The sequence below is a fragment of the Uloborus diversus genome, chromosome 5, assembly GCF_026930045.1.
Source record: "Uloborus diversus isolate 005 chromosome 5, Udiv.v.3.1, whole genome shotgun sequence".
In the NCBI taxonomy this organism is placed as follows: Eukaryota; Metazoa; Arthropoda; class Arachnida; order Araneae; family Uloboridae; genus Uloborus; species Uloborus diversus.
Genome location: NC_072735.1, coordinates 161,152,542 through 161,440,899, shown reverse-complemented (window position 1 = coordinate 161,440,899; position 288,358 = coordinate 161,152,542). Strand labels below are relative to the sequence as shown.

At 32.7% G+C, this 288,358-nt stretch overlaps 3 protein-coding genes and 1 non-coding gene across 4 annotated transcripts; 3 read left to right on the top strand and 1 right to left on the bottom strand.

The window, feature by feature from the left end:
- Window positions 1-83,478: 83,478 nt before the first annotated feature.
- Window positions 83,479-216,064, bottom strand: LOC129222868 (probable nuclear hormone receptor HR3). The gene is made up of 10 exons (XM_054857427.1): window positions 215,544-216,064; window positions 113,623-113,708; window positions 107,681-107,822; window positions 106,303-106,510; window positions 102,867-103,063; window positions 99,975-100,096; window positions 97,272-97,404; window positions 94,028-94,135; window positions 90,933-91,049; window positions 83,479-83,802 (listed from the first exon to the last, which is right to left on the bottom strand). Exons 1-10 carry the CDS (start codon window positions 215,626-215,628, stop codon window positions 83,540-83,542), a joined length of 1,461 nt encoding a protein of 486 aa, XP_054713402.1. The 5' UTR covers window positions 215,629-216,064; the 3' UTR covers window positions 83,479-83,539.
- Trnar-ccu (transfer RNA arginine (anticodon CCU)) lies at window positions 114,186-114,258 on the top strand. Its single transcript has one exon. It is a non-coding gene; the product is annotated as a tRNA-Arg (tRNA).
- A 29,722-nt stretch (window positions 216,065-245,786) lies between the features above and the next one.
- Window positions 245,787-246,935, top strand: LOC129223231 (uncharacterized protein K02A2.6-like). The gene has a single exon (XM_054857796.1). It carries the CDS (start codon window positions 245,787-245,789, stop codon window positions 246,933-246,935), a length of 1,149 nt encoding a protein of 382 aa, XP_054713771.1.
- Window positions 246,936-248,263: 1,328 nt separating this feature from the next.
- On the top strand, window positions 248,264-249,033 carry LOC129223230 (uncharacterized protein K02A2.6-like). The gene is given in 2 exon segments (XM_054857795.1): window positions 248,264-248,318; window positions 248,321-249,033. Coding segments are annotated over 2 exon segments (768 nt in total).
- Window positions 249,034-288,358: the final 39,325 nt, after the last annotated feature.

Sequence of the window (288,358 nt, the reverse complement as noted above, 5' to 3'; positions counted from 1 at the left end):
TTCCTTTTACAAAAAAGGAAGTATTGTATTCGCGAAAACTTTTTCACTCAAAAATCGGCCTTAATTTCCATTTTTCTCACCCCCGAATGAATGTTGAATTTTTTTTTCGACTCGACCACACGTGGATATATGCCTAGGAACGTACAGACAACCAAAATATCCATTTTAACGACCCCCGAGTTAATTACAATGAATTTTCTCGTGACGTCCGTATGCACGTATGTATATGCGTATGTGTGTATGTATCTCAAATAACTCAAAAACGGTATGTCCTAGAAAGTTGAAATTAGGTGCATAGACTCCTAGTGGGGTCTAGTTGTGCACCTTCCCTTTTCGTTGCATTCGGATGTTCCTAAGGGGGTCTTTTGCCCCTTTTTAGGGAGAAATCATTCTTAATTTCGATGTAAACTCAAGTTGTGTTATAACTTGTCGGACACTTGGTGACATATCGCCAGTCTTTTGGTCGCCAAGTTTTGTCACCAACTCGGCGACAAATTTGGCGATTTTTTTATTATTATTATTATCTGGTTTCACTTTGGCCACTGTTGGTGACATTTAGAGAGTAAACAATTGAATCACATTAATTTACCAATAATGGGGAAATGACATTAAAGTGGGGTAAGAAGAAGTCATGCGATGCACACATCAGTTCGTTTTTCTTCTTTGGTAAGGAAACATATTGGGGGGGTTGGGGGGCTTCGATTTTTAATCAACGGACAAAAAAAAAAAGCAATACTATAGTTGGGTCAAACTTAACCTGGCAACGTCGTAATGCTGTGATAAGAATCAGCGTTGCATTCGCTTGCCCGGTGAGGTTTACCTCAACTATAGTTGACTTTTACTAAGACGAGCTGACGTGTGCATCACATGACTTCCGTTTACTCCAATTTAATGTCATTTCCTCATTGTTGGCAATTTTAATGTGAATCAGCTGTTTGCTCTCTAAATATCACCAACAGTGGCCAAACTGAAACCAAATTTTAAAAAAACGAACTGATGTGTGCATCACATGACTTCCTTTTACTCCAATTTAATGTCATTTCCTCATTATTAACAATTTTAATGTGATTCAATTGTTTACTCTCTAAATATCACCAACAGTGGTCAAATTGAAACCAAATTTAAAAAAAATTGCCAAATTTGTCGCCATGTTGACGACAAAATTTGGTGACCAAAAGATTGGCGACATATCGCCATGTGTCCGACAAATTATAACACCGCTTGAGTTTACATCGAAATTAACAATCATTTCCCCCCAAAAAGAGGCAAAAGCCCCCCCCCCACTAGGAACATCCGAATGCAACCAAAAGAGAAAGTGCACAACTAGACCCCACTAGGAGTCTACGTACCAAATTCCAACTTTCTAGGGTATACTGTTTTTGAGTTATGCGAGATACACACGCACATATGTACATACAGACGTCATGAGAAAAATCGTTGTAATTAACTTGGGGGTCGTCAAAATGGATATTTCGGGTGTCTGTAGGTTCCTAGGCATATATCCACGTGTGGTCGGGTCGAAAAAAAAACTCAACATTCATTCGGGGGTGAGAAAAATGGAAATTAAGGCCGATTTTTGAGTGAAATTTTTTTCGCGAATGCAATACTTCCTTTTTTGTAAAAGGAAGTAAAAAAAAACAAAAAAAAACAAAAAAAAATCTCCAAATTTGTCGCCAAGTTGGCGACAAAACTTAGCAACCAAAAGACTGGCGATATATCGACAAGTGTCCGACAAATTATAACACAACTGGAGTTTACATCGAAAATTAAAAATGATTCCAACCCAAAAAGGGGCAAAAGATCCCCTTAGGAACATCCGAATGCAACCAGAATTAAAGGTGCACAACTTGACCCCACTAGGAGTCCACGTATCAAATTCCAACTTTCTAGGGCATACTGTTTTTGAGTTATGCGAGATACACACACACATACGCACGTACATACGGACGTCACGAGAAAATTCGTTGTAATTAACTCGGGAGTCATCAAAATGGATATTTCTGGTGTCTGTACGTTCCTATGCATATATCCACGTGTGGTCGGGTCCAAAAAAAAACTCAACATTCATTCGGGGCTGAGAAAAATAAAAATTATGACCGATTTTTGAGTGAAAATTTTTTCGCGAATACAATACTTCCTTTTTTGTAAAAGGAAGTAAAAAACGGAATGACTTAACAGTATTTGTATTTCAACCAATAATATTTTTAAGCAGAAATCCGACGGATTCGGATTTTTTTTAAAAAATGTTTCAATGAAGTCGTTTCCGAAATTTTAAAAGTATTTCTTTCTGAAAGAGCATGCTTAAAAACATAGGATCTGACCATTTTTTAAAATAGTTTGACTAAGTTTAATATTTTTAAAAAAATATTTTAATCGATGCGCTTTCATTGTTTACGCTTCTGCCGATGAGATCACAAATGATGAAATGCCATTTACAGAGCACAATATTTAATTCGCTTCTTGACTCACATGTGCTGGTAACGATATGGTTGATAGCAAGCGTAGAGTGCAATATTTAATTCGCTTCTTGATTATCATAACGTGGAAATGCGGTAGACAGATGCGCCAAAGTACATCATTTGTGACGTCATTAAGACCACGCCTTATTTTCAAAATAGGACATTTTAAAAAATTAATTTAAAATTAAGCGTTGGGAAAAGGAGTTTTTTCTCGCTCCTTGTTATTTTTTATTTTTTGCTTATTCTACCAATTTCAGTGACTAAAAGTAGTAGGGGAGACTTGTACCTTGATCATGGTGTACCTTGCGCCATGCACTCTAATCAGCTATCGCTTTTACCTAGTGAGGAATCACGGTACTGTGTCAGCCATGACAGTCTCTCCACCTGCCAGAGTGAGTTGTAGGTTGAAACTCCAGCTTTTATGTCGACAGTGATTGTTTTGTGATTGGTGCAAACAAAAGTAAATAATTCCAGTATTACTTAAATGAAATTTCACCTTTAAAGACTTGTGTTACCCAACTGATTGACCATTATATCTATTGCGTATCTCTCGGTAAGTGTATTCAACATTTAGTCTTTACTTTTTACGTAGCTGTTAGGTTAGGGTAGCCACTTTTGTATAAACATGCACCCTCGTGTACCTTGAAACCAAGCTCCATCTTGTACCTTGAACCTCTGGATCAAGGTACAATAGGTTGTAGTGATTTTTTTTAGGTAGGATTTCATCATGATTCAAAGTTAAACTGGAATCAACAGGGATCCAGTAAATGTTGAGGCATTACAAAATGCTATTGAAGCAGTAAGAAGTAATGATCCTGACAAAAAAATGACTTTTAGAGAGGCCGAAAAAATATTCAAAATGAGCAGGTCAATCATTAATAGGCATTTAAGAAAGTTGAATGAAAGTGGGTCCAATAAACTTGAATACAACGTAGGTTATGCAGTTAAGCAAGCACAAGAGGTCTGTCTCAAGGTACACGAACATCATGTACCATAGACCAAATTACACAAAATTTGTGAAAAATATACAAAAATAGAAAAATATTTTTTTTATAATCCAAAATATTTTTTTACTTATGCAAAAAGACTTGAAGTTAAGTTTTAATATCTAAAAACCATAAAAATCACACATTCTTTTTTCGAAAACCAAAAAGTTTTAGAAGTGATCCAAGGTACAAAATTTACCATTGTTAAAAATGTAAGTTTGAAATAGTTTGGAGACGAATCCAATGAAGTTGGTATGAGAGAAAGATGTTGGTATGCAAAAAAGTGGGCTCGTTAAGTCACGGATGAACTTCTTGTTTATGTCTGTCTACACGAGATTAATTGTTTACTCATGAAGAGGAATTGTATTTAAGAAATTGCCCCTTCTTCAAGTTAATCTTTCTGTCAACGATTTTGTACACTTTCGAGTTTTCAATTTCATCTCGGAATTTTCAATTCGTCTTTCAAGCACCAATTAGTTTTTCATTTTTAATACTTATTCAGATGCTAATTGAATGATACAAAGTTCCACGAAAACAAATTTTTTAAAATTCTTCTACTTCGCTTAGGTTGCACATAAAATCAAGCCAAATGCCTCGGCATCTGTTAAATTGAAGGTTGCTTTTAGCTTTGCCGCGTTCATTAAATCTTTCAATTCCAGAAGTTCGCTAACCTCACCGGAATTCAATTTCGATAGAGTAAATGTTATTATTTATCATTGTTTGACGTGTAATGCTTGTTTTAAGTAGCCTGAGAGCAATAATTAAACGTCATTTTCGTTTCGAAAAATATTTTCTGGATGAAACCGGTGTGGTCTTTCTCCAGAAATAGAATTATTTTCCCCCTTTGCCTCTGATATTTTGCTATTTTTTGATCGTTACCAAGCGTTCAGACTTTGCTGATGTAAGCAAGAAATGAATACCAAACGAACATTTTTATACTTATTTATCATGCGAGGGAAATATTAATTTGATATTCTTTAAATGCGTCCTTCCATTATCCAACCGAAATTGAAATTAAAATTTTAACATTTTTAGTAAATTTTTGCTATTGGCGCAAAAGCTATTAACTCTACCGGAAATAAAACATTGTGTTGGAAATCTATTCGTTTCTGCCTGTTTAACTTTGAAACTGTAATTGCATAGTATATTTTACAATTTCAATGCCCCACGCATTCTTGAAATGAAATTGAATTTTTAGATTAGTTCTTGAAGTATTATATAAGTTAACATGATTATATTTTTTTCAAATTGCTGCTAACAGAAACAAGTTCAATCTTTTTAAAACTCAGTTTATGTTTTATTTTTTTTATTATTTTTTTTTTTTTGGGGGGGGGGGAGTTCTATACTTTTACTTGATTTCATTCAACTTCTTTAGCCTGAAGAACGTAAAGTCGTTTTTCAAGAATCCCGTTAATATTTATTTTGTGAAACTCAAACGAAGTGAAATTGAGCATAGAAAATGAAGTTTTATTAAGTAAATTTTTAGATTCACCCTTTCTACCTACTTATCAATGATGTTACTGTAACCGGTTTGCATTGGTAAAACGAGTCGGGTGCGCTGGGTCAATTCTTGATTATTGCATTTACGGGGTAAATAATGGTTACCTAATTATCATTTAAAAAATGAAACTTTAATGAGATATGAAATATTGCCTGAGATTCTAAAACACTTTACTTCAGTATGACTAAATTTATTCTAATGAAATACGCTGTTAAGCTTATAGAATAAACTTTTTATAGCTGCTTACTTAAGTTGTTATTTCAAAAATGGGTTCTCCATTGAAATTTTTAGCGGAGTTTTCAGGGGGGTTTTTTTTTTTCCGTTTTTTGACGAGGTTCTTGTTTTTGGGGGGTCTTCGCGGAATTGGGGTGGTGCTGGGATCTACACCATTGCTAGTAGAACATCTGTTGCTCCACAAAGTCTTTACAAAATTTTTAATCAAAACTAGAAACGTAGACAAAGGTGGATCCAGGAATTTTTCAAGGAAAGGACAGTTAACGGTTTTTTTTTTACTTATCTCTTACTACGTATATGATTCACATACGCTTACTGCAACATTATTTTTGTTCAAAACAACTAAAATGTAGAGATTATCCTGCGATTATATTCCACGCGTAAACTGAATTATGATCGCTGCAGAATTTAGACTATTGAAACTGACAATTTATTAATAGTTTAGACCTATCCAAAAATATCTATGTAGTTCCAACAGTATATTCAAGTTAGATTCGAGCCCTGACTTCTGTGAACAAAATACATTTTGTATAAATGCTGTAGCATCCTAAGCTCAGAATATTAAAATCTATATTGATAAAAAGAGAGTATTAAACGCATTTTCTTTAACTAACTTCCTATCAGTTTATTACAGTTTTTTTTAATAATAATGAGTATCTTCAGCTTTTTTCGAAACGTGACTATTGCCTCTGTTGCATGAGCTCAGAGGAGGAACGTTTGGGGGACCGGGGGTTAAAATTTCCAGAATCCTTGGTTGCAAGTTGCAGTATATTCAAGTTAGATTAGAGCCCTCACTTCAGTGAACAAAATACATTTTGCTGTACAACATATAATACATATAAATGCTGTACAAAATGCATATAAATGCTGTAGCATCCCAAGCTCAGAAAATTGAAATTTATATTGATAAAAAGAGAATATTTAACGCATTTTCTCCAACTAACTTCCTATCAGTTTATTACAGGGGGTTATAATAATGAGTATCTTTAGCTTCCTTCAAAACGTGACTATTGCCTCTGTTGCATGGGCTCAGAGGAGGAACGTTAGGGGGACGGGGTTTAAAACTTCCAGAATCCTTGGTTGCAAGTCTATTCTATTCTATTCAAGAGTCACAACTGACTACAACTGTATTTATGTCGAGGACTGCATACTAAGTGCCTTGCCTCCATTATTTTATATACCGATAGATGGCAGCACCATCACCGGATCGAACAGTTAATGAGAATTTAGAACTAGTCCAAGAGCTAATAGCTACCTGGTGCTAGCACCCCCAGAGGTATCGTTTCACTTGGAGGACATTGAGACCACGAGCATATTTAACGTCGCCCAGTCCCCTTTAATGACGACGGTGGGTCTTCGACCAGCGGGGATCGAACCCGAGGCCCTCCGGCCCCGAGTCCAATGCCTTACCGATCAGGCTACCACGGCCTGGTTGCAAGTCATTTTGCCGATCCTAGCATGGTACTACATACAATTCTGTTGCCACCCCAGTAATTCCGGATCGTAATCATGAAAGTTGGGTGAAAGTATGGTAAAATTGCCATGCATTGCCGCAATGAAGCCACTTGCAGTGCCGCCTGGTGGCGAAATTTGGAGTTAAAAAGCTTATCTCAGAAACGATACGAGAAAAAAATCAACTGAAAAGTTATTCAGCATCATCGAATTAAGAAGTTACATTTTCCACACAGTAATGTCAAAAATAGTGGATGTAAAGTGCATCCCAGCTACAAGTCATCGGGTATGGCGGTGGTATAGAATGGTCTCCACATTCTCTATACCTGAACATTTACTCCATTTTTAGAAGGAATACATCCTACAGGGAGAGGGTGCAACCTCTCCACCAGCATTGCGGGAACTTTTCAACCGTAATACGGATTCTTATGGCAGCGTGCTACCTGCCATGTTGTAAAATGTGCAACTTTCCCCCATATCTCGTATCGTTTCTGAGATAAGAACACAAACTTCGGATTTTTCCACCAGGTGGTGTTGAAAGTGGCTTCATTGTGTAGCGCATGGCAACTTTACTACTCTAGTAACCACGTTTATCCCTATAGCTCTTGCCATTCAGAAACTGTTGGATGGCAATGGACTTCAGCAAGCATTCTGCATTCATGTTACTTCCCCCTCTGTTCCCCCATGTACTGTTGTGACTTCCCCCTCCTCCAGAAAATTGTGACTTATTGCCAACAAATTCCACCAAGGAAAAAACTCTGGTGCACTAGTACACTCTCTTGCATTTCTTTTGTCTCAACATTAGTATTACCTTTGTGATAGGGATTTATTAGGGACTAACTGCATTGCCCGGCTTTGTCCGGTCTACCTTGAAAATAAAAATTGTGTCAAGTGACGTATATTCAACAATCAGGCTTAAACAAATAAATTAAAAAAAAAAATGCAAAATTTCCCTCCCAAACAATGACGACAGATATTAAAATACTTTTAAGAAATTAAATCGAGAAAGAGGGATTTAAAAAGCGAATCCATTTAAACACAAAATAAAATAAGTTTAAGAAATTAAAGTGCGAAAGAAAATGGTTAACAATTTGAATGGACATGAGATTTTTCGAACTTGATTTGAAAAGGTTTGTAACTTTTTTCCCTTAGGAGATATAAGCTTAGTTTTTCGACCATAAAACAAGGAAAATTCTACCATTTCCAAAGATATGTAATATTAATATGTGCAAGTAATATTTCACTCCCATCTTTGGGAATTTATGTGGAAATTGGGTCTAAGTTTGAATAAAAAAAGAACTACTCATTGAATATTTTTAGAACCGGCCTGCAAACCTTTCCGGTGCTAAAAGAAAGATACTTTAAAAATTTCAGCGAAATCGGCCGGGTAGTTCTCGAACTTTGTACTTTCAAACAAACAGTCGCTATTTGGAGACTTCATTTTATACTACGTAGAGACATTACCTTTTTGTGTTTCCAACTTGATAAAAATAATTCTTAAAGAACCACTTTCCTACCACCGCACAACAATCTTTTGTACGCATTGTAAAATTGAAGAAAATGTGGTCAATGAAAATTGGCCCTAAATCTTCACTTTTCAACTTATCAATGCAGTTTTAAAAAAGTTACAATCCACTTCACAGTTAAATTGTCCACGGTCATTTACAACGCAAGAAAACCTGATACATAGGTGAAAGTAAAGCCGTCATTGTTGACTTCTGTGATGGCAACAAATGGCCAGTAAATAAAATCTCTACCGTTCTCTGAATTCAAAAGCCATTCACAATTGCCGGAAGTGAAAATAAACGGTGAGTGAACGATGAGTTCGAGTTAACAATCGGCTATAAATCTCAGACTGAGTCTGTTTAGAAATAATTCAGTACGTGCTATCGGCGAGACGTTGTAAATATTTTTAGTTACAACTTGTTTGTTTGTTAAAAACTGTTGTTCAAACCTTTGTGTAACAAAAGCAGTGTGGTAGACGATTTAATTTCACACTGTTAAATCTATTTGTGAGGCCTAATGGAGTTCTTTTAATGTATGTAAAAAAGACTCACAAAATGAAAAAAAAAAAGGCTTGAACTTGTGTAAAATTGGTTATTTTTTGCAGAGGAAAGCCACTGCACGTTTGTAGATATCAGTCATACAAACTAGAGTTAAAAATCTAATTTTCAAGTCCTTATACTCGGAGTTCATTGTTTATTTTTCTTCTTTTTGTATTGATTTGATTTAATTCAGCGTTTCTTAATTTCGTTGACAAATAGAACCCTTTTTAAAATCCAATTTTTACACATAACCCTAATTTCATCTTCATTAGAACAGTTTGAATTCAGCATTCATAAATATCTAAGTAAGCAAACATTATAAATAAAAAATATTCCGAACAATTCTTATTGGTATAAAAAATTAGCTTATTTTTGTTATTGACTAAATGTCATTTTAATAAAATTTCGTATTCTTCTAACATGGTTGCAAGTCATACTTTGACAATAAGTGCGTTAATAATTCACAATTCATTTTTGGTGTTTTATTTGCTGTTCATGAAAATATATATTTAGTTCTTCACTCAGAACTTGTTTTTACCAATTTTTTGAATGACTATTTGAAGATGGAAAGGAAAAAAAAAGAAAAGAACGCGAACCCTGGGGTTCCACGGAAGGCAGTTTAAGAAACTCTGATTTAACCGATGATAAATGCTCTAAATTGCCTTACGTTGTTTTTGGAATGAATTACCTTTCTGTTTCTGTACGTAGTGAAACCTTTAAAAAATATGCGTTCGAAAATATGAAACACACTTGGGGAAAAAAAGCACCCATTGTATATACAAAATTCAAACAAGAATAAGTGAACGGTCTAAGATTCTTCTGCATAAACGTTCTGTGATGGTAACCCAACTCTGTGGACCCCACATGGGGGTAGTTAGGAGTACTACAGCAACAGCTCCCAAACATAAAAGGGGTCTTGGGATGAAAAAGAAGTGTTAAAAACGTAATTGTGTATACCTATTGATAAAAATAGGAGGGTTCTGTCGCATGATTTGACACGGAGTTCCTCAATTGGAGTAAATTCCGTGCCCAACTCTGCAAAAAAAAGCAACTCCTCTTGTTAATGCTTGCTGTCTGCGATAAGAAATGAGCTATTTGAAGGTGAGGTCAAATCAGAACCCCCCTGCAGTATATGAAGATATTTACAAAATCAGTGTGAGGAATCCGTAATATCTGTCAAGAATCGCGCAGTGTCTAGACTAGAGTAATTGGTTGAAACCTGTGGAAACCATTAAATCAGGTTCAGCTAATCATATCTGTACGGTCTGTAAAATTTCGTAAAATGTCTGAAAGAAATATATAATTTAATTTATCAAGATTAGCTAAGAGCAACAAACCAAGCGCCATATGGTTGATTCAGAGTTGTTATGAATGCTGAATTTGAGAATCTGCATTCAAACGATCTTTAAATTTCAATCTTCATCCCGCTTGTTTTGATTTTCAAACTGGAAAGTTCACCGAAATTCATGTTTATTCACATCATGAGGTGATACTTTTAAATCACTTTGCCTACCATCACTTGGTTCGTTTGGAATTCGCTTTAGGGCTACACGTACACATTCTAACTATATTTTCATCACGTTATGCAAACGCTTTCCGAATTCAACTACGCTGAAGAAAACCAAATGATTTAGCTCGTTTTCATTTTGATGTAGATGAAGGCCGACCCGTTTTTGAAGGCATACAATTACTTTAAGTATGTCTGCTAGAAATAGATTTCTAAATGATTTCAGCTTTTAGGTTGGCATCAAATAGCTCATTCGGGCGAAAACTTGACCAGATAATTTTCAAGCACATGAGGTCGAGAACCTGCGACACAGAGACGACAAAAAGAACACTTTCATTCTTCATTTCCCAAATTCGTCAGTGCAGATCACAGGGCAACTGTAAATGACTTCGGAGTGCTTATTTTAATCATGTGTACTTAAGAAAATGAAAGTTATTTCCTGCCACTGATGGTAACTAGAGGGGAGGAAAGAAAAAAGGACTTAGAAACCTATTTCTCTGTCAGCCCTCTTGACATAGTTCTACTTATAATAGTGATGGGCCTAATGTGACTAAATTTCGGGATCTCGTTACGTGATGAAAGTAATGGTTTGCGATGTTTTAAATGAAAGCGTTGGAGTAAAGAGATTTCCATTACAGTCATTCAGTGTAGCTTTGAGCCATGCCGGGTTAACTTTAGCCACTTCAAATTCTTTCGTGTATCTGACTTAAAAAAAAAAAAAAAAAAAAAAAAAAAAAAAAATCCAGCACGCAACATCCAGTATCCAGCCTCTAGCATTATTCTTGAACTAAAGTTATTTTTCTCACAATCTCGAATTGCGATAGAATCTTATTTGCTGTGTTTCTTATTTTTTCAAATGACTCCTATAACAATCATAATTGTGAAAAACATAATTTGAATTCAAGACGTAAAAATTCAAATTAATGCCAAATGAAATTAATTTCTTTAAGTTCACATTTTATTATTTTTATTTATTTTTAAAGTATATTTATTATTTTTTTAATTATTTTTTGGCAATGGGAGAAAAACAAACGATTTTTTTTTATATTTTTGATGTATTTAATGAGATTATTATTATTTTTTTTCTTTTTCAAAGTGATTAAAGATTTTTAAATGGAAGAAAATGTATTAGCTGCTTTGTTTAAAATGTGCTATTACTTTCGTTGTTCTTTTATTTTCTAGGTACCTATCTGTTTCGTTAGATGAGCGAGGCATATTTTGTTTCTAGAAATCAGCTCAAAATGTTAAAAAGGTATGTTTGATATTATTTGCAGTCTCACCTAATTTAGAGAATATTGATAAGATACTAGGCAATCGATGTTGGTATACGGGAAAGTAGGCTCGTTTAGTTCTGGACGTCTAACAAGGTGAGGACAAGTTGACGCATATCACTAACTTGACCAGGACGAAATAAAGAAATTTAAAAACAAACTGTTCAACTCGAATCAAAAGAATTTTAAGCAAACTGCTACCACAGATGGATTTATCATATGAAAATTATCATAGAACTCTTTAAGAAACGGGAGTTTTATACTTAACGTGTTTGTGTTATTTAAGAGTTTAAAACTCCTGATCTAATAAAATGATTGTGTTATTTTCGACGGCTAACTGTATTTATTGATGTAAATCGAATTGAAGAAGTTGGTTCTGTGTTCTTTTCAGATGAAGCCTGTTTATTTCATCTCACGGGTTGGTTAGTAGTAGGAATGCTTTGATTATTCGGCGGTAATCGGCCTCTTTGCCGATTATTCCTAATCGACCAAATTTTGCCTTTTAATCCGCGGGGGAAATATTTTTCAAATACTTTTTAAGCATTTTTAAATACTTAAATGTTATTGGAACAGGAAGTCTAGATAAATTACTGCAGTGGAATCCCGATACAAAGAACTTATAAAATAACCTCAAATTTCATTCGTTGTAACGAAAATTTCGTTATAATACGTACAAGTAATATAATGGAGATTAAATTGGGACGGAAAATTTATTTCGCTGAAACGGATATTTCGTTGTATATTTAATGCAAATGAATGTAATTTTCTGCAACGTAAGTACAACATGTAGCATGAAAGTGTACTGCCTAAAATAAAGACAATCAATACAAATACTTTGCATTAAACACTACTGAATTGAATACTCTCAGCTGACGTTCACCTAACACTATTATGAGGAATTAAATAGGGCTACTTTTTAAATGTAATGCAAAAGCACGTATATTTCAAGATTGTCAGGACATAAACTAGTTCCTGTAGGTTCTCCTACACTTAATACTCCTTCACTTTTATTTCATCATTTCACTGATCATTTGATTTAAAAAAAATTCATGCGCATATGCAGTAATTTTTTTTTACAAAAATTGATGGTTGAAGTAATGCTAATTTTGTTAATTTAATTTTTCGGTTTTGAATAAATATGCGTATTTTCAATGTTACAGCATGCTTCATATGTCAATACTTTTCTCTACGCTCTACATTTAGTTTGGTGATTTAAGATTAAATTATAATTTTCATAAAGAATAAAAATGGTTACAAATAACATAAAAGTAGTTACTAAGTAAAAGGTGTTTGCTGAATACAGACAATTTATTAAATATTTAAATTTTGGATGTCTAGTTTAAGCAGTGTAAATTTATTAACAACTAGTGGTACCCGCACGGCTTTGCCCGTAATAGAAAATTAAAAAGGTTTTTTGGTTCGCCTGTATATTTACATATAATGTATGGTGAATTTTCTCGCCAATTGGCTTGGTTACGGTTTCACGTAATGATAATTTCGTTTTTTTCTCGTCCATCTAATGAGAATTTTGTTCTTAAAATTGGAATAGAAAAAGAACCACATCGAATTTTCGGAAAATCGCTTCGAGATGCACACCCCCATGCTACAAACTAACTTTGCCAAATTTCATGAAAATCGGCCGAACGGTCTAGGCGCTATGCGCGTCACAGAGATCCTGACAGACAGAGATCCACACAGAGATCCTGACAGACTTTCAGCTTTATTATTAGTAAAGATTATACGAAAAATTGCTTACAGAATTAAATGAAATTTTGAAACATTATTTTTAAAAAAAAAATGGTTATAGAGATATTGTAGTATCAAAAATCATCATGATCATTAATCGGACGATTATCAAAAACCTGGTGATCGGTAATCGACTAATTTGCATACCGGCGCATACCTAATTAGTAGTGAAAATGCACGAATTTGATTCGCCGTAAATCCTCACATTAATCATGAAAATATTTTCTTTTCTGTAAAAAGTCTTAATCTTGAGAAAAATCTATTTCGGCAAATGGTCGACCTCTTTTTGACACTTTTATTTATTTTTTTTTTAAACTTAATGCATCAATTTATTTCACTTATACATAATAGTAACAGGTAAACGTGTGATAAATTTATTACAAGTTATATTTACTTTTATGCGGTTAAGCAGTTTTGAGAAAAATAGGCTAAAAAATTACTGGTGGAAGAGAACTAGAATTAACTTTTATGTGGTGATCAAAAGCTTTGGGTTCAAAATGAGCAAAAAAATATTTTCTTCAAAAAAAAAAAAAAACCTTTTTACCTACTCAAATAAGAAAGTTCTCTCTCTCTCTCTGACCAAAAAAATCGTAAATTTCGAAAGTGCGCGTTTAGAACTTTCATTCTCTCTTCAATCTTCAACGATTCTTTTGACCCGGAACAGTTCTAGGATGCGCATGATAGATTCAATATTATAAATGCTTATTACTATTGTTTGGAGCGAAAAACAATTACAGAAAAAGCTTGAAGTATTTAGACAAATTATGACTATCGTGTAAACGAAAGTTGTGGTTGTGAGTACGAGATTTTGTTTATCTGTCAGGTCCCTGTGGCAAGGATTTTCAACAACTTATTGATCTGGTTGAATCGGTACAGCTCCTGAGATTCAATGAAGTTTGAAGTTTAATGGGGTTCAACTTTTGAGAAGGTTTCAAAATAAATGCATTTCATAGAAACTAGCGTTGCGATGAGGGCTGCGGAGTCGGAGTCGGGCTGGTTTTGGCGTCAAGGAGTCGGAGTCTGAAGTCGCAGGTTTGAAATACCAAGAGCCGGAGTTAGTTATTTTCCCTCTAAGTCTGCAGCTCGGCCAGTACTGTCCGAGTCGCACTGATTTTGGGGAAAAGGAGTGGGAGCGCACTGATTTTGGGGAAAAAGAGTCAGAGCCGCACTGATTTTGGGGAAAAGGAGTGGGAACCGCACTGATTTTGGAGGAAAAGTAGTCGGAGTTGGGAATAGCAGATTTAAAATTTCAAGAATGGGAGTCGATAATTTTCTCTCTAAATCTGCAACTCTGCCAGTGCTGTCGGAGTCAGAGTCGCATTGATTTTGGAGAAAAAGAGTCGAGAGTCGGGAATCGCAGATTTAAAATTCCGAAAGTCCGAGTCGATCATTTTCACTTTTAGTTCGCAACTCTGTCAGTGCTCTCGGAGTTGGACTGACTTTGGTGTAAAGGAGTCGAAGCTTCTAAACTTCCCAGAGTCGGAATCGGAGCCGGAGTCATTTTCCCTTCGACTCCGCAGCTACGACAGCTGAAGCTTTTCATGACTGCTTACAACTAAACTAAAAATCAATTTGAGATATTACTTCTTTAGTGATACTAGGGCCATTCCATGTGGTAGAACGGGACAATTTTCAGCATATTTTGTTTTATGGATAAAAAAAAAAAAAAAAAGCTAAAAGTTTTATTTTTGTCGAAGAACAAGAAGATAGATTTTTTTTTTAAACTTAGTGTGGATATTCTGACTTCTCACCTCCATGCAGTTGAATTTCAGGGAAGTAAATTAACGTAAAAAAAGAAGTGAACATGTTTTCATATGCTTAACATGTGCAGATTGTAGCAACGAAGAAAAAAAAATATTTCCCTGAAAAATGTATCCATTAGGCTTATTAATGGAAAATTCCTCACCTCCGTGACAGACCTTATCAATGTCATTATTTCTGAGGGGAAAATGAATGTTGGAGAGGTAATACATCAATCTTTGGCACTCTACCAAAAGATAAATTACCAGTATATTCTCAAATTTACTAAATACTATTTTCAACACGCATTTGAACTAAAAGGATAACTACTAATTAAGCCGTTACTTCAATTAAGAAAGCTTAATGTATTAGATTCTTACTAAATCATTAAAATAGCTGATTGTTTGCACAATTAACAAAATTACTATGATATTAAACTGGCCTCGATTTTTAAACATTAAAAGTTTTTTTCTTTTTTTTTTTAATTTCCGTGAACAAGACATTTTTTATTATATGTATATATATATATATATATATATATATATATATATATATATATATATATATATATATATATACACACATTATATATATATATATATATATATATATATGAGTAAAATAATTGCAACTAAGCTGTGCCATTGTTTAAGGTTACTTCTAGTTGGTAACATTTTCATGTGAGAATGAAAAAAGAAGAAAACAAAGGGTTTCGAAATTGAAAAATATTTGCGTTCAAAAGTTAAATTTTCTGGAGAATGAACCGACCACGAAACCGTAAATGAATGTCATTGATTACTGAACATCTTGATCAAAGTAAACTGTTTGACTAATAGGGAAGGATAATAGCAGGCGTGGACACTATAAGTATTTATTAGTAATGTCACTACCAATCTCCAATAATGATGTCTTCTCATATCTGTCCTATGCAATGACTTTAAGATGGTTTTATTTGTGAAAATGTCCTTTAAATAATCTATGAAAAAACGATCGTTTCAATAAGATTCATCAAAATCCGCTAAAAACATCTTACTAATATCAACAAAAACAATTATAAAAAGTTTGCCTCAAATTCGTTTAAAAGTCTTATGACGTTTGTATCTAAGGTTCTATTTTGAAGCGAGGGTTGGTAGGCGAGAACACAATTTTGTAGTTACTGATAACAGATACACTGAACGTGAACTAAGTAAAGCAATTTGTTTTACATGTATTTCAGCCTTTCTTTATAACGCCCTCAAAATTGCGAAATCGTAAATCCGACGCTGATCACATCCTAAAATACTAACAATATACTTTCATTTGTGCCACGGGGAGATGGCGGATGAACTGGATGCGGACACAGAACATTTTATTTTGTAGCAGGTAAGATCAGAGAGAACGTGCGAGTAATAAAAACTTTAGCACTTGAACATTCATGATAATTCTACCTATTACTAACTGAAGTGTTCCGCCAGTGGCAGAACTATAGCATGCCTTTTCTAATCTAAAGATTCGTGTGATTACAGGTATTAAGTAAGTAAATTACTTACAAGTATTAAGTAAGTAATGATCAGAATTATAACTACAATAGTTTTTTTTTCTATTAATAAGCATAAATGTATATTTTACTTCTAATGTACAAGCAAAATTATAAATGTGCTATTTGAAGAAGTTGATTCATCTACTGTATGTAGACTGAGATTTGCTTTAAAACTCTACGTGATAGAACTTGTTCGTTATTTTTCCCGTTATAAGAATTAACAGAATATAAAACAACGTTGACTTCATGAGCAATGTTTTCGTCTTTCATTGACCGATGTTTAAAAAATTTTAGGTCATAAAAATGTAGGATCAAACTTTCGTCACCCCTAAATGAATAACTAGTCTTTAATTATCTATAGGATCAATAACTTACCGCCTCCCCCTCTTCCCCATCGAAAAATCAACCGAAATTTTTTCCTTCAAAAAGGGCTTCAAATGCAATTTTTCTGCTTTCAAATGCATTCACAACTTGCTAAAACAAGTTTATGACATTGGTTTATTTTATTGTTCTATGTATAATTGAACAACATGCATTAACTGTTTTGTTTAATGAATAGATGTTTTGTTATTTCTCTAATGACATAAGTTCAATATCCTACCATACAACCACCTTTACGTTTGAATTTTAACCTGTAACAAAAACTATTGTAAATAAACAATCATACCCTTGCGAGTTCTTTTCACTCGTAGGTACGCACGTTTTTTCTTGCATTGTTTAGTTCCATAGTTTGAATCCAGTACTGACACTTTTTAGTTAACGTAATAAATCTTCTGCTTAAGGCCCAATAAACTATTATGCATTGTTCCTGAAAGTTTCTTAAACTGTAACCGCAACCGATGCAAGTATATATTTTGCTATAAACGTTGCTTCTCTTTCCGGATTTCTCTGACAATTAGTTTGTTTTTCTCTCCTTTGTGTTTTCTTGTTATTTAAATTATAGTTAAGTCGGGAATGGTTAATGTTTCCGCTGAATTTTTTCTCCACTCTTTATATCGAACAGAGAGAGCAATTTCATGTTTAAAAAGGATGTCTGAAATTACTAAAAGTTGTTTCTGTATCTCCGTATGCATATAGGTACAAAATATGTAAGTGATTAGAATTTTAGGATGCAATTGATGCAAAATAATAATAATTATTATTATTAATAATTTTAAAACTTACAAGTTTTAAGAAAATTGTCAGCTGAATAATCAGAGGAAAAAAACATGTAACACTTACATCTTTTTTGAAGTGAAGCTTTTTATGCGAGGGCTTTGAAACTCTTATTCAAAAGTTCTTTTTTGTATGACGAAAGTGACGTAGATGTTTTTTAATTGATGCCAAAAAAATGATGAAATTAATTAAACATATAATTCAAGTTTAATCATCAGTTTAAATAGTGAGCCACCTTGCTTAAGTTCAGCCTTGAAATTAGTTTGTTAGCTTTTATTTACAAAAAACTTATATTTTTATAATAACTAATATTTGTCATTGTTTTATCACAACAATTAAAAAGTAGTTTTCGAGTATTATTTAGTTTTCTCGTTGCTTATAATCTATTTTCTTCAATAAAATTTATAAAAAAAAATTGTGAACATGCTGGAGTCAGACGCAGAAAGAACAAGAGCGTGAGCGAAAACGTGCGGATGAAGTAACAGTTTCAGAGTGTTAAGAAAAAATCACTTCTATCGTGTGTTTTTATGACCCGCAATTATTGTTCTTTTCTTTCTTTCTTTTTTTCTTTTTTTTTTTTGAGATAACGTAGCAAAGCGAGTAGAACTTTGGTGTCCAGGTTATTCATTTATTCTCTTTTTATATTTGGTGATTAAAATTTTTACTCTAAATTCCGAATGTAAATCCTTTAAGTATTTCATTTTTAAAAATTCTAATATTCTTATATTTTTGTTTTTAATTTTTCATTAGTTATCTATTTTTTCAATTTGAAATTAATTCAAACTGCACCTAAAAACCTCGAACTACTGATTTCAGAGCATGCGGTGAGTAATTAAATAGCCTCGACAACAACTACTACTCTTGTTTTGGTTCCTTGAAAAAAAAAACTATATATATATATATATATATATATATATATATATATATATATATATATATATATATATATATATATATATATATATTATGTGCGTGTGTGTAACATCGTTACAGAGCGCATGATGCATTTTATAAAGAAAAAAGTCTTTTAACGAAAACTGAAACACACACACAGAACACAAACACTTAACAAAGCAATACACAGTGCCAAAAGGCAGTCAAGTGCATTATTTGCTGACTAAAAAATGTTTCAAAACAAATATGGTAAAATTGAGTCAAAATAATTGTTTTATTTTTCGATTTGAAATACATCTTATTTATGACATCCATCTTTCGATCCAACTCGGAAAATTTAGAAACAATTTCACTTTTAAAAGAGTATCAATTCAAGAAGTACATTTTCTAATTTACCCTTCGAAAAACACCTTTTAAAATTTCTCCAAAAACGTTGCATTTTTACGGTTTTAAATTATTTCTGGCACATTTATGTTGTGTGTGTGGGGAGGGAGAGGGGGGAGAGGTAACCAGGGACGTCCCGATGAGAAATCACGGGAGATCCCCATGACCTTCCAAAAATTCCCTTATTCAGCAAATTTTGTCTGGCGATTTGGCAAAATTATCGACATTTGGCAAAATTTGGCGTTAATTATGGAAATATTAGCATCCTTCGACGAAATTTGGAGCTCTATTCGACGAAATTTGGAGTTATATACGACAAAATTATCATCATTCGGCGAAATTTGGAGTTCCATTCGGTAAAAAATTTTAATCATCATTCAGCGAAATTTGGAGTTCTTTTCGGCGTAATTCTGTACCTCAGAGCCAGAACGACGTAAGTCACATTATGATAATTTTACAGTAAGAGAGGGAAAACGTTTTTCTGACGCATGCAAGGGATGGGCCGCACGCTCTTTTAACCCTGGTAAAAAATTGAAAAGGATTTTTTTAAAAAAGAATTACGTTCACATGGCTCGATGCGGAATAGGCTTCTACATACAATGCACTAATAAACTGAAAATCGCAATTTTTGGACTAAAGTCACTCTGGCTCTGAGGTACGGAATTTGGAGTTGCATTCGTTAAATTTATCATCATTCGGCAAAATTTGGAGTTCCATTCGGCAAATTGAAAATTTCTGTCCTCCCAAAAATTTAAGTTCGGGACAGCCCTGGGGGTGTGACGCTACTCGTGTCAGTGACATCCTTCACTCGGCCTCATGGGTGGTGCTAAATGTGTAAAAGGTCTTTTCTGGAAAAATAAAAATTGAAAAAAGGAAGAACAATGAAAGTTACAATAAAAACACCAACAGCAATAAATATTATGATAATAATAATAATAATATGAACAGATTCCGTCTGTTTATTGGCCCGTGACTGGGCTATTAGTTACGATTTATAGAGAAGTGATTCGAATTGTTTTGTGATTTTACTCTTGTGTTTTTGCTTGTTTGGTGTGAGGTCTGGTTTCCATGGAATGTGTAAACTGCCGTATGTAACGACATAATTCAAAGTAACATATAGTTAACTTTAGACGGGAGGTTTGATCCGCTATTTACAAGAGAATTTTGCTTGTATCCCATTGAGGTATGGTGGTCTCGTTCGAGGCCACCACTTTGTTGAAATACTTCACTGAAAAGTAATTCCTGTTTTTATTCAAATCTTGAAACTTTTATTTGCGTATGTAAAAGAAAAAAATAGAGCATATTTTTTGAATTTTTAATGCATGTTTTAGGATATTTTAGTGCATAATTATGACAATATTATTGTGCTTATAAACAGGGATCTAATCATCAGTTAAAAACCAATTTAAATCGATATTTCTATTTAAAAATAATTAAATACTATACACTGTCAAAACTACGGGTGCCTTTGACTAACTATTTGGCTCCCTGGGGTGAAAACACCGGGCCTCAGGGTGCAGTAGAGGCTAGGAAGTGTGATCAAGGTGAATGACGCTAATAAATGTGAAAACGGACCTCCTAAATGCATGGGTGAAACGCTGGCGCATGCGCTCTCCGCTCTGACATCATTCAACCACAATCAATGGCGGACGCAAGAATAACTACGCACATGCACTTTCCCATTGAATGAAGTACGAAATTGGATTAAAACTTATAAGTTTCTACGATTTACTCTTCAAAGTTTCGCGTAAGTGCATGCATTTGATCATAGTGTAGCTTTTAAGGCTTTCGAACATATTTAAAATTGTTTCAAAGGTACGTTGATTCTTCAGTTAGCCGTTATATACATTTGCTATTCCTATCATGCATAAATTTTACCTAAAAATAGCTATCAGCACCGGATAAGTAACATTTAATAATCAAAACGCTTAAATTAGATGATATTTGAAGAGTTATTTCAACTATTAATTTTGACTATGTGGTTTTACTTGCTTGTATTATCAACAATCTTGTGGATTTTTAACTAAGAGATTCATTGTTAGCAATGTGATGCACTCAGCAAGTGAACGGAAACTCTAATTACGATGATGCAAATAGCAAAAACATAAAAGCACGAAAAAAAAAGGAAAGCGGATTGAGAAAAAGAAATTTCTTCTCCGTCTCGATTTTTTTTTTTTTTATTATCTCGTGTCTAAGTTAACTAGCTTTCCTCGGCGTTATTGCTTAAAGCGAATGACTGAACTTTTTTCGTCACTCTAGTAATAGTAAGAATGAATAACTCGTTAGAATTTGTTTTGGCTTTTAATTTATCGAAAGACTTTTGTTCTTTTATATTCTTTACGGATATTCAAATGTCGAATCATATATACGTACGTACTAATATGGTGCTCTTTGATTAAAATTTCGAACGTGATGAAAGGTTTTATTTTTCCATGATTGCAACATAATTGAATATTTATTGTTCGTGTAAATGATTTACAAATAGTACCTACGTTCTTCATTTTCGGTACGATCGTGCTGCAGTAAATGTCAATAACATATTAAAATTACTGAGCAATCCAAGTGGATGTACGAAAATTAGTGCACGGCAGACAAATTTAAGTCATGAACACTTCTAAACTATGTTCGAAAGTTGAAATGTGATCAAATGCCTTAAAGTACAAGTTTTAATCATTTTCAGAACTATTCAATGTGGAAAATGTACCAAGACTTAGCTTTTTATAACTCAAAACAATAAATAATAATGTATACAATTGTTTACGGAAATGCACACAAAACCGAGGGGGGGGGGGTGCTCAGCAACAGAAAACAGAGGGTGCCAATGTTCTGCCATAGGGTTCCGTTTTTCACCGCGGTGCACGCTGGGTGAAGGGTGCCGGTTTTTCGCCCGTGTTAAGGGTGCAATTTCAGCACCGTAAAGAGTGCCGCTGGTGAACAAGCTTTTCACCCTCGAAAAGTGCCAAATGCAACCTGTAGTTTTAACAGTGTACAGTTTTAAAAAAATGTACTATTATATTTAAATAAATGAAAAATATTGCCTCCGAGCAAACCTCCCAGGATCGATGATGGTCAAACTTCCCTTTTAAAAAACATTTAAAAGCTACTTTGAACAATTTTAAAAAACATTAATAAGTAAACAAAAAATGCATTAAAATATAAGAGTAAAACGTAATTATTATAGTCTTTTGGTGTTGTGATTTCTAAGCTGTCCACCGTTGCTCTCCTAGGAGTTCTGAAATCTACACGACGGCGCCACGAAATTTTGCAATAATTTCAAATAATTACAGACTTGTAACTGTCAAATGTTTGCAATATTTTATGAATCCTCAGTAATATTAATATGATATATGAAGAGCAGGTGCAAGCTTTTATTAATTTTTGTCTGTTAGTTTGTTTAGACATCCTATGACTTGAAGTGCGTCGTAGGAATATCTTACAAATAAAACGATGAGAAAATAAAATGTAAAGAAAATAAAATATAAAGAAAATAAAATATAAAGAAAATAAAATTGTCTTCTCCTCCTAAAATCGTTCAAAGAAGAAAAAAAAGCGTCCACACGGAAGATTTTTTTTTTTTTTTTGATCAGGGAGGGGTAATGAAAAAGCACAAAAAAAAAAAAAACTTTTTCTTTGAAAAAAAGTCGAAAGTAAAATTAACGAATGAAAAACTACCAAATTTAGGAACTTTCGGAATATCAGATGTCCGAATCTGAGACTTTCTAATGTACTATCGATGTTGAAAAAAAAATAAAAAGGAGCTACCAATATGGTAACGCTAAAGTCAGAGCTGAGTTGTCAGGGTCGTGGAGTTGGACTGATTTTGAGGTAATGGAGCAGTCGGGAGTTGAATGCTTTAGAATTCTAAGAGTCGGAGTCGAAATCTCATTTTTCCTCTGAGTCCGCAACTTAGTCAGGGCTGCGAAGTCTGAGTCAAACTGATTTTGAGGTAAAAGAGTCAATGAAAAGCTTTAAAATTCCTGGAGTTGGAGTGGAAGTCTCTTATTTTCCTTTTGATTCCGAAACTCTGTCAGGGCTGCGGGGTCCGAGTCGAAATTGCGGAGTCGGAATGATTTTGGGATAAAAGAGTCAGGAGTCTCAGGCTTTAAAATTCTAAGAGTCTGAGTCGAAGTCTGTCATTTTCCCTCTGAGTCCTCAGCTCAGTCAGAGCTGCAAAGTCGGTGTCGGGCTGATTCTGGGGGGAAAGGAGTCGCAGTCCGAGGCTCTAAAATTCCTCGCGTCGGAGCTGGTGTTTGTCATTCTCCCTCCGATTCCGCAGTCGTGGCTAGAGCCCCTAGTATGCTACAGGCAGGCCCGACGAGAGGCCATGTCAGCCTAGTCAGAAATTAGGGTCCCGGGCCTTGGGGTAAACAGAGACACTGACGCAAAAAAATAAAAAAAAGAAAGAAAGAAAGGAAGAAGATAGGAAGAAAGAAAGAAAAGAAAATACGGGGGGGGGGGACTCCGAATAAGCGTTAACGTAAAGAAATTGAAATTTACTCTTATGGTGTTTACTGTTGCGGCACTTTTATAGAGTTAATTATTTTCTTGTAAGCAGTTTTTTCCCCTTCTTTTCTTCTTATTTTCCTTTATTTTTCTTTTCTTCTTTTTTTTTTGGGGGGGGGGGGCGATGACAGGATTGAATAAGGAGCCTGCCTTGGCTCTCTGCGGCCCTGGCTATAGGTATAAATAAATTGCCACCCCCAATTAGCCCTTTCCTGTAGCTTCACCTATGTGCACCATTGCATTCACTGAAGCCAGGTGCAAATGCACACAGCCACCTCGCACTATCTCACTAGCAAAAAAATCCTCTTCCGTGCAGCTATATCTCAGCATCCAATCTAGCCCACATCCTACAAGCGAGAGAGAGAGAGAGGAACTGGATGAGTGAATAACTTGCTTCGCTTTGAGCGTTGCCGCCAGTGCTCGTTGGTCAAGTTCTGCCAAAAAACAAACACTTTCTCTTTCTGGGTATTGTTTGCTTTTGCAAGAATGTTGTCCCATTGCGTTTCGTTCTGATGTTTGTAATTGAAGGTCTTCTTTTCTCTTTGGGAAAGTGATCTTGGAGAGCTCAAACAACAAAGGGGTTAAGCATCATCAGAATTCTTCGGGGGAAGAGGTTATTCCAGCGAATGTATTCATGGATTGATTGATTGGAAATGGCCAAACTCGTTGTACAGATATATAAACGGAAAGATAAATGGAATGATGAATAGACTATGCGCGTAGGAACGGACAAGACGCCGGAAACAATACGCCCTCACACTAATTGCAGTGTCGTTCAACATCCCACTCGCTCTGTAATTTTTTATATGCTTTTTGCATTTGACTTCAAAATTATCAAAACCAGTATTTCCTACCACTGGTCCGTGGTCAGCAATAGTCTGAGGGTCTTTTCTGCCGATCTGCGAAAATAAAAATTTGAAATGTTACCGTCCTTTTTAATATTGAACTTGTCTGTCTGAAGCAAATAATTTTCATCTTTGGTCAACAAGGCAAAATTTCATTTTAGATACTTTTTATTAAATAACTATTAAGTTAATATAAACATGTATAAACATATGAGAGAATCACTATTTTTTTTTTTTTTTTTTTTTTTCGAAATATGTGGTTTTTCAAATTACATCGGGAGGCAGAAAATGTTATCCGAATTTAATAAAATTTTGTTTCATAAAACATCATTTGGGGCCTTTTTCATGCTGTGTGCGATAAAAATCAGTAACTTTTTTTTTCCACCATAGGACCGTGACTCACTCTAATATTTATTGTGCTTAAAAAATTGAGATTCATTTTAATAAAAGTATTGTTTAATAATGACTGTGATCAACAATGAATTTTCAATTGAAAGTTCTCCAAAAATTTTGGCATGAAATTTGTTAAAACAATTATAATTCACGTTCTAATTACCTTGGACCAGTGGGACAACTTTATCTGATGCAAAAAAAGCAGGAGCTTCAATGAATATTTAACTTTTTTTTTTTTTTTTTTTGCAAGCTTTTTTTCGTCCTGACATTAAAGGATTTATTCATAAGTTTTGATTAAAATTGAAATAAACTAATAATTAGTTGTTGTTGTTGCTGTCGTGTGCCAGCTAGGCTGGCAATTTGGGGTGCGCTGCTTCACTTTTCTAACTGTACCGTAATTTGGTGTGACGTCCAACTTCCACAGTACACACATGCCGTAAGGACCCGTTTATAGGGTAGGCAACCATTCACAGCACAACACAAAGAAAGGATAAGGGCAGGAGAGAGAAAGTATGTCCATGCCCGAACCGGGATTCGAACCGGCACTAATAATTAGTGGTTGATTTGGTTAAAGATTATTGCACTGTCATTGAGTCTGACATGCCAAATTTTAAGAGAATCCGATCACAGGTAGTGGATGAAAATTGAGTTGCAAGATTTGAACAAGATTTTGTAATGAATAAATATTTTTAGAGAGTGTGTGAACCAATAGCAGGAATCAAAAAAATATTCATGGTTCATTCTCATAAAAAGACATTTTGAGCTTTATTAACTTCAGAAAAATTAGAGTGGGTGGTATCAGATAGAACATTTTATAGAGATAGATATATAAAAAATATTGGTCCTGAAAAACTAAATTATTTTTTTAAATAGTTAGCACTTATAAGCGTCATTCCCTCACTAATGAGACTTGCTTTTCCAAATAAAATATTAATGCAATTTGTAAGCAATAGTGGTTTTTGCTAATACTCTGATGTGTCTCAATAGCATGGAAAAAGTATGATTTCTAAGGTGTAATTGAACTCTGTTAATTAGAAATGTCAAAGATCCACGAATTTGTTCGCAGTAGCCGTTATTCGTAATAACCGTGAATAAGTGGTACTGTGAATGAATTTTAAAAATGCTTACGTATATTTTAAAAATAATTTCTGCTATTTATTACTGCTAATACATATATTCCAATCTTTTTATTAGTACATTCAGAAAATGTAACTTATTTTTAAAATTGAATATTTGAAAAAATGAATTGAAAAAGGAAGGTGATAATCGACAATTGAGGGACAAATTGTAATCCAAAATGTAAGATAGCTAGCACTATCTCCGAGCAAATTCTAAAGTCTTCAAGTAAACCAGAGTTCTATGCGCAAAAGACATTCAACATTTCCTTCTCGTCGCTCAAAGAAAGAACCATACCGCATAATGAATAATTTGCAAAAAAAAAAAAAAAAATTGAAATTTTACTTTGAATTTTGTCATCTTGAATTCAAATTATGTTTTTCGCAATCAGGAATGTTTGTGTGTTTGTGTGTAGGGGTATGTGTATGTGTGTGTAGGCATGTGTGTCTGTGTAGGCATGTGTGTCTGTGTGCAGGCATGAGTGTGTGAGTAGTTGTGTGTATGTGAGTGTGTAGGTGTGTGTGCATGTGTTTGTGTGTAGGTGTATGTATGTGTGTGTATGTGTTTGTGTGTGTATGTAGGTGTGTATATGTATGCATGTAAGTGTAGGATATGGATGCAACTTGGAGACGGTTTTCGCTATTGGAGCAGCATCGTGCGGAGCCGGTCGACGGTGATGCTGCAGAGGGTGGCGCCGGTGGGAAAATAAAATCATAGGACATCAAAACAGTCAAATAAAAGCAATAAGCAATCGTGATTGCTCAAAAAAAAAAAATACAGTACAGTAGAATCTCGTTTATCCGGACTAACTGGGATCAAAGACACAATCCGGATAAACAAAAATCCGGATAAACTCGGTCATAAGCAAAACACATTCTTAAATAAACAGACGTACCTTTTATCACAGTAAAAAAACAATGATTTGTTACGAAACTAATACTTCATCATGTATAGTTCAGCTTCAGTGATGTCGAGCTGACGCTCCAAAGTATGCCTCATTGTTTGTTAGATTAGTACGACACTTTATTGTGCGTTCTTTGAAGAAGTTGTGTGTTAAATCAAAACAAAAACCGAATATTTTGCATATTTATAGTTTCAATTTCACAATCCAATTCAAAGTTATTATTTAAGTAAATGTATATATCTATTTTTAACTGTAAAAATTTTATGCGAATAAACCGGAGACCCGTATAAACGGGGGCTGGATAAACGATTTTTTACTGTATTATCTCCAATCAAATTGAAATGTCCTCAAGTAAACCGGTATGGAGGCTTTATTCTGTATGCAAATTATAAAAACCGTCTGCAACCTCAGAACATGATGAATAATTTGTAAAAAAAGAAAAATACTGTATTCAATTACGAATATTTTCAGTGAAAATGACAGAAAATTGTGGTTTGTCATAGCTAATACTTTCAATTTAATGCACGTGTTTTGTGTGAAATTTTTATGTAATTAAACAGCAGGCCAAACTTAAGAAACACAATACTCGTTTTAGCCGTCATTTCGCATTAAACGCTTTCGTATAAAATGAGTTCAACTGCATTTGTATTCGATAACTAGTGGTACCCGCACGGCTTTGCTCGTAATAGAAAAATTAAAAGGTCTTTTGGTTTTCCTGTACATTTACAAATAATGTATGGTGAATTTTCTCGCTAATTGGCTTGTACCCATGTTACGGTTCCACGTTATGATAATTTCGTAATTTACTCGTCCATCTTATGATATTTTTGTTCTTAAAATTGGAATGGAGAAAAAATCACATCGAATTTTCGAAAAATCGCTTCGAGGTGCACACTTTCATGCTACAAACTAACTTTGTGCCAAATTTCATAAAAATCGACCGAACGGTCTAGGCGCTAGGCGCGTCACAGACATCCAGCGGACATCCAGATATCCTCCGGACAGAGAGACTTTCAGCTTTATTATTAGTAAAGATTTGTAAAATGCATTTTGAAGTTGAGGTACACATGTCCCGTGGTCCTTACAAAGTTAAACAATAAATAAAAACCAAAGATCATTCTTAAAAAATGTTTTTAAAAACCAGGCACTCTTGGTTTAAATGTAAAACCTATGCACCTGCTTTTGATACAGCAAATCAGAAAACTTTTAGTTCGAAAGTTCAAAAAAAAAAAAAAAACACCCAAATTTACTGCATCAAGGCGGACTGCCTCCAAATATTTAAGCTGAATTTTAACTTCCTAAAAAATTGATGGCATCGTAATGCGTTCCATGCCATTTCTCCCCAAAGCAATGTGTAATGGTAATGATTCAGTAGCAATATCTAATGCTCTTTAAATTAGGATGTTGGCAGAATGAGATTTAATGGGGGAGGAAAAACATTTTCTGGCTCCAAGTGTGATGACTGTGGTCAAGTAGCATTACAGAAGACATGATTCATTTAAAGTGGAGGGTGGTCTTCGGTAATATATGTTCTGTTTTTTATAGGTATTTTGCAGAAAATAACACCCATCAAGTGTGATGTAAACCATTTTGGTATTTTTATTGGTTGCTGGAATCGGAAATAGAGTGAAGGGAAATTTTGGAAATGTTAGATTAGAATTCTAAAGCAAAATCTAAAAGCATTGGTGACATTTTTTGTGATTCTTAGAAGTAAGAATTCGAAAGGAAAAAAAGGCATTATGTTTGACTTAGGAATATTTTTTTCAAAAAAATAGTTGTAAATTGAATGTATTGAGTCAACTTTCATTCGATAACTGTAAATTACTGTGATTTGGGTGTCTTTGATGAGATGTAGAGAAGAAGCTCGTACAGAACGAACCGAGCTTAGTTCCCCCTGTACAAACATTCATCGATATCATTTCAAATATTGCAACAGTTAAAGCAATTTTTTGAAAGCAATACTGTTTTTATGCGTAAAAAATAATTTACTTGGTATAAAACGTTATCAAAATCATTCTCTTACATTATCGAAGCTTTTTTTTCAAATAAATTATTTGTTTTTTTTCCTTTCTTTCGCATTCATACAAAAGTAAGTTAAACAAATTATAGAACTGAGTTGCGAAAACGAAAGAAAGAATAAAAAAAATTTAAATGGAAAAAATAAACTTTCTCATATAAATTTTAGAATCTGGACTATTAAAAAAATATATATCGAACGAAGTCAAGGCAGGCAACCTAATGTAATACTCAGCAGAGATTTTAACTTGACAATGTTTAAATTTTATTCTGTTTCTTTTAAGACTTTTTTTAATCGTTGCTAATTTTTTTAAAAACTTAAAAAATTTATTCCACAAGAAAGGTATTTTTATATGTAAAAATTAAGATACATTTAATTTAAAATTTAGAATTAAAATAAATACTTTACAAATTAATAATCATTTACATGAAGAACACAGTATGAAAAGTAAAACGCTTTAATTTCATTTTATTTTGCTTCAATCAATCAATTTCTGAGATTTGACAATGTTCAGTCTGCGGAAAAATGCATTTCGGTTTTCGCTGAAAACATTTTTTTTCATTTTTAATTTCTCTAATTGAAAACACTTTTGAAATATTCAACATATCTGCAATTGTTTTTCTATTTTACTCCCTTTATCACAAAAAAATAAATATTTTAGATAATTATTTCGATGTCCATTTCAGTAAAGGACTTTGAAACAATATTTTTTAAGTTCATTTCTTCAGCGTAAATAGCAAAGTTTCTTTAATGAAGATAGCAATTTTCATTGAATATTTCGTGAATGTTATTACCAAATTTATAAAAGTCTTACTTACAGAGTAATATTGCATTACGAAATATTCAGCTAATCTGCAGCTTTTTTAATTTTTGTTGTTTATTATTCATTGCATATATAAGCAGCCCGATACTTGCTTTTTTTCCCCCTTATATTTACTTTATTTAAATCTGAAATAAATTACTTTTTGTTATTTTAATTTCAGTTATTTATTTTTTATTATGTGTGTGTGTGTTTTTTAATCTTCTGTTTTAAAAAGATTTTTTAGGTTTTTTTTTATGTTACTGTGAAAGTGCTTTTCTTGCGAGCCGAAATTTTTACGAAAATAAAGATGTTGGTGATTTTGAGAGCTAAAAATTTGGCGAATTTCATATGAACAAAACCGAAAGTTGCAAAATACGCCCCTGAAAAATATTTCGCATGACTTAAATTTTCGCGATTACGACGGGCTCGCGAAAATAAGTGCTTTTACAGTATTTATTTTTCGAAGCATTATTAGTACTACTATTATCTTTCGTTGTTTCAAAAAAAAAAAAAAAAAACCTGGTATTTAGTTCGCACTAAATTAACAAAATTCCAAGCAAAGTAAGGAACATACATGTGTTCGCTTTTACCATTTCATCATTTGAGTTTCACGAGGTTTGGATGAACAAATCCAAGAAAAGAAAAGAAATAGTCTGTCCCGGAAGTTGCGATTTCGCTTACTATTTTCTCTAATGAATCTGAAGACGTAAAAGTCTTTTATTGTAATAATTATATGCAAATTGTGTTGCCTATCATTTTGGTGCCGAAAGCCAGCAGTTCGAAAAAACAACTATAAAAGAATGCGCATCAAAGCGGCGCCACGGGTATCTTGAAGAACATCGCTTTTCAAGCGGTCATCTCAATGGAATTTGCTTTTAAATTAAAACTTCTAACTACTAGTGAAAACTACACTTTTAATAATTACACATTGCGCATTTGAAATGAAACTAATTTTTTTAAACGAACACCACGTGACCATGCGTAGTGATGATCAAAGCTACCGCATCCTTACTTCGCCGGCGTTTCGGGCGTCAAAGAACTTTAGAATGCTTCGATGATGCGGCTTCGGGTTTTAAATTCATCCTGTGGAAATTGTAGCTCCAAAAACGAACGAAATATGTGAGGTTTGTTCAGCTCTGCTCCCCATTTAAAAGTCTCTTATAGCTAAGAACTTGTGCAGTCGAATGTCTTTTTTTTTCCTTTAATTATATTTGTAGGAGAAATGAATAAATAATTAAAAACCTTAACCAAGAAAGTAATCAAAAAACATATTTGAGTATGTTTGTATTTAATATATATATATATATATATATATATATATATATATATATATATATATATATATATATATATATATATATATATATATATATATATATATATATATATATATATATATATTTTATATATATATAGTAAAGTATGTAGTTTCACATGCACGGGTAGCACAGAAATAAGTGTATGTAACAACGAAGATAAACAACAATAACAACAACAAAAATGAACATGGAACGTTAAAAAATAAACTAGGAACATTGAAAACAAGAATTAATGAAATCATGGGTATTAAATTGCTGCTACGTTTACGAAGAGCTGGAGCAGCTGGCATATTAAATATTCTGCAAGGTTTCTGTGCGGGTCAGTATCATACATGCAGCAAAATTAATTAGAAGTAAAAGTATATGTATTTGAATTAACGAACAAATACATATACTTTTACTTCTAATTAATTTTGCTGCATGTATGATACTGACCCGCACAGAAACCTTGCAGAATATTTAATATGCCAGCTGCTCCAGCTCTTCGTAAACGTAGCAGCAATTTAATACCCATGATTTCATTAATTCTTGTTTTCAATGTTCCTAGTTTATTTTTTAACGTTCCATGTTCATTTTTGTTGTTGTTATTGTTGTTTATCTTCGTTGTTACATACACTTATTTCTGTGCTACCCGTGCATGTGAAACTACATACTTTACTATATTTTCAATACATTTAACTACTTTAGCTGCAACATTGCGCTGTTTAAATGTAGAATATTTTACATCAATTTTGATCATTATATTATATATATATATATATATATATATATATATATAATTGAATAACCTGATAAACTCGATCGTAGTAGAGTACAACGTCTGTTTTTTAAATATTTTTTATCCTACATCTATTCGGTTTAAATTGATAAAAATCAGGACCTAAGAGAAAAATTCTGAACCTCTATGTACAGTGGCGTATCCAAAAGGGGGAAGAAGGAGTGGAGGATGTATCTCCTCCTTTACGACAGAAAATCTCTTTTTTTTTCTTTTGAGCAATCACGATTGCTTATTGTCCTCACTTGACCGTCCTTGATGTCCAGTTCCTTTTTCAGCTTCGACCAGGGGCCTCTGCAGCACCACCGCCCACCGTCCTCTGCAGGCGCGGCGCACCTCCGGTCCTGAGCTATCCGCTTTTCCTGGTCGGAGGGGTTCATGTCCTACACACACGCATGCTCACACACTCAAACACCAACACACACACGACTTCACACACATACACTCACACACGCCTACGCACACCCACAAGCCTACACACACACACACAACTATGCACACGTAACCGCCCAAGAGGAGGGGCAGGCTTGGAGGGACAGGAGCCGTTTCTAGAAACAATAACGCCAATGATTAGGGTTCTATCGCAGTTCGTGATTGTAAAAAACATAATTTGAATTCAAAATTTCAGAATTCAAATTAATATTATTATTATTTTATTTATTTATTTATTTATTTATTTTTTTTTTGGCCATAGAAAACAAATAAAACTATCCATTTCACTTCTCCCCACCCCCTTAATTGAAAGATACCCCTGCCAGATTTTTTTTTTCTGGCCACACCGCTGCCTATGTACCTGCCCTGCTGGGTCCTTATCCAAAATTTAATATTTTCAATTTCACAGAGAAAAATTTTGTATCCACGCAGATTTTCTTTTTTTCTTTTTTTTTTCGTATGCGTTTAAACGAAAGAAAAGCTATAAAGAATAATAATACATTATTTATAACCTAATATTTTGACAGTTTTATCAAATCTGTTTTCCTATTAAATTAGGTAAGAATTATTTTGGATCCTCCAGCCCCTGCGCAAATGCTGCCTTTGCCCCCCCCCCCACCCACACACTTATTGGGAGGCTCTGAGAAGTTGAGCTCCGACTCTCACAATGTTTACCTCTATTTCGGAAAATAGGGAGGGGTAATAGGCGCTAAGTTGAGTTAAAAAACTTCCTTAGTAGTTTTTAAAAAAATATTCCTATTGAAATCCGAGCCAATAACACATCTATTTTTCACTAAACTCCTCTAAAACAGGTAAACATAGTCAAGGTCACAGTTCAACTAACCAGAGCTGCACTACAGGCGCTTATGAGGACAAAAGCAGTTCTACAGATTGCTAGAGCTGTCTTCCGAAACTAAGAAACCGAAAAAATTGCATTCGAAGAAAAATCTTGACCCACGAGGTTTCGGTGTTTGTATTTGCCCAGTTGAGATTCCACTTGCTACTCACAGGTCATCAACCCATTTCGTTTCAGTTCAAGGTCTCGGTCTGTAATAGACAAGGACATTTGCGCAGCGCCATCTTCTTTGCTTCTCGTACGAGTTTATTGGCTCATTCTATAAGTCATTTTCTTCCTTTTTTGACTGCGCGATGTTCTGAGGGGGGGGGGGGTACTCCCCGCGGACCATGGGGGATCGCTTTCGCGATATATTAAGCCCGAAGCAGCTTATGAGGTTTGAGAACAAAAGTTTATCATTTTAAAAGTAAAAATATTTGAGGGGATGTTCTTTTTTTTAGTTGGAAAAATTTAGATGTGAAAATTTGAATAGTAACTGCACTACCGTCATTTCGAATTTTTTCCAGGGGGGACGAGGGCAAAGGGTACACTTAACGAAAATTTTATCAACAAAACAACAAAAACTTCTCCCAGTCCCACTTTATGACTCAAAACGTTAAATTTTCAAAGTTAGGGGGACAATTTGTACATGACGGGCCTGAGAAACGGATTTTAAACTTCTACGAACGTATAAAATAAAACATGTCATGCCAATTATTTTTAAAAATTTTACTAAATTTATTTCTGTGAGACTGTTTTTACACATTGTTCCAGATTTCCCTGCTTATTATTTTTGCATACGATTTCTGCCGTCTTCAACCGTACGGCAGAAAAATTCTTTAATATTAAAAAAAATTTTAGGTTTTTCTTCAATTTTAGATGAATCATAGAAAGTGTAACTGAGATGTTCAGGAATTAATTTAACGTTTGCAATGTAAAACTAACTACAACTTAAAAAAATTACATGATTATTTCAAACGTTTTCAGGACGAAAGTTAAAAAAAAAAAATTGCTATTTTCAAAAACTACAAAAATCATCAAAATATTAATTTTGGTTAGCCATTGATGTGAAAAACAAATATGGAGAAAAAAAATACGAAATCATGTTTTAAATGATTTTCGTATTTAGGAAAATCTTTTGTAAACGGACGAATTGCAAAGATATCTTTTGGAAGTCTTAAGTATGAAATTGTTGTAATAGCAATCGCAGTTCTCAAAAATTAATCGTTGAAACTGCAAAAATGTGTGGACAAATTGCTAAAATTACTTTCCAAATTAAGTAGTAATGTCTTATTAAACATTGCACGTCAGTTTAACCCTACAATCCGTGTTGACGAACTCTTTTCATATTCCTGGTCATTGACCATCAGGTCATTAAGCAACGAACTCTCTAACACAGGCCTAATTCTAAAGTGCAGAGCACACGTCTAAATGAGCAGCGTCCATGAATTGTCGAAATCACTCAAAATGCAGAAATGTAAGACAGTCAGATTAAAACGAAGCAAATTAGCACAAAGGCAGACATGTCCACGGTCCAGTCAATAACCAAAAAGTTGGAATAGGAAAAAAGAGCAAACCGAAAAATGTAAAAAGATGCATATTTCCGGAATCTGAAGTAGAGTAAGTGCTCCAGCAGTCGGCCAGTCTCCAGTAGTCGACCACAAGGACATAAAACTGCTTTCAAATAGAATATGTATGACTCAAAATCGGATATGATGCATTCCCACATTAATTTACCTGTCCCCAATTATCATTCAACAACAGTGAAGTTGAGTGTACGTTTTATAAAGTAGTAATGAGTCATTTTATTTTAAATGGTGTGCCCATGATCCTAGTTTGCGATTCTGCTCATTTTTACTTTCTTTTCAAGTCGATAACTGTGTGACAAATCTTGTTTGAATCCATCGCGGGAGGTGGAAGTTTTAATCGGGGCTGTCGGAGGAAAAATGACTTACTCAGACTCCGTAAATTTTAGAACCTTAGACTTAGACTCCTTTATCCCAAAATCAGTCCGACTCCGACACCGCAGCCCTGGTTCTAATGCGTTCAAACAGAAAAAAAAAATCATAAAGGCTTTTAAGATGCAGACCCAACCACACGCTCACATTTTCTTATTATTCTCTGCCCGTTGAACAAAATCTAACCTCATTCAGGTCAAACACAAGTGTTTGATGTTTAAGTTATTCCAAAGCGTTTAAACCTTTCACCTGAATAAAACATTGAACAATATTCTTTTGCTTTTCGGCGTCGACTTCAGTCAAAGTCCGCATCTGTCAAGCTCAAGTGAGAACTTTTCAGAACAAACCTCCATCCGAATGAATCCACCTCCTAATAGAACCGACACAAGAACTCAGCATCTTCGAATTCGAATTCAATGGTTACTATGCTTCAAACTAAGACCACTATACTATTGTAGTCGGCTCATTCGACATTTTGGTTCCGAAAGAGAACACGTGATACCTGAACGGGCACCAAAACGGCTTGGAAGAAAACTGGTTTCAGATATTTTGCTTGATTGATGTTTGATTATTAAGTCTATAAAAGAATATTTTATTAATTTCGATTTAAAAGAAATGAGGAATGAAAATTCAGTTCACATTTCACAGGAACCCTTAAGCATTTGTTAAATTTAAGGGGTCTCGGGACTCTTAAAATGTTAACACAACACGAGAAATACCCATTATTTAGGGGCTTGTAACTAAATTTCTACACAAGCTATGATTAAAATTTTAGTTTTAAATGAAAGCTCAAAATCTGAGAGAAAGTACAAGATATAACATATATTTGAACAGTACAATTTTATTACGGGGAAAAAATATAATGAAATTTACTTTTTCTCAAGTTCGAAAACAGCTGTTGTTGACGATAATTTCACTAGGAATAGTTCACGTTCTTTCATGATGACTCGAAAAATTTTTGCGTGTGGCAACAAAAAAGGTATCAAGTTGTTTAGAATTAAATTACGCATACATATATTTCTTCTACAAAATCTAAAGTTTTCGAGGTTAACGGTTTAAGAAACCTGCTAACTAGCTAGCTTTGTTTAAAATGACGTTATACGCAACTTCTTCATGAGTGCACCACTGCACCAAGCTTACATTTTAGGAATGCAGAAAGTTTCAATTTACCGAATGGAACTCTAAATTGTGCCGAATCGTCAATCAAAATTTGCTGAATAAGGAAATTTTCTGAGAGGTCACAGTGACCTCCCTGAACTGCTCATAAGTTATCTTTATCAAGTACCAACCAACGACTTCAATAATGCATTTACAATGCATTACGTAACTCTGAATTGTATTACATTACTTGAAACAAAGACTAGATCCAACGTTCTTTGGGACCAAAATGTCGGATCGGTTGGTACGTCCTCCAACCCAACCATCCCCTGGAGCTCGCAAAACGGAAACCCAGCAATCATTCGAAATAAAATTCCCTCTGCAGCGGATCAGTCACGAGCATCAGAGCTTACCCAAGAACCTTAAATTCCACCTTGTTAAGGGGGGCGTACCTGACGTGCTCATGTTCCCCTATCATTTTGTGGGTGGATCCATGGCTTGTATCTGAATTGCCCTGCTGTCTGCCGTGATTATGATGGGAAGGGGCTGGTCCGGAGCTCAGAATCACTGTTGTTTGGAAACCTCATATGAGCCAACAACCCCGGACGGGCACAAAATTTTCGTCTTCGATTTTGATGTTGAATGCGAGAGACGGAATCTTAGTCATCCACTTGGATTAGAGAAGAAACTTGATGGATTAGTTCGTTGCCTTTAACGTAGTAGACACTCGGGTGCAGTGATCCAACGTTTTTTATTTTAATTTCTTATCGCAAGAAATTATAATTTTAACTCTAAGAAATGAAGTTTTTTTTTTAATGTTGGAAAATAAATTATTCTTGTTCATTGTCCGTTAACGCTGGTTGCTTTTGGATTTCATTGTAGTGTGTTTTAACGTATGTAATTGAATTTCTTGGAATTAATTTTAAGGAGCGAATCTCAAAAATTGAATTTTTAACATGATCCATTTCATATTCAGCCAAAAATAAATCATTCATCCACTGTCCCGGCAGTTTGCAACATTGGATCAATGAATTAGATTGACGGTTTGAATAACGTATGCATCATTCTACCACGAGTCCAAAAATATGCAAAATATTTAATACTAAAACCTTTTTTTTTCAGTATTTGATCGTCTTTGAACTCTGTGTATGCATGTGTTAATGATGAGGTGAAAACAAAAAATGAATGTTTTGATGAACCGTAGTCTCTTGAATGTTCATTTTGGATTAAAATATTATTCCGTTCAGGGCTGTGATGTATGGGTAGGACTGATTTTGTGGTGAAAGAGACAAATTTGGTCATTTTCCCCTCAGAGTTTGCAACCCTGTCTGTGTTGCAGAGGAAGAGTCGGACTGATTTTGGGGTAAAGTAGTAAAATCGTTGATAAAACCACCTAAGTCTGAGTCTGTCATTTTCTCTTTACGCTAAACCCGCAGTTGTCAACCTTTTTTGGCCCACGGACAGGCAAGAGCTTTTGAAAAAAAAAAAAAAACTCGCGGACTGGTGAAGGTTTTTTCTCCCATCTTCTTTTCCTTTCTTTGTTTCTTTTCTCTCTCTCTCTCTCTCCTTTTTTTTTTTTTTTTTTTTTTTTTTTTGCAAAATGAAAACTTTCATTTAAGACCATCAAAAAAGTTTTTACAAACCGGTGAGGATTTTTTTCCCATCTTTTTTCTTTCTTTTCTTCTTTGCTTTTCTTCTTTTTTCAAAAAATAAATAAATGAATAAATAAATAAACAAGCTTTCGACTCGAGGATCGCCAAACTTTGTGAATGGTTGAGTTTTTTTTTTTTTTTTTTAATTATAACTTTCTTCTAAACTGAATTAATTCGTATAAAAATCAAACTTGACTTGGTACTAAAGAAGTTACCAAAGGTATTTAAATGATAAGAACAAGATAAGTAGCAATTATACATAAGTAATAAACACTGCTGAAAAAATCACAGAAAACTACGAAAGTTAATCACAAAATTCACATAATTGATGACGCATAGGATATTTTTAATGTTATTATTCTTATTATGTTTCATTTTTTATTTTTAAGTAAGAAATATTTTTCATCGTGACGAGCAAAGATTTCTTCGGATCGATCAACTTTTCCTGCGGATCGGTGCCGGTCCGCCGTACCACCTGTAGAGAATCGCTTTACTAAACGGCATTTTCAAGAAGGATAAAACAAAATGTGTCAATGCTGGTCAGCACAAGCTAATTTTATCTTGGTAGATGACAGTACTGAAAAAAAAAGAGTTATTTCATCGAGAAATTGTTATTCTTAGCTTGTTTACAGTCAAGTGAAATGAGATCAGAAAAAAAAAAGAAAATTAAATTCATGTGCATCGGAAAGTGTCTTTATTTTAAATTGATTAATTAGAAAATTATAAAACATGCTGCTGGATTCCTTAAATATTGTTTTGCTTTTTCTTTCTTTTTTTCTTATGTCAGATTATCAGTTTTTACTCAAACTTCCTTCTTCTGATTTAGAACACTATTATTTAAGTGTCGTTTCTCCAGGAGACACTAATTTTCTCAAAAACAAAAGTTAGATTAAATATTTTTTTTTTTTTTTTTTTGTACTTTCCTTTATACTTGGAACTAGTCAATACAAAACATTTTAAAATTTATCATTCAAAGTTGTTCTTGGACCTGAGGATATTATGCAACAAACTTTTTTCTATTACAGCAGAACTCCAATTATCCGAAGTACAATTATCCGGAACGCTGATTATCCGAATCGCGTTCAGAATTTGAGCAAAAAAAAAAAAAGGCAATTGCAGATTCGCAAAATAATGACTCTCTCGATGCACGCTATTATCTTTTTTCCGCGATGCTAGTCAAACTGCTTTGCTCTGACAGAGATGTTCAGCAAGCAATGACTTTCATTTACAGTTTGGAATAAGCATAGTACATACTGTACTAATGTACAGCACTTGTTAGTACGTTTAGCATGAAAAGCGCTACCTTTCTATTTCATTAATTAAAAGTTTATTTTCTTTAAAAGTAGGATTTTTTTCCTCTCGTTTTCAACATGCATACATTAATTGATTAAAATGAATTTCTTTTTCGGAAAAATCTAATTATAGTGTTTAGTCCCAATTGATTCGGATGATTGGAGCTGTATAGTACTCGCCTCAATATATATGCGTCATTCTCCAGAAAGCGTAACTTTTAAAAGCAAGTATTTTTCAATTTCGAAACCTTTTTTTTTCTTTTTTTTTTCTTTATTCTTGCATGAAAGTGCTACCTATTAGGAGTAACCATAAACAATGGTCCAGCTAAATTCCAATCATTTTACTCATAAATTTAAGAAAAAAATTAAAAAATGTCTTGTTCACGAGAAAAAAAAAACTTTTATTGTTTAAAGATCGAGGCCAATTTAATATCAAGGTAATAATCTTGTTAATTGTGCAAAAAACGAGTTATTTTAATGATTAGTGGGAATCTAATATTAAGCTCTCCTAATTAAAGTACGGCTTAATTTTTAGTTAGACTTTTAGTTCAAATGTGTGTTAAAAATAGTGTTTAGTAAATTTGCGAATATACTGGCACACACACACTCTCGTGATTGCGAAAAACATAATTTGAATTCCAGATGTCAAAATTCAATTTAATTTTTAATTTTTTTTAGGATTGTTTTCTGTAAAGTACATCAATGGATTTGCAGTTGCTCGATGTCTTTCAGGAAAATTTTGTCTATTCACAGAAAGTGCGCTATCGCAGGAAATGAGAATTCTTTGGATTTGAAGGTATGTTTACACTCAGTGTTGTTACACTGTAAAAAAAAATTTGGAAACGTTTCTGAGTATATCGTGCAGCTGCGGTTCATGAAATTTTCAAAAACGTTTCTGAGTATTTCGGAATTCTCTTTCTGTAATGTCCGGAAACGTGTCTGAGTATTTCGGAATCCTCTTTCCATAATTTTCAGAAACGTTTCTGAGTATTTCGGAATCCTCTTTCCGTAATTTCCAGAAATGTTTCTGAGTATTCTGTGCAGCTGTGGTTCATGAAAGTTTCGAAAACGTTTCCGAGTATTTCGGAATTCTCCAAACAATTTTCAAAAACGTTTCTGAGAATTTCGGAATCCTTTTTCCGTGATTTTTTCTAAAAAATAATTCTTTACTATAGTATTGCATGCTATATCAGTTTCAATTCTTTCATATCTAAGAGCAATGAAACAAGCAATTTTAGAATCATTCGTGGATTTTTTTTTCTGAATTTCTAGTGACAAATAGCATGGTTAACAGCATAACATATGCACAGTCATAAATTTTTGAAAATTTATGAAATAATATAGTAGTTTCATTCATAATCACAAAATCGTCGGGGGAGGGAAGGGGAGTACTTTCTCAAAAATGGGATTGTTTGTTAAACAATATTAAACTTCAGTTTTTCTCTCAATACTTTCAAGACAAAATTATCAACATATTGTATTTTTAATGCAGAACTTAAAAACATATCTTGTATCAAACTTGATAGCTTTTATTTTCGGATAAAATTTGACAGAACTTACCTATACACTTTGCGTTCCGAAATTCGTTCACGTCAAGTCAATTTCTTTGACGAACAAAGTGTACCGAAAAGTACCAACAGAGAAATTGATGAATTTAAATATGACACCAAAGTCCCCCTGCTGGAACCATTCGGGTTTATTCTTCTGTTCTTGCCCTTTTCCAGTTTATCACAAATATAGATACTTAATCAAAATAGGTTACTGATTTTATTTTTAGAGTGTGCGCAAAATGCATTATATATTTTATTTATTAAAACATTGAACTCTATTACATGATTATTCCATTTCATATATACGAGAGTCCCCTCCCCCCACACCACAAGAGTGATGGTGCACCCATAAAATGATATAAAGCGCCCCCCACCTTAAAAAAAGCAACCCCTTCAAAATGTCAATGGCACAGTCTCTCACCATATGTGCATTGCATATTAATAACATAGTATTTAAAAACTGATCACTTTTAAAACGATGACATGAAATAATATTACTTTTTATTTCAGCATGTAAATGCAGCTGTTCCATTTTTGCCACTGACTCATTCTTCCTGACTGTCCTACATTAAACTAGTAGGAAATGTTATTTTCGGAACTAATGTCAAGGAATTTTTTTATTGTTAACCACATTTAACAAAATGAATAAGCAGATGAATTAATTTCATAACTATGTTCTTACTAATAGATAACATGGTCATTTTCTAATGGTATAAATATTTTTAAATGAATGAATAAATTATAATAAAAAAAGATAAATTATACCGGCACATTTTTTGTGAAGCATATTACAATACTAGAAAATATTTGCATTACCATATTTCTAATGAATTAAACAATTGATTTTTTTTTTCTTTTTGAACCAAAATGTATGTACATTCAAGTATTTCGAAATAACTTTTCTGTGATTGCTTCTCAAATATAAATCTTACTTCTTTTGCGTAATTAATCAGTTTCAGTTGGTTACAACAAATAGTACACCGCGCACATAGGTATGTAGAATAACTTTAAATTAATTCGATAAACCCAAAAACAGTTACAATTGGAGACTCATCAAATGCAAATCAACAAAAATATAAATGTATATAACAACATGTTTTAAAATATTCATTAATACTTACAAGTGAACATGAGCGGAAGAAAATCTAAGTACCTCCATTACAACTGAATAAGTAATCCAAAGGGTTTCGTTTCATTAAGTATAAACACGGGTGTTGAAACTATTCACGCTTGAACACACAATATATATCTAATTATGGTCGCATTGGAAATTGTAAAGAAGCCAATGGTTATTAACTAACTTAATAGCTGCGTACATCGTCTAAAAAATCAAGGGCAGTCCAAAATGCAAAGGCGTAAAATTAGTTTCGACACATTTTACTACTCTCTAGACATGAAATAACAAGCAATCCAATGCTAAACAGTTGCTGACTGCAGCAACCATAGATAAGAAAAAAAGAAGTTCTCGTTATTTCCGACTCATTGGCGCCTGTGTAGGGAGGATGAAATAGGTTTCGAAGCGTTGCGTCATCACTTCCGCTTCTAGATATCTTGAAATAACAAAAAGCTTTCTGAATATTGAGGAGTTCGCTATTGGATGAAGGATTCCAACTATTTCGGAAACGTTTCCGATATATCTAGAAACGTTTCCGAAATTTGTTACAGTGTATTTTCTTTTGCTACTCGTTCTACACTTTCCTACTAGGAGAATGAACAGTAAACTTCACTTAAAAGCAAAATAGTGTAACCATCTGAAAGGACAGCTCTATTTGAACATATAACTGTGCATTTTCTGTGGCAATGAGTTCGGCAGTTCATTATTGCGAAATCATATTTTAAACATTACCTATTTTCTTTTAAGCTCAACTGAATGGTTGGCTGAAACAACGTTGGATGTCAGGAAATAAAATTGCACAGGAGAGCGTTTTTTCTGACAGCAAATTAAAATTTGAAAAAGCTTCCAAGAACCCACGCTGTCACATCCAACATTGCTCCACTGTAATAAAGTATTCCTTCAAAGGATAAAGATAAACTCAAATTTGTTTTTTAACGAACCTACCAACATTGTTTCACCGAAAAAGCAATATGAAAAAAATATAAATAGTTAAGTAAAAAAATAAAAAAAATTGATTTGAATTTTGACATCTTGAATTCAATTTATGTGTTTCGCAATCACGAGTGTGTGTATGTAGGCGCGTGTGTTGTGTGTAGGGGTATGTGTATGTGTGTGTAGGCATGTGTGTTTGTGTCTGTGTGCAAGCATAAGTGTGTGGATAGTTGTTTGTATGAGTGTGTGTATGTGTTTGTGTGTGCATGTGTAGGTGTCTGTATGTATTTTTGTGTCTGTATATGTGTGTAGGTGTATGTGTGTGTATGTGTTTGTGTGTATATGTGTGTGCGTGCATATGTGTGTGTGTGTAGTTGTGTATGTATGCGCGTGTGTGTAGCATATGGATGCAACCTGGAGACGGCTTTCGCTATAGGAGCAGCATCGTGAGGAGCTGGTCGACGGTGATGGTGCAGAGGGTGACGGTGGGAAAATAAAATCAAAGGACATCAAAACAGTCAAGTGAGAACAATAAGCAATCGTGATTGCTCAATAATCATATCCAACGTTGTTCCAGACGCCCATTCAAATGTCGAAAAAATTCAGAAAGAGGGGAAAATCTTACAGGGCCAAAGTGAACAACCACAGTTACTTCAAATGCTAAAGTTTGTAACATTTGCAATGTTTGCAGCAGGGGTGTCACAATGGGAGGTAAGGAGTGCTCATTGTGACCCCCTTAAAATTTCCTTATTCGGCAATTTTGTCTAACGATTCGGCAAAATTATCCTCATTCGGCAATATTTGGAGTCCGGTTTGGCAAAATTATCATCATTCGGCGAAGTTTCGAGTTCTGTTTGGAAAAATCATCATCATTCGGCAAAAATTGGAGTTCTATTCGGCAAATTGAGAATTTCCACCCTCCCAAAAATTCAAGTTCGGGGCGCCCTTGGTTAGCGGACGTTTTCTTGGTAACGAAACCAAGTATACTCTTTCATTTATGTTATTAGTCAGAAAGGCCATTGCTAGATTTGCTACGTACAAATAACAGTTAAGAGTCAAAAATATCAGTTTTCCTTATCAACGAGTAATACCATTGTAATTACTTTCCGAAAAGAAAAGGAAAATATGTGTATTCTACTATGAAATCAGCCTTATTTTCATCGAATTTCTAAATTTTAACAGTTGGTATAATGTAGAAAATCAAGGAGAATAATGGAGAAGAGTCCTATTTCGAAAGCAAATTATAATATATAGGTTGATTACTCAACTCGGCTATTTTTTTTTTTTTGAACCAGATTTTGAACGAATGAGGATTTTAGCATTAGTCCCCCGGAATTAAAATTTTAAGCTTAGGGGGATTAAAGTTCGAATTTCACCTCTGTGATAAAATATGAGGATGCACAGATTCCTAAATCTAGGGGGACCCCCCCCCCTTCTCCCCCTAAATCTCCTCCCGCAGACAGGGGGGGGGGAGCAATATTTCACAACTGTCTCCAAATTTGCTAAGTCGTCAGACACAATTGGAACCTTTTGGGAAGTCACAGTGACCATTTCTCATCCGGTGCCCCTGATATTAAAAGACAGTTACTCAGGGGCGCTCCGAGCTTAAATTATTGGGAGAGCGGAAATTTTCAATTTGTCGAATGGAACTCCAAATTCCACAGGATGACGATAATTTTCCGAATGGAACTTCAAACTTTGCCGAATGATGATAATTTTGCCGAATCGTCTGACAAATTGGCTGAACAAAAAAACTGACCTCTCGTGACCTCCCATCGGGGCACCCCTGCAGTCACTGTTTGCTGCAAAATCTGAAGAAAGATAAGTGTTAAAAGCTTTAGAAATAACACAGTTCCAGACTTTTTGGAATGGGATTGCAATAATCAGCAACAACAACATTCCCACAGCATACCTTTAAAAACACTCACCATGATTTAAAGAAAACGTCACACCCGAAGCTTTAACAGCTCAAAATTATTCCGTATTTTTGCCCCATAGCAGAAAGAGGTAACGTTAAAAGCGAAAAAGCACCTTCACTTCTTCCGTTAAAGCGGAAAGTGAAGTTGAGTGATTTTTCAAGCACGCAGACGATTTTGATATGACGATTAATTTGCCAGATTAGTCACGAGGTACTGATCAAGCCTTTTCCGTTCCAACGAACGCCGAGTTCATATTTCTGGGCAAGAAAAAGTTCGAGTTTAGGAAAAAGGAAGAAAGGAATTATCCCTGATCCGTGGTGTGTTTTTTGATGCATTTCCTTGGTGACTGGATGTTGTAATCAGACGTCCTTTTGACGTACGGCCATTAAAAAAGGATTTGAAGCAGCTGAATATTCTAAATGCGCTTATAATATGTCAATTATTTTTGCCTGTACGTACGCATTAGACTTTTTTTTTTTTTTTTTGTGAAGCGCGTATAAGTCGATCAAGGATTGAATCAATGTCAAATGTAGGAATTCCAGTTGTTTATGATAACTTTGAGAATGCATTGCTACTTTTTTTCCTCCTTAATCCCGTCATAGGCTTTTTTTTTTTTTTTTTTGCATTGCGTTAAATCTAATTACACTCAAAGCTCTACATTGCGGTTGGCTATCCATCTTTTATTTGAGAGATATAAATCATGGATCCCTAGCGTTATTCGTGTGCAGGCATTAATCTCTGTTCTTAAAATCTCATCTCCATCTTGTTGTTTGCTTATTATCCTAATAGATAGCGCTGCTGCAGTCATGCGTATGAACTTTGACCCAACTCGAAGGACGTTGGAAGAGGTGTTCTGTCAGGATAATACAAACTGGAAATTTGGCAGCGGATTTTCAGTAGGTGCATTTGAAGAGTTCCGATTCTCACATTTTATTAAGCGAGGAACATAGTGCGATTAAGAAAGGGAAAAAAAATGGAAAACATTAGTTTTTCAGGCTGACTTTCATCCTTAATTTCTCTATTTGCCTCAGTCAGATTTCCACATAGTGTTAGGACACCCATCGTTGTGCAGCTGAAGAAAAACTGCTTTGATTACATACTTATCGAAAATTTCGAAATACTAATTGAAAAACCATTTCGAATGAACAATTAATTTGGTTCCAAGTCAATTGGGATCATTTTTAACCATGCGATAAATTCGATGTAAAATAAGTCAGTTAAATAAATGTAGTGTAACTTTCAACCAGAAAGATTAAATTTCTAAATGTTTAAAAAATTCCCAACTTTATTTCATAGCATCGCAGGACATCTATAAATAGAGTACAGCTATGTAGGACGAAGCATTTCAACAATTTGAAATCAGCTTTCAAGAATAGCTTCCAATTAGTAACTTCGCTATGATTAGGGCAGTAGCCATGGTAACAGTGACTTATTAATTCATGTCAAAAATATTTGCTGCTATATGTATTAGTAAATTGTATAAGGTATAGGGGGAGGAGGGCAAGTACGAATCTAAATCTTCAAAGTTTTTATTCATAAGAATAGTGCTCTGTAGGAAGATCTTGTTCATTTACCAAGTTTTTAAGTTTCATCTTCAGGTCCTTTATTAGCTTTTTTTAAGCTATTACTATGTCAGATAAACCACAAGTAGAAGTTTTAGGAATTATTTTTTGCATCACTTCTCAATGTCAAACTTGCCCCACTTGACTTTCTTTTTCAGTGTGCTAAAACACTGACTTCAGAGGCAGCAATTTCACCGCAGACTAGAGTAATCTTTCGAGATCCAAGCTGCAAAAATGAAGTTTTAGGTTCTCTTTGGTCACTTTTAAGGGAGCTATGACCCTCTGATCCACCCCATGGACTCGCACTTCTATGTGCGCGTGATTTTATACCCCAGTAAACACGATAATAAGATATATTTTCCCACGAGGCTAGTTTGATTTAACGATTGTGTTTTTCGAACTGTAAAACAAAGCTGTTTATTTTACGCAACACAAATGGTGAAACTATTTACCACATTGTTTCTACGTGGTAAAAAAAGTGTTTATACTTATTTTTCATTCGCTAAATGTTTCCCATGAACCTACTAGAAGTACAAGGTTTTGCTCACGCATCACTAGTTTAAAATAAATTCAAGTTTCTATATATAAAAAAAATACTTCAATTCTTTTCTTCAAAGAGTTATTTAAATTTAACTGCTTGAAATAAAAGAACGCCCTTGCTTGATTCCAAAGAATGCTTCAATGAGTGGTTTGGTTAAACAGTATGAAATATTTCCCACCGTTTAGTTAATTAGTTTTTACCAAACAGCTGTACAACCTATGCAGGGGTGCCTCCCCCTCCCAAGTTCAATGGCGCAAATATCCCCCCCCCCCCGCCCCCATTTTTCTCTACCTTATTTATTTCCCTTTTTTTATTTTCAGGATCTCTTTTTTTATTTATTTTTTGAACATTTTTAATTATTTTTTTAAAGTTTTATTTATACATTTATTTATTAATTATTATTATTATTATTTCATTAGAAAAGTTTTTTGCTACACCAATGACATACACACACACTTACACTAACTAAATAAATAAATGAAATAAAATACTATAAACAGGATAAAATAAAATAAAAAAAATTTAAATTAAAAATAAATCAACAAATAAATTAAGATAAATAAATAAAAAGAATCTAAAAAATCCCCCCCCCCCCCCACAAGAAACAATTTTGGTGGCTCCAACTTGCGCCATAATCCCCCTCCCCCCCGTGTAGGCACCCCTGAACCTATGTCTTCTTTGCCTTCTCCCCCTCCCCCTCCCTTTTTTTACTGTTAATTGCTTTTATACTTTCACATCCAGAAAACGCATAGTGGAAACTAAGAAATGTAATCATAAGTAAAGAAACTACTGGAGTAAAATACACAAATTAGGAGAGACAGGGAACAGTTGATCCCTCTTTTTTGTGTTGGAGCTTATAACATTTATTTGAATCAATGGAACTAAACGACTTCACGTTACACACTTAGAACAACCTTTAGTAAATCAAAATGATAGGCTGTTTTTCGAATTTAAAAATTAGAATGAAATGTTTTAAAGAACAACCAACAATGGGCAAAATTATCATTCAAGGAGACTTGATCATGGGGGAACAAGTGTCCGTATAAGTGTTTTAAATGCAAATCGAACATATAGTTTTGCTACCTGTTAAAATTTTATTCGTGGAAAAATTAAAACGTATCATATCAAATTAAAAATAAAACAAAATAAAAATAATAGCTTATCATCATAAATGGCTCGATAGCCCATTGTGGGACTTATCCTTCTTTAGGAGATCCCGCGAGGCTGTCCTCATTTTTGCTGTTGACCTCCAGTTTTTGATTTTAATGATGGTCAAAATCAGTATCCACACAGTCGACCCATCTCTTTTTTGGTCTACTCCTAGGTCGCTGTCCAAAAGGGACTGCATTGGAGACCTTCAATGCAGCTTTATCATTTTCCATTCTCCAAAGATGATCAGCCCATTTCATTCGGTTCAGTCTGGTAAATTTGATCAAATCTGATATCAATGTCTCTAAAATTTTTATAAAGTTCAAAATTGTATCTCCGTCGCCAATTTTCAGTGTCATTGATTGCACCAAAAATAGTTCGTAGCACTTTCCTTTCGAAGATTGTCAATATTTTCTCTTCCTTTACTGTTAATGACCATGTTTCAGAAGCATATGTTAAAACTAAAAATAATAGCTATTAAACCAATATTTAACAAACAATATCAATTCAGTAATAGGAAAATACTAACATCGCTAAAAGAACTCATACTTTTTCATCAGTCTTGGTCAAGTACTCAGTGAAAACTTAGAAGTAAATATGTATATACAATGAGTGATCAGTAAAATTAGTATTTTGGCGTCATGAACTTTGAAAGTATTTAAAAATTTAAACCAACAATCATCTAAAATAAGTGATTTGCGGGAAAAGAAAAAAAATATTTATTTTCAACAATGATTGTGAAAAGGTAAAGTTTCCGACAGGTTGAATAAAAGAGTTAGAAGCTAGTGGATTTTTTTTTTTTTTTTTTTACAATCTGGTAACAGAACAAGTCTCTCAAAGCGGCTATTTTAAAGCTTTCGCTATGAATAGGGGTTTTACGTCAGCTGAAGGCTTTCTTTTGAAACTCGACGGGGCACTACTGAAAAAAAAAACAATAAGCGGAATTAATAGTATATATTTATATGTAAAAACACATTAAAGGAGACTTGGTCCCAGATCAAATCTCCTGCTTTCGGAAGGATCTAGTACACCCTTGTATACTTTTTAAGAATATTTCAAAATTGCTGCAAAAGAAGCCACACATTGACACTTCTCACACTTGGAACATTGTGTATCCTGAGTTTGTTTCAATTCAGATATCAAAACTTTATAAAAAAGTTATCCACAATTCCCTCTTAATATTTTCAAAATACTAAGAGGGATAAAACAACTCCAGACCCTCAGGACCAGGATTATAAGTACAGACAAGATCAAATTAGGCTGTTAAAACGAAAAATAAATGAATTGAAATGGTCAAATAAATCATCGTTCCGCTGGAACTCACGAAAAGTTTGTTCCAATTTGACAAAATTTTTCCACGTTGGATTACATTTCTGACGTCAATTCCCATGTTAAGTGTAATGGAAGGATGCTCTACCCACAAACCTATATTAACGAGTTAAATCAAGCAACAATACACCAGCGCATACCATGAACCCACGCTCCGAAAAATTTCCACCGCACCTATTTTTCTAGCGAGTATGAGAAATTCTGGCGAGAAGTATTTTAAGATTACAGAACAATTTGTGCATTTAATTCTCTAGTAATCTGAAGATTAGGGATGTCACGCAAACATTCATGTTAACCATTAGAATGAACCTATGAAAATATTTATCGAAATAATTAAGGAAGCAATCCTTCGAATCGAAAACGAAATTTTTGAAATTTTTAGCAGTTTTTGTGTGCAAGTTGAATGATTTTAGTGGTTATTAAAGGAATCAAACACAGAAAAAAAGATTATGAATGATTTTTGGAGCCTTTTTCTGTATCTCAGAGCCAGAGGAACGTAAGTCAAATTATGATTATTTTACGGTAGAGAGGAAGAACTTTTTTTCTGGCGCATGCTAAGGATGGAACGCGCGCTCTTTTAACCCTGGGGGAAAATTAAAAAGGACTTTTTAAAAAGAAACAGAAAATAGCAATTTTTGGACTTAGTTCTTCTCAATCTGAGGTATAAATTTTATACATTGAAATTGAAGGCCTGCTGGAAGATATTCAGTTATGGGGTGAACGGACTGAATTATCTAATATTTGACGTATACGTCCTGTTGAGCGCACTTTGTCTAATCTCTTGTCCATACCACTGGACTGTTCAGACATATTTGGCGAACATGAAGGCATACATCTCCCCTGAGCGACTCAGTCCTGAGCCACCAGGACCGACGAAAGGCCATGTCAGCCTAGTCGGAAACTAGGGACCCGGCACTAAAGGGCGAATACAAGGTTAAGGCGATGGGACGATTATCCCTCCCTTGAGGGACTCTCCATCGGTACTTTTTCGATATTGAAGTTCAAAAAATGCAATTTTAGACGATCTTTGGAACATTTGCCAACCAAAATGCATAGTAATGAGCATGTAAAAAAAAAAGCAATCGCCCCTCCCTTAATTTTTTTTTCCGGAACCGCCCTTCCCGGCCGTAAGGGGCGATTGGGTCGGAATCGGTGTAATACTAAACTGACAAATCGCCTTAGCTCTTGGCGGCCCTATGAACCTGAGCCACTACTATAGAAAGCATAGACTGTCGCTGCTCTTGTCATTGTTGTCAATTGTGTCATGTTGCATGAATATGAGTTACTTAAAATCTTCTACTTTTTAGCCTACTTTCCCAGTAAAAGTCAGAGAAAGAAGAAAAAGGCATGAAAGAAGGCTTAATGCATCTTAAAAATATCCCAAAAAACAAAAAAAAAAGTCAAAAAAAAAAAAAAATAAATTAGTTAGATAAATATCGAAAAATTAAAAATTGGAAAGTAGGGTATTGAAATGGGGGAAAATGTCTGTCTGTCTGTCTGTCCCCTCCCCCCCCCTAATAACTTTTGAATGAATAGTCTGATTCGAAAAAAACTTTTTTTTTTTTGTTCGAAAGATCTCGGCGAGGACACCTCATTCCCATATTTCACTTTTTGTTTTGAACTATTTTTTGTTCAATTTTAAACAGTTCAAAAAAACTTAACATTAGCGCCCACGGGGAAATTCAAGGCAATTCCGAACTGTGAAGCGAATTTGCTTCAAACAAACTTTGTAGGAAAAAACTTGTATATAAAATATCTTTTTGATTTGAACAATTTTCCGTTCAATTTTGAACAGTTCAAATCCCTTAACATTAGCGCCTACGGGGAAACTGAAAGTCAATGTAGATTCCGTACTTGAAGGCGGATTTACTTCAAACAAATTTTGTTGGAAATAGCTCTTGACGCCAGACTCCGACTCCGAGAATTTAGGGGCACCTGACTCCGACTCCTGTGCCCGACAATTAATCGGACTCCGACTCCCCGACTTCGACTCTGACTTCGTAGCTTTGGCAAAAAATTATACACGGAGGACAAATGACTGACTCCGATTCTTGAATTCGACTCAAAATAAGATTGATTCCGACTCCGCAGCTATGGTTTTTACAGTTGTTGATATGACTTGTTTTTATTTTCACGCTAAAGTTTTAATTTAGGCATTCAGTTTTCGGCGAATGAACTCGAAATCATTCATGTTTCTACATAAAGATATGCGCAGACGAATTTTTTTTTTTTTTTTTTGACAATGAAAATTATTTCTTTAAGTTGACATTTTATTGTTTTTAAATATTTTGATAAGTGCATTAATGCATTTAAAAAAATATTTTTGGCAACAGGGGAAAAATAAACGATTTTTTTTTTTTGATATGGTGTATCCACTATAATATTAAAATCTGTTCGCGTCTGTCTGTCTGTCTGTCTGAAGATCTATCTTCTCGAGAACCGCTGCGAATCGGGAGTCAAACGAGATACCGATCAATTCGAAATTTTCCAAAGAAAACAATAGGACCAATTTCGTAATTGTGCGACTTTAATTAACGGATATATTAATTAAAACGTTAATTAACATAACGTTATTCAGGAATTTTTATTTCTTTCCTGTTGCCATTTTGCATATGGCTGAGCAAGTAAAATTCTTTTAATTGTTTTAAAAGAGATTTTTTGGCTGCTGTCCAAATCTTAAAACAACGTTTCCATCTAGAATTTCATTTTAAATTAGTTTAAAATTGGTTGCTCTATTCGGAAATAGCCTTTATTTTATCGTCTGTTTTTTTTTTATTTCTTTATTTTTAACATTCCACGTTCTTAACTTTTTTCAGCATATGAAAGTTGTTTCTTTAGCTATGTTTATTGATTGTAGTGTACGTTTATCATTCACCGGCCTCATATTTTGGTACATTTAGGATGTACGACTAATTATGTTTATTTAGTAGATCTTTTTCCCGTCACATGGGTAAGTTTTCAAATTGTAAAAACTCTCTTTTTCCTTCTTGTTTATATATTTGAAATACAGTTTGTATCGTGAAAAGAACATGTTAAATTAAGAATATTTGGATTTCTTTAAGTGAAACAGAGTTGAACAAAAAAGATTGTGTTTAAGGATTTTAACTAAAGCTAGATTGGAATCAGATGACTTGGTATTAAATTAATGCTTATTGGTATTTATTTAGTCTCGGTGCTTTAGTTTCACGTAATCAACCAAAAAGTGTGTGTCATTTTATGTAAAAAGCTGATTGTAAATGTACATAAATATTTCAGGTATAGTCTATCAGATGTAATTCATTCTAACGTGAGCACAGATTATAGTTGATAATGCATATATTTTCATCTTTTGTGCTAATTGAAAATACTCATTATTTTTATCATTGATAACTATGATTAACGTTAAAGAGATTTTTGCCAAAAATATGCTCTACTGGTGTTTTGCAAACATTGCATTACGCGTATTTATTTACTCCTTAGTACTTTGGAAACTGATGTCAGAGTAATACAAAAACATGAATTGGATATCTCTTTTATTTTTTAAGTAGCCCGTGCAACGCCGGGCACGCAGCTAGTTTATTTTAAAAAGCTTATTAATTTTAATTATTATTTTTTCGTTTTGAAAGCTGTTAAAGAATTTTTTCAATGGAAAAAAGTGTATTAGCTGCTTTGTTTAAAAAGTGCTGCTATTTTTTTTTTTTTTAAAGTGAGTGGGGAATATTTTATTCTTAGAAATCCGCTTAAAATACTAAAAAAATTGTTTGAAACAATTTGCGATTTTAGCTGTTTTTGAGAATATTGATCAGGTACTAGAAAGTAGTATGGGAAAATGGGAAAGTAGGCTCGTTTAGTTCTAGACGGAACTTCTTGTTGTATCTGATTAATCTTCTTTAACAAACCCATTGAAACAACTGTATATGTTCACTTAGTTTTTGAAAGCTGACACTTATTATTTTTACGAAACGTATTTATTAAAAATTTCAACAATGTAAATATTTTTTCAGAAAGAAAACCCTGAAGTTATTATGATATAGAAATGAAACCTTTCTAATAAGAATACGTTCTCTAAATTGTATGCAGTGTTCATAAAAACATTAACATTCAGAACTGCAAGGATTCTTTCCAGGGGATTGTTTTAAGAGACCTTAACTTTTGGGAGAGAGGGAGTCACATTCTTGGGGAGTGAGACATAACTCTTGAAGAGGAAGGGGAGGGGGGGGGCAAATCTGTAAATTGTATAGAAAATTCTGGATCACATTGGACATTAGACGGTATTCATTCTACACTGTAGTGGGTAGGTACTGCAGAATTTTCCTTTTTGAGCAATCACATTGCTTATTGTTCTCATTTGACTGTTTTGATGTCCTATGATTTTATATTCCCCCCGCCTCCCTCTGCAGCACCACCGTCCGCCGCCGTCGGCCGCCTCCGATGCTGCTCTTATAGCGAAAACCGTCCCCAGGTTGCATCCATATCCTACACACACGCGCATACACACACAACTACACACACGCACGCACACACACCCATACACACATACACACAAACCTTTACACACACACATATACACACACGCATTCCTGCACACAGACACACACGCCTACATACATACCCACACACACACACTCACTCATGATTGCGAAAAACATAATTTGAATTCCAGATGTCAAAATTCAAATTATTTTTAATTTTTTTTAAACATTTTTGTCATTTGTTTTACGGAAGCTTTATTCTGCTAGCTTGGTTTTTTGGTTGTTTCTGTCGAAAAAAAAAAAACCCTTCTAATTCCAACATTTCCCATTGTTAGTATGGAATCCAAAACGTCCTTCTTTCACTTCATCGAAAACACATTTCTGCAGATACTGCCTTTTACCTGCCCACGGCAGTTAGAGCTAGAGTTGTTATTAAAAACAAATAAAAGTAGTCATTATAATTATTATAATGAATAGTAATATAAATGTTGTTGATTAAATTATGATTTGCTGCTAAAATGTTGAAAAACAAGTTTTCAGCACGAACAGTTTTTAAAGAATTAATAGAGTTAAAAAGTGAATCAAACCAAATGTTGAAAAATAGACTAACAAAAGAAATAAATAAAATGAAATAAAATAAAAACATGTGTAGGCTTGAAATTTGTGCAGAGAGAGGGGGGGAGGACAGGTAATCTTCGGGGAGTGGTACGCCCACGCCTTGAAAAAGTTTGGGAACTTGTGTAATGCTGAAATAGTTTACGTTCAGTCATTCGAAACGTAAAAGGAAATTATCTTTTTTCAAAGCACATTACGCTGTTTGGTCATTTTAAAATTGAGATTCGTTTTGATTATTTTTCTGCAAAAACACGCGGCTCGTCTTTTGTTCATTCCAATATGCCTTGCTTCGTGGGTGGCTATCTTCAGAACCAACCATACGTGCCATTAAAATGTCGATTCAACTATTCTTGTCCAAAAAGCGATTATTCGAAGTACAGTTGTTTACATTATCCAAACTTCAAATAATTGCTTTCTGGACAAAAAGTTCATGCAAGTTCTTTACCATCGAACTGACGGAGATGCACTGTTGGAATTCAGAGAAAGAATTTGGTGAGAACAGGGAAAACAAAATGAATATCAAAAGGAGGCACTGTCCCGAGATGAGTCACTGAAGATTTAAAGAAAGCGTGGGTGGCGCGTAAAAATTGTGCCCAAGTACGAAAATGAAAATTTTAATAATGGGTGTCATGAGGGGAAAAAAAAAAAAAGAAAACTCGACTATCTCACAAGACTGTGGAGTCGGAGTTGGAGTTTTGACTTATTTTGCGGTAAAGGAGTCCGAGTCGAAGGTTTAAAGTTCCAAGAGTCGGAGTCGGTTATTTTTCCTCGAAGTCCACACACAACTCTGCTAGTGCTTGCTGACTTTGAGGTACAGGAGTCGGAGTCGAACGCTTTATCATTTTCGGGGAGTCAGATTCGGTCATTTCCATCCCCATCCCTGACTCTGCAGCCCTGCCACATCAGATTTTCATGAAACCATGACATCTCAAATTTACATGAAAGCTTTTAAAAAAATATATCATTAATATCTGATGACTAACTAATTTTTGAAATTCATTATAAAACCTTTTTTTTTACTTGTTGCCAGTATTTTATAACTCAAGATCTGTGTAGCTATAGCGTTGAAAAAAAACTCATTTTAAAGAGAATGGGGTTGTGTCCTTCAGTCAAAAGTACTACTTTTAGTCACTCAAATTGATAGAATAAGCAAAGAAATGGAGCAAGAAAAAACTTTCATTTTCCCAACGCTAAATTTTTTATTAATTTTTTAAAATGTTCAATTTCAAAAATAAGGCGTGGTCTTAATGACGTCACAAATGATGTACTTTGGCGCTTCTGTCTACCGAGTTTCCAGGTTATGATAATCAAGAAGCGAATTAAATAGTGCGCTCTACGCTTGCTATAAACCATACCGTTTCCAGTACAGCGAATTAAATATTGTGCTCTGTGAATGGCCTCATTTGTCATGTCATCGGCAGAAGCTGAAACAATGAAAGCACGCCGTTTGAAGTATTTTTTTTAAATATTAAACTTAGTGAAATTATTTAAAGAATGGTCATATCCTATGTTTTTAAAGCATGCTCTTTCAGAAAAAAATAGTATCAAAATTTCGGAAACGACCCCATTGCATGTAGTTAAATTTGAAATGTAAATTCAATACTTTTTTTGATTTAAAAAAAAAATACATTTTTCTACAAAATTTAACATAGCGTCCTTCGAAAATTTTGAAAAAAAAAAACATACGTATATGATTTTAAATGCATCGTAATGAAAACATCCAACCATTTTTTAGAGTTGAATCATGAACGGATCAGCAGTTATTAAAACGTTTTAGCAAAAATTGCAAACACGTTTACTAAATTATTTGCTGCAACTGCTGGTTCCTTCATAGTTTTTCCCTTTGAATATTTTTACTTGCATTTTTTTTCTTTTCAAATTTTTAAGACACCATCTCAAAAAGTTTTGAATTTTTAAATTTAAAAGCTTTGTAGAAAATAAAACATTTTTCCGAAAAGTATTCAAGTTACAACTCGAAGTAAAGTGTCTCATTATCTTTATAATGGGCTGATTGAAATTTTATGGTTATACTTCAATTTATTTGTGGGTTTAAATGAAAAAAAAAAATAACTTGAGTTTGGACATCTTGAATTGAAATAATGTTTTTCGCAATCACGAGTTTTGATAGGACCCTACTTGTTGGGTTTATTGTTTCTACAAAAGGATCCTGTCCCATGGAATCGACTTTATTTATACCCGAAACTCTCAACTTTACATAATGCTCTTTAGACAAAAATAGCAACCAGTACGCAAGACATTTCCCTCCTTCTGGGCGGTATTGTCCATGTCCTCTAGCCCAGGAGCCTCGAGCATATCCCTCCTCCTGGGCGGTGGTCTGTGCGTGCAAATGGGCGCTACCACCCAGGAGGAGTGGTGGCAGTCCTGCTGGTGGACACCCAGGACCAGAGTAATAGCACTTGCAGGGACGGTGGCACTCGGTGAGGACCCGGGTCCAAATTTTATAGAAACTTCAAAAACGGTCAGATGAGGTAAGCAATTCGTCATTGCTCAAAAATAAGAAAAAAAAATTTTAAACATTAATTTGAATTCTTAAATTTTGAATTCAAATTATGTTTTTCGCAATCACGAGTTGCGACAGGACCCTACTCATTGGTTACTACTCTACTCACTTGTTTCTAGACACGGCTCTTGTCCCTCCAAGTCTGCCCTCCTGTTGAACGGAGACGTGTGTATTAGTTATGTATGTGTAGGCTTTTGTGTGTGTGTAGACCTGTGTGTATGCACGTTGGCGTGTGTGTATGTCTGTGAGTGCGTATGTGTATGAGCGTGCGTGTGTCTAGGACATGGACGCCACCGACCAGGAGCGGCTACCGGAGGACGGAGCCGCGCCTGCAGGTGGCGGTGGTGGTTGAAAAAGGCACGGAACATCAAAGACGGTCAAATGAGAACAATAAGCAATCGTGATTGCTCAAAAAAAAAAAGAGCCCAGCGTCTAGAAAGTGCGTCTAACCAGGGGGCAAAAACAATTTTGTTTTAGTCGTCTCCATTTTGAAATTGAAAGAAGGAAGTTATTATTGGCAATTCATGTCAGGAAATACTCTTGATCCTTTTTTATAAAAAATAAAATTGTGACTATTCAATCACCAGGATGTGTTTTTTTCTTTTTTAACTCTTTGGACTAAAAATGTGTTGTTCATAAACGAAAGAGCGCAAAGCACCGACTCCTTCAAATGGACTGTGCAATGCAAAACCCTAAAAAAATGAACGGCCGTTTTATTGAATGGTGAATTGGAATTTAGAAACTACGTATCGATGCTTCATACATTTTAACCTGAATGAAAAATATTTTAACTAAATTTTTATTGGCGTACTTTTTAAATTTAGGTAATTTTATTTGCTTTTCCACAAAGGAATATTTCTAATCCAAGGAAATATTTTCAATGAACGTGCGAAATTCTCGCAGATATACCACCTGCAGCTTTTTAGAATGATCAACTCATTCACATGAATGAGTTTGCATGGGTAAAAAAGAGAAAGATACTGATAGACTGCTCATTAAAAAGGACGACACTGTCAGGGCCGCAAAGAGTCACGGCGGGCCCCTAGTTAGTTATGTCGCCTGGCCCCTCAGGCCCCCCAAAAGAAGAAAAAAAGAATTTAAAAAAAAGGGGGGGGGGTGAACAGATAAGGAAGAAAAAGAAAAAAGGAGGAGGAAAAAAAATCAAAACTTCGTACAAGAAAACAATGTGGTTGTTTCCTTCAGTCAAAATAGTCTAGTCAATGAACGGTTTAAAAAAATATATGAAGTTTTGCAAATTAGCACACACGTACCAGGAAAGGCTCCTGATGAACATACTAAAAGTCCCCTGTCGTAGGGGGGGGGGGAGCTCGCAGCACAACCTAGGATTTTATAGGTGTGTTTTTTCAGTTTTCGTCTTATATCTCAAAAACTATTTACTTGCAAACAAAATTGTTGCGTGATGAGTTAAAGAACGTAAAATTATCTTTAAAAAGCTTTTTTTTACTTCTATTCTATCTATAATAGTTGCTGAGAAATTAAATTTCGAAGTTAGTGAGTTTTCTGAAAACTGACCTTTTTGTCGCTTTTTTCTATTTTTGGAGTCCTTTGAGAATTTATTTGACGTGATTCTTTCCTCTTTTCGGTCTGAAGTAGTGCAAGTTATTAGGAGGATTTTATTCCTTGAAATTAGAGGTCAGTGGGGGAGGAAGAGGAGACGAGTATTATAGAAAGATAAAAATATATGCAGGTGTTCTTTTCAATCTTTTTTTTTTCTTCCACCATAATCCAGCAAACGAAGACCCCAAATGAGGGTAAAAAAATAAACATTTGGTTATAAAAATTGGTACACATGTACAAAAAGGTCTCCTAACGAATATACTAAAAGTCCCCGGTGGTAGAGGGGTTTTGAGGGAAGCTCATGCCACTATCTTGGAATTCCGTTTTTTCGGCTTATCTTGGATTCCGTTTTCTCAGCTTTCGTCTTATATCTTACAATCTTTTATCTATAGAGCAAAATCATCAGTTGTTAAATTAAAGAGCATAAAATTACCTTTAAAATGTGTTTTTGTTATAAATGTAATAGGTGCAGAGACAATGTGTTTCCAAATCCGTGAGATTTTGAAAACTATCTACTTTTTTCCCCTTTTTACTTCCTTTTACAGAAAAGGAAGTATTGTATTAGCGAAAAAAATTTTCGCCCAAAAATCGACCTTAATTTCCATTTTGCTCAGTCCCAAATGAATGTTGAGTTTTTTTCCGACCCAATCACACGTGGATATGTGCTTAGGAACGTACAGTCACCCGAAATATCGATTTTGACGATCGACAACGAGTTTTCTAGTGACGTCTGTATGTGCGTATGTATGTGCGTATGTGTGTATGTATGTCGCATAACTCAAGAACGGAATGTAATAGAAAGTTGAATTTTGACACGTAGACTCCTAGTGAGGTCTAGTTGTGCACCTTCCTTTTTGGCTGCATTCGTATGCTCCAGAGGGGGTCTTTTGCCCCTTTTTAGGGTAAAATCATTGTTAATTTCGATGTAAACTCAAGTGGTGTTATAATTTGGCGGACACTTGGCGATATATCGCCAGTCTTTTGGTTGCCAAGTTTTGTCGCCAACTTGACGACAAATTTGGCGATTTTTTTAAATTTTTTTTTCAAAAATCTGGTTTCAATTTGGCCACTGTTGGTGATATTTAGAGAGTAAACTATTGAATCATACTAAAACTGCCAATAATAATAAAATAACATTAAATAGGAGTAAAAGGAAGTTATTTGATGCACACATCAGCTCGTTTCATTTGCGGGACTCTCATGCGGGCGAATGACATATTAATCTTTTGTTTTTAAATAAATGGACTCTGTTATAATATTTACGTCAAGTAAGACCCAAAAAGACCACATGCAAGAAATAAACGTGTACCCTTGTGCGGTAAGGATAAATGATAAAATGAATGATAAAAAATTCAAACATGCAAAAAGTGCATCTTTTTCCTCAGATTGTTAAGGCGGTGTTATTTGGTGATACACCATGAAGGTCAGTTTTTTTTTTATCCCGGCAGTTTATGCAAGTAATGCTACAGCTTGCACTTAATTTTCTACAGCCACATCTTATGATACAAGCCTGAAATTGGCCTGAAATTGATAGAATAAGCAAAAAATAAATAAATAAATAAATAACAATATGGACCCAGAAAATACTTTCATTTTCCCAACAGTTATTTTTTTTTTTTTAAATGTCTGATTTTTCACACAAGGCGTGGTCTTTATGACGTCACAAATGATGCACTTTGGCGCATACCGCATTTACACGTTATGATAATCAACAAGCGAATCAAATATTGCGCTCTACGCTTGTTATCAACCATATCGTTACCAGTACACGTGAGTAAAGATGCGAATTAAATATTATGCTCAGTGAATGGCAACACTGAATGGCATTTCATCATTTTGTGATGTCATCGGCAGAAGCGTAAACAATGAAAGCGCACCGATTGAAGTAATTTTTTAAAAATATTAAACTTAGTCAACTCTATTTTAAGTGCTACAACAGTAAACACCAAAAGAGTAAATTTTACTAAATCTTTACGTTTTCTCTTATTCGGAGTCCCCCCCCCCCTTTTTTTTCTTTCTTCCTTTCTTTTTTTTTTCTTCCTTTTTTTTCTTTCCCACTTTTCTTTCTTTCTTTTTGTTCTGCGTTAAAGTCGCCGGGCCCCTAGTTCCCGACTAGGCTGACATGGCCTCTCGTCGGGCCTGGACAAAGTCCATTCATATTTCAGATTTCACCTTCTTACTTCGCCTAATGCCAGACAAAAATGTCCAACAACTAACTTATTTTCTAGAAAGGAAGTTGACGTTTTGTTTTCTCTTGGACTCGCGTCAACGGTTGCTTAGTCTGACCGCAACCGTAATCACAACCTATTATCTATCAATCCGTGATTCCTCGCCACCGATGCTGTAATAAAAAAAAAAAACAGAACGTCAAGGTCCTCTGCCGTTCCAATCGTGCCGCAGATTCTTCAGAACGACATTCACGCGGGGGCAGAGAGAGCGGTTTAGAACAATGAAAAAGTTCTATTTCGTGTGCATAATGAGGGAGGCTTACGAGAAAGTAAAATACTACCTTGTTTTGGGTCAGTGGTCTGTGGGTAAAGAGTTTCCAAGAGCTCAGATATTTTTATTATGTTTCAGAATAAGCCACGGAGATTGTAGAAAATTCTTTTAAAACGGAGATGAGAGACGATCGTTCTTCAGGTTTGTTTCTTGACAAGGTCAAGCTCCTGCCTGAAAGTAATTGAGCAAAGAAAATACGATTTGCATTTATAGCACCATCACCAGGATATCACGTGATCGGAGCCGGATTTTTTGTATTGGTCAAACAACTTTATTGTAGTCAGAACATTGCAGACTTTCCTGCAATGGGAAGAGCCATCGTAATAAATAACTGATGAAGTAAAAGTTATTTTTATTTATATTTTTGAAAATAATTTTTTGATAATTTCATTCTTCTTTAGCTGCACATAATTATAATTAATGTTTAAGTAGTCTTTCGAAGTGACAATCTTTATCTTTACTAATAATAAAGCTGTAAGTCTATATGTTTAGATCTCTGGATGTCTATTAAGCGCATAGCGCCTAGACCGTTTGGCCGATTTTCATGAAATTTGGTACAAATTTAGTTCGTAGCATGGGGGGAACACTTCGAAGAGATTTTTCGACAAGTAGATTTTGTTCTTTTTCTATTCCAATTTTATGCCCATTTTATCGAGCAAATTAGCATAACATGAACGAGTAAATTATTATAACATGGACGATTCAATTATCATAACGTGGACGAGTAGTAAATTATCATGACGTGGACGAGTTGTAAATTATCATAACATGGACGAGTAAATTATCATAACATTGAAGAGTGAATGGAGCCGTTTCCAATATTTTAAAAGTATTTTATTCTGAAAGAACATGCTAAAAAGCTTAGGATCTGACCAATTTTTAAATAATTCGTTTAAGTTTAATATCTAAAAAAAATACTTAAATCCGTTCGCATTCATTGCTTACGCTTCTGCCGATGACATCACAAATGATGAAATACCATTCAGTGTTGCCATTCACAGAGCAAAATATTTAATTCGCATCTTTACTCACGCTTATTAGCAACGATATGGTTCATAGCAAGCGTAGAGCGCAATATTCAATTCGCTTCCTGATTATCATAACGTGGAAATCCGGAAGAAAGATGCGCCAAAGTGCATCATTTGTGACGTCATCAAGACCACGCCTTGTTTGAAAAACCGGACATTTAAAAAAATTGATTAAAAAAGACTGTTGGGAAAATGAAAGTATTTTTTCGGTCTATGTTTTTTTTTTTTTTTTTGCTTATTCTATCAATTTCAGTGACTAAAAGTAGTACTTTTGACCGAAGGAAACAACCTCATAATAATTGCAAATTTTTTTTTGTTTCATTATTTAGTCTTTGGTGCAGAAATTATCAACGTTTTCTTTCTCAAGCGTATTGCCCGACATTTGTTGAATTTTTAAGAGATGGAAGACAATTTTCCATCAGCTGCTAACTGCACAGTAATTGTATTGCTGAATTCACACCAATGGTAACAGCCAGGGCTGCGGAGTCGGAAGGAATATGGCCGACTCCGACCCCGACTCCGACTCCTGGATTTTGAAACGCCCGACTCCGACTCCGACTCCGGATTTTTTTTTAATTTTTTTAATTGTATTTTTTAAACTCCCTCTCTCCATTCAAGGGAAGGGGGAAAACCTCTTAACAGAGATTGAAATATTAATTCCTTTTTATGAAAATTTAGCATTTTGTTTTTTATTGTAAACCCAAGACGTCATACAACGTTAGAAATTCAATTTAAAAATCAAACTTTCCAATAGTTACGAGTTAAAAAGTGAGATGACTTAAAAATCCCTTTTAAAAATTTTGAAAATGATTATCTGTAATTTGCCCCCCTTTAATGTTTAACAAATATATATTGATCAAATCGTGTGCTTTCAATTTTTGAAAGCTGTAACTTGAGAGAAAAAAAAACTTTTTTTCTAAATCCAAGTTCTTGAGATGGAGTGGTTTGCCCCTGGTGACATCCATCTAGTAGATGACACCCAAAATTAATTTCAGAGTTATAAAAAATATAAATACTTTAATTCTGAAAATTTTCACGAATATATTTTAAATTATATTTCATCAATAAAATTTCAACGAAAATAGGGCACATATGCGTCAGGAGCTAATTTTACACAAAACGCGGCGGTATACAAATTTGTACGAATAGCTTTTACTATACCTATATTTCTTCTTCGCTAAATTTTTAGTTTAAATTTTATTGGCTGCTTTAGAATTAACCTAAATATGAAGATTTTAAGATTAACTGCAATTCTTGAGTGTTGTAATCAAGAAATTTTTTACACTTATTTTGTTCCATACTTTTTAGTGAGAACCAAGCTTACAGAAATAGTCTTAATAAAGAAAAAAAACATTAGATTATTTCATCGAATCTTTTGGATTCGTGTTTTCGAGCCAGAACTTCTTTGAATTTGCCGATCACACTTAAACGTTTCAACCTTAGCTACAGGCGTCGACTTACTAATTTGTTATGTTTCTTTTACTATTTTAAACTGAGATAGAACAAAACACTATATTTCTATTTTTATTTGAAAGTGATTACTTGAAAATGTTATTCAACAAAACCGTTTGCTGACAGTTGCTATTAGTTAAGTTAAAAAGCAAGCAAACTAGGGGACGGCTACAGAAAGTTCGGTAAGCATTCAAGCTAGCTGATTGCCATAATGGCAGTTTTTTTCTCATTAGTATCTTTTTATTCATGTAATCGAACCAATTGGTAATCAATTTTTAAAAAATGCAAGGAGAGTCAGTGAAAAGGAAAGAAAAAAAGAAGCCCGGAGTCGGAGTCGGCATGTTTTCCAACGACTCCGACTCCGACTCTTCGACTCCGACTCCGACTCCACAGCCCTGGTAACAGCAGCAAAATTTTTGCCACAACTTTTCGCCCTCACGTCATTTGCTCTAAATCAGCGTTTCACAACCTTTTTTGAGCCTTTGACTGGCAATACCTTTTGTAAAATAATTCCTGGAATAGCGAGTTCTCTTTTGTTTCCTTTTTTTTTTAAATTTTGTAAAAAAAAATTTTTTGATTCACAGAGCGTCAAAAATTAATGGGGAAAAAAAACATTCTGCCCGGAGAATTCCCTCCTACCCCCGCCTTTTTTTTGTTCAAAAGTATTCGAGAAAAATCATAGACAATTTTGAAAGTTAATCACAAGATTCACGCAAAAAACGTTGTATGAGCGATTATTATTATTATTATTCAATAATTTTTTTTAAAAACATAGATAAATAAAAAAAATTCCGAGGACTGACAAAATGTTAATGCGGACTGGTTCCGGTTTCCCGGTTGAGAACCGCTGCTCAAAATAACTTCATCAACACCACGCCCTCCAATTGACGCTCGCCTTACTCATTAGTCGTGTCCCGACTTACGCGAGGGATGCGTTCCAAGACCCCTCGCGTAAGTCGAAATTTCGCGTTGTGAAAAAAGGCATGTGTAAATTTTTTATAAACATAACCAATAATTTTAGACACTTGTTAACACATCCTTAAACAGTTAAAAACTTTTCCTTTACCATACATTACTGTTTCTTACAAAAAGAACTGAATTTTTATTTGTATTTAAAATTAAAAAAAAAAACGTTTTATTCAACACTAGTGATACCCGTACGGCTTTGCCCGTAATAAAAAAATCAAAAGGTCTTTTGGTTCGCCTGTATATTTACAAATAATGTATGGTGAATTTTCTCGCCAATTGGCTTGTACCCATCTTACGGTTCCACGTTATGACAATTTCGTATCTCGCCAATTGGCTTGTGCCCATGTTACGGTTCCACGTTATGATAATTTCGTAATTTACTCGTCCACCTTATGATATTTTTTTTCTTAAAATTGGAATAGAGAAAGGACAAAATCGAATTTTCGAAAAATCGCTTCGAGGTGCACACCTCCATGCTACAAACTAACTTTGTGCCAAATTTGATGAAAATCGGCCGAACATTCTAGGCGCTATGCGCGTCACAGACATCCTACAGACATCCAGACATCCTCCGGACAGAGAGACTTTCAGCTTTATTATTAGTAACTAGTGGCACCCGCACGGCTTCGCCCGCAATAGAAAAATCAAAAGGTCTTTTGGTTCGCCTGTATATTTACAAATAATGTATAGTGAATTTTCTCGCCAGTTGGCTTGTACCGACATTACGGTTCCACGTTATGATAATTTCGTATCTCGCCAATTGGCTTGTGCCCATGTTACGGTTCCACGTTACGATAATTTCGTAATTTATGATAGTTTTTTTCTTAAAATTGGAATAAAAAAAGAACCACATCGAATTTTCGAAAAATCGCTTCGAGGTGCACACCCCCATGCTACATACTAACTTTGTGCCAAATTTCATGAAAATCGGCCGAACGGTTTAGGCGCTATGCGCGTCACAGACATCCTACGGACATCCTACAGACATCCTACAGACATCCTACAGACATCCTCCGGACAGAGAGACTTACTGCTTTATTATTAGTAAAGAAGATAAAGATAAAACACTGCAATGATGCACAAAAACAATGATCAATGGGTAAGAAAGACATAAAATAAACCAGTACCGTACGTACAGCATGTAGTAAGGAAAACAAATGCCCTATAGTTGTACTGTACATTTGATTCAGTAATGATATTTGTAACTTAAATAAGTGAAAATGATGATGATTTATGCTGCGTGATCAAACCGCTATTTTTAATATATTTTTAAATACAGTTGCTTCATTGGTTGGTTTTTTTTATTAAGTTTCCATCAATGGCATTACCCCTCTTCCTGGTTTCTTTAATTTACAATAAAGAGCAGCTTCCATTTTCATAATTTTTCATTTTCCTTGGATACTATTACTTGGTGAACTTATATGGATTTCCTTTTCTTGACTTTTAATTGTACGTATGGAAGATTCACTCATACCGTCACACCTAATTGTTGTGCTACCCTTCGAAGCATTTTTTGGTTCAGCTTCAACTTTTCAAGAAACTTTCTTTACCTTTTCTTTAACTGTCAGAAACGTTCTCTTTTTCTTTCTATCTTCACCAACTTTAGATGAAACAGCGTTCTTAGGTGTCGTTATATTTCGTTAACTTTCGCATTTAGAATGAAAAAAAATAATGGAAAATGAGAAGTAGTTATTTGTATAAGCGATACAAGACTAGTACGGTGTTGGTATTTCTGCTCTCAGTGATGCTAAAGGGATGAAGGGCCATTCACGAAAAAAAAAACTTACACACCGCGGTTCCCTAACCGAAAATTTTCATGTTGCGGACGAGGAATTCGCGCCAGCTCAAAAGTTCTTTACTGTCGAAAAAAATCGCGTTATAGCCATTTCGCGTAAGTCGGATCGCGTTGTAGCGGGAGTCGACTGTATAGCAATTTTAATTCCATCATTAAGGGGTTACAGTACCTCAAAAATGATGAAACGACCAAAAAATTTTTTATTGCTTATTTCAAAACAAAAAATCATTCTGAACACAGGGGAAAAGTTTCAATACTTTAGTTCAAATATTTAAAAAGTTATGAGTGGTTTTAGGCCATGCTCCCTATGTGTTCTTATGCAGAAGAAAAACTTCAAATTGCTTTTTCTCGATGATGGTTTTTTTTTTTTTTTTTTTTTTTGTGTGTTTTCATGTCATTAGAATCCCTAAGGATTTTTTTCCATTAAAGATACAGCTTTAAAGTAATCCTTTTTGCAATTGGGATAACATGTTTGACAAAACTGTGCATTGGATAAGCATTTTATTAATTACTCTAATATTTAGAGCATGTTAAACCTTTAAAAACCAAATTTAAAAAAAAAAAACTTTGATTTTTTACATAATTAATCACAGAAAATTTTCTAATGAACTCATAAGCGAATGAATGCACAGATTTTTAGAGATGATTATAGTGATCGTTTTGCAAAAAAACGTTTTTTAAATTAGTGCAAAAATAAAAAAAGTCTTAGGGATTTTAAAAAGTTGAAATTTTCCTCAATTTTTGAATTTTCAAAAAAAAGTAGGCAATATTTTTAAATTTTGAAAATAAATTATTGATTACGAAATAAGTATGCATGTTATGGTTTCAAAGAAATATAAAATTTATATAAGTTGAAAGAAATTGTTTGAAAGGTACTGTGACCCCTTCAGAATAAATTTCACCCAAAGAACCTGGTTTTGTTACTGCTCTTTGACGTCACACATAATAGAGGAATATCGCCATGATTCTGTAGTCATATCTATAGTAATCTATTGTCGATAATTTGGGTATTAACCTCCGTAAACCCAAGACCAACTTGAATGATAAATTTTGATATTTTTTGTATTAATGTGTTCTGAATCTGAAACACTTAGAAGTGTACAGAAAAATGTGTGTTTTTTTAAAAATTATTTTACATTCTGATCGGTTACTTCATCCGCGCGTTTTCTATCACTCCACGCTCTTGTTCTTTCTGTGCCTGACTTATGTATATTCACAACAAAATTGTACATTTTAATAAAGAAAATAGATTATCTTTACTAATAATAAAGCAGAAAGTCTCTCTGTCCGGAGGATGTCTGGATGTCTGTAGGATGTTTGTAGGATGTCCGTAGGATGTCTGTGACGCGCATAGCGCTTAAACCGTTCGGCCGATTTTCATGAAATTTGGCACAAAGTTAGTATGTAGCATGGGGGTGTGCACCTCGAAGGGATTTTTCGAAAATTCGATGTGGTTCTTTTTCTATTCCAATTTTAAGAAAAAAAACTATCATAAATTACGAAATTATCATAACGTGGAACCGTAACATGGGCACAAGCCAATTGGCGAGATACGAAATTATCATAACGTGGAACTGTAACGTCGGTACAAGCCAATTGGCGAGAAAATTCACCATACATTATTTGTAAATATACAAGCGAACCTTTAATTTTTCTATTACGGGCGAAGCCGTGCGGGTGCCACTAGTAAACAATAAAAAACTAAGCAATACTCGAAATCCGCCTTTTGACTGTTGCCAAAAACAAAGAATAATAGTAATTATAAAGTTAATTTCGTTGATGAAAGTTAACCAACTAATTTCAAGACTGAACTTAAGCATTGTGGATTATGCATTACGCTTGACTCGACTGGTGACTCGACTTGAATTAAAGAAATCTTCGAAAACCTGTGTTATTCCATGAATATGTGGTTGATTAAATGCAGCTTTGAAACTAATTTGTTTTTTGTAAACATAACTAACTTTGAAATACACCGCCAATGTATTTGCTTTAGCCCTGGTTATATGGCGTAATTAACTGAATATAACTAACTTTGCAACCACTTTTTTCCATTTGTTTTTAGAAACAATTAAAAAGAGGAAGAATTTTAACTTTATAATTTACTATTATTTTTCATTTTTTTTCGGCAACAATTAAAACACAACTACGTCACTTCCGTCAAACAATTGATTCCGTACGGAAGAATTTCAAAGCCCTCGAATAAAAAGTTTCACTTCAAAACGCCTTTGTTTACTTCAATAAACTTTGGTGATGTCAAAAAGACCTGAAATTTTAATGACCTCAGCCAAAAAAAAAAAGGAAGAAAAAAATTCTTGGATTCGCCACTGTTTCGAATTGTTTAGCTACTTCTAATGTCAAATGCCTGTTTTCGCAAGCTCTCATCTCAGTTCATTGACCAATGACCAATAACTTCATGGCTGTTAAAAACAGGATGTTTAGTTTAATGCTTTGATGCATAAAATGAGATTTTGTTTATGTTTATTTGAGTTAATTTTGTGTATGTTATTAAATTCTCATCGATCGAAATTTCTTTTCTGTGGCCAATGTACTTTACTAGAGTTTACATCGCATTTTTATGACTCATGGACACGTTTTAAGAGACTGACTAATTTTTGAGTGATACGATCAAGAAATCATATACTGATTTTATTTCATACCGTGCGAACGAATTTTACAGAAAGTCTTTAGACTTATAAAACATTTTTTATATTTTATTTTAAAGTTTTTACGTTTTGAAATTTATTTAAAGTGTGACTTTAAGCTGAATGCTACTAACACATATAATGTTTCAAAATAAAATTTTCAGATAAAGCCAAAAAAAAAAAAAAAAATCTTTTCTGACATATTAGGAAGGTTGATACTTTTAATGAAACTAATTCTAATGCCATATAAAGAATCTAAATTGATAAAATTGGAGCATAAACCATTCATAAAACAAAATTTAGTTTTCTCACTCAGAATAAAATATATAAAAATTAAATAGCAGGGGAGACCGGGACTAGTTGGCACAGTTTTCACTTTTTGATTTTTCTATTTTTTCTGTAGTATTTACGGTAAAAGTGATTTATGCCTCTGATAGGGTAACATCTTGGTTACAAAAAAAAAAAAAAAGAAACACTCTGAGCATCATCTAAAATTCACTGGGAAACTCGTGAAAAATATTTTCCTAAGACGCCTCAACAGTGCCAACTAACACCTGAGTCGGGGTTAGTTGGCAGAGGTAGTGGGGTAAGTTGGCATATGATGTGAGGCAAGCATTTCTACTCGTCTTTATGTAAGGTGCAGTTGGAAATAAAGTTGATGTGCTTGAAATTGAACATTGTATGTGTCAAAAAAGAAAAAAAACACACACACACACACATGTTTAAGTACACAAAAAGTATATTAACAAAAATGTACAAATCATAAGAAGTCAAAATCAAATCATCCAGTTGAGTCACATGGCAACTGAATAAAGTGCGGGGTCACTGCTTATCATAATGGATGGTTCAGTGTTTTTGAAGATTTTATTAGATTTGTACCATATCATGCTATATTTTCAGGCCAACACAAGTTTCCCTCATATTTCTCCATGGTAGATTCTTTAAATTCGTCATTCCCAATTTTCGTAACAGAAAAGAAAAAAACAATGTTCAGCATTTTTAATAGATAGTTCTCTTAGTGTGTCTGATCAATCACTTTTTTCTCTCATACAATGATTCTTTTAAATATAAGTCGATTTCTCTTATTTCTGTTAGAACTGAGACTTCTCTTTTTTTGCTGGTTTGTAATTTGGTTAATCTTTCAGGGACAGTGGTTGCGCTGTGAAACCACTAATTTACGAATTTTTTTCTCTCTTTTTCCCGAATTTTTTGAATCAAAATCGCTTGAGTCCTCTTCTTTTAAGTTCAATGAACAACATTAGATGGCAGAATAACACAAAAAAAAAAATTCGTAGGCCCAATTTCTTGTTCAAATCATCAAATTTTCAATTTTTCGTTTTCCCCAAAAGTTGGAATTTTTTTCAGATTTTAAAATTTTTAATTAGCGCTGAAAGAATGAATCATTTTTCTTCTTTTTTCCTGAGGTAGTCAATCATATTGTTCGAAAAGATTCAAATTCATTTTTACATGCATAAACATGTTTTTGTCCTTCCCCAGGTGGGGGGTGTGAACAAATGGAGACACCACCCCCAGTGAAAAAAATTCTGAAAAAAATTTTTTTAACTGAAAAATCTATGTCTAGATGATCAAATAAACCCATTTGTGGTGTTTTTTCTTAAGATTTCTCAAAAATTAATGACGCGCCCCTGAAAGAGTTAATATATTCCTTAAAACAATTTTGTGCTTTAAAGAGTGGAACAATTATGCTAGAAATATTTTCCGACTCTTCTGCTAGATTCGTGCTGATATTCCCCCCTGTGTTACTAATTTTTATTTCATTGCTTTATCCACTTGAATTTTGTTGAAGAACAATTTGAATCTGGTTTCTAAAACAGTCTCAATGTGATGTAGTGTCTTAAATTGATAAAAATTGGGTTTTCAAATTTTGTTAAAGAATGCTTTCATGATACCTACACCAATCAAGTCTGAATTTATCGAAATAAAATTATATGTTTTCTATTGGAATAAATTCAGAAATTAATTTTTCGCATAGAGAATTTTGGTATGTTACTGCTAATTTTAGTAGATATATAGATGCGATAGAAAATTACACGGTGCAATTCCGCGCTGAGTCATTTCAGTTATTTATTTATTTTTTTTCTTAATTTATTTGAGAAACTTTATAAATTTATGACTGTAATAGAAGAAACGCTTTTTTATAGCTTAAATATATCACTCTCATCTTTACAAACTGTTGCTAAGGCTTCTTTTAAGTAATTTTCCGGCCGAATAGTTTTACAGTTTAAACTAATGTTCTTTTTTTAAAAAAATACCCCAAATCATTTTTAAAATCATTATTAATGTATATTGAACAATTAACCATACAAAATAATGCGTTAAATGCAACTTGTGCTTAATTTTTAGACAAAAACAAGTTAACTATTTGCGGCCTAATATTTGGCCTCAATTGTGGCCGAATATTCGGTATTCGGCCAAATCTCTATTCGTTGCATCCCTAGTTTGTATACAGAAATGAACATTAAAACACGAAAAAGAATTCATGCAGTATTGTATTTTTTAATATACAAACTTGCTGCAGTACCCTTAAAAATATTTGTATGTTCCACCAAGAAATTAGTTATATAGTGAAACCCTGATTATACTTTTCGCAAGGAACTTGGTTCTTTTTCCCGTAAAATCCGGAACTATATAGAAATCAAAAATTAAGTAGAAAAAAAAAATAAAAATAAAGTTAATTTAGATGACTCTTTCAAAAGACATAATGCTCATATTTAACGAATATTCGGACCATTTTAAAACTCAATTTAACACATGTAGGGCAGGTTGAAAATGTCCAGTTTTTGAGTCGTTGCGTTCAAAGTGATCACAGCATCTTCCAAAGATTGAAATACTTTGCAAGTGTTTTTCCTGGTCTTCTTGATTAAAAAAAAAAAAAAAGAAAGAAAAAGGCTGAGATGATTGTGTCCTCCAATCATGAGAAAAAAGAAAAAAAAAAAAGTTTCAAAGACAGGAGTCTGTTAAATGCATTTCTGTTTTCATAGATTTACTTGCAACTACGTGGATTATCTATTAAAAAAAAAAAAAAAACACACCCACAAAAGGAAAAATATTGTTCATTTTAGAACTTTTTTTTTTTTTCATTTTTTAGGGCAAACGTAAAATGTGGGAAACTCTACAAATAAACTTACAATGCGTTTTATAACATTATTATTACACGAGAACACTAGAAACTGGTGGGAAAATCGTTGATTTGGGGGACGTAATTGAGATTTCACTTTCACTGTATGGCAGGGTGTGGTTCAAAAAAAAAAAAAAAACTTTTTCCAGGTTGTGGCCGGGTCACTCCTATTTTTTTTTTTTAGAGTTACTAATAGTATTATGCTGTATAAGTTGTAGCTTCTTACTCAAATTTTAAGAGGGTGCTTAATGACCCCTTAAATTAACATTAGCCGTAACATAGAAAATGCCACAAATGAAGAAACATTTAATTTCCCCAGTTTTTTTTTTTTGTAAATTATTTTATTGCGAAATGTATATGCATATTACATTACTAGTGTATATTATAATATGTAGCATTGTTTTTACAGTTCAATATATTTTTTAACCCCTTCCCCATACTTACGATGTTTGGTGGAGGGGGTTGAGCACCCTCTTTCAGTTAAAATAAGAAGAAAAATTCATCCAGTATATTACTATCCAAAGTTCTAAAAATATTGAGGGATGTCATTTAGGAAAAACTTTTTTTTTACACGTAGTTTTGAACCACCTACTGTATAGCCAACTTTAGTTGAAGCCTTCTTATTGGTGATACATTTCAGCTATGTAATGGTGTTTTACGAACTGGTGACCACCAAAAGTTTGCGAGATTTAAGTTATTTCTAGGTGAAACACAGAAACTGATTTTTAAGAGAGTGCATTTAGTGGTGATTTTAAATGAGGAAGACATTTTTGGCAGGATTTAATACAATTGGTTTTTGTCATCAAGCCGATTTGTAACTATGCATTCTCACTAATGGAGGGGTGGGAGTCCCCACTTCAAAGATAATTTTAATTTAAGATATATCTCTTTAGTGGCGTATTTGAAATAACAACAAATAAGGATTTTTTTTTTTTTTTTGTTTCACTTTGGTACCTTAGCGCATTCTTATAGTTGCGTAAATGCGGAAGTAACTCATATTCTACTTTATGCTAAAATTATAGATTCCACTGCAACAATACACATCGGCAGTTCGGAAATCAATGTCTTCGACTGCTTGGATTATAACTTTTACTGCAGATTTTTCCGATTTTTTTTTTTTTTTCCACGTAATGACACGGCAGAAAAAAAATCCATTTGCCTCAAATTCATATCTAAAGTTATGACTCGGAAATTGGCGTGTTGATCTTTTAAGTCTAACGGTCACCACACCATTTGGGAGCCGAAAACTTTCTCCGAGATGGTTTCCGTGTTCTGGTTGAGCCTGTTGATAACGAGGGTTGATGAACGGTTTATGGCTAGGTTGATGCGACGATTAACTTCCAAAAGGAAACATCGTCAGCATCAAGGCGTGCGTCTGCAAACATTGGGCTAGCATAACTGAGACAAAGAGGTTCACACAGACTCTTCGCGTGGTGAAAGTCCAACAAAGGGGGCTCACTAAGAAGGAACGGGTATTTTCTCACTGCACTGAGAAAAAAGAATTACTTTGTCTTCAGAAGCAGAAGTTGTGAAGAAGTAAAAAAGGACTCTTCTAATGATGGTTAACGGGGTGTTCTTTTCAAATTCTCGAAGCATATAGGGAAGCAATGTATAAAACGTAACTAGCTCCCTCCCCCTCTGTTACATTTTTTTAACAGTTGTTGGTGGTGGGGGTGCTAAGAACATACAATTACGCATAATATAAGTGCCAGAAGGTGGGTAATTGACTCCCTCTGACCACACCTCCGGGACGTCACTGTGACCTCCCAAAAAACTTCCTTATTCGGCAAAGTCGGAGATAGTTGTGAAAAATAGCAATTTTTACTTTCTTCTATATCTAATATATAGAAGAAAGTATTGGATTCGTGCAAATTTTCGAATTTCGAATTTTGACGGATTCGAACGTTTTGAGGTGTGCTGAGTCCATTTCGACCATTTTTGGAAAATGTCTGTCTGTCTGTGTGTGTGTATGTATGTATGTGTGTGTGTGTGTGTGTGTGTATGTATGTGTGTCACGTCTGTGTGTGACCAGTTTTTTGTGGCCGCTCTACAACGAAAACTACCGCATGAAATCGAACGAAATTTAGTACACATATGTGCCCCTATGTGAACTTGTGCCCATTAGTTTTTGGCGCGAATTCCTCCAAGGGGGGTGGAGCAATGGGACGTTTTTCGAGTTACGCGTGCTTGCTATTCCTCAGGAAGTAACTGGCGGAATCAAACAAAATTTGGTCCATATGTTGGTACTAACAGGAACAGGTGCTGATTCAATTTTGGTGTCAATAACTCAAACGGGGGTTGAGCTATAGAACGTTTTTTGTCGTCAATTGTGACTGCTGTATCTCAAGAAATAATGAACGGAATGAAAGAAAAATTTATCGGCAAGTAGCCCTTAGTGGGTATAAGAACTGATTTTATTTTTGTGTCAACAGCTAAAAAGGGGGTAGCGCAATCACCCGTTCTTTTTTTCCATTTTGAGTGCCCTATCTCAAGAAGTAATGCTACGTTCTGGTTGAAATTTGGAATATATGTGAATCCATATGTAAACAGGCTTTGATTCAATTTTGACGCCGATCGCTCCAAGAGGTGTTGATTTTTTTTTTTTTTTTTTGCGAATAAAAATATTTTTATTAATGCAACAATAAGAAAGATAAATCGTAATAGATTGTCGTCTGCGTATTTCTCGTGATTTTAATTGTATGGAAATGATAGGAAATATTATCTCAATGATTTAAAATTTTTAACTGTTGCCATCTTATGTTTGTTAACAAATAAAATATTTGTAATTAATTAAAGCAAGGCTTTTAAAATAACTTTCAATTTTCGCTCTTTGCTTTGCTTTTGCAATAATTCAGACATTGGGATGGTGGTCAAGTTTTTGCATGTGTAATTTCGTTTTTGTTGGGAATATTGCTTCCTCGGCAAGCATGAGGAGGGATCAGAAAAAAAAAAGAAAAATATAGAAGAAAGTTTCGTAATGGCCACAACATACTAGTTTAATGATGCCTGGTGTCTCTTTTCATTAGATTCAGAAATGTTAGTATGCTCGTATTTTATCATTCGTAAACTTCAGAGTTTTAATCGGCAAATTGAGAATTCCCCTCCCAAAAATTTGGATTCGGGGTACTCCTGACCGCCCCCCCCCCCTTCCCCTCATATATGGAAAGAAAATAACGGCTTAGAAAGTTCGCAATGGGACAAATCGCATCATCTTCGGAAATTGTAGAGTTTGGGACAGATAGAAATTTACAGGAATAGTCAGTCCCTTGACCTATGAATAATAATGACCCCCCCCCTCCCATGAGCTAACAGAACCTTACTGAGCAATTAAGATTAATTATCACTTTATATGTATTATGTATCTATCTCTATATATTTACCTACCTATGCTTAAACGAGCTGATGTGTGCATCAAATGACTTCCTTTTACTCCAATTTAATGTCATTTCCACATTATTGGCAATTTTAATGTGATTCAATTGTTTACTCTCTAAATATCACCAACAGTGGTCAAATGGAAACCAAATTTAAATAAAAATCACGAAATTTGTCGCCAAGTTGGCGACCAAAAGACTTGCCATATATATAGCCTAGTGTCTGACAAATTATAACACCACTTGAGTTTACATCGAAATTAGAGAATTAAATTTACCTCTTTAATGAATCAAATTGTCAGAAACAGAACAAAATCCAGCTTTATTGAATTGGCCGCTTTATGGAATCAAAATTGTTTAGAACAAACCTGATTCATATACAGTAAAACCTGTCTACAACGATACTGTTGGGACCTAAAAAAAATACTGTTATAGACAGGTTATCGTTATAGACAGTTTGATTATTTATGCTGACATTTTGCTGGGACCGAGGAAAGTATCGTTATAGACAGGTTTATTGTTCTAAACAGTATTGTTATACACAGGTTTCACTGTAAGCGGCGGCCACTGTACTGGTATTCGGTTCATTGCAATCGCTACTCACCACATATGAAGTGGATCACATGAATTGCTATTTTCAAACCAAAAAGCCAATAAAAGTAATACCAAAGCACGGTAAGGTGAAATCATTAAGTAAACTTTATTGCTCAACATCTTTTGAAGAAATTAATTAGATTTATAGAACAAAATTTATTTCTTCGTTCAATGGTTTTGCTCAAGAAGTTAGGGTGTTGTCGACTTACACACGAGTACATAGGGTAGTAAATAAGTTTTAAATGCTTTGTTAGTGAACACGAAAATGTATGACAGTATTAATTATATTAATGACAGTATTAATCACCAGTGTAATATGTATCATGAAAGTTTGAAAAATAGAAAAAAACAAGATATGTGAGAAGAAAGATAGGAGTATCTTTTATTGTTTTATCAACAGTATTAAAAGATTGCAACGCTAACAATGGCTATTATTTCTATGAATACAAGATGGTCAACTGAGGCAGTCACTGAAAAAGCACCCTTAGTTAATGAAAAATAGACGGAGGTTGACAAAACTGCATTTTCCTTCAACTACTTCACTTAAATTTTCCCTTGGCTATAAAATAACATTGTCTATTAGCTTGCAATGATCGAATTTTATAAGTATTTTAATTTAAATTTAATTTAAATATTTGGAGCATTTTATACATTACACAAGTAATCGGTTTGATGTGTCAGATTTTACGGTCATATATTTAATTATATTTCACATCACGTTGAGATACTAGCTGATATTTAAAATGTAATGTATTATATACATATTGCTTTTATTACTTTCTTAAAAACATCTTGATGTCAAAATTAAAAAAAAAAAAAAAAAAAAAAAAAAAAATGAATCGACAACTTCGATTCAAAATGTAATAAAATCAGATTCAACATTTTTTTAAAACTATTTAGAACTACAATTGAATATTTTAAAATTAATTCTACTAATCTAAAAAATTTAAAATTAAACTTTCACTTTAAAAAACACGAAAAGGAAAAAGAGAGTCCTGTCAACCGCAGCCTAGTTAAAATGTACAAAAGCCTACCAACATAGGCCTAACAACCAATGGTCCATTACGTTTATGTAAATATATATAATATAGCTTTGCTTCTCTCTTTCCTTCTCTCGTCTTTTGTGTAATAACTCTAAAATAGCAGAACCCTCTTTTTTTTCTCTAGTCAAAAAATATTACAGAAATTCCTGGACACCACAAACTGGGAACTTTTTTGTACACACACCAATAATGAATGAAAAACAATGCATTATACAGTGAAACATGGTACAAAAGTTATTAAATATAAACAAAAAGTACACAAATTATCAAAGTGTTCAAATGAGGCAGTTTGACAAGCAAGCCATGAAAGAAAATGTGATGTCTTTTGGAAAAAAGACGGATAAATGAGCACCAAACTACAGAAGGTTCGAACATTAAGACTATTGCCAAGTTTTGTTTCAGCAGTGGTATAACATCTGAAAGCATAATGCTACCCTAAGCTCTAAGAAATAAATAACTGTATAATTGATTTTAGTCTACTTTTCTGCAAGAATTTGAAAAAAAAAAAAAAATCCTAATAGTAATATGAATAAATAAAACAGAAAAAGTAAGACTATATTCAAAAAATATTGTTAAAAATGAAAATAAGTAAATTCAATAAATATTACAGAAAAAAATGTCTTATGAGATGGGGTGCATGTTTGTAGGTCTTTCTGTCTCCAAATAAGGAATATTTCCAGAGAATTAGTTGTTTGAACAAAGCTTATTTATTTATTTATCACTATTATTAATTTATCTTTTTGAAAGATCTTCACCAGGATATGACAATACCCATGTTGCATATTTTATTTCAAAACATTTTTGTTTTATTAAAAATTTCAAAAATTTATTGTTGGACTTAATGTTAAAATTTGAATTACTTTTTTTTTTACTGGTAAACTTTTTACAAATTTTCCTCCATAGTTTGTCATAGCTTGAGATTCTTTTGAATTTTCTGGTTAAAAACTTCATTGAAATAAATAAATTTTTGTGTGAGCAATAAATTAGCATGCTATAATCTGCTGCTATAAATAATAATCCTAAAAATAGCAGCCAATTGCAAAATTCCAGCATCACCATTTGTAATTATACTTCGCAGTTTCAAGTAAATGCAGCAAGCATGGATGGAAATCTACGAATCAATCAACTGGGTACATTATTAAAGATGAAATACCACTACAGAAAAATAGTATAATACTATTAAATGCTCTTTTCTTTATTAAAATATGAAATCTTTTTATTTCTATTCTTTAATTCTAAATGCCATAGCAAAGATGCAGTGTCTCAAGATAAATCTTTACAAATACATGCTAAGTTATGTTTTCTTTTTGGACAGGAATAAACAAATGCTGTCACATCGCATTTCTTCTGCTTGATGATGTTGTTACTGTACAGTAAAGTTTATGGTTGACGTATGCAGAAAGAACATTGGAACTTTGACAGTCTGACGCTCTAGTGCAGCTGAAGTGAAATTAATTGCACTTTTCTGTGAAATCTGGCACTTCCTACTGAAATATCCAACGTAAGTCAATTATTTAGTACTCAAGAATCTTACTAGCATATCTTAGTTTTGGTAAAAAGACTGAAAGGCATGATTTTTTGATGATTAAAAAACCTTGAAATTTGTTCATATACTCTTGGTAAAATTGAAACGAAAATGTGCTATCATGGATCAAAAGAATCTATCTGCAGTAATTTCAGTTTTAAACCCTTATGCAAAAAAGAAACGTGATTTAACTTGTGTATCTGTCTGTTGCATCGTAGCTCCAAAACAGATTGATTCTTTTTTTTCTAAAAGGTAACTTGATCGAGATTATTCTTAGCTATGATTCATTGAATCTTTTTTTTTTTTAATTAAGTTTTAACTTGTTTTGGTAATAAGTTAAAGACTAATTAATACCAGTCGAAATTCTTCCTAAATTCAAATACTCATAATTTTTATTTATTTGATCTCCCCCCCCCCCCCCCCCCCCAAGTTTCCTTGTCTGCGTCACACATACTTAAGATTAAAAAAACTAGTCGTATCTCAAATCAAAAGCAACTAGTTTATTAACAAGCTGGTAGCTACAGCTGACTTTTCCTTTCTCTTACTTTTTTTGCTCTTAAATAATATTTAAAAAAAAAAGCTTTATTTAGCCTTAACAAATTTGCTTAGCTTTATAAAATGCCCCCCTCCCTCTCCCTTATTGATTATTAGAAATAATATAAATGACCATTACATCTAGGTGTACTATTGGGCTTTGTAGAAAATCTCAGCTTGCCATTTGGTGGTTTTTCTGTCTCTAGGAGCGTTAAGATTCAACTATTTCTGACTTAACCATCAAGTCGCTTGGCAGGTTTCTTAGTTATTAATGTCCCACTTTTTGGCGCTATCATGAATAATTGACATTATGCTACGACCTATAAGCTGCTTTTGCAACATGTTTAATAAATAATGATGATCATAGTAGCTTACAACATCGCCATCTTTGCCGCCAAACTTGATGAATGTGTTTCATGTTCTAGAACAGAGAAGTCCAAATAGGGACTAAAGCGTGGTTAAGGAAATGGTAAAATATGACAATATGATGCCAATAATGCATGAAATACTTCTAACGGGAAAATATTGATAGTCAATATCTGTACATATTGTTTAGTATTTTCTCATCTGAAACATGCCAAACATTGTTGGCATCATACTGGCTTACCCCTCAACCAGCCCTTTTCTTTCTATTAGACATGTTACTTACTTGCCAAGCTAGGCGACAAAGAAGTTATCACGTAAAGCAGAAGACATCAAAGTTCCATTGTATTATTCTACATACAAATCCTGAAACACTAAGTAAGGCCCTACAAGTTAACAATTAAAAAATGCTTCTCTCTCAAAATCTTGCTCACTATAAGAGCTGCAACAAATGCTAGCAATATTAACAAACTTTCTCCAAAATCTATTCTTATAAAAATCAACTATTTAAAAAGTTCAGAGGCATTTTCAACAATACATCTCTCATCACTGGCTGTACACATTAATGGCTTCACCAACTTAAGAATATTGAAATTATTTTTCTTTTAGATTTAAATACCGTAGCGTATAGGCAATTGTGCAATTTTAGGCACACTGGAGAATCGGCTTTAAAAGATAATACCCAATAACTATGTTTTAAAAGCTAAATACACAATTCCATTCTTTAACTATTGTTGATTTTCGTGACAATATATTAAACTTGGATTTAAAGTAACTTAGGGGAAACTGATACTTATGGGTGTTCATATTAAACAGACCACCGCTTAATACCCCACACACAAATAATTAAAGTTTCAATGCCCAAATAAAAAAAAAGGGAATCAATTTACATTTTCTCTCATTTCCTTTAAAATAAAAACTTCATTCGATTAAAAAATATTAAAAAAAATGATTTTTACAATTATTTTAATTTTGTCGATTGATACAAGAAATATTTTAAACTACAATAAACAAACTACCCTTCCAGCTGCCTTAAAATTCAGCAATTTATTTGACAATTTGCATGAATTATCTATGTTCAAGTCAAAGCGACATTTCTTTCTCCCTCTTTAAAAAGTGAATCCATGGGAATAAGATGCAAACTTCAAAACAATATTGTACAAACAGTTCTTTCTGTAATTTAGTGTTTCTTCCTTTTGTCCTTGTTTTTGTCTGGTCTTTGTTCTGTTATATATCTTTTAAAGTTGCTCAAAATTACTTTTCTGCTTTCCTTTTTGGCTTGCTATTCAAAATTTAAAACTTTGTTTATGTGTTTATTTCGGCTAATCTCTTAAAATTCTAGAAGTTTTGTGTCCTTTATTCTCAATGAAATTTCTCTTTTTTTTTTGGCATTTTTCAATTTATCCAAAACTGTTTGCGGCAGTATATCCTATTAAGGCTCTTGTGCCAATAAATTCAATACAACCAACCAAAAAGATATTGAAAATCTGTAAAACTATCTATGCGTCCGAAGACAATTTTTGAAAAATTATTTAACTTTGAACATAAAAGCAATTTGGCTCCAAATACTGTTAAACATCTAATTTAATTTTAATCCACTACCACATTACAGCTGTATCACAGAAAAATAGCAAGATGAACTGGAAGTTGAAACAGAACCCTTAATTTTGTAATAATTAAGGATCAGTGAGAACACACAAGCAGTGAAGTTTTTACTGCTTGCACGCATGCAAGCCGTAAAGTTTTTACTAATCACGTATTCTCGCTATCCTACCTGTTACAAAACTGAGTGCTCTGTTTGAACTTTTAGTTCATCTGCCATCACTCTATAGCACAACTATACATGCATCAAATTGTACATGATTTTTTTTTATTCCACCCCTCCCCCTTACCCTGGACAAAAATGTCTTCATTTCATGTATTTTCTTCAATAACTAGTTACACTAAATTAAAATGAAATCTATTTTTTCCAAATTACAGTTCAAAAAGCTGTGTTGTAAAAAGTATTTTAAAACTTCAATGAAATCTGTTCTGAATATGACCCTTAATTCATAAGAATGGAATTTGATTTAGCTTCCAACCTTGATAGTTTTGAGCATAACATAGGCATAAATTTCTTATTTTTCAAACAGTGCTAATATTTATATAATGCTATAATAATTTATATATCATACAAAAAAGGAGTAAAAGAAATACTATAAACAAGATAATTCATAATTTAAATAATATTCAGAAATAATATACATTTTAATATATAACTTTTTTTTCGCAAGAGAAAAAAAAATACAGAATAAGTCTTATAAAAATTAACACTGCTTATAAAAAAATATCCTCAGGAACAATACCAAAAGTAATAAATAAAATGTGCATCTTTAATTAAAAATCCATATGTCGATAAACATGCAAATTTATGTACATTAGAGTTAAATTCCTGATTTCTGCATAAATAAAATTTACACATACCATTTTCAATATCAATATTTTATAAATTTGAGCATTTGTCACAATAACAAAAAAATAAGAAGTCTTCAACTACAAATATATAATTTTCCCTGAACCTACTAATATTTAATAAGTCACAGATAAAGAGCTGCAGTACAGCAGCAAAACTTTTCTAACACAGAAACAAATGAACAAAAATATTTAACAACAAATAATTTATATTTCTGTCAAAGGCATAACCTGAAAATGAATTCATTCTTAAAGTTGGCAGTGACCAAGCAGTATCATTTATTTACCTTATGCATAATCTTTAAGGCTTATAAGTATGCAAAAATGATTTATGTGTGTGTAGGTCTACTTTTTAACCACTTAAGCTAGTTCTGTTTGGGCAAAAATATGGCCTTCAATTTAAATGATATTGTCATAAATTCATTTAACTTCTCAAAGGTGTAAGGATTTAAATTGCTGTTAATTCCAACTTCAAAACTAGTTCATCTTTTAACTTTCAATACCAAACATTATAAATTAAGAGATCCAATTTATGAAAAATACATAAAAATAAATATAAATTACCCTACACAGTATCAATTAATGGTAAATGAGAAAGCTGATCACATTTGTACTCCATGCATTGTAATTTTATGCGGATAGAAACCAATAGTTTTTGGAAAATCGCAATGACATAGATATCATTTAAAATATGCCATTTTGGATTTACTTGAGTTAAACTCATTTTCAATAAATATCTAATAATTGTTGACCATGCTAATTAATTTTTTAAAATCAATAAATAGTTGAGTAAAAACATTTTCATATTAATAGGCCATAAGTTCAATATTGCACTCTATTCACATAAGTGGTTGCCTGATGCCATACATTTTATGCATTAATGTAATTTATTTACAATATGAATTTAAGTACTACGAGGTGCGTGAAAATGGTTTTTCCTTTCAAAGAAACGAAATCGTCATTATACATCTATATTTTATAAAAATGTATATCTGATAGGTCTAGTAGATTAAAATAGGAAGCATTTTTAACCCAATATAAGATTTATACATGCAAAATGCTACTTATTGGTAATAAAAAATAATTTCTTACAAGGCCAGAAAGCTACAAACTTGTTAATTGTGTCATTTTCTTCCAACAAGAACAGGGAAAAAATAATCCTGATCCATTTCATTTCAAGAAAATGTACACATCTTTCATCAAAATGTTTCACATAAAACAAAAATAAACATTAAAAACACAAAATGTGCAATATAAATAAGTGAGCCGAAAAATATCTACTATAAAAACTACCGATCACCAACCAAAACAAGCACATAATTGGCAGTAAGAAATCTCTTCATTCATTGCAAAAGTTAATAAAAATGCTCTCATAATGATTAATCACTTCAAAAACAAAGATGTATTTTCTGTATTTTGTACAAAATATTTAGCTTTTTTTTTTTTACAACAGTAAACCTACACCATAAGCTAATTTTCACAAAATTCCAGCTTAAAACACTTCGCATCTTTCTGTTGATTCCTTATCACATTTTTCTTCTTAAAGATTCTCCTCTATCTTAAAATTTATTTTTTTTTTCGATGAGATAATGATTTTTCTGAACACAAGATGCAATACGCTACTTTAAAATTGAGGAATGAACAGCACCACTTTCACAGCGATACTTTTGGGTATTTAATACCACAGTTCACCGGTCAATATATCTCAACCACACCGAGTCTTTTTTCTCAAAAGTCACTGATGAATATAGATATATATATGTATATAAATATATAGAGCTAATAAGGAATTTTACAATTCTATAAGTTTGAATTTTTTCTTTTTACAAGCTTTTAAAACTTAATAACAAATATATTAAACTTTTCTATTCTGATGTATCGAATCTGGCAATGCTATTTAAACAGGCATAAATATCTTCAGCAACTTCAAACAAAAGGAAAGATCCACTCGCTTGGAGTGCCGCACCAGTCGAGAGTGGTGCCACTTTAAATAATTTAAATCCTGGCACTGCGATGAGTTCGATGAGATGAGTGATCACATGTTTTCAATGGAGAAGAGTTCTTTGTGAAGTGCTGGGAAATCGAGATGGGGCGAAGAGCACTTTAACTTGGCTAGCGCCTCCATGTGTAGGCAACTCAGGTCTCGCAAGTCCGAGAGTTTTGCCATGAGAATGTCGAACGCTCTCACGTCCCCTTTGTACGGTAGTTTGTGTGACTGATCGAGTTCATATTTTAAGGCTTTTAAGATGGCATGGTTCAGAGTTTGCACATCTGCAACATTTTTCAATCCAGGACGGTCTAAAGAACAAAAGACAAGGATTACTAAAATAATCAACTGTAAAGGAAGATTTTTACATAAATCATAAATGAACATAAGTTTAACCCTTAACTGATATGATGTAAATACAGGTTGAACTTAACAGCAAAATTCCCTTTACAAATATTTTGGGGTCTCCTTCAATACCAAACTCTTTAGGAAGGATCACATTAAGCCTGATAAAACTCAAATTCACAACAGCCTTTTTCAAGGACTTGTAGGGACAAAATGGGGCAAAATGTAAGAAATTTTAATTTAGCTTTTGAAACAACTGTGCTTGAAAGCGGGACTAAGCCCAAGTCCGAAAATGATTTTCCGTTAATTAGGGCATTGTATGTAGAAGTCTATTCTACATCGAGCCATGTGAATGCAATTCCTTAAAAAAAAACTGTTGAATTTTACCAGGGTTAAAAGAGTATGCGCCAGAAAAAAATTTTTCCTCTCCTGTAAAATTACCCTGTTATGATTTATGTCCTTCTGGCTATGAGATACTTATCTATGGATTATTGTAAAAGTATACAGATATCAACAAAGATTTAAGCATTAAAAAATATTGCAGGTAAGTATTTTTCCTTCATACGTTTTTGGTTCATAACAGTAACAGGCAGAGTTTTATGGAAAACTTGACCACACTTTTGAGATAACTTGACAACATACAAGAGAAAAGTTTTACTGAAATTTAAAATCAAAATATTGAAAATTTTATAAAATATGAACATTTAAAGGAAACAAATTCCAGTGTGTGCAAACACAAAAGATAGCAAGTTGTAGCCTGCAATTTACCTTTAAAAGATCAGTTGGATATCTGAAAATTTAATCCCTGTAAATGTTCTAATTGAATAAATTTTAATTTTTTCCCCTTCAAATTTCAATAAAATGTTTATTTTGCAAGCAGTCAACGTTTTAAAAACTTTGGTAAAGTTTGTTAGAAAACTGCACCTGTTATGAGCCAAAGACTTGTGAAACAAAGCTTACATCCTTGTGAATATATGTGGTATACATAACTTGATGGAAATATGTAAAATGAAACTAATATTTTAAATCTACAGCTTATGCTTAGTTGATATTCTGACTATTGCAACTTTTTTTGCTTTTTCAACTTGCTGTTGGTACGATAAATGCATGAGCGATTTTTCCAGAAGTTTCGAATCCAGAAACTTTTGGCTACTCAGTATAGTTCAAAACAACACTTTCCAATACATTGCAAGACAACCCCACATCAGTATTGCAACTATAGGTATTGAACCCCTATTATTTCAAAGAGATTAATGATTATAGCATTGTTTTGGAATCTTAAAACAATTGGATAAGCATGATGCCATAAGCAAGAGTGTTTCCTTTTTCATTGAGACTAATCATAAAAGTTTACCCAGTCAGAACTTAGCATTCTTGTGATACAATTATCTGTTTGCAACATTCAAATTTAACAAAATTTCATTGTACTGTTTTCATGTTATAGTAAAACAGTTTACTGTTGATGTGTACAAGCAAGGTTTGTTCTCTTATCATTCATTATTTTCTTTTTTAAATTTTAAACTTAATTTTTATATTAATGCTGTTCCTCAAGTCTCCAAAAAACTATGTCCTTACTTTCAATTTTTTACAATATACTAAATGAATGTTTTTACTAGTTAGAACTCATCTGTATTGCTTCTAAACTTTTCCTTATGATACTTTAAAATGTCTATTTTGATCTTCTGCAGCAATGATTTTCCAGCATTTTCACAAAAAAGTAAAGCCACAAATTTTACAGATCATAATTTAAAAATTTTTCTCCTAACCTTTTTGATTATTTATAAAATTGCAAGTGTCAGTCAAATGTATGACTCGAAACCAATTGCTGAATATTGAAAGAAAGAGAGATTACAGAAATGATCTTTGATGAAAAACAAGTATAAGCTGGCTGAAATTATGAACAGCCTTTTGAAAATTATTGGAATTGAAACTTATCAACCAGCTTGTTCTAGAATTCCTTGAGCTTTGCATCAAAAAGCCTTTCCATACTGTCTCTTACAAATGAAAATAATAAGCTGTTCCATTTGTGACTATCATTGTTTTATGAAAATTAGGTGAAAAGTTTGCTGCAGATTATCAAAATATATATTCCAATAGTTTGGAAGTAGTACAGAGTATTTAAAACATTCCCTTATGTAAAAAACTGCAAAAAAGTTGGTGCAATTCTTGTGCAGTTAGAGGAACATTATTAACATAAATAATAAGTTCCAAAGGAATGAGAATGGGTGAATAACCGAGTACAACCTTATTTAAGTCCAAAAACAGTACATAGTTTTACTTTTAAAGTATACACAATTCAATGAAGTTCTGTTGGGAAAAAGTAATAACACAGAGTGCCAAGCTTTGGCTGTTAGTAAATTTTTCTGGTTTGACTCAAAACCAAAGCTAAGTAATACAGTTGACCATTCCTATTCATGGCCAGCTTTTTGGCAAAATTGCCCTTGTGTGGAAAGAAATCATCTGCTCCTCTACAGTACTTTACCCCAGTTGTCCCAATCCTGCCAAGTTTAATCTACTGGACTCAATTGCTCCAATAGTGGATCAAAACTTTCCAAATTATACAGGGTGTTCCGTTTTAACCTGCAAGACCTCTATCTTCGCAGTCCTTAGTCTTAGATGCATACTTCCAATTGCAAAAATGTTCAAAATCAGATGAAGAGTTAAGATATTGAAAGTTTGAAGCAAAAATAAAAATGAGTTAAAAAATACAAAATTTAACTTTTTATATGGGCTCTAGGTCCCCTAACTTATATTTAGAGAAAAAAAAGCCACACTTCAAAACCTCAAACAGTTTGAGAAACCACACTCTATGCACACATATAAATTTAAACCCTTGTTAACTGCTATATTTTTTCCCAAAAGGCGTTATTGGCAGCGAGAGTAAAGTGATGTAAGTCACTAAACACTGCGAGTTTGTGTTGGAACTGTTTTTCAATGGATACTCTTTTCCTAAATATAAGTTAGGGGAACTAGAGTACATATAAAAAGTTAAATTGTGTATTTTTTGACTCATTTTTATTTTTGCTTCAGACTTTCAATATCTTAACTCTGCATCTGATTTTGAACCTTTTTGTAATTGGAAATATGCATCTAAGACTAACGGTTGCAAAAACAGAGGTCTTTGCAGGTTAAAACGGAACACCCTGTATAACCGCATTCCAGCAACAATCCACATGTGTACAATAGTGAGTTTTTCATTTTTAGGGTTCGCATTTCATAATACAGCTTCTTTTCTGAACATGTCTATCTCGATTTTTGTAATTGACTTGGGGCATTCCAACTCGAATCATCCAGCCACAACATGATTTGACACCTGAGGCTTGCAGCTCTTGATGAAACTTGGTGAGTTGGTTCTATACATGGATGTAAGAATAATTTCAAAAGTTTATCTTTATATATCAATTACTTTCTGAATGGAAAAACATGAAAGCTTTTTCAAAATCTTGTAATTGAGAAAAGATTGCATATCCGCCGTACATACTTTTAGTTTTCACCAAAAAAAGAATTATTTTTCCAGATGGAGAGTAAATTTTTATTTTTGTATTATCATTAGTATTGTATTGTAAATTCAAATTTATAATTAGGTTTAAAATTAAAACCTTTAAAATCTTTAAACAGAAAAATCGAGTTCAATTTCAAACATTGACTTGCGCTCAATAGCAATTTTAATCCTCCAAAACCAATAAAACCCAACATACTCCCAAAAACTAGATTAAATATGTTACAAAATTATGCAATAAAATTGGAGGGGTTTTGAGTTTTAATGAAATGATCAAAACTGTACAAAAATCAACCATAGGTGTCTTCTACTAGATTCAAGAGTATTATGACAAATTAAAAACTGGCTTTAAGCACGATTAGGGCATGTTTACTAGATAAATTATAGTAAAGAAAATATAAATTTAAATAAGGGTTTCATTTTAATAACATTTAGAGTGACTACTGAAATTGAGAACTCGCAACTTTTAAGGTTGCACTGTTCTATCACTGCTTAGATAGACAGGGAAATGCCAGTTTCTGGGTAGATGTGGATGTGTTTATTAGCTGCTTGCTTTATCTTTACGAGTCTTAATATTATTATAAATGGGGTAACTGACTGACATTTTCAGAGCAAAACAGTAAGCATTTTATAATGTTCAACGCAAAATATATGTTATGCAAATGATATTTTCTTCTGGATTATTGCGCTTTTTAAGCTGAATTGAATGGTTTTAGTTCTCAAAATACATTTTGGTTGATTTTTAAAAAATTGTTAAAGACACAGTCGCTGACTGACATTTAAAACAGTAGCTAGCATGTCAGTCAGTTACTATGCTTTTGATATTTTTTTTTTTTTAATCATCCAAAATGTATTTCAAGAACTCAACTATACCATTAAATTCAGCTTAAAAAATACAATAATCCAGGAGAAAATATTGTTTGCACAACGTATATTTTACGTATACGATAGCTTTACAGCGACATTATATGGTAGGCAAAAAAAGTTTTGTAAACTGACATTGATGGAACCAATTTCCCATTTAAAAGATTTTTGGATAATCAATATTCAAGTGCGTTACAAAAATAAAAACAAATTTGACCATTGGTTGCAATATGTAGGGTAATAACCAAAAACTTTTATCCAAAGAAAATAAAGTAGAATAATGCAAGGGTTGAACAGACAATAATGCAGGTACATATTTAGTCTGACCACCTTTCATGTAGACAATTGTCAAGCAACCACTGAAGACAAAACTAAGGGAATTAGTCTAGTAGGGGGAGAAAATGCTCTTAGTTTATAAGATATAATATTATTCTAATCTTTGTGAGCTGGTTTTATGAAAAATAAACTACTAAGAAGAACAAAGAAGCTGGGACTTCAAAAAACTATTGTGAAAAAATTGTAAGAATTTAATTTATAACATGAGTTAAACTTGTGAAGATGAATTTGGTATCTCCGGCAACTAATAAATGCATCCACTACCGCATAGAAACTGTCAGTGATAGAACAGCAAAACCTTAGAAGTTTCTCTCAACTTCAGCAATCATCTTAAATATTATCAGAATAAAGCCCATGGCGAAATTAACAATTTTTTTCAAGTTAGTTTATTTAATAAACATGCCCTAATAGTGCTTAAAGGTTGCTTTTATTTGGTAGAGTATTCTTTGATCTAGTAAGGACACTTTTGGTTGATTTTGTACATTTTAAAAATATAATTTTGAGTCGCTAACTTGATTAAAACTCAAATCTCTACCAATTTTATTGCATAAATTTGTACCATTTTAAATCTAGTTTCAGGAATAAATCAGGTTTTAGAGGTTTTGGAGGGCTATTAATGCTGTTGAGCATTTTCCGAGCACAAGTCATAGTTCGAAATTGAACTCAAATTTGCTGTTTTAAGGATCTTAAATCTAATTATAAATTTTAATATCCAATACAATTTTGATTATAATGCAAAAAAAGAAAAACTATTTTGAAAAATAAATCCTTTAGCTGAAAATTGTAGAATATGTTGCTGGATATGCAATTTTTGCTTAACAAGTCTTAGAAAAAACTTTCATGTGCTGCCATTCAGAAAGTTTTGATACATTAAGATAAAACTTTCCAATTACTGTTGTATGTATTAATGTATAGAACAACCTCACCAAGTTCCATCAAGATCTGCGAACCTTGAGTGACCACCACTGGATGATTTGACATGGAATATCTCACTTGAATACTTACACTAGTTCATGAAATACACCGCCAGCTCAGTCAATTCCAGCCGAGGACGGCAGTTTCGTGCTTATTAGCACTCATCAACCCGGCATAGGAGTGACTGAGCTGGAGGTTGAAAACCTCTTAAGGAAACCTAGAGTGCCAAACAAACTGGTAGCTAATACAGAATTAGCACTGACCAGACAAGTGACCGAAACAATGGTTCGGTTCAACTTGAAGATTGAAGGCAAGGCAGGTATATTCAGTAAGTTACAACCCATTAGTCGGGGCTAAGGCAGAAATACATAAAATACACCGCCAGCTCAGTCAATTCCAGCCGAGGACAACATCCTTGGCTGGAATTGACTGAGCTGGCGGTCCAGCAGAGGCTCCCAGCCGGTGAATTTCTGCCTTAGCCCTGGCTATAGGTCGGTAACTTACTGAATATACCTGTCTTGCCTTCAATCTTCCAGTTGAACCGAACCATTGTTTCGGTCACTCATCTGGTCAGTGCTAATTCTGTATTAGCTACCAGTTTGTTTCGCACTCTTGGCTTCCTTAAGAGGTTTTCCACCTCCAGTTCAGTCACTTTCCTATGCCGGGCTGATGAGTGCTAATAAGCACAAAACTGCAGTCCTTGGTTGGAATTGACTGAGCTGGCGGTGTATTTCAACCTTAGCCCTGGCTATAGGGTGGTAACTTACTGAAACTACTTATACTAGTTATCAATTCTTCTCTCTGTCTTTTAGCATGAACCCTTAAGATGAAAACAAGATGCATCACGACGCAGAAGTGGTTATTTTCCCGCCATACCTGAGATAAACTTGAGAAAAATCAGCGGACATGCTACTAGACCCACCTGGGACGTATTTACATAACTGATCATCGGGAATTCTTCATTGAAAATCATGCTTTTACAGTTGCTAGTCCAAAAGAAATGTGACTAACAAAGAGAAGTTCTTACAGCTCCAAGTGAGGTTTGGAGTAAAAATTTTGTAGGGCAAACACACAATGGAAATATGTTGAACAAATTCAGGAAAACTAGTTCCAATGTGGATAACTGACAATAGAGCCCCGGAAGATATTCACAGCTAGGAGCGAAAGAAAATATTGTATTTTCCCCACTGTCATCAACTGAGGTTGATTAGCAAAACACTGATAAAATTGCACTCTGAATAGAGCTAAATATGAAATTGGCATTGCTTAATTTGTCTATGCTTGAGCTTACTTGTACAATAAAGTTCTATTTCTGGTTTATATATTTTGAAAAATCACATCGATAACTATTTTTGTTTTGAAACTTTGCAGCATACCCTTCAGATAATGAAGAAATAACTAGCAGCAGATTAAAAGTTGTTTGAAGCAAATAAATAAATCAGTGCATAAATAATTGACAAACTTAATAATTGAAATGTTTACCTGGTGACAATAAAACTGAAGCAGAGTATAATGCCAGCTCCGAGTCTGTCAGTTTGAGGTCAGCTACACTTTTCGCCATTTCAAATGCATTGTTTACCAGCTTCATTTCAGATGTGTCTAAAAAAAAAAAAAAAAGACATCAAATTTTGATTGATACTAAGAAAGGAAAGTTGATGCTTAAGAATTTTCAAGTTTGGTCTCAAAAGAAATTCAAACAATTACTCAGAGAGATCTTTCATTCATTACTTTCACTAAAAATGTTGAATGAAAAAAAGGGAGGCACAAGTATATGGAGCCCTTGTGTGATTATTTCACTTCTTTTGCTCTCATAGTACACAAAAAATGTATGGTTATTATAACCTTTAAACTTATACTAAAAAAAAAAATATGCTTTAATGTCCTAAAACAATTCTTAAATGAAATGCAACTTTGTATGTGTTATAAAAATTATTACAAACTTACTTTTCCCTTCATAATATTTGCATGAAATTTTATAGTTCTAGGTATTTTATTAAGCATATCTGCTATATTTTATTTATGATTATTTCAACTTCACTTCATCAAAAATTTTCATTTGATTCAAAATCAGGGAGCACGAAGAATAAAACATCAGCATAAGTCAGTTTTTGTGTTTTTGTTGGTACAACAATCGCATAAGATGCAGTTTGAATTCAGAAGTTAGGGTTCTAAACTTCATAATAGGCACATGAACCCTTAGGATATGCATAATTGAGTCTTGAAAAATTGTCAGTAACAAAAGACTGACAGAAGCAGCCATTTCAATATATTGTTTAAGTTTTCTGAGGGCACATGCTGTATCATCCTACGCTGATAAGGTTAGACAAAGTTTTGAGAAGAACATTACGATTTTAACTTGCAGAAAATTATTTACTATTGTCTTCAAACTTAGTTTTTTTTTCTTTTCTTTTTTTGAAAAGCAACTATGAACAGAACCCACTTGAACTGAATTTCCAAAAGTGAAAACTACTGGGGATTAGGTGTTGTCTGCTTTCCATTTGATTGAAAAATTCGAGTTTATGTTGATATAAAATTTAACTTATAAAAATTCTTCTAAGTTTGATGGTTCTTCATACAAAGCTGCATTTTGTTTGTAACAACTTAAAGTTTAAGCTAGCAATTATTTAAAAGTACACAATAAACCAATGCCAATACAGAAGTTATGAAATGAATTCTAGTAATCATCATCAATGATTGATTGCTAATTCCTTAAGGAGAAAAAATGCTTTACAAAATTTTTTATTTGACTCGTATAAAAGTACATACAATGGCAAAGTTTGTTTTTATTTTTCTCTCGCCTCATTTTAGGCATGAAAATGGGATGCTCAACATTTTAATAATAAAATACTAATTCATTAACAATAAAAAATATTATTTTTTCTAGGCGAAATAATGAAATTAACACAATGAACTGTGGCGAAAAATTGATTACTTTTTTAACTGGGACAAAGTATTAATTACAATGCAAAAGTGATGCAACATGGATCAACACAAATTTAATAAGGAACTAAATAACTGCTAAAAAAATATCAACTTTTAAACTAATCACAGTTGCTACTGTTCAATTGAAAATTTTAATTCACGGTTATCTATAAAGCAGTCAAGCAGAAAATTATCCCGCTTTCTGCAAAATTAGAATAACGCTCACATTGCTATATTAAAAAGCATTGAAAATTTTGGAATTCATTAGCCTAGAAAAAGACAGAAGTGATAGTGAAACTAAAACCTAATTGTATGAATTTAAATAATTGTTTCACCAAAAAAAAGAACTAAAATCATTTTTGTATTTTCAATATTAATTTTTTTTTTCATGTTTTTCAAGTATTAAAAACATAAACTAAAATATTATTTTAACTAGTTAAAAGGCAGAGCATAAAAAGATTAAGGTATGAAATGAATTAAATTTTCTTAAAAACATTTCACTTTTATTATAAAGTATGAATATGAACAGCAGTTGTCATACTTGTTATCAAGTCAGGTTACAAAAAATCTCGACATTAAAACATAATAACTGATACAAAACTTTCAAATTGTAAATTACCACTCTCAACCACAGCTAAGGCAAAAGCTTGTATAAAATCTCTAGTATAAAATAATTTTCAAAGCAACTTAAAGAAAAAAAAATTCAATATTGCTTTTTTCTTTCTTTCTTTTTTTTTTTTTTCGAATTACAAAAAGCATTAACTTTAATTATTTCTAACAGATCCTTCAGGTTCCTGAGAGTTTTTTCATTTTCAATTGCTTGAGGTGAAATGTTACTACGCTTTATTATTCAAGCCACACATTAAAACTGCTACCACTAGAGATACAAATTGAAAACTTTGTTGTTGTATTTAAAAAAAAAATATTTTTACAGCAAAAGAGAACCAAAGACTTATACAATTTTTAGAGACAAACCATTTTAAAGCTCATATGTTATACTGTTTATTTAAGTCTATGATAAAATAAAACAAGGTTGCCAACCTTAAAAAAACAATTTGATGAGCATTTGTGGCAATTTTGAAGACCCTTTTACAATTTTGCAGAGCAATTTAATTTTGTGAATGTAAAAAATCATTAAAAAAATAGTTATTTCTTACTTAAAAAACCTAGGTCATATTTTAAGTAAAAATAACTTTTAACATCTCATGTCCACATATCTGTCAATTTTCCGTTAAAATAAGATAAATGAAAAATATAGAAAAGACTAATGAAAAATATAGAAAAGACTTGAATACTATTAAATTTGTTTAATAAGAATACAACTAGGAATAATTGACACATCAAAAAGAAAAAAAAAATCCAATGAAATCAGATATGCAGAGGAAGAACATGTGTTTTTTTTTTTTTTTTTTTTTTTGGGCTTTCTGCAAGACTTCTTTGGTGAAACATGTCGATAAGACATTGCCAACAACTTCAGTTGAGCAATTGCTTAGAAACGCTCATTTAATGTATTTCAATGAGAAATGGGGAAGAAAAAAACTTATTTGAAGAGTTTCAGTTATTGGGGAGAAAGTGCACAAAACAAGAAGCAATTGGTAAATGTGATAAAAGTATAAAATCTGGAGAAATGTATATGAAACAATACTTATACAAACCTCCTGTCGTGAAAGCATCCGATGGAATCATCATTTCCCCATACACTACATAACCAGTGAGAGGATCATAATACCTACTCATCCTCAATATACTCATTTCAAAACTACCTGCAAAAGTAGAAGTATGGGATTAATAACTAGCAATATGTAGTTTTTTACACACATATTATATATTAATATAATATTGTATTAAATATTACACACATTAATAAATTTTTAGCATATGATTTGAAGTTAGCCGCATTGTATTTGGTTGAACTCGGCTGCAAGCAAACTCAAATAGTCACATACTATTTTTTAAAATTAACTGCATGCATACTTGTAAGTACAAGAGCTTTTGTGAGAAATTGTACAAGGACTTTGGATAAATGACATACGATCTGGCTGTTTGGTGCATTATTCTTGATATAACTCTGAATGAATTTTTCTGATAAAAGAGAAAAGGAGTAAATGACTTGAGCTGAAAAGTCAACTGTTTAATACATATTTTGATTATATATATGTGTGTGTGCATTGCCGTTTTGAACTTTAATTTTTGAGATGGGAGCATTCTCAATTTACCAAATAAAACTCAGAATTTCACTGAATATAAAAATAGCTTACAAATCTACATCTCATAAGAAGGAACAACATTTAAAACTAAAACCATTCAAGTGTTTTATTTAAACAATACTCATTTTTCCCACAAACACACAATGCTTTTTTTTTAATACAAAGCATAAAAATACACTTGATGATATTTTTGAATCAAATTTAAAACTTTGTTATGGAAAAAAAATGACATACAATAAATTTATAAAAATTTTTCTCAACAATTTAAATTAAAGTTTTCTTTTAACAAGTTACTAAATGATCTGAGAGAGAAAAACATTAACCAGACACATTGGGGCTAATTAGAGATGGTGATAATAGGAGGAAACAATAGAAATTCAAAAACTGTTTAAAGAAAGGACCTAATGAATTAGATAAGATCAAAAAGAATCCCGTACCAAAGTTTTAAGTGCTTGAGTAAGTTTTCACTACCAAAATTGGAAAAAATGTTCATTTGCTTTGTAATTAATATCTCTAATAATAAATGTCATACAAATATAAGACCTAGCAAAGAACCCCATTCAAGGGGAAAAAATTAAAACCGGTTCAACAGTTTAGGAGCTAAGATGATGCAGACACAATTAAGTAATAAAATGAAAATTTTAGTTTTAATTTCACCAGGACCTGTTCAACAAGTTCTCAGAGCAACAGTATTAAATAGAGGCTCTGCCAGCAGATTTTTTTTTTTTTTTTTTTGAAAGTGAGAAGAACATTAAAGTTAAGGCTGACCTTGGCAAAATTAATCATAAATAAACCTGAAATGTTTTGGGATAATGCCTTATTTATAGATCAAAGCAAATGTAAACTTTTTGATTCTGTTGGATGTATAACTGTATAGAGAAAAAAAAAAAGAGGAATTTCATTCTAAAATCTTAGCTGGAACAGTTAAGCATAGTAGTGAAAGTGTTCTCATGTAGTGCATATCAGCATCGGGAAAATTTAGTAGTTATTGACGAAATAATGAATAATGCTATTTATTTAAATATTTTAAAACGCAATTCAAAACCATCAGCTCAGAGTTTGGATAACAAAAATAATTTTGCTTCTTTCAAGATAATGATCCTAGGCACATGGCTTTAAACGTTCACATTCGTTGCGTCTAAAATTGGCCATGAGTTCTAAAAACACCACCTCAGGTACCAGATTTAAGCTGAATAGTTTAGTATAGATTTGGAGAGAACTGGAGGTTATAGTACAAAACACGAAAATAAATCAATAATCAAACTAAAAATAGCATTGATCGAAGAGTGAATGAACGTAGACTCAGAAATTAAAAAGAAGAGAAAAAAACAAGCGTAAGCATCCAGCGAAGCATTAATTTGAAGTTTGACGTCTTGAACTCAAATCATATTTTCCGCAATCATGACTTTTGATAGGACCTCATTCATTGGGTTTCAATAAATGGCTCCTATTGCAATCATAATTGTGAACAACAAAATGTGAATTGAAGATATCAGTGTTCAAATGAATGCGACGGGGTGGATGTTGTGTGCTGGATGCTGTCGTTATCTAAACAGGAATCTCAAAAGTCAAGGGGGTCGGGTACAAATAAAGTTGATTCCGGGCGACATGGATGCCACAGTCCAAGAGAGGTCGGTAGACCTCAAAAGTGACCCAGAAGGCCAATTTCAATCAAGTGAAAACAACTAACAATCTCTGATTGCTCAAAATAAATAATACAAGGGAATTGATTCCCAAACATGTAAAAACTGTTTTAGATGCTAAAGAACATCCTAATAAATATTAATAAAAAATTAGAACATTTAAAAATATATGGATATTTTTCTAAACTGTACAAAAACTTAAGTAAGATCAGGTACTTCTTGATTGTATATTTATATACATATTAATGCAGAAGTGAAATATTAACCTATATTATGCATAGACTTGAAATAATTGAAGCGAAAGCAAAATTAAACCAACAATGCAGCAATCAACTTTTTCACATTTTACACTCATAAAAAGCGTGGGCTTGAAAATTTCCCAATTTATTGTTTAAATTAAAATATACTGTGTCTTTTGGTCACTTAACAAAGCATTAAAAAGCATCTCCTAAATCGGATTGAAAGAGAACATATATTTCAAAATGGAGGAATCAAAAATACTAAAGCAAGAAATAAAAGAAAAAATAAAAGTTGGAATGATTTTAAAATTGAATTTTAACAGGTCTACATGATGAATATTATTAACAACTACAGATACAATCGCCCAAAATTGGAGTAAGGGAGGAAAATTCGGAAATAGGGACATAAAAGGATAATGAACACAGAATTTCCTGTGTCTAACACACAAAAATATCCTAAGTTCAGTGTATAACCAAAACAATATTACCTGTTAGACTAATAAGTACTAACTCTTATCTCATATCATACTGTAAATACACGATTATGGTTTAATAGTTTGGACAAAACAGATGAAAACTTGTATACAGTGAAATCTTATGGCAACAAATACCATTATAACGAAATATCAGTTTCAACAAAATAAATTTTCAGCCCCAATTTAATTTCCATTATATTGTTTGAATTCTGTTGCATTGGATAAAATTTGAGGTCCCAAGTTCGTTATAATGGGACTTCACTGTACTTGCAAAAAATGGAAACTTATATTAGTTGATTAAGGGTCTGATGCAATTTAGCAAATAATTTCTTACCAGCTTTGAGTAATAAAATCTGGTCATCTTGAGAAAGTTTCATGAAACCAGGAACCATTTTGGCAAATTCGATGATTTGTTGGATAATAGTTGTGAGTTTTGTCGCACAATCTAGCCACAGTGCCTCATGATCCTAAAAAATATACATAAATTTTATATGAGTTTTAATTTTTAAGCAAACCAACTCAAACATACATCAGCAAATATGTAAGAATCATAGTTCTGCAATACTAGAGGTTGTACCTAAGAGACTGGCTGAATAAGAAAGATAGCATTTAAATAGACATCCATGATTTGACTTTGCAAAATAACATAAGAAGTTCAGAATAGTTACAAAAGAAAATGAGACCTCTACCTTCATCGCACAGTTTCACAGGTATTCACAAGCACCCAAGAATGTATAGAACAAAATTCCGTGCTAAGTTATAAAAAAAGTCTGTATTTCGTGGAACAAAGAGTTTATTAGTGTAAACCATCATCATATGTAATTTATGATATAAGTGAATTAAATGACTGATTTTTGTATGCTTTAGGATTTAAGCTTCAATAATGTTGAAATATACTACTCTTCTGTTTCTAACACATTTCCTTAGCATCAAAGTGGCCAATTAGTTGCCTCAGCAAGCCCTGTTTGTTAGGGCAGATTGATAATTTTTTAAAAACAAAATCGCTATTTTTTAATTGGTTACTTTTTCAGTTTTTTGCATCAATATTATAATCTAATCTATACATTACAACTATACAATATCTATGTATATAATCTAATATAATCTATAATACCTTTAATACAAAACTTTATACTTTAATACAAATTTGATTACAAAATTAGAAGTTTTTACAGTAAAAACGAAAATAATAAAATGAATTTCCCTGTATCAATCTGTTTGACCTCTACTGGCTTTGTAACAACTTTAGAAGAAAGAATATTTAATCATTAAACTTTATTTTAATTCAATATTTAGAACATATTAAAACATAAAGTTTTTCATTTTTGAGTGTTTTCAAAATCATGGGTCAAGTCTCAAGATCATATCATTTTGAATTAGAACATATTTCCAAAAAATTGAGATAAAACATGGAACGATGTTAAATCATTACCATATACAGCAAAAAAAATTTTTTCTGTCAAAGGCTTTACCACCTTTTTGTCATATAAAAATGTTGAGAAATTACAACTATACCAACAGTAACGAAAACAACATATCCAAAGTAATACATATATTAAAAAATTAAAAGCATTTGCTTTTACTACAAAAATATATGTACCACAAAATGAAAATAAGTTATTAAATGGCTCAAATTTAATCCTTCTGAAATTCAATTATTTATGAACAGAAAATAATATAATGTTAACTTTTTATCTGCCAAATCATGAGAGAAATGAAAGAATGTGTTTTATTTTTCTTTCTTAGCTAAAGGGTGGATTTTTAAGTGATGCTAGTTTTAAGTGTTAAGTTTCAGTACTAAGCTATTTAAATCAAAGAAATGACTTTAAAGCATGGTTGGTACACACTGCACAACACTTTGGAGGAGGGAGGGGGGATAAAAAACATGCATAAATGTATTTTTAGTTTTACTAATTCCACCATGGATATGGAATTGAGTATTTTCTACCAGTGTCACACTTATCAGATGGAAAATTTTCTAACAGATGCAATGTATTCCTTAAAAATAGTCATGGAATAAAATATTAAACATGAAAATTCTGTAACACACCCAAAAAATAATATTATTTTGAAAAAGAAAAAGCATAGTTAATAATTTTGTAAATGTAAAATATATTAAAAATATATAAGTAAATTTAACCACAATTGTAGATGGCTGTTAAAATTTTGCATTCTGCTCATGTATCTTAACCTTTTGAGTACTGCTTCAAAATATGGGTTAAAAAAAGAACTGGTGTTAAATCAATTTTAAGATCATATGAAACAGTTTAAAAAATAAATAAATAATCATAAAGCATAGTAATCTTAATGCTAAATTGTCACAATACAGAAGAATTAATTGGCAGCAATGTAGAACATGGAAACATTACTTCAACATGATGCGAGTAGATCTACAAATATCTCATCTCACAAAAGACTTAAAGCTTGTGCACTAACTTAGTAAGACTTATACATTATATAGCACTGAGCTTTTCAAATTCTATGTATATTATGCAGCTGTAATTAATTTTAGTAAACTTGAAATATAACAGTAACAAAATGTGGAGCAAAAAGAAATGGTTACGGTAATTTGCAATTTTTAAAATGAAAAAAAATTGTAAATTTATTTTTGAAAATTATACTATATAAGAGAGAACAATATATTTTATAACATAATTTGTATTGAAATATATATTTTTTATATTTGGATACTAAATCTGTACCTTCGAATATAAGTGGAATATTTTCACATAGGCAAACTGATAACAAAAGTTTTTTTCTGATGAAATATTTTTTATTTATTTGATTATTAAAAATATGTTTCTTTGGATGAATAAATAAATAATTAATCAAATAAAATGGTGGATGAATAAATGAATTAATATATAAATGAAGGAAGGAATAAATAAATGCAATAAAGTATTTCACTTTTACCACATACATCACACAAATTTTACTACTTAAAAATTGCTTCATATCCGCAGTTTTTGTCGAACTTCAACAAGTGAAGATAAAAATTTTAATCCTACTAAACTTGAACACAAAAACCAATGCTCACCAAATTTTTGAAAATGATGAGAGACGTGACATCATGAGGCTTCCTCATAATGTCGTTAAGCTGCTCCGCCGTGTAAACACATGTTCTGTTGTGTGCTTCTGTTAGAGTCTTTGTGAGAAGCTCTAGAAAAGGATGAAACAATAAATTAGAACCACAGCTTTAATGTTATCAAATTTTAAATCACAACAATGAAAATTTCAGAGTATGAACAATAACTGGGATTTGGAAACCTAAAAGTGTACAACGAGGTTTTGAGAACTTTTCTGGAAACTTTCTTGAAATGTTTCTTTTCAAACTTTCCCCAAAAACAGTAGAATTCCGGATGGGGTTGGGAGAACTGATAAGTCCTGGATGTCTGGTGTTTTAAAATTATGCTCTTAAACAAATAGAAACGTGCAGTTGAAATGTAACTAAAATTAATGTTCAAACTACATCGAAAAGGTGGTTACAAATGCGGAAAGTCAAAATGATCACAAAAATGAAATAGGGTTGTAATTAAGAAATGAGGCGGGAAATTCCCTATCAAAAGATTCAATTACTATGAAAAAATTTATTTTGACAGAGGTTTTTGAAAAAAATGTTGATGGAGATCAGTAATGGCCACTAATTGGGATATTATTAATTTTTAGCTAGTTTTCTTAGATTCTTCACCTTTTCTCTTGCTGTTCTAGGTGCATTTAGAACTCTTTTTTTAGGGTTTTTGTTTAGTCCACGTCAGTTTTATCTCAGTTAAATATTTACCATAAATAAATTATAGTAAATATTTGTTACAACAAATAAATTTATTTTGAATGTCATATAATTACAAGGATTAATGTGAGTTCATAATTTTTTTTTTGAAGAGAGTAAGTAGAAAAGTATTTTTTGCTTTAATATTAAAATTTGCAGTTACTGTACAAGAGACGCAGTGGTTTGCTAAAATAATTTACCTTTATAAAAGAGATGGAATTTTATACAAAATATAGTTGATTTTATTGGAATTATAAATAACATTTTCTAACTTAGCTTAAAAAATAAATAAAAGATATTAATTTTATGATGTGTTTTTTAGGACATTCAATTAACAAGACTGCAAAAAGCTGAGATCATTTCTTAAGTTTTCCTTATAGGCAGAATATTTAAATGAATCGAAACTAAATCAACTATACAACATTTACAATGACCAGGCATTTTGTATAGGATTCAAGTGAATCTCGAGGTATTAGTTTTTGCAATGTTCAGAGTGTGCCGTAATCACACAAATTTAAGCATAACAAAATATTTCAACTATGTATAAAAAACAAGTTTCTGTTCTGCACATATAAAATTCACAAAATTACTAATATCTTTGTTTTAGCGAAAAGTACCATTCACCAAAATAAGTACACGCTGCTTGCAGCAATTATGTATTTTATTTTATTTCAACTCATAAGTCAGGTAAGGCTCCCCTATTCTCATTACATTTAACAATTGTTTATGACTAAAAAATGGCAGCAAGTGTAATTTTAAGCATGTCAAAAAACACTAATGAATTGAAAATTTGAATATCCATAAATTAAAGCTTTTTCAGATTAGTTTTTCATCTAAAAATAACTGTTTTCGGCATTTATTTAATAATCATTAACATCAAAAGTTAAACTAATAATTTCATTCACCAGAAATATGATTTAACATTGGGTTATTTTATACTGTTGTGTACAAAATAATTCATGCTATAACCAGAATAGCAACAGTTACTAAACGCAAAAATATCAATCCACATTTCAACATTACAAGGTGGATTTTTTTTACACTATATTGAAGCAATGGCTAAACCAAATTACAGAAAAAATGGAATATAAATTTTGAGGTGATTACAATTCTGTGATAAATATTGCACATTGTCAATTCAAAGTTTAAAATTAAAGCTGATTTTAACATGAAGTCAAGCCCTTAATTAACAGTATATTACAAATAGCATTTCAAGCAATACACTCTTCCTGAAAAACTGACATATTTCAAGTGTATCTAGTTTAAATAGTGTTCAAACAAGAAGCAATTTTTTTTTTTCTTTTTCCCAGGATTGCACAAGAAACTGATGTTAGTTTCTTAAGTTAAGTGTTAGTTAAGAGCAGCACTCTTAATAAAAAAAATATTGTTTTATAAGTCAAATTTTCTCTTAAATGTTTATGCTTGCACATGAACAAAAAAGTTTTAAATAATATTTTATTATTATGCATTTTTTAATCCTACAATTACTTATTTTTATCAATTAAAAAAAATATTAGCTTTTAAACACACATTGAAATTAAACCTCAGGATCTCAAACATGTTAGTATTTGAATTATTACACATTTCTCAGTTCAGGGGATCTTACAAATAATGCAAGAAGATTGCATCAAAGACAAAATCCGGATTAATGCAAACAAAATCTCATTTTCTCCAAAGGAATATGCATAAATAAATAAATGAGATGATATTTAATTTAAAAAAATGAATTTTGAGATTTTTATGAAAAACTGGTCAAAAAAAAAAAAGTTTTTAATTCCACTTCAGTTTTGCCTGATATAATAAAAACAAGAACATTTGTCAAATGGCAGTTGTATTCTTAAATAACACTCTTTCATGAGTTTATAGTTATTTCATACTTCTAAGTTAAAAATAATTCAAGCACTTCATTTAACATTAAGGATGGATTAAAAAAAAAAAAACTGCAAATCAGTAAAATTCACATAAAACACTCCTTTTAAAGATATATACATAAACATGCAACTATGATTCAGGACAAGGACAAATCAGCAGTCGACTCCATTTGAGAAAAATTATTACATTAATAAATAACATGCAATCAAATGAACTAGCTCTTAACTGAAGTACAAGATCATGAATTCTGACCAACATAAAAATAGCAAAGTTAATAGAACTATTTATTACCTAAATGATTTGCATTCGTAGGTGGTGGTACAACTGTTATGAGAAGACTGGCATCGGGAATGGGTTCTAGCTGCTGTTGTTGATCAAAAGTTGTACTGTCCACAAAATCTGTGCTGTTTAAGTCAAATGGTATAGCTTGTGGGGCGTATGTGTAACCATTTGTGGTGAATGTACTTAAATCACCATTATAATTGTACCTGAAATAAAATAAAACTCATAAAACACAACAAATGTTCACATTTACGAAAAGGTAACGAATGAATAGTCTAATTTGCATCAGTTTGAAATAAATGCAAACACTATGAAAGAAAATATTCTGACTGGTGAAAAATGGCAAGAAAAAAGAATTAAAAAGACATTTTACATAACAGAAAACAGAAGTAGTTTGTTGAATGGCTTACTAAAGTATGCCTATTATATTAGTGTTTACACTTTTAATTTAATTTAAAAAAATTTTAGCATTTGAAAGTATTTTCTCTTTTATTCAGACATTCACTGATTTTTGGTTGAATTTAAGTCTGGGGAACTCCCACAGCCTTAGTCAATTATTTTCATTTTAATTCATATTACTCATAATTACAGCTTTTGACTTTTGACACAGGGCCAATTCATGCTGAAAAATACTAAATCAAAAATACACACAAAAAAATTTAGAATTTCAATGTATTTTAAAGGATTCTTGATACAAAAACAGATTGCTTCTCCCTACCCTTTTTTCCCCTTGAAAAAGTAACAATTTGCTATATTGCTCAAACTGTTTACTAATGCAATAGTGCTCAACAATTTCTCCTCTTTTGCTGTGTGCTCCAACACAAGTATTTAATATACTTTCAACACAAAAATAAATGAAAATTTAAACTTGTTCTTTTTGATGTTATTGGCTGACTTGCCAAATAAACCTGCCCTTTACAGGGAAATGTCAAACAACAATTGCAGTTTTTAAAGGTACAGCAGCATCAAAATAAGTTTATATCATGGTTTGAGAAATATTTTGACTAGGACACTCACAAAAACTCGGGAGGCCACAAATTGAGCAGTACTGAACAAATGCTAGACATAACTGGAAATTAGATTAAATTAAATAACAAGCATTAACTACATGCACTAGCTCAGCATAATAACTTTTTTGCTCCAATAGCAAATTTTAAAATCATCCATCAATTTGAAAGCTGAATGTGGAACAACTAGGAGATGGACAAAAACGCAAGTTTAACAATTAAAATCTAGCTTTACCATCAATAACAACTCACCTTTGCTCAAAAAATTTATGAAGTCAATAGTGTATTCCAAAAAGAAATGTAAGCTAAGACAATACATACTATAACACATGGGAAAATCACACCAAAAAAATTTGCAAAAATGTCAAAAAAAATTAAGAGCTGTGGGATTTTTTTTCCCCCTTTGACTACACTACCAAGCAAATAAATAAAAAGATAAAATAAACATTGTGCATGTGGAAGAAACAATAGTTATGAGAGTAACCAGAGATGTTTGTCAATTACATGAAATAGCTCAAAGGGAAAACTAGCATTTTAAGTAAAAAATTATAAAAAGAAAAATTAAGCAAGAACTTATTATTTTCAAGAAATATTGTGATTTCATCATTGCAAAATATATGAATAAAGATGTGTGCATTTGAAGTAATGTCATTTTAAAAAAAAACATGTATAATTAGTAAAAGAAATATTTTACATTTTAACACCAAATATATTTAAGAAGCTATTTTATCAACTAAAGAAATATTATGGAACACTATACATTAAAAACCACTCAGAAGACACAAAGTAGCTGTAATTTACCCTCTCACTCCCCTACACCTCAAAAAACGATTTCATTTCGAATAGCAATACTTCTATTTCAAAATATCTGGGGAAAAATATTTCTTTGGCACATAATTTAAAGAGGTGATTAATCGATAGATTTTATATCTACTAATTTGTAAGAATACTTTATTTCTTATTTTTTTGTCATTGGGTCACTAGAAGGTTAAAATGACTTCTTTGAAAGAAGAAACTAACTACAGGCATAATATTACAATTTTAGTTTTAACAAAAATGATAAAAATATAAATTTAAAATTTTTGCTTTAATTCTCAAGTATTAAATAACAAAAAGAATAAAATCAAGCTAATAAAAACTGTCAACACTACACAAAAATCAACTTAAAATGGAAAAAAAATGTTATGGTGCACAAGATTGCAAAATGTTTGCAATTGAGAGATATTTAGTGTTAGAGGAAACCATTCCCTTCAATACAAAATTTGTAAGCTTCAGCACAGAAACAACAGGGGAGAAACATGCAGAATTTGCACCTGCCATTCATTTTACAAGCAATTTTGTTCACCTCAAAAAACATTGTTCCTTCGCTTTTTCTATCCACACAACCAAAACCCAATTGACTCATTTTTTTTTCTAATGTTTGCTAGAGAATATAATTGAAATGTTCTCTGTCTAAAGTAAAGTTCAGCCCATTATTATCTGAACGGTTAAAAATGAAGAAAATATTTTTATTTAAAAAAAAAACATTTTTAGTCATATAATGAAAATTTTGATACATAATTTATTTTGTGGCTGATCAATGGTGTTCATAAAAAGTTTGAAAAGCTTCATTGTTAAAGGAGACTTTTTATATGCTTTCTTTTAATTAAAAAAAAAAAAAACCTGCTTGAACTGAATCACTTAAACTTCTGCTCAGAAGGATGGAAATATTATATTTTTTTCTGAATTTATTTCAAAAATTTGATTTTTTTCTAAATGAGAATAATACTTTCTACATTCCGCTTCTCTCTTAGTTTCCTTTGAAAAAAAATTTTGCACTTTTTCCCCCAACTACATAACAGTGCAGGACCTAAATTATTAAAACTGAGGCTTTCACAGTGAGCAACAATATAGAACTAGTTTTTGGGCTTGTGGATCCTAGTCCATCAAGGCTGATGTTTTGCATGACATCGCTCAGGCTTGTTCAGCACACAAATGACCAATACGGATCTGAACCTTAATTCTTAACTGAATAAAAATTCCTACGGTGCAGATTTTTCTTTCAAATTCACTTGTGTTAAGAAGAAACCAAAGACAGAAAGTTACTAGATGGACCATGGTATGGAATCCAAAAAATTGTAACTTTAATACAGAAATTACTTGACAGAGAGAATGGTACAAAACAAGGCATCTGCCCCTCTGAAATTTTGGAACATGTTTACCAAACAGCAAAGTTAAGAGAATGAACATATTTTTAAAATTGAAATATAAATTCAGAACTTTCTCAATTGAAGTAAAATTCAATACTGCTAAGCAAGTGTGGCAAATCATGAAAGACTAGTTTCATAAACAATATAGACTAGGAACCCATTAGAGTAGAACAATGAAAAATTTTATGTAAAAAGAAAAAGAATCAAACTTTTATAGCAGAGAGTTGAGAAGAGAATGATTAAAGTTACCCGCTATTGATGTAAGAAACATGTTGATTGGAAGAGGACGGTTGCTGCTGGTGATCGAAGACAGAACTGTCTGGTGAAGTCTCTGTGGGTTGAGGTGTTGAGTGTGATGGTGCCGTGCCTTGGGGACGGACTAGCTGCGCTCTGTGGAACCGGACTTCGTCTTCCACCTTTTCACGCTGCTTTTTCGACATGCGGCCAAACTTGACAGCTGCACAAGAAGGCATAAAAATTTTTATTAAGCATTTTAATTGATACAAATCAACAAAAGTTCAAATTATCATATTCCATACCACTGTAACTAATATATAAGTTATGCCTCAAATGTCTTCTGATTTGTTTAAAGAAAAATAAAATAATGAAATTGACAGTCATGAATAATGATTTATCAACATTTATTTTAATTTTCTGTTATGTTTAAAAATATTTCTTACAGGCAATTTGATATGTACAGAAACTTTAACTATTTCCTCCGTGCTTTTACTTAAAATAGTTACAAAAAATACAGTCAAATCCTGTTTTAGCAAAAACTGATATAGTAAAAATTATGAAGACTCCTGAAATTCCCTTTTTGCATTAAAAAAGGATTACATTAAAATTAATAAAATTGAAACCACACATAGAGCAGATAAGCTTTTATCTGAAAAAAAAAATGTTATTGAAATTTATTTAATAATACCACTTGTCATTACTTTGCCTACGGTGGAATTTTTTCAACAACAATTCAAAGGAAATATTTGCATCATTTACTTCTTCAAACTTTTTTTGGACGACTTTAGGGAGTTTCAAAATTCTAATTACAGATAGATTTCATCTGGGGTAGAAAAATTTGAGAATCCATATGGTTTTAAAATTAAATCTAAAGAACGAATATTTTCTATTTTATTAATGACTTTAAAAAAAAAAAAAGCTATTTAATAATTTGGTTTGTGGAGACCCTAAAAATAGAGCTAAAACCTTTACAATTCCTGTTTGAATACAATTTGAATGAATGCCATCATATGCAGACAAATAGGGGCAGATAAATAGGAGAAAAGTTCAAAAAAAAATTCTTTTATTTCACAAAATGTGGACCTAAAAAATAAAAACTTATATCAACCCATGTCAAGTACAAAAACTTGAAAATTTTAAAGAACTAATCTATGCCTTTTGGTGTATCAACTCCAAATTTCATCCCTGATCACAAGTACCCATTGCAACAAGGTTCAGAATGAATAAAGAAGAAATTTTCTTGAAAAACTATTGTAGTAAAATTCTATGCAACATCTTCAGAGCAAAATAAGTTCAGAAATTAATTTTAATGATCTTTTTCCTTTAAATAAAGGTTAAATAAATTTCCTATAATACTAGTAGTGAATACAAGAGGAATTTAATGTTTTACCATCTCTAGACATTCCAAGGGCAAGACATTTTTGTAGCCTGCAGTATTGACACCTATTCCTGTTCACTCTATCTACAACACAGTTTTTCTGTCTTGGACATTGGTAGTTCACCACACTGGACTGACTCCGCCGAAAGAAACCCTGCATGAAAAGAAATGAGTTAGGGATAAATTATTTCTCAAACATTATTAACATTTGTTGAACATTATTTGAAATTCCGAATTTTTTTTTTTTTTCACTTCATTGCATCTTTCATATTTAATGGACATGGACATGAAATTTAAAATACGTCTAGTGAAAATTTAAGCAAAACAACAAATAAAATATGTAAGTTCCAAAGGCAAAGTTAGTATCTTTCTCCTACAATAGATAAGCTTTTATTTATATTAAAAAAAAAAAGACAGCATGAGCTAAAATTCAATTAGGGAAGAGTTTCATCTAAAATTTGTGAGTAGAGATGATCTCAATTTTTTGAGGAGAGAAAGTAGTAAGTCTATTTTTGTACTTCAGCCTTTTGATAATTTCTACATTAGGGTTCGTTGGGGTAAATTGGGTACAAGTTATATTGTATGAATAAAATGAAAACTATTCCTTTGTGATAAAACTATTCCTTTGTGATACACCTACAAAAATCACAGTTATAAACATCATCCTTACCTATGAATATATGCTGAAAAAATGTTGCCAACACCCTTTTTGAAATTGATAAAAACTAAATTCAACTTTTTAGAGATGTCGATGCAATGCAAACAAACTACATCCAAATAGTGCTGCTAACGAACCTGCCCTTTGGTATGTAGACATTACATATGTTAACTTTAATTCAGCATTGAATTTAAACATTTAACATAATTAGTTTTCATGTAATTAATGATTTTAAAACATGGGGTTAGTTTGGGTATACATTACATTTTACCATTTAGGACAAATAATAATTTTATTGGACTACTAACATTAGCATGTATGTGCAACCTCACTACCCACGGTAATAAATGTTAAAAATTAATTGGAGAGTTGTTAAATTTGGCTAAATGCTCCATAACAAAAACTACTTCCCGTCTATTAAGGGCTTGTCATATTGTGCTATTTTCAGTCTAAAATCCATCTTAATACTTCAACTTAAGTTTGAAAACATTGCTTTTTAACCATTACTATATCCAAGTTCCCCCATCGACGGGGTAATTTGGGTATAGTGAAACTTATGTTTGCCATTTATATACAAATGGGGTGTATGAACATGTAATTTGTAGAAAACTATTCTAGAAAGTCATAATGCTAAGCTGTAACAAGAAAAAGAAAAAAATATGCATATATAAATTTATTACAGGAGTGGAATGTTCAAAGTAGGTCATTTTCATACCCAAATTACCCCAACAGACCCTATTAAAGTGGGGATTAAATTTTCCTTTTTAGCCCCCAGGGCATTGTTAAAAAATTTCAAAATCTGTGACATTTATTATCCATTAGATTAAATGTGTAATCTAAAATGTTCCAGCAAAATTTAAATTTTAACCAAGTATAAATGCCACTCTTCACTCTTACAACAACAGAATTTTTAAAAATATCTGTACACACTAAAGAGATAAGAGCTGAAAACTTAGAATCAGAGTCATCATTTCAGTCATGGTATGGATACAAAAGTTTCACATTTCACTTTATAGATAATGTAAATAAAAGAAAAGAAAAGATGAAGGAAAAAATGTTTTCATTTCAGAGATAACTATTGGAAATCGATTATCAATAACAGTGCCCACAATACGAGAATGTTTTAAGTTTCTTCAATCGTTTCTAGCTTTACACATTTAAGTTTTAAAAAAACTAGCTGATGATGTGTGCATCACATGACTTCCTTTTACACCAATTTAATGTTAGTTCCCCATTATTGGCAATTTTAATGTGAATTAATAGTTAACTCTCTAAATATCGCCAATAGTGGCCTAAATAAAAAAAAAAACTTGCCAAATTTGTCACCAAGTTGGCGACATAACTTGGTGACCAAAAGCTTGGCAATATATTGCCTAGTGTTTGCTTTGAACAGGGTTGGCAAGTTTTTGCCGAGGCGGTTAAAACCACTGGTAGAAACCGGTTAAAGCCGGCATGGCAGAAACTGGCAAAAACTCACAAAATAAAAAATTAATTCTTGGTATACAACTGAAAATGCATGGAAAAAAAAATTGTTAAAAAAAACTACTGTAATTTTATTACAAAATTATCAGAATTCAAAATCAAATGTTACACTGTTTGGACCCTGCAATTGCTTCTTAGAAAAGGTGGTTTCAAAAATCTAAACAGGTTCTCAATTTACTATGCACAAACGAGAAATTTTAGAATATTCTAAAAACAGAAGAGCTAGCAGACAATGTACCAAGGAGCAAGCAACGTTCGTGAAACTTGAATCTATTATATAACTGGTCCACCATGTAGTAACTGGGGTTGTGGTAAAAATTTGACTGGAAAAATAAGTTTTGAGAAATGGGGCCAATTTGTTTTGCAAAGCTGTGACATTAGGTACAAAATTTAGGCAAGTAAAATTCTGGCACTTTCTTCTTGAAGCACATGACATGATAATTTCAATCACAAACAATTTAGAGGAAGCATATAAGAGAGCAAATTACAATCAGTAATGCCTGTTTAATTCTGTATGTCACTCCTCTTTCCTAAGAACCCCTGTATGATTTTTTTATCCTTTGTTAAATTAATCTAAATACTACAAGCCTCTGCAATTGGAAAGTTCCCTTTCTGAACTATAACCAGTTTCTGCCACTGGCATGGCAAAAACTAGTTTCTGCCAGCAGAAAGCCAGCCCTGGCTTTGAAATTAGCAATGATTTCCCCCCAAAAAGGTGTAAAAGACTCCCTTTGGAACATCCGAATGCAACCAAAAAGGGAGGTGCACAACTAGACCCCACTAGGAGTCTACAAACCAAATTTCAACTGTCTAGGACATACCGTTCTTGAGTTATGCGACATACATACGCACAGCACGAGAAAACTCGTTATAATTAACTCGGGGATCGTCAAAATGGATATTTCAGGTGGCTATACGTTCTAAGGCGCTTATCCACGTGTGGTCAGGGTTGAAAAAAAAAACTCAACATTCTTTCGGGGGTGAGCAAAATGGAAGTTAAGGCTGATTTTTGAGTGAAATTTTTTTCGTGAATACAATTCTTTTTTTTTTTTTTTTTTGTAAAAGGAAGTAAAAAGTGGATTTCTAGGTTTTTCAACTAATCTTTCACAGGTAGGAGTCTCTCACCCAGACTATTTTAAAATTTTAAGATCAGAGAAATTTTGGCAGAAATTCTGCCATCTTGTACTGTCTCTGAAAAAATAGTAAATCCATGATGAATTTCACAATGCCTAGATATTATGGGATTTTTATTTTATTATTGTCTTTTATTATTATAGAACCCTGAACTAGTGGCCATACAATTAGGATAATCTAATTTCCAAACCAATGTTGAAATCAAGATAAACTCCAAAATTAAGAGTATTTAAAGCAGTCAGTACTTACAGATTTCAATAGTTTCAAAAGAACACTTGATCTTCACTGGATATTAATAAGGCAACAAGAAACAGCCAAATTGGAACCACAAACTGCTCATTATTTCTTTGTATTTAATACAGACAGCAACCAACACTTAACATAACATTCTAAGAATTTTGCACCGAAAATGTTGAATATTTTTTTTTTTCCAAATGAGTTTAAAATGATAATTTACAAAATGATTTATTCATATCTTTAGACCTTTATGTGAAGAAATACAACATACATGTCAACAAGATTGATAGCTAAGTTCCCAAAATATATCAAACATGGAAAAACATTTCTCTCTTTTTCCAAAAGAAAAATCTCAAATAAAAAAAAACAACAAATCATTTTTTTTTTTTGGAAAATACAGTAACGATTTCAAGTGCTGAACCGTTGTTCTTTCACTCAGCTTGACTAGATTGGAAAATATTATGTATACCACAACAAACAGTCATTTTGCAACCAATGTGTTTAAATTATTGGTACAGATGCTTATTTCAAAGATATGAGATTTTTCATGATATCAAAACTATTCCCATCTGGTTGCAGGACCAATTTTTGTCCTCCATCTGTTCTGACAACAAGAAAACCATACTCATCTATACCCAATATTACTCCCTCTTCATTCATTGAAGCTATTGTGACTCTTTGCTCCTGATGCATCCAGGAAGAATAATACAGGGACAAGAAAAAAGAAGGTCCAGACTTATTCAAATCGTTAATGAAATATTCCATGTTATTCATTGTGTACGCAATAACTTCTTCAATTCTCAGCTCCTTCAAAGTTTGGCCATCGGATGCGTTATAAGATTTTATAATATCATTCAAACACGTCGTTGGCTGAGAATTTGAGACATTAATTGCTATTCCCATATAGGCATGAGCTACATTGTTTTGAATTGTAGAATTCAACAGAATTCCACCAATTTTGCATTCCTTGCCATAATATATATCGTTCGGCCATTTGATATTTAAGTTTAATTTGTCATACCCATCTAAACTTTTTATTCCATGTACAACAGCCAACGCAGAAACGTGCTGCAAAATGGATAAATGTTGACCGAGATATGACGAAAGAGGCACAGAAACATGTAAAGTGAACATGGCACAGCCTTCTGAGCCAATCCACTTATTTCTCCCTCTGCCTCGAGCTGCTAGTTGTTCACTTGCGACAATTACAAGTCCATCACAGTGCGGGAAAAGATCGGCTATCATAGTGGTGTGGATCACTGGAAAATAAAAAAGCTGCCGTCCGACAGTCCCAGTTTTCAATTTAGAAAAATAGATATTTTTATCGAAAGATAACTTAGGGGAATGCACATTGTAGGGAACTAAAGGCTGAGGTTTTGCATCAGATTTTTCCTCTTCACTAACTAAATATTTTGAAAATTTGTCAACAGGAATTTCTGTTATTTTCAGATTGTTCATCAAAGTAATCAAACTTTTGTCATCTTCTGTCATAATGTATCCAGAGCTCGGGGAGGGGATTGATTGTGGTAAAGCAGTTTCTTGTAGTTGAAAATGTTTGAATAATATATTTTTCAACACATTTAAGCGTTTTTCACCAACTTCACCCGAAGAAATATAATCCTCTTTAAACGCAGCCGGCTCAATAGCTAAATGAACTTCTGATATAATGCAAACACCATCTTTCAATCTAGTTTTATAAATTACTGATTTGCCGTTGTTATCGTAAGCGAGTATTTCGCTTCCAGATTTGTGTGAATATTTTCCACGAAACACTGCGACGTCTATTTCATTTTCATAATTTATAGAAACTACACCTTCTTTGTTTTCAGAATCCTCTAGAGGAATATTCGGGAAAGACAGGTTGGAGCAAAATGCTAGAAGTTTGCCGCCACGTTCAACATATCGTACACAAATGTCATTAATTTTGCTATTTAATGCATCACTCAATATTATTAACAAAGACGTGTTATCTTCCCATAGGTTATTCGTCTCAACGGAATTCAAGTGGTAAATAATATACTTATCTGAAGGAAGGCATTTGAAAAGATTCCTTTCAAGGTTAGCATAATGTTTTCCTTCAGCATACACCATAACATTTGGCGGTTTGTTAGAAAGAAATGTTCTTGCATGTGCCATTTTTAAGAAGCCAATAACTTTTAGAAATTTAGAGCAATAACTGATCATCACGTTTCACATTATCGGCAAGGAAAATTCGGAAGAGTTTTGTTTACATTTTACATGAACGTTTTACGTTACGGTTACGTATACAAAAAAAGGCCCATGATAAGAAGGAAGCCGTTATAATGAGCTGCCATCTAGCGACAAAAATATTAAACAGAAAGAAATAAAACAGTAGAAAATGAAACATAAATTATCCCTACTCGTACAGCGAAGTAAGAAGTGAATTGCACGTGAAAATTGAAAGCAAATAAAATTTCTTTACCTTGCAGCCTTCACACGTGATAACCCCGTAATGTACTCCAGATGATTTGTCTCCACAGACCTTGCAAGGTATAATTTCAATTTGAGCTAAAAACAAAATAAAAATATTTAGTACATGAGTAGAATTTTTATTTTTTCAAATCAAGTAAATAAGGGTCAAATTCTAACAAAAAAAAAGTTCAGAAACCGTGCATACTTTGTCACCCCTGTCGGTCAGGAAGGTCATTTGCCCCCGCCCCCTCCCCCACATCTCCAGTTTTTGGTAATTAAAACATTTTCATGCGAGTTGGTGTGATTTTTAATGTTTGGAAAACGTACACTGAATATAGACCCTCCCACCAGGAAAAAATTTAAATAACTGGCTTGTACTTCGTATTACTACGTTAATCGCAGGAATTCTGTTTAAGATGCAAAAAATCATCGAAAAAAGAAAGAACAGAAACTGGGTTCCGAGAGCTCTGTTGAAAATCAAGCCTAGTAAAAGATCAATAAAAATTTTAACGAGGGTCTTAATCAAAGTGAAAATTTTTGTTTCAAGAAAATACTTTTGCCATAACTGTTGCAGCCCTCGTGGCCTAATGGATAAGGCATCGGTCTCCTAAACCGGGGATTGCGGGTTCGAGTCCCGCCGAGGGTAATATCTTTTTTTAGGCAAAAACATTTCCTTTAAAATTTAAAGTGCATTACTAAATTATTCCGCTCAGTGCATACTTTTATCATTTGTCCAGAGTTTTCTTCATTTTTGCACTTTTTTTTTTTCAAATTTCTTTTTTTTTTGGGGGGGGGGGGAGGGGGGTCTTTACTGGCGAACAGCATTTATTGACTCGACAGTGAGCACAATTTTAAATGATTTTTCATTCCAAAAGATAAACAAATATACATATGCAATTAAGGGTTTTGTTTTTCATTTATTTAAGTATTTGTTTTTATTGTTTTCTATGTAATTAGATAAAAACAAGGTATTCGAGGCACAATATCCCCTTTCATATTTTTTTCGGGGCTTTTGCTTTCACATTTTTTCGAATGAGTATTAATTAGGTCATAGGAAATTAGAGGCATTCCACTTTTAAGCATACAGTATTTGTATATTTACAAGTGCATCAACTTAAGGCACATTCTATTTTGCAGAAAATTATTTCACAATTAATTACTTTTATTATTTAACGATATTTACAGAAAAACACAAACTACTCCCGATTATTTTAAGCACAAAATCGTTCAAATTGATTTTAGTACATAAATACATACTAATATTCATAGCAAATCTGCGATTAATCAACAAAGAAAAATGACAAGTAAACAGCGCTATTTTTAACGCATTTACAATCGTATTTCACACCGCTTTGAAAATATGAAAACGAATCAAAAATGTATTCAGGCGTGTTTTCACGCTTTGTTTTGAAACAAAAGTTTAGCGTCAAGAAAAATAATAACAATACAAAATATAAAATATTCTAAATCTTGTAAATCAAAACAGTGTGCATCCCTTTTTTCTCTACCATCATTTACTTCATTCTTTGAAAGTTTTTTTTTTTTTTTTTTTTCTGAAATTGATCACTGTTGTGGTGTTTTATTTTTTCCTATATTTCACTCATCTAAAAATGTAAAAGAGTCTTTTCACGTCTTGGGAAGAAAAAAAAAAAAACTTAAGCTATTTTTCTGTAAGTAACAATATTTGTTTTAAATGGAAATAATAAGCGGAAATTTGAATGAAAAAGTGTACGAAATGGCAAAAGATAATAGTCACTTCTGTTTCATCAAATGATAACAAAATGAATAAAGAAACACATCTTTATATCAGATCATTACAAATTACATGAATTTTTAACTAAATAAAACGGAAGAAATGAACCAAAATAAAAGTTGGAAAAAAATGCCATTTTTTATACCACAAAAAAAATTAAGTTGTAATTTATTTTATATGAACAAAGAAGTTGATGTATAAATTAAACATTGATTGTCTGTCTGATCTTTGACACAGCGTTTCAATATTGTAAAATAAATCAGTTTAGAGGAAAAAAATTATACGATTTAGGCGGCTAAGAAACTGAAATAATACAATTCTGGTGTCGTAAAACGTGAATTTTCTAGACTTACAAGAAACAAATAATAATTAAAATGCCAACACACATTTTGCGTCAGAGTCGTTAGAATTTAGATCTAAGTGTTTAATCTCGATGCGCAAATCCGTGGAATTTTTCAAGGTGGCAAATGGTATGCGCTCAATGTAAATTGTACCAGAAAAATGCGAAAACCACGCCCATTTGCTTGTAAGTACATTAATTTCTCAAACCCACAGGGAGGTAATTGACCCTCTGCCCAGCCCAGGGGTGCCCATCCCCCCCAAGTTCAATGGCGCAAATCCCCCTCCCCCCCAAAAAAAATCTCAACACTCTTTCCCTTTTTTATCTTTTTATTTTTAGCTCTTTTTTTATTTTATTTACTTTTTTTTATATTAGTTATTTATTTTTTATTTTTTAGTTCTCTTTTTTTATTTCATTTACTTCTTTTTAAATTTATTTATTTATTTATTTATTATTATTATTATTGTTACTACTACTATTGTTATTATTATTTTATTAGAAAAGTTCAGTGCTACGCCAATGAGAGACACACAAACTAAATAAATAAATGAAATGAAATGTAAACAAAATACAATAAAATAAAATTAATAATGTAAATTAAAAATAAATCAATGAATAAATTAAAAAAATCACCCTCCAAAAATTTTGGTGGCGCAACTTGCGCCATATTCCCCCCTGCGGGCACCCCTGCCCCACCCCCTAAATGGTGGGTCTGATGATGAGGCTGTAAATTTAACATGTTTACAGCATGACATGGCACATATAGTTTGCAGGTAATTCTGCATTTTACTTAATTACTTATCATACTGCAGTTCGTTTAAATACGCTACCATAAGTAAATAAGAAGAAGAATCCATATGCGCTGTTGAAAACAAAGAAAACTTACTGTTTATTTCAAAGAATACTTTTTTTAAAAAGAAATGTTTCTCAAGTACATATTTCCACTCCAAAAAAATTGCTTTTCACATTTTTTTCATTTGACAGGTTAGTTCGTCCACCTCTTCATTCTGATTAGAAATTCAAATGAAATTCCATATCTAGCTAATTTATGAACAATCATCACATTGTTATTTGTAATTATTTCTAGAGTAAAAAACTTAAAATTGCCAGTGGCATGGTCTTGTAAAGGAGCTCAAAAAATAATAAATTAAAATAATAATAATAATAAGGGATTATGAATGAATATAAGCGCGTGGGGGAGGATCATAATTAATTTCGAATATAATCACAGGATGTACATCGTTGGTAATTTATGGGTTCTTACTCCAAATTCATTTGGATGTTTTCTCTGCTGTTCATCAGGAAAATACTGATAAAATGCAAAATTCAAACCTTATATTTTTTTAATCGATTTTTATGGATGCTAGTTTCGCTGAACCCCTGAACGACCTCTGTGGAACCCTGGGGTTCCGCGGAACACAATTCAGGAATCGCTGGGTTATAGTAAATACCCCACACCCCCACACACGAGAAAAGTTATCAAAAAATTACTCCTCATAATTTCATCCAAATAGCACCTTTCTTTCCGCAAGTTGATAGAGATTTAATGACGAGCTACTGAAAAAAAAAAGAATATTTAATGTGATCCTGGAATATATGTACTAGTGTTAATTAAGGGTGAACAAGATCGAAAATGACACCGAGAAATCCCCAACTTTGTGATAAAACGCCAACTCACATCCTCCTTGCTGGCGAAAGAAAGAAGAAAAAAAAACTTCCTCTATTAAAAAAAGAAAAGAGCTTCATGAATATTAACGCGACACCTCCCCCTCTCCCACCTCACGTCAGTCGGCGGGAATTATGTCGTTGGCGGGAACGATAACTTCGCTTCCTTTCTTTTCCAAACTGTGTGATGCTGCGGAAGCTTCCGGTTTTCTTATTCATTTTATTTACTTTTTATTCCAACAACAGGTCAGTCGGAAAAATGGCCACTGCTTCCTACTTTTCATGCAACATTAATTCGATCACGAGACGATGATTTTGCTCACACAAAGATCACGTTTCGGTGATCATTTTTTTTTAAACACACACAAATCAACAAACAAGGATGTTTTTCTTCCAACTACGATTTTACAACTTTTGCATCTTACGTAAATTTGTTATTATTATAGATGCATAACATGAAATAATGTAGCATTTTTCATAAACTTTATCTTTCGTTAAATTATTCTGTGAAGAACACCTAGCTTCCAGCAGGAGCGCGCTGAGTTTTGAGGAGGAAATTTTGAATTTTGAGTACGAACTTTTGAATTTTACCGAATGATAAAATATAACCATGCGCACAACATATGTTTCAGAAAAAGATACATTAAGCAGGGGGCGGGTTTACGGTCTATTCAAGGGGGTGGCGGTTGAACCGTAAAAGCCGTATTCCTCCCTCAAACCAGTCATGTAGGGGGGGGGGGAAGGCAGGGATCCTGTATTTTAAACACTAATCGCCTCGCCCCCTATCGCCCCTCAGGAACTTATATCTCCCCCTTGAAGTGTTAAATCTCCCCTTTGGGGGCTATCACCCCCAGTGTTGGAAACCACTGTTCTAAGTCATAGAAAAAAGTATTATCATACCAGTATAGTGAATTTCATGGAAGAAAAAGGTTGGAAGACACACATAGAAATATAAAAATTATTAATGTTTAAAAACGGGGGGAGGGGCGAGCTTAGGTTCAAATCAAAAAGAGGGTAACGCTGTTCATCCTCGACTACACTAACTGTCTAAACTTAATTTAAAGCAAATTTGTGGAATGTACTTGATTGAAATTAGTAGTGATAGCTATTAATTCCTTCACTTCTATATTATTGGTTTTAGAAAATGACGATCATGGACCATGGAGGGGGCGGTCGCCCCCACCATCCCCTAGTAAATCCGCCACTGACATCAAATATTGAAAACAATTGCATTGCTGTCTTTTGCCGAATCGTCGGGCCAAATTTGCCGCATAAGGAACTTTTTGGGAGGTCGCGGTAACCTCCTATCGGAGGGCTTCAAGACACATATGGATGTGAAATACTCGTTTGAAAGTAATACTTGGCATCACGTGAACACAGCGCCGGCTCTCGTAGTTTTGCCGCCATAGGCGGCATTGACAAATCCCCCCTCCCCCCATTATTGAATAGTAATAATAATAATATAAAAAATTAAGATATTAATAAAATAAAAATAATTGTAAAGTGCTTAAATTTAAAGCGAGTTTCTAGTTAAATTCCTAACTGAGTTTTACATATCCAAGCACTGGTACACACTTCAGACTACTTTTTTTAACATTAAAATAGTGCATCTTAAGGCATTGAAACACATATTAATTGTTTCAAAAGACTTTTAAATCACTCAATTTGCCGCCTCTAAAATTAAACTGAATTTCTAGCTTGGTACACACTAAGTTATTTTTTTTAGCATTGAAGCAGTGAATCTTATGGCACTGAAACAGATATTCTTATTTTTTTAAAAAAAGTTTCAATTTCGAAATTTGCCGCCGCTAAAATCTGCAGCCCTAGGCGGTCGCCTAAATCGCCTACCCCAGGAGCCGGGCCTGCGTGAACAGTGTACGACATTTATTTTGCAGTCCGAGGACAAGAAAATATCATTTTCGGTAATTGACCTTTTCCTTACAATTACGTCTTTACTGGTTTTCTAACTAACATAAATTGCTATATTAACCGATACAAAACGGGCTGAAAATGTAAAAATTTTGAAGTTTTACTTTCGTGAAATAAAATTGTCTAGTATATCAAGACCACACGACTGTTGTGGTAAGAAAAAAATAGTCGGGGACCTCACCTTCAGGTTTGGTGGTATTCGCCAAAAGAAAATACAGTCGACTCCCGCTACAACGCGATCCGACTTACGCGAAATGGCTATAACGCGAATTTTTTCACCAGTAAAGAATTTTAGACATAACGCGAATTTCTCGTCCGCAACACGAAAACTTTCGGAAGGGAATCGCGGTCTGTAAGTATCGGCTTTGTTATTGACTAATATTTTTTTTTTTCCTTTTTCTGTGAATGGACCTTTATCCCTTTATCATCACTGAGAGCGGAAGTTCCCACACTGTACTAGTCAGATACATCGCTTAATACAAATAACTACTCCTCATTTTTCATTTTTTTCATTCTAAATGTGAAAGTTGTTGAAATATAATGACACCTAAGAGCGATGTTTCATCTTGTGAAGATCGAAACGAAAAGAGAAAGTTTCTGACAATTAAAGAAAAGCTAAAGATTATGTGCTTGAACAGCTATTAAATGCGTCGAAGGTAGCACGACAATTAGGTATCAGTGAATCGTCCATATGTACAATTAAAAGTCAAGAAAAAAGGAAATCCGTAAAATTTCACCAAAAATTATAAAAATGGAAGCTGCTCTTGTATTGTGAATCTTATGAAACCAGGAAGAGGGGTGTTGCCATGTAGAAACGTAATAAAAGAACTAGTGAAGCAACTGTATTGTGTATTTAAAAATATATAAGTAACGGTTTGATCACGCAGCATAAATCATAATCATCTTCATCTTTTTAAGATGCAAATATCATTACTGGATCTTCTGTTCAGTAAAACCATCGAGCATTTGTTTTTCTTACTACAAACTGTACGTACCGTACTGGTTTATATTATGTCTTTCTTCCCCATTGATTTTTTTTTTTTTTTTTATGTGCATCGTAGCAGTGTTTCATGTTGAATAAAACGGTTTGTTTTTTAAATACAAGTAAAATTCATGTAAGAAGCAGTAATGTATAGTTAAGAAATGGTTTTTAACTGTTTAAGGTGGTGTTTACAAGTGTCTAAAATGATTGGTTATGTTTATAAAAGTTTTTACACATACCCTTTTCCACAACGCGAAACTTCGACTTACGCGAGGGGTCTTGGAACGCATCCCTCGCGTAAGTCGGGACTTGACAGTATGGTTTGAAACCAATTTGCAGTATTTCTCAATAAAAACCGTCAAAATATTTCTGGTGAAGGCATAACCCCACCCCTCACCACCCCCCTCACTACAGCACTGTGAGAAAAATATTTGTTGAAAGTATTACCATTAAGCATCACTTGAATAATTAATGATATTTATTTATGCTTGGACAAGAAAAGGCCACATTTTTAGTAATTATTGTTTTTCCTACAATTCCGTTTTTTAACTCATGGGAAGTGCAACGTTACCGATGCTGTACGTATATGAAACAATGTAACAATTTACATTAATTTTATTTTTTCGTCAAAATTAAATTGTAAAGAATACCCAGCTTCCACACACATACAGATGTGAAGAATTTGTTAAAACTACTATTAAGTGTCACGTGAACAACTAATGATATTTACTTTGCTTTGCGTGAACAAAAAAAAAAGAGCCGAATTTTTAGTAATTGATGTACAGACTACAATGTTCAGAAAGGTAAATTTTCAGTTTCAGAGAAGACTATTAAGTATCTTTGAAAATTTGTTTGCTTTGAAATATTCTTTGGCATTTTACAGCACAATTTTCTTAATTGTATATGCATCATTATGGCATTACAGCAATGATGATGTGCATACAATTATTGGTTTCGGCTTATAACATGTTATTTATGAAGAAATAAAAGGAAATATGTTAACACACAGTTGATATGTACATGCAAAATATAATCGTGAAATGTGAGCATTACCAACAGGGACGTACGTAGAAATTTATTTCGGGAGGAGCCAAAGCCAAATATTATGAGAAATTTCCAAATTTAAGTTTAGAAATATTAAATCCTCATTCACAATGAGTGATTTTAAATTTATTTTGAGAAGGATTTAAAATAAATAAAATAATCCCTTCGACTCCCTCCTTAGAAATATTAAACCCTTATTTACAATAAGTGTTTTTAAATTTAATTTGAGAGGGGGTTCCCTCCTTGATTAACAAATTAAATTGGCATTCAAATTAATTAAAAATAACTTTGGCCCAAATTTACGTCCATTAACAGGTAAAATGAAATCATATCACGTAAGGGAGATAAAAATTCAAAATATCGTTATTCGTTACAGTATACAGAAAAATAAACATTTATGTAGCTCAATTCACCTCAGAACAACCGCAAGACATCTGATACCAGAAACAATTGTGAGATATACCACACTGTTAAAAATTCAGGAAGATTTTCTGGTAATTGTTACTGTAAAATGGCGGACTAACGCATCGCTGATTTTTACGGTAATTTATACCGGAAAAATAAGCGATCCCAGCGCCAATTGGTTGCTGTGGCCTACCGAGGAAACCGTAAAATTTTACAGTAACATTTGATTTTTACGGTAATAATTACTGGCAACATGGATGCCAGTAACAATTACCGTAAATTTTCCAGAAAATTTTTAACAGTGCACTGTTGTGTTCTGAGACGACGATATACTGTATTATTGCAATTCGTCATGATACTCGAGTTTCAGTCACTAAAACGTCATAGATAATGCATGCAAACTAGTTACTCATTTATTTCAAGAAAGAAGTAACTGATAACGTTTTTTTTTCTTTTTCAAACATTCTTTAAAAAATAAACGTAAGTTTTCTTCCCATAATGTTTACTAAACTGGGTTTAGAACATATGAAAACATTACCATTGTTTCTAAAATTGCTGCATGTTGGTTTCTCACCATTTGCAAAACTAGTGCATTCCCCTAGGGATAGGCAATTATTCTTTCCCGTAGCGCCACTATCGAAGGATATTATTGCCACTTGAGGATTCTTCACGTCTGGAGGATTCTCTAGGAGGATGCACCTGGACTCTTCCGAAGCAAGTCACTACAGGAATTTAAATTAATCGAGAATATCCACGAAAAATCGACGCTCAAGGGATCTTCAACGAACGTGCTGCATCATGTGACATATGGACACAGGCAACTTTCTACTTTTAAAAAATCCAATAAACTAATGCAATCCGTGTACTCTAAATTCCGCATTTTACAGCTTTGCAGCAAATCTGAAAAATCATAAAATGAAGGGTTTTAATGAGTACAAGTCACCGTTTCTGATAAGTACATGTAAGTATTTCTTACAATTTGTACTCTTTCTGATGATAAGTGATTAAGACCCTCTGTATTTATTTAAGTGGTCAATATCAGAGGGTGCAAGAGATGCTTTTATTGATCTCTGTACCAGACGTCGTTGTTGTAGCGAGCAAGATAAACGCTTGAATAGAGGGATTCAGTCATTCATTTAGAGTGAATTATTCTACAGATCCGTAAGTATCTACTTTGAGTCTTTCTCTAAAATAAAAATTTGGTATGCAGCCTATGACTCTATCCATTATCTAGCTTTTCAAGGCCGCCAATACAGCTTGAACAGATGATATACTTTGTTTTAATACTCAGAGTAGAATACGACTATAAGTTAAGTTTAGTTGGAAAATAACGCTGGTCCGTGTGGGTAATATCCTTCATGTTACTTTAAAGCAATACACAAAAACTTGTAAACATTTGTTCACATCACACAAAAACGAATTGTAATTTATATTGCAGTACTACATGCAGACTTCATTATACGTCGTTTGAACTAATAGTATCATGCGAAATATGATGATCTTTGTTATGCCTGAGAGTCTCTTGCCTGTTGAAAAGTAAGTTCCGTTTACTTGAATTTTGACATCACAGAACTCGTATCCCCCGAAAATCTGCGACCTGACAGTCAATTTGAGGGAGACTTTCTTGGGCCTTGACAAATTAAAGTAGTCAAATATTCATTGATAGTTACTTGGGTTGCCAGACGAAATTGGTTTCTAGACCACCAGAATATCTGATAAAAATGTCTATCGCCAAAACGTTTTGTAAACTTCTGAATTCTGCCACAAAACTTTATATTATTGTAAGTCCTCACTCCTTCTCTTCCCGACTGCGTACTCGCCAAAGGCCAAAATAAAAAGTTGTGGAGATAATGGAAGGTTAAAAGTTATCTAAATCGGAGACAAAAGTTCTTCAGTGAACCCAATACTACAGGTGACTTGCATTTCGGGCAGCCCATCGGACTCGAAAGATGTGTTAGTTGGCCTTGCCAGATCCGGTCACGTTTGCCCAAACGAATTTACTACGCGGAAGGACCTGCTGGGAGTCGAATGGTAAGATTCGGTAAGAAAATATCCTTGGCCTTTCCCACCGGAACAAAATAACTCCATTGAGGAGATTGATGGCGAATTGTGGTGAAAAACGCTGGGGAAGTTTCCATCCATTTTCGCTCCTAGTTCTCACAGATTGGAATTTAAATCGAAAATACCGTAGCCTCGGTCAGCATTTGATTAATTGATGCGGAAGTTCTATTGTTCCACTCTGGCTTTCGAAGAACTGCTTGCATCTGCTACTCCGTAAGATTCTAAGTGTCAGATTTAAAATCCTTTAAGGGCTGTCATATGATTTTTTGTTTCAAACAATTAATTCTTCGACATGATAAATAAAGTACTGTGAAATTGGAATTAAAAAAACAACGCAGGCTCGAATGAAAATGGTTTCTATGCATAGTTAATTCTATTCCAAACAGTAATACAAAGGCATAGGTGTGTGAGGTACACACCAGTTGGGATAGCTCCTTCAAAATATTTTCTTCATCTATATAGAGTTACAGTGAAAGGCCGAAATCACAGAAATATTGACGGAGCCGGTGGATATCAACATTCACGTGTCAAAGACATCTGCGAAAGTCCGAATATTTTCGATGAATCACCGATGAAAGTCAACGTCCTCCCGATCTTTCATGGTAACATATATATGAACCGAACATGAATTGGGATATGATTTTAAAGATTCATTTTAAACAATTATCAAACATATTTCTTTATCAAACATATTTCTTTTTAGAATGAGTGGCAAAAATATTTATTTTTACTCAAAATCTATGGATGCAGATATACTACAAACTACAAGACAATATCTTCTATAGATGCTTCGTCAGAAATTTGAAAACTAAGCGCCTGTGGACATTACTGGCTTTCAACTAATTTAATGAAAACAAAGATAAAAAGCATAAAATAAGAAACAGCTGATTGAAGTAGACAAAAAAGACAGAATCAATTTCATAGAATGTGTTTAGTTGATGAGTTACAACTTTTTTTTTTTTTTTTACAATTTTCTCTGTAAAAACATAAGTTGTGAAATTTGCCCGTTATAACATTTTACAAATATAGACTACAAAATTCGATGCATGAATGAGTTTTCAAAACATGTAAATGACGGTTTTTTTTTCTTTTTTTCGTTTAAATATTTCGAGTAAGAGAATGTAAATTTCATTTGCAATCAGTCTATTTAATATGAAATGAATTTAGAAAAATGTTCACTTACTCTTTATTTGATGTAAATGCAACAATATCATGAAAATGTCAGCAACTAGGTCGGACTCAAAATTTTCGTTTTTGAAATTGAAAAATCAGGTTTGATGCTATTGGCTTTAAAGCCCATTGCAATCATAAAAATGAATAAACGAAAGCATTAAAACTTTTGTTTGTTAATTTTTAGAAACAACATGCGACTCTATTCTTTTAAATTTTTTGGGAGAAATTAGAAAATGAAGAGCTAGCAGGGGAAAAATAACTTAGAATTTCTCCGGGAAATCTCTCCCAAAATACCGAATTTTTTTTATTTTTAAAGTTCCATTTTATTTTGCTGAAGACCTCGTAAGAATCGGCGTCAGGTTAACTATTTTCATTTTAAGTACAATGTTTTTGAACAAATAGCTTTTATAGCCAATGCAGCAAACTTACAGTTCTGAATTAAAAAAAAAAAAAAAAAAAAGAATGCAAAATAACAATTGGTATAACACTACCAATAATTTTACAGAAAATTTAAAAACAATGAAACCTCATAAGAAAAGCTACAAAAAAAAAAAAAAAAAAAAGAAAAAAAAAGAAAAAGAAAAAAAAAAGAAAACTGCGATGTGTCTTGTTCACATATGTAAAAACTGCAAAGATCAGATTGCAATTCTAGAAAAACTCAAAGTAGTTTCGAGTTCTAACTTTGCTTCCCTATGCAACTAATCAACAGCATTCACCAAATAATTAGATAATTAAAAAGTAAAAAATTGGAAGCACACGCTACACTGCAGATCATGACATTTACAACATACGACGGCAACCTCTGGAGCATGGAATATCTGGTTTTCATTTACCGCTACGCGAACCGGTTTAGTTATTCATGTCTTAAATGTTTCTTTATTTCTTCTTTTTTTCGTTATCTCTCGCGTGAAAACCTCCCTTCCCTTCTCTTCACGAAGAGACGATGTCCGTAGAATAAATATCCCATGCGGCCTTGTGCGCGGGAAATTTCATTTTTAACCTTCGGAAGTATATCTTCAATATTTGATTGTTTTTTTTCTCCCGCAAAGTATACCGTTTGATTTCACGAAACGATTTTAATTTTGTTTATCCATGAATTAAAAGCAATTACGTAAAGACGTTCTATTCTGACAGACACGATTTTCATTGCATTGAAAACGATTTGCATAATATTTAAGATGTAAGTTGAGGATCTTCTTAGCTATTGATTCTGTATTTATCACTCATTTTATGAGATGTACTTAAATGAGTGGTTATTGGCGTGACTATTGCTTCTTATAATCTTACAGAAACTAGAATTTAAAAAGGCGAGGCTTGATGGAATGATTTTTTTTCCGAAAAAGCTTGAACTGAAATTATTTTCTGAAGTGAAATTTTGATTTATTTTTTGCAATTTCTGTAATCGTCAAATCACGAGCTATAGATGTTACCTTTACTATTTACTGATTTTATCCGAATATGTACGACAGAAAAAACAAGAAACATAAATATTCTTGCTAAACTAAATGATGCGGCTTAGTTCCAGCAGGGTTACGGAGTCGAAGGCTTTACATTACAATCAGGGTCTGATTAAGATAAGGCGCGCAAGGCCAAATAATTCCCCCCCCCCCCCCCGTATCAAACTTTATAACTTCAGCCGTTGGCTGAAACAATTTTAGCCATAGACTAAAGTCATTTCAGTCATATGGGGGCCCTTAAATATCGGGGGCCCTAGGCCAGGGCCTAGTTGGTCTATTCAGTAATCAGGCCCTGATTACAATTTCAGGAGTCAGGGTCATTGTTGGATTTACATGTTTGGGAATAGCAAAGCATTTGGGGGGGGGGGGGGGTTTGTCTGCAACAAAACTTGGTAAAACACATTTCACACGTGCATTTTTTGGTGTCCATCGGGGCTATAGTGGCGTAGCGAAAAAATTTTCATATGGAGGTGGGGATCATGAAATTTTTCGAAATTAAAAGCCGAAAAGCACAATTTTAGGTCCTTGCATGCGTGTTTCAGATACATAATTTTGTTGTCTCATGGGGGAGGGGGGAGAATGACCCCTTATCCCTCCTCTCTTGGCTACACCATTGGTTATCTGTGATCTGGGGGAGGTGGGGGCGTAATTGCGATATGGTAAATCCGTCACTGGTCGGGCCCGGTCATTTTTCTTCCGAGTCATCAGCTCTGCCACGGCTACGAAGTCGGAGTCGGACTAATTTTACAGTAAAGAAGTCGGGGTCGGATGCTTTAAAATTCTAGGAATCGGAGTCGGAGCCTGCCATTCTCTCTTCGACCCCGCAGCCTTGATTTCTAGTCAGCATAATTCGCTACTACCAACGTTAAATTAAACTGGCAACGTCGAGCGACAAGTATGATACTGCGAAGCGACATACGTATCTTTTGCATTTCCAGCAATTGAACATAAAGATGAAAAACTTTTCCAAACGGATAAAATCTCTCACGTACATAAAATAAAAATAAATAAGTATTGTGTTTATAATGACTTTAAAAACTGATCTAGTCAATTTGGCTTCAAAACTGGGATTTTTGAAACATCATATGATTTATAAATCAATCTTTCAGTTCAAAACGGGGGAGCTAATTACTTGCTTCTGACGAGTAATTAAATTCCCCTAATATAGGAGTAACACGTAATGAATTTAGAACTTTTGACTTTGGCTGTAATTTTGTCCGTTTTTATGCATGAAAATTTAGTTGATGACTAAGAAGGGAGAAAATAATACCCTTCAAATTTTCGTTTTTTTTACTCTGAATTTATGTCTTAAAGATCAAAATTAATGAGGCTCAGACTGCTCGTATATTCTGTTTCATCCAGTAATCTGTCTTAACAAAGTGCGGATTATCGGAAGACTTGATTTAATGAGATCCGGCTCATCCAATAATTTGCATTAACAAAGAGTGGATTACGTGAATAATGAAATGTAATGAAATCTAGATTAGCGAAGAACTACTCATGGAAATAAAAGATAAAGTTGCGGATACGTTTATATTGATTGTAGTCAGGTATTCTAAAAGTACAGAGAGTACTATACAAATAGCCGCTGTAGAAACTTAAAATGACCTATCCCAAGTATGATAAGAGGTTCAAATAAACTGTGTCCAAATTGAACTCCTTTTATTTCTCTCATAAAAACTTTTAAAAATGCTTCTACATGTTCATTTGGCTAGTAAAATACTGGTATCTTATAGCTATGCGTGAATGAATAGCTTGATAGCTACTCAGTCATAGCTTCGACAGGAGATCACAACCACTACTAAAACTAGTAACACATTTAAAATAATTTTCAAAATATATGCTCAACGTGTTTTTAAATTAAAAAGTGAATTAACAAAGAAAAAATGAAGGGGAAAGAATAAAAAGTAAAATTATACAAGCGCTTTCTTTATTTGTCTTCCAATATGTAATTAAGATTACACAAGACAAATGCAGTGATAATTTCAATTACTTGGACATTTATTCTATCACAATCACTTCTCTTTTGATGATTCTAAAAGTCATTAGTTGCAATGTATATGTAGACTGTGTGAAGTGAATTTTTTCTCCCATAAATAGAAAAATTATTTTGAAAAATAATAAAAAATATCAACCCGACTAGGTAAACTATTCTCTTCAAATTAATACAAGAATATTGTTCAGCGACCAAGCGCTGTGTTGGTTTAAAAAAATCATTAATCATTTATTGGTTTTTATAATTATCAAAGAAATTATTAATTTTTGTATGATTTGTCAAACATTTGTTTCGTAGTTTTTCGATTCAGGAACTAGTTGCAGGTTTTCAAACGGTGGCAAGGAAAGTTTTTTTTTCTTCTTCTTTTAATTGTTTATTTTGTGAATACTCATGAATATAACATGCAAATTGGAGTAAAACAACTGATAATTTCATCCCTACATAGTTAATATTAATGCAACTATACTTTCGATTTATCTTCTTGAAACTGATTGATTTTCTGCAAGCTTTACTCAAACTATCTAAAGGTAAAAATACATTCCTATCCAACTTTGAAAACAGAGATGGGATTTACAGAAGCAGTTTATGATCAAACAGTTGAATGAAAATTACTACTTTTATTTTTAACTGTAAATGATACGATATTTAAATTATTACAGACATTTTAGATTTTTTTTTTTCAAGTTAGACGTGAGGTGTTAGGGTTTGCAGCAAGAGAGGAGGAAATGAACACATAAAATCAGTTGGAGGAATCAAGAGGTCATCGTGACCTTCCAAAAAATTCCTTGTTCAGAAAATTTTGTCTGATGATTCAGCAAAGTTACCATCATTCGGCAAAATTTAGAGTTTCATTGGACAAATTGAGAATTTCCGCCCACTTAAAAATGAAAGTTGCCCCTAGGAGGAAGGTAGCAAAACATATGAAACACTGCTGTAAGAGACAGTAAAGGATTCAGTATCCTTTCTACCCCAACAAGTTGAAAGAATCAAAAAAGCCCCTTCACACACACAACTTCTTTCTTGGTTATAACCTAGTAGCACATTTTCAGACTGCAGAAGACAGACGCACACAAATGGATGAGGCAAGAATACGGGATCTATTTTTAGGCGCTTCTGGAGTGAAAATCTTCCACGGCAGTGATGGCTCTCGCAGGCTTTGCCGAAGTCTAATTTAGGAATCTGAAATTTAGTATTTTTGAAGATGATGCTGGAAAAAAAAATGTTGAGGGAATCGATGGATCAGTACACTCACGTACTTACTGATGGAGAATAGTTCGAAGATTCATTTTTTTTTTTTTTTTTTGATGCAGAATGCATAGAATCTGGCAAACTTTCAAGAGACAAGATGGTCTGGAGGAATAAGGAATTATGCTGGGGTAAATTGAAAATTAAAGCAACGGATTGTAGGATTTGTAAACGAGTTGCGATGACATTCATAAAGCAGTGTGTTAATGCATACATACATACATACATACATACATACATATATATATATATATATATATATATATATATATATATATATATATATATATATATATATATTTTGATATATACAGATATACAGATATATTTTTACGCCTCTACGCCCCTATAAGATTACTTCATCAGTTTAAACTCGGAAGTACGCCACAACAACTTAGTCAGGCATATTTTCATGCTTTGTAATTTAAATAAAAATTTAGCATCATGAAGAATGAAAAAAAAAAAAAAGGCATTGGAATTTGAAAAATATCAAACAATCTAAACGCTGAAAATTTAGAATAGTAGATACACATATATCTTCTTCCCTGCAATACCATTTTATTCTAAAAAAATAAGTTTTTGTGGAATTGAAATGGTCACTAAAATTATCTTCTCTGTTTTGGGGATATTTCACTCCTCCAAAATGAATTTTACTCCTCCAAATTCTGTCAAGAAGACTAAAATGTACAACTAAAATGAATTTTTTGCAACAGTTCTTGCCATAGGACAGAAATTCCATCCTGTTTTTAATAGTTTTGATTCTTGGTTATATGAAAGGGCGATGTGAATCGATTTATCTCTCTCACTCACTCACTCACACTCAAAGAAATGCGTGGAGCCTTCTGTTTTGGTTCTCATTTAGAGTCAAGAGTCGATTAGTTATATTTGGTTTGTTGCCGCATTTGGTATACTGAAGAGCCTAAAAAGGCCATATTGTGCCAAGCTACAGTTGAAGGCCGAAACAAAACGAAAACAAGGAACAAAATTGTAGAACAGATGGAAAACTTCTAATGTTTTTGGTAAACTTGCAAAACACACATGTATTAATATTACATTTCAAAAGTATCAAAATTCTTTTTGTAAGAATAAATCCGAAAATAATTCTTCTTGAGCACGAATAAATATAAAATAAAGCAAAGGCAAAACGAATGCAAGAACTGTAAGACAAACACTACATCAAGGGCAAAAAGTTAATTTCTAAGAGGGGGGAAAAAATGGGATGAAGATTTACTCCAAAGAATTCCTTAAAACATAGCTTGGAAAAAAAAATTTCGTGTTAATATCTAGAACACATTTTTTTCAAACTTAAGATACAATCTAGCTCAAAACATCAAACAAAATTAAATATTTAAAAGAATGAATTTGGAACAAATCCGAAAGAACGTTTTACAAGAATGAATTTGAAATACGAAACCATTCACTCAATAAATTATAGGCTTCAATGACAACAACTTTAAAAACAAACATCGCAAAGAATAGCAAAAAAAATCGTGATTTTGCTCTCCAGGTAACAACCTCAGCTGTCATGAAATTAATGGAGGACCTAAGCAGGTCGTAATATCTACACATCCCCTGCCAAGAGAACCAGGTGAGTTCGGGAACACTACGCTAGGTTGGTAGGTAGAGAGATCTAGGTGGTTTACTCGCACACGCGGAAGTGTTCCCCGCATTTGGCCTACTTAACAACCACCATCATAAACGCGCCACTATTCCCCTGAGGGTGCCACAACAATGGCTTTTTATGGTTTTAGTTCCGGCAGCAAGGATCAATGAATGCCTCGAGACAATTTACTACTCGTATTGTAATATTATGTAATAAACCAGCAATCGAAGGCATTGTCCAAGCCTGCCGTCATCAATCTGCCCATAGACAATAAGGCTTCTCTGCAGATCTTCTTTTTTGGAGGCAAGCCTGCTTTCAGGAACTTTTTTGGCTATTCCAAGAAGGTATGGCACGTTGGAACAGGTGTAATGCATTCCGCTCCCTGAAAATATATGTGACACATTGAATTTTGTCCCCTACTTGCATAGGTTCGTTGCACACTAAACCAAATAGCCAATAATGTCATTGACTCTCTTGGTGCATTTAGCAAAGTTTGATATTCTGAGAAATTTATTAATTGAAGGAAGGATTTATAGAGGACATTTTTTTGCGCAATAATTTCTTCAATTTGATAAAAGAACAAGCATCTTTAAAAAAAAAATAAAAAAAAAACACTAAGATATTGCCATACTTAAAATACAATTTTTACTGATTGAAAAATCATCAGTAGAATAACTATAAACCAGGACTGGAAGTCAGAGAAAAAATGACCGACTCCCACTCCTGGAATTTCAAAGCCTTCGACTCCTTTACCCTAAAATCAGTGACGAATTCACAGCCCTGTCAACCTGTCATAAACTTAGGTTGTTTTTCAATCATACTATTTGTGTCGGTAGCTCTTTTTTTTTTTTGAACCTACAGTTTACTTTCATAATACTAATCAACCATATCAGTACGTTGGTTAGCTTTTCATACAGCTACCTATTTATAAATTTGAACTATTTGGAGCAAATTACAGTTTTGGCAGATTTACGAGAAGAAAAATGTAACATTTCTCGCCAGGAGTAGAAATTGTAATTTCTATTTTTGCTTCATTCTAAAGACAACATCATTTGAAAATTTAGCTAAATTTAATGCATTTTACATTGCTTCATTAACCCTCTTTTTTATATAACTTTTCTCCCGCAGTTTTTACCTCACGGTGGTCATTACTATTTTTTTTAACTACTTTGTTGAAGGATTTCTCGCTTAAATTGATAATATACAACATACTATACAATTCTATGTGTCTCATTCGTGATTATAAAAGCAAACTATATCCGTCCAAAGATCCATTTTTATGTAAATTCAGTAGCAAGTGTTTAACTAAAAATATATGACCGTGAGATATGAAAATAAATTATAAAAATTTTAAGAGTTTGCACATATTACAAAAAGGCGGATGTCCTGAAAGTACTAGAAATCAACTGCTTTGGTTTGATTCCCGCCAACAACGCCAAAGAAAAGCATTACAATTTGTTATAACGTTATTAAATTTGAATAATAATTCTGAAATTAAAAACAAATATCACGCAAATAACTTTATAAGTAGTATTCAAAAGTTTTGCGCATTGTGAGTGCTTCGTTAATACGTTTTTATAATTTCAGGACAATCTGCACACTTACGCCAGATACAATGGCTCCCAAAAGTTCGTACACTTTGAAATTTTTTAGTATAACCAAAATAACGCTAAACTGAATTCGAATATGAAGTCCAATATTTTTTCACATCATTCCTATGTCATTCTAAATAAAAACCTGTAGTTTTTTTTCTAAATATTGACGGATCTTCATTTTAAATTAGCGCAAAAAACGAAGACAGAGAAATAATACGCCACAAAAGTCATCGTATACTCAAATATTTTCGGATAAATTCATGATTAAAATTATCATATGTCGTTTTTTATTATTTTTGCATTGTGTTGACCCTTAAAGGACATAATTTTTTGTGTATTTATTCCTTAAAGTTCAAATTTTTCCCCACAGTAGCGGTAAATTGGTTTGAAATGTCTCTAAACTAGTTAATTTATTCCATTCTGTAGTAAAGTGCTTGATAAAGTGCTTAAAAGAAAGGAATCGGACCGAAAACAAGGTTAGAAAAGGTAAACCGGCAAAGTTGACAAAGCGTGATCGGAGATTTACAGTTAAAAAAATTATGAAAAATACACATTTGAGTGCTGTAAAATTTTCTGCAGAGTTAAATGAAAATTTTTACATTTAATTTTTAACTAAAATTATTCGCCAAGTTCTCTGATTAGCTGGATTAAGGGGGACCTCTTCCGCAGAAATTTTCTTGGCCTTGCGAAAAAAAGAAAGTTTACGCTTTTCGTCACAAAATCAATGATAAATAAGCTCAAAAAGTTTTGGAATTACATCTTACTTATAAATAAAAATGAATTTAATATTTTTGGTTAAATTGTTGCATAATTGTAAATAGAAGAAAAAATTTGGAACTTAATCTTAAGAACTTAGTTGGACCAGTTAATCAGGACGGTAAAGGTGTTCTTGTGCGAGGGTGCATATCAGCATCAGGACTTGGTAGTTGGGAATTTTTCGATGAAATAATGAATCATGCTGTTCATTTAAATATTCTAAAAACTAATTTTAAACTCTTAAACCAAAATTTGGTTATCGGAAACAACTTTGTTTTTTATCAAGATAACGATAAGAAGCACACGGTTTTCAACGTTTGCGTCTAGTGCCTCGAAAATTGTCCTAAAAGTTAGAAAATACCCCTTCAATCTCCAGATTTGAACTTAATGCAACATATTTAGAGATATTTGGCCGCTAGATTAAGAAAATACGGCTTTGAAACGAAAATAGAGCTAGAAACAGTAAGACTCGAAGTGTGGTTTAAAACTTACTCAGAAATTACGCAAAAAAAGAAAGAAAAAAGGAATAAGATCTATTCCCGGACGTTTGAAAGGTGTTGTTCATACTGCATGATACTCTGCTAAATAATACCTAAATAAAAAATTACATTATTCAATAATATATAGACATTTTTTAAAGTGTACAAAGACTTTTGTGAGATAAAAATTCCGGCACTTTTTTGGTTTTTGATTTTTAAAAAATTAAGTTTTAATATTTTTCAAAAAAATTTCATGTTGTTTCGTTGAAAATTGATCATGGATCTCATAATTAAATACCCATTCCGAAACATTAATCCTAACCAATGGATAGGGTCATATTTCATTGAAAGTCGTAGGGGTACGAACACTTTTTAGGAGCTACTGTAGCTCTATCTTACGCTGTCAAATTACGCATGGGGAAAAAGGGGGAATTACCAGTTAAACGAAAGCTTTTTTTATTTCCTTTTACAAAAAAGGAAGTATTGTATTCGCGAAAAAAATTTCACTCAAAAATCGGCCTTCATTTCCATTTTGCACACCCCCGAATGAATGTTGAGTTTATTTTCAACCCGACCACACGTGGATATATGCCTAGGAACGTACAGACACCCGAAATATCCATTTTGACGGTCCCCGAGTTAATTACAGCGAGTTTTCTCGTAACGTCTGTGTGTACGTATGTATGTGCGTATGTATGTCGCATAACTCAAGAACGGAATGTCCTAGAAAGTTTTAATTTAGTACGTAGACTCCTAGTGGGGTCTAGTTGTGCACCTCCCCTTTTGGATGCAATCGGGTGTTTCTAAAGGGGTCTTTTGCCCCATTTGGGGGAAAATCAATGTTAATTTCGATGTAAATTCAAGTAGTGTTATTATTTGGCGGGCATTTGGCAATATATCGCCAGTTCTTTGGTCGGCAAATTTTGTCGCCATTTTGGCGACAAATTTGGAGATTTTTTTAAAAATCTGTTTTAATTTGGCCTTTGTTGGTGATATTTAGAAAGTAAATTATTGAATCACATTAAAACTGCCAGTAATGGAGAAATGACATTAAATTGGAGTAAAAGGAAGTCATGTGATGCACACATCAGCTCGTTTATACATAGAGCAATAGTAGCTTAGACGCAAAATAAACTCACAAGAGTGTGAAGTTTCGCTCAATATATATAAATATAAAATTATGCGTGAAACAACACCTGCTCAGTTAAAATAAAGAGCTCCCAGTCAATATATTTAGATAGCTGCTTTTACATACACTCTCCAGGAATAAAATGGCGTTATCAAAGGGAGAACAAAATCAAATGGCGTGAAGTTCCTAGTTAAACATGATCTCAAGGAAAATTTTAGACTACCTACAATGAAAGATTTCGTTAATTTTAGTACATTAAATCTTAAAAGAAATGGAATATGAAAATAAAGGAAGAAGGAATTTTTGGAATTATGAGCAAAAGCTACATATTTATGAACAAGAATAACTTAACATCACTGGCATTTAATTCGAAGATTACAGACGTAGACATAAAACCGCCATTTTGAGTCCCCAAAAGAAAACTCTATTTTCTAACTAATCGTCATTTGATACGTTAGAGACAGTTATTTATTTACGGAAACGTTTGAAACGTAATCATGGTTGGAGCGTGACTTTATTGAAACAGATGAGGGAGTTACGAAATTTTACTGGAGTGAATTTCGCTCATAAAAACAATATTAATTTTTAAAGAAGACGCACTTGTTTTATTTTTACTACTAGTGGTACCCGTACGGCTTTGCCCGTAATAGAAAAATTAAAAGGTCTTTTGGTTCGCCTGTATATTTACAAACAATGTATGGTGAATATTCTCGCCAGTTGGCTTGTACCCATGTTACGGTTCCACGTTATGATAATTTCGTAATTTACTCGTCCATCTTATGATAATTTTGTTCTTAAAATTGGAATAGAAAAAGAACCACATCGAATGCACCTCGAAAAATCGCTTCGAGGTGCACACCCCCATGCTATAAACTAACTTTGTGCCAAATTTCATGAAAATCGGCCGAACGGTCAAGGCCCTATGCGCGTCACAGAGATCCAAACATCCTACAGACATCCAGACATCCTCCGGACATCCAGACAGAGAGACTTTCAGCTTTTTTATTAGTAAAGATTAATTAAAAAGGCTAAGAAAAGAAAAGGAGGAGGAAAAACACACAGTTTTTTTCCCCCACACACACATTTAATTTTGTTTTGATTTTAAAGGATTCATTTTAAATAACACATAAACGCCTCACCTAATTCTTATTAATTATGAGGATTTAATCATCTCAAATTAAATTTTAAAATAATTAAAATGATTATTTTAAAATGTGTCCCGATAATTTATATGACTTTAATTCACAATCTGTAGTAAGCCCTCACTTCGATTACTGACATTTTGCGTTATTTGCAATAATTTTATGAGCATTTTATGTAAATAAAATGCATGCAACAGAACATAATTACTCCATTCCTTTTTCTTTTTCAACCCCCGACACATAAAGGAAGGTGGTTACAAGTTTGACGTGTCTGTGTGGTGTATCTGTCTGTGGCACAAAAGCGCCTAAACGGATGGACCGATTTTGAAAAACTTTTTTTTTTGTTCGAAAGGAGAGTTGATCGAGAGTGTTCGTAGCTAGATTGCGTCTTCGGATGACCCTAATTAACGAAAGATATTAATTAAAAACCTCTAAAAGATAAAGAAGCGTGAAAATTGCTTCTACATTTGAACGAAGCCATTGCCTGTTTGGTGACATTTTTAACCCCCGACACACAAAGAAAGGAGGTTATAAGTCTGAAGTGTCTGTGTATCTGTGTGTCTGTGTATCTGTGTATCTCTGTATCTGCGTGTCTGTCTGTGGCACTCTCTAGCGTCTAAACGGATGGACCGATTTTGAAAAAAAAAAGTTTGTTCGAAAGGAGAGTTGATCGAGAGTGTTCTTAGCTAGGTTGCATCTTTGGATGACATTAATTAACGAAGATATTAATTAAAAACCTCTGAAAGGTTTTTCACGATTTTTGCAGTGGAAATATATTTGAATTTTTTTTTAATTTGGCATCAAAACAAAGTTTTTTTTTTTTTTTTTTTTTTTTCTGCGTCTGATAGAATGTGCTTGGAACTTCCATGCTATATAGGATTCGAGTTATAACGCTTTTTAAAGCAGATTTTAAATACGGCTTGCCTGTATTCAGCGATTAGAAACCGAATTCATTTGTTGGCCGACAAGTAAATTAAAAGAATTATCTAAATTTTTTATCTGTTGTCAGTTTCTATTTGTTAACAAAAAAAAAAAAATACTTGTAATTGATTTTAATAGTATAAGGCTTTTAAAAGATTTTCAATTTTCCCTTTTGATTCTACATTTGCGACCCAGTCGGGGGTTTTTAAAACTTTTAATTTTAGTTACTTGTCTCTTGTTTCCAATTTCATGACATTATAAAATAGTTAATTTTTAAAACTTCGATGGACATGAAATTTAAGTTCATTCGCTTCCCGAATAATTTTACCTTAGTAAAGAAACATTTATGTAACCAAAAGCATAAAAAGGAATCTAATTTAAATCTTTTAAAATCTTAGTTAAAAAACTGTTACACTTATTTTAAAGAATAATTTAAGGCATTCAAAAATAGTTTGATTTTTTTTCTTTTAACGTAATCTCAGAACTTCACTTTTAAAATCCAGTTTGAATCATTTACTAAGTATACTTTGTACTAAAATACGCATAATAATTATATATGTGGGTAATTACACTAAAGTCATTGACTATTTTATTCTTGACACTTAAATTCATTTGATTAAGTACAATTTTCTTTTTAATGCTCAACAGCAGAAAAATATCGAGGAAAAACAAGCTATAAGATAAAAGACTTGTTATCTCTCTGAACTACGGTTCTAGTCTAGCTCTCTACGAACTAATTTAAATCTCGCGAAAGACTAAAAGTTATGTTTAAAATCATTAAATTGTAAATAATTTCAGAACATAAACTTATCTATATCCGTTAAACATGATATTAGTGTATACAAGCAACGAAGGACAAATATCTTCGGATATCAAGTGACGAGATACAATCGATAAAGGCAATGCAAAGAAATCGAAAAAGCAATCAAAGAAAGTGTAGAAAACTCCAGACAAGCGAGCAGAGAAAAACATCGTTCATCCAGCTAGTATTTAATCAGCTGTAAACGTCACACTTTCACTACCAATCAGAAGGCGGGATTAAACGTGTAGTACTACTGGAGACAGTTTGCATAAGGAAAACCGCAGATAATACTAGTTACGATGACGAAAATTCATAAATTGAGTCAGAAGGAGCATTAGAATACAGGGCTGCAGAGTCGGAGCGAAGATGCCGAACTCCGGCTCCAATTCCGACTCTTTTACCCCAAAATCAGTCTGACTCCGACTCCGCAAACACTGGCAGAATGGCGAACTTAAAGGAAAAATGAACGACCCTTGGAATTTTAAGCCTTCGACTCCCGACTCTTAACTCCTTTACTCCAAAAACAGTTCGACTCTGACTCCGACTCCGCAGTCCTGTTGAAATTTCGATTTGATCTGAAATTCGAAGCACATACGAATAGTAATATCTATTTGCTTCACTTTAAAGACGGATTAATTATTTGCAACGTTAATTTTTCAGTACTAATCACGAGTTATTGGACAGGCATAACTTTGGAAATAAAAATAGATTTAATTTTAATTTTTGTGTTTAAGAATGTTTTTAGAAAACTGCTCTTCATTGAAAGATTCTCAGACATAAAATAAAATAAATCAACGATACTTACCACAAAAAAAAAAAAAAAAAAAAAAAAAAAAACGATTCCATTAGTAAATTTATTATAATTATTTCCAAGTAAATTTAACACAGTACATTTTTGTGAGACAAGCTAAATGTATTCGTATTAGGGAACTCCTTAAAAGTGTGTTATATATTTTTTGCCGCAACTTCCTCTGAATTTTACTTATTTATTTTTTTATATTGTCGTCAACGATGAACGAGTACCAAACTGGCGATAATTTCACCCACGTAGAAGGTGGGAACATAATTGTTAAGTCGTCCTGTTAAACTTGTAGCTGCCCCTTTTCTACAACCTTCTCTCTCTCTCTCTCTCGCGGCACCACCTACTATAACTAACCTCTAACCATTTAAGTAAATTACCAAACCTACAGTTTGAAACAAAACGTAAAACTGGGGAAAAAAAGTTTCTTCTTTGACAAAAAGATCAAAACACTGAAACAACGACAACTAAAGGCAATTCATTAATTTTCATTTTTAATGAGTTCAATAAATGCATTCTGATAGTTTCTACAACAGGTTTGGGAACAACATTATCTACAACTAACCTCCAATCATTTAAGTATACTACCAAACCTATAGTTTGAAAAAAAACGTAAAACTGGGGAAGAAAACATTTCTTCTTTCACAAAAAAATCAAAACACTTAAACAACGACAACTAACGGCAATTCATTAATTTTCATTTTTAATGAGTTCAATAAATTGATTCTGATAGTTTCTGCAACAGGTTTAGGAACAGCGTTATCTTTAGCAATTAGCTCATCGCTTTTAGTGACCCATGACTTTTCGGATCGATTTATTTCCCTCTGAAGACATAGAAGATACTCACAAAAACATGCTAATTAACAGTTGTTGCAAAGTCAGTAAAAGTGAGCACAAATTTCCAATTTTTTTAACTCCGAAGTTCATAACATTGATAAAAGTGTTCCTTGTTAACCCTGAATGTGCTGACCCAGGCACGTGTCCTCTAACCTTTTGTAGCCCTGACACATGCTTGCTATTTTATTGTTCTTTATGCGTTTATTACATTTATTTCCAAACACATAACATGTGTGTAGCATATTACTTTCAAACTTCAAATAACTGCTTGGTCAAAAAAAGAAAAAAAAAAAAAAAACATGCATAAATTTGAAAAAAAAAAATTGACCTTAGAAAAAATTTGTTCTAATTAATTAGTTTTAATATTATATCATGTAATAAATGCCAATGTACGAAATCAAGTAATTTTCTTTTTGATTCTGAATCATGAAAAATAAATCAACAGTGTTTTAAAAACTCAAAGCCAAAGAGGTTGATATGAAAAAATAAAGACTTAGGTTTTATTTCATTTTGTAAAATTGAAGAAACCGGCAGTAATAAACAAAAATTAAACTTTAATGGAAAATCCAGCATCAATTTTGCTTTTGGAAAAAACATAAATATATCCAATTTAATTTGATATCTCAAGATGAAAAAGGTTGAAATTACTTCTTAAAAGAATGTTAAAAACGAACGATCGGATCCGTCTTTTTAAAATAGTATAACATCTATTCATAATTTTAATAAATTTTCAAAGATAAACGTTGAAATTTCTCCTCCAAAAATTAATAGAAAAACCAAAAAAATCTACTATGAAAAACATATATACTTTTCAATTTAAATTTTTTAAAAGATAAAGGGTGAAATTGCTTCTGAATAAATTATGAGTTATCATTTTATTTTCCAGCCAACACCCTCTATAGCATCACCGTCGACAGGCTCCTCACGATACTGCTCCTATAGCGAAAACCATCTCCAGGTTGCGTCAATATCCTACACTTACACGCATACATACACGCACGTACGCACACACATACACACACATACGCCTACACACATACACAAACACACACACATACTCAAACACATACACACACGCATACATACAGACACACACCTACACATACATACAGACACCTACACATACACACGCAACTACCCACAACACTCATCACACTCATGCCTACACACAACTACCCACACACTCATGCCTGCACATAGACACAAACACATATGCCTACACACACATACACATTCCCCACCACACACAAACACTCATACACACAACTACCCACACACTCATACCTACACACAGACACAAACACACATGCCTGCACACACATACACATACAAACACACATACCCCCACACACACATAAACACACATGCCTACATACACACACACAATCGTGATTGCGAAAAACATAATTTGAATTCAAGAGGTCAAAATTCAAATTAATTTTTTTTTTTTTTGTCATCTCTTGTTAGACAAGCTTAAAGTGTAATTTAAACTACAGCGTTTTCTGAATGCCTTTTATAGGTAACTTCAGAAATAATACAAATAACTTCGGCCGCAAACGTAAATGGAGCTTTAAGTTTAAAAAAAAAAAAAAAAAAAAAAAAAAAAAAAAAAAAAAAAAAAACAGTAAAATTTGTTTTTGAGAAGTTGAGCTACTAAAGGATAATCCTAAACGTATGATCAAGAAAAAAGAAATAACTTTTTCACTTAAAATTTAAACATAAATATTTTTCCTATAGAACATATTACTGCAATAATTTGATGCACATTTCATTTCCAACACAAAATGTTCTGTTTTATCAGTTCTTTTATGATTACCTTTGAGAAAGTTAAGATGGCAAATTGTAGCGCAGTATTTCTTTTTAAATGCTAAAAAAAAAGATTGTAAGAGTTAAAATTAAACTAATTACCAAAAATAATAAATTAGAGAACGGAAGGGAGAAATAGAGTTAATAGCAGTTAATTAGGTACATTTACATTTATTTGTAGGGACTAATTTGCACAACTCGTATGTTATTTGGCTCGATAGGATGAATTCTACAATGCGAAAGACGTAACGATTCCGCTGAGTGAAATAGTAGCGAGGAAGACACATTAGTTAGAGAAATATGTTTGTACAGTCGGCAAAACATTATTGAACATTTGGCGACCAATATAGCTTTGGAACTTCTTGATCGGAATTTACACGAAAAAGTTGTTTCCTTTTTAAAAACATTTAGAATGTCCAAAACTATCCTACGGTCTTCAGAATAAATCACTTTTCTGTCCTCGGACATAGTGAAAAAAAAAAAAAAATAATAATAATTTGAATTCTGACATTTGGAATTTAAATTATGTATTTCGCAATCATGAGCTGCGACAGGGCTTTACTCATTGGAGTTATTGTTTCTAGAAACGGCTCCTGTCTCCCCAAGCTTGCTCCTCCTCCAGGGCGGTTACATGTGTATAGTTGTGTGCGTGTGTATGCGTAGGCGCGCGTGCATGCATGTGTCGGCTCGTGTGTGTGCGGAGATCTGTGTGTATGCACGTAGGTATGCGTGTATATGTGAGTGTGTATGTGTGTGAGCATGTGTGTGTACTGGACCAGGAAAAGCGGATTCCGCGGCGCCTGCACAGGCCGGTGGGCGGTGGTGCTGCTGGTCCAAGCTGAAAAAGGAACCACAACGCCAAGGATGGTCAAGTGAGAACAATAAGCAATCGTGATTGCTCAAAAAAAAAAAAAAAAAACTCTATTATTCGAAAATACAAAAAGAACTCAAAAATGAATGAAAAAATCTCGGAATTTTACCGAATGAAAAAATACGAGCGTGCTTGCATATCCGAATCTAATGAGAATAGACACTAGGCATCATTGTAAAAATTCCGGAGTTAGTGTCCGAGCCGGAGTCCGAAATTTTTCCTTTGACTCTGCAGCCCTGGTTAAAACGATGGTCAAAAACAATCCAGCTCTTTTTTCAACGTGCAAATCCGTCAAGATTTAAAAACCGTAAAGTTTCACGAATCTGTTTTTTCTTTTAGATAGAAAAAAAATGGGACAGAGAAAACATTCGTATATAAAAAACAACACTTTTTTAAATCTTTGAACCCTTAAAAAATAAAATAAATAAAGTTTGTGAAGCAACACTCGCAAAAGGCTATGCAAATATAGATAGTCCATCATTACATTCTTTTTAAAACCATCCCATCTTGAGATAAAATTCATTACCCACATATCTGAATCTCGAGCTCAACCAGTTCGTCTCAATAACAACATGACCTCCGAGCGATGACATAATAAGGCGAAACAACCTATCCACGGGGATCTTCGCTTGTGTCCTCATTTCATCTGTTTCTACAGAGGGCAATACTCAAGATAAATATTTACCGTCTCTCTCGGAATCGGAGGATGATAATGGGTCGTTTACACCGGCTTAAATGGGACAGAGGATGCGACCACACTCCCTTTCCTACATTTCGCTAAAAACCTAGAATTCTTGAACTTGGCATCTGTCGAGCACTTCTGTTTTCCGAGCGCTTTTAGGTCGCCTGTAGCTTTTACTGCAGCTCGTGCGGTGCGGCCTCGTTTGATTTTTTTTTTTTTTTTTTTCAGAGAGAAACTATATAGGATGGCTAGTTGCGTTGCAAGGTCTGCCTCGAAAATAAAAGTTGTGTCATGTTCAACAATCAGACTTAAATACAAAAAAAAAAAAAAAAAAAATCCCGTCAACAGGCGCAACATTTCGTTTCACGGATTATCTGGTAAGAAACTCCCATATGTAAATTCCTGAGCAACAAAGAGCCTTTGTGCCAAATCTGGCAAAGGTTCGACATAAACTGGATTTGTAAAAGAAACATACACCCCCGCCCAATACACACATGAGCCATTTATATATATTATACATGAACGAAAATTTACTTGGCGAAGAAGAAGAAATTGGTCCAATATATATCTACGAGTATATATATATATATATATATATATATATATATATATATATATATATATATATATATATATTTATATATATATATATATATATATATATATATATATATATATATATATATATATATATATATATATACAGTCGAATCTCGATAGCTCGAACATTCTTTTACCTCAAAGTTTCCTTCGGGTTCCAAACTCTAGAGACTGTTGTGAAAACTTCCTATAACTCGAACGTTTTCGCCGGCCGGTCCCTTGGGACTTCGAGTAGTCGAGATTCGACTGTACGTATGTAAGTATCTTATTTATTCAGAGATTTATTCATACAAAGGCAGCAGTAAATAAAGGAATGCGGATACCTAAATAATATGGCATACAGTAACCAAAAAAAAAAAAGACAACAAAGAGCAAAAAATTATAAAAACACATTTTTCTCAATGAAACTAAAAACAAGAAAATGCATTGCTGCTGGCTCTGTTTAATTTGGCAACCGATAAAAGAATACCCCGCTTGTAGATACAATGTTGAAGTTCCTCGCTGAATAGAGCAATTTAACCGAATTAATAAACACAGGAATAAATATTGATTTAGAGTTACATTAAAAAAAAATGATTTACTCAATTATTTACTCATTTTTGTGGCTATGAATAAACAGCTCACAATGATAAATATTTCTCAAAAATAAATGTTGTAAAAATCAAAAGCAAGATACTGATTTAATATATGTACTGGATTACATTTACTAATTTTTTATACATAAGTATATATTTTAACTTTCAGTAGCATTATCTCTCGTTCTTCATTAAACCTACTTTATTTTCATTATTATAGCTAACAGTAATTATTTACTTTGAGCATTTATCGTAACAGTTAGAATGAAAGAAAATTTTGTTCAAAGGTAACGTCAGTAGATAAATCATTTAATACAAAAAAATTGTCTGCAAGAATAAAATTAATTTGCTTTCTTTACACTTATCAGTTATTGTCAGAAATTCGTCAGGAGAAAATATTTGATACTTTGACAATTCAAAAAAAAATTTAAATTTTTTTGTATAAAGACTCTGCAAAATAGCACGCCCTAATTTCTTCGAAAAAATTTAAATTAACATTGCATTTTATAATAACACTCAGACGGCTTTTTATAATTAACAATGATGAATCACTATGCATATTTCAATGAGATGGATGTCAAAATCACGACGTTATTTTCTGTATACACAGAAAAAGAAGTTATCTATAAAAATGAATGAAGATCTCTAACAGTATCCCGACATTAAAAAAGAAAAACATCTAGGTCAAAAATTTCTTGATAGAAATTTTCAGGTATGAATAGCTCGAGAAAAAGATATCGCAAAAATGTCCCTTTCATTATTTTCATATTTCTTAGGAAATGACTACTGAATGAGTAACTGAAATAAGAACCAATAAAGCTAACCAAACAAATTATGTTTCAAAACCGAAACATTTATTTCAGTTTAAGTTCTTTTAAAATTAAACATATTTATTTATTTATTTATTTATTTATTTATTTATTTATTATAATTTTATTAGAAAAGTTCTGAGCTACGCCAATGACATACACACTTACACATACTAAATAAATAAATGAAATAAAATATAAACAATAAAATAAAATAAATAATTTAAATTAAAAATAAATCAATAAATAAACTTAAATAAATAAATTTTAAAAAATTATCCCCCTCCCCCACCACCCAAAAAAATTATGATGGCGAAACTTGCGCCATAATCCCCCCCCCCTCCCCTGTGGGCACTCCTGCATTTAGTAATGTATTCAATTCGTAAATACAAGATAACCTCGCTAATCTGGACTAACTGGGACCAAAAGTCATCCGTATAATCGGAAACCGGGATAATAAATGTAATATGGCTATCAAGCAAAACAAAACCTTAAAAAATAAAATTCGCCGATTGAAAAAAAAAACTGCGATCATAGTATAAAAATATAATTTTCATGAAAAAAAAAAATTATGTCTTAACTTTGATCCGTATTATCCAGAGATCCAGATAAATGAAAGTCTACTGCACATCGTAAAGATGAAAAAAAGTCTTTTTGACACGAAATAAAAATTTACTTCCAGAAAACAGTAACCGAAAACGTACATTTGTTTACAAACGTGTCTCAACTGTAGCATATGTATAGTATAGCTTAATTTTCAACATTACATTCATTGCCTCTAATGATGAAGTCAAGATGCAATAGTGTAAAAAAAAAATTATACACGAATGCATGGAATAATGCTCTCGAAAAAAGAGGTAAATAAATTTGATGAAAAAAAGAAAAATATGCCACAGAAAAAACAATCAAATTTTATTTTAAAAAAAAATGCATTTCATATTTAAAACCCTATTTCACTTTTCTATTTTTTTTTTTTTTTTTTTTTGAATGTAATTAAATTAGCGTTTGAGTACGCAAAAATGTTGCAACTACACTTTACGATTAAAAACTTCAGCACTATAAAATTACTAGCCATCAAATATTATACCTTGTAAAATAAATATTGCTTATTTAAACGAATTGCCAACTTGAATTTTCGGCCAAAATTTATTTATTATTAATTCACCTTAAAGTAAGGAAAATTTAAAAAAATGTCAATAACAACATTTTAATAGTTGTATTTCTAAATTATTAATCTAAAAATTAACATAAGTTAAATAAGTAGTTGAAATATCATGTCTCTCATATAGTGTTATAAATAAAATTTAAAAAAGATAACTAAAAATTGAAATTAATAAATTTAAAGTAACGTATGTATTGCATAACCAAAGTAACAATTGAACTGATTTAACAATGGGGGGGGGGGGGGGCTGAACAACATGAGGCAAAAATTTTACAGTTGTTCAAAATCCGTCGTAATTTTGAGACATAATGAAAATCCATAAAAAAAAGTGAAGAGGTAGGTAAAAAATATCTAAACTGAAAGACCTAGCTAAATTATTAATAACTAACAATTTGCAAAAAGTTTTTGAATAACCAAAGCATAAGAAGCAATTGAATTGATTTCTGAAAAATGTAAAAAAAAAAAAGGAACACCATCAACCAAAAATTTAACATTTGCTCAATATCCGTTGCAATTTTGAGACAACACGAAAATCCGTCAGAAAACTGGAGAATGACAGGAAAAAAATTCTCCAAAATCTAAGGCCAAGGTTTCTACAGACATCGCATAACACGAAATAAAAGCGGGTTAAAGCTAAGCCTATTCACACTCACAAACAAAAACGTAGTAATAAGGAAAAGATAAAAAGAAAGAAAAAAAAGTAGGTCTCTGAGCCAAGAATGAAGAGCTCGGTCAATCACACGGAAGCGGAAGTAAGACTGTGGCACAATTCCATATCTCTAGTCCAAATCCTTTTCCGGGTTAACACCGTTACGATGGAGTGACGTCATGGATCTCTTTCTACTACCTGTACATAACGGTGATGACGTGTGAGCTATCTTTTTTCGCCCTCTCCTAAATGGCTGGATGGGTAACACATGAGCAGGCGAGCTCTTCCGATTCGAAGTTTGAAGGATTTTTTTTTTTTTTTTTGCACTTTACGAAGAACAAATATTTAAATTGCAATTATTTCCTTTGAAGAGAGAACGATTGGGTCTCCATTCCGAAATTGGAACCGAGATGTCTTTTTCGCTATGCGTTAAGAGGAAAGTGAAAAAAATAAAATAAATAAAATAGTTTTTATTATTTATTCAAACTTTGAATGCTGGAACAAAAAAAGGCTAAAAAAAAATTTTAAAAAGGAGAGGGAAGGGAGCAAAATTGTATTGAAAATGCTAACTTTTTTTTAAAAATCATTTTTAATCTCGAAACATTTGGCACAATTCTTTCTGCAAAAAAAGAAAACATGAAATTACTTTGTGCAAAATATTTTAATTTAAAAATAACGTTAATTTCGCTAGCTTAAATATCATCAGTGCTCGTAAATATAAAATAAATTACACATTACGCTAAATTTGCTTTTAAGAAACATATTTTTCTCATTTTTAATTTAAGGATACATCTTTAATACAGATTTTGAATTTAACGTACAAATTAGAACCGTGAAGTCTTTTTTTGCTATACGATAAAAGGAAAGTGAGAAAAAAAAATAATTTTTATGATTTTTTCTTACTTTGAACGTTGGAATAATCATAGGTTAAAAAATTTTAACAAAAAGAAGGGGGGGAAATGGGGGACAAAATTGTATTAAAGATGTTAATGAAAATATTTTTAAAAACATTTTTTATTTCGAAGCATTTGGCACAGTTTTTTCTGTTATAAAACGTAAAATTATTTTTTGAAAAATATCTTAGTTTAAAAATAAATGTTTACAACATTTTGCTAGCTTAAATATCATCTGCATTCGTAAATCTAAAGTAAATTACACACGATATTAAATTTGATTTTAAGAACTATATTTTACATTTTAAATTAAAGGCTACATCTTAAATACAGATTTTGAAAAGCAAACTTTAGTTTAGTATAATTATGCTGCTATCAATCAAGTGCAAAATTTTAAGGAGATTTTGATAAAGCTGTGTTAAGTTCGATAGTTAGTAGCACAGAACATACTTAAATTGAAAGCTGAAATGCATCAAATGTTGAAAATGCTGCAGACTTATCTTTTTTTTTTTTTTTACTTTTTAAGCTAAGAAATTAGTTTTTTTTTTTTTTTCAAGTTCATTGATCTGGTTCTCAATTTGATTATAAAAATATTTTATTACGTAAAAGCTCAAAATACTCCACGATAACAGATACTACTGCAAAATGTTTTGCGTTAGGTATGTTCGTGCCGAAGAGTGAGGGAAAAAAACTGCTAATCAAAATAGTTCCTCCATTGCGCCTGTAAAACAGTTTTTTTTTCTACGAACCTGAAAAACGACGGGAAAAAATTACAGTGAATTATTTTCTCACTATAGAGTGATTGCGTTACAAGCGAAATTATTTTAAGTGAGATTTTATGAGTAAGTGCTTTCTTCCCCTCTTAATTTCAATAAAGGTTCCATCGTATTGAGATATGTAACTTCATCAAGAGAATAGATTCAAATTCAGAAAATCTTATTTTCGATGCTATTTCAAGTCTAAGAGTCTGTCCAATACTTTAGGATACATTTTTCGATACATGTTATTTAGTAGTGCTAGAAACGAGCAATGATGTTTCTTTAAAAATATATATATATTCAAATTTATGAAAAAAAAAAAAAAAAACAACTGCAACTGTGGAGCTTTTTTTACAGTATTTGGCCATGAAATGCCCCCCCCCCAAACATTAAAGATACAGATGACGATGTTTTAACTCGCTTTTGTACTTGTACCCAGTGAAAAAATATAAACATTACAAGATTTTGCATTACGTACGAGATATTTCACAGCCAATTACTGTGGAGTGATTATGAATTTAAATATTTTTTTTTTAAATAATGTCGTATTGTGTCAAATAATATCAACACATCTGATCAGAATTGAAATATTTAGGAATCATTCAAAACATTTGGAAGGTTGCCATAAACAACATTAAAATATTCGTTTTTGCTCATTTACGGGCGTATCTCAGACGATATCGTCGCCTCAGAGCAACAGTAGGATATCTTAGTGTTATTCCTGGAATATAGTGTTAATCTGAGGTGACGATATATCCGTTACCGAGATAAAAAAAAATATCACTTAAATAATGTTCTGTGCGCAACAAAACACGCAACTATAAGTATAATCAATTGAAATGGAATTGTCTCGAAGTTTTGCTGCTTTGAGATTTTCCATGCAGAACAATGTATTCATATACGGTATTTCGTTGCAATTAATAACATCTTTTACTTAAAGTAAAATTGATTTACCTTTTCTATCCCCTCAATTATTTAAAAATCAATTCAATACATCTTTGATTCAATTTTTAAACGACCCATGAAACATCACAGTTCTGAAGGGCTTAAATTTTCTCTTAAAACTTACTAACTATTTTGACTGTCCGGTGTTCTGGTGTTATGATTTATGACCAGATATCGATACATTTTTGATATGTGTCATCACTTCACACAAGATAAATTCAAACACTTCGAACATTGATAACTTTCTACGCGTGCAAATGTCAATAAAGAGTACGTGTTCTTAAAATAAATTATGATTGATTGTCATAAAATAAACAATTATTGTAATCGAGTCTCTATTTTTCGTCGCAATATTTTCTCTCCCACACCCCTTCGACTTTTCTTCCCCTCTCTATTCCACCCCCCCCCCCCCCCCCCCCATGTTGCTCGGAAAACGGTTTATTTATTAAAAACTTTTATTTAACGACGATGAGATAAAATTTATTGCAAATTAATTATATTTCGGGTTCAACTTGCAATTTACAGTTTGCGATACATAACTGTATACTATTACTAGTCATGGAAAAATAAATGTTATATTTCTGCAATAACACGGCACTAACTGCTGATTTGCTACACCACAGTGGTACCCAACCTTTTTTTACCCGAGGGCCACAGCTCATAATAAGATAAATCTCGCTTGTTTGAACACAGATAAAATTAAAATATCATTGAATTATTTTTAGACAACTTGGGAAAACGCGGAAAAGGAAATGAAATTGAAAAAAAAAAAAATTGTTGTTATCATTTCTTTATGCATATTTTATTAACGCGCAGTTTTCATCTCTCTCTCTCTCTCTCTCTCTCCCTCTCTCTGTCTCTTTTTTCAGAAACTAATTTTTGACTTTATGGCTCTAAATGTGCAACAATTTTTCTCAATGTCGAATGAAAAGGGTCGGTTGTTTTGGAAAGTTTCAGAATGCATTTTTCGATTCTTGATATTGAACATAACAACGGGCCACTAGAATCTGCTTCGCGGGCCACACATATGGCCCGAGGGTCGTAGGTTGGGCTCCACTAAGCTTTTCGAATTTTGCGAGCGAATTCAGCAAGCTGACGCGTTGGTGAACATAGAAACATGAAGTTTTCACTTGAATTTTACCAGTAGATATATACAGTAGAACCTTGTTTATCCGGCTCCCGTTCATACGAATGCCCGGTTCATCCGGATTAAATTTTTAGAGTTTAAAAATAAAAATTATTCATATAAATTATAATTTTAAATTATGATAGCAAGAGCGGAACTATAAGTATGCCAAATATACGCTTTTTATTTTGATTAAATGAACAACTCCCTCATAGAACATAAAATAAATTATAGTAATCTAACAAACAATATGGCGTACTTTGGAGCGTTATAGTCCGACACAACTGCAGCCGAACTATAAGTGATAAAATGCTTAAAATAAATTATGTTAGCACACCTCATAATACGTTATATTTTAGATATAAAATATGTGATGTGCAAAACCGTTCTCGGTTATTAAAAAAAAAAAAAAAAAAAAAAAACAGTATGTTCTTATCTTGCATGTGATGATTTTTTTTACCATCATTTGATCACAAAACAAATGTCAGGAGTGTCCTCCCCCCCCTTTGAGCAAAGGTGCACATTCCTAAAACTCATGATGACCCCCCAAAAGCAAGAATTTCCCCTAAAAAAGAGAAAAACATCACTCAAAATACCCCCCCCCCCTAAAAATTTCAATGCAGCAGTCTCCGCCATGCCCCCCCCCCCTACAGGTGGGCACCCCTGCAAATGTAAAAATAAAAGTATTTATTTTGGTTTCTGTAAACCTTTTAAGTCATTCAAGCTCGTCTAGCCATGTCACAGATTATGTCTTGCTCAATGTCAAGTTGGTTGCCTCCCTTCTATATTTCATGTCAGAAAGTAAAGTCTATGTTAATATGACTATCACAAACTTAAAAAAAAAACTTTCAATGGATAAATATTGGTAAGTTATGCGTGTTTTATGCATTGACAACTAAAGAGTAATGTTGTATTTAATAATTTATTGTATAATTTTCATTAAACAATTTCAAAAGAAAAGAACGCAAAATAGCATTAAAACATAAATATCTAATACAATAGCAAGGGAAAGCTTATTACGTGCCTATTGCTAAGGGAGAACTGAAATAAATGTTAAATTAAATCCGTCACTAAAAAGACACAAAGAGATTTAACCCTCTTAATGAAATTATGTATAAGTAATGTATTTATAGATTCCTTTTTTTCATTTTAGTCCCCCAAAATATAATCAATTATAATGGTTGGGGAAATCTAACCTGGCAGCATTCTAACACAGTTCTTAATCACTGCATTGTGTCGCTATCAGTTTAAGTTTGCCTCACTTTAGTGCGAGTGCTTCAATAAATGAATAATTTATTTTATTTCATTCTAGTTTTTTGTTTCATGTTATGCATTTTATTTATGAAGTCACTTATTGTTTCTTTTCAGATTGCAGGAACACCCCCCAGAAGAGAGAAAACTCCCGCAGTTTGAAAGACATTGTTTTATATTAAAAGGTATGTTAGTGTAATGGTACTTGGAGCGTTCTTTTAAGCAGCTGAACCGAAGAGTACCCGAAACAGAAAGCAAACTGATTTTAGCTGATTCTTAAATTTTACTTTCATCCAGAACATTAAGATAAAACCAAAAGCCTAAGCACTTGCTTTAGTGTTAAGTCACACTTAAACGTCTGGAGAAAGGCACATAACTCAGAGCAGTTACATAACCGATCTCCCCGCAGAAACTTCATCCAAGAGCATCCCACACTTCAAAGAAACATATTGCCAGACGATTTTTTAACTGAAAATCCGGCGAATTATTATTCACCGCATGCCGCGAAAAGAATACAGTGGTGTGAAAAAGAGACAGGCAAAGCAAAAGGTCGGCAGCAAGATAAATAGAATAAAATAAAAAAGGATTGGCATTTGCCTAATGAATTTGATAAGGAAGATATATGCATGCATATTCGTGATGTGAAAGGGTTATAAGGGTAAGGAATTTACGTCGGGGACATGTCTGAATCTTGCTGTAGGTGCATGAGTTTTTTGCAAAAGCTGCTGGCAGGGTGCCCAATAAATGAGTGACAAGTGCAAGTACTGAGTGTCGGCCGGAATGGATGGACAAGTTATTGTAATGAAACCCTGAAGCAAGCTAAGTTAAAGACTAAAAATTTCTTAACATTTACTTTTTATGGAATTGATCCAATTGTCTTCACTTTTTTCGCATATTTAACTTCTCCAAAATGAATTTCACTAATTTAAAACATTTCAAGGAGATTTTTCACGCCTTGAAAAACACTCTAGCAATATCTCTGGTTACAACTAAAACTTTCACGCGAGAGGTTGTCATAAATTATGCGATGAAGTTGGATTAAGCAAGTGGTGCATTCGGGGTTTGGAGGGTAGGGAGTTAAAGTTGTTGTTGTAAAATTTGAATTTAACTGCACTACAACTTCAACCTATTCCTACACCGAACATTAATGTTGTAACTGTTGTCTCATCAAAGTGTCAAACTGTTTAAGTAGAATTTTAGGTTTTACAAAAAGAATTACAAGGAATAAAATTTTTACAAGCAATACGATTTTGTCACAAAAGCTTTATTTTCCTTGAAATGACATTCAAATGAAAAAAAAAAAAATAAACATCCACGCTAAATAATTTTCGTGGATGCTAATTTTTTAAAATGTTTCCCAGAAAGCTTTTCTAATAAGTTACATACATAAAGATAAAAATCTAAATCATTACGCATTACAAAAGGCATTACGAAGTGTATAATCCAAAGCGGAAATGTAGACTTCAGCCTGACGATATGCGCTAGTGCCTCCTCAGACGATCCATTTTTTTTCCTCTCTCTCCATCTTGTTAATTAATTGTACCGGAAACTAAAGTTTAGAGGGAATTGACTACATTTCTTAGCCCGTTTAACAATCCAGGTCACGTTCGGATACACATCTTCAGTGGAGCGTAATTTGTGTGAATGAATCTCTGGGGTAGCAGGTCAAACTGCAGACCTCTCTAGCAGAAGTAAAGACTGGCGTTCTGGTGGATAGGGGGAAAATACCGAAATTTGAATCAAATTGACCTTTTGGAGGTGTCGTTTTTCACGCCAAATTGTGAGAGTGAGACAAAGTTTAAAAAAAAGGGTAGTTTAACTGGGAAAAATGAACACTTAACCCCAATTTCTTTTCCAGAAATTCATAATGCAATCGATCCCGATTATCCGAATATTTATTAATCGGATCCTCGTTGATACGAATTGATTCGTAGAATTTTACTTATTTTATTTAGGAAATGTTTGGAACATATATATAGTAAATCTTTGGTCAACAGTTCTCATTTCCAAAATGCTATTAAATTCAAAAGCAATCGAATTAAAAGTAAATTATTTTTTTTTCAGCGTATTTAAGTTGAAATTTAAAGGACAAAACATAAAATTAGCTGTGTCATATTAATATCACAATGCAGATTAAAGTTTACTGTATTATGTGTAACTTCTATTGTATTTTCAGACTGGTGTGACTCTGATTGTATGAATTTACTGTTTATAATAATAGTAAGATAATTTAAAACATCATATTTAGTAGTTAATTGTAAATGGTCTCGTGTTTAAATCTAGAGTTCATGTTTCCACTTTCTAGTGACAACACTTTTTAAATATCCTCTTTTATCCGGAATTTTCGATTTACCGAAGATGTTTCGGTTACAATTACTTCGGGTAATTGAAGTTCTACTGAACTGTTAAAGCTGCAGTATTTGGCACATGAAATGGAAAACATTCGTATAAATACATGCAATTATTAAAAGTAAAGTTCGAATACCTTTTTGACCCTGCTTCAAGTTTTTTTTTTTTTTTTTTGAAGTTTAAAAGGAAAACTGATGCAGCAGCTCAGTTAAAAAGGAACGAGTATAACTAGTAGACAAATGCACATTTTCTAGTAGTTTCATTTTTGGAGTTGTTTACTTTTGCAAATTTATCTAAGGATTTTTTTTTTAAATATTGTTTCTTGCTATTATTATAAACAGCAATCCATTAAAAATTAACGGGTGTAACTAATAGACAAATGCAAATTTTCCAGTAGCTTTCTTTTTGGACTTTTTTTTGTAACAAAATTACCGTTGATGTAAGAAAAAACTTTTGTAACTTTTTTTTAAATCTTAAATTGCGAACTGCTTATTGACTTAGCTGACTACCAAAATTTTACATTTCTTTCTCTTCTGCTTTCTTAAATCAAATCTAACATAAATTTAATTCACTATAAAATGTTTGTTCATTTTGGTTATGTATATTTTCCCCCATTTTTTATTGATTTTATAGGAATAATTTAAAATTTGTTTTACAACCACATTTTTATGTGTCAATATTTTTCACCAAGAAATTTCATAATTTTAATTGTTTTAATGAGTCACTTATCACTCACGCATAAGAACACTCTCTATTTATATTTTCTTCCATATTTGAAATATTTAGAACAAAGTATTAAATTACAAGTGTTGGATTAGTCAATTTTTTTTCTCGTTAACTGTTATAGCTCGGAAAGAAACACAAGAATTAATAAAAATATGGATTTTAAAAATAAAAAACTAGTACACAGATGAACCTCAGATTAAAACAAATGCTAGCTAGAAATAAAGTATAGTTCTTTAACAATATTTTAATGAAAGTATTATGCAAGAAATCCCTTAATTTTTTGTTCACTAATAATAAAGTTGACGCACATAAAATGATATTTTAAGCAATAAACAAAGGATTTCAGCATGTATAATTTCTTTTTTTTTTTTTTAAATATTTCTCTCTTTTACGTGAGTATGTGTTATGTGCTTGAAGTATATCGTCAGACACATAAATTTCCGTTTTTTTATTACTTCTGTCAAGCAAGTAAAAGTTGTACCGGAACACGAGTTGTACATGTACGTTGACCTTTCGAATGAAACAGACTCCCTGCGACCCAATTTCGAATTCCTTCAACCCCCTTTCGGAAATACGGAACCCCTCTCCATAAATTTCGAGTTCATCTTTCAAAAAAATATTTTTATAGCACAAGGTCTTTCCGAATCCGGGATTCCCTGCAAAGGATTCCATAATGTGAACGTTAAGGCATTGACGTCATAATCTACGTCACATCCTACCGTGGGATAGAGGTTACCTGTAGCTTCGAACCCCCTCCCTACCCGAGATGGGGTTTCACCAAAGGGGGCAGGTAAGAAAATAGCCCGTTTGCCATGATAGGCCAGAGATGAAATTGGATTACGTAGGATATAAAAAGGTTCCCAACCTAGGTAACACGTGACCTTAAATTCGAACGCGAGGGGAGACCGAAGACCCTTTAGAAACGATATTCCGACCTCAAAGAACAGGAGCCAGAGAGGCTTTTTGAACATGAACTTTAAACACCGTAAAAAATTCTACGATACTTTATGGGGTGGGGCTGGGTTTTTATGAGGATATACAGGGTCAAAGACTTCATGCGAAGGAATTGTAAGCATTGGTTCGTTACAAAAGCGTATAGCACCATAAACTCTGCATTGCAAACATAAGAAACTGAAAATAGTTTCCATTTGTTGGGCAATTTGGTTTTATAGCAGTAGCTAAATACGGAGGTATTTGTACAAAAAGTTTGCTGATTTTTGTGAAACAAATTTATTATGATCAGAGTGTTGCGCCTTAGCTTACGTGTTAATGCAAACTCATTTATGTCGAGTCATCGAACTTATCTGTATGTTGACGTAGTGATGCCAATTCATATTTTTTACTTTGCGCAAGATCAAACCTAAAATTTCAGTAAAGGTGGCAAAAAAAAAACCTACGTTTCATTTTTTAAAACAAAAGCTAGCAGCTCATTGTCTGATTGGCGGCGAATAACAATAATCGATTTAAATTCAATCTAAATACGGTATCCAGGTTTGAGAGAAACGTTTAGAAGTTCTGTTTTACTTCAATTAGACACACTTAATTGAAATGAAACAATCTGCACAGTTTATTTTTGCCTTCAGATTAGATCATTTTACTGTTCGAAGAAAAAAAATCACTTCAACGGCCTTTTTTATGCTTATTTCTTAGAATTATCTTACGTATTTATGATGTACACTACAATAAGAGTTTAGATGATAAAAATTTCATAGGCAATGATAGCGTAATAATTAATAGTTAAAAATTAAGCTTAACATTTTACTTATGCACATTTGCCTTTTCAAGCCATGTGTAATTACATTTTACCACTATTATTCCATAGCTAATTGTTATGCATATTTAAATTAAAGGTATGCATAGCTTACAAGTTGTTTTTATCATAATTTGAAGATTCATATTGATGCCAATCTTCGGAGTCCCGCAAATAAATTAAACGTTGGTTAACGAGATGTAGATTTGCAAGACTTACAACCTCCCCCCCCCCTCCTCCCCTCACAATGCCATTTATATGTTCCATGAAGCATTAGATGACATAGTTCTAAATTTTTTCACACAAGATAGCAACATTTTAGACGGCTCGTAAATACTATTTTAGTTCTGCTTTGTTCCTCCAACTATTAGTTAAATATACATTGTTGTCAACAGCTCATACAAAAGAGATGGAAAACTTTAAAGTTACCTTTCTGTTTACATCTAAGAAGGTTTTATGGATTCCCATAAAAAATAGCGCGAATAAGAAGAATCCTTTAACAGCTAAGAGATATTTTTCTCTGCCATGCAATGCGAATTCTTTTGTTACTTAAATATATCCCATATCTAAATATGTCACTCTTTTGGTAGGATTTCCGGACTAGTTGCCCCCTCCTTTTCTATCAACATTGGATGCAGGTCACATAATCTTTAACTACATGTTTTTTATGTATAATTTTTTTTATCTTCATGCACAACTTGGCATAGAATTCATGTTCATTCCTTCTAAGATTGACTATAAACGTTAAAGCAGTAAGAACATTTCGTTGTTCTCATCTTCAAAAACAATGTATTTCTTAACATTTCACACCTCATTGCAAAATGTTGATCTTTTAGAATTTGCTTCCATCAGTTTGAATAAAATTATATGTTTTTGTATCTCTGAATTCAGTGAACTGATCTAATCGAACTTAACAAATCAGCATCAGCATGTGAGAGAAAAAATGTCTCCGAGATTTAAACGCTTAGAAATGCTATCTGTTATTTTAAAGCAATACAAATGCAGTTTTACCAAAAATCATCTATTAATACTTATTTGCGTGGAAAAAATACTCAAAGTAAGTAGCTAAGTTTTTTCTTTGACAAACAACCCCTTTTTTTTACTTCGAAATACATTGGACATGAATTTGAAAAATGATATGTAAAAAAATAATAATATTAGATAAAAAAGAAACTTGAAATTGTTGTTTTATTTGTCAATAATAAATTCTCAAGTTCAACAACAAATTTAAGCCGGTCATTCTACTGCGAGAATTCACCATCCATCGTAACTATTTAGTTCATTGCTCGCTATTTTAATAAAAACTCTAAAAACCGCAATTGTACTTTTAATTTTTTCAAAAGTTCCTTGCTTAATTTTCGAGAATCAATTGCAATAAAAATTAGAAATACCTGCTTTAAGACACCAAAAAACTTATCTTCTTTCAGTGATTTCATTAAATTTGTGTAACTATCACCATTATCATAAATATTTACTCTGTTTTCTTTCTTTCATTACTTACTAACTTAAACAGTAACAAATCACTTTTGCCATTTCTGACTGTTCTTAATGTTCGATATATCTCAATAAAAATTCACATTTTGGAACACAAGCTATCTGGCTTTAAAACTATCAGTAGAAAAGATTGCTTTTTTTTTTCCAAAGTAAGAAATTTAAGTATTACTGACACATCAATTTAAACTTCAATGTGTGCGTTACAGTCACAGTCAAGAAACGTTTAAATCCAAAGAAATCTATTTCGATTGACAAATGATTGAAAAGTATATTCATGTGCCGAAATCAATGCAATGAAACGGTTTCAATTATTCTTCAATTCAACTCCGCAAGCGGAACCATCGATTACCGAACCCTGCTGATATTTAATCCATTTTTTCATTCCTTCTTTTTCTGCCATTTTTTTCCTCCTTTCGTCTGCTTCCCCACCCTTCATCTTCGCAACCTTGGCGTTCCCATTACGGTACGCGACCCGACCTTTAAAGTAGGCAAGAAGGTGCATTGCCTCTTCTAAAAAAATTGCAATAGTATTCTGGAATCGTAACTTACTTCACAAACCTATTTTTTTTCCTCCCTCCCTTTTTTCAATATATTTTTTTTAACCTCCTGCTGAGTTCAAGCTAAAATCAAAGAAAAAGTAAAAGCGAGGAATGATGTAGTTTTTATTTTTAAAAGCTATAATTCTGACTATAGTGCAATTTCAAACAATATATAAGCTTACTAATGTTTCTTCAAAGAGTATTTTAGAAACATATTAATTAAAGTTAAGCTTACCGTCGAGTTAAAATAATCTGCATAAGAATCCACTTAAAGTAATTTTTACCATTTTCATTAGTTTAAAAAATATTTCATATTTTACAAATAAAAAAAGAAGAGAAAGACCAGATGCTCTTTTTCAAAATTAAATAAAGAGCAGAACGCAATACAAAACTGCAAAAACAAAAAATATATAGATATATATATAAATATAAATAAGTACAGTAAAAATATCTGTTAAATCAAAATAATACAAATACAATGATAACAACAACAACAAATGATGCTAATAATGACAATAATAATAATGATTATGTTAACATGAAAGATTGAAATTAGAGAATGTCGACTTTCACCGGTGATTCACTTGAAATATTCGGTCTTTCACCGATGTTTTTACTGTGTGAATGTTAATAGTCACTGGCTAATGTCGACATTTTCCATGTCGTTGAATATTAAATTTTATACAAATTTTGCATTGACAGAATTTATGACGTTTAAGACATTTTAGACTACAAATTTTCGCTTCCCGCTAAAAGTATGAGAACCTTTGGTGAATAGTATTATAACACAGTATGAAAAATTCTTAAACAATTAAAATGGTAAAGTAAGACAACACAACGTTAGAAGAAGCACAAATTTGTTTACAAATTTGTGCTTCTTCTAACGTTGTTTTGTCTTACTTTACAGTTCTGCACAAAGGTATTTATTTATCTTAATTAAAATGGAGCTCATAATTACAAATCGAATAAAGCATAATTTTCATAATCGCTAACTAAATTCAAAAATATGGAACACTATGTTGAAATGTGTATACCGGAATGACACATTTCCACACACACCCATATTCACATTGGAGAGCAGGTTAAAATGACTTATGCTTGCAAATCGATGTTCCCGCATATATCTGCCACTGGAACCTCTCAACTCCACTCGATGAATAAAATGATAATTATTAAAATGAGCCTTCGCACAAAGCAGCTGAATAATGATGGAAAATAACAAGGCGTGCTAGGTAACAAAAGGGCGGTAAACGCCGCAGCTTTGCACATTAGATTGATTGGCGTGATAAATGGGGAAATATTCTGAAAGTTGAAAAATGTCGCCAAAGCTCAAAGTTCGAAAACCGTTTTATATTTCTGACGGAGAGACTCTGTTTTGGAAAGTTTGGCTATTTAACTGAAATTAAATTGAGGTGGTAAAACTGGTTACCGGGCGATAGGGAATTGGTGTTTTCGAAAGCTTTGAACTGAAAATTAGAAGCATAATCAATTAAAAATTGAAATAGGAAATGGAATGAATAATCAGAAAGAGTTTAGGATACGCATAAGAGAGCGGTGATTACATTCGAACAACGATCACGTTTCTCAGAGGACATTATATAGGCAAATAACATAACAGACTGGATTTTAAATGAAAATTTGGTGTTTATTCGTGGGTAGCAAAATAACAGCAGCAAAAATTTTAAATCCCCATTTTAGTGTGTGTACCCAAACTCTCAGTAAGAAGGAATTCGGAATAAAATATTCTGAAGAAATTTTCAAAATTTAAATAAGTTATTATTATTTTTTTTTAAGTTACCGATCGCAGAAATTGCGACAGAAATTTATGTTGACAGTATCGCTATAAAGACATTACAGCAAACGAATAAATAAATAAATAAATAGACCAAGAACGAACAAATCAAACTAAAACGAATCAAACTCTAAATCAAGGATTTTGGGCTTTGACACAGGTATTTCTTCAATAAAGCAACCAAAATTTAAAATGCAACCATGATTTTTCAAAAACTGATAAAATTTGTCTAAAATCTGACTGAATTTTCAAAAAGCGATAGTTGATCTTAACACCAATATGCACTAATAGTGACATTTAATTAGCTTGAAATTCAACTTATTATACGAAGAGAAGCATTTATGCATTTACGTAATAATACCGACGATGAACTTGCCATTCGAAAGGTTTAATTATTTGAAGGTCAGAGTGAAAAGAAAAAAACATGTTGCAGTTTAGTCTGTCAAATAAAATAGCAGTCCCCCGTGGTTCTCTTTTATTCCGTTGCTGATACAGAAAGCCATTTCCAGCAGCAGTACTTTTAACATTTTTCTACACCAGTCCTCCATCTTTTAGTGCTATGTTTGGGCTATAATGGTCAACTGTTATGAGCAGGGCAAGTGTATTGAATTATTAGATTTGAAAAGATTTAATCTTTTTTCCGAGGTGAACACCGTTAATAAGATAGAACGCCCGAGGTGCTTTTTCCTTAAGAGCCCGTTTGCTTTGACCAAAGAACCTAATCATTAGAGGTACAGAAGAACCTCGATTATTCGGCCCTAGTTAATCCAAATAATTCGGATTTAATTTTTTTTTCTTTTAAAGTTCACATAGATAATTTTAAACTAGGATAGTAGGAAAGAAACTATAAGTAAATTAAATATTCGATCTTTATTTATAGTTGGAGCAAACACTTAACCTGGAAGCATGACGACGCTGCCACGTTAGGTTTGCCCCAACTATACAGTCAAAGGACGATAAAGAGTCCTAACCCCTCCCCCCCCCCCCACCTTGAAGCAAGGAAACTACATGTATGACCCCACATGCCGGGGTCTAAAAATGCGCTTTTTGGGCTGTAATTTCGAAAATTTTCATATGAACTCCCTCCGTCTATGAAAAATTTCTCGCTACGCCACTGAAACAATAAGTCTATTAACGATGACGAAATTTTATGACAATGCTTCATTCAAACGCCATAAGTCTTTAAATGAGAAGTTTGTGACTGAATTGACCGATTCTTTGTTAAGAAAAGATGTGAGAAATTCTGTTGATATTTTTCAATGTCTTATACAGAACTCTATGTAATTTTGACACAGAACATAGTTTTCCATCGTAATGAACGGTATGTCAGCTTATTCAAGGCTTTCATTTGACTATTATCTACACTACCTGGATTATCCGGATTTTTGATTATCCGGACTGTCTTTGGCCTCAGTTAGTCCGGAAAAACGAGGTTGTATTGCTTTTAAACCACAAAAAGAAGTACATAAAATACACCGCCAGCTCTGTCATTCTATCCGAGGACTGCACTTTCGTGCTTTTCAGCACTCATCAGCCCGGAATAGGAATTTCGGATAAAAGAATTGTGCTTTTTAGCACTCATCAGCCCGGAATAGGAATTCCGGCTAAAAGAATCGTGCTTTTTAGCACTCATCAGCTCGGAATTCCTATTCCAGGCTGATGCGTGCTAAAAAGCACGAAACTGCAGTCCTCGGATGGAATGACTGAGCTGGCGGTGAATTTTATGTATTTCTGCCTTAGCCCTGGCGTAGGGCGGGAACTTATTGCAAAACACAAAAAGAAAGTTTCTTAAGGGGAAAGATCAGATCATTGCAGGTAGAATTTTCGACCTACACCATACCAGAAGGTAAGCAGGCAATTGTGAGATTCTAATGATACAACCCACTAGAAACTATTAAAAACTATTAAAACCTCTAAAACAATAGAATTTTTGACCTTCTCCTTACCAGGAGGTAAATAGGCAATTGTGAGAGTTCTGAGAATAGTTTCTAGTGGTACAACTGTACTACTGAGTACGAAAAATAAACTAACCATTCTTTTCTGTCAAAAAATACATAATGACAATGAAATACAGTAATTAATTTAAGTAATAAAACAAAAAGAAGAAATGGCAATTCCAATATCGATAGCAAGAGAATAAAGATGAAGACGGTTGGTCGTAACGGAATGTAGGCTGTGTTCCATAAAGAAATGCGCGGAAGAGATGGAGATCCGGGTCAGATATTCAGAAGAAGAAAAATAATATATCGACCAAAAAAAAAAAAAAAGTAATAACAATAATGTTCTTCCGTCTCACGTGAGTGCTCGTCCTCACGTCATCGTCTGCAGCGGAGCACAACTCTTCACGTGAACTCCGAGAGAATAACAATAGAGTCTGCAGATTAGGCCCGTACGGAAGAGTTCTGCGAACGACAATAGTGTGATTGTCTTTCGTGAGCGCGCCAAAATTTGGCCCACATTGACGAGTTTCGAGAAATTGTGTGCGAAATTGTTTCCTACACCTTTCCGACTATGTCAGTTTGTAGTGGAACAAATGTAAACAAGACAATAACAAAAAAAAAAAAAAAAAAGATAACAAAGCATAGGAAATTTTTTCATATTTATCATTGTTTGCACTACTGCAAAAACGCTTCATGTATTTGATATTATAAATTTTTATTTTTATTTATTTATCAATTATTATTTTTTATTTTTTTTTTTACATATTTTGGTTGTGATTCTCATGGAATAAAATAAAAAAATGGTAAAGGAATTATCTCATATGCTTCTGCAATTAATGTTTTAATTATAAATGTTTAGTAATTTGCAATTTTATTACTACTAGTACAAACGATAGCAATTACTTTTTCCGTTGGCATTTCTGATGAAACAAATGTAAACAAAAAAAAAATACAAAACACAGGAAATGCTCCCTTTTTGGATTACTGTTTAAGTGTTAGGATTACTTTGCCTTTGAAATTATTATTATTAACATTACAAATATTAATAATTATGCTATCAATACATCAAAACCCGATAATGAGTGTAGTAAAGTAATAAAGCAACACTCCAAATACTTATAACATTAGCTTTATTTTTTGTTTAAGTGGATATTTTTTCTTCATTTCGTGTTTATTAGGTAAGCAAACGTCGCGAGTATTACCATATCAATAACAATCTTACCGCAACATGATAAGAAACAAGCTCTATAGCATTACATTTATTACCAGGGTTGCCAGACGTCCCGGATTTCAAGGGAAAGTCCCGTGTTTTGAAAAATTGTCCCGCCTCCCAGGAAACTTCCATACGGGACGGATAAAGTCCCGTATTCTAGCTAATAACAAGGTTTTACAAAACGAGACATTATTTTAAGGGGAAAAGTAACATAAAATGTGACATAAAGAGCAAAAAAAAAAAAAAAATCATGTGGCAGCAAATGCAAAAATTGTTATCATTTAGATTTGTTTTGTATGTTTTTGTTTTGGCGGCAGACCATGAGGCTTACTCATTTAGATTTCCCCATTGGCTGGTGTGGCATTAAAAAACAAGTTTTCTCCACGATTCATTACATTACTATTTCAGATAAAGTAGTCACATTAAACAAGAAAATTTTTCGATTGCACCGTTTCTCTTATAGCAAACGCAAGTGAAAAACTAATTAGCACCTGTTCCTACTAACGTCGATCTGAAAACATCGCTCTATCGTTTGCTTTATTCTCTGAGATAGAGCTCCTCCGAAATTGTGCTCACACATAAACATATTGAGAGGAATCTTCCAAAAGCTATAAAAACATGGTTGTTTATCACCAATTAAAAATACACCATACCCAGTAATTGCACTCAATCTCAAAAATATCCCCCTCCCCCTCACTCCTAGAAGTCTGTCCCGTATTTACTGTTCTTAAATCTGGCAACCCTGTTTATTACTATTAATATGTTGAGAGCAATAAAGAAGGAAATTTCTCTAGATATATGCTCTTTTTTCCTGTTCATTATTATTATTATTATTTCCATTTCTGATCTTGTCAGTTTTGTGGTCAGATGATTATTATTACTATCATGATAACGTAATTATTTTATTAATATTATTGTTATTAATGAGAGCGAAAAAAGATTTCCTATTTATTTTATATACTTAATTAATTCTATGAATAGTATCAACAAAATCGTAACAATCATTAACTGTTATCAATATCAACATTATGATTGTGTATTTGTATTTCCAATTATTATAGACAATAGGAAAGGCATTTCAGCATTTCACCTTTACATTTCATTAGTTATTTTATAACAATATTATCGTTAATAATTATTATTAGCATTATTATTACAATACGCAAAGAAAAACAATTTTGAAGATATTTCTTTCTTTCATTCATTAAGTTGCATCACTTATTTTCATTCCGGTTTTGCTCGGATTTGAAGCATCTGAAATAAAGTGTTATCGTTCTACTGATTTTTTTAGAAAAGAGATACAGTGAAACCTGTGTAAGTTGACCACGTGCGGTGCACTACAGTTGGCTCTCTGTTTAACGACGCTCTATTTAACGACTTTCTCTACTTAACGACGGTTTTTCACGGTCCCAGATGGTCCACTATAGTGTTAAAAGCATTCTATTTAAAAACGATTTCTACTTAAGGACGATTTTTTGTGGTCCCTTGAAAGTCGTTAAACAGAGAGCCAACTGTACTTTATTGGTCAACTTAAACAGGTGGTCAACTTACAGAGGTTGATTTATACGATAAAGGCTAATTCCGTGCCTGAAAAAGGCGGTCAACTTAGACAGACGGTCAACTTACAAGGGTGGTCAACTTTACAGGTATTACTGTATGAGGCAGTGAGAAGCAAAGGAATGTAAGTGGCAAAAAAAAAAAAAAAAGAAGAAGAGATATCCAGTACAAATGGTAGGTGAACCTGTCCTCTGTCTTGGGGTAAGAGATAGTTCTAGTAGCCGAAGGTCTGAGATCTGGTCCGAAGTTAATAAGGAATCTCACACTGAACCATTTTCCAATAGTGTGAAGTAGCCTTGGTAGGTGCTACAATACATAATGATTTAGAAAAACGTTTCAATAAAAGCCTACCTAACACCGCAACTTTAAACACATTTTACTCGAAACTTGAAAATGTCCGCTTACATCCATTTGCTTCTCGCTGCCTCATGTGTCGTTATTCGTAGTTCTAGATTTTGAATATGCCACCTGGCGGTGGTTTAAGAATTTAGCCCAAGAGCTAAAACGTTTCAATTTTGCACGGACAAGGCATACATCTCATTGAACAGGTCATAACCCAACGTAAGTAAATCGGTCTTGGTTTTACCTCTTCCAACCTCATTAGCCAGAGACTGCAGCGCTTCGGATATTTTATTTGACTTGCAAAATCGGCGAAATTTCAGTCAATTCAGATAAACGAATTAACAAAGCTATTTTTATTCACACAAAATAATCTTAAACAATAACGAATAAAGATACAGTACAACGTCGAAAATCTGAACTAATTGCCACCATACGTAGTTCGGATTTTTAAACTATTCGGATTCTGAAAATAACCAAGAAAATGCCATTTAGGGTAACAGTACTCTATTTAATCAAATAAAGCAATTATACAAAATATATCAACACAATATACAATACAGTTCATATCGCTACCATATCTAATCACATTTATTAACAAAAATTAACTCTATTTGTTCACTGAACCAAAAAAAAAATTGAAACCTTATGGAAGTGCGTTCGAATTTTCGACAATCAGATTTTTGACATTGTACTGTACTGTAACATTTAAAAAGTACACAAATGATATTTGATGGTACTTTCTTCACTTGCAAAATTTTATTTTTAGTGAAGACACAGTATTTGATAACCAACGTGAATAAAATATTTTATTTTTTTTTCAAACCGAATGTAATATTCACTTGTTTAGCTTAAAAAAAACATGTACTACAAAACTCCTTTTAGTGCGCTTCTCATTCAAGAAAGACCTCGCAGTTCGGAGAAAAAAATATTTAAATATCGGACATTTTGAAAATAGATGGATTTTTTTCTTTGCTTTCTGCATCTCTCCATATTTTTTTAGCTCCACTACTTTAAAGGAACGTTTAAGAAAAAAGAAAAAAAAAACAGCATGGATTTTCGTTTGGCTTCGTGCCAAGAATGGGAAGAACTTAGCTATCAACGCAGACACATGGAAAAAGAAGAAATACTTTATATTCACTCATTGCATCAGTAGATTACATAACATGCATCCTTTAAATAAATATCACAAAACGCGTTTTTTGTGTAAAATTAAAAATAGTTTTCTAGATCAAAAGTAGATGTCTTTAACAGAAACGTTTTAAGAATTTTATGGACTTTTTTTCATTGATTACATAAACTTCTTTAAAATATCAATAAACAAGAACATCAACACTAAAGTCAAAAAGAAATTAGCTCAACAATATAAAAAGTCATACATTAAAAAACAAAACAGAAAAAAAAAAATTTAAATATCGAAAAAAAAAAAAACAGCGGTATATAAAATCAGGCAACTGAATAAGAAGCAAAAATCGAATTGGAACGCTTTTAGTTAAAAAAAGTAAGTCAATACAGAATTCATTTCAAGTTGCATACGCAACACAAGATTATGGTCATTAAGTTTCAAATACGTTGCGTCATAAGCAACACTTAAAGTTCAGAGAATATTTCTACACTGGATGAAACTCTGAAGGTAAAAAAAAATATTGAAAAAAATTAAAACGAAAAGCATCTCACCCACCTTCACGTTTTCAATCAATATTCTTTCATAGTAAGAAGAAATTAATCACTCACCTAAAAGAGAGAGAAAATAAATTATTACTACAATTTACTCGAGTACTTCATTCAAATTACATGAACAGAGTAAGTACATTCTTAAAAATTATACAACCAATTACGTAATGAATTAATGCTTTAATCATGAAAACGAAGGTACATTTTTTTTTTCTTTTTTTTGAACGATCCATAACTCAAACAACGCCTTAGTGAAAATAGTTTACTTTAGTTAGCAAACTGTCATGTAGTTTTCGTCTCACTCTCTTAATAAGAATAAACAAAATTTGTCTTCTAAACTAGATTCAATAGAGTCACTACGTTTCATATGCAGATTGTTTTTTGTTTTCAAAAAAGGGCTTTTTAATAAACTTAATGGATATATAAAACCAACAATAGATCCAACAATGGACAAATATCAGTTCTACTGATTAAAGCACGTGAGGAATTTCATTTGCATTATTCAAATATTTTATTCTCCCCACTTGATGAAAATTAAAAGGATTACAAATGAAAAGAAAAACAATATACATCTTAGGGGCGTGTTAAAATACAATACTTTTCGGCATCAAATCACTCCTGATAATTAATTGATAGAAATGAATAAATGACTTTGTGAAAAAAGTAACCAAAAAACAATTACATAAAGAACAAATGTTACAAGAAGTTGCAGACACGTGTTTCGGGGTTTCAAAAGGATCCTTCTCTTGGATCAGCTTTTCTCGGACAATCCTCGAATCGTCGCCGACATCCAACGATCCTCGAATGATTTTACATACAATTTTTGCCTTGAATAGGGGACTCTATGAAACCCCGAAACACGTGCCAGAAACTTCTTGCAACATTTGCGCTTTGATTACGTTGTTGTTTTTTTATTTTTTTTCATAGCTATATTGTGTCAGCTCAGAAAAAGTAATGCATTCTACATAACATCTAATTAGCAAAACTTCCTCATAGCTGCACTTTATATTCTTCAAAAAATAAAATGACGCCGTATTTGAGCAAATGTTGAGAAATAGATCGCGCGTTAGAAACTGAGGAGATTTTAGTCAACGGAATATTGATTTTCTTTGCTTATAAAACTTAAGAGACGTTCTTATTTTTGTGTTGTAGATAGAGTCAATTACAGATGTCCGCTGGTAATCGAATAGAGCAGCTGTGACATTCCACTAAATTCGCAGAATATCATTTGTAGGTTATTTCTCTTGAATTCCATGGAATTCCGTGTTAGCTTGCAATTGAGATCACAGTACTGCCCTAAATAGAATTCATGGAAAACGCAAGCCTTCTTGTGCGAATGAATTACAGTAAACTCCGATTATCCGCGGATTAAGGTGGCGCAGTAACCGCGTATAAGCGAAATCGCGGATAATGCGAATTATAGGTAAAAAACGATACTGGTGTATACATTAGCTAAAAAATAAAAATAAAACTCACACATACATTTAAGTTATAGCTAAAAAAAATAACATTGATTGCAAAAAATCTATGTAAAAGCTAAAAACAAACAATAACATAATCATAATTCACCACCGTTGAAGAAAAAAAAATGTGAAAAGACCTGCGGATAACCCGAAACGCAGATAATCCGACCGCTGATAATCGGGAGTTTACTGTATAATATTTGAAGCAGAATGCGACTCGTTTTTCATCAAAAAGAATGAGAGAAGAAAAAATTACAGAATTAATGAAAATCTAGATCTAAACACTTGATATTGGCGGATTGACTACCTCTATTTCTTCCAACCTGTTTGCAACGGTCTTTTATCATTTTTTAAAATCTTTACCATTGCGAAAATATCAAGAGAAGTCATACTAATTTATGTAAATGTTACAAGATATGAAACCTTTCATGTATGACGGAAAAAACTTAATTAATTTTTCAATTGATGAATTGTTTTGTTAGTTTTCAAAGCCAAACTGCCAAACTTCTGTTGGGCAAAAGTATTTGAAGGGTTTGTAGATGACTTTGATTTGGATGTGCGAATATTTCTCACAACACACGGAGAAAATAACAGCAAACAAATGAAACTTAGGTGGAAATTATCCAAAAAATATCAGTTAGGGAATACTATTTTGGAAGTACGTTCGAGGTGTGCGTGTTTCGCCACGAAAGAATTTCGGTAATGAAGATATTTAGAATATTCGGAGTTTCTCCAAGCTCTTGACTCTGTAAAATCTTTGTAAACACCGTGTCACAAGATACATTATTTAAATTTCAATTAAGAAATGTGGTAGCATGACGATAATGTTGTTTAATTTAATAAGACTGGCGGAATTTTTTTACATATCAATGGAAAAATTAATGAAACTGCTGTGACACCAAGAGTTCTGACAACTAGCCACGACCACTTTCCGTAACTTTGCCACGGGTTCAGCTAATATATAATTAAAACAAAATGAAGCCATTGAACGGTCGAAAATAGACCATTATTTACCAGAACCGTTTCTTTAAATGATATGATAATGACACAACCAAAAGCGTAGTAAATTTTAAAAAGAATCCAGAGTTCCAATTGGGATGTTTGTAAGAGACGCATCGCAACGACCGGAAGTACAAATCACAGGGATTTGTCGTGACTGTAGTCGTTTACGATAGCAACTGATAGCGATCTCCTGAATAGTTGCTTTATCAGGGTGTTCAAAGGGCTGTGAGACTGTCGACGGCTACCATCATTATTAAGTGCTGGAAAAGGGCTGAACGACATTGAGAAATATCACCGAAATGAGAACGGCGGGAAATTGATAATCGTTCATTAAAAGAATTTATATCGATGTTTACGTAATGGAATTTGGCGAGAAAGAGATGGGGTGGTGCATAAAAATGAATGTATGATAACGCTTTCAGTTATTTGCTTACTTACAAACTTTTTCGTCCTTAAATGAGCAAACCACGACAAAATTTTTGAAATGTTGACTTTTTCAACGAGACATTTTACCGCGGTTTAGAACAGTATATATCTTCATATGCATTTCCCTTTTTTTTTTTGATCAATATGAAACATGTATGAGCATATATATATATATATAGATATATATATATATTTTTTTTTTCCAGTGACGTTTTTAGTATACAAGCACGAGTTTCACTGGGGGTGGTAATTTGTGACATCACCCTCTCCCTCCTTCCAGGGAAAAAACCTTTTAACGGTTCATGTAAACAGGATCCCCTCTAAGTATCGCAAAAACTTCTCCCCCAAAAGCAAGAACCCCCCCCCCCTATAAAAAGTAAAAATAACTCTTAAAACAGCCCTCCCTAAAAAATTTAAGGGCGCAATCTACGCCATGCCCCCCCCCCACCCTAGGAGGGCACCCCTGAATTAAGAGTGTTACTCGAAGGCATCAAGTTCTGGTGGTGGTGGACTCTAAAAAGTCAACCTCTGATTGGGCGCTTGATAAACAGAATTGTGATTCAGGTAGGTACTGTCTGACCACGGATTGTATGGAAAGACAAACATCCGTTTTACAGCCAGAAATGGACGAATCTATTAATTTTTAGCGATGTCAGCGTTTGCAGAAGCAGAGTCTCATTCAAATGAGCAGAATACGCGCATCAAACCTTTACTTTTCCCCCTCATTCAGATAGATTCGTCTTATCTGAACGTTTGAAAATTTCATACAATCCGTGGTTGGACAGTAAGCAGGTAAATTTGCCGTTGGAAAGTAAACAACAGTATCAGCAGAAATGAGTTTTCGAGATATTTGAAGAAACGCATTTTGGATTTAATGCTAACAATAGGGATATGTTGGAATTAGAAGGGTTTTTTTTTTGCGGTTTGTTTTCAGCAGAAACCAAATAAGTAAGCTTGTACAATAAATCGAACGTACAATAGATGACAAAAATGCAAATAATATATATATATATATATATATATATATATATATATATATATATATATATATATATATATATATATATATATATATATATATATATATATATACAATTACTTTCTTTTACCTGACCACGGTAGAATAAATGTTTTTATGCAAAAAATGTAATGAACTAATTCATTCGTAAAGTTCTATTTACCTTTACCTTTTCAACATAAATCAAGTTCAAAAGATCTAAAAGCTACAATTTTCTAAATGAATGGTTTCTCATTATCAAGTTTACTATCTTTATTTCAAGGTAAAGTTTATCAAATGTTTAATTTCAAAAGAAAGATATCTTGACCTTTAACTTCAGCCGAAATCTTTGTTCAAGAGTGAAAAGAATATCGTGCCACACTTTCAAGGCTTGCCATAACTATTACGAATTAAATTCCTCTCTAACTTTCGACTGCGTAAACATCTTTCAATAGCTTTTCGTGAATAACGCGTTTTAGGTGTTTTGCAAAAATAATTTAACGGGCAAACATGTTGGTCAATATGGAAAAATCTCTCTCAAATGTCTCGAACTTTTAAATTTGAATTTTTTAAAAAAAGTTTTCAGTTTCAAATATTTTTTATTCATTCTTTTATTCATGAGATAAAATAATTTATTGTGGTAAATTGCTAAAATGTTTATCTTACACTGTGACAGCAAGAAAAAAAAAATTTCTTACGTTTCTACGTCATTTGAAACATATAGTAAATTTAATACTCTTTATCGTTTACTGACTGATTGCCAATTATTCCATGATTAAAAATTAATGTCTCCCTGGCGACTATAATGTATCAATCCACAGGAATGTAAATAAATTAGTTAATAAATGAATACGCAATTGATTTAGTAAATGATTGAAAGAATAAACAAAATGACCTCTTTCACTTTGTCCCTCATGCACTTGACTAATTGTAAAAATTATTAAAAATACGAATAAGCTAAATATTAACTAAATAAATACTGTACGGACTATTAGAAGGTCCCAGTTAATGTTTGAAATGTTAATAAGAAAAATTTTACCGTTTGATAAAATCAAAATAAATTTTTGATTTACATCAAAATACAGTCGAACCTCCATATATCGAACTTCCACATATCGAAATTTTCTATATATCGAAATCCCAGCAAATTTCTATGTTCACTACATAGAAAAATTGTTTCTATGTATCGAAAAAATCTCTATATATCGAAATTTTTTTCGAGACATTCGTAGATTTTTTTTTCCCACTTTTAACTGTTTGTCTCATGAAAACTGAAGGTTACGGGAGAAAATTATGTTCAAAGGTTGCTACGAAACTCAGAAGGAATCTGGGGTTGAGGGGTGTGTATATAGGTCGTTGTTCCGTTCTGGAGTTATTAAATTTCCTTAAGTTTATTTCAAATCTTAGTTTTAACCAGTAGCACTGTAATATAATGTTTCAAGTTATCCCTTTTCTCTGTTGATTATCATTCCTAGTCTTTCTAGTTTCAGTAAAAATCATTCAAGTTAGGTAGAATGTTTTTTTACTTTTCTCTCGATTACATTGTCAAAATGAAAATCTCCTTTATGTAGCGGATCAAGTTAAATTGCCGAAGAATGAAAATGTATGAAAGCGCAAAAATGTAATTTCTGTTAATTTTTTAAATATTATTTTTCATTTAATCCGAATCTCGTAGAAATAGGGTTTCATACACAAACATTAGCTTTAATTTTAATGTTTTAGGAGATTTTTATGATAAAATAAGGTAATTTCCATATATCGAAATTTCTATATATCGAATTTTTTTCCGGCAATTTGCTACTTCGATATATAGAGGTCCGACTGTATTACAATTTGAGTATCCATTTTTGAAAAGTGCCCTTATTATCACATGCTTTGATTTTCAGAGGTGATTTTTTCTTGACTGGAATAGCCTCAAATGTTACTACATTGTTAAAATATTACGAGGTATGTGGCGCTAAAAGCGGAGTAAATATTTCACCATTTCACTCCCCCCCCCCCCGCTATTTCACTTTGCCCCACATTCCCCTGCTTCAGTTTCAAGTTCATGCAAGTGAACAAATGCGAGGGCCAAAAAATGTGTACTGAAAAAATATTTACGCTCAAGTTTTGCTCCTGTAGTAAAATGGAACCGCGGGGAGTTTCATTTTGCGTTTCTTTTATTATCTGTTTGTAACAAAACAGAAAATGACAAATTGTGTCTCTCACAGCTTATTCTAAACGAATTAATGTACATTTGAGTGCTAATCATCGAGTGACTTTTTTCCCCCTCAAATACTAAAAAATAAATAAATAAATGAATAAATAAATATAACACGTAAGACAAAAAATATGAAGAAGTGAACTCGGAAGATAACTTTTTTTAATGCAAGCTGGAATTCGAAAGTACTATCCATAACAAGAATAACTGGCTCATTCAACTCAATTGTGTTCGATTCGATCGAAGTCTATCTACCAGAAGCGTAGCGAGAAACTTCCTTCTTGGTAGGGCAAAGCAAATTTCTGCCTGCATTATAGATCGTATTCGATTCGATCGAATTATGCTAAGAGTTGAATGAGCCCCGAAATTGTCCATAAAACTGCAATCTTTTCACTTCAAAACTAAAATTTTAACAAGTTGTATTTGTTGATGGACTCAAACGAGGTGAATTTAAATGTTTTAAAAGGAAACAAAATGATCTGGTGTTTGATAAAATAAATTCTCATGAACATAATAAAAAGGCATCTGTGAATAAATTTCTGAAGATGCTAGTTTAAAATGATTCCTTTTACAAATTCCAAAAAAATGCTGAATATTAAAACCAAAAATCGGTGCTTAAAAGAACGCATCATTTTCAAACGCTCGCTGATAATCAACATAAGTCCTACCATTCTTGCAAAACGATAAAGCAACAATACGCTTCGTCATTAATAATTCATTCCATCATCATTCATAAAGTTCTATTCATATCCATCCACAGCTGACAAGTAAACTTCAATGTGTTGGCATGTATTTGTAAGGGAATGAATTTAAATAAGATTCATCAATGCGTGCAGTTTTATTGCTATATACACCCACAAAAAGGTCAGTGTACCATAGTAGATGTTTAAAAAATAAAAATAACAGAAGCACAGGACAATTCCATAATCATTAATTTGTTCAAACAACTTTATGTTTGTTACGTTCTACAACAATGGATCACAGTTGTGAGTGGTGAAATTTAAATGTATTTTGCCGCAGACGATTTTCGATGGAATGTTCTTTTCAAAATGTTCCTCGTTATGTGAAATAAATGAATCGAATATTAGATAAAATCGATATGATTAAGAAAAAATTAATAAGATATCTTGAACAAGAAATAAACGTTAACTAAAACAGGATGCAACTGCATAACGTTTCCGTACATTATGCTAAAATATATATATATATATTTTTTTTTTTTTTTTGAGAATATGAAACTATATTTGATAAAGATTTCATGAATATAATACATATTTAGCAAAATTGTCGATTTATCATGGGGAAATGAAAACATTTCGGTACAGTAAGTTGAAAGTTAAATTATATGCTTACAAAGAGGAGCAGATGTAATAAAAAAAATTAATTAGTTACATGAATAAACTTTGCAGTATAATTGAACGGGTTAGAATGACATTATGACGTAAGCCAACATTTAACGAACTGAGATATGCATGTATTTCCTCTACTTGCGCAAAAAAATCTAATACATGCTTCTTATAATGTTTTATCAGCTAAATAGCCAATATAATAAGCATATATTATTTACTAAATCGACTTGCTAATAAGTAGGGTCCGACGAAATCAGGGGACCCGAGCGGCTAAAAAATAAATTGGTGACTTTTTTTTTTTTCAAATCAAGAATCTTTCGCATGCCATGTTACACAGATTTTTCCAATAAACTCTGAGGAATAATTTGTCAAGCATCTAAAATGTTTTCCTGGCCCCTAAGAATTTAGTTTTTGTCGGTCTCTGGAAGAAGCATATATTATCTGCTGAAATTAAACATTTTAATAAGCATATAAAATCTGTAATAAGCGCTAAATAAAATTCACCTTTTCTATCCTCTAAAAAACTTCGCAATAAGCACGAATTATTTGCTAAAAAAACTTCAGCTCTGATGCACTTATTCTAGGCACAATCATCTCGACTGTCATCCCAGCCCTAGAAATCCCCACGTGCTTCTCAACTAAACGCAACCGCTCGTTTAGTCATCAAAAGCCAACAACATCAAACCATTACGCAACCGAACTTTAAAGAGTAAAACGAAACTGAGACGACGTAAACAATACATTAATCCGAGGAAAAAGCGCGTTAAAAATTTAAAGAAACAAAAAAAGGCGCGCGGAAATAACGGAACAGCCGGCGCGTCAAGAGCCTCCAAGAAAAGCGATCGTCTGCGGCCGTCCTTGCCCGTTGTTGTGGCGGGGTGGTCCGAGGCAATGAGATCATTTCCGCGTCACGCTTGGCATCCAAGGACGCGCGCGCTCCGTTATACGATATGCGCAGGTAAATTGCACGTGGTCCTTCTTGTGAGTAGCGGGCGTGGGAAACGAATTTCAGCGATCTGCCGCCTCCCAGCGAAGAAAACTCGAAATGGAGAAATAATTTCTGGCACGAAATCGAAAACTGTGTTTGTAACCTGTTTGTTAATCGCCTGAGTGACTATTGTTTTCCCCTTCCCAGTGGCGTAGCGAAGGGAGGGGGGGGGGTTTGGGGGTGAAATATCCCCCCCCCCCGGAGCCATTGGTTTTAACATAAACGCAAATTCTAATACAGTAGTTTATGCATATGAAAGGGATGTTTTGTTCAAAAACTTCCCTTCAGAAGGTATTTTTCATTAACAAAAACCCCACAAAAAGGTATTTTTGATTTAAAAAAAAAAACACCCCAGAAGGTATTTTTCATCAGAAACCCCCCTCCAGAAGATATTTGTGATCAAAAAAACACCTCCAGAAGGTATTTCTGACTGCGCTAGTACTAGTGCAATTGATTTGCATAAAATGACAATACGTGTTACTCACACTAGTACAGTGGCGAGGTCCTTGGGGTAAGGGCCTTTTCGAAATGAGTTAGAAGATTCAAAAGATGGAAATTCCTATCTTTCACACGTATTTTCCGACTTGGTGCAATGTGAGAAAACTTAAATTTCAGAACATACAATCATATATTAAAAAATTTTCCAACTCCTCGCAATGCATAAGGATGCTCTTTTTTCATCAAAAAAAAAAAAAAAACATTATACAGATATACACGGCACATGCTTGGCTTAGACCATCGTTTCACAAACTTTTTTGACCCGCGGATTACCCGCAAGAGCTTTTGAAAAAGAGTCGGGGACCGGCGATGATTTTCCTACTTCCCCTTCTTTACTTTCCTCCCTTTTTTTTATTTAAAGTGTTTTTATTCATTTAGTTTTTTTTTATTAATATTTTTTTCGCAAAAAAAAAAGAAAAAAGAAAAAGAAAAAAAACTTTTGACTCGGGGACCGTTACACATTTGTGAAAAAAATTGCGAACGGCTTAGAGTTCTTTTTTTCTCTTTTTTTATGAATAATAATAATAACAAATGAAATTTTACTTGGTGTTAAAGAATTGCTACAAAAACTATTCAAATGTTAGAATAAGGAAAGTAATTATAGTAATGATCATTCATAAGTAATAAATATTGCTGAAAACTTATAGAAAATCTGAGGATGTAAAGATGTCGTATAGGATATTATTATTATCATCGCCGTGTTTTCTGTCCCTTTTTTTTTTGTCTTTTGATCAAGGAAAACAATTGAAAGTGAACGAGTAAAAAATCTCGAAGGACCGGTCAATTTTTTGATCGGACCAACGGTTGAGAATTACTGGTGACAATAATAAATCAACGCCAAACAGACAACAATTTTTCGGGAACTATTTTTAATGGAGAGAAAATCCACAAAACAGGTGCCTTCTGGCAACCCATGTGGTAACTTTTGACCCATCTTTTAACTGAACACAGTATATACACGTAAAACAGACAAATAAGCGAGTAAAAAGGTGAGTAGAAGGATGGAGACATTCTGAAACATTAAGAAAGCAAGAATGCGACTTGGGGACACAAAACAGACAATATTCGACTTCAAATGAATTAAAAAGCTTTTTAGCACTAGAATTACGGCAATCATTTTATCCTAGAAATACGGTGGGGGTCGTTTTGACTCCAGAGAAGAAATCTGCATAGTTTCCCACGTAATGTTAAATATTTTTAAAAACTAGTTTAAAATAAACATATTCATAGTAAATGCAGTTTATTTAAAGAATACAGAGATTTTCGTACGTAATAAAATATTTTAAAAAAGTTTGAAATGCTCTTCAAAAAACCAGCGCTGTTTCAGTTGCATTTCAGAAGCTAGCGGCTTATGGTTCCTTTTATGTACAAAAACATTGTAAATGCTTCAGGTTCTTAAAATGATATGTTCTAAGAGACATTTTTGAGTTTCTGCTCTGTTTCAGCATCAGTATGTATTTGCAGTTCTTTTTTTCCCAAAAGGGTCAAAATGACACCTACCTACAATTTTAGTTGTAACCCTTTAGTTTAGGTTCAAAAGAATCGCAATTTTCTTGAAAACTTTTTATTAAGACACAGCACGATTATTTAGGAAAAGTCAAGGAAGGATTAAGCTTTTTACGAAAATACAGAGGAGTAGTTGGCAAAAAAAGTTTGATTGGAGTCAAAATGACCCCTCCCGTAATTCTAGTGTTAAATTGAGTTTTCAGCTTAGAAATTTTTCTTTTTTTGTGACATCACACTGGACTACTTAAAGACGTTTTGTATACAAGAAGTTTTATCAGATATCCTCTATTTTTTATAGGCTGCTATGATTGTTTCTAATACATACACAGAGCTTGTATTTATTTATTTGATGCCACCACAAAAACCATTTCCGACGCACAAATTCAAAGCACATTAGGTTGGTTGAATTCAGGCACTGACTACAAACACGAAAAAATACAGACATGAATGAAAAGAAAACAGAAGAAAACCGCATTCAATACGAGAGAAAAAAAAAGAAAAGAAAAGGAAAAAGAAGCTTAACGGAATGCGTTTCCATTAGTTGAGCTAATGTCATTTCCGAGGTTAATTGTAAAGAAATATGTAGATGAGTATGTCACTGAAAGATAAATGTGTTGTGTTGTGTGATAAAGCGTGCAAAAACTACCTATTGTTATTAGTTAACGTCTTTCTTTGCACTTTTCATTTTAAATGCGTTTAAAAAAAACTCCCATGGTCAGTTGCAACTTTTGTTACATAAATCACGGACAGAAAAATTCTTTAAATGCTTGCTTCTTTTTTAAGGAAACATTTAACAGGAAGACGTGCGTTTTCTAGTTTCAGTTAAGGACCGTTCACTAATTTTGCGAAGCAGAATGAGAAAAAGGGCGATGCACGAACCAAACACAAGGGGGGGGGGGAGGGTATATAAGAAGCGTGTACAGTTAGTTATTTTAACCGCTAAAGAGCGTCAACACATGTTCGAACTACCTCCTCGCCTTCGTGAGTTTAAGAGCAACAACTGCAACCTTAGGATTAGAACCAGTGACCCTCTGGTTGCGAATTCAATACGTTACGATTGGTTCACAATTCGGGCAAAAAACATGTACGCCTAAGCTGAACCATATAGTTCCTTATTTGATGAAAGTTAATGACTAAAGGTTATCATGCCTCAGTCCCTATAGTCATCATATTTTAAGCAAATGGCGGTTGTGATGGTACTTCAACCCGTCGAGTTTTCTCCGCCGCAGTATTTCTATTAAGACTAATAATGCTCGGAAGTCCTCTAAAAAGGCGTTTCTCACTTAAGTTTGATTTGGGCTGGATTACGGTAACGTGATCACTTAAATTTGAATGATACTTAATGTCTTGTTTTGTTTATTTTGAGAAATATTTAAAATTTTGATATGAATCTGATGGCCTAACTGATTTTTTGACGAAAAATTTTCATTTCAATAGAATTTTTGGGATGATTGTCGCGCGAGGATTTTTGAAAGCTCATTGATACAACGTTACCGTAACCTTTCCTTGATTTGAACAAATTGCGCTACATATGACTGTTATTATGCGAATTAATTGTGCATCATGAGCATGATGACCCTATTAACTTTTGCTACTAACTATTGCCAGTTCCGCACCGCCCGCGACAGTGACATACTAATTGCTGCATACGTCATTGGTTCTACATGATTTAATTAGCAGCAATTAAGTTGCCAATCGCTAGCTGATTGACTTTGATTTATTTCATTTTGTTAAAATTTACTTTCACCCAACTAATTCCACTATGATGACAGAAAGGGTTTTACTAGTGGTATAAAGTCAATGTGAAATGACTGTCAAAGTGAAAAAAGTTGAATCGTTTTAGAAACTATAAAGAAACTAGAAGACCCGACAGACGTTGTTCTGTTCAAACTTTGTAAATTGAAAAGATAAAAATTTTCAATAAACTATCAAGTGTTTGAACCGTTCTGTTGAAAAAAAAAGTTAAAAAAAAAGTGTTTGAAGCTGCTATGGTGTCAGAATGCGTATATTTATTACAACTTGATTTATCTAATGCCCGCTGAGCAGTTATTTTATTAACTATTTTTTCTCCCGTATTTGATGGTTTGTTCCTTCAGCCATACTCAAAGGATTAAAAGCGTCCTCAAATATTAAGTGTAAAAGTCTAACTACCCATCTGGAACACACGGGAAATCTCGCTGCAACATCCCCCATATGAAAAAGAATAAAACAATCGAAAGGATATCGTTCAGGAAATTAGATAAAGGTAAAAACAGTTCTCTGAATAAGCGAAAATCACTCATCCCCCCCCCCTCCCTTCAGATGTAAAATAAACTCATTCTTCAACTAAAATGACTAAAAACTCTTTAAAAACGAAAAACAATTATTTGTAATTTGAAATATTTCACCAAATAAACAAAAAATACAATAAATTACATTAACAGCAACTTTAAAATGGAAACAAATGATCACACAACTCGATTGTTTATAGCCAAAGTCGCCAAACAACCACGTTACTGTAATCCAGCCGATCAGTAAGCAAAGCCAAATCCAACCGATTAGTGGACCGATCTTTTGAACGAAAACTTTTTAAATTTCATATATTGCCTAATTTGTTCTTTCCACCAAAGATAAAGATCTTCCACTGCACTGATCTTTTGTGTACAGAACTACCCTGTTGTAATTTATATGGACGAAAATAAAATTTGTTTCGTCTTTAAATTCCATCATCTTCATCATCTTTTCCTTTAATAATGTACTGATTAGTTAGATAATACTTAAAGTATTCTTGACATTGGTGCCAAAAATCAGATGGATTTCAGCAGAGAAACAAATGTTGTTAGGTGCGGTACTTTCTGATCATTTGGTTAAGAAAACCTAAAGCACCGATCCGGTCACATGGTTCAACTACGACGACAAAACACACGTTTTGCGTAAACCTTAAAGTACTTTACTTAAAAATGTATTGCGGGACCTAAAATCGTTGCTTTCAAGAAATGAAGGCCTCACTCTCTCACTCTAGGTTTTATCTATTCTCAATTGACATATCACAGTAGGAAATTTTCGTTACAAAAAACGGAGCTGGCTTTCTTACTGTCCTTTGGCAACGGGTTAAATATTTATTTCAATTCTCGCTCAACAATAGGTTAAAATAAACATTAATCATTTGGGAGATATAACCATCCAATGTTTAAATTAATTAATTAATTAACAAAGACGTTTCCGATTCGATCCATCGCGCTTCGAAACCATGCTTGCCACAACTTAATTACACACAAAAAATTTGATCAAAATCGGTCCAGTCATTTAAAAGCCTTATGGTGACAAACGTTCGCACAGAAGATTTTTATATGTTAAGATTTTTAATTTAAACTGCGGTGGAAGTACTTAATATGCATTATAGAACCCACATGCCTTCCCGCGTTACCGTAGCAACACTCAATGAAATCCAGGGCTGGCGGAGTAGAACTGTTGACCGACTACCGCTCCGACTCCGGCAATTTCAGAGTCTTAAACTACGACTCCAATTCTACGACTCTGACTATGGATCCGCAGCCTTGGCAGAATTGAAAACTCGGAGGGAAAATTACTGACTCCGACTCTTGGAGTTTCAAAGCTTTCATCAACTCCTGACTTCGATTCCTTTGCTACAAAATTAGCAGGACTCCGACTTTACGATTCCGACTCCGGATTCGCAACCTTGGCAGAATTGTGAACTCGGAGGAAAAATTACTGACTCCGACTCTTGGAATTTCAAAGTCATCAACTCCTAACTTTGATACTTCCTTTACTCCAAAATTGGTCCGACTCCGACTCTACGACTCCGACTCCGCAGCCCTGGTAAAATTCCAAGCAAAACAATTAATCCTAAACTCCCACGACAGCTGCGGTTCCTTCACAGCAAACATGTTCATTGTCTGCTTCTTTGCATTGCAATGACAAAAGTAATCTTCAAAAATAAAAGGAGTGGAACAGCGAGTAGGCTCCTTGAAAGTTATGAAAATGGCTAACCTTCCACCAGACACTGAATGCGTTTACTATTCTCGGAGCGTTAACTGTTCGCCCTTCGCCCGAACCAGCCCTAAGGTAGATTACACGTGCGAAGGTCTGAGGAGATCGCCAGACTCAGACTAGAACGATTAGCAGGGCCAGTTATAGGCAGATGACTACCGGTATGCAGTCTTCTTAAGCTGGGCAAGAGTTTTTCATGCAAAACAAGAACTTGTTACGGGAAACATCTGCCAGTAGATCAACGGAAGTTGCTTTGTTAGTTTAATGAAGCAGTCTTCAAAAGTCATCCTTCATTATGAAAAGTCGAATCTTATGACGCGTTCATTAGATTGCTGTTACCTGAGCTACGTTTCCACTTAGACGTTTTTTTAGAAGATTAAATTCGTCATTATCCACTGAGGAGGTGGACGTCAATCAGGTTTGCTAAAAGAAATGAAATTTTGTATTTGAAATACTTTTTTGCCTATTTCAGGTACTTTAGAAAACTAATAGATCATTCTGAAATATTTAGTTCTATTAAGAGCAAATGGAAGCTACTCCAAGGTTCCAAATAAGTCGCTAATGTCGGTGGAGAAATAATGAGGTTTAAGAATGGAACATTAACGTCGGTACAATGTTCTTGAGATGAAATAATAGAGCATCAGTGACCGCGCAAAGGTTTAGAGTTTCTATCCAGCCTTGTAGTTAAACTACTTAATTGTGACCAACTAGCATTTTAAAGAAAGAATTCGATACATTTTTGCAATCTTCCAACTCAGAGATGTGGCTAAAGCTTTTTCAAGGTGTGAAAATGATCCTTGATACTTTTGAGAGCAGTTAAGACTATTTTGGAGGAGTGAACTATACGAAAACAGTGAAGACTACAATAATGACCAATCCCCCCCCCCCCCCCCAAAAAAAAACCTTCTAAGGATCATATGGAAGATGGCAGGGAAAGAAAGGATGTGTGTACTACTTGAACATTTAACCCTTTAGAAAAGTTATGCCCCCCTTTTTTTTTCTTTTTGCCCGAGGGCTGAGTCTAATATTAAAATGAATCTCGAGGGCCAATAATATTTAATATAGTCACATTTTTTTCTAAATAACATAGTGAAACACGGGAAAGGAAGCAAAATTAAAAACTAAAATAGTTGTTACTATCATTATTACTACACGTTTGTTTTATTAAACGAAATTTCCACGTGCTTTTTGTCGGAAGTCGATGACTCAAAGCTTATAACTCGAATATTCCTTTATCTCGAAGTTTTCCTTGGTTTCCAAACTCTTGAGACTGCTGTGGAAACTTCCCATAACTCGAACTACCAATAACTCGAACGATTTAGCCGGTTCCTTGGGAATTCAAGTCATGGAGAGTTGACTGTATTCGGCTCCAAATTTGCAACAATCATTCTTAATTCCAAATGAAAATGATTGGTTGCTTTGGAATCTCCCAGAACCTACTTTATGGTTGGTAACATTGAATATAGCAGCGGGCACATGGTCGTACGTTGGAACTACTGCAATAGAACGTTTGACAGTTGGAGTTTGTCCACTTAAGTTAAAGAAAAGTTAAAATATATTAATATGCAATTTTCTTTAAAAATCCAATTGCTTTTCCCTCACTTTCCACGATGCTAAATTTTTATTTATGATACAAAGTGTGAAAATACGCTTGGCTAAATCATTGAAGCGTATTTTTGATTTTCAATGTGCAAAGTATGCTTGCAGGGGCGTTAAAAATATCTTACTCGTGAAGGAGTAAAAACTTTAAACTTATTTCCTTGGAACGACTACCTTTTCTTGTAGAACTCAAAATGCCTACTCTGACAATAATCCCCCATTGTTCATTGTGAGAAACAGAATCGCGGTGGCTATGACATAATTTGAAAACACTTCTGCCACTTATCGAGAGATGGGCTCGAATCCAGGACAAGAGTCTCGGGATTTTGCCGACCAAAATATCTTCACTCCGTTTGAAGAATTAGTCCTTCATTCATTACCTGAGGATAAATGTTGGATGAAGCAATAAGCGAGATATTTCTTTTCTTTAATGTAGATTACAATCAAAGGGTAAAATATTGGAGTTTGATAGAGCAGAAATACATCTGAAAATGACGCTGATAGAATGTTGACGGCCTACATGCTATCAGAAGCTAATTGTACCAGAGTCTTTTTTCAGTCACAACGTGATTTTCGTTATAAGAATTGTACAAACTAAAGTATGTAGATCAGTGTATAAACAAGAAAATCAACTTAAGCCGGCTAAAACTAATTCTTGAATGCTATGGTCAGGACAAATTTGAATTTACAAAATTATCGTAAATTTGTAACTGTTTCTAAGTTTAGCCTGTCAAAATGCAGTAAGTTGATTAATCTAAAAGAAAGGGGGGACGGGGGCAGATAAAACTAGATAACTTAAAAAAATTATATACAGAAAACCGAAAACTAAGTGATCAGAGCGCTTGGCAATCAACAGCTACTCCTGTTATTATCTTCAAATTACAACTGTTCGTTCAATTAATTTTATATTTGCAAACAAAAAAAAAAGACAAAGATTTCAGTTACACATATTTAAAAAATCTAGGTTTCCGTTCTTTTGCTTGACTTTTATGTTTATTTTTAAGAAGTGCTTCGAACTCAGTTTTCTTCTCTTCTTCGGTTTTTAGTTGCTTGGCATAGATATTCAAAATAGTTTCGTCGGAAGGTAAACTAACAGCAAGATCTTCAGCCATTTTGCGAAGAAGTTCTTTATTTTTGAAGACTAAGAGCAGGCGGGGGACTACTAAACATTCCAACGTAGCTGTCGCAAAAACACGGTTATTTCCAAAATGTTCACCTACGCTAAAGAAGTATCCTGATTTTGCACTCTCAAATTCCAAGCGTTTATTTTGAACTTTCTGCTCCTTTAATTTATCAGATTCATCCGTCAAGATTTTCAACTCTTTCCCTCTTAATCCAGTTTCTAGTACATAGAACTGGAGATCTCGAACGATCTTACATTCTCCAGCAACAACGAAAAAAGACCAGTACGGCTTATTGCCTTTCAATCCGTTGTATATTTCAAAGCGTTCAGGATAAGTGCGTAGCCTTATATAAATATCCAAAACCTTGTATTCTTCGCGCGTCCACCCAAATTTCCCGAGTGCTTCTGACGAGTGCAAGCACTGGACTAAATGCGAATAAGCGGCCTCCATGTTGTCCCAGACGATTCCAAAATCTTCTTTCTTAAGCATTAACAACTCTGAGTATCCAACTGTTTGAGTTTCCATCGATGGAGGTCTATTTTGCAATATATCTCCATGTCCGAAGCATTCACCTTTCCGCAACAACTTTTGTGGCCAACTTACAGTCCCGCCAGCGCCATCAGGAGATTTGTACCATGACGATATCACTCCAGACACGACAATGTACATCGCTTGAGGAGGATCGTAAAACTCACCCTGATGAAGCAAATATTCATCCGCTGGGTATGTGACAAACACTACTTTGCGAACCAAAAGCTGCTTTGTGTTGTTTGGAAGTCTTTGAAAAAATCTCAGAGTTTCTAGATCTGTAAAAACATCAGACGGAACTTCGTCATCCCGACTTTCAGGAGGAAGAGTTAAGTAACGTTTAGTTTTAGGCGACACAAAGCTAGAGGTAGTAGCTGATACAAGTTCCTCTTTAATACCTAATTTTAATTCATTAATAGTTTTTAATTCTTTAACCTCACTTTCCATGTTTATCCGTCGTACTTAACTCTTTATAAGATTGAGATCTATTCGTTTTCACTCAACTAATAGACAAAACAAATACATCGCGTTTTAAACAAACTGCAGAGATAAATCATTTAATAAAGTTTTGAGGAAATTATGAAATCGTGTTTCAAACTATAATTAAGGCAAACCTAAATTGGCAGTTTCGTAATGTTGTGATTAGAATCTGCGTAGCCTTCACAGTGCTGTCAGGTTAAGGCATAGACCATCACCACACTGGAGTCTGTGTGGACTCTAGTTTGGTGGTGCATAGACTAATAATAAGATCTTATCATTAGTCTATGGGTTAGGTTTGGCCCAAATTACACGTAAGCCATTATTAACCATCAATATGTAACTCGATGCATGGCCCCACTAAATTTCGCTTCAATGCCATCTAGTGGGGCCATGCTCGATATTATTAACATCATTCTTGTTAACCGTTCTGAAACACATAACAAGATTGATTGAAAATTCATTTAATAAAAATAAAATTTTTATGGCAACAGTGATCAATTTTACAATTTCCAATTTATTAAATCGACGTTTTTTCCCCGTGCCATCGGGACCGAATTCGTCGTCAAATGTTATTAATTATTTCACTCCATATAAACTTTGTTTTAATAGTTATTTGTTTTAATAATAGCAGCAACAGCAGTAAAATATATTGATAGAGCAATACATTATGCGAAATACAACGTCAGCTCAGTAGCGGTAACCTTACTGAAAATACATTATGCATCTTGATAACTAGAGGGAAGATTTCGGTATTTGAGAAATTGGCGATCTTGAGCCATCGGCGTCGAATTTTTGGCACCAATGCCTACGCGAGGGTTGTTTTTCCTTTGCACGCGTTAGCAAAGAGGGGGATATTTCGATAATTGGGAATCTGGCGCGGTCGTCTCAGTTTCTGTGCAAATAATTTTATTTCGGTAACCCCGCTGATTTATAGTAACCCTATGTGAATAGACGTTTCGGTTCTCTTTGTTTAGATTTGCAATGAAAAATACATCTCGCGCAGGCACTGGAGCCAAAAACCGACGCCAATGAAGAAAGATCGCCAGATTCCCAATTATCGAAATCTTCCCGCAAAGAGTAAAAAAATATTTATTTGCACAAGATTACCACAAAGTAACAGGCTTAACAAAATAAAATTGTTCACGCCAAAAATTTGACGAACCAATTTTCAATATTCCCTAAGCGGAGATTGTCTTTCATTAGATATACATATTATTGTATTAATAACAATCGTCTCTTGGGGACCAGAATAATTAATTTTAAAGGAATTTTAATTTTAAAGGAATGCAAAACTGGCAGATACATATTTTCATTTGAGAAACTACTTCATTTTAAATGAAGTTGAATATAAACAGATCAAATAAGTGTCATAGCACTAAAAGAGGTAACTGGAACTTCTAGGTTTTAAATAAAAAAAAACTTTTAGAAAGTAAAAAACTTTGCTTGGATCAGTGGAGAATTTGCAGTTAAGAATGACAAGGAGGATGATTTTTTTTTTTTTTTTTTTTGAACGCACACACAAATTATGATTATAGAACTAAGGGAGCTCCAGCACCTGCTCGTTTCGCCTGCGAAATCTCGTTCGCCACTTGCAGTGGCACATTGCCGCATACGGTGGGTAACAATTGATGATTTTGATGTTTTTTACTGGGATGTCCGACCCCTTATCTCCGCCCCAAGGTTTTGAGGCTTAAAGTTTAGAAGGATGAGACAAGGTAGAATGGCTCCCCCTGGATGTCCTACAACCAACGGTACTAGTATTGTTTAGGTAGACTTTGCCAGTTTAGATGAGATAAGGTTGCAAACACACACACACAGACAGAAGGGCACAGAACAACTAGCTGCGTTTCCCGGTTTTGCACGGTCCACTTCGAAAATAAAATTTATTTCAAGTGACGCGTGTTCAAAAATCAGGATTGAACAAAAAAATAATGATAATAATAATAATAATAACTAGAAAAATTTTGCTGGAGATTGCGGAAAAACAACCAAAAAGGAAAACATTTTAAATCCGCCGAATACAGGAAAAGCCTCAAAGTCAGAATTTTATTTGTTCATATTCGAGAAAAAAAAATGGCAACAGATCTTTTTTCTAAATGATTTTCTTCACGCTACAAATTTTAATAAAAGCATTTTTACAGAAAGTTGAGATGAAGCACTGAATAATAATTTGAATGGAGGAAAGCCTTCGAAAAATATGGATTTTATGTCGAAATCTCAGTATCATAATTAATAGCTTTTAATTGATATATCTGCTAATTATTATCAGAGGATGATGTTAAATAGCCAAACATAAAGATGGAAAAATTACGAATCTATCGATACCTGGTTCTATAGTCAGTTCATAGGCGTTCGGGTGAAGTAACTCGGACATAGATACATACATAGGTACATACATAGATACGCTAATTTTTTTAAGATTGCAATGCCGAACTTGCAGCACTTGAGAAAAAGATATTTATGCAGGCAAAAAAAAAAAAAAAAAAAAAGAAGTCGAATTGAATTTCTTACAGGAACTCGATATTTTCCCTTCGTTGTTTAAGCACGTGGTTTATGAACGATCCCCAGCCAGTAGCTGACCCGATTCAAAAAGTTACAGAACGTATCTTCTCTCGATATCTTGATTTGTAACGTAGCAGGATGTATTGTTTTGTGACAACAGTTATAAAATGAAACAATTAGAATCGGCAAGCCAACAGGGGACTGTCAGCGGTGGAATTAATCGAGCGCGAATAATAATTAAAGCACAAGCGATAATAATCACCCAAGCCCTTGTACCGGAACGGATCGATTTAAAAATGAACTGAAACGAAGAATAATACACAACAGAACAAAAAAAAAAAAAATCTCCGCAACAATCCAAACCGAGAGGAGTCGAGATTAGACGTCCAATTTGCAATGTGGTGGCGTGCTCGCTACGCTCTGAAAAATACGCAAGTGCGGATAAATTGCTGGTAGGTTGGTTTACATCGTTAAGCCCAGGAAGGAAAAAAAAATGGCGTGTTTGTTCCGTCACGTAACGATTTTCGATGCATCGGTATTTTGTGCTTGACATATCTTTATTGTAAGATTGGAGGAAGAATTCGGAAAGGTTAAAACAACATCAATTCTTACAGCATTGGTATTTTTTAAACGAGGATAATAAGGTTCTGGAACTGTTAAATCAGTGCGGTATAAAAAAGAACATTCACGGATGTAAAAACAAGATGGATAAATTCGGAAGCCGATATGAGTTTGATTTAAAAATGATTACTTTTACATCGGCAAAACTTCAGAAAGAAACTAAGTTATTAGACTCAAATTGTGCAATGAAACACGTTAGCACGTGTTTCAGAGATAAGGGCATCCATCTACAGGGTGATTCAGAAAGAAGGAAGGTGTTTCAAACGTGTATACAATAAAACCTGTCTACAAAGATACTGTTGGGACCTAAAAAGATATTGTTATAGACAGGTTATCCTTATAGAAAGTTTGATTATTCGTGCTGACATTTTGCTGGGACCAAGGAAAATATCGTTATAGACAGGTTTATTGTTAAAAACAGTATCGATATACACAGGTTTCATTGTATTTCTAAGAGTAAAAATGGAACAAAAACGATTTTTTAACAAAATTAAATCATTCCGAAGGTGTTCTATGTTCTCTCATCCTGAGATGTGAACGATACCACACCCAAACTCTAACACCCTCAGGGCATTTTTTCCCACAACCTAACAATTGTTTGGCGCAGAAAAGTCTATTAAGGCTCTTGCGCCAAAAGACCCAACCAACTCCAAATCCAGCGAAACTCGTTGTAGAATGTACGCAGTCACAGAAGCAATTGCTGCAGTGATCGAATTTTTCAGTTCATCAAGATTAGCAAGTAATGAGAATGTAAAACATTATCCTTTACATTTCCCCACAAGAAAAAAAATTCCATGGTGTTAGGTCTGGTGACCTACGGGGGTCCAAACATAAAGTGCTAAATCACGTCTCCCTTAATCGCTAGTTTGACTTACTGAATAATAAATAACAAGTGGGACGCATACGATAACACGCAGAAACAGAAACATCTATAAACTTTACAACTCTCTTTCATTTAAGGCCTACCCAGAGAGATACAATTTGATCTTGTGCAAAAGGCCGAGAAGCGATCCCACCAGAGAGCAGTAAGTCCAATATTCTCAAATCAGTAACTTTATGAAACCCCGCCATCCTTTTCTGAACCACCCTGTATTCTTCAGTACTTGGAAATGGAATTTTTCACAAGTGTTTCTTGTAACTCTAAAATCAGTCAGCACAATTTTCATTGCACATGTGTGCATCTCCAACTAACAGAAGTTCCTCTTAACTGCATTTATCACGTCAGAAGAACTTTTTAATGACTAAAATATGTAGTTTATAATTTCATAAATAAGTTTTTAGAAATAAATAAATTAAAATAAATGTTAAGAAAGTATAAATTAATTTAATTGTCGTTCATTTTGCATGTTTCCGAAGCATTTCCGCTTCTGAACAGTTTATTTTTGTGCATTAGAACCTTAGACTTAAACTCAAAACGCAAATAAATGACATAAAATGTTATGAAATGAAAAATAAAATCAAATTCATAACGAAGATACAAGTTTGTTTTTAAGTACTCATCAACTTCTGCTAAATAATTCCTTATAAAACAATATTTCAATGTATAATTTAAATTTCGAAACGAATAACTTAAATTGCTTTACAGATTAAAATAAAATCTATCCATATCTAATTTTCTTGTCACTTTTAATTAAAAAAAAAAGATTGCATGCCGCAGAAATTTGTAATTTATAATGAAAATCTTTAAAAAAAAAAAATCTGGTTACCACATTCAAATGATTTTAACTTGTTTTATTTCAGCTTTCTTTTTTACTCCATGCTCACAATGAAATTAATAACAACGTTTTTCTTTCTTTTTTAAAAAAAAGTTTAGATCAGAGTCGCCCCGAACTTAAATTTTTGGAAGGGTAGAAATTCTCAATTTGCTGAATAAAGCTCCAAATTTTGTCGAATGATGATGATGTTGCCGAATCGTCAGGTAAAAACTGCCGAATAAAGAAGTTTTTGGGAGGTCACAGTGACCTACCGTGACTTCCCATCTGGGCGACTCTGGTTTAGATTTATACTGATAAAAATGATTCTCAATCCTCCCTTCCCTAACACTCATTATGGACTACAAATGTTGTGAGTACTTGTAACTTTTTCAGCATAAAAATAAATAGATTTAACTATTTATTACTGCACGTAATTCGGCTAACTTTTAGTGCTAGATCTAGAAATTCACGCACACACGCAACAACAATTTTTTCTATTCATTATTATTATCTTTGCTAAAATGTTTTTAACCGTGCTTATCGAAAATTCACCTAATTTTCGAGAATTAACTCAAAGTGAAACCGGAACTGTAGTGTGGCACTGCATCACGTGAATTAAGATCATAACTTTAAGTTAATGCCAAAGGAAGAAAACATTCGTGAAGAATATTAAATCTGTCTAACTTCCGTATCTGGGAATTAAACGATTCAATTATTCCATTCTTTCACTTCCTGATAAACCTTTTTCATCTTGATCTTTGTTTTTCTTCCTGCTCAATAAAAACATTAACGAGAATATGAAAAATGACTTAAAACGAGGCAAAGAGTTAATTTCAAAATTAAGTTTAGTGTAACCGCAACTGTAGCTAATAATTACTGTAACACAAGATTCACATCTGCAGACCATCCTTCGTTTTTTTTTTTTTTTTTTTGGTATTTCGCTGTGCAACAACATATTAACAAAATAAATTCACGCTTAATTTCATAAAAAGCGCAAAAATAAAAACTACATAAAACATTAAATAACTTTTTAAAAATTATTTATCAAAAATCGGACTCCAAGGTGCTTTTCATCTTCAAAAACTACAATTCTATGCTAAATTTCATGTTTCTAGGCATTGCCGTATTGCTGGAAAGCGTGACACCCACATGAAGATATGTAAGAGACATATGTATGCATATAATGATCGACACCACGTTAAAAAAATCTCCCGCGTTATAGAATATTAACCACACATAGCACATGTTACTAATACTTTTATTTAAAAATTTTTGGTATTTTGAATCAGACATGAAATTTTGAAGTAAAATCTTAGATGTTGCTCGTAAAAAGAAATCGATTAATCAAATCTGAAACGAAAGACCGATATGGACAAATTTCTGAGCATGCATAGAAAATGTAATTACTATACAAGTATTTTATTTGTTGGTTATTCAATTTACTTTAGAAATTGCCCTTTTTTAATATAAACAATGTTTACTATTTATTATATTAGTTAACTTTAATCACGTGCATTGACATATTTCAGTTTCCTTACTAATACCCTTTTAAGCGGGACCAATAAGGTATAGGTATACATAACGTATGAAAGTATATGAAGTGAAATAAACCTTTCAAGCTTGTGTGTTTCTGTAACTGCGCACAAAACAAAGCAATAAAAAACAAAATGAAAATGAAAAAGGGGGAAAACCCGTAAGCAATGCCAAATACTAAGAAGCGAATTCAAAACAGAAGCAATTAATGAAGGTGCAAATACCGAAATGATTATTTAAGCAAATTTAATTAAATTTCCATTTTTTAATGAAATTACCATTCAAAACATCTCATCGTTTAATTAATTTGGAGATAAATCAAATCTTTAAAATTAGTGAACAAAAAAAAAACTGTCATCGAAAAAAAGATAGTAGAAAAAAATAAGGAAGAAACGAACTGGCAAAAATGAACAGAACAGGAAAGGAAAAGAGCAAAAAAGCAAAGGCGGAAGACAGCTGAGTTGGGTCACAAACAGAAGCGGTATCCATAGAAACGATACTACTGACACGATTTCATGTCTCGGGCTACCGCAACGAGGAATACTTTTTCCTAGAATTTTCGATTCTCCACCATATCGATGCCACTCCTTTCAAACATTGTAATTATGTCACCAGCCAGGTTCTGAATACCTTCAAAATAATAAAAATGTAATCAGAAAGGCTTATTTGTTTTGAATTGAGTGGAGAGCAGATGGAAGAGAGCAGGAACGCAGTCAGGGGCATCCCGATGGGAGGTTACGTGGGATCACTTTGACCTTCCAAAAAATTCCTTATACGCCAAATTTGGAGCCAATATTGCAATTTTGAGATTATTTTTTTCTTTAAAAATTCTTAAAATGATTTTAAAAGATGACTGACGTTCTCTCTCTCTCTCTTTCTCATTAGATGTTACGTATGTACGACATATATGCGCAGGTGCGGATACAAGGAGGTGGAGGGCATGGGGGGTCATGATCCCTCCTAACCCGTTGACAATATTTTCTGCCCACATTGTGTTTAAACATTTTATGAAGGAAATGTAAACAATTTCAATTGTCTTTTCAATTCATAAATTATGTTTGAAAGAAAAAAAAAATTGAAATATACTTCTTTCTATTGATTATGAAATGAATCAGTAACATTTATGCCCAATTAGGTGCCTTATTCCTGGCCGATTTGGTTCTTTTTATTGACATTTAAGCAGTTTCAGAAATTTTCCGTGCCATAGGTTTCTTTCCGGGAGTGGGGGACATTCTTCAACGTGATCCCCCCCCTTCCTAAAATTATAGTGTGTATCCGCCCCTGTATCTGTGTTCTCATTTTATCACACAGCAAAATTGGACTTTCATTTGGCAAATAAAGAAGTTTCCGTCCCTTCCGTCAGTTCGGGGCGTCCCTGAGCGCAAACAGAAGAGGCAATTTTTTACATATGAGGGATTGTTAGTATCCCCCCTTCTCCCTCCAAAAGGTAAATTCTGGCTGCACATGCGGGAAAAAAAGCATTTTTAAGATGAGATAATGCTTCTTGTCACAATCCGAGAACTTTTTTCATTATGAATTGCATGGAACAAACTATCAAAATAGCTGGAGGTTTATTTATTTATTTATTTATTTTTATTGTTAATTTTTTTTTCATTTCTGTATGTTATTTTAAATTTTGTAAAACTCAGGAAAAGAATCACCCCATGTCTGTTAAAAATTAACATTGTATTTCAACAGTTATTCATTTTGAAAACAGAATCGCTTACGTAACGCCCCTTCTACAATAAAAAATTCTAAAGCAAATTATATAAACGTTTAGAATTTAAAAAAATGAGCATCTTAAATATGTATAAGTCGTTTTTGTACAATAATATAGGATTTTTTCAGCTTATTACTTTTATAGCTAAATCTTTACCTTTTAATGTCTGTGCGCATCGCAATAAACTCCTTCTTTTATTGAAACAAATAGACAAATGGAAATACCCCAGAGACCGATGAATCAAAACGCAGGCAGACTAATTTAGCAGAAGACAAACAAATGAATACTGATAAAATAACAGCGTAAGGTTTAAATGTGTACATTCATATACAGATAGATATTTATATCAATAATACCATACACATTTACACACCAAACAAATGTCTACCCTTTGTTTTGATTAGATTTTTTTTTCTGCCGTAGACTGAAACAACAATCTTGATAGGGAGAAATAAAATTCAGCTAAATTCAATGTGCAATTCAACAAATTGGGCGAAAAGGAAAACATTATCCGTTTGCTCTCTGCTTTTCTTTATTCCCGGGAAGCAGGAAAAGAGAATGGGAAGGATTGAAAGGAAGTTTTAAAATAATATCTCACTCAATCTGTCAAATACCAGTGAATCCTCAATTTTCGATATTTCCTTTTATTCTTATTACTTATCCTTTCGCTGCTTATTTATTTATTCATTTATTTATGTATGTATCTTCTTCGAAATCCAAGATTTCTTTTTAAAATTATTTTCCCCGAGATCAAAGCAGTGATGCAGTATGACGTAATAACTCAAAAGCTTACGTAATTTTGACTTGCTCGTCAGTTTTATGGTACAAGGTGAAAACCCCTTTTTACGACAATAGTTTTTATTTTAATTATAATTATTAGTTTTAATGGAGGGATTTTATAAATTCAGTAGCTTTATAAGAGTCAAGTGCAATGGTTTTTTATTTAATTTAAAATAAGGTCACTTTTATTGTAAATAAAATGGGGATTTCAAATTGCAAGTCAACAAATTAGCCAAATTTTACTTGTTTTAGCCAAATTCCAAAAATTTTAGTCAAAGACCTAAATTTAATAAATTTTAATTGTGAATTTTTGAATTTTTTTTAGAAAACTTCAATTAGAAAACAAAGGGATAATTTCATAAAATTCATTATTTTAAATATGCAGCATAATACTCTTACGTTTACTAATAACAATACACATAAGTTATTTAATAACAATACATAAGACATGAAGTTCAAAATTTATTGTTATTTTTTTACTTGCAGATTTTCTAATGCTAAGTTTGAGGATAGAGAGGAAATGCCTTTATTTCTATTTTTTGTGGAAAATTCTGAGAATTTTCCGTTTGCCAAGACTTTTGCCAAATCAGAGTTTCTTTTGCCGAATTTTATGATTTAATCGCATTTGGTGCGGTGGCAAATGCTTAGTGCGGGCCCTGATGTATGAAAAAAATATTCAAATTAACCGTTTTTTATTGATAAAATATGTAAGAAAATTTTTTTGTTCGAAATGAACTCATTAAATGTAGTTGAGCACAATATTATTTAGTTTGAATAAATCTCACAGCAAAAAGACATTTGAGCTTATTGTAGGGAAGCGCGATAAAATATTTCAATTAAATATGATAGCTCTACACAAGGTGAATTAAATATCTTAAAATTATTTAGCTAATAATACTGTCTATCAAACATAATCGTAAACTCGAACAAATGAAATTGTGAAATGTATCTGTATAATAATTCGGTCAACATTTGAAAGGTAATTAGATTAAATGCAATTTTATGATATTATATTGAAATGAAAGGACAATTTTAAGCTCAATATTTCATTCATCAAGTTGCTAGATAGTTTGTGGGTTGCAATCATCTAATGAATGTTAACTAGGATATAATTAGTTCATTTTATTACAAGAGTAAAATGTTACATTAAAGCAAAAATATCGTAAAAATCAATAATAATTTAAGTTGCAACAAGTGAATCAATGAACTTCAGATTGAAGTGAGTTAATTCATTTAATTTTAGGCTGTTAAAAATTTGCAAAACTTTTTAATGAAATACCATTTTATTAGATCTCGAGTTGTGCTTTGCAGTTGGATAATGTTATGTTATGTAATCGAAGAATGAAGTACTTCACACACAAACATTGTCCAGATATTTTCATAATAAATAAGCATAGAAAAAGGAAAATGTTTCGAGATGGAATTTTTTTTAGAAAAAAAAACATAAATAAATAATGAATATGTAAATACATTAAATTAAAAAACACGATAATTAACCTAAAATAATATTAATTAAATAATAAAATTAATATGATTAATATCAATTTTTCATATAATGATAAAAAAATATATTCTAAAATTATTTTTGATTAACAATTTTAATTTTTACCTTTTTAGAAGGGTTTTTACGAAGGATCCAAGTAACATTTCCCTCATGTTGCAAAGGAAATAATTGTTATAAAAATAATTAGCGAAAGATATTCATTGAGCTTCATCACTAATTAAAGTTTATAGAAAACTACAGAACAAATATTCGTAATGTGTTTCGCCAACTGTCGAATTGAAAACCAAGACAATGACAGGATGAACGAATCACGTTGAAGTTCACATCGTAATAAAGAAAAAGAAAAAAAACTAAACATCCATAAAGAGGCGCAAAAAAGACGTTTTACACACGCGGTTACCAGGTGGAGACTGTGACCTCTCCTACTCTTTCGATAATGAAGGGACTTTCCACAAATTGTGATTCAATTTTGCGTAATTATAATCGAACACTAGTGTTTTCTCCTAGGGGTAAGGTTTAATTTCTAACGAAAGAAGTACGATAGTCCTATGGGAGCAGGGGCGCTCCGAACTTAAACTTTTGGGAGGGCAGAAATTTTCAATTTGCTGAATGGAACTCCAAATTTTGCCGAGTCATCAGACAAAATTTGCTGAATAAGGAAAATTTGGAAGGTCACGGTGACCTTCTGTGACCTCCCATCGGGATGCCCTTGTATGAGAGTGATCAAAATTAATTTAGATGCTTAAATATCTATATTTTGTAAAATATATCAAAATTCACAAAAAATTGAAAGATAAGTGTTAGAGCTGAGCTCCTGTAAGCTCCCATTCAAATTAAGTCTGGAGGTCATTACAGTCCTTACATGAATGTATATCACCGTACAACGATAGGATTTAAAATCAGGGGTTCGAAGGGGGTGTTGTCCCCCACTTCCATTCCCTTTCTGATTGCGAGACTGATTGATATTATAAACACGTTTTTGACTTAAAAAGTTTGTATTAACAGGCTGATGTGGTGCAGTATTCCTAATAATGCATGAGTTCAAAACAGCCCTGCACCATAAAGCATATTCCAGGTTTTAGATATTACAGCAATCCCTCAATTAGCTTCAATTCAAGGTAAAAAATTTATTTCTGGAGGAAGCTTTTTTAGTCATCACTTTTGAGTGTTTTTTCATAAGATCTGATCGTTATTGATGTCGTTCTTTTTTCAACACATTTGACCCCCTTTTGTCACAAAGTCGCTCTACCTAACCCCCTCTCTTCTCCGCGTCTCGTGTCATGCTATATTAAATTCGCATGTTTTCTCTTTTTTTAATGAAAAAAATGTTTTTATTTCAAGCAAAATGTGTAATGTCACACTTCTTGCAACTCCCTCCCTCCCCCTTTAGTGCAACGTGCCACAATTTCATAACTCCATCACCCCTTAATGCGTTGCATTATTTGTGGACGACCCCATACGTTCATTTACAGCAAAGATACGCAAATTTTTATCAATACTGTATGAATTAAAAGAAATGTTAAAAGGGACAGATTTAATGTAATAGCGATTCTAGGCATGACAGAACTCTTCCCTTCTCTTTGATTTCAATTCTTTCTTGACACAACTTCGTCTCTTTGATGTCAAGTGGATTATATTTCGAGCATAAATACGCAAATATTTATGACATTTATTATATTTAAGAAATATATTTATATTCGTGTGCTTAATTGAACAAGAATTTATGCTTTTAAATTTGCTTAAATTTTTCGAACATAATTTCTTAATTCAAACTTGGTAGCATTGCGAAATTTGAGAAAATCAAAGAAATTTAAGAAAAGTAATCAAAAGTGACATTAAACATATCTCATAAAATGTCCTTTTTATTATACTTTTAATAATAAAATCTTTTACGCAGGTAATAAAAAATCTTCGTAGAAAAGGGCGTCCTGATGGGGTGTCACCGGAAGTCACTGTGACCTCCCCATAATGTCCTTAGTCGGCAGATTTTGCAGAAAATTCGGCAAATTTAAAATTATATTTTACACTGCATTAAAAAAAATTTTAAATTTTTTTTAAACAGTTTTCAATATTTTTCATTAAATGCAATATATATATAGTAAATGTCTATGCTCGTATTTTATCATTCAGTACTTCGATTTTATCTTCGGAATTTCAGTCTTTTAATTGAGAATTTCTCCCATCCGTAATATTTAAGTTCGGAGTGCCCTTGTTCGTGGATTGGTCAAAATTTCCCGAGAACCAGCGGTTGAGAATCGCTAGTTTACGATACAGTTATACGTAATGTTCGTTTTATTTGTTGTAGAATTGCGCAGAAGTCACAAAAAGTCAGATTTGACATTTTTCGCAATTAGATAAATATTTTATACTGGTTGCAAATTCTGAGAGTTAGTTACCGAGCTCACATCGAAGTGCAAACTAAAAAATATATATATACCAAAAACCGCAAATGCACAGCAATAATAGTTTTCTTGCAATTAACATTTTAAGTCAGGGAGGCTTTATGTGGACATCCTAAATAATGAGTCATAAAATATTTTAAAGAACGCGTTATTTTTTCATGATTTGTTACACCGAATTTCACTCGTAAATAACGCAAAGTAGAAACCCAGGTTACATTTTCCTGTTAAAGAAGTTACAGGACGTTCCGACTTCAATGACTTGAGAGAGAGAGAGAGAGAGAGAGAGAGAGAGAGAAAGAGTAAGAATATTGTCTTATCTATATTACCTAATAATAAAGCTCAACGTCTGGGTGTCTGGATCTCTGTGACGCGCATAGCTCCTACAATGTACTGTCGATTTTCATGAAATTTGGTACAAAATTAGTTTGTAGCATGAGGGGCGGGGGTGTACCTAGAAGCGATTTTTAGAAAATTCCATTTTGTTCTTTTTCTATTCCAATTTTAAGGACATTTTACCGAGCAAATTATCATAACATGGACAAGTAAATTACCATCACATGGACGAGCAAATTACCATAACGTAGACGCGCAAATTACCATAACAAGGGAGAGCAAATGAACATAACAAATTGGCGAGAAATTCATCATCCATTATTTGTAAATACACAGACGAACCAATTGACCTTTTAATTTTCTATTACGGGCAAAGCCCTGCAGATACCACTAGTACAGTAAATAAAGGAGTAAAAATACATCAACAAAAAAGCGCAAATTCAATTTTTGCTTAAAGTAGAACGTCAAAAATCCGAGCCGATTGGGACCATGGGTAATTTGGATTTTGAAATTGTTCGCATTTTCGAAAATAACACTGAAAATACCGCTTAAGAAAATAGTATGCCATTAAATCAAAGTGATTATACAATATGTATCTACATAATATACAATACGGTACATACCATTACCATATTTAATTGTATTTATCAACAAAAATTTACTCTATATACAAAACAAATTCTCACATCTTAATTACTTATTTATCTATCCAAATCATAGCCAATAGAATTAATACAGCTCTAACTACGTTTAATATACAATCATTTCACAGCTTTTGTTCAAAGTTTTTATGAAAATAAAAATAGAATCCGACTTCAAATTCAATAATATCACAATAACTACACAATGTTGAAATTTTCAATATTTCACACATTTTTCAATATAAAATTAACGTTCTCAATAACAAATGTATCCCACAAACGAATCTTTTTTTTTCCTGATAAAATTCCAAGCAAGAAAAAGTAAATACTGTAGCTTTTGCACTGAAACACAATTGCATGTTTAAGTGGACTAATATTAGATAATAAAACATTTTATCTATGCATTGTTTTGCAAAGATTTTGGAAAGGTAAGAAAGATTATCATATCATAAAAAGCGTAAGGCGCATATTATCAGTTGATAGTGGATCGTCGTGTAATGGACAATTACTAGTAATTTAGTGTAATGCATTTTCTGTTAAACTTAAACGAGTATTCATAGAATTAGAGCTATGTACTAGAAAAACTAAGTATCTGGGGGGATTATTATTCCCATACCAATTTTTCAAAAGTGCATTGGTCAATAACAAATTACTTATTAGTTTTTAATATTTATTTATGTACATATATTTATTTTTATTATTTATTTTACTCTTAAACAGTGACTATATTACATGAATTTTCCATCAACGCTTACTTTCCGAGTGAATTTTTTATTCTTTCAATTACAATTTTAGCTCACTTGTGAACAAAGTTAAAACTTTATCTATTTATAAATTTATTTTATTCCTATACAATTACAATATTATATGAATTTTACATCAATATTTATTTTCGAGTGAATATTTTAAGAGCAAGGAAAATGCCGACATTCTTTCACTTTCGATTTTAGCGCACTTGTCAACAAAAATTTGCGTAAATTATTCATTTTAAATTTTCATTATTTAAATGTGTGTTTTATTTCTACATAGTCACTATAATTTTGAATTTTGCATTAATGCCTAATTTCTGGGCGAATATTTTAACAGCGAGGAAAATGCTGACATTCTTTAACTTCCAAGTTTAGCGTACTTGTCAACAAAAATTTGATAACAAACCTAAATGATTAATTTTTAATTTTGTTAATTTAAATTTTTATTCTGTTTCTACACAGTTAATACTATATCAAATGAACTTTGTATTACGATATTATACGAATTTTACATCAATATTTAACTTCCGGGTGAATATTTTAAGAGCGGGGAAAATACCGACATTCTTTCACTTCCAATTTTAACGCACTTGTCAACAAAAATTTCTTAACAAATTTAAATTATTAATTAAAATTTGTTATTTATTTGCATATTAATTTTTTTTTCTTTTCGGTTACAAAATGAATTTTGCATCAATACTTAATTCCCGAGCGAATATTTTAACAGCGAAAAGAACGCCTACATTCTTTCACTTCCAAATTTCCAAAAGCGCATTTGTCAACAGCCCCCTAACGGTATTTTCGAAGAGAGAACGAGGCGCCAGGCCGGCACCGTAAAAGTGGTTCTTCTTCTCTCTTCCGTATCTCCCACCCCTCCCGCATCCTCGCCGAACACGTCGTTCCATCCCTTTTGTGCATTTCAATCGGTGGAAGCCCCCTTCTTTTTTAGCGTCACTTTCTGTTTATCGCTCTCATTTTTCTTGATAATAGGTTCGAAAATTTCGTTTTCTATCCCCTCTTTTTTTTATTAATTCTTCTCTTCTTCTGTTCATTATCTATATTTTTTATTGTTCGAACAACAGCAGGATCTTTCGGATGTAATTAATCTTTCTCTCTCATTTCAATAACAAATCTCTTTTAGGAAAAACTGCAACATAATATACCATTCCACGCTTTTCGACATATTTTCTCCTGTTACACAAAGCGTTGAAGTTAAAAGAAACCAATTTATGTGTCCTCAAGAAAAAAAAAAAAAAAAACCTATCCACTCCTCCATAGCAATACATGGTGAAAGTAAAAAAGAAATCAATGGCTCTGATGATTCGTTTGAAGAACTAAAAGTATATTATAGTGAATTATTTGTCGTTTTCGATGGAAATTAAAATAAAATTACGGTAACTGATTTAAAAAAAAAATTAACAATTGCGATTAATTTCAATAATCTTACATGAATTTATTCATCGAGAAAAATAATCTCAATTATAACATTGACCGCATAACTATTTAAAATGATTTTTGTCTCGGGAAGAAATTAAAAAAAAATAATCACAGTTCAAAAACATAATTTGACTAAAACCTCTTTCAAAAAATGCTCTAAAACATAATAACTTTAAAACACGTTTTAAATATATAAAATTAAAATAATTAGAAAATGTAAATTTTTCCATCGATTGGAATTATAATTTCTTTTTCTGGAAATTAACCGTGTTGAGTTTTATACTTGAATTTCTTTAAAGTTTTCAGCAGTTGATATTTATTCGCTTATAATCAAGAGTTTAGTCATTCTAAAACATTTATCAAAATATTTTAATTAATTTAAAATTTTGTAAGTGCAAAGTACTGTCATTCTGAATAAAATTCCGGAATTAGTGGAATTAATATTTATAATAATAATAATAATAAAAAAATATATGAAAAAAGAAAAGGTCGCACAAACCCACGGGACTTTAGGTGGACACTGTTATCGATTAAAAAGAATCAACTGTATCGGTCGATTGATCTAGTGATAAGTTTTGAGTAATCAAAAGAAAAAAAAAGAAAGAAAAGAAAAAAGAAAAGAAAACAAAGAAAAGAAAAAAGAAAGAAAAGGAAAGAAATGACAGAGAGTGAACTGATAGCAAGCCCCTTCATGAATTCTGGTGAAAAATAAAATTCAAATGCTTGTTACTTGAGTAAACATTTTAAAAGTCATATGTATGTATTTGTTCTTGCATATCTTAGACTTTTAGAGTTGTCAGCGTCAATATATTTTCCTCGAAACTAATATGAACCTCCAGTAGCTAAACCAGATATATATCTGGAGAACATTATTTTATTTCAAAAAGTGAAAGAGAAATATCAGTCAACAATAACAAGACTCTGTTACAGAACTGAATTACCAGCTGTTGCGTGTACGCTAGACATGTGGAGAGAAAAAAAAGAACGAAAAAAGCATCCTCTTTCATAAGCAGGAGTTACGTTTAGCGTTACTAGGTCATAAGGTGGGGATAAAAAACCAAGGTGCTTGACCTTAGAAAAATTATAAGTTTATAAAAAAAGCCTTTCTTTCAACACGTTCACCCAGAAATATTTTTTGAGGAAGAGAAAAAAAAAGAAGCGGGGAAAGGTGAAAGAACATAAAAAAGAAAAATATTTAGGAGCAGCAGCAGTGGCATTTCAATGTGAGGGGAAAGGGTAGGTTTTTTCTTAGTTTATTTTTTTCTTTTTTTAACCCCGGAAGTAGGGTTACCAACATATGCTTACAAATGTTAACCTTTTCTTTTTTTTTCTTTTTTACTAACATACTTAGAAGCGGCGACAAATGGCATAAATAAGCATCACAAGAATATGAGCAAGCCTTAGTAAAAAGTGAAATGACAAAATTTGGATTGTGTTAGTTATATCTACTTTTTTGTTGTTCTAATTTAATTCAATTATTATAAAACAAAATAATGCTATGAGCTATTATACATAGCGTATTTAATAAAATAACTAATTGCAGTATTAAATTCATTGAATTTTAGATAACATGTAGTAAAGTAAATTTTTCAGTTCCTGTTTCAGATTCTTAAAAATACGATTGGACATAACATTAATTTGTACAAATTCTATTTAAGAGAGCAATGGTTAGTATCGGATTATTTATTTATTAATTTTTAAATTATTTTTATTTTATTAGAGAGAAAAGTTTCATATAAAAGTATATAGCTTTACAAATCCGAAATACTTCCATCTAAAATTTATTTTATCGTTTCTTTCATCTAAAATTTATTTTATCGTTTCGTTCATCTAAAATTTATTTGATCTTCGTTTCATTTAAAACTCGACAATATAACTTGAAGTTAAATTTCTATACGAACTTATTTATTTTTATTTACTTAATTTTGATCAGTAGTTTGTTTTAGTTCACTCAGCACAAAGTAAAGATGCCTTTTGACTAAACCATTACTTAAAATGATAAAATATTCTGTATCTTCTGCCAACACTCCGCTAGAGTAGGATATTATTTTTATTTATTTATTTGCATTTTAACTTAATTTTATTTATTTATTTATCTTCTAAAAAAATTGTTTTAAAGGTGTTTAAATTTAAACTAGAATTAAAAAGATGAATGAAAAGCTCAGATGGACATATAATGATGACTGAACGCAAAATGTCATTAGTCAATTTAAAAACTTTTATTTGTAAATTTATTCAAACAAGTACAAGGGACAATAATTATCTCAAATTATTGTTGATGGAGATTTTTCTTGGCATTTTGATTTTGAAATTTCAATTGAAATATTTCAAAACGCAGCATTTATTTCACTTTTAAAGTATAAGATAAAAAATATTGTTCATTTACGATAATCATCAACGATCTCTAAATATTTAGTTTTCGTGTCCTTTCTCTTATTTTGAATTTAAAACAATTTAAAAAAATAATAAACAAATTTAAAAAAAACTATTATTTTTCTTTCATTTTTATGAGTTAGGTAATTTTATCTCATGGTTAAAAACTATATATATATATATATATATATATATATATATATTGAAGGTTCTAGGAAACAAGAGCTTTTAATTAAAAACATCGTTTTTAATATTTTTCATGCACTCGCTAAATATATTAAGACGTTTAAAATTATTAATATTATTAATATTTAAAATTATTAAATATTTATTTAATAATGTATTTAAATATTATAAATTATTAATATTTAAAGACATTTAAATCAACATAAAATACTAGAACCATCGTGCTAACGGTGAAATATCATTAGTATCTCCAAAAAGAGAGAGCAATGAATCGTTAAAAAATGAACAAGTACTGCTAATTACTATCCAATCATATTACAGTGGGGTTGTTTCCTTCAGTCAAAAGTAGTACTTTTAGTCACTGAAATTGATAGAATAAGCAAAAAAATAATAATAATAACATGGACCCAGAAAATTCTTTCATTTTTCCAACAGTTATTTTTTAATTATTTTTTTTTAATGTCCGATTTTGCAAACAAGGCGTGGTCTTGATGACTTCACAAATGATGCTCTTTGGCGCATTTTGTACCGCGTTTCCACGAAATGATAATCAAGAAGCGAATTAAAATTCGCTTCTTGTTCGAGTCAAGAAGCGAATTTTAATTCGCTTCTCGCGAATTAAAATTCGATAGCAAGCGTAGAGCGCAATGCTCTACGCATGCTATCAACCATATCGTTGCCAATACACGTGAGTAAAGATGCGAATTAAATAATTTGCTCTGTGAATGGCAACACAGAATGGCATTTCATCATTTGTGATGTCATCGGCAAGAAATGTAAACAATAAAAGCGCACCGATTTAAGTAATTTTTTAAAAATATTAAACTTAAACAAATTATTTAAAAAATGGTTAGATCCTGTGTTTTTAAGAATATTCTTTCAGAAAAAATACTTTTAAAATTTTGGTAGCGACCCCATTCAGTGAATTCACTATTCCAAAAGAAACTTTAAGATTTGATGAGTTAACAATGGAACGGGGAAAACATCAATTAAAAATATGTCAACTTTACCGCTGAACGTTTTTCGATGATATTACCTTTTGCGATCAGCCAACCTTCTGAATAGATTGCTTAATACAAGTAACCTGCAGCAAGATGTTATTTCACATATCGTTTTCCAAGGCGAATATGTTCGTTGCGCAAATATGACCGCCACCTAGATAAATATTAATTGTAATTGCGGTCTTCCACCTTGGAAGCTTCTAATCACATCCTTTCCAAACTCAAAAGACTTTGAATGCCGAATTTTCAAATGTCAGATTTGGTGGAATGTTCGAAATTTTTCAATAAAGAATGCATAAAAAATTCCACTATCAATACTGCAAGGAATTGTTGGCGCTTAAAAAGAGGGAAAAGTCGTCTTAAATAAGAAAAACACGTATTTTAGAGAAAAAATCTATAGTTATTTGATATTTATTTGATTTTACTAAATTTGGAGGCGAAAACTTTGGAATACTTAAAGGTAGAACTTGGAGGAGAGGGTTTTTTTGTGAGGAAAACGTCAGTTTTTCGCTATGATTTGATTTTGTTAAAATTGGAAAGATTAACATCGTATCATTGAACATTAAAAGTAGATAGATTTAGAATATTTTGAAATTGCACATACATTTCACTGGCAAATAATTTGAAAATTGTTTAGATGGAAAAAATTGACTAGCAATGAAAACTTCCGGCCAAAAAATGCTTTACAATATACTTAACTTTTTTTTCAAGAGATGTATTATTGTTCTACACATAATTTGATATAGTTTTTTTAATAATAACAAGTATTTAAATACATTTTGATGGTTCCAAGAAGTTGTTTTTGTAATTACCACAGGTAGCAAGTAAATTAAATATATTTTAAGTTTTATTTTTATTATGATTTTAAATCTTTGTGCTTTTAGGTAGAACATAAAAATGGTAGGAGAAAAATTAATTGAAATAGTGATTATTTACTTTTTCATTTCTTTATTTATCCCAGAGCAATATTTGATTTACAAAAATAAACATAGTAAATAAGGTATCTTATCAGATATATAATTTCTAAAAGTTTCTATAATTCCTTTTTTCTATCTTTAACTTTGTAAAATGTCCGAAAACACGCAAAACTTTATATTCTGTTCATTTATTTGATTTAAAAAATGAACAGAATAAATAAAGTGTCGTATTAGAAATATAATTTCGAAAAAATAATTCTTTTTGTCTATCTTTAACTTTGTAAAATGTCCAGAAAACCCGCAAAACCTTACAGTGCTGGATGAAAAAATAAATCTGAATTTTAGTCAAAACCAATAAGAAAATAATATACTAGTTGCGTACATAATTTAGTGCGCAGTAATTCATCTACTTATTTATTAAGAAACGCACGTACGTAACTTTTAGATTTTTAACACTGGAAACTAACAAGAACAATATTTGACTTCATATTTTCAGCTGTCAAAATAAAACAGAAGTTATTTATTAAGAATAAAATGAAGAACAAAGACTAAAAAGCAATACGTTTGCATCATTATAGCAAATAAACTTTGTCAACGCGGAGCAAATCCTCGTTAAATGTTTGAAATTAGAGGAAAAAAACAATAAAATTAAAATGTACAAACAATAATAATTAATTAAAATAATTAAAATACGCACTTTGTTACTGAAAAAGATTCATAAGTACAACAATATTTATTTAGTCAATAGAGTTAATCTGTTAGGCTTAAAATTGTCTTGAAAGTAAAGAATAACCGGACAATAGATGCAGTGTAAAGCGAAACTGAAACATAATGTGGAATAAAACAAAAGAGGGCAATTAATTTTCTACATTGTAACATTATTTTGACAGAACTAAAAGGAAGTATCACAAACAAGAAAAGGTTCAAAAAACAAGTCTACTCGTAAAAATAAATAGATGTGACAGACGTTACATTCTCGGTAATTACAGTTTAATGTCGTCTCTTTCATATGCCAATGACAGGCCACTTTAAAAGGTGGAACAAAAGTTTAAAAACAAAGATTGTACTTTCATCGTTTCTGAAAAGCTTTGCCTTTGTTTGCTTGAAACGAAAATGAGTTTTTTTTTTTTTTTTAAATTTTAGAGCAATGTATTTTCATGAAAAAGAATTAACAAATGTATTCGAAAAGGGATTGAGGTATTTTACAAAAAATAAAATAATGTTTCTCAAATAGTTTTATATTTATGAGGATTGAGCTGACTGATAATAACAATTACAAATGACAATTTCACATACATCTGTTGAAACTCAAGTTTAAAAGCAATATTTTTTATGAAAAATAAAAATAATCCAAATATTTATAACTACGGAAGTTAAAGTTATTCAAAATGAAATTATATTTTTCTTACAATAGCCCGTCACAAACAAATAAGTAAAGTAAAACAAACTTTACTTAATTTTGGTACAAATATAGAACTTAATTAAAATATTAACATTCAACTATATCTCACAAAACGAAAAGAAGTTTAGACTGTTAGAATTTGTCGTCAAGTTAAAAAAAACCTGGCTTACGAGTTTGAAATAGTGAAATACATTCCGTAAAGCATATTTATAAAATAATTTTTAAATTATGTTAGATAATACGAAAGCAAGGAAAAAATAGAATTAGAAATGTTCCGTTTTATTGTAACCTACATATCTTAATCTCATGAAGCTTCAATTGCAAAAACAGCGAAAAACAACAATGCTTTCAACTTAAAATAGTTTTACTGAATCCACAATTTTAGAAAGAATACACGTTAAAATTTATTATTCTATTTCATTTTTTTTTATCAGAGAGAGGGAGAGAGAGAGAATGTCGTGTAAATAAAATTTTACGTTTCCAAGTTGTAAAAATATATATTCTTACAAAAATGTTAAAAACAGAAAAATTAATCTTTTTAAATTTCGGAGGAGAACATATATCGGCGAAATTTTATTTCAAACATGTTTATTCGCTGTTTAAAAAAAAAGCTATTCTTGGTATTAGTGTTCCTTTAAAAATAGCGAGAAAGCAGAATGACTGAAGGAAGAAATGATTTTGAAAGCTTTAAAACTGGAAGACATTATACAAACGTGTTAACTGCGAACAACTAAAACTTGAAAATATTTTCAACATAAATGAATGTTACTAACATTGCATTCTGAAGTAAAGGTTCATGTAAAATTTTGTGGTAGGGCTTTTTGAAAATCTTATCACTGCCGCTGTGTATACGCTTTCTCTCAATTTGCAAAACACAAATAGATCATACCGTTTTGTTTAGAAATAAACAATTTTAGATTACACTTTAAATTTTGATTTCATTACATGAAATAAGGCACATCAAAGACATTTGTTGAAACGCTTTAATTTCAACAAAAAAAAAAGAAAAAGAAAAAAAGAAAAAGTAAAAAAAGAAAAAGAAAAAAAGAAAAAGAAAGAAAGAAACCGAAAAAAGAAAAAAAAAACTACTTAGTAAAAGCGGATAACCAGTGTTCGAAAATATTATAATATTTTCGAAAATATCGAAAATATTCGATATAATCGACAAAATATCGAAAATATTCGATATTTTGATATAGTGTATCGGATATTTTGATATGCATCTGATATTTTCAATCAGTACACTAAAGTTTTCAAAATAGTAAATGCATCCTCAAATCACTCATTATTTTCTTATATTAGAATTACAATATGTAGACTTAAAATTGAGGTTTCTTTTATCATTTACATCTAATATTTCAGTTTACATTTTTATCATTTTAATGGAGTTAATTTAGCATTAGCTGTTTCTCTCATTTTTCTTCTATTAACTACTTTTACACAGTCATATGATTCAGAAATAAAAAATATGCATTACTTGATGCACAGTCATAAAAGATTGTCCTTTAATATGACCAACATTTAATATTTCATCAGGCACTTTTAAAACGAATTAAAATTGTTACATTACTAATAGTTTTATGTGGAGATAAAATAAAAAAGAAATATTGCATTATTTTGTTACATTAATGTAGTATTAATACCTCATAAAAATACAGTACATAACTTTTTGGTTAGTTTTCATAGTAAACAAACAATATTGCTATAATTGATGTAACTTTTATATTGAAAATACCGTAGTTGAAAAAATCAATATCGAAAATATGATATAATTTCAAAATAAATATTGATATAATTTCAAAATAAATATTGGATATATATCGGTTGAATCCTGCGTATAACAGCGTGAAAAATACTTAGGTTAATAAACAAACGCAATAACGTTACGATTAGTCAATCAATAACATGCAGTATTAATACATCATAAAAATATAGTACATAACTTTTTCGTTAGTTTTCATAATAAAGAAGCAATATTACTATGATTAATATAACTTTTATATTGAAAATACCGTAGTTGAAAAAACTAATATCGAAAATAGCAAAATATCATGATATTTTCAAAATAAATATCGGATATAAATCTGCGAATCCTGCGTATAACAGCGTGAAAAATACTTAGGTTAATCAACAAACGTAGCAACGTTACGATTAGTTGATCAATAACATGCAGTAACGGAATTTCATCTTTTTTGACAAGTTGATCTCCTTGTGTAAGTCCTTGAATTGAAAGCTGCTGCAAGAGCGCTTCGTTATTTTCTTTTTTCGCGTTACGAGTTGGAGGTTTTTAAATAACGGGTATCGCATTTTTTTATTTCCTCACTTTCCTCTCTCACTCCTTTATTATTCGTTTTTTGAACTGTGAAATAATGTGACTGGTGTGAAAGGAATTTTGACATCATGAATAATTTAGGAATTACGTGAATAACAACGTTAAGTTTTTTTGATGATATTTTAAAATTTATTTAGTAACACATAGGGTCTGGTGGGGGAAAGTGGTCAATGGGGTAAAGTGGTCATACGTCAAATAAATGGCTATAGCTTGGAAATAAATGTTCGAAGGAAAGTGAAAATTTTATTTTAGAGTAAGGCAGTTAGAAACTACATTTTGAATACAAAATTTTACAACTGTTAAAATTTTATTCAGTAAAAAAAAATATTTTGCATGAATATGAAAAATTTTAAAATCTAATCACCTATTTTAACATCCTTGGGAAATTTTGCTTGTTAGAATTAGGAACAAATTGACTGTACAGGAAGCTTCCTACATGTCTCAAGAACTATTACTCATTAGCAGTTAGCTGAATCTATTTTAGATAATTTTTTAGAACAATTTAAATAAGATGGGGTAAAGTGGTCATAATATTAAGCTTAACGAATAATGTTTTTCTAATGTCACTTAATCTTTAGGTATAAGGCAGATACAAATTAAATATTAATTTTACTTAATATGTATTGTTTTTACAGTAAACGGGGTTAAATATACGAGTATATGCGTATAAATACGCATATATACTCGTGTAGACATGTTTATAGATGTATTCACATAAATGTGCCAATAAATATGTATATGGGTATCGGCAAGTATTTTTTTTATCCATACAGCTATACATTCTACTATACACGTATATGCTCGCTTATACTCTTATATATAAGAACACTTATATACTCAGGTAGACACGTATATATGCTTACGTACTCGAGTAGACACTTACATACAAGCATATGATATAAAAGTATACAGGGTGAGTTTACATTCTTGAGCAAATTATTAAAACGTGTTAGAAGAGAGGAAGCAAGAATCAATAAGGAACATATGGTAACAAACACAATGCTGACGCGCTACATGCACGCAAAGTGTGAAATTGATGGATGCAAAAAAAGTCACAAATTTATATATATATTACAAAAATACCATTTTACACAAGATTTTAGGACTTAAGAAAGTTTAAAAGCGATTGATGAAATTTGCGGCCTTCAACTGTAATACTTGCGTCGCATACACAGATCCCTCTCTGTTGCAATAACGAGACTTTTGAAAAACTTTCATCAGCCGCTACGCCTTTGTTGCGATGCTTGTATCAGAGCTACTACAGACCGTAACTTTCAACAACTGCTCTAAATATTTCTTAAAAACTAAAATGTCAGGTAAAATCATCTTTGTGCAACAAATTTGTGCCCTGCTTTGCATCCATCAGTTTTCTGGCTTTCTGTGCATGTAGCACGTCAGTGATTATAACTTCCTTATGATTCTTTGATTCTTATCCTCCCCTCTCACACCCATTTGATTTTTGCCCAAGAGCTTAGATTCACTCTGTAGGCCAACAAGTATATAAGCGTATGTTCTCATGTATACATACATGTACTGTTGTATACACGTAAATGTACGTATATACGTCTATACAGGTATATAATCGTGTTTACACGTATACCTGCGTATACACTCGTGCTTCCATATTATATATATACGTGAGTAGACACTTACCAAAGACGCACTGGATGTATCCACGAATTAACTCGTGCATACCCGTATATATGTATGTACACTTATATATGAGTATATGCGTCTACTATACACATATATACTCAACTATGCACGTATTTTCTCGAGATACAAGTGCATACGCGCATATGATGTTCGTTTATACGCGTATATACTCGTATATATACACGTGACACGTACATATACATGACACGTATATACATGTGACACGTATGTACTCATGTAGACACGTATACTTTCCTCTAGGTAATCACGTATATATGCTTATATACTCGTATATACACGTATATACTTGAGTAGGCACGTGCACGCATGTATCTGATGTATACATGTATCTACTCATGTAGGAACGTGTTTACTCGTGTATAACACGACACGTATATATTCGTGTATACACGCATGTACTCGTGAATCTACTCGTAACTATAAAAACAACTGAAATATACAATTATTAGGGTTCTTTATAATGGTTTTGATCCATTTTTAACTATGACCACTTTACCCCATGCTATGACCACTTTCCCCCACCCCATGGGGTAAAGTGGTCATAAAAACAGAGGGAAAAGAAAGTTCTATAAAACTACTAAAATAAATATTTTTCTTCCTAAAATTCAATGTACCGTGTTCTTTAATAATGCAATGTAAAATAACAACAAAAAAGTTGAAGTGTTTCAAGAATTTGTTGCATTTATTATTCACCTAAGTTGAAAACCAACGATTTTATGACCACTTTACCCCACCAGACCCTATGTAATAATACTTCGATTTTGTTTAACTGAATTTTAACGTCAAAAACAAATAATTAAAGCAAGATGAAACTTGAATTTTTTCTGCATTGTTTATTTATTTTGATTTGATTAAAGTACGTCTAATTAAATGCATCACGTTTATGTTAAGGAATTGTTGAACCTTTTTAAAAGAACATTTCTATCGCCGAAAATTCTTACATTTTTTGTTGGTGTTGGAGTGGTGGGTATTTGAGAGACCGTGTTAGTTTACCGTAACCATAACCATAAAGAACATATCTTATAAGAGTATGAAACTTGGATCCATTTAATGTATTTTTGACGATTTTCCATGAATTGTGAGTATTCGTAACATTTGAACAGTTTAATCGGTCCACAGAAATTACAAGAAATTAAATAACCTTTTTTTTACCAAATTTTTTTATGTTTGCAAAGATATGCTCGAAATACCGCGAGTACATTTTAATTAAAAATGGATAAATATTATTTCTTTATTCTCGTGAACTTTCCGAGCCTTTAAGACTTCATACAAACAAAAACGTTCCGAACAATCAATATCTTTTCTATAGATATTTATACACAAGTCCTACTTTCGTAACATTAAAATTTTCATGGAATGCAGACTTTAAAAAAAAAAAATTTCTGCTTTATTTTGTGTACACGCACCGAGTGAGAAGGGACATAATATCAGTTGGAAATAGACTGAAATGTTTGAAATGACAGCCCAAATAACTATTCGACCGTTGTACCAACATACTATTTTTCTGTTCCCAGTTTCAATTCCATCAAAAGTATTTATTCGGCAGAAAAGTGTTAAAAAATTTAATATTTAAATGAAAATTGAGATTAATAATGTACATTGATTTTGTTTCCGAAAAAAAGTCAGCATTTTTTCATTATTTTTCCTTAGTACACGCATGTTTTTCATATAAAATAGAATGAAAGGGAAAAAATGCAGTGATAACATATTCCTCAATCTACGTAGGAATAGAATCCAAAACTATTTATCGCTACACATTTCAGATAAGCGGGGAAACTTTAACCCGCGAAGAGCTGTATTTTTTTTCTTCCTACCGAACATCCAAACATAGTACAATCCCCAAATAAAACACAAAAAGAATGCGTTTCTTCCTTTTTTTTTTCCTTCCACAATTTATCGCATTCGCTTCCGTAAAATTCTCTTTCTTGCAGAAACAAGGGTCATGTACCGATAACGGTCAACGTAAAGACAATCGCATATCTTCAGCAGAGCTCTCTTGGAATTTTACGATTAACACAGGCAACAAAATGAGGAAAACAGATAACATTTAAACTGCCATCCTCACTGAATGTGGCGCACGAGTAGTTTTTTTTTTTTTTTTTTCATTTTGTAGCTATATCAATATTTTTGGATGCAGGTAAGTAGGAAAACTTTGAAATGAGGGGAGGGGGGGAGGCAAGATTTTCGGGCATTAAGTTGCGTCTTTTTCTGTCAGGTTCAAAAGAAATATTTCTAGGTTTGCCGAAAAAAAATTTTTTTTTTAAGAGGAAGGTAAACATTTCGTAAATAACTCCACTTCGGCGAATGCTTCACTTGAAATTAAACAGTCTTTATCAATTATTATTTTTAATGAAAATTTAGTTAAAATAATGATTTTTAATGCCAATATGTTTTCAGTCTACAGTTTATTTCTTGCACTTTTTCGACGGGAAACACGTGGTAGAATGTTTCAGCAGAAGGTGCAGTTGCATTTTTGTTTCTTAAAATTAATTCGTTAATTCTTTTCGATAAGACAGTATGTAAACAATATAAATAATAATTAATAATAAGCTCTATTTAAACCAAAAAAAAAAGTTATGTAAGGTATTTTTCCCCTACAAAATAAACAGCTCAAGTAAAGTCTTCATTTATGCAATTAACTTAAACAAGTAATTTAGTTAGTAATTCGGCAAAGATTTATCCGCATGATTAGAGTAATTCAGATTGTTGCTATATTGTTTTAGCAAATACTTTGTTTGATTTTAAAAAGCAAAATTGTTCAGAGTTTATATTTTACCTTGTAACTACTTTAAGCGCTAGCATAGCAATAAAATTTCAAGCAGAAAAATGTAATAATTTCTAGTTCTGAAGAAATATTAACTTGCTGACGCATATTTACTTGTGCCTGCATACCTGCCAACTTTTAGTCAGCACTGTGCACAAATACCGAGTGTTTTTTTTTTTTTTTTTTTTTTTGAGGCAGGGCTTTCTTACTAATTAATTATATTGTTGGTTTTACATTTCTAAAAGGGTAGATTCAGTGTTTGAATTATATACGTACAATTTACTTTAATTGACATTTTAATCGTATTTTATTTTGTACATTTAAGTGATAAAATTGGACCCCAACATTAAAATTAATTTAGAAACTGAAAATATTTAAATAAATCTCAAAATAAAAAATAGTACTTTTTTTTGTAATGTTCGGCGGTTGAAATTCATTTTTATAAAATATACCAATAACTAAATTAACTTGGTTTAAGCGAAAAACTATGAAACTAAAATGCTAAAGGAAGTGAACGAGGTTGAGTTCCTGAAAATCGATGGTGAATTTAAGTTTATAGCAGTATTCGATAATTAAATTTATTTTCTGAAAAGGTTGCAATAATTACTTCAAAGTGTTACTAACGAAAAAGTACGAAATTAGAGTGGATGATAAAACATCTCGACGCTGAATTTGAGGTTATAGAAAATAAGATCGATGGAGAAATTTTGTTCTTAAAACGGTTCTCCCGTTAAATTTATTTTCTAAAAGAGGTGGATATGATTAAGTTAAATTTCTACACTCAAAAAGTAATCAAATTAAAATGGTGAATAGATTTGAAGTTCTGAAAAAATCGATAGGGAATTTTAATTTTTAAAAGCAATCAAAAATATACTTTTGATGAAAAATTATTGAATTGAGGAGGTTAATTGTGGATGTTTAAAATTGAGTTTTAGGAAAGATTGATGGTGAAAATGAAATTTTTCAAAAGAGGTAATTAATATCTTGGAAAGAGATTTTAATGTCGATGGAATATTATCTAAAGTAGTAAATAGAAGAGGATGACGAAGCTCAATTTACGAAAAGAGCTGTGGGAAATCATTTTTAAAAGAGGCAAACGATTAAGTTTTAATTTTTAGGAAGAACGATCTGAAAATTAAATGGAATGAAAAGAAAATTTATTTTGGAAACAATGTAAGAAGTTCAAGTATTTGTGAGTGGGGGGGGGGGGGTTGTGTTAGGAAAGCTGCTGGTTATGGGTAAGAGAAATTGCATTTCTGAATCTATCGAGTGGTGAAATGAAGATACAGTTGGGGAGTTCGTCGAAGAAGAGACGGTCTGATAATTAATTCATCAGATGAGGGATTGATAAATCTTAGTTTTAAATAATTGTAGGAGTTTGATGGCGATTAAATACGGAATGAGGAGGAAGTCGATTTTAAAAAAGAACGACTTTCTAAAAAAGTTTGACACTCGCCATCGAAGTTTTTTTTTTTCTTGATGGGTTCACCAATAGCATGTTGGAGTAATAAGCATCACGTGATCAGTTCGTGATGGGAATAAGCAGCATACGTATCGATGAGTAAATTTAACGCACAGCTAATGAGCAAAGAGTACTGACCTTTTATAGAGCCGGTGGATGTTTGGGGCTGTGCCACCTCCACTTTGCCGAAGCTGGTAGTACACCAAGACATTTGAAGCACCATCCGAATCGCACAAGTCACTTGTCAATCACAGTAATTCACTGTCCCCAAAGTGGACAATCACCTCACAAAAAAAACCGCGGAGATTAGCAACAGAGCGGGGCAGGCCAGCACGTTTTTTTCGTCCTACCCCTGCGTCGGTCTTTTCTCAGTCGGCGAGACGTCTTTGCTGGGTTCGAATTGCTGTCATCTAACCTGGCCCCATGCCATTGCAAGAGCAATAACAAATTTTTAATCCAACACAGTTCTTGGGAAGATGACGACGGCAGCCCACGAATAGGACGTTACTCCAGGCCGCTGTGGCGAAGGAGAGGTAGCTTCTAGGCCTATGGAGTTCCCGAAACTGCTGCATGCAATAGGAAGTGTTGTTTATCCGTTCCCACCTGTTCGCTTGTAAGTACCGTTATGTGGAGTGCGAATCTGCGTCGCGCGGAGAAGTTCGAAAACCGACCCAGGGTTCTCTCTCCCTCCGTCGCTTTACTTCCGCAATCAGATTGCGGAGGGCGCCAAGTCGCCGTTTGCTCGCCAAGCTGCCAAGTGTACCGCTACAGTCTTGTTTGTTTACAGTTCGGGCCCATGCTCTTTTCTCTCTCTCCGATATTTTCCACCGAGAAAGGGGAGGAACGCCGAGATTTTTTTTTCTTTTCTTTTTAATCTTTTATTTACTTCTTTTTTCGCAAAACCACTGGGAGTCTTCCAAGGGAGAGAGATTCTTCGCAGAGAAATTTGAAACATTTTTGCGTCTTTTATATTCACGTCTTCTTCTTCTTCTTTTTCTTTTTTGAGCAACGATTTGCGGGAAAAGACACACATGGAAAATAACGTGTTACACTGTTTCGCACGCTGATATATTTTTTCGTCGTCGTGATTATCATACTGGAATTTCTTTTTACAAGTCTCACACTCGATTTTCCAATTTTTAATAAAAATTGTATGTTTTCCATGCTATTTGTAAAGAAATTCCAAAAATATTCATCGGAAATAATTTCTGTTACAATGTATTACAGGATACAACGGAAGAATATATAACTTTTTTTATCCCTTGCATATGCTATATCATCATTACTTTTAATTAATTTTATAATTTTCGTCGTTTTCAAGTATTTGTTTTCTTTTGATTTTTGATGATTTTCGATTAATCCATCGAAAATTGAAAAGTTGGGTTTTTCAGTATCTAGAAATAAAATACCAAAAAAATTTAGCAAAAGCTCACGCAAAATAAAAAGTTCACAAAATCTACAGGTTATAATGAATTTTATGGTCATTAGCTTATAATCACAACACTTAAATATTTGTTTCATTCTAAAAAAAATTTACGATTGAAACATTCGATACTTTGAAACATGTAACACATCCTATTTTCTTCAACTTTTAATTATATTAGAACTATTTTAATTCATTAAAACTTGAACAATTTTGAAGTGGTTAGTAATTAAATTTATTTAACTGCTTATTATAAAGTAAAAAATAAAAAAAATGTAAAAACGAAATTAACTGAATAGAAATAATTTTGCAGGAACTGAGAAAAAAATTGAAACTTACTTTTCATGTCATTGAGCAAGTAATTTCAGATCCTTAATAACGTTATAAATCAAGTGCTTTAAACTGGAATAACTCTGCATAAAAAATAAAAATAAATAAATAAAATTTTAAGTTTATGATATGAATATCCTTACTCTAACCAAATAAAAAAAGCTTAACTTCAGTGGAAAATACCGGATCTCCATGAAAATCCCTTAACTCGAAATTTTGTTATAAATTCAGTTTTAGTTCAAATTTTTAGAGAGTAGCTGAAATTAATAATATATGAAGTTCATAAAATGAAACAAAAACTACTATTTTTGAAAGTAGGTAGTTTTGTATATATGATGTTTATATTCCTTTAAATTCTGATTTTTGGATTTACAAGGTTTTCTAATAAGGGTAACGATAAAATGCGTTTTTAAGTAAAGTTTTTAGTTCTGAAGTTCAAAAAATACGAATTGACAGCTATTTAGTGTTTATTACGACGCCTAAATATAACCGCATATTCGCACCAGAATAGTCATGGAGTAAAAATCGAAAGTTCTATAAAAATTCTAAGTGAGTAGAAAAATAGTAGACTTGTAAGAACAAGAGAGGTTGATGAGCTTTAAAAATTGATAAATCTTTCTCTCAATTTATTCAATATGTAAATAGTTTTATATTGATATTCACGAACCGTTATAAGTGCGCATTAGCTATAAATACGCATTCTCTAAAGATTGTCTGTTTATGTTATTACATCAATGACATTTTTTGTTTCTTAACATTTACGATACATAACAAATAGTAAAACAAGTTGAAAGTTCAGGAAACTTATTGATATTATTGTTTATCCACTTAAATGTTATTCCACCACTTTTTAATCAGAGATTAAGTAGGAGTAACTTCATACCAGCAATAATCATTTATAATCATTAATATCTGCTGGAAATTACCTTATAGAAAGGAAAAAATTGTCTTTAATTTTTCGCACCTATTTTCTCAGCATTTTTTTACAATGCAAAAAACATTAAAGATTCAAAATCACCATAAGTTTTTTATCCGGAGGAAAAATCATTTTCTTTCTCTCAAAACTATACATTTATTACAGTTCGAAGCAGGGTTGCCAGAAATTAGGTCACCCCCTCCCCCAAGTTTTTGAATTTTCAATAAAGATCTTGGGTTCTTGGATTTGATAAAAATATATATTTACTAATTATTCTAAACAAAGCATAATACTTTTACTAAAATAAAATTTTGCGATAGCAACTTCTTTCACGCACATGCAGTAACTACAGTAACAAATCTCGTGGGATCGAAAGAAAAAAAAAAACTTTCGTGAGCTCTTAATGTGGTTATGCAGTGCATCTCTCCCACCTAGTTGTCTTATACTACTTGTATAATTGTATCAAAACACCCAAAAAATCATCTTTTTTTTTCTCATTCATTCATTTATTTTTCTTTCCTTTCTTTTTTTTCCGCAGACGATTTTTACAACATTTTTTATGCAATTGTTCCAAAGGAATAAGAATTGCAAGATCAATTTTAATAATGATTTGTATTTTTTTCTGTATCATTTTTAACATTAATAGTCCACAAGATACAACAGAAGCAATTACAAAAAAGTGAAGTAATTTTAAGAATTATTAATTACATGATCTTGAATTTTCTTGCCTATATCTTTGGTATTTTATGAGTTCAATCTTGGATTTTGTGAAAAATAACAATAACAGACATATTTCCAAGCTATGCTGATAAAACTTGCAGTTTTAAATGATGTTCTTCTACTTAAAGAGGTCAACAGCTTTGCATATCCAGAAATCACAAACTCCAAATATCGCTAAAGATTTCCTGGGGGGAGGGGCTCTATTTGCTTCCCACAGGCTGAAGAAATTTTGGCGTCATTTTCACCCGACTCATCCTTGATCTCACTTCGAGGGTGATTTAAGGTCAAGTGCAGCAGTCTGTTCTGATCGTTGTTAAGCATCTCGTGTTTTTTCAACCTAACTTAAAAGCAAACCTATCATTTTTTTGAATTTGTAATCCACAGGGTAAGGGTTAAACGTCTGTGGGAAGGTAAACTGCAGTATCTACAGAAAAGATTTTTTAGAGATAGTTGAAGAAATGCGGTTCTGATTCTCAACAAACTAGCAAAATGTTGCAATTTAAGGTTATGTTCATGCTTCATTTCCAGTAGAAACCAAACGCGCAAGTTTGTACAGTAATAACTTAAGTAAATTAAATGACAAAAATGCAAAAAAAAAAAAAAAAAAAAAAGTGAAAATTTTTCATATACAGTCGAGTTCCGACTTACGCGAGGGATGCGTTCCAAGACTCCGCGCGTAAGTTGAAATTTCGCGTTGTGGAAAAATATATGAATACAAATTTTTTAAAGCATACCAAATACTTTTAGGCACTTATAAACACCCCTCAAACTGCTATAAAACATTCCTTAACCATTAGTTTCTTCCATAAAGAACTGAACTTTTACTGTATTTAAAAAATGAAAAACTGTTATTCAATATGAAATACTTAAGATGCACAAAATGAATGGGGGGGGATAAAAGGGGGGATGGGAATAAAAGATATAAAATAAAAACAACACAGTACGCACTGCATGCAGTAAAATTAAAATGTTGCACAAAATAGTACTGTACAGTAGATACAGTAGCAATATTTACGAGTTTAAAAATGAGGATACTAGTGATGATTTATGCTCCAAGATCAGATCGTTATTCTTATCTAATACATTTTTAAATACGCTTCACCTTTTATTTAAAACATATCAATTTGTGGCTACATCTCCTCTACCTGATCTTTCTATTAATCCACAATGCAAGAGCGCGCGTAGCTTCCATTTTCATAATTTTTCCTTTGCTAGACTGCTCTGCAAGCTTCAATATTGAAACTAAATTCTAAACTTTTACGGACATCTTTTTGTTTTGACTTTTAAATGTACATATGGAAGATTCACTCATACTTATTGTCGCGCTACCTTCGACGTTTTGTAATTCTTCAAGCATATCAAGAATCTTTTTAATTTTTTTTTTAATCAGAAACTTTCTTTTTCTTCACATTTTCAAACTTTAGATGAAGGTGACACTAAGGTGCCATTATGGTTATTTGATGCACTTGACTAGTTTGGCGTGGGAACTTTGGCTGTCAGTGATGCTCAAAGGAACGTAATAACATTTACGAAATCAATATTTGGTAGCCAATAACGAAGCTGATATTTCCTTCTAAAAAAATTCATGTTGTGGGCGAAAAATTCGCGTTACATCTAAAATTCGTTAATCGTGAAAAATTCGCGTTATAGCCATTTCGCGTAAGTCGGATCGGGTTGTAGCGGAATTCGACTGTACAACTTTTGTTTTACATTCCCAGATCAGTATGGGATAAAACTCTTATGAGTCTTGCTTTTAGGGTTCCGATTTCATTAGTTTTAATTGAAATTACCGTTTGGGATATGAGTTTTTCGGAAAATTGGGAAACAGAAAATTTTCGAAAAAAAAAAAAAATCCGAAATTTTTTCCGTGTCTTTCAAGTTATTAAGTGCTCGTCCACTAAAATCGACAAGTTGGAAAAAAAAAAAAAAAAAACGTAGATATGATCATTTCATCAGCTATTCACGATTTGGTATTCTCTTTGAGTTTCTTCCTTTCAACAAATATGTAAACAGAATTTACTGATAAATTAGAAAAGTTTAGAAATTATGGATTATGAGCTTGTATCAAACTGAGAAGATAAAATATTTTAAATATTACGCATACATGGATAAGCCTAGAATTGTTTAAAATACTGTTTTTGACAGTTTACAGCCTAAAATAACTGCACATTTCTCTAGTGAACATTAAAAGAACAGGGGGGGGGGATATATACTGCACATACTTTAGTTGTAGTACAAAGGTCACCAAAGACACTATAGAGTCGCTATTTGATTTAACAGGCCTAAGAGAAAAAGATTGGTGAAGGATATACGAACTAGATAATTCAGAAAATTATACCTTATCTACGTTAAATAAATAACGTTAATTCCCCTTTATTCCGAAAACCAATTGAAAGAATTGTCTACTAATTATATTTATATTTTTTAGTGAAGGGATTTCTTGAAACTATTTGCTATTAAAATTTTATCACCTTTGTGGCAACCATTTTTAATATTTAATTTTGAAAACATTGCATTTAAACCTATATGTAACAAGCGAAAAACTTGTGGTAAAAATTTCCAAGTTATGTCTTACGAAAAGTCTGAGAAAAAGGACCATTTATGAAAAAAAAAGCAATATGATTTTCAGTGAAATGAAATTAAGTACAAGCAGTGAAAACTCTAAAATGCACGGTTATAAACACAAATACAAAACTATTGATTTATTAAATTTGTAAATCAGTAATGTCACTCTCACTTCTATAAAATTGTATTCAATGGAATTGTGCTGTGTTGCTCAAATTTTGTGAATAGTAAAGTACGTGTATTAAAAATTGTAATAAAAAAAAAGCTGACTAAAGTTTTTAAGGACAAACACATGATTCGAAAGCGTTAAGATTTTTTAAAGGAAGGATTTGATTCAGCATTGCCGAAATTTTCCCTTAATTATGTCAACATGTTGGTAAAATTTTTTTCCTAAGATACAGAAAGTGCACCCAATGTTGGTGAGGTTTTTTTTTTTTTTTTTTTTTTTTTTCACGTCTCTTCTATGCAATGAGACTAAAATATCATGTATCAAACAAAAATCAAGAATTAAGAAAAAACCGACAATTTATTTTGGGATACTCTTTACGGATATATAGTTTGTATTATAAACATCTTTACTAATAATAAAGCTGAAAAAGTCTATATATCTGGATCTCTGTATATCTGAATGTCTGTTACGCGCATAGTGCCTAGACGGTTGGGCCGATTTTCATGACATTTGACATAAAATTAGCTCGTTGCATAGGGGTGAGCATCTCGAAGCGATTTTTCGAAAACTCGATTTTGTTCTTTATGTATTCCAATTTTAAGCCCATTTTATCGAGCGAATTACCATAACATGGGCGAACAAATTAACATAGCATATTGGCGAGAAATTCATCATCCATTATTTGTAAATATACAAGCGAACCAAATGCCTTCTAATTTTTTACTACAGGCAAAGCCGTGTGGGGACCGCTAGTAGAAAAATCAAATCAAAGGAACATCAGTTACGGTCAATTGAAAACAACAAGCAATTGTGATTGCTCAAAAACTATTTTTAAATTTCCTTGTAAGAGCGTTTAGTACCTTTTATGATTTAACCCGTCCAAATACTTGCACTTCATGGACAATATCGCAGTAAAGAGAATTATTTTATTATCTTATTCAGTGAATAAATGCAAATGAAAACATTCCTTTTATCTAATTTTAATTGCTTTATTCTCATTACATCTATGTAAGCAATCCATTACGTAAGGCACACCCATTTGAAAGGAATATTTAAAATTCTGTTGCCTGTGAATTCCGAAAACATCAACTTCCAGATATTTATATTTTTACAACTCTGACTCATACGTAACATTTCTTTTCCCGTTTCTTCTGTCGTCATGACAACCGAACAACGACACTTGCTGTGTTGTTTTCGACAGTTTTATCTTTGGAGTCAGAGCGCTTAGAATGTTACTAGGCGAGTATCAAAACACAGAATAAGAATAGAATTTTTAATCAGAACGATTCATGTTGTTTTTTTATTTGAATATGGAGAAAAAAACTTTATCTTGAGATGTTTCGGATTTTTTTCGAAGTGATAAAAGAGGTACTTTTTAAATAATAAAGTTTATCTGTAAACTTCAAGTTCGGCGAATTTGCAAATTTGAAAAGAGGAGCATAACATGTTGTTCTTTCTTTTGTCCGTCAGATTTAAAAAATAATAATGGCGTGATAAAAATAAAAGTTAAAGAATAATTATAATATTCCAAATGAAAAATGCTATAATTAAAGAAAATTCATTCATACATACGACAAAGCTTATAAAAGTTTTATATTGTTTCACACAATAATTTTATTTGCTACAATAATGAAGTTATAGTATCAATAAAGTTACAATACTACAACAATAAAGTTATAGTACAAATAAAATCACAGTAGAACCTCGTTTATTCGGATTAACTGGGGCCACAGGCTATCCGGAAGATCGATAAGCTGGATAATACGGGTAGTATAAGCAACAAACAAAGTTAAAAAAGTAATAATAATTTGTTGCAAAAGCTTCATAGAATTGTATAAAACACATAAAAATGTATCAAAACAATTTTTCACATCATTTCTTTACAAAGAATTTGCTCACTGTCTTCTGGTGCAAACATATGTGTCGTTTCATTGGAGCATGGCAAATCCAACACTTTATCATTATGGTTCAGCTGCAGTGAGTGGTGTTTTTTAGATTGTCATAAAATATTGTACGATCTGTGCAAGATCTGTACATTGAAAAAAAAAAAAGGAAGTGATTGTAAGCTTACTTATAGCTTCTTTCTTGCTATCACAGTTTAAAATTATCTATGTTACGATAAAGAAGTCATTTACTGATATCCCCTCCGCCATTTTGCGAACAAAAATCCTGAAGAAAATTTTCGTAGAAGACAATGCCAATTAAAAAATTTTCCAAGTTAATCATGCGACTTGCCTTATTTACATGGAAATCTTTCTTCTGTACTTCTTTTCAATTTCATGCAAATATTGACACATAACAAAAATTTCGAACTAAAATTCGGCTCTGAAAATTATCGGGCTTCCTCTACCACATTTCTTTTCTTAGAAATCAGTCCCTGATTTCGTATTAAAAATATGTTTTTATCTAAAGCAGTCATTAATATTTTTTATCTAAATAATAATGAAAATGATTAAGATTTTTAATCTAGTATAGTAAATCCCGAGCGAATATTCTGATAATGCTTTAGGTGCAAAACTAAAAGTTTCAGATCACATTTTTATTTCAACAGAACGAAGAGCAGAATTTGTTTATTTCTCATATGAACTTCCTTTGCATTTATCGTCGTTTTATATTCATCCTGATTCGGACCTGATTTGGGGCTGTCCATAAATGATGTCCCTCCCCCTTCTTTTATCATGTTACTCTACTTTTCATAAATATGTTTTTAAAAAAAATGCATGATGCGGAAAAAAAACATCATGCAAAATTCCCCTTCCAAACAATGACGACAGATTTTAAAATACTTTTCGAAATTTAAATGAGAAAGATGGATATAAAAAGCGCAACGATGGAAACACAAAATAAAATAAGTTTAAAAAATTCAAAAGAAACAATGGATTCAAAAAACGTAACCGTGGAAACACAAACTAAAATGTTTAACAACTTTAATGCAGACGAAATTTTTCGAACTTGATTTAAAACGGCTAGTAACTTTTTTTTCCTTTGGAGATAGAAGCTTAGTTTTTCGACCAAAGGTCAAGAAAGACCTGGAGTGAAAAAATGTCGCTTTTTCCAGTGGTGTCAGAAAGAAAACTGTGGGACAATTCCTTCACTTTTTTTTTTTTTTTTTTGATAGATGTAATGAAGAAAGTAGTGCCTAAATTTCAGCTAAGCAAAAAAAAAAAAAATATCGAGTTAAAAACGCGAATAACTCCCGCCGTAATTAAGTTAGAGCCTTGAAACAAATTGCGTATAACGCGGAAAATTCCACCCTTTCCAACGATATTTACTATTAATATATGCAAGTAATTTTCACCCCCATATTCGGGAATTTATGTGAAAATTGGGCCTAAATAGGAATAAAAAAAGAACTACTCGTCGAACTTTTTTTTCGAACCGGGCTGCAAACCTTTTCCGGACTTAAAGAAGCAAACTGAAAATTTCAGTGAAATCGGCCGGGTAGTTCTTGAGTTTTGCGCGTTTAAACACACAGACGCTTATTGAAAACTTCATTTTATACTATGTAGAGATTCCAACAATTTTTTAATAAAACTGCCATTTTGAGATATGAAATTGTGCCTCAACACAAGCAAAATAATAAATAAATGCCTACAATTTGTCTAACGTAGTTAAAACGAAACAAAATGCATAATAATAGATTCAACTTGAGCATGCTCCATTCAGAAAATAGTGCACTGCTCCGCTAGCACAAATTGGTAGTTATGAATGTTGTGGCGGGAAAATAGGGAAGAGAGAGGGAGCGGGACGAGAAAGAAAAAAGATTATACAGTGTGAATTGAAAATAATAGGACAGTGTGTGACCTTCAAGGCAAGCGTTTCGGGTTGAACGAGTTGTAATACGTCTTCATTCAGTTACAGTAGGTTCCATAGATTTACGAATTCTAAAAGGATAATTTAGTTTAAAATTTAAGGATGGCTACATTATATGATTCTGCTGTTGAGAAGTTTTTAAAGAACGAAAACTAAAGTAGTTTAAAACATAAGTGAAATAATTAGAAAAAATTAAAAGTCGTTTGAATTTTGACGTCTTGAATTCAAATAATGTTTTACACAATTACGGATTGTGATGGGACCCTACTTGTTGAATTTCTTGTTTCTACAAATGAATTGGAATGGAAATGGAGAAGAAATTCACATCCGTCATAATATGACTCGTGACTTTCTAGATTAGGTAATACGAGGCATATTCAAAAAAAAAAAAAAAAAAATCTTCACCAGGATGCGGTAGTAAATATATGGTTGTTTAGCAAATTTGCATACGTATACTCATCATTAAGATTAAATTTACAGTGTATACCCAAAGGCAGGGTAGCCAACTGCTCCATATTTTGCGGAGTTGCTCCTCAAAAATAGCGAAACTCCGCAACTCTGCAAAAAAGTTATTTTGCTCCGCATTTCCCGGCCGAGCATTGTCAAGCCTGACAAAGTGTTTAAAGCTGTTTTCTATTTTCGTGCTAGTGCTTAAAGTGATTATCAAAGTTCAAAAACAATTTTTCATAAATGGTTTTAGTGTTTTATTGATTTTTATGCAAAATACCGAGCTGCTCCGCAAAACTTCAAAATGCTCCTCAAAAACACCAAAGATGCTCCTCAAACGTTTCTCCAAGGTTGGCAACCCTGCCAAAGGGTATTTTTATTTCTTATCAATCTAAAATGATAGGGATTAGTAATCTGAAAATTTTGTATTAAGATGAAGTTTTGCTTTTTAATTTCATCTATGTTGACGTTTTTCCTGAAAAAAATGTAATTTTACACCCCTCCCTCCCTTTTAAAAGAAAGACATGCTTAAGTTAAGCCTTGAATGAACGCAAACGATTTGTAACCACGGCGACGAAAATTTGTTCTATGAAGAAAATTCAAACGACGAGCTAAACTTATTCTGGTCGTCATGGTGATCTGAAAAATTAAGAGCAGCGTCAACTTTAATAAAGGGAGGATAATAAGCTATTCGTGGTTGTTCAGTAAATAAATGCAAGTGTAAACATTAGAATGTCAAACTGTGAGATTCAAATACAGAAATCCCTCGTTGTATCGTGTCTCGTTATTACAGCTCATTCAGAAAAAAAAAGCGGTTTTTCTCTGTCCCTAAATTAAGATTAAAAAAAAAATGTATGGTTCCAAAAAGTTGACTTCCGATCGGCTGAGACTGAGACAATTCTGTTTCCTAAAATGTGAATGATGAAAGCCGGTTTTAGTTGCCGATAACGGTTATTGATATTGTGCACATTAAAGAATTTCTCTTTCAACTCAGTCGTAAATGAGCCCGTCCAAGGTCAATCGTTTTTTGCTAGAGCCAGACTATATCAGTTTAAGTTCTTCACTAATGGTAAAAAAATAGTGACTTTCTTAGGAAACAGTTTTCAAAATAGTAAACATGTTCCATTTCTAAAGAGCGAGTTACGTATTAAAATCTTTACTAATAATAAAGCTCAAAGTTTGTCTGGATCTCTGTCGAGATATCTGTCCGGATCTCTGTCGGGATATCTGTCCAGATCTGTCTGGATCTCTGTGATGCGCATACCGCCTAAACCATTTGGCAGATTTTCATGAAATTTGATACAAAAATAGTTTGCAGCGTAGAGGGTGTGAACCTCGAAGCGATTTTTCGAAAATCTGATTTTGTTCTTTTTCTACTCCAATTCAAAGATCATTTTACCAAGCAAATTATCATAACGTAGACGAGCAAATTATCATAACGTGGATGAGTAAATTACCAAATTATCACAACGAAGAACCTTAATATGGGCGAGCAAATTAATATAACAAATTGGCGAGAAATTCATCATACATTATTTGTAAATATGCAGGCGAACCAAATGAGTTTTTAATTTTCTACTATGGGTAAAGCCGTGCGGTACCGCTAGTACTAAATATATTGCAACTCTCATGAATAGTTTTTCTGCTTTTTTAGTCAATGAATGAAACATGAACGCTTCCTCCCCATCTAAATTCATTGTAGTTTAAGTTGTGATTTCATTCTTATTTCACTAGAATCAACAGAAATATTTGAAATTCATTTTTTATCTCTAAAAAGCAATTGCTAAGTTAATTTCCTTTTGCTGTTTTTAATAAACAGTCTAGTCAATAGTACATAACTTTTTTTTGCATGTTGTGTTCATCATTTACTTGTACAATGAATGAAACGTTATTTTTGATGTCAGGTTATATGGCGTTTTCAGATACGTTGATACATAAAGCTTGTTTCTTGACTCCTGACAAGCACGATATATCGAAGGGCTACAAATATTAGTGACTAGCAATCCAATAAAACTTCAACTTAGAAATTTTTGAAAATGGAGTACGAAGTTTCGAAGTACGAGGTATGGAGTACGAGTTTCTTTTTAAATCTTGTTTCAAATTTAGCACATACATAGATTTATTTTTTTATTATATCTATTTCACTAGTACGGGTTTTTTATTTTAAGGTTCCCACAATTTCTCCTATTCGTGCACTATGTTTTCCGCTTCATAATATTCGTCTTTCTTATAACTAATTTACTTTTTTTAATAATCATATATATTTTTAGTTTGTTTATATAGTGCATGTTTTGTTATGTTTTACACGCATTTACTCTTTGTAACAGTCGTAGAATGGCTTTTACCGTGTTTAGAACTTATATTTTTATTCACCTTCTTTTTCTGTTTACGACATGTATTTTTCCTATTCTCGTAACTCTTGGAAATCTTTTCTATATTTTTCAGCCACAGAACAGTTGCAGTTCAATCAGTTACCTCTCGTGCTTTCACTCTTGCTTTTTTCTTTTAAGTTATTCCATATTTTAACTTATGTATATCTTCTTCGTAAGTCAAGAGAAAGACATTTATGCAGTTTTCTTTCTAGTATTTATGTTTTGTTCTGGGACCTTTTCTCCGTTTCAGTTTTGAGATACGTCGCAAAAATTTAGCCACGTGTATTTTTCACACACTGTATTTAAACTAAAATTTATCATCGTGGAAAAATATGGGAAAAAGCAATTATAATTGTTTTAAATATTTCTTTTGAATCTTTTTTAGCTCATTTAAATTCAAAATATCAAACATTCTGAAAGCTGAAAACTAAAACTGTACACATTTCTCCTTTTCCTGCCATCTTTCTTTCCACTTTGAAAGTATTTTTTTCTTTCTTTTCTTTCTTTCTTTCTTTCTTTTTTTTTTGTGGAATTTGGAGTTATTTTTATTCAGAATTTTATTCAATTATATTATTGTCACTGTTTCACTCTCCAAAAATAAATTTCACGCCCATAATATCAGGCCCATCCTTTTAGGGGCTATGGGGGAGGAGCAGTGGCGTAGGGCAGGGAGGGCGCTTTGGGAGGGAACCCCCCCCCCCCCCAGAGTCATTGGTTTTAACATTAATGCGTATTCTAATACAGTAGTTTAAGTACATGAAATGAATGTTTTGATCAAGAAACCACCTCTAGACGGTATTTTTGATCCCCCTCCCCCAAAAAAAGATATCTATGAACAAAAACCCCCATTCAGAAAATATTTATTTATGATCAAAAAACTTCCTCTAGAAGGTTTTTCTAGCTGCGATAGTGGGGATGAGTCAATGCCCCAATTTCCCTGGCTTTTAAAAATTAATGTAAAAGTGGGCGTGGTTTTTTTCTGTGATACTAAAAATAGATAATATTTGCAATGAATATGCTCCCCCCCCCACTCCGGAAACATTCGGGATGACGTGATATTTTTTATGTATTTGTTACACGTGCTAGAATATTACGAAACTCTATACGTTCCTCAGGGGAACGAAGTCGTCATATTCTGTCTCCCAACCGAAGCGCAACTGAAGCTAACTCAGTTTGACAACTGGGAAACACGAGCTCTCTATCTGCCAGCCTCCTACTTTGCTACTTTCCAAGAAAGCGTTTTCATAATACCGACTCTGCCAAACATTCCAACCCAGAGCGATAAACGACCGACTTCTGGAAGACCGGTCCAAAGCAAGGAGTCTGGCAGAGGGAGCGGATCGTTCCACTGCTCCTACTCGAAGTAGGGGTAGGGAAAATGTCAGACCTCTGCGCTTCCTCATTGGCTGACGTCGGGGGTAGTGAACAAAATCACGTGGTGGTTGTAAAGACTGTAACGGTGAGATGAAAAACTTTTATAGAAGTTTTCAAGTTATTGCACTTGTGTCCCATAGATAGAACGCAGCGTTAAGCTTTTCTTGCAACAACTTATCATTATTCAGAACAAATACAAAATTTACTGGAAAATACATTGAGTGATCTCAGCAGTGGCTTCTGAATTTTATTTCAAGAATGCCAGAAGATTTAAAAGGAAAAAAAGAAGATGAAAGAAAAATTGTGTTTTTAAAGTAAATTTTCTAACTATTAGTTGTTCACAAAATTGCAGCTTTTCTTAACTCATTCTTTCAAGTTCTCTGCAAAATTTTGATAATCTCTTAACTTAGGGAAATATGTTTCAGAACTCTTAATAACTCTTAATGTGAGGGGGCATGCACTAGTAGCGTTTTCTACCTACTTTCCGGGTTATCCGCAGATTTTGCTTATCCGCGGTTATCCTGCCTCCCTATTCCGTGGATAGTCGGGAGTTAAATGTACATAAAACGAATATTTGCGAAAATACAATACCTATATTCAATGATCGACGAAATAGTACATAAACTTAAACTACAGCTGCAAAACTTTTAACATTAAAGTAAGAATTGCAAAGTACGCATTGAACAATTTCCTGCTACAGTGAAACCTGTGTAAGTTGACCACTTGCGGTGCAGTACTTAGGTGGTCAACTTAGACAGGTGGTCAACTTATAAAGGGGGTAATGATTTTTTTTTTTTTTTTTTTTTTTTGTCATTTCTTGCACCATGTATTCATTTTTTGACTAATTGACACTTATTCTTTCTGTTCAACTCACTTTCGTTGTTTAGCATTACTTTGAAACAATAATTTAAAATGTTATTTAAATATTTTTAGAGATTATTTTCCCATAATGACATATAATGTGTCATGCAAATTTAAAATTTCAGTAAGTTGATCAAAAAAAAGTCTTATTGTTTATGAAAAGTTACTCATTTGATATTAATAGTTCCTAAAAATTCATAGCTGATCAAAAATTACAAATTTTTCGCTTCATTTTTTTCTCATATACATTTATAACCCCATGATGATCTACTCAAACTCAAAAGGAGGTTTAGTTATGCTGCTGTTTCATTTAGTTGGTGAAATGCTGGTCTGACATCAAAAATATTCTTGGAAAGCTATAAAAAAATAATAATAAAGAAAATAATTTCCTAAATAAAATTTTAAAAAAATAAACCAAGTGGTCAACTTACAAAGGGTTTTTTACAATACTCCAGACCAAATTTGGTGTTCATTAGTGGTCAAGATAGACAGGTGGTCAAGATAGAGAGGTGGTCAAGTTACAGAGGTGTTTCCTTCATTATATGAGATAGGGCTAGTTCCGTTCCTGACAAAAGCGGTCAACATAGACAGGTGGTCAACTTACAAAGGTGGTCAACTTTACTGGTTTTACTGTATTACATTGAAAAAAAAAAGACAAAACAAAAAATAATAAATGAATCAGCAATAATTCAATACAAAAAAAAAAAAAAAAAAAAAAAGAAAAAAAAACAGAACCAACAAATTTTAGTTTCTATCGTGACCTCATACTTTCAAAGACCTCCATTTTCTCCCTCTCTCTCTTTTTTAAATTTTTACACCCCTTCTTTTAATGGTATCACCCATTTTTACCAGTTCTGTAAATCAAATCCACACATACATGGAATTTTATATAATCGTCCGAAAATCAATGATAAATAGCATCAAGATTAGACTGTCTATCCAGGCGTACAAAAAACTAAAATTTTTTAGGAGGGGAAAAATTCTTAATTTGCAGAATGAAATTCCAATTTTATCGAATGATAAAATGCGAACATGCACACACATCATACATACTTAATATCTAATGAGAAGGAATATCAGGCATCGATAGAAGATAATTTGAAAAAATTCAAAAAGAAGTATCAATGCTTCAATATTGTCTCCAAACTAACGATTTTTGGGAGGTCACAGTGACCTCTCATAATCTGTCAGGGGGGTGCCTATAAGGAGGGGGGATTATTGCGCAAGTTGCACCATCAAAAATTTATGGGGGATTTGTTTTAATTTTTAAATTTATTTATTGATTTATTTTTGATTTAAATTATTTATTTTTTATTTTAATTTTATGTTATGATGTTTATATTTTATTTCACTTATTTATTTAGTTTGTATGTGTGTGTGTTTGTGTGTGTAATTGGAGTAGCACCGAACTTTTTTAATAAAATAATAATAGTAACTAAAAATAAATAAATAAATAAATAAAAAATATTTGTAAAAAATAAATGAAATCAAAAAATAAAGCTAAAAAATAATAAATAAAAAACGGGAAAAGGTTTGAGAAAAATTTTGGGGGTTAATTTGTGACATTGAACTTGGGGGGGGGGGAACCCCTAGTCTCTCATTGGGATGTTTCTGTGTCTATCCATTCAATAAACGAATCTAATTGCACACAGACTGCATTACTGCATATATTATTTTGATACGCTATGAGTCTGTCGCTTTCTTATTGTTAGCTTTTCAAGATCAAATCTTGACTTGAAACATTTTGCGAACACCGTCAAAACGTATTTGATAGACCAGTGAAGCGAATCATCTCTTTGACAGTGATTTCTTTTTTCAGCATTTTTATCATTGCAGAGGAAGGTAACGAGAACAGATTTTTCTGTGTCTGTGTCGTGAAAAACTTGACGAATTAGCGGAAGTAAGCACAGATTAAAGCAAATCCTATGGAATTTGATCAACAGCCTGATAGTGCGAGCTTGCTTCCTTTTGAATTACAATTGTTGTGGGAAAATATGTCAATTAAAAATGAAAGAAGTTGTTAAAAGGAAAATTTAGAATGGGAGGAAAAAAAGGAAACTATCAGGATTTATTGAACGCTTCGTTATAATGAGAAAACTTAATATAAAAAGAAGCAAATCTGCTCTATTAGGTTCAAGTTGCTTATAATCAACAAAATAGAGTTTGTTTATTTTCTTTTACCGTAGTCAATTTTTAATCCTAACGGGAAAGGGAGGGGTTGGAGGCGGTTTGCGAAGATTTAGACGATACAATTAACACTGCAGACGATTTGGAATAGTAGGTTTAATCAGATAAGAAGGCTCACGTAGATGGTAAAAGAAAATTAAATAAATTCAGGAAAATTCAAGAAAGTGTTTCAAAAGAAAAGAAATATATTCGATTATTTCGTTTACTATCATAAATTTTAACTCAGCGCATTGATGCAGTACAAACAGTGGCGTAGATTTTCTTATGTGAGGGTCACTCTGAATTTTTTGAGCCAGTAGTGCACAAAAAGTGACATAGAAAATTTACCATTTAGATTGAGATATGTTAAAATGATAGTTATGATTTTTTTAGTGGTCCATTGCAAATAATTTAGTGAAGGATAAATTTGAGACAGAAAGAAAAATGTAACAAGGTAAATGGCTAGTTATGGGCATGATTAAGGTTATTCATCTATTTTTATTTATTATTTTCTTTTTTGTTTGGATTGCTGTTGAACTGCGATGTTGCAGTTCTAGTTCATGGAGAAAACCAATCTTACTAAAAACACAGCTTCCAAAAAATAAATCCTTTTTCATTTTAGTCACACAAATATTTTACAAGTTGTGGCATCACACGAGTTATGGGGGGTTTAAATCAGCGTGATGGGCAAATATATCATATGTCAAATCAAGTATACCAAATCAAAAGTTTCTTGTAAAACATCAGATCTAAACGAAATAGAACTGAAAAAGTACAAAATAAAGAGTGCAAGTAAAAAGTATAAGAACTAGCGAATAAAAAAGAAAAAAAAAACTTATCCAGATGTACAAATATCAGCAAATGACAAACAAGACAAATGAAAAAAATAACTTACTATTGAATAAAAAACAAATAACGAATCAAAAGTGCGCAAAATATAAAATTAAAAAATTCAAGTACACAAAAATCAGGCCATGTTCTCATCTTATCTTTAAAAGAATGAATATTGTTATGGAAACTTTTGAGAATGGAGAAAATTACAAGTCTTATACATGCCGACTCTTTGATCTTTATTTCTAATTGGTTACAAGTGTATGATTGAAAATAGTATTTAAAATGAGTTGGAAAAGTTCAGATTTAATTAGGTCATATTGACTCATTGATAATGATAGGCAGAGTTTAATTTCATCAATGCCAGAGAACAGAGGTCAATATCTTACGCAAAATTAATTTAAGTTGCCCTTTTTAAAAGCACGGGATATGGCTCATGTATGCGTCAAAAATATGGTAAATGGAACACCAAAAACTATTAATTTCTTAATTTTTTAGTTAACTGCACACTTTTCATTACTGCATGCTTCAGGACTGAATAATTTTGAAGTTAAATATCAAAATTTAATAAATGAATTGAAGCATTAGGAAAAATAAACAATGTGAATAATTAAAAAAAGCAACTGGCGGCAAGAAACTTTTTGGCATCAATTTTATATTTTAAATAGAATTTTATTTCTTTCACTTTATTTTGCTTCACATTCACTTCAGATATAAAAAAAAAAGAAAGAAAGAAATCAAGAAGGTACGCATCCTTTATTGATCATTTTTTGACTTTAAAGGTAACAAGTCACATAAATAGAGCATCACTTGATCATTTCTTTCATATGTAATGTTTCGAAATTCAGATTAGATAATAAATGTTTAGGAAAGTATCTAATAGACAAATGGTTCCGATTCTGCTACAAATGTGTGTCAAAAGCATTTAATGTTTTCTTTTTACTAGCGAGTGAACTTCAAACTGGTAATTTTATTTTACTACCTGATTTAACCAAATAAATAAATAAATAAAATTCGTTCTAACACTATAAAAGTGTTCGCAATCCAGAATTGCTGCCAGATGTTCACTCAATGTTTCTAAAAGTTGTAACTTAACAGAGATTTCAGTTTACATTTTATATTTTTCATTCGTGTTAAATATCATAAATAATTAACATTATTTTGTGTTTCAAGAACTTCGCAGGAATCAACTAGTATTTATCACCTGCAGTCGATTGTTTAAAATTAATTTATAATTTTATCTCAGCTGTAATTTATTTAGTGGCAACCCTTGGTTTTGTTTATTGTTAAAATTCGTTGTTAAAATTTCCTAATTCATTTTTTTTTCTAAAACAGCGAGTTATCTAGCTAACGTGAAGAATAACGTATGCAATAATGATTGATAACAAATATTCTCAATACAAGTCCAATAAAGAATTTCAAATCAGTAATTTTGTTACTGTTGAGCAGCATGAATGACTAATATCATTGGTCAATGTTTAGCGTACGAATTCTTTCTTGTTTTTCTTCGTTATTGTTTTAAATGTGCCTTTTCTGCCTCAGTAAATAAATAAATAATAGATAAATAGACGATAAAATAAATCAACTGGTATTCGCAACTCCAGCGCTCGAATACGCTACCTTGCGGTGATTAAAAAAATTAAAGAAAAAGGTAAAACACCTTAGATCGCATTCAGCAGATTGTTTCGTCCCTTATTAATGGTATTCTCGAGCTTCTCAAAATAATGTTAGTTTTCATTATTTCAATCTAAAAAGTGAATTGATTGTCGTAAATGGCGAAAGCGTAAGCACAAGAAAACAAGAACTACAAATTCTGCACTTTGCATGAAATTCTGCTCATCTGTTCGATGCATTTTTTTTTTTTTTTTTTTTTGAAAGAGGATTCGCAACTCCAACGAACTATAGGGGGCACTGCAGTCACTGTCTAATGGCCGACTTAAAAACTAAAACAAACGCATGTGGTAACGAAGAAAATGCTAAAAGTGTTGTGATTTTTGTTCGTATGTATGATATTTTTCGCTTTATTCTTTTTAAATTAATTTTCAAAGTCTTGTGGATATTCTATCCCACGTAGAAAGAAATGAGAATTCAAGAAGCATTACTAAACGTCAAAGATTAATGCAAACTACGTAGTTCGTAGTTCTAAGCAGCTATTTCCACGATGTTGAATTCGATATTTATCAATTCTTGATAAAACTAAATAATAATTGTAGCCTGACAAGAACAACAATTAATGCTAGAAAATTCAATATGACATTACAAATTATTATCGAAAGAAGATGATACTTCTTTGCCTTGCTTGGCTATCGCTTATTGTTTTGCATTTGTTGCTGAGTTATTTCTCTCGAATTCCCAAATCGGTTAATTTAAAATTTTTCTGTTTCGATTTTTCTAATTTCTGAGTTACGATTTAATTATGTCAAGTTATGCAAATCATCTACAGAATTCTTACGGATATATGGTGGTAGTTTTCTTTTCAGTTGATTGACCATTATTTCTTTTTACTTATCGAATTCTGTAATCTTACTACCATTTTATTCCACTCATGATAAAAATTAAAAATGGTTTAACTAAAAACGCGAAATCTCGCCAAGGATACTTATCTCGCACAATACTAGAACTATAACCCTAAACAAATTTGGCGAAACCTTTCAGCTGAGAATAAAAGGAATAAAGTAAATTCTTTCTCGGTGAAACATTTTTCATTTTGTTCTACGATAATATATTCAAGAAAATATTTTGCATACCGTCCATTCCAACTAGATGCTGCTGTAAAAGATGGTTAGTTAAATTAATTTAAGATTAAAAAAAACTCATATTCTTACAAATTCATACAAAACAATAAAAAATTTTACCTTGTATAACGTTATCCAAGTTTGTTAATCCAGTTTTAGCTTTCACCATTTTCAATCAACTCATATTTTAGAAGGAAATAAGGAAAACTAACATTATTTTGAGAAGCTCGAGAATACTACTAAGGGACGAATTAATTTCTGTAGCTGAAAGTAAACTAAGACTCATCGATTGCGTTAATAAATACTCAGAACAAACTGCCTGTGTTTACGTCAACAGACACACGTGGAACGCAACGTGGCAATGTTTTAGTTTCATCGGCAGTTTTGTAAATCACCGCAAGGTAGCGTATTCGAGCGCTGGAGTTCCGAATAACGTTATACCAGTTAATTTTTCTTTTTATTGTTTTGTGTGAATTTGTAAAAATATGTTTTTTTTTTTTTTTTTTTAATCTTAGTCTCGAAAGAAGGATTTGATAACATTAGCAGAAGAATTAGAGCTTTCATCTCCACCTAGTTTAAAGATAATTAATTTAACTAACCTTATTTTACTGCAACATTTAGTTGGAATGGACAGTATGCAAAATATTTTCTCGAATATATTTTCTTCTTCTTCTTCTTCTTCTTCTAACGCTTTGAGATAGCTGCTGCACTTTATCAAAGTACCTTTAATCTCTATTAATCCGGACAATATATTATCGTAGAACGAAATGAAAAATGTTTAACGTTGAGAATTTTCATCGCCAAAATAATGCGCCAACTTAACTTTATTGCTTACATTATCAACTGGGGAGTTTCACCAAAAATTTGTTTAGGGTTATAATTTTAGTATTGTGCAAACTAAGAACCCTTGGCGTCATTTCGAATGTCAGTTATAAACCATTTTTATTTTTTATGATGTGTGGATTAAAATGGTAATAAGATTACAGAATTCAATAAGTTAAAAGAAATAATGGAAGATCAATTAAAAAGAAAACTACCACCATGTATCCGTGAGAATTTTATTGATGATGCATGACAGAATCAAATCATAATTCAAAAAGTAGAAATATAAGAAGCAGAAAAAATTGAAATTAAACGATTCGGCACTTTGAGAAATAACTCAGCTACAAATGTAAAACAATTAACGCTAGCCAAACAAGACAAAGAAGTATCATCTTCCTCTTTTGATAACACTGGTAAACAAAGGTTTTGTTACATGAAATATTTCTAGTGTTCTTATGGCCGCATTGAAAATGTAGTTTCACCAAGAACTGATACATATCGAATTCAACATCGTAGAAATAACTGCTTACAACTACGAATACGAAATTTGCATTAATTTCTAACGTTTAGTAATGCTTCTTGAATCCTCATTTCTTTCAACGTGGACCAGAATATCCAGAAGATTTTAAAAATTAATTTTAAAAGAATAAAACAAAAATGTCATGCAAACAAACAAAAATTACTAGGCATGTTAGCATTTTCTACGCTAGGGCGTGCGTTTGTTTTACCTTTTTCATCCGCCATTCGACGGTGGTTACAGTGCCCCCTATAGTTTGTTGGAGTTGCGAATAATTAAATTAAGAAGTAAACCTTCTTTGCAAAAAAAAAAAAAAAAAAATAATAATAATAATTTGAATTTTGACATTTGGAATTAAAATTATGTTTTTCGCAATCACAAGTGTGTGTGTGTGTTTGTGTCGCCTACATGCACACACACACGTGTGCAGGTATGAGTGTGGGTAGTTGTGTGTGAGTGTTTGTGGTAGGGGGGGGGAATGTGTATAGCATCGTGAGGAGCCGGTCGACGGTGATGCTGCAGAGGGTGCTGGCGGGAAAATGAAATGATAGCACATCAAAACAGTCAAATGAAAGCAATAAGCAATCGTGATTGCTCAAAAAAAAAAAAAAAAAAAGAATAACTTCGTTTAGTTTAAAACTATCGTCTGCGAAAAAATCATTCGTGTTGAAAAAGACTATTGTATAAAATTTTCAACATTTTATATTTGCAATTTGGCAACACTATCGAGTTAAAAAATTACTTTGAATTTCAAGATTTAGAATAAGCTTAATTTAAAGAATATAAAATGTTACAAACTCGATTTCTCCCGGTTTATTTTTTGATTTGCAATAATAATTGCTTTTCAATTTGTGTAAAATAGTATAGAAGTCTGTAGGTGTAATAGTTTATATATGTTTGTAAGAATATTAAAACTGTTGCGGATTTTATTACAGAGATAAATATGTAGATCATAAAAAGAGGGTAAGTTATAGAACGATTTTTTTTTAATTCAATTATATTGATTTACCTTTTTCATTAGATTTCAAACATACTGAATCACACATTTGATTTCGAATATGTTAACGGCATTTATATGATTAATTTTCGCATTTTATGAAACAATGCGTACATTTATGGATTAGATGTATCTAACACAAAACTTAAAAAGCAAGATGCAATACTTCAAATCAAGCAGCATTTGATGAAGTTTAAAAATCTTTGATCTGTATTGAATGAAGGATTCACATTCTGTAGGACAAAAATATGTTGTCGGAAATTTTATTTATTTCAAATGCACTTAAGTAAATATTTTTAAAATCACAGAGCAGGATTTTGTTAAAATTTTAACGCAAGTGAATAGTTTAGTAGTTCGTTTCATTGAAGCAGTCAACAAACTCCATGCTGATTTTTTTTTTTTTTTTGAACAATACGATATGCTTATTGTTTTCACGTGACCATTGAATGACTTTCGTCCTTTGATTATATTTTTCTATGCTTATAATGCAGGCGTCCATGTGCCTTGTAATCGAGTTATTTATAAACGACCTTCTCGATTTAAAAAACCCTTTTTACGCGAAAACAGTATGCAGCATGCAATATCCAGCTTGCAGCACACAACATCCAGCATCCAGCACACAGCATCCAGCATTCATAACATAACATCCAGCATCAAAGGCCCTATCTAAATATTTTCTTCGGAAGGGACCCGAATTTGCACATTGCCCTTACACATACACAAACACACACATTTTCCAAAAATGGTCGAAATGGACTCAGCACGCCTCAAAATGTTCGAATCCGTCAAAATTCGAAATTCGAAAATTTGCACGAATCCAATACTTTCTTCTATATCTAATATATAGAAGAAAGTAAAAAGTGCAACCTGTATTAATTTCATTATTTTTCACTCAGTCTCTTTTGAAATATTTCACTTTAAACTTTGAAAAAATGTAATATTTGGTTAACTTTAATGCATTATAACTCTAGTACCAGTTGAGTCTCAGTCATCAAATTGCTATCAGAGGTTTATATCATGAAAAGGTGTTACCTGTATTGATTTCATAATTTTTCACTCAGTCCGTTTTGGGATATTTTACTTTAAAGTTTACCAAAATGTGACTTTTGCCATTTTTTAAAAATTGTTCATAAAAAAGGACAACGTTCTCAAGCTTAAAATTTTTACAACAAGTAGTTCTATATTATATCTACACAAGAAAAAAAATAGAGATGAGACTCTCCTCCTTTTACTAATTTTTCAGCACTAAAAGACGTATTTTATACTAATACGTTTTCAGTTTGTAGTTGCGAATTTTTTCTTCACCTTTATCACCATTTAAATAATATTTTGCAAGTAATTCATATCTAGGGCATCATTCTGATGATGTAGGATTTTATTTTATCTTGATGGCTGTAAAATTAACCGAGTTAGATGCTAGGCAAACTTAAAATGGGCCTTAAAAAAGTATGAGCCTAAAAAATTTTCTTTTAACACTTTTGAGCTCACTTAGTAGTGGAAAATAACTGGTAAAAAAATTAGTACAATAAAAATGTCGAGCAACAAACTTTTTTTTCAATGTGATTTCAAATGGATTAACCGTTTGTTATTTTCCTTTTCCGAAATTAGAAATTAAAAAAAACAAAAAACGTTCTTCTGTTTTGCGGTACAAAACATTTCGGGTTTCAGGAGGGGACTCCTCGCGAAACCCGGGGGGCCCGTCGCCCCCCCCCCTTTGGATACGGCCCTGTACCAGCATCCAGCACACAACATCCAGCATCCAGCACATAATATCCAGCATCCATTCTCTGGCATTCATTTGAATTTTGACGCCTTAAATTCAAATTATGGTTGCGATAAAAGCCATTAGTAGAATTAAGAAGCCCAACGAGTTGGATCCTACCGCAAATCGTGATTGCAAAAAACATAAGTTGAGAATTCAAGACCTCAAAAGTCAAACTATATTTTTTCCAGCCTTCAGGGAACTGATTATTAATTTCACTTAAATTATTTTTCGCTTTCTAACTACCGGCACGACGAATTATACTGAAGAGGGAAAGCATTACTTGAAAGTTAAAAGCATTAATATACTATAAATGAAACTTCCACAATAAGTTATTGAATTACTTATGAAGCGTTATGAGTGGTTCAGCTTCAGAAGTTAATCTCACTGTCCTAAATTTTTAAAAAAATATTTGTTTACGATAAAATAAAAAAAAATCTATGTTGTTGTTAGCTTTGTTCCACTCTTTAATGTTTTCGTAAATTTTCGTGCTTACTTTAAATTGTTCGTCTAGCTTTACGAAAAAATTTTATCGCATCGTCTGATTTAGAATTTTTTTCTCAAACAGCATTTTACGACGGCTGATAATATTTAAAAAAAAAAAAAAAGAAAAAAAATCATCGGTACGATACGACTGAAAATATTTTCGAAAATTGAAAAAAGTCGTCCTACGGGTCAAAATGTTTTCTGAAGCATAAAAACATCACCCGTTGTCAAACTGCAAGAAATTAAAAGCATTTTAACGACGCCGGGAAAATTTCTTTGAAATTAAAAAAATGTCAAATTAGGCTTTGAAGAATAGAAATAAAATTTGCTCTCTGAAAACAATTTGAATATGTTGTACATCAGGTTCCAACTTTTAGTTTCTAATTTATTTTTGAGGTTGAAAGTATGAAATTTCTAAAATAAAAATGATAAAATAGTTTTATTGAGGATGCATTTCAACTAAATGATTTATTTGAATTTTTATCTTGCAGTAAAGTATTGTGTCCATTGCGAGCTGAGAAAAATTTATATATTTTAATAATTTTCCAATTGAGAAATTTGCGTTTGGAGAATCTAATAAAAAAAAAGGTATACTGTGGCAAGAGTGTGGTTCAAACAGAGAATGAACACTTACATTTCATTTTTGATTTCATTTAGAAAAATCACAAAGCTGTACCATTTGTTTTATAACCGAAAGTATTTTTATTTAAATGTGTAGCTTTTAAGGAAAAAAACTGACTACCAAACGGCACGAACTTGAGGGCCACAGATCTGGACGAAAGTCTAGATTTAGGTTAATTCCCACTAGATATGAGCCCAGGTGAAGCGGTTTGACTGCATAGGCCCTAGTTTGGCTACAACGGGGGTCCAAAGTTATGTTTTGAGTCCAGAAAAGAATGGTTTTTCCTTTGAAATTAAACTTTTTCTTTACTCTTTTCTGGCATTTGCATTGCAGTATGAGCCAATTAAATGCATTCACAACACAGAACAAATCTCCCCTCCCCCTCCTTTATTGTACTGAAAAGAGACGCCGAATGTCTTGGAAGGGTAGATATGGTCCCAAAGTTTCCTTTTTCAATAAAATTCCATTGCAATTCTCTGGATTCCTACCAATTAGTGTGGTTCAGACGGCAAAAACTTGAGAGTCACGAATCTGGACAAACTTCCGGATTTAGGTCAATTCGTACTAGATATGAGTCTAGGTAAAATAGTTTGAGTGCATAGGCTCTAGTTTGGCACCAAAGTGGGTCTAAATTTGCTTGTTTGGCTCCGAAACTGCGATAGCGTTTTCTTTGGAATTTTAAACTTGGCACAATATTTGCTCTCCTAAAATATGTACCGTCTCTTGTTAGCACAACGTAGGGGCAGTGAAATTTACTCTATACTGTGAATGCATTTAGTTATGCGATACTGCAATGCAATATCAAGAAAAGAGTGAGAAAAGGTTTATTTCAAAGGAAAACCATTGCTTTCTGGAGCCAAACTAGAAACTTTGTACCCCCATTACGACCGAACTAGAGCCTATGCAGTCAAACCGCTTCACCTGGGTTCATATCTAGTGGGAATTGACCAAAATCCAAGATTTCGTCCAGATCTGTGACCCTCAAGTTCGTGCCGTTTGGTAGTGAGATAACTTTTATGATTCTGCTTGATTTTTTAAGGGGGGGGGGGGGGGTGAAATGAAAAAAAGATACACTAAGCCAGTGAATATATACTCCCAACCACCCGACATGCACAGTCATTTTCTCGTCATTTGTTTTTTCAAAATGTTAAGAAAATAGTTACTACCATCAATTCATCTGAGAAACGCTTTCGAAATCCCATTAAAAACAATACCAGACGTTCCTTCACTCGGATGAGTTTCCTCTCTGGTCAATCGATCCTATATTTTTTCCAAATAGTGGTGCTACCGTAACACGTGCGGCAACAGAAGCCCTGTCCCCGCGATTTCACATACAGTCAACATTGCATTGGTATTATATTAAAAATCAACAGAAATATATATGTACCAATCAGTTTATTTTTACATGTAACAAACCAGTCAATAATAAGGTGAACAATTTGAAACGATGGAAATAACTATTTTTAAAGCTTTAATACACTAATCATATTCAATTTTCAAATTTAATTCATTTATTTCAACAATGCTAATTTTACTGTTAACATATTCACTTCAACTCATTTAAATTTTCGCATGGTAGAAAACAAGATACCATGATAATAGTTATTATGATAATAGTCTATATATATAAAAATGGACTTTGGTAAATTTGTTCCCTAAGATCTCAGAAACTACCCGGCAGATTTGGCTGAAACTTTCACCGTTTGTTCTTTTTGGTACTGGAGAGGTTTGTAGACCAATTCGATAAAAATCCGATTAATAGTTCCTTTTTTATTCTAATTTGTCCAAATTTTCGCATAAATGCCCCAATATGACGGTTAAAAAATACGTGCACATATTGAAATTATGTGTCCATCGAAAGCGCTCTGCTGAAGATGGTCTGTTAGAAAGTTCTAAGTTGTATGAAAAACGAGTTATGGGCTTTTTTTGTTCCATGTTCGAAGGCTTTCCTCAACCCAATTCATTATTTAGTGTATCATCTCAACTCCCAGTTCATAGTTAGAATTGTTGAATGTTTTTGTGTTTCGTCTGACTGTTTGAGGCTTTTCTCAAGTCAAATCTTAAAGTAACGTTTTTTCCCCAAGATTGGCTAATAATAACTATAGATTTGGTTGATTATTTTCCATTTAAACGGAACTTTAGTGTAATTAATGGGTTTTTTTTATTATTTGTGCTGATTTGATTTTTTAATCATTATCCAATCTAACAGCAGAAACCTACTTCGCCAAAATTTATGCAAAAAGATTTCAGTAGCGGATGCATTTGGCAGTTTTTTCAACTGTCACGGTTTTTGAAGTCAAAGACTACGTAATAATGTTTGTCAGCTTTCACCATGTAAACAAAACATCGTCAATCAAAGAATCTTTAAAAACTTCTTTTACTGTAAAATAATCCAGCAACTAAATTAGGCAAATCAATAAACAGCACAAAAACTTCCATTAATGTGACTTCGTGCACAAATTCAAACCATCGCCAAATTTTACTATTTATTTTGGAAATATTACGGATGAAATTGTTTAGCGCCATTTTATGGTGACCAAAAGTATCTTAGCATATGGCGACAATATCTCTTTAACAAAAATTTGTAACATTCCGTTTTACAAAGTAAGGAGGGGGAGCATTATCCAAGGTATCCCAAAACGATTCCCGCAAATTCGGTAATATTTTAAATCGCACCTAATAATTAAGACTTTCCAAAATAACTAAAGCAAGGTTAAGGGGATCACGGGCGCGCGGCTACATTTTTTTAAATAGTTCGTTTTTCAATAGACATACAGAGAAGGTAAGACTCAATGTAAAAAAAAGATAAGTATTAACTGATAAATCTTTTTGAACATGTGAAGTTTAATTTCATATTTCGGAAATTCTTCAAATTTGTATACGCTTAAATTTCGTGTTTTCGTTTCTAAATGAATACTATTTTGCTCTTTTTACTTACTGCTACTTTAGTTTTATGAGTAAGGAAGAAGCTAGATTTTAAGTCACGTCAAAAAGGTGTGTTTTAAGTTCTTTCACTTAAAACAGAAAACAAATGCAAGTAACGATTGTTTCTGATAATTATTGCTAACCCAGGCAACGCCGGGTATTTTTGCTAGTTACATTATAATAATGAAAACACTCGTAGAATGTCAATTATGTTGTGAGGACTCTCCTCTTCTCTATTCGGCGGCGCTAGTGTCGCGCCTTCTCTATGTACTTTAACTTCTATGTTGTGCTTCCGGAACACAGAGCAGCGCCATGTTTAATACTGTAAATACGTGTATATTCGAATAAAGTAAATTAAGTGTTTCTATCATATTTGTGCTATCCAGTAACATTGCCTTTTCAATTATATGACGGTCACCACAGTTAGTTGGCGACGATGGAAGAAAATAAGGAAGAAATGACCAAAGAAAGGTAAAAGTTACAATTCGGCGAAATCGAAAACAGCCGTCAATTCGTTTCAACATTGAAGATTCTCCAGGTACTCTTATTTGTTTTTTGTTTTCAAACTGTGACTTTATTTTCAAAATATGGATGCTGAACAGTTCAATACATTCATGGCTGCATTTACCCAGCAGCAACAGGCAATGTTAGCACAAATCGAAAAGCACTTGTCGAAAGAACATTCGAATGAAACTTCAATAAATTTAGTCAATGTATCTCCGTTCGAGAATTTTGATTCCAAACGCGAAAAATTTTCATGCTATTTAGAACGTTTTGATAATTACTGCACTATGAAAGGCGTTACTGACAATGAAAAAATTTCTCAACTTTTATGCGTGTCCATAGGTTCGACACACTACAACAACTTAGCAGCTTTCTTTGGACCGGAAAAGCCTATCAAGCAGTTAGAATACGAGAATTTAGTCAAAGCATTTAAACAAATGTTGATACCAAAAAGGAATGTTGTTGTTTCGCAGCATTATTTTCTAAATATTTACCAAGAAGATCGTCAATCGATTGCAGAATTTGTCGCCGCTTTACAGCGCGATGTAGCCGACTGTGAATTCTCAATAAAATGTGAATGTGAAAAATCTGTCCAAATTGCAGATGTGTTCCTACGTGCACAATTCATTCGTGGCCTACGTGACGATTGGTTGCGTGAACAAATATTACAGTCGGATAAAACAACCTTCGATGATATTCTGTCAAAAGCAATTGCTCTCGAAGCTTCAAAAATCGAAAGTAAAGAACTTACACAAAAAAATTCTTCACGTCAAACGCCATTTGATACTAATAAAATTTCCAGTTCTTCTTCACGTCCACGTCAAAAAAATCGTTCCAGTTCTTTATCTAATTATCAAAGGCAAAAACCGGATTATAAAGCTCTAGGCATAGAAAATCTTTGCATAAGATGTGCAGGAATAACCATAAAGTGAAAGAATGTAAAATCAATAAACAGAAATTGAAATGCGGATCCTGTAAAAAAATAGGACACGTCAGCAAAGTCTGTATTACAACTCTACTAAAGATGCCACGCCAACCAGGTAATTCCAGTTCCATGAATTCTCTTCACACTGTTACGCCTGAAGCATACAATCAAGAAATAACATACGGGATTAATTCTATAGACTGCTCTTCTACACAATTTAAAGTCATTGATTTATTCGAAGTTTCTCAGGATACTGACAAGTACATAGTTCCTGTTCATCTCAACGGGAAGTTACAAAATTTTGAAGTCGATTCCGGAGCCAAATTTTCACTATTGTCAGAGACTGATTTCAATCGCCTAAATTTAAATTTACCCTTAGAAAATTCTAATATTGCATTTCGCACATATTCTGGGGATATCATTCAATCTAAAGGAAAAGTACATGTTAATGTTGCATTCCGAGGCAAGAAAATTTTTGGAGAACTTCACATCGTTCCAGCAGGATGTGCGGCTCTTCTTGGTCGTCAGTGGATTCGAGGATTAGGAATTAATCTTCAACAAATAGACGCTGACACATCGAACACTCCAGTTCAAAGATCACCTGTTCACCAGGTCAGTCCTATCTACTCACTTCTAGAAAAATTTTCGCCACTTTTCGAAGAACGAGTCGGATGTGTTCCCAATTTCAAAGTTTCTCTTCAACTTCGAGACGGAGTAAAACCCGTTTTTACAAGGGAACGCGACGTTCCTTATGCTCTCCGGGAACGTGTTAACAAGGAGTTGGACTCTCTGGAAGCAGACGGAGTAATATCCTTAGTTCCTGCAAGTGACTGGGGGTCGCCATTGGTAGTAATTCCCAAACCAAATGGTGGTGTCCGGTTATGTGTCGATTACAAATGTGGTGTAAATGAACGACTAATTCAATCAAATCATCCAGTAAGAAGAATAGACGATGTATTTCATAGCCTTCGTAATTCCAGATATTTTTGTAAATTAGACCTTTTCAAAGCTTACCTTCATCTAAATGTTGACGAGGACAGCAGCATGATCCAAACCATTTCAACACATCGTGGTACCTATTGCATTCATAGGCTTAGTTTCGGAATCAAGACGGCTCCATCCGAATTTAATCGAATTCTTTCTCAAATTCTTAAAGGTCTACCGAAAACAGAATCATATTTCGACGATATCATTGTACACGGAGAAACACTAGAAGAATTTAGAATTTTGTTTACAAAGATTGTATGATTATGACCTACACCTAAACAAACAAAAATGTTCATTTTTTCAAGAGAAAATCGAATATCTCGGACATGTTATTGAATACAACAAGATAAGCAAATCTCCAGAGAAGGTCCGTGCTGTTCAAGAAATGCCAAGGCCATCAAATGCCGATGAAATCAGACGATTTTTGGGACTTGTAACTTATTATTCCCGTTTCATTCCAGACTTTTCAACTATTTCATATCCACTTCGATGTCTACTTAGGAAAAATGCACCTTGGTTTTGGAGCGCCAGTTGCGAATCAGCATTTATAAAACTGAAATGTGAATTTTGCAGTGATCGGGTACTAATTCCATTTGATCCCAATTTACCAGTTATCCTGACTACTGATGCAAGCCCTACTGGAATTGCTGCAGTACTGAGTCACTCTACAGAAGGCGTAGAACGACCTATTGCCTATGCTTCTCGTGCACTCACCAGTTCTGAACAAAATTACAGCCAGTTAGATCGAGAGGCCTTAGCTATCATTTTCGGTGTGACGCAGTTCTTCAACTACGTATTTGGCAAACCTTTCAAGCTGGTTACCGACAATGAAGCACTTACAAGAATTTTTCACCCGCACAAGGCTCTTCCTCGGATGACTTCAGCAAGATTGCTTCGATATGCTTCCTACTTATCAAGTTTTGATTACTCTGTACAATTCAAAAAGGGATCTGAAAATCAAAATGTTGATTGCTTGTCCAGGGCACCAGTTCAAAAGCCCGAAATGTCAGTTGATGAATTCATAGGCGGAGAAGCAAATCAAGTATACGCCGAAAATATATTCCAGATTTCAAGTCAACAAATAACATCGCTGACCATCCAGACTGAAACAGGACAAGATACAGAACTGAAGAAAATAATAAAGAAGCTAAACAACACTTGCGAAGATTCAGAATTTACATTGCTTGATGGCATTCTTTTCCGAGGGGACAGAGTCGTAATTCCAAAAGGTTTACGTTCTACAATACTGGAGGAACTTCACGAAACTCATTTGGGAATAACGAAAATGAAGCAACTCGCAAGAAAATATGTTTATTGGCCAGGAATTGACTCCGACATAGAAAAATTAGTCAAAGGGTGCAAAGGATGTGCACTAACAAAGTGAAATCCACCAAAGGTGTCTATCCATCCATGGGAACTTCCAGCAAATAACTGGGACAGAATTCACATCGACTATGCAGGCCCGTTCGAAAATTACTACTTCTTGGTGTGTGTCGATGCCAAGTCTAAATGGGCAGAAGTTGAAGTTATCAGAGATGCCCCAACAAGTTCTAAAACTATCCATCTACTTGAAAAAAATTTCTCTTCTCATGGATATCTATATGTTATTGTATCCGATAATGCTCAAAATTTTCAAAGTGACGAATTTCACACCTACAGTTCCAATCATGGAATTTTCCAAAAGTTTATAGCTCCAGGACACCCTGCAACAAATGGTCTTGCAGAAAGAAATGTGCAAACCTTAAAGAGGAAATTAAAAGCTTCATTCCTCGAACAAACTTCAATACCATTCAAGGTTCAAAACATATTGTTTCGCTATAGAGCAACCCCTCTAGCTTGTGGCAAGTCTCCAGCTGAATTATATCTCAACAGAGAATTTCGTATTCGCTTGAACTCTATCTTCCCATATCATCCAACAACATCAAAAATTTCCAGTGGTCCTGTGAGATCCCTTAAAGTGGGGGAGAGAGTCCAGGTTCGAGTCTTCATAAACAACCGAAACGTCTGGCAGTTTGGAAAAGTAATAAAAAAGTTTGGTTCACGCCATTATTTGATTAGGCTAGACTCAGGACAACAACTAAAGCGACATATTAACCAACTGCATTCGACCGGTGTGCCAATGCACCTTGAGGAGGACCCTTCTCGAGAGTGCCGTTCTAATGTTTCCAGTGATTCAAGACAACGAACTGTGGTTTTTGATGTTCCACGGATTTCAGAGAAAGCTCCTGCAATCTCCTGTGACAACCAGAATGTTCCCGCGGCATCCCAGAATACCAGCCAACCTGCTGTGCCACTGCCTCGCCGTTCTCAAAGGAATATAAGACTTCCTTCATACCTAAGGGATTATCAATTGTCTTAAGGGGGTTTCTTAATTAAGTGGGGGAGACTGTGAGGACTCTCCTCTTCTCTATTCGGCGGCGCTAGTGTCGCGCCTTCTCTATGTACTTTAACTTCTATGTTGTGCTTCCGGAACACAGAGCAGCGCCATGTTTAATACTGTAAATACGTGCATATTCGAATAAAGTAAATTAAGTGTTTCTATCATATTTGTGCTATCCAGTAACATTGCCTCTTCAATTATATGACGGTCACCACATATGTAATCCTTAAAAATGTGTGTGAAAAAACTAAAATAATTAAATCCATCCTAATTTATATCTTTTTCAATTTGAAAAGCCACGCAATTCATCTTCAAAAAGATTCAACATCAGAATCTCGGAAAAAGAGAATTTTTCATGTATACTCTTAAACTTTTTAATAATATAACTAATATTTTATATGAAAAGTGTAGTTTATTTTGTTCCAATACTACATTCTAAGTTTGTAATTCAGAGTCTCTGTTTCGTTGTGACAAGGAAAATATTTTAGAACATAACTAATTGTATTTTTCTGTGCCAAACGCATGAATTGCTGTCTTCGAAGAACAAAAGAATAATACGTTAAGAGCAATACTAGCAATAACTGCATTTTCCTAATATCCTTGACCACTCTCTCGATGAACTTCACAAGGAAAGTTGAAAATCTTCTCGCAAATTTCAAACAGCACGCAAATTTTAAACAGGAATTGTGGGTCTTCCTGGAATGGCACAATTTTGTACTTAGTAAAGAATTCTTTCAATTGTCAAATTCCAAAAAAAATTTTTTTTTTCATTTTTTTCTTTCGTTCTTTTTCTTAAATTTTTATTTTTCCTTTGAACAAAATGTCTATAGCATAAAAACTTTACTACTTGCTTGAAATATTGACCTTCGATTTCGTATGGCTTCAATTTCGTAAAAAATCTCGAGCATCGAAGATCACCTAATATAGCGTTTTTTTTTTTTTTGGAAATTTAATTTGTAAAAATTTCTGAAAGAGTGAGGACGGAACCCAATCTCTCCCCTTAATGTCATCAAAACCCCATAATTGCACACTTAGGAATTCAAAGTCGAAAATTTTCCAGATGATTCCACTGAATCACCTTTTTCGCAACATCATCTAATGTTGTGTAAAATTTGCATTTTTCGAACTTCATTATCGAAACAACCATCACGACTCGAGACTAAGGCGTTAGCACTCATCTTTGTATCCGTGCTTGCATAGAAGCAGACAAAATTGCAGTCGACAGATTTCTATAGAAAAGAGAGAGAAAGAGAGATGCAGTGGCATCATTTTTCATTGCAGAGGACTCAATTAAACTCATATGAAAGTGACAGCAGTAATAATTGCGTATTAGAACAGAATTGATATACTGAATAATGAAAAACATTTATCCTGTGTGCTATATAATGTAACTGTCTCTATCCCATACTTTCAGCAATCTTAGTGTCATGGTTTGTGTAGGTTATAACGGCTGTGTGTCACCGTTGGAATTGTTACATTTGGCTAGAATAACAAAAGATATTTTATTCTATGGTTGGTGTGCCTTTGTGTTAAGGGAAAAAAAAGGTATCAAAGCTGGGGAGGTAAAGGCAATGTATGTTTCAAAAAAGAGTTCATTACATACATTGGACTCTCAGATATAACAACATGGTGGAAGTGTTGGTGCAGATTTTACAATTTTAGAAATACATTGATATAAATTAAGAACACTTTTTTTCAAAACCCCAAAAATTGCTTTTCACCCTTTCAATACTTATTTAAGGCTACGTAAGTTGAAAGATTTTATTTTGAATCAAAAATATACACTATAATACAAATTACATTTTTGTGAAGTTGATCTATTTTAATTTTTAAGCACTTTTTGTTATTGTTGTTAATTTTAAAATGAGCCATACTTATTTTTTTCTTTTTCGGGCCACATGCGAATGACAACCATCTCCACCCGGGCCGTAAGAAAAAAGTAAAACAGAAATACTAACAGCTACAAAAATTATTATTAAATTCTATCGCTGAACTCGTGAAGCACAAACATCTTGACAATACTATCTTTAAATGCTTACAAAAAGGAAATAAAGTGTTGCTTTGATCCATCGGCCAAAATATAAGTTTATATCATATCTTGTTAAGTTTTTTGTGGGAGTTTATGTGCTGTGACTGGGGGTCACTCACAAAAGCGAATATGGTTTCTATAACCTAAACGGTTTACAATATTATGCAATGCCAGAAACGTTTTGGCAAGTAACCAATATCTGTTCCTGGAATTTCAAGAATTTCTCCCCTAAACGTCGCAACTTCATCAAATAGAATTTTGCTGCTTACGCTACGCGTAAGTTGATGCGCAGATTTTCGGAATTCAACTGGATTGCAAATTCGACTTTGACGATGACGGCTTCCTTTCATTTCGTATTCCGTTTTGTTTCGGGTTGAGTGGTTCAGGCAAAGATTTAAAAAAAAAGTCAACAACCGTTTTATGTAAAAAAAATATATTAGTGCAGAATTTTAATTTTGCGTGAAGGTATGATCATTTGTGAGACAAGTCCTCATCCTCCTTTTCCTTGAAAGTTAAAGTTAAATTTAAAATATTTTGAATTTTTAGCGCCAAGGAAGTACCGCAGGATTAAGACAATTCGTGATTTCTTTTGGTGTAATTAATGCAGGCGTTCTCATTCCCTTCACTCCCTTAAATTATACGGATTCTACTCTACAAAACGAGGACCTTGATAAGAGTTTTATCAGACATTTTGTTTTTAAAGGATAATATTTTTTTTGCACATCTTTTCTTTTTCTAATTAAATTTTAAATTCAAACCTTTATTTAAATCAATATTAGAAAATTCCTCAACCATGACCAATGGGCGTATTTTAATCTCACAGAAACCGCTAGTCTCCATACCGGTAATGAGTGCCAAAATTATAATTTTTTTTTGGATATATTTTTTATCATTAATGGTTATCGGGAAAATATCTTGTCTTTAAATATATTTATCAAATTTTGTGTTTTGAACTTGTTTAAATTCAATAAATAAATTTTTTGAATATACGTAGGAAATAATTTTGAAAATTTATTATTTAGTTTGTGTGTATTTCATTTTTTATGTCGATAAAACACAAAATCGATTGTTGCTAACTGATACTGACTATAAACGAATTAACTCACTAATGTTTCACATAGTAAACTATGCTTCAAGACTGTTTACGAAACAGTAGTATGTTTAAGGATACTTCCTGCTTTAAGCAATCAACTTATCTGTGTTTCTGTTTAGCGAAAGCTTTACTTTTTAAAGGAAAAAAAAGATACGGTCCTACAAGAAAAAACTCTTGGGAACTAGGAGTCCATTAACTTTTGTAGTTAGTAATATGTAATATAGCTTCTTTACATGGGCACCCATATAGGGGGCAAGGGGGCTCAAGCCCCCCTTAGAATTTAGAACTTTCTTGCTTTAAGTACTTTTTTCTTTGCAAAAATTTAAAAACATTTCTTCTCCAGCCATTGATGAATAATTTATCAAAAATGTCAAACTTTAATAACTCTAATCTGTAATGAAATCGGTGTCTATGGGGAAAATATCCTGCTAAACCATGGGGAAAATATCTGAGCCCCCCCCCCTTAAAATTTTGCAAATGGGCGCCCATGGCTTCTTAAGTTGCATTTTTCCATTACTTAAGAAAACTAATCGGTTACAAGAAAGTTTTATGGAAAGTCAGTTTCATAGAGATTTTCAATCAGTTCGACTTTTTTTTTAAATATTGATTTCAGTTTAATCTCTTTTGATTTAGCCAAGAAATAGACGCAAAATAATGTAAGTCCATGTCAGAAAGGTCTTCGATATAATTAAAATGCGGAAGCGTAAAAATTGAGGCCACAAATCCTCAACGTCAATTAAATAATATACCTCAGAAAGCTTTCCACCCTTCCTCTAAAACCAACGTCCATAAAAGTGAACTTCCTAATAAAACTCTACTCTTTCGAAACTCAAAAGACAGAGAAAAAAAGAAACTCATATTATTTTTACACAAACTTGGTCTTCTCTCTCCAGCATTGATACGGAACTCCGGCATCCTCTTTGAAAAGATATAGCTACGGAGAATAACTGGATATATTTCTACTTCCTTAAAGGAAACAGTCATTAATGATCGTCGGTTGTTTTTATCTCTTCGTGTCTTTCTTTCAATAAAGATTGAGAGTTATATATTATGCCCCCGGGCTAAGTAACATACTTTTTTGTTACAAAGTTTGGCTTAAAAGAAATGTTTAAAAAGTGCTCTGTATCGGCCTTTGTTGGAAACGGTGCCGCGTTTCGTGAAAGGTAGAATATAAACACGTAAAAATATGCTTTTGAGTCAATTTCGAATTTTGTGAAAAAGCGATGTATTTTATGTATTTTGTTTCTTGCGATTTTTAGTAGAAGCGGTTTTACGTTGAGTTTAACTAGAAATAACAAATGTGTAATTTAAAAAATAAATGCTCAAAAATATGCTCTGGTTTCCCTTTCGAATTTTGTGAAATTTTCGAATTTTACTGCCCCCCTCCCTCCCTTTTCTCTGTGATTTTTAGACTCGAACTAGTTTCTCGTGAGATCTTAATCGAAATAATGAATATGTATAATAAAGAACAACTACATAAACATATTGTTTTATGTCAGTTTTACATTTTGTACAAAACAGTGTAGTTAACTATTGTATTTTTTAGTGTGATCATTACAAGAACCAGTTTTTGTTAAGCATTAAGTATAGTATGCATTAAAGTAATCAAAAGTTATATAAGAATTTCAGTTCGTCAGTGTAATATAACTTCAAAACTATCGCGTTGTTTTACAAAATGTTCGCTTGTCTTGTAACGTCACTAGTTTCGGGATAACGCGTTTGACCCTGGATTCTAATACCAACGTTAAAATCGCTGTTTTGAGCGATGCGGAAATGGTACTTTGTTTAAAACGAAATGAGCAAGTAACGAAAAATGTACTGTTCCAGATTTTGATTTAACATGACGCGAATAAAAAAAATTCAAAGCAGAAAATACTTCTTAACCTTTGTTGAGGTTAATAACAAAGGACCATAGTTGATGACAATAAGTTTTGCAGTAGAGTATGGTAGTACAGTAGAGTTACAAAATAAATTACCGATTAAATGTTTATAAGCACGTTTTCAAAAAGGGAAATATTTCCCCCTGAAATATAAGTTACAAAATAAATTATGCATTTTTCATACATAAAACAATTAAATGGCGACGTAAATAAAACGAATGTCAAGTTTTGTGAAAATGGGTTCAGTAGATTTTGTGTATATTGATCAGCTATATGTGTCTATAAGGTTCATGCGGGATAAAAAATTACGAAAATTTTCCAAGATCTAGATCGATGTATTTCGTTTGCGGTGTTTTCAAAAGAAAGTTACAGTATTTTTTTTTCTCGTAGTGAAATTCTGATGTCTCAATAACATGGAAAAATATAATCTAATATAAGTTATTTGTATTCGATAATTAAGTAAGATAAATTTTCAAATTAGAAGACTCATAGTCCCTAAGAGATTCTTCCAAAGGTTAATGTAAAATGAAAAAAAAAAGGAGCAGTTTTCCAAGTAATTCTGTGAGTCTGTTGAACTTTTCGATTTTTTTTTTTCGTTTGTCAATTTTCCTTTCTTTTTTAAATAGGTACACCTAGGGATCTATTCCATACTTGCGATTTTAAGCACAATACGCTCATTATTCCCTATTGAATATAATTTCGCTGTAAAAGAAATCATCATCTATCCGAAGAAGTTCGCTGTAAAAGATATCATCATCTAGAAATCACCTATCAAAGAAATATTTTCCCACTAAATATAAGTTACAAAACAAGTCATAAATTCAGAACTTATAAGAATCCAAAGAAGATATATTTTCTCCTAAAATATAAATTACAAAATGAATCATTAAATCAATGTTTATAAGAATTCAAAAGAAGAATTTTTTTCTTGCAGTATAAGTTATAAAATAAATCGATAACTCAATAATTTCAATATTTCAAAAGACGGAATATCCCCCCCCCCTGCAATATAAGTTACAAAATATATCATTAACTTAATGTTTACAAGAGCTCAAAAGAAGAAATGTCATTTTCTGCAATATAAGTTATAAAATAAATAATTAGTTCAATGTCTGTAAAAATTGAAAAGAAGAAATATTTTTCACTCAAATTTACGAAATGAATGGGTTTAAATCAAGGTTTATAGGAATTCCAAAAAAAAAAAAAAAAATATTTTCCATTGCTATAAGAGTTTTAAAATGAATCATTTATTCAGTGCTTATAACAATTCAAAAAAGGAAATATATTCCTTGCAATGTAAGTTACAAAATAAATCAATATTTCAAAATTATGAGAATTCGAAACAATAAATCTTTTTCCCTGCAATATAAGATATAAAATAAATGATTTATTCAATATCTGTAAGAATTCAAAAGAAGAACTATTTTCCCTTGCTGTATAAGTTAAAAGATAAATATAATATTTATAAGAATTAAAAAAAGAAATATTTTCCTCTGAAATATAAGTTATAAAATTAATCATTAACTCAACTTATATAGTCCTTCAAAGGAAAAAAATATTTCCCTTGCAATATAAGTAACAAAATATACCAATAATTCAATACTTATAAAAAAATTCAAAATAAATGTTTTCCCCTGCAATATAAGTTAAAAAATGAATCATTAAATCAATGTTTATAAGAATTTAAAAGACGCATTTTCACTTCCAACATAAGTTAAAAAATAATTCATAATTTTAAAAATCGTAAGAATTAAAAAAAAAGAAATATTTTCCCCAGCAATAGAAGTTACAAAATAAATCATCAATTCAATCATCAAAAAATGTATCATTTTTAACCGGTGAAAAACTATCCCGTTTTGTCTCTCTCTCTTTTTTTCCTGCTCTACGCATCATATCCGAATCATTTGGCCTACATTCAGTATCTCTCGCTTCCTGATCGTAGTGGTCACTTCCTGAACATTTCAGGTTTTTTTTTCTTTTCTTTATTATTTTTTTTTCCTGTTCACAATGAATCCGAAATTGCCTCGGGGGATGCAGGTAGGGGCTTTGGTGTCAAAAAACATGGGTGGACATCGATTGATATGAAAGAAGGAAAAGTTGGAGCGATCCGGATGTACAAAAACTAGGCAATGTCACTTTCGAAGATTTCTTTTTCTCTTTGAGTTAATCAAACCGCATTGGTTTTCATTAAGGTATTAGCATAAATTTTATTAACATCACCACGATTTTTGTTAACGTGAAATGTGCTAAATAAAATCTACCGTTTCGATATCGATGCTTTCGTGTTTGACGGTTGTCGCACCATTATCCTAAGTTATTCGACACATAATGTGAGATTTGCTTCATTTAATGTGAGCACTTTGCAATAAGGTGGTTTATTATTCTTAAACAGATTGTAAAACCTGCATGAATCATCAAAGGTCCCCCTCTTCCCATCCAGCTAGTTTTAATGCCAATTTCTCACCGTAAAAACTGACTTTCTGCAGAAGAACTACTAGTTCTTAACATTTAAAACGTTAGTCGAGACCTGGTGATGCTTAGTGCATAATTTGTTCACTTAATATTTGGTATATTTTGATTTTGAATGTGTAAGTACAACTTGTGAAATGCGTGCCGGGCAAAGTGAATGGGGAAAAGTGAAATAGTTAATTTAATTTATTCATTCATTTGTAGATTAATTGATATATTCTGTCATTTACTTATTCATAATTCCCTTATTTATTCACTCATTTATTAATATATATATATATATATATATATATATATATATATATATATATATATATATATATATATATATATATATATATATATATATATATATATATATATATATATATATATATATATATATATATATATATTATTGTTCAGTCATTAATTGTTTCATTATTTATTAATTCATTGATTTAATCTGCCATCAATTTATGCATCCAAAGAAAAATATTTCAGCTGTCACTTTGCCCCACGTATATGTATGGGGTAAAATGATGATTTTCCATTTTTTTATTCGAAGGTGCAAATTTACTGCCAAAAATGAAAAACAATATTTTAGTACAAGTTCTAGTATAAAATGCATCATTCTTTCGTTACGTACTATAATTTTCAAAATCGATTTCCAGTTTGTTCATTTTGAAAAATGTAATTTTTCTTAACTTTCCCTCACATTTCCGTACTTTTTCTTTCCCGTACACATTTCAAAACTTCTGAGTTTCGAAAAAAACCATCTTATACGGAAAATGGATGCATTATGATCACTTCTAACTTCTGTAATAAAATTTTTTTTTTGTGTCTTGACACAACCACAAAGGATCGAAAACAAGTTTATTTAATATCTTTCCATGAATGTTCATGTCGAATTTTGTAATGAATACCTCAGTTTTAATTGCTGCGAAATATGGAAGTTACAATTCTTTTACAATTAACACTTCATGTTTTTAATCTTTTTCGCGACGTACTTCAGCTTAGGTCAGAATAAATACAAGACTTAATGGATCATTTAAAAATCCAGTTCTGAGCCATACTTTAACGAAAATTATATTTAAAAATTAAATTCGCGGTTTTAAAAACGATCTAACGATTAAAAAAGTAGCTTCGGATGTAATGCTTTTGAGAAATTAATATCTTTAAAGATAAATCAACTCTTGTGCGTTATGTAGTTTGGTTATTTTTTCCCCATTGAACTTTTTTTTTTTTTTTGTAAAAAAAAAAAAAAGAAAAAAAAGAAAAAGAAAGAAATAAAAGAACAGAAAAGTAACCCTCACTGATCCGTAAAGTTTTTTTCAACTTTTCCAGGTCTATCAGTCAAAAAAAGTAGAGAAACGTTGATTTAAACCACAAGTAGTGCGATTTGTTGTATTTTTATTTTCCATTAACCAGTTGTTTGTATGAAATGCATTTGTCGAAAATGTATCAAACATAATACTTTGGTCAGAAATTGTTTCTTGCAAAAATTTTAGAAATTAGAATCGTCCCAACGATTTGAGAGCCATTGTATGTTTACTTTTTCAATACTTAAATCAGATGCGTGTCACGAAAGTAATTACTGAATTTACAATAGTTTTTGACTTTTACTTAACTTAATGCATATAATACGTATAATAGGGATTACAGAAATTTTAACGCATCTACAAGAGTATATTTTTCATTGAAAACTAGACAAACGACTCAAAAATTTAGTCAAGCTTACTTTTACGCTTTGTGTATTTTAAATAAAAATTTTGCAACGTGGAAAATGAAGGAAAAAAAAGAAGAAAACAACAATAACGTAAAAAAAAGGAAAAAAGAAGCAAAATCAAATGCTTAAAATATAATATTGGATTTTACCATTTGTTTTTTATTTTCAAAATTTTTAATATTCTCAAATGTCAAAAAAATCATAATCGAACACATCTCTTGCTTCCCTGCCATTTTCCATTTCATCCTTATAAAGTTAATGTGTTATGGAATTGATCAATATGATGTCCCTCACTGTTTTCGTATCTTTTAACTCCTCCAAGATAAATTCCGCTCCTCGATAAAATGTCAAGAATTATTTTATCACCCTGAAAAATATCTCTACGTGTAATAATGCTACTTGAATTCAAGACAGTTATATAAGCAACATGAAATTAGCAACAGTTATCATTATTTGCTACATCTCGCTATTATGTACTGCAGATGCATCTTTTAATCACATTACTGTCAAGAATTCAATGTAGTGAAGTTCTTCAAGCATGTTGATGGTCTGACATGTATCATTCCAGTGGATGTATGCTTTCACACGAATGATTCATTTCTGAAATGCAAGTAAACACGCATTCTCTTACTCTCGGACTGTTGAAATTAATACATTTCACGGCGCTTATATCAAAATTAAGTCAAATTGTAGACTAATGTTGCTTATAGCAAAGATTCATAGAGAACTCACTGCATCAAAAAAATCAGAAAGTTTATGAATGCATACTGATGTAATACTTTAACTTTCGAGTTCAGATATATAGCTAGTATATTAGGACCTCGTTTATCCAGCACTCGTTTATATCAATCTCCGGATAATCCGGATCAGATTTAAAGCATTTCAAACATTTTTATGTTGACACAGTTAATTTAAATTATGATTACAAGATCGTCAGTATAAGCACTCTAAATATCCACTTTCTATTTTGGTCTGTTGATGACAAAGCGTTTACGTGACAGGGTTCATTCTAATGTCACTTGTGCTGAAACAGAAGACAGTAGACAAATTATTTCTTAAGAAATGGTGTGAAAATTATTTTAAAATTTCTTAATGTCTTGTAAACAATTTTGTGTGTGTTTGTGTGGGTGTGTTTTCTTTTTCTTTCTTTCTTTTTTTTTTTTTTTGCAGATTATGTTTTTTCTGTTATAGTGAATGGAAAAGTATGCTTATTTAAGGATTTGCGTTGCGTATCCCCCACAACACCTGGATTAACCGAATATCGATTATCTGGATTGCCTTTGGCCCTAGTTAGTCAGGATAAGCGAGGCTGAAGTATACATCAAAAGAATGTGAATGCTTATATAGTACTCTAACTGCACTGTACTGCCGCGGACAAGTAAACGGCTGTATCTGCAGAAATGAATTTTCAAGATATTTGAAGAAACGCGGCTTGGATTCGTTACTAACAATACGGAAATTTTGGAGTTAGACTTTTTCGCGTCTCTTTTTTTTTTTTTTTTTTTTTTTTTTTAAGTAGGCTTTTACAATGAAGCTAAAGTACAACAGATGATAAAAATGAAAAAAAAAAAAAAAAAAAAAAAAACAATAAAAAAAATTAGCAGTTTACCTGCCAACGGCAGTGCAGTAACTTTTTGCCAAACCTTTTTTTTTTCATAGCGTTTCGAACTTGTCGCAGTTTCAATTGTATTTTCCATTTTCTTTTGAGGATTGCTTGATCAATAAATTGTACAAAATATGAAGTACATCAGGAATCGCCATATTTTAGAAACAGTTACGATGCTTAAGAAAATAAAATGAAACGCAGAAAAAAAGGCAATTTACTACGTAATTACTTAGAATATTTTACTTGAGAATGAAATAATGAAGATAATAACTAGTTTTTCCGACGCCCAAAGGGATAGTCTAGACGAAATATTTGAACAGAAATGACATAGGAGAGCGCAAACAAACACAAAACTTCAAAAAATTAGAATATATATATATATATATATATATATATATATATATATATATATATATATATATATATATATATATATATATATATATATTGAAAAAGAATAAATTTACAGTGAATTTTGTAATCACGATAAGATTAACCAAAAATAATCAAATATGCACAAGCACCACAAGGCAGATCAGCACAAATCAAGGAGACGAGTCTCTTGAAGAAAGGATAACTATATCGGGGCATGTTCACCCCTTAATAGATTCTCCAAAGATGGTTGAATCCGATTTAAAGATTTTTAAAAATATTATTGAAAAATAAACAATTTCACAGGATTTGTAACACTGCCTGATTGGCATTGTATGTACTTTATACAGGAGTTTATTCACATCAATTCAGATATTTATTTAGATGACATAAGTTTAATTAATACGAAGTCGGCACATTAATACTCGTTGTCTTCTGGTAAGGATGTTCACACGAATACGGAGGAGGGGGGGGGGTCATGGAACAGGCTGCTTCGTTGAAATTTTTAATGAACATTCGCTTACGAATCTTCTTCTCTTTTTTGGCATCGTTCTTGGGTTTAGGAAGCAGGTGCGGCATTACTCTTGGGAGTGATGTGACGGACATAGCTGTCTTCAGGTGATCCGGGATGACATAAATCCTGCAATTGTTGCAAAACATTGTACACATCTTAAAGCTTTTCCCACTGTCCTAATACTTTTGAGTGCTCCAGGCTTCAGTTGATAAAAGGAGGGGCCTGAATAGTAGTTTCCCCTTCGTTAAATAACTACAAATTTCACGTCAGTTTATCATGACTGCATATCACAAATGTATATTTATATACTTAATTGATGAGTAGTTGCTCTGTTAAAAATAAAGTACCACAATCAGATGTTTAGTAGTAAACGCAATCGTTTCTGTGTTAGAAAGTAATAACAATTGATAATAACCGCTCCCTTTCTTCTTAGGATGTTTTGACATTTCTGAACAGACTCTATTGCAAAAAATAAAACCCAATACAATGCTCGTATCTGCTGTTTAATTATGTATTGAGGTCACTGTGATTTAGTTTATAACGCTTGAAATAAATATAGAGAAATCACATCAACAACTTCTCGGGAGAAATTACCTCTTTAAAGTTTTCCCAAACTGGTTCATCTTTCATCCACTTAAAAGTTTCTTTCCTCCAGCTCAGACATTCCCCTTGAAGACGAAAATGAAATTAAAAAGAGATCAAAAACCCAAATAACAACCAAAAGGAACCAACTCCGGAGTCCGTCTGTTGTCTATTAATTCTTCTGCGAGGGGAAAGATCTAACCGCATCGCTAAACTCGTATCACAGCGATGCTCATTTTTCGTCCCCGGCGGACGTCGTTAGCGTCATTTTATTATGAAAGCCCTTCAAAGTTAGAAAAATGAAAGCATGGAAATAAAAGTTCTCCCCGTATCAATGAGGCGAATTCCTAACGATGCGGTCCGGGATGGATGGTAGGTCGGAAATTCGCTCTCGGAAAGGAAAGTTGAAATAAACAATTTATTGATAGTTCCGATTAATATTTTTTCCACCGACGAGAAGCTATCATCTACTCGTGTGGTTTTCGTTTTGGTTGGTTGGAGGGATTTTAATCGTTTGGCAGCCGATTTTGTCTGTGTAAATGTTGTTGGTGTTGGTACATGGTTTGGTTGATTTCATGGATTATTGAATAGGAAAGTTTTACCATTTTACTCTTATTACTATTATTATTACTATTATCATTATTGTTAAATTTATTTATTTAAGTTGAAATAAACAATTTATTGATAGATCCGATTCATATTCTTTCCCTTGACGAAAGGCTATCCTCTACTCGTGTGGTTTTCGTTTTGGTTGGTTGGCGGGATTTTAATCGTTTGGCAGCCAATTTTGTCTGCGTAAATGTTGTTGGTGTTGGTACATGGTTTGGTTGAGTCCATGGACTATTGAATAGGAAAGTTTTACATTTTAATCTCATTACTAGTAGTTTTACTTTTCTCATTATTGTTACTTTTCTTCATTAATTTATTTAGTCACTTATTTGCTTGTCTATGATGGAAACTACCTACTTTGTAATTTATTTAAATGATTTTGTTTCTTTTAATTCATTTACTAAAACGCTGGATGTTTAGGCTCAGTAAAGAAACTAGTTAAGAAAAATTCAGCAACACATTCGATTACTGATCATAATTTTCTAATCAAGAGTGGTTTTATCGTTTACAAGTTTAAGAAATGCAATCAATGTTGTAAAAGTATAAAAATTGCAAATTTATTCAAAATGGGATGGTTTTCGGATTTTGAAGTAGCAGTTTTTGCAATTCCCTCGATCATGTCTCTCTAGTCCAAATTGTTCTCACTGATTGCATTAAAAAGTAGTGTCCATGTGTGAGTGAGTGTATTAGTGAGTGAGTGAGTGCGCATGTGTGTGTGTGCGTGTGTGTTTGAACGTGTGACAATCATGTTTGAAATTAAACATTGATTATAAGTCTAATATCAGCGTCAATTTTCATGACATCACAATCGGGGTCGTTTCCGAAATTTTAAAAGTATTTTTTTCTGAAAGAGCATATTTAAAAACATAGGATTTGACCATTTTTTAAATAAATTAACAAAATTTAGTTTTTTTAACTGTTATTTTAATTGTCGCGCAGATTCAATTTCATTTTTTACGCTTCTGCACATGAATCACAAGTGATGAAATGCCATTCACTGATGCCATCAGCGCAGAGTGCAATATTTAATTTATTTATTTCTTCACATGTACTGGCAACAATATGGTTGATAGCAAACATAGAGCGCAATATTTACTTAGCTTCTGAATTGTCATAACCTGGAAACACGGTAGACAGCAAGCGTAAACATTCAGCGTTCCAGTGGAGTGCGTGCCAAAGTTCATCATTTGTGACGTCATAAAAGACCACGCCTTGTTTGAAAAATCGGACATTTTAAAAAAAATTAAAAATTAAACGTTTTGAAAATAAAAGATTTTCCTCGCTCCATGGTTTATTTTTTGCTCATTTTATCAACTTCAGTGACTAAAAGTAGTACTTTTGACTGATGGAAACAACCCCACTATTTTAAGCAATTTTACTATGAGTTTTACAATGTGTGCTCAGCTCTGCAGAGAGTCAAGGCGAGCCCCTTGTCAATACGGTCGCTAGTTCCCTCCTCCCCATTTAGATTATACTACTCCTACCCCCCCCCCCCCTTTCGAGGGCCAGGCTCCTAGTTAGACTTGGTTGACATGGCCTCTCGTCGACCCTGGTGGTGTGATACTATTATACACTATATCTCAGCTTTGCCGAACAGAATCTCGCCAACATCATTCCTTAAACTTGGTTTTCAGAGCTGCAATTTCGAAAATTTCCGGGAAGAACTTCTGAAAATTCCTTTCCATAATGCCATCAAAGGTTGGCCAAAATTTAAATTGATTCATTAAATTCGAGATGCAGAGCATGTGAATTTACTGGAAATTAAAAACTCCAAAAAGTGTAATGTTTGACCCGATTTGAAAGGGAGAAAACTTTTGGGTGGGAATTTGTGCCATTGAGCTTCGGGGGATGGCAAACTTTGCCCGCAGAGGTTAATTTCGGGACCGTGCAGAGATTTGTGCGGAATGCGAAAGGGGGAAAAAAGGAGAGGTAGATATAAATAAACGAAAAAAAGCGAAAGAAGAGAAATTATGTTATTTTTTGATAATGTTATACGAACGTGAAACATAAATTATACTGGCACATTTCAGGGTTCTCATACCTACCACTATTCTGCTGCTTGGATGGACCCTGAAGACAGCTCTGTTTTTTTTTATCCGGACCAGAAGCAGAGCAAACCCTGGTCCAGCAAACCCAGTTTTCACTTGGAGGACTTTGTGACCATGACATGTTAAACATGTCCCAATCCAAATTAAAGAATACGGATTTTCGACTAGTGGCATTGAACCCGAGATACTTCGGTTTCGAGTCCAACGCATTACTGATGAGGCTACCAAAGCCTCGTAATACCAAGAGATGTACGGGAAAATCGCATTTTTCCGGGCCCAAGATCCGGGCATGATCTAGCATAGGGGTGCCCCCCTGCTAAGGGCAAGGGCACCCCCCTCAATATCGTGAAGACCCCCTCAAAAATAAGAAAATTACCCCTCAAACTTCCCCCCTTAAAAATTTTAATGGCGCAGTCTGCGCCATGACCGCCCCCTCCCCTAGGTGAGCACCCCTGATCTAGCATTTGTAACATAAATGCTAGATCGTTCTCTGATTCTTTCCTAAAATACAAATATAAACCAGGTCCTTCTTAAAAATAGAAATGAAAGTTCTTTCCCTTTATAAAAATAAAGTCATAAAAAGTAAAAAAGCACAATGTATCTTTTTTATTTATTTATTTATTTTTTTCTTTGACTACAGCGGAGGAAAAACGACTGATGTATAAACAAACGAGACTTGTTTATTTACATCACTCCAAGATAGAAATAACAGAGCTGAGTAGAGTAGATTTTCAATGTTTCCAACTTGATCCTAAAAAATACTAACCTTCAAACAAGTTTCAAGAATGAAAAAAGTTGGAATGAAAATGAAATAATTAAATTTTTCAACACGAATTTAATTTCGCGGTAAGATCAGACACAACAATGAACACTGAGCAAATGGAACTTTATTCTGTTTTTGTTTTCTTTTTCGATTTTTATTCTTTCCAAGGGCAGTGGAGTGTGTTAGGTCACCTGGAAACCCGGATGTCATGAAGAAATTAACGGGATTCGAAATGGCAACGAGTCTTCCAACCAATGGCGCAGAACGTTCTGCGTTTTTTTTCTCTCCCACCTTTTCGAACTTGAACTACGTTTTTGAATTGGAATAGAAGGGTGAAAACGTTGAATGGTAGTAGATTTAAAACGCCGTTATGCCATGCGTGTGCTGCTCGAAACGGCAATAAAAAAGTTGAAACGCAAATGTTTTCAGATACAATGTAACTAAATTCGCAGTGGGGTGGTCTGACCGGCAAATGGACAGACAAGCCCAATTTCATTGTCAAAATTTCATGATATCGTCAAAAACTGTTACTGTATCATTTGGTAAATATTATTGAAAACAAAACATTTTTATAAATGTGTGAAATCGCTAAACAAAATAAACAAAACTGTGTAGAAGAAGATGTACAACCCAGTTTACAAAAAAAAAAAAGAACTGTGAGTGAGTTTATTGATTGAACTTCCTTATACTATTCTTTATAGAAGTTCAACAAATATTTTTGCTATTTTAAGCGCAGAAAGTTGCAATAAAGAATGGCAGAATCATTAAATTAATTCATTATTTCGGCTAAAATCATTAAAGGCGATTAGTTCTTCATTTACTGACTGAACTTGATCGGTTGCGTCAGTTTTCCCGTGGTATTAAATTTTTTAAAACTTTTTAAAATTCATCGGGACATTAAAATTTAGTAATACGAAGTTAATTCCCCATTTGTTGGATTATATAGTTATGGGGTGAATAATGGTCACCTAAATAAAGTATATGAAAATTTTAACACGTTGTTTAAAATATTTTAACAAAATCAAATAATGATGAGTCAAATTAGATTTTTAACGAAACAAGAAAAGTCATTCTGTATATCAAGACAAAAGATATGTATTATAACAGATCGAGCCAGCGGCGTTGAAAACAAATTGATTTTTAATATTTCGTCATTTAAAACTTGCACACTATGCAGCAAAAGGTTGTTGACAAGAAGGGTAATTGCCTCATTTATTGAAAATAAAGACTTGTTAAAGATTAATCGTTTGGACAAAAAACACTCACATACACACGCGCGTTACTTTTCGGTCACCCCTATATTTCACTACTGCCCGCTAGTTTTAAACATCGATGGTACGCATCATGTGAACATGCCCTCATAGTCTTCAGAACTTTTATTCATCCATAAATGGTCTTAATTTCGTTCAACATATATTAAAAAAAAAAAAGTAACAAGAGTTGAGTTGAGCTTCTGTGAGGTTCTATGCAAATTAAGCTCTGCTCGTCTTTTATGAAGTTTATTCTATTCAAAACCACTTTCACACTAACTGATTCTACATTATAAAATTCGAAATCCCCACGCCACGCAGAAGGATCTTATTCCGCCATTTATAAAGTAACTGTATTCAAAAAAAACGCTTTACACTAATTATTTCTGCAATGTAAAATTGAAAATCTCCATGCCCCACAGAAGGATTCTATTCCACCTTTTATAAAGTTTACTCCATTCAAAAACGCTTTCACTCTGTTTCTACATTGCAAAATTAGAATTTCCGCAACACGCGAAATCATCTTTCTTGAAAAAAAAAAAAAAAAATTTCACCAACGGTTCTTGCACGGCATATTGTTTCAGGGCTATTGCAAATCAAACCGGAACTCCCTTGTTTCTTGACTTCTGTACTATGATGTCTCGAAATAACTTTTCGATCTTGTTTTGGCTCCATCTTCTCACTGTCTACAACAATTTTTTCAACCTATTCAAAGAGTTTGCCTGTGCTGCGCTAACAAATGAATGGAAGGCAGCTATTTTTAAAGTCATCGGTCTTCGGCGGCTCCTCCCATCTTTGTAGTCTATGGGAAAGATATGCAGTGTGGTATTCTACGTTTGACGGATCGGTATTCTGCATACACTTCTGATGAATATATTCAGGCATGAATACGAATATCTAGTAAATAAAAGCAGGGCGATTAGCATTTGATAAATGGAGCTTAAACACACTCTGACGTAATATTTTATACAGAACTGACAACATCGAAGTTTCATCTATTTTTTAGGCGCGTCATTTATTTATGAAAGTCTTAACCGTTATGCCTAGAGCTACACCCATTATAAGTTGTAAAAACTCTTCTGCCATTATCGACACAGTCATTTTCTCTAAAAATGTTCATAAACTCATTACTACTTTGCATATTGCTTTTACATTTAGCACGTTCTTATATTGGTATACAGTATAACTTCGATTTAACGATACCCGATCTAACGATTTCCTCAATTTAATAATACATTTCACCGGTCCGGATTAGACTACATTGAATCTCTGTGCTCCTCGATTTAACGATATCTCTGATCTAACGGTAACTTTTTCCAGTCCCTTGACAAATGTTAAAACGCTAAATCGAGGTTACACTGTATATGCATAGAGTTGAACATGGAAAATCCTGAATCAGCGGGACTGTAGCGATTTCGGGTTTTTATATTTTGAAGTCATATTAAAAAGCAATTTTTGATTGCAGTGTAGCTTGTGTATAGCCAACAGACTCCATTTATTTCCCAGTGGAAAAAAAGAAAGATCGAATTGACGAATTAAATAATAAAATGAAGATAACACAAAGAACGATAAATTTAGTCCAAAGAAAAAAAATAAGGTTCAAAGTCGAGAACAATTTATAAATAGAAAAAGAATTCTGAGAAAACTACAGGAACAATGGAAAATTAAGTAAACAAATAAGCAAAATAAAATTTGAGAACCTGGATATTTTCTTCATTTTGATCAAATGATTGTTAATAAAGATTAAAAAATGTACGTTGACATTAATTAAAGGCCAATTACTCCAAAAGTGCAATAAACATCAGGGTCGCGAATTTTCGGTATAATTCGAGTAGAAATCAACTATCGTTAAAAAAAAATAAATAAAAAATAAACGAATGCAATAAGGCCTGCTCTCTCCCAGTTTTTAAAGGAAGGACGTTTATTAACACATGAAACATTTGTTTTTACAGAGTTTCTCATTAATATTAACAGTCAAAGAACTATATCTACCTAAAACACTGTTGGGTTAAAGTTCAAATCTGTACCTCAGAGCCAGAAGGACGTAAGTCACATTATGAAAATTTTACAGGAGAAAGAAAATACTTTCTGGCGCATGCAAGGATGGGACGAATGCTTTTTTAAACCTGGTAAAAAATTAGAAAGGATTTTGAAAAGAACTACGTTCACATGGCTCGATGGGGAATAGGCTTCTACATGCAATGCACTAATAAACGGAAAATCGCAATTTTTGGACGAACGTCCGTCTGGCTCTGAGGTCCAGTAATATGGCTTTTGAAGCGACACAGATGATTTTATTTAAAAAAAAAAAAAAAAAGCTTCAAGGTGTGAGAGAGCTCGTTTTCAGTGATTTCTAAAAAGCACATTTTGTTGATAGGTTTCCTTGACAATTCATCTTAGATATGCAGAGAAACTAAGATTACTTCCTTTTGAAAGTGCTCGAAAGGGGTTATGTTTCTCAAAAAAAAAAAAAAAAAAAAACTTGTCTTGCAATTTATGTTTTTAAAAAAATATGCCCTGAATTGTCTTATTAAACTACCGTTTGCGGGGAAAGTCAAGAAGCCGGTCAAATAATTTTTCCCGTTCACTGGTGCGTTCCTTCCATTTGTTGATCTCAATGATATTGAATCTCGGTGACCTTGCTATGGGTATTTTTTCTCTCTTCCAATGTCGATAAACTGAGAACTGTTTCATGACGAATTCGACAAATATCTTTATGTTCGAAGAGTTTTTTTTAGCAATCAAGAATTGCTTATTGTTCTCACTTGATCGTTGCTGATTTGTTCCAACCTTTTATACCTTTCTTCTCGCACTTTGGGTGAATGAAATTTGGCGGCAATTGAAACCCAGAAGTTCAATCGCACTGTCAAAAGCTCCTAATAAATGCTGGATGTAAAAATTTTCGCCACTTTGACGTGTTTCCTGCGATAATATATGACATTTATAAAAATATGGATTACATTATCGCAAATACGATGGTATAGGGTTGTCTAAGAAAAAGTTGTTCAGTCATAGGGCTCTTGCGATTTAAATTTCGACACTTGAGTAGTTTTTCAGATTTTTTGCCGGTCTCTTCAAATTAGAGAAATTTTGCAGAAATCTGAAAAATTTCTGCAAATGTCTTGGAGAATGTTGTAAAGGAACCACATAATATTTTTCCTGCGGTAATGCCAAGCTTTACCGAATAAGCGTCATCTGAGGGAAATTTAGATCTGCGTTTCTAATTTTAAAAAACCTGCAGAAAATGAACAGATTCCTGCAAAATGTAAAGATACCTGCAGAAATAATTACTCAATTGCTGAAATTTCAAGTAGCCAACTCTGTTATTGGACCTCTTTTGCTTAGACAACCCATACCATCGTGTCTGCAATAACGTTATCTACATGTGTATGTATAACTTATGAAGAAACTCGATGAGGGTCGGTCAACCTAAGTCGGATCTTAGACCATAAAAAAAATACAGTTGAACTCTCTTAATACGATCACGTTTAATACAAAATCATGGTTTAAACGAACATTTTATTCGTTAAGTTTAATTTTCTATCTAGTTACATTAAAAATTTCATTTATACACGTACACTAAGTTGAAAGTATCGGCTAAGACGAACAAACATTTCTGACCGCTTTACTTAAAATGTTCATGGTTGAATACTGTAATTTTCTATTTTGAAATGTTTCATCATTTTGTTAGGTAAGAGAATATTAAATATTTTGCACAGAAAATAAAGCTCGTACATTTGTTTACCCGTGGACATTTCAATTTACTCGAAGATAAAAGTTTTTATTTTCCATTGTGGATTACAACCTATTTCGTGGTTGTTGAATATCATCTTCCTTTTCCAAAATTTTCCATAAATATTCATTTAAAAGAAATTAGTGATTTTTTTTTCTGAATGCACTAACAGTTAGAACAATGTGTGTATTGGTGGTAATATTTTTTACACGGAGGTAAGCATTCCTTCGTTTTATCACAGTCTCATTCATTCACAGTTGTTACAAATAGCGGCTAATACGAACAAATTCGTGGATTTTTGACATTTCGTATTAACGAAGTTCAAATGCACTTTCTAAAATTTTTTTGATTGAAAATTTCATTTCTTATTGAACTTTTTCCAACTTTCGCGGACACAGGTGAGTGTCGCTCTCCGAAGCAGGTAAATCCGACGGGGGAGGGGGGAGGGGGCGAAAAATAAGACCCAGACAGGGATAAAGCACTAACAGACAACTCATCTCCCATCTGTTGGAGGAGATTGAGCGAGCCCCGCACATTCGCGTTCCCACGCATAAAATTCTCCTCGCACGGATTCGAGATGGGAGAGTTTTTTCCGGGGTGGGCCACGGAGACAGGTGAGTGAATGACATAGGGGGTCTCTCTCCATCGAGGAAAAAAAGGGGGTCACCCGTGATACTTAGCCGTCGCGATTAAGAGGATTGATGGAACGTGGACCTGAACTTTTCCTCAAGTTAAGCCCCCGAGATTAATATTGATCTGGGAATTTAGTGCCGATGTACGGTTCCCGTAATTTGTATAATGGAGGAGCTGGAAGTTAATCTCGGGAAGGTAAGATCGATGCGACTACTGAGCGAGAAAATTGCAATAATTTACATACATTACTTATTTTGTATTTAATGTATGAATTTGTTTAGAAATAGACATAGCATTTGTACTTCGCGGATCTTTTTTGACTTTTTAGGCAAATCTAACTTTCTTTTTTGGAGCGCCTGCATTTTAGTTACATTGGTTTCGATGGAGGAAACTTTTTAAAAACTGACTGGGGTCAAAGGCAATTCAGATATCCCTGAAAAAAGCAAAATATATTCTTTAAAAAAAAAAAAACTGACTTATCTTGTATTACAGCAAAAAAAAAAAAAAAAAAAAAAAATGCTTGAAACAAAACTACAAAGTACCTTTTCTCGCGAATGCTTCATCATTTATAGTTCAGTTGCAGTGGTGTCGGACTGAAGCTCCAAAAGTACGTCATGTTGTTTGTTAAATTAGTATATGTCTAATTTCTCTCTATCTTTTATTGTACACTATTATGCAGGAGTTGTACGTGTAATCCAAACAAAAACAAAACATTTGGCTTATTTCTCCTTTAGTTCTCGCAATTAGAATTTAAAATTAATATTTAGGTAAATATATACAGGTAGTTATCAAAATAATGGAAACACCTGTGAATAAAAGTGACATTTTTGAATGCGCTTCGTAAGTAATAAAAATAAAAGTAGATATCTATTTTTTTTATAAATAGCAATGTATATGATCTGGTAGTATATGGTGGCTTAATTGAAGGTCTGGAAGTCTTGGATGTTTTTCAAGCGCGTGAAATGTTGGACTTCTCAAATTTGAAAGAGGCCAAATTGTTGGAGCGCGTCTAGCTGGAGCAAATGAAACTGAAACACCTCCACTTTTTAGCGTTTCTAGAGATATAGTATCTAAAGTCATGATAGCATACACACATTGCAGTAAGACAAGCTTGGCAAAGCAAAACAGTGGAAAGAAAGAGAAGCTCAGTGAAAGAAACCGACGTGTGTTGAAGTGGATTGTAGTGTCTAAAAAGTGAACAACAGCAGCAAAAGTGACCGCAGAATTCAGTCACGATCTGGATTCACTAGTGTGAGTGATTATAGTTAGAAGGGCTCTTTTATAAACAGAACATTTACGGCAGAGTAGCGATTCCGAATTTTTTTTCCAAGTGTTTCCATTATTTTGATAACTACCTGTATATATTTAAACTCTGGAAGTTGATGCAGATATACCGAAGACCGGGAAGAACGGGAGCCGGATAAACAAGGTTTTACTTTCCTTTGAAATGCGAAAATCATTCTATGTAAGCCCTTACATGCATTAAATATTTTTTTAAAAGAAATAGGAGTCGAAAGATGCACATGCTGCAATGGACTTTAGTTTTCTTGAACTTTTAAATTTTCTCCACCGACTGTCAAGCTATAAAAAAGTCACAAACTTTCTTTGATGAAATGATTGGCAACTTTTAAAGAATACTGCATTTAATGCAGATATTAAAGTTGAAGTAAACTTGATTCAAAATGAGCTAGCTACGGTAAGCTACACCTCATTTTCCAAAATACTATACAGTGAAACCTGTGTAAGTTGACCACTTGCGGTGCAGTACTTTGGTGGTCAACTTAGACAGGCGGTCAACTTATAAAGGGGGTAATTGTTTTTTTTTTTTGACATTTCTTGCACCATGTATTCATTTTTCGACTAATTGACACTTACTCTTTCTGTTCAACTCACTTTAATTGTTTCACATTACTTTGAAACAAAATTTAAAGTGTTATTCAAATATTTTTTGGGGATTTTCTCCAGAATGACGTATAATGAGTCATGCAAATTTAAAATTTCAGTAAATTGATCAAAAAAAAAAACTTATGTCTTATTGTTTATGAAAAGTTACTTACTTGATATTAATAGTTCTTAAAAATTCATAGCTATTCAAAAATAACAAATTTTTCCCTAGTTTTTTCTCATATACATTTATAACCATGACGGTCTATTGTTCAACAAAATAATTCCTTATTGAAGTTTGGCGCACTTATTAGACACTAGTTTTAGAATTTCCATATGTGTCAGCTAATTTTCTCTCGATTTCTCCCATTTCAATTAATTTTAATATTTCATACTTTTTATCAATCTCAAGTTCAACTAACTTTCTTTTTGAAACTATTTTGTGTAAAACTATAACACAAAGAACAACAAGATGGACTATCATAGTTCAAAAAGGCAATTGTAAATGAAAATGTCCTATGTCTTAATCCCTTGCACCAGAAATACTGCAATGCAAGTAACTTTACTCTTCAGCATAATTCCAGTGTTGCCACAAAATATCACAACGGGAAAAAAATACTTTGTACTTTTCTACTGACGCATGTTTTCATTGAACAGATAGTACAAAAGGCAATCTCAAACAGAACAACAAAAGAAAAACAAGTTTGGAGAAAATAAGTGTTCTTAGTAGTTTTCCCATGTGGTTAAACTCACAAGTAGGTTTAGTTATGCTGCTGTTTTATTTAGTTGGTAAAATGCTTGTCTGGCATTGAAAATATTCTTGGAAAGCTATTAAATAAATAATAATATAAAATAAAATAATTTGCTACATTATGTTTTAAAAAATAAACCAAGTGGTCAACGTACAAAGGGATTTTTACAATACTACAAACCAAATTTGGTATACATTAGTGGTCAAGATAGACAGGTGATCAAGATAGAGAGGTGGTCAAGTTACAGAGGTTTACCTTCATTACATAAGATAGGGTAAATTCCGTTCCTGACAAAAGCGGTTAACATAGACAGGTGGTCAACTTACAAAGGTGGTCAACTTTACAGGTTTTACTGTATTACGAAAACAGCTTAGGAACATTCGCCAAAAAAATCCAGCTCTCTCTTCTCAATCAGAAATCGGACTTTTTTTTCATTTTCTTCAAATTATAAAGAAAAAAAATTACTGTTATGCGAAAACATATTTTTAAAGAACAAGTTGCAAAATAAATTCTGCAGATTCGTTTTCTGGTTACAAGAGCCCCCCCCCCTCAACCCCTTTTTTCCCCCATGAAAACACTTTTTAAACTTCTGGACCCTAAACTACAGATACAGTGAAACATTTATCTTCGTGTGAAATAAATTTGGAAGAAAACCGTTGCGGAATTATTTATTGAGAACTCTACTAAGCATTTCGTCGTTCAAAACTTTCTGAGATTCTACTCCGTTAAAAGAAAAAGGTCCTGTGTAATTCTGAACTCGTTTGTCAGAATATTGTCATATCTTTAAATCAATTAAAATATTTAGTAATTTCCTTTTCTTAGTGACGGGAAGTTCTATACCAAAAAAAAAAAAAAAGATTCATCAAACTGAACTGAGCAAAAAAAAAAAAAAAAAACATGCAAAATGAAATTCGTTCCAAACATTAATATTCTTTACTAATAATAAAGCTGAAAGTCTCCCTGTCTGGATCTCTCTCTGTCCGGATCTCTATCTGTCTATCTGTCAGTATCTCAGTGACGCGCAAAGCGCCTAGACCGTTCGGCTGATTTTCATGAAATCTGGCACAGAATTAGTTTGTAGCATGGGGGTGTGCTCCTCGAAGCGATTTTTCGAAAATCCGATTTTGTTCTTTTTCTATTCCAATTTTAAGAACATTTTCCCGAGCAAAATTATCATAAGAGGACGAGTTAATTACCAAGTTATCATAACGTGGAACCGTAACATGGGCAAGCCAATTGGCGAGAAATGCATCGTACATTATTTGTAAATATACCAAAACACTTTTTATTTTTCAACTACGGGCAAAGCCGTGCAAGTTCCACTAGTGAAAAATAAACCTCTCATTTACCAAGAATTTTGAGATTGTTGTAATGAATTATTATTGAAGAAAGCTGCAAAGAACATTTTGCGCTTTTTAATTTTATTTTATGTGTGTGTGTTCTTTATGCTCACCATTACGTTCATCATGTAAATTAAATGGTTCTCATTATGACATTACGTCTGCCTAATATGTTTCATTTATTATCAGTCGGATGCATTGGAAAGTAAATGAACGTTGAGCAATAATGACTGTATTTATTTGAATGCAAATGACATCATTTTACTGTCATCTGATGCGGAACTCCTTTAGCAGGTAGGCAATTATTCGCTCGATCATTAAGATGAATTGGCTCACTAGAAAAAGTTATGTTCAACATTATGATAATACGATTTGAAACTGTGTTTTCTTTTCTCTCTGCTTTTATTAAGGCTTTAAATACCGCTCTCTTTTTTGGGGACCGTTAATTTAAAGGCATCCCAAGGAGGATAAAGGATCAACTCAGCCATCATTACTATAAAACAGGAAAATTAGAATGACACAAAGGTACGACCTGCCAAAAAACAATTAAATCAAAAATTCCAAAACTAAGAAGAAAAAAAAAAGACATTGAGCCCCCACAATGAAAAGAAGATCCAGAATTTTCCGATTTACTCCGCGCTTTTGTTCCATTACAGAGAAAAAATTCGAAGAAATAGTTTAATGAATTTAAAATCAAAATCAACGTTTGTTTAATATATTTTGTAAAGTTTGCATTACTGCGTTTAACTGTGACTATGTACTAGTGCATACATTACGTACAGTAGCGAACAAAAATCAACTACATCGCGTGCAAAAAAGTGGAATAGTGTGCAAATTACGTTTTTCATGAGTATGTATTATGCGATGATGATATTGTTTCGATAAAATACAGTTCTAGGATTCATCTCAATCATTTTGTTAGAGTGGTTCAGTATGATATCAACTTATGAATGTACTCCTGACTAACTTCATAAAATTAGAGCTTAATAAAAACTTCCCGCATATTTATCTTTTTGTGCAGAAAATTTGCACAAAAAGGGCACACTTTTTGAAGTGTTCAAAATGTGTGCACTTTTTATGCACAAAGTGTGCACAATGCGTCCTTTTTTGCAAAAAAAGTGTAAACATTTTCTAGCTGAGTCTCCTCTGAGTACAGTCCAAAATTTTAATGCCAGAGCTTTTCATGTAGGACTGCTCCTGAAGGAGTACAATCTTTCATCTCCGCAACAATACAGTAAAAAAGTAATTTTTTCTTAATTTCCTCCCTTTGTGAATAGTCATGCATGAACATGTCAGACATTAAAGTTTTTTATTGAACTGGAATTAACCATGAATCGAAAGTTGTTGGCGTAAAAAAGTTGTTTATGTAATGGGTATAAAATTGCTGCTAAGAAGCCTGATACTATATGAACTACAGGGAAGCATTATTAGGCTCAGGTTCCGTGAAATTGGGTAAGAGTACATGCAGAAGTTGATATCTTCTATGCAGAACCATTGCAAAGCTCTCTCCTCGCAGCTCGTGGATGATCCATTAAACATTGAAGTATTCCTCGTGGCTGTATACACCTCTAAGTGAATGCAATATGGTTGCAGTTGTGTAGAATCCACATTAAGTATAGAGTTCGTCAAGTTATTTCTCTATTACACTTTTTCTTCTATTGTATTTTTTTACCTTTTTCGTTTTTTTTTTTTTTTTTGAAACAAATAAGAGTAAATTATTTATTAATTTTAACAAAATATCTCTGAGATTAATCCTACAAACAAATGCATTGTGTCGAAAAAATGCCATCATTGCATAAAACAGTCACATAAACAAAACATTTTTGCGTTCTTTTCCTCTTTTTCTCACGTGATGCAGCTTTTTTTTTTTTTTTTTTTTTTTGTCTCCACTGTACACTTTCTACATTGTAACTAGAGAGATAACTTGTTCATAACTTGAGAGATTTTAAATTATATTATTACTTTTTTTGTTGTAAAAATTGAGTTAATTAGGGCATCAATTATTAGGAGCACAGCAGCAAACTTCTTTTGAGGTTTAAATTTAACAATGCGCACCAAAGTTCACTTTTTGGTTTCGAAAACTTTACTGGTTGTTTTAGTTAAGATCTTCCTATTCTCTAATGATCAAAAGCTACCATAAAATATGACCTAAATTTGGGTAGCCTTATCCTAAAAAACACTTGCATACTGTATTTAAACATGACGCAGAACATGTCATTTGTCAGGCTGAGCTTCAAATTATATATCAAAGTGAATACGGCATTCAAAATACTCATCTTACCGACATATAATCTAAAGATGAACGGTAATAATTAAATGTGCAAAATGGAAAAAATAAGTTTGAAATACTGGAAGCAAATGCTTCACAGACCGAAAGGATTTCTTTCATTTCGTCAGCTGAAGATACCAGTAATTGAAAGTAAATATTCTACCTGCGGGCTTTTTTCAAGAAATGAATAGGACCGATATTCTAATTGAAATTTAATCTTTAACTTTCCTCCCTAATTTTCATAATTTGATTGGATTTCGCATAGTAAAAGTTGTTTGATGTTCCTTAAACTCAATTATATTTTTTTTATCATAAAAACAATATTTGTCGTCTGATTGGAAATTCTCTGCCATTTTAAAAAATGAAATTACCTTTTGGTAAAAGAGTTCATTTTAAGATTTCGTTGTCAAATAAATATAAACAGCGATTGAAATACGGTCCAAAAATACAATCCGGTATTTGGTATGTTTTGAAAACGTATTACTGGAAAGTCGCTTTCAATACCAGTATTAGAAATGCTTCAAAACTGGGAACAAAAATATACGCGTTTCATAGTCTAATTACTATTTTTTATAAAAAGGCATATACTATAAAAAAAATGAACAAATACAAAACGAAGGAACAAATGTTATTATCAACTGTTAGTAAAATAATAACAATATAAAATTTATAGCATTCGACACAAAGGTATTGTGAGGCTCTTAGAAGTTGAGCGCCGACTCTGACAATGTTTACCTATGTTTCGGAAAATAGGGAGGGGTAATTGGCGCTAAGTTGAATTAAGAAACTTTCTTAGTAGTTTTTCAAAAATATACCTACTAAAATCCGAGCCAATGACGCGTATATTTTTCACTAAACTCCTCTAAAACAGGTAAACATAGTCAAGATCACAGCTCAACTAACCAGAGCTGCACTATAAAAATGGATCATTACATTTTTACAATATTATAAAGAAAGAAATAGAAAGAAAAGAGTTGTTATGAAAAGGTGTAAACAGTAACTTTGCTTTTTTAAAGTAAAAATGTAAGTCATCACTTTATACAGTAAAGAAAGTACCCGGTGCGTGTTTATTCACTGGTTCTCTATTAACAGTGTTCCAAGCCCAACTTTGTCATCAATTTACTGTCAATTTAGATAATGTTCTATTCACGAAAAAAAAATGAGCATTTAAAGTAATAGTAGGTATTTAATAAGTTAAACTAGAGAAACTCTTTAGTATAAAAGTATTTACGCAGCAAAATACCCCGGAAATGTGATTTACCTTATAAAAATACCGATTTTGCAAAATTGCAAAATTTCTTGAAATACCAGTAAGGTAAACACACCTGTAGTGGCCAGTGCTTAATACCGCTTCAGTAGTGGCCATTTCAAGGTTTATATTTGAAAAAATACGATTCCAGGCTCCGCAATAGATTCAAAAATGCAGAACCGAAAAACGGACTGAAAGAAGACTGAAACGAGAACATATTAAATAAAGACAAAAAAAAAGTATAATAAAAGAAATGAAACAACAGCTAAATTAGTCTTAAACTTGAATACAACACGATGGCTCGGACACCTTTTACAAACTAACAACACAAATCCTGTGAAAAAAAAAACTTACTTTTACTTACCCAGTTGGAAATAGAAAACGAGGCGGATCACCCATTAGATGGCTTGAACCGAAGGGACCTTGCTGTGGATAGGGCCAGATGGCGTGAATTTTTTGGGACGGCCTTGGCCTTCAAAAGACTAGTGCCGTAAAGAATAAATAGAAACTTAATTTTTTTTTTTTTTTTTGCAGATAGAATTGTCCGGGGATTTTCGTAAAACAGCACTCATTTGTTGTTTTGTAAATAAAAAACCTACGCTTAGAATTGAAATAAAAGAACAAAATTGAACTCACAAAAGAAGAGAGAAAAAAAGGCGATTTTGAACACTGCAGCAGGGTTACAATTCGAATGATACAAATTCGCTATCTTCTTCAAAATATATGTATTAAGAAAGATTGGAAAAGCTCTCAGTGTTCACGTATTAATATAACGCTATTAACAAATACATTTTGCTTTCAACATTTTGTTAAAATGAACAATCTCCATGACCTCATGGGTCATGAAAATGAGACACACCCTCCTTTTTAAAACTATTCTTGAAATTTTAGAAAAATTAGTTTTAAGATAATTAACTTTTTGATACGGCATAGTAGGTCTATGTAGAGATATTATAATTACTTTTCGGTTATCAGAGAAACGAAACAAAAATCTTTTATTATTTTGAAATGTTCGTCATTAAAAGTTCTTTCGTTTCAGTCTGAACTAAGTCGCATTAGAATCTTTCACCTTGCGGTATACAAACAAGTTTCTTCGCAATTTTCAAAGCCAGTGTTGAAGAAAATTAATTTCAGGAAGTTTTTCAGTAGAATACAATGTGAAATGCAGTCTTAAAAAAACTGTCCCTTCCCCCACATTTTTTTTGGATTACATTTAAGAGAAGGAATGAAATTTATATCAATTGTGATGCGTCGTAAATGTGCACAAAAGAAGAGCTTTTCCTTGTTTTTACTCTGCTTTTAAGCGCTATTTTCACACTAATTTCTCGATAGGGGGGCGGGAAATTTTCGCATGCTTTAGACTTTCATACCGATCTAATAGTCTATTTTTTACGTAAGATGAACTTTGTACCAATTAAGTCAATTAGAATGTCTGTAGTTAACGATTGAGCAGGGGGGGGGGGGGGATAATAATAAAAAAAGGTGTGGTGTGTTGGTTTTCCTTTGCCGAGGGCTTGACGTTTCTCAAATTTATTGTCTTTGTCGTAAGTAGATAGCGAGTCATGTGATTCTCTGCGGCGTGACTAATGAAATTAATGAAAGCTAAAATATTGAGAAATAAAAATGCCCTCTGGAAATAATTTTTACATGTATAATTACAGTATTTTTATTGACTCTATCCATTTTGTTTTATTTATTGTTAGTATTAGTATTCTTTTGTGGATTCGTTTATTTATTTTTGCAGTCGATAAATCTTAATGTTTTTATGTTTATTTGTTTAGTTCTTTTTTCCAACTTTTTATAAACTACATTTTTTTTTACTTCAAACTGTAATAAAGCTAGTTATTATATAAATCATATCCAACATAAGAAGTTGATACACTAAAAATATTTAAAAGAATTCATTTAGGATATGTTTTTCATTTCCATTTTGTCTCCTTTAAAAAAACTTTTTTTCTGTTTTTCAAAAAATAAATCTTGCAATTTTTAAGTTATATTTTATGTAATAATGCAATTGCGGATATTTCTTAATAGAAAATTTATTTTTCGATAATTTCTTCCTACTTTGGTATAATTTTAAAATATTGGAGCTCATTAGTGTTTTTTCTGTATGATGTTTTGTATGAGTAAAAGATCAATATGAAAAGATTGTCTGAAATTTGTACAAAAACATAACTTTTCTAAACCAGGAGGCTGTAAACCTTGGCTGTAATTCTTGATTGCGAGCATTTTCTAGTAACAAATTCAAATCTTTGTTTTTGTTAACCTTCAAGTCTCTTTTTTAATTGTCATGAAGAAAAGAAACTATTAACTATCAAACAAAAAGAAGCACTTAGAAAGCTAATTGGCAGCCCATTTTGTGACATTTTTTCAGTAGCGTCACTAGGGGGAGGGGGGCGGTCCTCCCCGGGTGACATCCAATGTGTAATTTTAAAAGTATAAATACTTTAATTCTAAAAAAAATCCATAGTCTATCTAAAATTGAATTTTAATCCGTCAAATGTCAACAAAAATCGAGCACAAGAAGGTTGCACAATGCACATGCGTCTAAGGTTTAGGGTGAATTTGAGTTTTACATAAAGTGCATTCGTGATGAAAGTGCATTCGTTCGTGATATGCATACACTCAAATCTGTTTTTGTAAGATGTATAGGGACTACATAAAAAATCGCATAAAAGACTGTTTTCGCATCACTATTATTATTATTATTATTTTAATACTGTGGATAGGGACAGCACAAAAACGGGTTTAAGCGTACAGGCGTCCCTCGTATAACACGGTTTCGATATTGCACGGTACCAAATTTGCGATTATTATAGCACGGTTTCGGTATTGCACGGTACGAAACTTGAGTTTAATACTTCATGGTTTTGATATAACACGAATGTTATCTTTAAAAAAGATGGCATTTCATTTTTGTTTAATATATTCTGTTAATGTTTGATAGCTCTAATAAGTTTATACTTTGCTTTTATGAAACTTGGTTTCGATATAACACGGTACGCATCCCTTGCTTTACATTATTTCTAAGTCTCGTATAACACGGTTTCGATATAACACGATACATCTTAACCTGATTTTTCTCATGTACATGCATAATTAGCATTGAAAATAAGTAAAAATGTTATTTTTAAAAAAGTCTCGTATAACACGGTTTCGAAACTACACGGAACGAATTAACTGTGTTATACGAGGGACACCTGTACTTGTCTTTTAATTTAAATTTTCGTTACTACACAAAAGTGAAAATGATTTGTTTCTGAAAATTGCACGAACTTCGTCTTCACATAAAATATTAATAGATATTTTTTTATTTCTTTTTTTCTTGGGGGCGGCGGAGGTTGTCACCACCTCAGTTGACACCCGTGCTAGGTACGTTAATTCATTCTTTACTTCAAAGCCCCGCAAAGAAGCCATGTTGTCGAAATAACACTCCTTCCGGGCATTCGACTGAGGCAAATGACCATAAGCACATCCTTCTTTCGCCTCCGGAGATTCACTTCTTCCTTCCCCTTTTTAATTTTTTCTAAATCGCACAAATATCATTTACCTCAAACAGGAATTGAAAACCAAGCGACCTATTTATTAGCAGTTTCGTGTTTGGGCAAGATCGCACTTCCAATATAACTGTCCATAAGCGGTTGAAATAACATTTTTGAGAGTTGGGAATCCACAGCGGATAAGGAAATGCCCGAAGGAACACGGAGAGCGAGAAATATCAGAGTTCAGCCCCGGAATGACAGGTGCTCTTTCTACTAGTTGGTTGGGCGTCGCCGCTTCGGGAATACTTCGGGTATTTCCAGGCTTATGTAAGATACACAAAGGATTCATATGAATATTAATTTGACTTATCTTAGATTTATCTTTCGCAGTCAAGAAAATTTTTCACAAGTGGGTGTTTCCGAAATCCTCTCCGTATAGATAACTTTCCCAATAACGCGTATCGCTATTAAATTTATATGCTTCTTCTCTTCCGTCCATGTCAACTCTCTTTTCAAGACAAAAAAAAAAAAGGAAAAAAAAAGATAAAAATATCTAATTATGTAAAAAATGAAGTAGACCTGCACAGCACCTGAGTTCTGAGTTTACTTGAACTTGATAACTTTCCAGGAAACCACACTAATAGCGAATAATAAAAATAAAAATAAAAATGCCTAGCAATCGAAAGAGCATATTCAGAGATTTTTTGATGCAGCAGCTATTTGCTCCCGTGCCTCTGCTGTCAAGATATTAGGTTTTTAAGTCTGCCGAAATTGAAGAAAGAAGATTTCACCCTCCGCATGTGGCAGTACATCCATTAACAAAGCGCATTTCTCACTGAAACTCGCTAAATTTGGCGACTTTTCTCAAAATTTCTGCAGACTTTAAGATTATGAATTTCGATAATGGTGACGAGAGGGCAAAATATTTATGCGTCCAGAAACATGCTATATAATTATCTTTTGGTTGTATTAAGACTTTTTTCGTTATTACACTATCGCATGGTTTCATGAATTGCAAAAAAAAAAAAAAAAAAGTTCAGACAACACTGGATAATTAAATTTACAGCTTTTGTTTGTAGTAGAGATTTTGCCTCTCAAATTTCTCAACTGTTCGCAAAATTAATGCCACAAATCAAAACCAAGTGACATATGTTGGCAGTTTAGTTTCTGGAATTTTAAATAGAACTAATGGGACCTTCATAATAGAATCCCTCTAACTCTACACAACGATTCCAACGTAATTTTTCTCTCACACACTCTCCCTGTCTCTCTCTCTCTCTCTCATGCACACTCTCTCTCTCACTCTCTCTCACTCTCCTTCTCTCTCACACTCTCTCTCTCTGACTCTCTTTCTAACACACTCTCTCGGTCTCTCTCTCACATACACACTCTCGCTCAATCTCTCTCTCTTTCACACACACTCTATGTCTCTCTCTCACTCTCTCTCTCTCTCACACACACACTCTCTCTCTGTTTCTCTCTCACATGCACAAACTCTGTCTCTCTCTCTCACACACTCTCTCTCGGTCTCTCTCTCACATACACACTCTCCTCCGCTCTCTCTCTCTCTCTCTCTTTCACACACTCTGTCCTTCATCCCCTCCCCCCGATTAGAAATAGAAGTACCCTTGATAATCCTCTGAAGTTTTTAAGCCCTTCAGCACCGTGTTTACAGCTTCCTTCTTGATCTGTATGTTGCCATGGTGAGTTCTTATGAGGTAGAGAACAAGAAAAAGAATCGGGAGAGGAGCGATATAGGAACTATAAGAAGGGTGCGGCAATGTTGGAATGTTTCTCTTTAAATAAATCTTTAATAAAAAAAAAACAGTTAAACACATAAATAATAATAAGACGTGTGGTGATATATTATCTTTTTACTCCCCAAAGTACAAACTTCTGCGTTTTTTTCCCCCACTTGAAAATTATTGCAGAAAAATGACATATATTATATTATATATGTCATTTTTATATATAGCAGGCTCTCGAGAAATAAAACTGACTTCTTTCTTTATTAACATTTCGAATTTTCAGGGAAACCTAATGTTTAGGATGATGTGGGCATTTTATAGCTTTCTGAGCCGAATTTTACGTGCATTTTTTCGCACGTAACTGTCCCCAACCTATTAACGACAAACCATAAGCTTCCAGCACGAGCAAAGTTTTTGAAAAAATAAAAATTTCTCGGCAACACAGCAGCTGTCCCGTTGGAAAGAAGCACTCGAAGGGATCCTTCACCCTGTGGAGTCCACCCCCTGTCATTGTACGGGCAATTGACTCGGGGGGCTCGGGAATAAAAGTGGAGGCAGGGATGGAAAGTCATATCTGCCTGTCATAAGTGATATCCGCAAGCCTTATTCTTCCGAGGGTGTATCGGATAGAGGGACTCAATGAACGGGAATTGGGGAGGGGGTATGTTTACGATTTGGGGATTTGCTTTTTATCTCCGGGGCTCGTTTAAGACGCTTTTTTCCCGTCGCCTTTCTTTCTTTCTTCTAGCTACCGTTACATAAATTTTTGGTGGGATTTTTTGAAGAAGAGTGATTTTGCACTGACGGACTGTGTACATATTTTTTATCGTTTTCTTGTTCCGGGTACTTCGAGGCTCTTGTAGTCTTCCTTATTTTTCTTTTCTTGTGAGACCGTTGGCAACGCAACCGTGCATTCTTTGAAATTTGAGCAAGAAATACCACGAAGAGCTCACGCTTAAGATATCTCTATTTATTTAAAAGTTAAGCACGTTCTCAGTACATGTAATCCATACAATTAAAAAAACAAAAAAATCGGTGAATCGTCTTTCATAGACCACTTTGACTAATTGATTTCTTGGTCAATAAAGTACACATCTTGGAAGTATACTAAAATTTTGTTAGCTAAATTTCCTTCTATAAAATAGCATTCGTTTTCAAAGATTAAACTAGGTCAAGGATGAAGACTGTACATCGAAGCTTCTTCGGTAGACATGCATAAGCTTATATTCAGTAAATTACCGCCCCTTAGCCAGGGCTAAAGCAGAAATACGTGAGTGATTAGTGCTAATAAGCACGAAACTGCAGTCCTCGGCTGGAAATGACTGAGCTGGCGGTGTATTTCACGTATGCATAAGCTTATTGTTCAGCACGTTAGTAAGAAATTACACTGAAAATGAGGATAGAAGTTGGCATAACAACCTTTTTCGCTAATAGCTTCTAAACTAACCCTCAATGAAAGTTTGTCACCACTTTCTCCATAATCCACTCTGGAAATAATAGCATTTCCTTCAAATTAAAACTATCAGCTACCTTTTTTCCGTTTAAATTTATTGCTGTTTTTAAATACTACAAAATTCATTTCGCATAAAGGCAGTGGATCATCGTTAATACATTGGTGTTTTAAATTGTAATCCAAACGATTGACGGTCTTGTTTTGCACCACATTATTTTTACCTTGGCAATCTTTCCATAACGCATTGCCATTTAAATTCAATGGTTGGATATCTTTCGAAAAGGAAAACAATCTTACAACCATAAAACACGTGTTTCGTTTGCAGCATCCATTGCAAATTTATATCTTCTGGCTACACTGTTGGTTGCGACATTCTCAACTTGAGATAATTTTTTGCTCAAATTATCTCAAGTTGATTGGAATTCTTACGCTAATGAATTAAACATATTTCATAATAATTTCCTCATAACTCAACTGCGGCATTATCAGCTCAAAAAAAAGTGATTGAAATAAATGAAAGGCGGCTGATTTTTTAAAGATTTCTATCGTCCGATCGTACAAATAATCTGAACTGCGCATGACCCCCCCCCCCCCTCCCTCCCATGCCAGGACCCCTTCTTATGGTGAGCGAATTCAGGAAGCCGAGACAAACCAAGACCTTTTTGATCACGAGTTCACTGTACTTGAGTGATAAGATGACACTTATCATCACTTTCTAAAACTCACTTTTTTTTTCTTTATTATTATTTGCTAATCGAATGCAAGATAAGTCCTCGCATCAGGGGGGGAAAGACAGAACTTTGGACAGCTTTCCCTTTTTATGAGATTGTTGCTTTTGTTTACGATGATGCGATTCGAAGATAGCATAATCATACGTAATAACAGGAAAATATCCGCTTGTCGCTTCTTTTCCCACTCTAGTAGGGACCGATGGTAGAGTTGCTTGACCTGTGAAATCGTGGGGTTGACGTGTTTCCAAGAAAAAAAAATGTTGGAAAATAATTTTTTAACTTGTTGCTATTTCCACATTTTCAACAATGTTTATATATATATATATATATATATATATGTATGTATAGCATTTGTACGGTTTGATTTATTTAAAATTTTTTTATTTTTTTTGCCATTGAACTAACACTGTCCGTACGTTGAAAATGTGAGTCTATGTGCTTTCATAAATCAACCTTTCAAACATTGATACATTATCCTAAGACTACTTAAATTGGTCGGCGATTTGCACTGTATACGATACATAGAACTTGATGCATTGTAACACTGCTTAACTTAGTGTTCTGTATTTTTGGAGTCTTAATAATAATAAGTAGTAGGGGGGCATACTACATTCCGTGGGAAATTTCGTGAGGAAATTGTGAGACCAATTCTATTATGTTCCTTATGGCCTGTGTAACTATGCCTCACCGGGTGTTTTGCTTGAATTTGTGTCAGACGGCCTGTATGACGTCATCAATCTAAGATGACGGCTGTAACGAGTTTTTGCAGTTATGACTCAATTTTTGGGTATTTTGTGATAATTTTCTGGTGAATTTGCTTGATTAATATTCTATTACTTTTCTTATTATAAGTTGAAAGTAAAATACTTAATTTATTTGTTTGTTAATTCATTTAAAAAAAAAAATTCTAAAGTCTTCATTTTTGAATTTGCCATTCAGAATAAGCTAGTTTAAAAGTACCTCGGCTGAGTTTTTGCAGTTAAAAAATACTATTAATTTTCAGGATAAAATCATTAAACATTAGTACAATCGAACCTCGTTAATTCAGACACGCTTATAACGAATTACTGCTAAAGCGAACTATATTTGCGATCCCCGTCCTACTGTACTTACACTTAAACTATTTTTTTCAAATAAAACGAGCTACAGTAGAGACAAATTCACTTTTAAAGTCCATTTGAGTTCGTTTTAACAAGCTTCAACTGTATAATCATTTAACAGAATTCTTTATAACCTGTATAATTATGCCTTAGGAGCTTTTCTTGCATTTTTTAGAACGCTCGTTTCATTTCATCAACGTAGCTTACGTTCATGCAGAAACTGGTACATGTAACTAAACATATTTTAGGGGAAAATTTATCAACAGGGATTGATATTGGATATTGGATTATAAAAACCAGTTTTAAAATTTGCCCTGTCAAACAAAAACTTGTACAGGTCTTGACGACAATTTGACTGAGTTATACAGTAAATCTGTAGTGTCAAAAATTCTTGCAGGAAAGTGTGTTAGACGGGCTACAGAAGCTCATTCTACATTAAGGGTTGTACTATTTAAATTTTACCTCGATGCTTTTTATAAACACAATGAAGAAATGAAATTTCAATGCAAAGAAGGGTGCAAAAATTGCTTTTAAGGAAAAAAAGTATGATGAAACAAAAGAACTTTCCTCGAATATAGTGCAGTATTACTAGATTCTAAAATACATGAAAAAATTAAAGATTTGAAGACACAGAATCAATTGGAAGACCAACATTTAAACTTGCTTTGTTATACATGCATATGATGGATACAATGTTACTTTTATACGGTCTGTTAGATCAGGAAATTGGGAATTTCACATTTCTTCATTCGAAGGTTCCGTTCCCCATTTCTTTGCTTTGAATTTAAAAAATCATGCAAGTGTGATATCATGGTACTTGACTAATATGAAGCGTCTTAAAGTAAAGCAACAAAATCTTCGGAATGAATTCATGGAAGGCAATTGGGCTGTTAAAAAGTCTTTTGTACCGTTTTGTGCTTTAGAGTCAGACGAAGCTTTGGAGCAAGAGAAAAAGAGTATGAAAGTAATTGGTGGAATAGTAAATACATAACTCAATAGGAAAAAAAAATAGTTTAGCGTTAAAGAGTAAACATTATCATTTGACAGGTTCAAGAGGAAAGCGACTATACATGAAGATGTGCAATGTATATATAGTGCCATCAGAGTATCAACAAGCCCTATAATATATGAAGGAAGTGAACTTATTAACACAACAAAGTCTGAACATAACGAAGCCATACAAACAGATGTATTTAAGGCAATTAAAACTAATTGAGAATTAAAACTGAAAACACGAATTTCTGGGCCACAATGAGAAAAGAAAAGCTAAATCTATGTAAAAATAGCACGAAGAAGGTTGCAACAAATATAGCTGACACTGTTCTACAGTTAAAAGCCGATCATTATTTAAACTTCTGCTAGTTGTATCAAGGAGTCGAGCAGATATTGATTTAAAAACAGCATATGAATTTTAGGCTGTTCCACAGTCTACGTTTAATCTGGATGGGTAGATAAAATTGTCATAAAACAAATCAAAGTTAATGAAGGTTTTAGAAGAATGTGGCTTAGAAAAAGTAGACAGCAGCATCGAAGATTCTTTGCCGAACCCCATGAAAGACTCAAGCATATCGAAGCAAATGAACACAGAATCATACAATGTTGCTGTTCTTTATGGAATGGCGCAGCTACAATCACAGAAGAAAAAAAAGCAAGTGAAAACATGTAATGATTTAGCTGCAGAATTTAATAATAAAATCAAGGAAAATCTTTTAAATTATGATGAAACACACTTTATGTTTGACACATACATTGAAACTCGCTAAAATCTGCCAATCTGCCATGTGGAAAAAAGAAGTACATTAACAGCCACTGAGTTCAAAATAACCTATTGTACTAATATTAAAAACGTACACATGAAGACCCTACTTTCTCATATAAAAACAAAGGATAACTTAACAGCTTATCAGGTAAATAAAGCATTAATATACGCACGCAGCATTGAAAAAAAAACCTAATCGTAAGCTGGAGAAATGAAGCTAAATCATCATTAAAAGTTGATGTGACTGT

What these genes read in the sequence shown, in the direction of transcription:
- LOC129222868 (XM_054857427.1), bottom strand. Translation starts at nt 215,628, where the DNA reads ATGGTGCTTCAAATGTCTTGGTGTACTACCAGCTTCGGCAAAGTGGAG. An exon ending in TCACGTGTGAAGGCTGCAAG is followed by an intron (nt 107,823 to 113,622) that starts GTAAAGAAATTT and finishes CTTTTCATGCAG; the next exon opens with GGTTTCTTTCGGCGGAGTCA. An exon ending in TACGAATGCAAATCATTTAG is followed by an intron (nt 100,097 to 102,866) that starts GTAATAAATAGT and finishes ATCCTTTTCTAG; the next exon opens with AGCTTCTCACAAAGACTCTA.
- LOC129223231 (XM_054857796.1), top strand. Translation starts at nt 245,787, where the DNA reads ATGCCACGCCAACCAGGTAATTCCAGTTCCATGAATTCTCTTCACACT.